Genomic DNA, 288,358 nt, shown 5'->3' with positions numbered 1-288,358 from the left:
AGTCACCTCCTCGAAAAATTCAATTCAGTTAGTTAGACCCAATCTCCCCCTACAAAGCCATGCTGACTATCCCTGATTAATCCCTGCCTCTCCTAGTGAAGATTAATCCTGTCCCTCAGAATTTTTTCCAATAGTTTCCCAACCACTGATGTTAGACTCACTGGCCTTTAATTATCTGGTTTATCCCCGCTACCCTTCTTGAATAATGGTACCACATTTGCTGTCCTCCAGTTCTCTTGTACCTCTCCTCTGACCAGAGAGGATTTGAAAATTTGTGTCAAAGCCCCTGCTATCTCCTCCCTTGCCTCACATAGCAGCCTGGGATACATCTCATCTGGGCCTGGGAATTTATCCACTTTTAAGCCCGTTAAAACAGCTAATATTTCCTCCCTTTCAATGCTAATATGTTCAAGTATATCACAATCCCCCTCCATGATCTCTACACCTACATCGCTACATCGTCCTTCTCCATAGTGAACACAGATGAAAAGTAATCATTTAAAACCTCACCTATGTCCTCTGGCTCCACACAAAGATTGCCACGTTGGTCTCTAATGGGCCCTACTCTTTCCCTGGTTATCCTCTTACCCTTCATATACTTATAAAACGCTTTGGGATTTTCCTTTATCTTGCCCACCAGTGTTTTTTCATGTCTCCTCTTCGCTCTCCTAATTACTTTTTTAAGTGCCACCCTACACTTTCTATACTCCTCTAGTGCCTCCGCTGTTTTCAGCGCTTGGGATCTGCCGTAAGCCTCCTTTTTTTTCCTGATCCAATCTTCTATATCCCTTGACATCCAGGGTTCCCTGGGCCTGTTAGTCCTACCCTTCACCTTAATGGGTACATGTTGGCTCTGAACTCTCACAATTTCCTCTTTGAATGACTCCCACTGATGTGATGTAGACTTTCCTATAAGAAGCTGCTCCCAGTCCACTTTGGTCAGATTCTGTTTTATCATATTGAAACCGGCCTTCCCCCAATTCAGTACCTTTATTTCTGGTCCATCTTTGTCCTTTTCCATAACTACCTTAATTTTTCCAGAGTTATGGTCACTGTCCCCGAAATACTCACCCATTGACACTTCTACCACTCGGCTGGCTTCATTCCCTAGGATTAGGTCCAGTACTGCCCCTTCTCTTGTTGGACTTTCTACATACTGGCTCAAAAAGCTCTCCTATATGCATTTTATGAATTCCGCCCCTTTTAAGCCTTTTGCACTAAGACTATCCCAGTTAATCCCCTACTCTTATTACCCTATTATTAGCGAGAGACAGCATGGTTTTGTGATAATTAGCGAGAGACAGCATGGTTTTGTGAAGGGGAGGTCGTGTCTTACTAATTTGATTGAGTTTTTTGAGGAAGTGACGAAGATGATTGATGAAGGAAGGGCAGTGGATGTTATCTATATGGACTTTAGTAAAGCCTTTGACAAGGTCCCGCATGGCAGACTGGTACAAAAGGTGAAGTCACGCAGGATCAGAGGTGAGCTGGCAAGATGGATACAGAACTGGCTCGGTCATAGAAGACAAAGGGTATCAGTGGATGGATGTTTTTCTGAATGGAGGGATGTGACCAGTGGTATTCCGCAGGGATCAGTGCTGGGACCTTTGCTGTTTGTAGTATATATAAATGATTTGGAGGAAAATGTAGATGGTCTGATTAGTAAGTTTGCGGATGACACAAAGGGTGGTGGAGTTGCGAATAATGATGAGGATTGTCAGAGGATACAGCAGGATATAGATCAGTTGGAGACTTGGGCGGAGAAATGGCAGTTGGAGTTTAATCCGGACAAATGTGAGGTAATGCATTTTGGAAGGTCTAATGCAGGTGGGAGGTATACAGTAAATGTCAGAACCTTTAGGAGTATTGACAGGCAGAGAGATCTGGGCGTACAGGTCCACAGGTCACTGAAAGTGGCAACGCAGGTGGATAAGGTAGTCAAGAAGGCATACGGCATGCTTGCCTTCATCGGTTGGGGCATAGAGTATAAAAATTGGCAAGTCATGTTGCAGCTGTACAGAACCTTAGTTAGGCCACACTTAGAATATTGCGTGCAATTCTGGTCGCCACACTACCAGAAGGACGTGGAGGCTTTGGAGAGGGTACAGAGGAGGTTTACCAGGATGTTGCCTGGTCTGGAGGGCATTAGCTATGAGGAGAGGTTGGAAAAACTCTGATTGTTTTCACTGGAACGACGGAGGTGGAGGGGCCACATGATAGAGGTTTACAAAGTTATGAGCAGCATGGACAGAGTGGATAGTCAGAAGCTTTTTCCCAGGGTGGAAGAGTCAGTTTCTAGGGGACATAGGTTTAAGGTGCGAGGGACAAAGTTTAGAGGGGATGTGCGAGGCAAGTTTTTTACACAGAGGGTGGTGAGTGCCTGGAACTTGCTGCCAGGGGAGGTGGTGGAAGCAGATACGATGGCGACGTTTAAGAGACATCTTGACAAATACATGAATAGGAAGGGAATAAAGGGATATGGGCCCCAGAAGTGCAGAAGGTGTTAGTTTAGGCAGGCATCAAGATCGGCACAGGCCTGGAGGGTCGAATGGCCTGTTCCTGTGCTGTACTGTTCTTTGTTCTTTGTTAGTTATTATTTTTACACCTCTCAGAGATTTGCCTACATATCTGCTCTTGTATCTCTTCCTGACTGTTTGGAGGCCTGTAGTACACACCTAGCCAAGTGATTGCCCCCTTTTTGTTTTTAAGTTCTACCCAAATGGCCTCATTTGAGGAATCTTCTTAGATTTCATCCCTCCTTACTGCAGTAATTGACTCCTTGATCAACAGTGCAGTGCCACCTCCTCTTTCACCCCCTCCACTGTTGCGCCTGAAGATTCTATACCCTGGAATGTTGAGCTGCCAATCTTGTCCCTCCCTCAACCATGTCTCTGTGATAGCAATAATATCATAATCCCATGTGCTAATCAATGCCCTCAATTCATCTGCCTTACTAGTAATAATCCTTGCATTGAAATAGATGCAATCCAACCTTGCATTTTTCCATTGTGCCTTACCAGGTCTATATTTGATCTGCCTTCCAGCCAGACTCACTTTCTGTTCTGTATTACCCCCTACTGTACCTCCACTCTGTATCCCATCCCCCTGCCAAATTAGTTTAAACCCCACCCCCACCCCCCCAACCCCCAATAGCAATAGCAAATCTCCCAGCAAGGATGCTTGTCCCATTCTGGTTCAGGTGCAACTTGTACAGGTCGCACCTTTGCCATAAACAGACCTAGTGATCCAGGAAACTAAAGCCCTTCCTCCTGCACCATCTTCTCCGCCACGCATTCATCTGCTCTATCCTCCTATTTCTAAACTCACTAGCACGTGGCACTGGGAGTAATCCAGAGATTACAACCTTAGAGGTCTTGCTTTTTAACCTGCGACCTCGCTCCCTAAATTCTTGTTGCAGGACCTCATCCCTTTTTCTACCTATGTCGTTGGTACCAATGTGTACCATGACCTCTGTCTGCTCACCCTCCCCCTTCAGAATGTCCTACAGCTGCTCCGTGACATCCTTGACCCTAGCACCAGGGAGGCAACATACCATCCTGGAGTCACGTTTGCAGCCACAGAAACACCTATCTCTCCCCCTTATGATAGAATCCCCTATCACTGTAGCGCTTCCACTCCTTTTTCCCACCTGCTGTGTAGCAGAGCTTTCCTTGGTGCCATGGACCTGGCTGTTGTTGCTTTCCCCTGGGAGGCCATTCCCCCCAACAGTATCCAAAGCGGTATATCTGTTTGAGAGGGGGATGGCTACAGGGGACTTCTGTACTACCAGCCTGCATCTACTACTCTGCCTGGTGGTCACCCATCCCTTTTCTGCCTGTGCTACCATAAACTGTGGTGTGACCACCTCTCTAAACGTGCTATCCACGACGTCCTCAGCATCGCGGATGCTCCGTAGTGAATCCACCCGCAGCTCTAGCTCCGTAATGCGGGCAGTCAGTAGCTGCAGATGGATACACTTCCTGCACGCATTGTTGTCAGGGATACTGGAAGCATCCCTGATTTTCCACATAGCTCAGGAGGAGCAGATCATGGGTGCGAACTCTCCTGCCATGACTTACCTTTAAATTAATTTAGTTACTCCCTTTAAAAAAATACGAATTACACTAGGGGCCTTGTTCTACTCCAAACACTACCCAGTACAATCTAAAGTCCTTAATAAATTACACTAATTTAAGTCGTCTAACCTTAGTAGTTTAACACTCATTAAATTAAGGTGACTCAAAAACTCCTGACCTCACGACAGCCTTGGTCTAAACATGGACAGCTAAACTCCAGAGATGAGGTGAGAGTGACTGCCCTTGACATCAATGCAGCATTTTACCGTGTGTAGCATCAAGCAGCCCTAGCAAAATTAAAGTCAATGGGAACCAGGAGAAAAATCTCCACTGATTGGAATCATACCTTGTGCAAAGGAAGATGGTTGTCGGTGTTGGAGGTCAATCATCACAGTACCAGGACATCACTGCAGGAGTTCCTCAGGGTAGTGTCCTATGCCCAACCATCTTCAAGCTGCTTCATCAATCATAACGTCAGAAATGGAGATGCTCACTGATTATTGCACAGTGTTCAGTACTATTCGTGCCTCCTCAGATACCAAAGCAGTCTGTGGCTGCATGCAGCAAGACCTGGACAACATTCAGGCATGGGCTGATAAGTGACAAGTTACATTCATGCCACACAACTGCCCAGCAATGACCATCTCCACCGAAAGAGAATTTCACTGTCTCTCTTTGACATTCAATGGCATTACCATCAATTAATCCCCCACCAGACACATCCTGGAGGTTACCATTGATCAGAAACTTAACTTATCCAGTCATATAAATACGTTGGCGACAAAAACAATTCTCAGAGGCTGAGAATTCTACAGTGAGTAACTAATTTCCTGACTCCCCAGAGCCTGTCCACCATCTACAAGGCACAAGTCAAGAGTGTGATGGAATACTCTCCGCTTGCTTGGTTAAATGCAGCTCCATCAACACTCAAGAAGCTTGATACCATCCAGGACAAAGCAGCCCGCTTGATTGGACCCCATCCACCACCTTAAACATTCACACCCTCCACCACCGGTGCACAGTGGCAGAAGTGTGTACCATCTACAAGATGCAGTGCAGCAACTGCCAAGGTTCCTTTGACAGCACCTTCCAAACCCATGACCTCTACAACCTAGAACACAAGGGCAGCAGATGCATGGGAACAACATCACCTGCAAGTTCCCTTCTAAGCCGCACACCATCCTGACTTGGAACTATATTGCCCATTCCTTCACTGTGGGTCCCTCCCTAACAGCACTAACAGCACATACCAGATGGACTGCTGTGGTTCAACAAGGTGGCTCAGCACCACCTCCTCAAGGGCAATTAGGGATGGGCAGCAAATGCTGGCCATGCTCACATTCTAGTAATGAATAAAAATGGAGGCTGAAACATTATCCTGTTTCTGAGTTAAGGTGGATGTTAAAGATCCAATGGCACGATTTGAAGAAGAGAATTTTTCCAGTGTCCTAAACAGCACTCCACCTTTGACCAACATCACTAAACCAGATTAACTGTCCTGAGAATGGGTGACAGATACATTCTTCAGCAGGGTCAGCAACTTCATTATTTACATCAATATGAGCAGCAACATAATAGTGCAACATATTTCTATGGATTTTTTGACTTTCTCAGAGAGCACTCCCACTGCCATTCAGGCTCCATTGCCTAATACTGCTTCCTCTATGAACAGAAATGGTTTCTTTTCATCTCAATTGGTACATTATCAGAAGGACTAAATCATGCGGCCCAATGCCTACTTCTCCAGAAGCTCTCACAAATCCTTCATTTTAAGGCAATCATCAGTGTAACTGTTATTTGAAGAGTAGTGAAGGTAAATAAAGAGCAGAAGAATGGTTCCAGGGATACAGAGTATATGCAGTCATAGCTTATGACACTGATATGCCAACCACTGACTAAAGAAGAATGCAGGTGAAACAAAGTTACAACCAGAATCATTATCAGAAGCACCACTAGGACCTTGAGGCCATGCTGCATATGTCTTGATCAGTTGAGGGCAGCTTTACATATAAGCCTCCCCCCCACCGCACCCCCCAAACCCATGATTTCAGGACCATTTTTTTATCTACTGTGCTCCATAACTTTCTCTAAAAGGAGGCTTCAGCATGCAGCTTGTTGATCAGGGTGGTATAGTCAATGAGGATTTATTAGTTGTCCAGTGAAGCAGCAGGGAAGGTTACTATGTCAGGTACTAATTCCAGATGCTTTCCAAAGAATGCCATAACTGTCACCACATCTACAAGGTACGCATTGTTAATTGTATATTAATTGTGTTTAATTTTACGCAGATGGTAGGCATTAACTGGGTTTCATCTGAGCACATATCACATATTGAAAGTGTGGTGTGATGAAGTTAGGAGATATATATGCTTGTAATGTTTAACCCAGAAAATTTTGCCTTATACTTTCATGCTCAGTTCTTCAAGTCCCATCTATTACATCTTATGTTAGGTTTCTCTTATATTGTAAACAAAGCCAAATCTGTACTCAGTACAATATTCAAATGAAGTGCATGGCATTTATTTTCTTTACTACATAGTGTGTGTGTGAGGAGCTTAAGTTGACATGATCCTGCCCCTTTGGTGATCTGCCCCTTCAGATGTGTGGCAGCAACTATTCTAAACAATTTGCATATAGAAGGAATCAGGATAAATGATTCAGGTGGCCCGAGACTTAGTTAGGTTGTACATTGAGAGGGCATGAATATGATTAATAATGCTGCAACTTGAATGTTGGGACTTTGATGTCTTTCAGACACTTCCTACTATGCCTGTTGCACCAAATACTTTCTGGGGGGTAAGCATCAGTTCCTTGAACTGTGCCCATCATCTCAGAGTCACTTTCAGTAGAGCCTGTAGTACCTGGGGTGTAGAATTGGCTTTGGTCACTCTGGGACCTCCAATTCTAAAGCAGGTTTGTTGAGTAAAACTCTTGTTTTGCTTTCCCAGTGCTGTTTGAGCTGCTCAACTGTCTCCTTACTGCAGTTCACAGGTGATGAAGATGATTAAGGGCATTTAAGTGGTCATTGGATAGACATATGGATGAAAATGGAATAGTGTAGGTCAGATGGTTTCACAGGTCGGCGCAACATCGAGGGCCGAAGGGCCTGTACTGCGCTGTAATGTTCTAATTCTAATTAGTACTTCTTCCTTTTCATTGGTTAGCTATGGTGTGGAGGAAGTGGTACAGAGCATAAAAACAGCAGGTGTTCTGACAAAAGGTCACTTGAAACGTTAACTCTGCTTCTCTCTTCACAGATGCTGCCAGACCTGCTGAGAATTTCCAGCACTTCCTGTTTTTATTTCAGATTTCCAGCATCCACAGTATTTTGCTTTTATTGTATATTATGTAAAAATAGTAAGCTGTTTTGCTCTAAAGAACTCTTAAATCACCCACAGTTAACCCCTGAATAGCAAATGAATAATAATTGGATGAGGAATTTTGACCTCTTCATATCAACAGCTCCAATGAGCTTGCATGCTTTGTTCTGCTATCACTTTTTTTCTGGATTTAAGCCAATTTTGGTGTAAACGCAGCATTACTATGGTTGTGTAATATCATGATCTGTGTTTCCAATCAGACCTTTAAAGGTTGTGATATGTGTGTGAATTTATATTGTACCAGCTCCATCAATAAAAGTCAGAGCTGACACAACATTAATGAACTGCAGTTAATCTGCTTTGAGCTAATGGATCCACACTGGTAACTAGATTTAAAAATGTAGATTTGGTTGAAGTGAGTCACACACTAAGTGGATGTGTCATCCAAATGGCAGCATTAGAGGTTTCAAGCAGGTCACAGTCAGTAATCTGGAATATGTTAGTAAGAATCTATGGTCTGTGCCAGGTACAATTACAAATTGTCCCTTTACACTCACCAGGAGATTGAGACTGATAAACTATAAGATTTTTTAAGTGAGGAGGATCATTTTGCTTTCGATTCATGCATTGTGTCATGTGATCATATACAGAAGGCTTTGTACCGCAGGGAATTTTGCAGACTGATTTTCTGCCTGTAATTCTGCTATCAGTAGTAAGAACAGAAAGCAAGCACTTGCTATTTGTACCAGTGACAGAAAACCAAGTAAACAGTATTCTCCAGACAATTATTTCATATATTTTCTAATGATGTGGCACAACGGTGTAGAAGTCCGTACCGGAGCAAAACAGGACAGTGGCAACATAGAAAGCAATAATTTTAGATACTGTAGATTGTGGCGAAAAAGTCAATCTTTGAAGTCTCAAATATCGTCCCAAAAATGGGGGTCGACTTATATGCCGAATATAAAATGTGATCCACCGGTGTAGCTATAGGTGTGGGTGGGTGCCATTTTGAAATGTAAAAAAGAATAACACCAGACATACATATTAAATCAATGTGGCACAGTTCATTGAATAAATTAATTCTACAAAGATACTTTTAACCACAATCAAAGGTTTTTAAAACCCATCAAATTCATTGTCTTCAGCATCTGACACAAAGAGTTCATTGAATTCATTCTGAGTCACTTTGGCTATGGCATCATCGTAAGGATCCCACTCTGGATCGGATGTGGCGTGTTCAGTTTCACAATCATCCCTCCATAACAATAATCTTCATCTCTGTCCATTGTATTCTGCATTTTTTAAACAATCTGATGACAAATTGTGCAGTAATAGCATCCCACGATTTGATGACAAAACCACACAAAACATCAAGAGGGGCAGCATACATACGTATGAAGGTTTTTTCTCTGACAACCATCCACCTATTCCATTTGATGTGAACATGATCCTTGAATGGCTTATTGAGGCACACATCCAAAGGTTGAACTATGGTATAACTGCAATGCTGATGTAATTTCTTTGCAGACACCTCTTGATCTCATCGGTTATATGGGATCTGAATACTTACCACACTAATAAGCTGTATTCTTTACATAGGCCATTGGGACAGCTATTCCAAACATTATCGATCCATAACTTCACTCCATCCTGATCCATCCAATCGTTTTCATGGACATGCACAAAAACTCCTGCAGAGAACTTGATGATCAGCATGATTTAACATTTGAAAATTACCATAGGCTTTAATTTTGTTCTGTCGGCCATGCAGGCTAGTACCATGGTGAATCTTGTCTTCTCATGTCCTGTAGTTTTCACTAGAACTGTTTTCAAACCTTTCCACTCCACAGTTTGGTTGCTGGATGTATTGAAATTCATGGGCGTTTTATCCATATTGCCAATATGGCATAATGGGTACCTGTGTTTTTGCTGCTATTTGATGATGAATTGCTGGAAACTGGTAATTTTGGCATTGAGGTCTTTTGGTAGTGTCTAAGCAATCTTTGCCTTCTGCTGTAACACTAGATATTTTTGTTCCATAATGCGGCTACACCAACTAGCTGTTGCTCTGAAATGATTGTTGGGTTCAGGGTTTGATTTGGCCCACTTAAGTGCCTATATATGCATTGCATTTCTGGTGACGCTGTAACCATTCAAATGATTTTCGAGAACCTATTCCGATACATGCATCTCACGATCAGGCCAGTGACTGGTCCCCATTCTCATGGTGCATTTGGTCTTGGACATCTTCTTCAGGCGGATTCCTTCTTCCATTCTCGCACCAGTTTTTCACTATCACCAAATTCTCTCGCTGCAGCACAGTTATCTGACAACTTAGCAAATGTTACAACTTTTAGCTTAAAACGAGCTTCATACTTCATTCGTTTTACTGGAGGACCCATTTCTATTCGTCGTTCGCCACATGGGGTCTGCTCTGTGTGGGCGCATCTTAAACTCCCGTGCATCTTCACAACACAGCCCGTATCATCTGCTTGATCCTTTGCGCCCAGTTATAAGTTAAGTAAGACATACATTTGTGGGCTGAAAAATTGAGGCTGACTATTAATCAAATATAGCATGTAGTGGTTGAAAAGGGGGATTGACATATATGCCGAGTAGATGCAAAAACATGATTTTTGAGGCTGGAGAAATGGGGTCACCTTATAAGTGGGTTGACTTACATGCCATGATCTACAATAAATTATTTTGGGGGAAAATAGGAAGGGAACCTGGGCGGGATGTATAACAGGCAGCTAATTTCTATTGTTCATTCAATGTCCCTGACATCATTTAATTCTACCGCAGAAGAAAACTAGACAAGTAGGATTGTAGACCACAAGACAGCCTTCCTAATGTTCCAGCCATTAATTGAACTGGATGGAAAAATCGAACAGACTTCATTATGGGTGTATGATCCTCCATGTCTGAATTTCCTTTATGCGCTGTGCACAGCCCATCCTCTACACCCAAACCCAATAAAAGAAAACTCTGCCACAATGTTGCCCATCAGTTCCTCGCATTGATTTATCACATTGTTTTTTTTAACAAAATCGAATGAATCTTTATTGCAGTAATGTAAACCAGTGAGCGGGGAACAGCCTGCTCCCGGGGCTGGGACCCAGACTGCCTGAATACTACACCCCCACCCCACAAAAATCCCATGGCGAGGAGTCAGCACACTCAGTTCTTCTTCTTCTTGGGGGTTTTGGTCGCGAGGGGTGGGGGCAGTGGTCCCGTCTGGTCGAAAGCGGCTGACAGCTTGTTGATGTTATCCAGCCCAATCATTGAGAAGATGAAGTAAGTCGTGACGCACACCCGGTGGATCAGTGCAGATGCAAAGAGAGACAACAGCAGGCACACAGCAATTTCTGGGAATTTGATTACATTATTAAAGGCACCATATAAATAGAAGTTGTTGTTTTTGTTGTTGAATCATCCAATTATTTTGAAGCAAGACACGAAAGGTTCAAGATGGAAGAGTTATCTTTGTGGATTACATTCATAGAACATGCATTCCCACTCATTTTTCATACTCTGTCTTTACAACCAATCTATATTTAGATCTAAGTAAAATGATTCATCAGTTGACTTAATATGTAATTTGGACTGTTAGAGTTTTATTTTTCTAAGCTCAATGAAATGTCTGTGTTTCAAACTGCAGGCAAAGCATCTGTGATTCATTTCTCTATAATTACAAGGGCAGAGATTTCCTGCTTCCCCAGAAGCTGCAGGCCATCATGTTTTCAAATAAAGTAGAATGGTTAAAGCAACAGCAAAGAATGTAAAAGAAGCAGACCAACACAAGGCTTCCGATCAGCAGGTACTACTATTGCTCCTCCTCCTTCTCACAAGAGGTCTGGAATGGCAGAGCAGCATCAAAGAGGCTTTCAACCAACTGTTTTACATTGTTTAATTTTTCTTGTCAATATAGTAGTATTGGACTGCAAAAATGAATTCAGCTTATCTTTGTTTCAGCTCTAATTGATTTTGTAATTTTCAAAATTTTCTAAAGGAGAACAGATGTGATAGTTCCTTGTCATTATGCAGCATTACTGATGAATCCCTGCTTGCTAATGCTGATGTGATTACTAATACCTGAACATTGCCATGAGAACATCAAGGATGGAACAGGTAGACCATTAGCTTCCTCAGTTCAACACTTTCACTTCAAACAGATTATCTGGCTGACCGATGTCATAAAAACCGATTAATTATATTTCACTTAAAACTTTTTACAAACCAATTTAGAGATGTAGAACATGCATTCCCACTCATATTGATTTTCATATAGTAGAATACTTTAAGATGCTAATTTGTAACTGTTAAGTAGTAAGGTATCAAAGATAGTTTTCACAATTCTTGAAGACCAAGTCAAAACCAAGACAGTAGCTCTTAAATACATAGCACATATGAGCACACATATCAGAACTTTTTTTTTCAACAAAATGTAACAAAGTTTGTACAAAAGCTACAATTGATAGACTCTCCCTTCCCTATCCCTCATGTTGATCTTCAAAGTGAAGTAAAAACAGTTGAATTATATCACTACCAGAATAAGATTCTGAACTAACAACAGAAAATGACTGCCGCTTCCTCTCCCACAGCCCTGCTAACCAGTCTTACATTTGCAGAACTCCACATCACTGAGAATTCTCCCTTCGTTATGACATCATAAAGGTTATTGAGTGCTACATGAGATCTTTTAATACATGAAATGAGTTACCATTGGATATAGTTTCTATTTTCCAGACAGGAATGCACATTAAAAATATCATATCATGATAAAATCCCCTATTATAGTTTACCTCACATAATATGTAAATACGATACAGAGAATTAGGTCATAAGTCCATGGCTGTTCCAGCAGACTCCCACCGTTACATCAGCAGGAGTTTGCCAGAACAGCCGTAAACTCAGTCAAGACCCGAACATGCTTGAGTCAGAATAAACCAATAATTACTGTATGGCCTTGTGGCCTAGTTGAGGCTTCCTGCACCTCAATGGCCATTCAGGACTTGGCATTGAGTTGGCACCTAACTAGCAGGAGCAAATATGGGGCCCACTTAAGGGTCCAAGCCAGGATCAGGGCCTGGGATTCCCCAAGATGAGAGGCCAAAGTTCTTTTTTTTTTACAAGTGCTCTTGACACAGGGGTTGCTGAGACCACCAGGGATTTCTTTCCAGAAGGTAATCTGGTACCTGGGGGCAGTAGGCTGGATGGCCTGGCTTTTTTGGCATAGGCTCCCTAAATGTGCACCCAAGCCACCAAAGGTCTGCCACTTGTGTTTTTTTGTCCCATACCCCACAAACATCAGTGGGGTGAACAGTGGAGGCTGTGAGAGAGCACATCAGGCACTTAAGCAAGGGTACATCCTTCTGTGGATTCTCAGGGCCAATATTCTTTGGTTACTGTTATGACATGATATTTAAATAATGGATAAAAGTGAGTGAACATCACAAGAGCAATGGATTTCTCAAAATACTGTGCTTGATTCAGTTTATTTGTTTCATAACTATTTCACACTATGAGACAATTCCGTGATCACGGCATAGATGAAAGCATGCATAGGAGATAAAGCTACAACATTGTAGCTGTGATTCTCTGATCATGGCTCCCTGTAAGCACAGGTCCCCAAGGGGAGCCCTTATTGTCTTTTTACATGCGCATTAAAGTAGTGAATGAACACATTCCATTTTGGGCAATTAGTGTCAAGATCAAAGTGAGATGCAGCATAGTTAGATGCAAAGGAAATCTCGCAAGTTTCCAAAGCTCTCTAGAATTGGGAATGATGCCTTCTGATTGGAAATGTGCAAATATAACTTGATTATTTAAGATAGGAAGAAACCAGGAAATGATAGCCTATGGTGGGAATGTTATTGGAATCTATTATCAGGGATAAAGTTTTTTTTATTCGTTTGTGGGATGTGGGCATCGCTGGCTAGGCCAGCATTTATTGCCAATCCCTAATTGCCCTTGAACTGAGTGGCTTATTAGGTCATTTCAGAGGGCATTTAAGAGTAAACCACATTGCTGTGGACCTGGAATCACATGTAAGCCCCGTCCAGGGAAACGAGGTGGAACACTGATGGGGAGGGGGAAGGAGGTAATTTTCTCAGTTTGGGAAGAGGGGCACAGGGTGCAAGTGACATCATTTGTGTAGGGATGGTGGGAAGGGTATTAGGTTACAGTTTATGCACTTTTCAGGTGAAGGTCAGGTGAACAAGGTAAGTGTTTTGGGGGGGAGGGGGCAAGTAATTAATTTTATCGTTATTGGGGGGGGGGAGAGAGAGGGGCAAAATAAATGTATTTACTTTTTACTCACTGTTTCATTAAATATTTAAATGCAACTTTAGGACTCAAAGCTCTTTAAAAATGACATCAGCGCCTACACAAAGGCAGCTGACGCCATTGCTGGGGACAGCCAGCCCGCCCCCTCCACGTGATCGGAGGGTGTGGGCCGCCCGGCTATTCAAATGAGCTGCCGCACTTAGGATTGTGGTGGCTCCGTGACGTGCAGCCCACGTGGTGGGCGTATAAATTTCAGCCCATTGTACGCATGCTGCCCACATATGCGTGGGTTGCGCATTAGAGTCATGAGCCTTGGCATCAATGGATAGCCCTTGTCACCCAGTAGCTACCCTTTGGTTTGCCATGGTGGCTCAAATGCAGATGGACTGAGGCAGGATAAAGGCATCGTAACTACTGCCAGTGTATTGACATGCATGATACTCTGCATATGGTCACACGCCAGCTGGACGTCGAGGGAGTAGAATCCCTGTTGGTAATCTCACAGTTGACATGTGGTGCCTGCAAAGTAATGCGTGTGCAGTGAATGGCACATTGCACCATGGGAAAGCCCACAATCCTAGTAAAGCCTTCTGCTTTCTGGCAAGAGAGAATGAAATGTAGTTCACTGTCTTTGAATGGAGAGCCTGAGTGACCTTCCTAACACAACAGGGAATAGCAAATTCTGAGATGTTGCAAATATCACCACAATGAAAGTTCATGGCTGCGGTCACCTTCACCTGTCGTTGACCTGTTCTGAGGTTGCAGTTTTAGCTGCAACAGGTGGCAGATTTCAGTGAGGACATCCTGACTGAAGTGCAATCATCTCACATTCTGTTCTTCATTGAGGTTCAGGTAAGAGAATTGCTCTCAGAATACCATGGGCAGATATGTCCTCCTTGCTCTGTGGAGAGCTTGCATGGGCTCGTTGGGTCGAATAGTCTCCTTCTATGCTGTAAATTACTCTTTGACTTTATACTGTGAGCCTGATGTCACGATCTGCCTATTCTACATACCTCCGGCAGATGCTCACAGCATGTGTGCTTATGCCCTCACCAATATGGCCTCCACCATGACTCACATCAGAGGTGTGGTGGGGGGGGGGGGGCACAGACATTAGTGTGGACCTCCAAGGACACTTGTAACTTCCATAAAACAACGACTATGAATCCAAATTTTGCACCGAGAGAATCGGGATAAGGGAGATATACTCACCGTTGGGGTGTGATAAGTGCTGTTCTATATTGGGATCTGTACTGGGGCCTTAGGTTTTCACCATATTTATGATGTCTTGGATAGAGGGATAGAAAGTTGTATATTCAAGTCTGCAGATGACAGTAAGATGGGAGACATTGTAAATTGTGTACATGGAAGGAGAAAATTACATTGCGTATAACTGAGAGGACAAAATTATGTCGGATGGTGTTCAATGAGGGGAAATGTGAGGTAATTCATTTTGGATCCTGGAATGATGAATTGGAATATTTTCTTAATAAAAGAAAAATACTGCAGATGCTGAAAATCTGAAATAAAAACAGAAAGTGCTAGAAATACTCAGCAGGTCTGGCAGCATCTGTGGAGAGAGAAGCAGAGTTAATGTTTCATCAGAACTAAATATTTTCTTTATGGTGAGAGACTAGGAATTGTGGAGGAACGATGTCCAGATACAAAAATTACTAAAAGCTAGTGTACAGGTACAAAAGAGTACCAGGGGTGGCACGGTGGTGCAGTGGTTAGCACCGCAACCTCACAAGCTTCAGCGACCTGGGTTCGATTCTGGGTACTGCCTGTGCGGAGTTTGCAAGTTGTCCCTGTGACCGCGTGGGTTTTCACCGGGTGCTCTGGTTTCCTCCCACAGCCAAAGACTTGCAGGTTGATAGGTAAATTGGCCATTGTAAATTGCCCCTAGTATAGGTAGGTGGTAGGGGAATTGAGGGAAGGTGGGGATGTGAGAGGGTAATGGGATTAATGAAGGATTAGTATAAATGGGTGGTTGATGGTTAACACAGACTCAGTGGGCTGAAGGGCCTGTTTCAGTGCTGTATCTGTAAATAAATAAATAGGCTAATGGATTGTTTGATATTTATCACAAGGGGAGTGGAATTCAAAAGTGAGGAAATGATACTTCAGTAGTAGAGAGCATTGGCCAGACCCACTGGGAGTACCATGACAACAAACCTCAGGAAAAATATATTGGCCCTGGAGAGGGTACAGTGTAAACTCATACTGAGGCTTCAAGGGTTAAATTAAGAAGACAGGTTGCATAAACTTGGTTTATATTCCCTTGATTCTAGAAGGTTGAGGGATAATCTAATTGAGGTGATTAAAATGATAAAATGATTCAATAGAGTAGATACAGGGGAATTCAGAACAAAAGGGGACAATCTTAAAATTAGAACTCGATCATTCAGGAGGGAGATCAGTAAGCACTTTACATAAAAGGTAGTGGAAATCTGGCTTCCTCCACACCCCTTACCACCAACCACCACCACCACCCCCCACCCCCCCACCCCTCAACATCCCCACACCTCCAAAGGCTTTGGATGTTGTGTCAATTGAAATTTTCAAAACTGAGATAACTAGATTTTTGTTAGGCAACGATATCAAAGGTAGGTAAATAGAGTTGAGGTACAGATCAGCCTAGATCTAACTGAATGGTGGAACAGGCTTGAGAGACTACATGACCTACTTCTGTTCCTATGTTCCCTTATTCTGCCTGGGCAACCTACCTCAGCCTCAAGCACAGAACAAATCCTATCACCCCACATCTATTTGAGTGATATTCCTAATTTAGTGACAATTAATTTTGAAATGGGTACAGCTTTATGCTAGTTACTGCTAAATTCATTTCACATTGAACCATGACAGGAAAATTTTCAACCCAGTAGTCTGGGATGGTTTTTAACCCAATTGTTTAAGCCAGGAAATCACCTACAGCCCCAGATGGGACCTAGAGATGAAAGCCTGGCTGCCACTACATGATAGTTGAGTGGAAGAGCAACCTGGATGAGTGCAAGCAATCACCATCAGTGAGCCACGTTTGAATCAGGTCCAGAATGCCAATGGATTTACTCAAAATGTGGTCAGACAGACTGCTGGAAAATCATCTCTACATTTAAAATAACATTGCTTGTAGATCTTGTTTCGAAAAATCATGTGAGGAACTCTCAGCTCCACTGATGAAATAATTCACTCAATCTGGCTGCATGAGATCATCAATGGGCACAAGTTTGTGTTTATTCCCCCAAGTGACTCATTGCAATAACCCACAAAAAGAATATTGCTTTTTTTTACTTTAACTGGAGCTATATTTTCCTACCAATGATTCAGAACTAATTTTGCAATGGATTTTGTGTGCCTAGATATTACTGTACTTTATTACCTTAATTATCTTCAGGTGAAGTCAGGAGATGAGAAGTTCCATGTTATAAGCCTCTGGTAGTTCCTCTACCAACCCTTTGTCAGTCCATATATATGGTACAGAAAGCAAGTTGGAGATATCTATGGCAATGAGATAACCATCTCAGCCTTCTTGTTCCATGGATATGAACATTCTACATTGAATTACATTTTCTTCCTTCCAGCTGTGATTCAAGTTTTGTCCCTCAAAATCTATTTTAAGACAGATGTTGATTACAAATCAAAGAATCAATGTTTAATAAAAGCAAAATACTGCGGATGCTGGAAATCTGAAACAAAAACAAGAAATGCTGGAATCACTCAGCAGGTCTGGCAGCATCTGTGGAAAGAGAAGCAGAGTTAACGTTTCGGGTCAGTGACCCTTCTTCGGAACTGACAAATATTAGAAAAGTCAGATTATAAGCAAGTGAGGTGGGGGTGGGGCAAGAGATAACAAAGGAGAAGGTGCAGATTGGACCAGGCCACATAGCTGACCAAAAGGTCACGGAGCAAAGGCAAACAATATGTTAATGGTGTGTTGAAAGACAAAGCATTAGTACAGATTAGGTGTAAATACACTGAATATTGAACAGCAGCAAGTGCAAACCTGAAAAAAAACCTGAAAAAAACAGTGGGTAAGCAAACTGAACAAACTAAGATGAAATGAAATAAATGCAAAAAAATATTGTAAAAAATGTAAAAAAGAATGTAAAAAAAAGGAAGAAAAAATAACTAAAAATGAAAGTAAAATGGGGGGCCATCATGCTCTGAAATTATTGAACTCAATGTTCAGTCCGGCAGGCTGTAGTGTGCCTAATCGGTAGATGAGATGCTGTTCCTCGAGCTTGCGTTGATGTTTACTGGAACACTGACTGCAGCAATCCCAGGACAGAGATGTGAGTATGAGAGCAGGGGGGAAGTGTTGAAATGGCAAGCAACCGGAAGCTCAGGGTCCTGCTTGCGGACTGAGCGGAGATGTTCCGCAAAGCGGTCACCCAGTCTGCGCTTGGTCTCCCCAATGTAGAGGAGACCACACTGTGAGCAGCGAATACAGTATACTACATTGAAAGAAGTACAAGTAAATCGCTGCTTCACCTGAAAGGAGTGTTTGGGGCCTGGCCTGGGCCTCACTATCCCTTGTTTTTGCAGCTGTTCATCATTCCACCATTCACACCTCCTCTAGACACATCTTTTGTTTCTTTACTTGTCCCATTACTACTGCCTTTGGCCCTGCACTGCCAACTCTTTTGTCATTTAATCTCCCCTGTCTTCCACCCTATCACAGAACTTCCTTGATTACCAACATTTCCCAGTCTCTCACCATTTGAAAAATATTCTGTTTTTCTATTTTTCCTACCAAAGTGGATAACTTCACACTTGTCCATATTATATTCCATCTGCCATGTACGTGCTGAATCACTTAACTTGTCTAAATACTTTTGCAGCCCCCTCGCATCCTCTTCACATCTTACTTTCTCACCTAACTTTGTTGGCAAAGTTGAATACATTACACTTGGTCCCCTCATCGAAGTCATACATATAAATTGTAAATAGCTGAGGTCCAAGCACTGATCCTTGCCGTACCCCACTAGTTACAGCTTGTCAACCCAAAAATGATCTGTTTTATTCCTACTCTCTGTTTTCTGTCCATTAACCAATTCACAATCCATGCTAATATATCCATACAATATCCATTGGTTCCCTCTTATCAATCCTGCTAGTTACAGTCTTGTTATGACCAGGTGAGAAAGGTGTCTAGGGTTCCCTTTCAGCCTTCACCTGATCTTACTGTAACAGGGTTTAATTTTAAACACAGTGTTTTTAGCTCCCCCTTGGTGAATCCTTGTTCACCGCTTTCCAATTCTGAGGCAAACAAGCTTTCTTAGCTTTACAGAAGAAAAGTTGACATTTATTAAACTTAAATTCTAATTTGGTTAACGCCTACAGATAAACGATGCACCCAGGCTAGCATGCATATGCGATACATACATGCAAATAGAGACAGAAAAGAGCAGAAGAAAAATAAAGTGGAAAGGTTTGAGGCAATATCTGAAGAGTTTTTACGATGGTTCTTCGAGCTCACTGTAGAGTCCTTGATTGTAGGTAGATCTTGCTTTTCGTTGGGGCCCAGTGTTCTTCTTAAACCTTGTTCACTGTAGGAGACTTTTCTCTCTTGGGGTTCATGTGTCTTCAGTGGATTCAGAGGCTTGTGAGAAAGAAATGGGAGCAGGCAGGAGAGATCGTCTCAATCCAGGAGCGAACAGTCTTTCTGAGTTCAAACTGTTTGTACAATTCAGAAAAACCCAGGTTGCCAAGCAGGTTATTCATGTGACTAACTGGTCTGACCACGTGTCAGATTGTATCACCTTAGCAGTCTCTGGAATGCTCCTCTTACACACAATACCTGGTGATCAAGGTCCATTGTGGGTTGAATGCGTAAGGGAATGGTCCTTTGTCCTTCCGATCACCATCTGTTAATATGCAAATGTCTTTTCCAGCCACGGCTGATCTGTTAAACAAGTCCTTTTTTCACTCTAGTAACAGTTTAAAGTCAATGTTCATGACAAAATTAATGTGCCTCATTCTTGGCAGGTGGAGGCCTAGCATGACAATCTGAAGAAACTCAACTGATTTGTCAAGCACAATTTCCCTTTCGTAAATCCGTGTTGACTCTGCCCAATCATATTATGATTTTCTAAGTGCCCCATTACCACATCTTCAATCATAGATTCTAGCATTTTTCCTGCTACTGATGTCAGACTAACTGGCCTATAGTTCCTTGTTTTTTCTCTCGCTTGTTTCTTGAATAGCAGGTTATATTGGCTACTTTCCAATCCATGGGGATCATTCTAGAATCTAGGGAATTTTGAACAAAACCAATGTACCTACTATCCCTGTAGTGCCCCCCCCCCCCTTTTAAAACCCTAGGGTGTATGCCATCAGATCGAGGTGATTTGGTGGCTTTTAGTCCCATTACTTACTCCATTACTAATCCTTTACTCATATTTGGGTGGCACTGTGGCGCAGTGGTTAGCACCGCAGCCTCACAGCTCCAGTGACCTGGGTTCATTTCTGGGGACTGTCAGTGCGGAGTTTGCAAGTTCTCCCTGTGACCGCGTGGGTTTCCGTCGGGTGCTCTGGTTTCCTCCCACAGCCAGAGACTTGCAGGTTGATAGGTAAATTGGCCATTGTAAATTGACCCTAATGTAGGTAGGTGGTAGGAGAATGGTGGGGAAGTGGTAGGGAATATGGGATTAATGTAGGATTAGTATAAATGGGTGGTTGTTGGTTGGCACAGACTCGGTGGGCTGAAGGGCCTGATTCAGTGCTGTAGTTCGATATAAATAAAATATTAATATCTTTAATTCCCTCATTTTCACTAGCCCCTTGGTTGCCCATTACTTTTGCAATGGTTGTTTGTGTATTCTACCATGAAGACATCCACAAAGTATTTGTTTCATGTCTCTGCCATGCACTTATTTCCCATTAAAATCTCTCCTGTCTCTGCTTCTAAGGGACCCAAAGTTAAAAAAGCATTACAGGCAACAAGAATTGCATTATCAGATAGTGGTGGAGTTTCTTTGGGAATTCTCATGATCAGCCACTACAATTTTGGTGGAAGATTAGCAGAACTCCCGTCTACACATCTACCTAGGCCTCTGCTAATTTGCCACCAAAGTTAAAACTTGCAGTTGAGAGAACTCCTGAGGAAATTCCCATCGTTTCTTTCCACACATATAGCTCTTGATGGAAAGCCATAGAAAACAGTGTTATGCTGGTGAAAAGGAAACAAATTCCCCATTGTTTCCCATTGTGGTCACCTCCACCTTTACTAAAGAGTTAAGCACATCTGAATCCAGGTTAAAATTGTACCAAGCTTTGACATTCAAGAATGCTCAGATTATTAGTTTTTCAATCCTGTTCATTACTCAACTCCGCTATAGATAATTCATTAGCCTTGTAGAAAGCTTCTAGTAATATGGCTGTGGAATGCCGTTGCATTAAAAGGCTGGGATGGCTCAATGATCTTCATGTTCAAAAATTGCCTCTTTAGTGTATATCAGTGCACAGCTCAGCTATTCATTGATAAGGTCATATTCACAATATTGGAGACATGGACTTACAATGACATACTAAAAATTCAAGGAGCATCACTGAGAATACTGAATCATTTCATGGTAACAGAGGAGAGAGCTGAACTTAATGTCAGGTATAGGGCAGATAAAATAAATGACTTCTTCAAATTTCAAATTCTTTGCAGATTTTATGGCTTCCTTACAATAACTTCAACAGAAATGGATGCTCTTGACTTAAATAAGCAGAATGGAAGTTGATTACAAAACTTATGACCACATACCTGACACATTGTTCTACATTTTCAGTCATGATATCCTTATGAATTTCACTGCTTTTCAAAGATGATGTATTGTTGGAGAACATGTCAAGTGATCTGGAACACTTCAGTTGCCATCTTGAACAGGATTCTGCACTGGTAAGCTCCATGGTTAAACTCTAGCAGTTTCCATATGCCTACTTGGAATCCCTAACACTTGATTCTTGCCAATTTGTCAGAAACTCCCACAAATAGCAATAATGACTGGATAATCTGTTTTGTGATGTTGATTGAGGGATAAATATTGGCTAGGACACTGGGGATAACTCCCCTGTTCCTCTTCAAAATAGTGTTATGGGATCTTTTATGTCCACCTGAGAGGGCAGATAGGGCCTCTGTTTAACGCCTCATCCAAAAGACGGCACCTACGACAGTGCAGCACTTCCTCAGTATTGCATTGGAGTGTCAGCCTTGATTTTTGTGATTGCCGGGGACCATCCCTAGTGGTCCTCAATGTGGCTTTTTAGTGCTGGCGTTCCTGCTTGGCAGCTGGACAGCCTGATGAAAGGTCACAGACCTGAAACGTTAACTCTGCTTCTCTCTCCACAGATGCTGCCAGACCTGCTGAGTATTACCATCACTTTTTATTTTTGTTTCAGATTTCCAGCATCTGCAGTATTTTGCTTTTATATTAGCCTGCTGAATCTGGTTGGCTGCTGGATGGGAAACTGAATTAATAAATGCTAATGAGGTCCTGCTGTTAAATCCTTCTCCCCTCAAATACCTGTTCCATGGACTGGGATAACTGTCGTCAAGACTTTGGGCTGAATTTTAAGTTTCAGACCAATTCACAGCAGAGGAATCTGGCAGCATGTCGAGTACCTGTAAGTTTCAGCAGTGCATTTGTCCTTAGCTTTTTACTGTATTTGCATCCGATTTCCTGGTTTCCCGGCCAATTAAAGCAGACTGATGTGATGATGACCCGCAGCAGTCTATTTCAGATCCAACACAAAGGGACCCTGTGAGGGTCAGAATTGAAGAATTGTACAAGTGTCATGACAGAACCAGGAAATTCACGGATAGAGGCTGAACATGAAAAAGCAGCACTATGCTTCTTCAAAGCATCCCTGGACATCATGCTGTGAGCTCTTAGGGCTTGCAGGGAGATTCTGTTCCTCATGGATGAGAGGAAAAAAGCAGCCTCAGAGAACAACAGGCGTGGCCGGAAGTGGCTGAGGAGATCATCAACAGGAGTGTGGTGTCAAGCCCCTGCATACAGTGCCACAAGAGTTTTGATGATCTGGTCAGAGTAGGAAGAGTGAGAGAAACAAATGTTGAAGGTGCACCAATCACACTATGTCGAGGCACCTCCTCACATCCCCATCTGACCAAGCACCACTGACACTCAGCCTCATCTTATTGTCATGCCACACCTATCCCTCAAAGTGTCTCTCCACAAATGTTGTCTTTCCATCCTCTCAAAACATTCCTTGGCTCACACTCATAGGAACACAGGAATTATAGAAACATAGGAATAGGAGCAGGCCACTTAGCACCTCTAGCCTGTTCCACCATTCAATGAGATCATGACTGATCTGCCATCTAATTTCACCTTTGCCCCATATCCCTAAATAGCTTTGGTTAACACAAATCTAGCCTTAGGAGTTGCTGATGCAGAGGACTATTCTGGAGTAGCAAAAGAAAATGTGTGAGGTTCTGTCAACCTTTCCAGAAGCACTGCATATGATTGGAGAGCAAGGAATCCATCTCTAGCATGATGCCATGATGTCTCAGGCTTTTACATTGAAGAGTACATCCATGGAAAGAGTAGTCACCTGCATAGAGAATCAGATGTCGAGGAAACCGCATCCTCCCCATTTTTCCCTGCCGTCTGCCAAGTGGCCTTCTGTCTTGGGAAGAATGGTAGGACAAGAGTGAAGGATGAGCAATAGGTGTCTGAGAGAGGGATAAATTGTTGCTTGTGGGGCTGCTTTGTGCTGGGGGCTGGGGGCGAAGGCAGGAGGATGTGGGGTGGTGTACAGTGGGTTCAGAATTGATGTGCCAGATGGCCGCACTGCTTCAGATTAGCTGAAACATGTCTGAATCAGTCCATCCTGGGCATCCCTGGCAGCTACATGAGCAGCTACATTTGCCCTCGTCACATCAGGCTCCTCCTCCCCCTCCTCTCCAAATATCAGTTTTGATGCATTGCAGGGCCAGACATGGTGAGGACTAGTCCAAACATGGAATGATTCAGAAATAGCATTTATCGAATTTCCAGATCAGTAGGAGACTCACTGGCAGTGGCGGCGGACCTGTTTTTTAAAAATATTCTTTCACGAATGTGAGCATCGCTGGCAAGGTGATCATTTGTTGCCCATCCCTAATTGCCATTGAGAAGGTGGTGGTGAGCCTCCTTCTTGAACCGCTGCAGTCCATCTGATGCGGGTACTTTCACAGTTTTGTTAGTGAGGGAGTTCCAGGATTTTAATCCAGCGACAGTGAAGGAACAGCGATATAGTTCCAAGTCAGGATGTTGTCTGACTTGGACAGGAACTTGCAGGTGGTAGTGTTCCCATGCATCAGTTGTCCTTATCCTTCGAGGTGGAAGAGGTCGCAGGTTTGAAGGTGCTGTCAAATGAGCCTTGGTGAGTTGCTGCAGTGCATCTTGGATATGGTACACACTGCTGCCATTGTACGTCGGTGGTGGAGGGTGTGAATGGTGTGCAAATCACCGGGCTGCTTTGTCCTGGATGGTGTTGAGCTTCTTGAGTATTGTTGGAGCCACACTCATCCAGGCAAGTGGAGAGTATTCCATCACACTCCTGGCTTGTGCTTTGTAGATGGTGGACAGGCTTTGGGGAGTCAGGAGGTGGGTTACTCACCACAGAATTCCCAGCCTTTGACCTGCTCTTGTAGCCGCAGTATTTATGTGGTTGGTCCAGTTCAGTTTCTGGTCAATGGTGATCCCCCGGGATGTTGATAGTGGGGGATTTAATATTGGTAATGCCGTTGAATGTCAAGGGGAGATGATTAGATTCTCTCTTATTCGAAATCGTTATTGCCTGGCACTTGTGTGGCACAAATGTCACTTATCAGCCCATGCTTGAATGTTGTTCAGGTCTTGCTGCATATGGACAGTGACTGCTTCAGTATGTGAGGAGTTGCAAATGGTACTGAACGTAGTACAATCATTAACGAACATCCCACCTCTGATCTTATGATGGAGGGAAGATCACTGGTGAAGCAGCTGAAGATGGTTGGACCTAGGACACTACCCTGAGGAACTCCTGCAGCAAAGTCATGGGGCTGAGATGATTGGCCTCCAACAACCACAACTATCTTCCTTTGTGCTAGGTATGACTCCAACCAACAGGGAGTAGGTGGAGACTGAGTGTAACGACCGAGGAGTTAAAGCAGGGCAGTGAGAGGCAGCCCAGAGAGTCAACGGCATCAGCGGTGGCAGTGGACCTGGATGAATACTGAGCACAGCAACCAAGGAATTAAAGCAGGGGAGAGAGCTTCCAGCGAAATCACCAACAAAAGTAGCATCTGCTAAACTGAGTAGCTGGTGAGTGTATCTAGTTAATAGTCCAGGAAGAAAAGGCAGGGCAGGGCACCTCAGCCCAGTGGAATGCACATCCTGTGCCATATTGGGAATCCTGCACGCTGGTCACACCCTGGATGACCACATGTGCAGGAAGCTTTGCCAGTTAGAGCAGCTTGACCTTTGGGTTTTGGAGCTTGTGCAATGACTGGAGTCATTGTGGTGCATCCACAAGGTTGAGCATTTCATGGATAGAACATTTTTGGATGTTGTTAACCCACGGTTTATGACAGTGAAGGCAGAGAGGGAATGGATGACCACTCGGAAGACCATACATGTAGTGCAGGAGTCCTTGGAGTGTGTCCTATTATGAATACTAGTGAGAATGATGGTTCCTCTGGGGACTGCAGGCAAAGCAAAATCCATAGCACCGTGGTGGTTCAGCTGCATAGAGTGGTGGGGGGAGGGGAGGAAGAAGAGTGGAAGAGCAGTAGTGGTAGGGATTTCGATAGTGAGGGAAAGAGACAGGCGCTTCTGCAGCTGCAGATGTGACTCCAGGATGATATGTTGCTTTCCTGGTGCCAGGGTAAAGGATGTCACTGAGCATCTACAGGATGTTCTGAGGCAGGAAGGTGAACAATCAGAGGTCATGATCCATTTCGGCACCAATGACATAGGCAGAAAGGGAGATGAGGTCCTGCGGGCAGAGTTTAGGGAACTCAGGGAGAGATTGAGAAACAGGAACTCAATGGTAGTAATCTTTGGATTACTCCCGGTGCCACATAGGAACATAGGAGCAGGAGGAGGCCATTCAGCCCACTGAGCCTGCTCCGCCATTCAATATGATCATGGCTGATCATCCACTTCAATGCCTTTTCCCACACTATCCCCATATCCCTTTAGAAATCTGTCAATCTCTGCTTTAAACATACTCAATGACTGAGCTTCCACAGCCCTCTGGGTTAGAGATTTCCAAAGATTCACAACCCTCTGGATAAATAAATTTCTCCTCATCTCGGTCCTAAGTGGCTTCCCCCTTATTTTGAAGTTGTGTCCCCTGGTTCTAGACTCTCCAACCAGGGGAAACATCTTACCTGCATCTACCCTGTGTATCCCTTTACATATTTTGTAGGTTTCAATGAGATCACCTCACATTCTTCGAAACTCTAGAGAATACTGGCCCAGTTTCCCCAATCTCTCTTCACAGGACAATCCCGCCATCCCAGAAACAAATCTGGTGAATCTTCGTTGCATTCCCTCTATGGCAATAATACCCTTTCTAAGGTAAGGGGATCAAAACTGCACACAGCTCTCCAGGCGCGGTCGAACCAAGGTTCTGCACAATTGAAGCAAAACTTTGCTATTCCTGTACTCAAATCCTCTTGCGATAAAGGCTAACATACCATTAGTCTTCCTAATTGCTTGCTGCACCTGTACGTTAGCTTTCAGTGACCTACTGATGACACTTTGTACATCTACATTTTCTAATCTCTTACCATTTAAGAAATACTCTGCACATCGATTCTTCCTATCAAATTGGATGACCTTACATTTTTACACATTATATTCCATCTGCCATGTTCTTGCCCACTCACTAAGTCTGTCCAAATCCCCTTGAAGCCGCTTTGCATCTTCCTCACAACACACGTTCCCACCTAGTTCTGTGCCATCCGTGAACTTGGAAATACTACATTTGGGCCACACATCCAAATCATTGATATATATTGTGAACAGCTGGGGCCCAAGTAATGATCCATGCAGTTCCCCATTAGTCACAGCCTGCCAATGTGAGAATAACCCATTTATTCCTACTGTCTTGTTTTCTGCCTGTTAACCAATCCTTAATTCATGCCAGTATATTACCTCTGCTTTAATTTTGCTAACCAACCCCCTATGGGGGACTTTCTCAAAAGCCTTCTGAAAATCCAAGTAGACCACATCCACAAATTCCCCTTTATCAATTCTGTTAGTAACATCCTCAAAAAACTCCAACAGTTTCATCAAACATGATTTCCCATTCATAAATTCATGTTGACTATGCCTAATAAGATCATTATTATCCAAGTATCCATTTATCACACCCTTTAGAATAGATTCTAGCATTTTCCTTACTACTGATGTCAGGCTAACAGGTCTGTAGTTCCCTATTTTCTCTCTCCCTCCCTTCTTAAATAGTGGTGTGACATTTGCTAACTTCCAATCTGCAGGAACCGTTCCAGAAGCATAGAATTTTGGAAGATAATCACCAATGCATCCACTATCTCTTTCAACACTCTGGGATGTGGAATATTAGATCCTGAGGACTTATCAACCTTTAGTCTTATTAATTTCTCTAATACAACCTTCTTACTAATACAATTTTCCTTCCTCATTCTCCCTAGTCCCTCACTACCCACATACTAGTAAGTACAGAAATTGGAAGATACAGCTGATGAATACATGGTGGAGAGATGATGCAGGAAGGAGAACTTTAAATTCCTGAGGCATTGGGACCGCTTCTGGAGGAGTTGGGACCTGTACAAGCCAGACAGGTTGCACAACAACAGGGCCAGCACCCAATATCTCCACAGTGGGGTTTGCTAGTGCTGTTGGGGAGGGTTTAATTCACTTGGCAAAGGGTTTGGAATATGAGAGTAGATTCAGAAGAGAGAAAAGAAAGTTGGAAATGGAAGACAGAAAATTAGCAAGCATGTTTGGAGGGCAGAGGAAACAAAGGCTAGAAAATAGACAACAAGGGAGTGTGGCAGTATTAAATGGTATATACTTCAATGCAAAAATTCTAAGGAATAAGGCAGATGAGCACAGATTGACTCGTGGGCGTATGATATTATAGCTATTACTGAGACATGGCTGAAAGAAGGGCAGGAATAGCAACTCAATATTCCTGGTTACAGGGTTTTCAGATGAGATCGAGAAGGGAATAAAAAGGAGTCACTATATTGATTAAAGAAAGTTATAGCTGTGAGGGGAGATGGATGATATGGTAGAAGGATCATCAAATGAGGTTATATGAGTTGAACTGAAGAACAAAAATGGGGCAATCACACTACTAGCAGTGTACTATAGACCCCCAGTCAGTGGGAAATAAAAGAGCAAATATGTAGGCAAATCTCTGAGAAGTGCAAAAACAATAGGGCAGTAATAGTGGGAGTAGTGGGAGTTTCAACTACCCTAATATTAACTGGGATAGAATTAGTGTGAACAACACAAAGGGAGCAGAATTCTTAAAATACATTCAGGAGAACTTTTTTTAGCCAGTACATAGCAAGGGGCAGTTCTGTACTTAGTTTTAAGCAGCTTGAAAGGGTATCAGTGGGGAGCACTTTGGTGGAAGTTAGATTTAGGGTAGTTATGGAAAAGGACAAACATAGATCAGGAATAAAAGTTCTCAATTGGGAAAAAGTTAATTTTACTATGCTGAGATGTGATTGAGCTAAAGTGGATGGAAACAGCTTTTTGAAGGTACATCAGTGCCAGATCAATGGGTGGCATTCAAGGAACCGAGGGTTGGGTTCAGAGCAAGTATGATCCCTTCATGAAAAAGGGTGGGACTTACAAATCCAGAGCCCCCTGGATGTCAAGGGACTTAAAGGATAGGACAGAGATTAAAAAGGGAAGCGTATGACAAATACTGAGGGCTCAATATCACAGATAATATGGAGTATAGGAGCATAAAAGTGTTGGGGTGCAATTAAAAAGGAAATTAGGAAAGCAAAGAGAGGGCATTAAAAATATTGACAAGTAAAATCAATGAAGACCCAAAGATTTTGTATAAATATATAAAGACCAAGATGATAACTAAAGAAAGAATAGGGCCTATTAGGGACCACAAGGGTAATCTGTGTTTGGAGGTGGAGGATGATGGCATGATTCTTAATGAATAGTTTGTGTCTGTTTTCACAAAAGAGAGGGATGATACAGACATTGCAATCAAGGAGGAGGAGTGTGAAATATTAGATGAAATTAACATAGTGAGAGAGGAAGTATTAAGAGGTTTAACATCTTTAAAAGTGGATAAATCACCAGGCCCAGATGAAATGTATCCCAGGCTGTTAAGGGAAGCAAGAGTCGAAATAGCGGAGGCTCCGACCATCATTTTGCTATTCTCTCTAGCTACAGGTGTGGTGCCAGAAGACTGGTGGAAAGCTAACATTGTACCTTTGTTTAAAAAGGGATAAAGGGATAGACAGAGTAATTAAGGGCCAGTCGGCTTAATATTGGTGGTGGAAAAAGTATTGGAAAAAATGTTGAGGGAACAGGATAAATCTTCATTTATAATGGCACAGATTACTGAAAGACAGTCAGCACGGATTTGTTAAGGGAAGGACGTGTCTGACTAACATGATTGAATTTTTTTGAAGAGGTAACAAGGAACATCGATGAGGGTAGTACATTCGATGTAGTCTATATGGATTTTAGCAAGGCTTTTTATTAAGGTCCCACATGGCAGACTGGTCACAAAAGTAAAAGCCCATGGGATCCAAGGCAAAGTGACGTTGGGTCCAAAATTGGCTCGGAGGCAGGAAGCAAAGAGTAATGGTCGATGGGTGTTTTTATGACTGGAAGGCAGTTTCCAGTGAGGTTCCGCAGTGCTCAGTACTAGGTGCCTTGCTTTTTGTGGTATATATCAATGATTTGGACTTGACTGTAGGGGGTATGATTAAGAAATTTGCAGATATTACAAAAATTGGGCATGTGGTTGATAATGAAGAAGAAAACTGCAGACTCAGGAATATATCAGTGGACTAGCCAGGTGGGCAGAGCAGTGGCAAATGGATTTCAATTCAGAGAAGTTTGAGGTAATGCATTTGAGGAAGGCTAACAAGGCAAGGGAAGACATAATAAACGGTAATATAATGAGAAGTGTAGAGGAACAGAGGAACCTTGGAATGCATGTTGACAGGTCTCTGAAGGTGGCTGAACAGGTAGATAAGGTGGTAAAGGCAGCATATGGGATATTTGTCTATATTAGCCAAGGCATAGAATATAAGAGCAGGGAGATTTTGCTGGACACTCTGCAACCGTAAAACCCAAAACAAAGGTTCTGTACATAGTTTGCTCTGTATTGTACATACTAGTTTAGCTGTAAATAAACCTGTTAGAGATCTTCAAAGAAACTGAAATCCACGTACCTTGTTGTGTTGCGTAAGACAACACGAAGAACACATGACACACCTCAGACAGCGATCGAGGCTCTGAGCCAAAAGTGCAATATAAATTTAACCCTACAGACTCAGATGATCAAATATTCTAAATATTCCACAGGATATAATGGTCTGTGCATTACTGGAATCAATGAGGGAATTTTATCTGTGGAGGATAGGAGGAGAAACAGTGAATATTTGAGCCTGTATAAATATGTTCTTTGAAAACCTTTGAGCAACGGAATATTTATGCAGATTTTTTTCTTGGGGCATTAAGCTGATATGTGGAAGGACTGACTCAGATTCACCAAATGTTTGCTCCTTACATTCTTTTGTTCTACAAATTATTTTGTACTTGATAACAAATAAATTGAATTTTTTTTTTTATTCGTTCATGGGATGTGGGCATCGTTGGCTAGGCCAGCATTTATTGCACATCCCCAATTGCCCTTGAGAAGGTGGTGGTGAGCTGCCTTCTCGAACTACTTCAGTCCACGTGAGGTAGGTACACCCACAGTGCTGTTAGGAAGAGAGTTCCAGGATTTTGACCCAGCGACAGTGAAGGATTGGCGATATAGTTTCAAGTCATTATGGTGTGTAGCTTGGAGGGGAACTTCCAGGTGGTGGTGTTCCCATGCATTTGCTGCTCCTGTCCTTCTAGGTGGTAGAGGTCGCAGGTTTGGAAAGTGCTGTCTAAGGAGCCTTGGTGCGTTGCCACAGTGCATCTTGTAGATGGTACACACTGCTGCCACTGTGCGTCAGCAGTGGAGGGAGTGAATGTTTGTAGATGGTGTGCCAATCAAGCAGGCTGCTTTTTCTTGGATGGAGTCGAGCTTCTTGAGTGCTATTGGCGCTGCACCCATCCAGGCAAGTGGAGAGTATTCCATCACACTCCTGACTTGTGGCTTGTAGATGGTGGACAGGCTTTGGGGAGTCAGGAGGTGAGTTACTCGCCGCAGAATTCCTGGCCTCTGACCTGCTCTTGTAGCCACAGTATTTATGTGGCTACTCCAGTTCAGTTTCTGGTCAATGGTAACCCCCAGGATGTTGATAGTGGGGGATTCAGCAATCGTAATGCCATCGAATGTCAAGGGGAGATTCAATGACAGATGCATCTGCAGCAGGCAGATTGGTGAGGATGAGGTCAAATATGTTTTTCCCTCTTGTTGGTTCCCTCACCACCTGCCGCAGACCCAGTCTGTCAGCTATGTCCTTTAGGACTCGGCCAGCTCAGTCAGTAGAAGTGCTACTGAGCCACTCTTGGTGATGGACATTGAAGTCCCCCACCCAGAGTACATTCTGCGCCCATCACCACCCTCAGTACTTCCTCCAAGTGGTGTTCAACATGGAAGAGTACTGATTCATCAGCTGAGGGAGGGCGGTAGGTGGTAATCAGCAGGTGATTTCCTTGCTGGAGTCGATGTTGAGGACTCCCAGGGCAACTCCCTCCTGACTGTATACCAGAAATACCCACAATAGGATAATAGTAAATTATCAAAATTTACAATTAGCTAAGTCATTGGAATAAAGTGCAATTACAAAATATTTATTTTCAAAATCTCCCTGCTTCAACTTCCAAAATGTTAAATTCAATCATCTGATTATAATCTAGTGGAACAATGCCTTACTGTTCTCCTATATATGAAAACCACTGACAGCTGTTTCTAATATTTTCTGGATAGTCTGGAAAATTTCTACAAAATTCCAAAGCACTCCATAAAACAACAATTATGATTTATAAGACTTGTTTGGAGAAAACTCAATGGGAATAGAAATCACATTTAACAGTTACAAAATGACATTGTCAAACAGGAACTGATTTTCTTTCGACTCTGAATACCAGAAAAAACATACATCTAAATTTGCATTTTTTTGATTAAAAATATGTTTGTGTGTTAGAAAGTATCCTATGGCAACAACATATGATCTTCCATGATCCTATTTCTTACTTTCTTATCAGAATAATGGGTTGGCCATTTCGATAAAAATGTCTTCACTCAAATGGTAGTGAATCTCTGGAATTCTCTACCCCATAGAGCTATAGATGCTCAGTCATTGAGTATATTCAAGACAGATGTTGAGAGCATTTTGATATGAAGGGAATCGAGAGATATAGGATAGTGCGGGAATGTGGAGTGGAGGTAGAAGATCAGCCATGACCTTATTGAATGGAACAGGCGCAAAGGGCCAAATGGCCTACTCCTGCTCCTATTTGTTATGTTCTATGATGGGCTAGATTCCCAACTTCACTGCTTGGACAGTAATCTGGTGGTGGGGGGAGGGGGGTGGTGGTGACAAACATCACCTGCTTTTTATAAAAACTGGCCAATTTTCATTCCATTGATTCCTGTCATCTTCACATATCCAACAACCTATACCACCTAGGACAAAGGCAGCAGATGCACCGGAATACCACCACCTGCGAGTTCCCCTCCAAGTCACACACTATCCTGACTTGGAACTATATTGCTGTTCCTTCACGTTCGCTGGGTCAAAAATCTGGAACTCCCTTCCTAACAGCACTGTGGGTGTACCTACACCACATGTACCACAGCAGTTCAAGAAGGCATCTCACCACCACCTTCCCAAGGGCAGTTGGAGATGGTCAATAAATGCTGGCTTTGCCAATGATACTCACATCTCATGAAAGAATAACAAAAACTGCTCATGGTGCATTCTCTCTGATTCATATTTAACCTCTCACAGGCTATAACAGTGAGCATAAAAATAACCTAAGCATAGGAACCTAATTTTCATACTTAAGCAGCCTCCTTCCAGAAATAGGTGGGCAACCTGCTTTCCAATTTACAGCCTCACAGTAAATTGCATGAGACGGGTCTTGGTTTTCAATGGAGCGTCTGAGATGCCCCCTAAATTTCAGCAGCCAGCCATTCATTTTTTCAAGTAAGAGTCAGGTGGGCAGCAGTCGAAGGTCTCTTATGATCCTAAGCATAGCTTTATTTACTCAACATCTAAATCAGGGTTATCCAACATACGGCCCGCCAAAGGTTTCCATGCAACCCGCAGATGCAAATTGTAGCTGGGGCCGTTTCTCATCCTCCTCAGAGGTTCCGTGACTGGAGATGGGAAATTTCTCTTTGTTTTCTTTTTGCAGACTGGCCTTTTTAAAAACATCATGCTGTCAGTTTCACAGCTGACAGCTGCTGAAGCAGGAACACACTTCCCAACTTTGACCGATTTGGAGTTTCCCGACTTTTTTGAAAAGCTTGCCAGAAAACCCCGAATCTGTCTGATGTTGGGAAGCGCATTCCTGCTTCAGCAGCTGTCAGCTGTAAAACTCAGAGCGATGTTTTCAAACAAACTGACCAACCAAGCTGCTTTGCTGAGTGCTCCTGCTCAGTGCAACTGTCAGAGAGAGGAACAGAGAAAGAGAGGCAAAAAGAGAGGGGGGAACAAAGAGAGACAGGGGAACAGAGAGAGAGTGGGGGAAACAGAGAGAGGGGACAAAACCGAGAGAGAGAGGTGACAAAACAGAGTGAGAGAGGGGGCAAAACAGAGAGTGGGGGGAGACGGGGGGAGACTGGGAGGGAACACAGAGTGAGGACAAGACAGAGAGGTGGGGGAACAACAAAGAGAGCTGGGAAAACAGGGAGAGAGAGACAGAGAGAGAGATCAAGATCGCTCCTGACAGATGGATATCTATCCTGAATACTCTGCATCGCTACATCAAGTGTACGGGCAGAGATTGACTACTTATGCAAGCAAAAACGATGCCAAGTATGCCACTAAATCAGTTTTCAATATAGCGATGAGAAAGTAAGTCAATAAATTAGTCTTCTCATTTCAAGCTTTTTCACAAAAGTGCACATTTGTTTTTGTTTTTATTAGTAAGATACATTTTTAATGCTTTTATCTTTTGAAATTTGCTCACCGGCCCCTCCGGGCTGAGCAAAAATCCTACTGCGGCCCTCCGCCCGAAAAGGTTGGACAACCCCGATCTAGATAAACAATAAATGGCACTCAGAGACTACAATGGAAAACCTTTACCCTCTACACCAGCTACTGAAATGTGTCATGTGTTGCTACGGAATTTTCCTCTCTTCAAAAAACAGACTGAACATTCAATTTATCATCCTGAGAATCAAACTCTAAACCAACAGATGGTTGTATTGAAGTAAAACAGATAAATGTAGAGTCTTCAGTATAAAACAGTGATGCATCAAACAATAAAGCCACTACTCACTTCCTCCTATATATAAATTTTAAAACAGAAGATCACATTTTACACAATATAAAGAATTCAAGCTGGTCTAGCTTCCCTGCTAGTCAGCATAACTTTAAAAATACAGAAGCTTTCTGCTAGCTGGAAAATTAAATTGACTCTCTGGTAAAATGTATGTCCATAGAAATGGAATCCAAATACCTTTGTAGTCATATTAAAACAAAAGGCGGCATTTTCGTTATCAACATTAACTATATAGCCTACCTTGGGCAATTGCATATGACGTTTGCCATGCAATTTGAAATCAATGTCCATACAACACTGTTTGGGACCTCCAGACAGTCCATTGTGCTTTCCCTAGAAATTCATATATTGTAAAGGCCACTTGGCCAGTCTGTGTGGACTCTGAACATAACCATTCCTTTGAGAAATACCCCATGTAGGATTTTAACCCCTCACATGTTGGGCAGAATTTAATGATGGCTGATGAAGCAGGAAGCAAGGCAAGGTGGGGGAAAAGCAGTAGAATTGCACAGAAGACGCTGTTTCAGAAGCCAAAATCTTGTAAGTCTGAGCTGCATTATGTAGGCGTGGGGTGGCTGTGTGGCAGCGATGCCGCAGGAAAGCAGTGGAAAGCCAATTGTTATCATTAATTAGGAATTGGCAATGAATACTGGCCTAGCCAGCGACACCCACATCCCAGGAACTAATAAAAATAATTAAAGAGGTACTTAAGTCCCATTTATATGCAATGGAATGAAATTTAATGTTACCTTGCGAATTAAATGTGCAACGCACAGGAATCACAGGCCATCAGATCCCTGACCTCTCAAAGGTGGCGGTATCCAAGCAAGGCCTCATGTTCCGAGGGGAAGATCAGCCATTGTGGAGCTGTCTTCCATTGGAGCAGAATCTTTTGTGGAAAGGGGACAGGAGACTATAGCAGTAACTCAGCGGGGCAGCTCAAAGGAGCTGAGGGGCAGTCACTCATTGGGTCTTCAAGGGCAGCACAGATCACAGATGAGGAATGCTCTTCAGGGGCACAAGGTCGGACCTCTCAGCGGTCCCACAGCAATCTGAGAGGGTCACAAACTCTGTAGTAAGGTCTGGCTGCCATTTAAAAATGGCACCAGCCCCTGTCCTCACATCAGCTGGTGCTGGGATCAGTGCCTTCCTACCTGCCCCCAGCACTTGACTGGCCAGGCCCTGCGCCTCCATCTTGAATGGCCTGTTTCTATCTTGTAATTTCTTTGTAATTCTATGCAATATATATTCTGTCACTATTAAGTTTTTTACTGGGATTCTTTATGGCTAGAAAACAATGGGCAGAAATTAATGTTAACAGTGCGGGTTTCGGTGGTGGACCCGGAAGTAGGCAGCTCTTAAAATCCAGCCCAATGTGCCTGCAATGACCGTGTTTGAAGTGCCTTTTACCTGAGTGACAATTGGAAATTTGTAGAAATAATCGGTGACTAAGATAAAGTCGTCTCGATGCACGGAAAAAAAGATCAGTGACGATTTTGGACCAAGGGACTGATGGAATCTTGTGAGGGTGTAGGGGTTCTTTACATTGTTGTGGCTGGTGGCTCTGGCATGCCTTGCACATCCTAACTAACTTTTCAATTTCACCATTGACCCCTGGCCAATAAACAGTGTCTCGTGCCAGTCGCCTCGTTTGTTCTATGCCCATATGTCCTTGGTGAAGTTGTGACAAGATGTCCTGTCAGACAGCTTTGGGCACAATCACTTGTTTTCCTTTGAAGCTGATGCCTCTTGAGATACTGAGTTCATCTCTATAAGGCCAAAAGCAGCTGAGGGTTTCTGGCACCTCTTTACTGTATTAGGCCAACCTTCTATGATGGCTCTCCACAGTGCCTTCAGTTGTGGGTTATTGGCTATTTCTGATTGTAATTGGTTACATTTGTGCTGACCAAAATACAATAAATTGATTTTGAGCACATCTTCCACCTCGATGTCCATGCTGTCTCTGTGTAGATCCAGTGGAACATCTTCATTCTTGTTCGGGTTTGACAATCTGTTCAGTGTATCCGAGGTGACCATTTTGGTCTTCTTCTTAGGCAATCCCTCGAGAACGAGGATGACTTTCTTCCACTCCAGGGCTGTGAGTCCTTAGGTGACTGAATAGTCTAATTCTAGACCTGCACACTCTACCACAGGTAGGGCAGGTGATGTTTGAAGAGGCGAATGAATGGAATGCTCGCAATTCCGCACGCTCCTTCCGCTGTTTGCACTTGGTCACTGCTGGACATGTCGATATTGTTCGAACTGGCTAGCACCATTGCGGATGCTTCTTCTCCATTTTGGGCGGTCTTGGGCAAGAGATTCCCACGAATCGGTGGAGATGTCACATTTTTTCAGGGAGGCTTTAAGGACATCCGTGTAGTGTTTTCTCTGCCCTCCTGGTAGTCACTTGCTGTGACGCAGCTCGGAGTAGAAAGCTTGTTTTGGGAGTCTTGTGTCAGGCATGCGGACAATGTGGCCCGCCTGGCGTAACTGACTAGCTGTGACCAGTGTCTCGATACTGGGGGCGTTGGCCTGAGAGAGCACACTGATATTGGAGCTCCTGTCCTACCATTGAATTTGCAGGACCTTGCGGATGCCCCACTTGTGATATCTCTCCACGGCGTTGAGATGTCTGCTGTACAGTGTCCATGTTTCTGACGCATACAGAAGGGCAGGTAACATTGCGGCACTGTAGACCATGAGCTTGGTGTCAGATTTGACGTCTTTGTCATCAAACACTCTTTTCCTCAGACGACCAAAGGCTGTGCTGACATACAGGAGGCGATGCTGAGTTTCGTCAATGTCTGCCCTTGCTGAGAGGAGGCCTCCCATTGTATGAGAACTGATCCACATTGTCCAGTGGTTCGTCATGGATCTTGATAGTCAGGGGGGTAGTCTTGTGCTGTGGGAGCAGGCTGGTAGAGGACACTTGTCTTCTGGATGTTTAGCTTAAGGCCCATTTTTTCATACACTTCTGTGAATGCATCACCGAGCGGTTGAAGCTCGGCCTTTGAGTGTGCGCATACGCAAACATCATCAGTGTACTGCAGCTCGATGACAGAGGTTGGAGTGACCTTGGTTCTGGACTGGAGGTGACGTAGGTTAAATAGTTTGCCGCTCGTCCTGTAGAGTAGATCTACTCCAGCAGGGAGTTTCAAGGAGATGAGGTGGAATGTTGCAGCGAGGAAGATGGAAAAGAGCATTGGTGCGATGACACAGCCTTGCTTCACCCAGTTTGCACTCGGATTGGGTCAGTAGCAGACCCAATGGCAAAGATTACAGCTTACATGTCGTCATGCAGCAGGCAGAAGACGGTGATGAATTTCTCCGGTCAGCCAAATTTGAGGAGGATGTTCCATAATCCCTCCTTGTTGATAGAGTCAAAGGCCTTTGTGAGGTCATAGGAGGCCATATATAAAGGTGGCTGCTGCTCCCTACATTTTTCTTGGAGTTGTCTTGCTGTGAAGATCATGACCATTTTGATACCCGGTTTTTGGCAGACCTCGAAGTCGTACCCCTGTACTTTCACTAAAAGTTGCTGCAGTCTAGGTGATGCACTTGTCAATGGTTTGCGCCAGATCATCTCCAGTGGTTTGTGGTCGGTTTCCACAGTGAACTGCTTATTGACCATTTTGGTGTGGAATTTTGTGATCCCTAACACCAGAGCAAGAGTTTCATGTTCTATGTTTGAGTAATTGGATTATGCTGAGAATAAACACTTGGATCCGAATGCAATTGGTTTGCATCCTGCAGGATGCACGCTCCTAGCCCTTTCTGTCTTCTTCCTTGGATCATAGTACTGCAGGGTACAGGTTTCTGCTGACAATGCTTGTTTGAAAGACTCTTACATCTTCGACTTTGCCTGGGTCAGGACGGATTCTACAACCTGAATAGATGGAGCCAAAGAAATTGATCTGACTTACATTCACTTGGCAATTCTTGCTGTTAAAAATGAGCCCCTCGCGATGTGATCAGTGAATGAAGATTTCGATTATGCTCTTTGGTTTTGTCCATTACCACAATATCAGCAATGCATATATATCCAGGCACTGTTCTTATGCTGCTGAAACAGATCTTGACAGATAAGCCAAAGGGCAGTCTCTGGAAGCAATATCTTCCAAATGGGGTTCTGAAGGCGGCGACTTACTGAAATTCCTTAGCTAGGTGTACCGAGCAATATCCACGCTTAGCATCCAACTTGGAGAAGAATTTGGCTCCTGTGAACTTGGGATTCAATTCCTCTAGTGTTGGAATCTTGTGGGGCTTCTCTTTATGGATGCCTCGGATATAGATATACCCTGATGCTCTATCCTTCTTTAGCACGCACGTGACTGAGCTGCACCAGTCTGTGTGATGATGCACACAACGGATGATGCCATTGCGTTCCATGTAACCTAACTCATGCTTAAGCTTTTCTTGTATGTGCATGTTGCACTTGCTGGAAGAGTTGATTGATGAAATTGCATCCTCTCTGAGATGCAGTAAGGCATCGCCTTTGAAATCTCCTATGGGGTCAAACCTGTCCGGGTACATTTGTTGTAAGTCGTGCACTGACTCAATGTGAGTACCCTTGGTCTCTTATGCTGTAATGGGTACCATGATGACCTTGTGGATAGTCACGTTGTTGAGGTCCTTACAAGCTGGCAGTCCTGCCACTGCTGGTCCAGTCGTATCCATCAGGTAAAATATTTGTGGTTTCCATGCCAACTTGCCATAACTGCATTGCATTGTGAGTGTGCCACTGCAAGGGATGGGTGGCACTTTGTATGCAGTTAGTTTTGCAGTTGTTGGTTGTATCATTAATTTCCAATGACCTCAGTACATATCCTTCAGGATTCGGGCGAGTAGGATATTTGCATTAGCTCTGGTATCAATCTTAATCCTGAGTGTCTGTTTGCCAACTTTCTTTGGTGCATTATATTAATAGTAGCAAAATCTTCCAGTTGTTTGATTTCATCACAATGTGAAATGCCTGCTTGTCTTCCGGCTGAGAATTGCTCCACTCTGAGCATTGTTTTCGGTCTATTCCGCTGTGGGCTTCGCGTATCAGCTTGCATTTACGCAGGTCTCTAGTGCTCGCCATGCTGCTGTTGCCTTGTTGCTGCACCTGTCTTCTGTCTGTTTGTGTCCTATTGTGACTTCTGGCTGCGTCTTTGGAGTGAGATCTCTTGCATAGGCGGGCCCAGTGTCCTTTTACGCTGCACACCTTGCACAAGTCTTGAAATGCAGGACAACTTTTTGGTGAGTGGGACAAACCACACTTACCACAAAGCGTGCTTGCTTTTTGCAACCTGGTTACCATGCGATACTGTCAGCTGTACCTAGTGCTTGCAGATGTTGTCCAGCTGCAATGACTTTGTACTTCCTGCCATCTTCTAGCAGCGCATCAGTGCTGTGACCTTTCTTTTTTCCACAAGATGTTGTGACGGATACCACACCTGCCAGATGGAAATATATTAATTTTGTCATATGGTATATTATTTTTGAACTGTTACTAGACATTGAACATAACTTGTTGTAAAAGACCACAGAACAGTGGCTGAAAATGTGACTGCACATTTGCATTCTAAAAGTTGCATGGAAAGACAATGGGAGTACTCCCTGATCCAATTAGTCAGATGAGTTCTGTCAATGGTGATGATCAAGAGACATTGAAAGTCATTGAATGTGTAAGAGCCAGCATTCCACCCCCACAGTGTGTGTCTGATAAGCTTGAAGGAATCCACAAACCTTGCTGGTGAAGCTGTTCCAAATAAGGAGCTGGTCACATGATTAACCTGCTACACAACCTGGAGTTAATTGAATTGTGCTCACAGAACAGTTTTTGGAAGAGACTGCAGTTGAACTTCAAAAGGAAAGCATCTCTCTCTTTCTCTCTCATGCAAAGTTCCAGGGACCCATGGAAGTAACTCAAGCCTCAAGACAGAAGACTCCAACAGCCTTCTGGTACTAGCTAAACAAGTTTGTAAGTGTGTTCTGGGTCCCAACGAGAACTGCAAGACTTAACTTCAATCAAAGACTTTACATCCAACCCAAAACTAGTAACGGAATTCCATCTACCACTTTAGACCTTCAATGCTTTATCCTCCTCTGTATCTATTTGCATGTATGTTTATCGTGTATGCATGCTAGCATTGTCGCACCACGTATTTTTAATAGTTTTAACTGAGTTAGAGTTTTACAGTTAATAAACTTACACCTTTCTTGTTCAAATCTGAAAAAAGCTGTCTGGTTGATTTCTTTGCAATTACAATTAGAGAGCAGTGAGCAAGGATTCACTGAGGGAAAGCTAAAAACACTGTGTTTTAAAAGTTAAACCCTGTTATGGACAAACCAGGAAAAGGCTGAGAGGGGAGCCCTAGACCCCTTTCTCACCTGGTCATAACTGAAATATGGGAGCTCATCTGGGATCGAACCCACAAAAGAGAAATTGGAAGTGGGAAGTCAAATTGATCCAATCAAAATGAGAAAAGATTTCAATACAGGTTTTCTTGTGGTTGTGTGCTAGAATACTAACTTGTCAGCGACTGACGCCAATAACTCCCCAAGCCGGGTGAAGTAACTTCGGATAAGCTAAAGGCACTGTCTATGGAGGAGGTGGGAAATATGGCTGAGCAAGGCGGGATCACTGTCCATGCCAAGGCTAGGAAGTCTGTACTCCGAAGACTAGTGGCCAACCATTTTTCCCTCAAATCTGAAGAAACCGAGACATGGTTATAAATAGACTCCGACAGGGTATTACTAGCAAAGATACAACTGGAAACGAGGAAACATGAATAGAAGGCAGGGAGAGAGAGAGAAAAGGAGAGACAGGAGAAAGAAAAAGAGAGAGGAGAGAGAAAAAGGACATTTCCAGAAGAAAGAGAGCTGAGGCAGTTTGAATTAACTAGGGGGCGACAGAGTAACCCCAGTGAAAGCATGGAAAATACAAGTAGTGCGGGGCTGTGCACCGAGTTTTTTAAATTTTCCCAACTAATTCCAAAATTCAGTGAGGGAGACATGGAGGCATTTTTTGTATCTTTTGTGAGACTTGCAAGACAGTTAAAATGGTCAGCTGTGACTTCGACTCTTCTGTTGCAAAGTAAGCTCACAGGAAAAGCTCATGAGGTTTATTCCCTGTTACCAGATGAGAGTTCATCAAATTAGGAACTGACAAAAAATGCTACCCTCGGGGCATATGAGGTAGTGCTGGAAGCCTATCACCAGAAGTTTCAAACCCTCAGGAAGCAAGCTGATCAAACTTACTTGAAGTTTGAGAGAAGTACGCAGCTGGCTTTTGACCAATTGAGGGCTCTTAAAGTGCAGCCCAGCTATGAAAACCTCAGAGAGGTAATTCTCCTCGAGGAATTTAAAAACTCTCTCGCCCTCGCCATAAAGACTCATGTGGAGGAACAAAAGGTACATAGAGTAAGGCAAGCCACAATTCTGGCTGATGAGTTTGCTCTAATATATAAGTTGATTCCCCAGGGGAAACCTTTCCTAGTCACCCCCACAAATCCGAAAAGGACAAAGGGTATGAAGGTGATAGCAGCCAAAGCAGTCCTGGGAGAGAAAGAAAAGCAGGACACACGGGGGTCCTCCACCCGCCCGAAAGGAAGGTGCTGTAAGTAGGAGTGAGACCCAGATACCTATGTGCTTCCATTGTAATAAGGCAGGTCATCTGAGAGCTGACTGTTGGAAACTACAGGGAAAGCCTATAGGGTTAATCAGGGCACACCCACTCATTGAAGGAGAAGGGACACAGATGGACAGCACTGCTGTACAAGCTGTGGTTTTAACTGCAGTGGTAGTAAGGCCCAGAAAACATACTGCTGTGGGTGCATTTAATAGGATTCCTGAAGGTTATCAGGATTTTGTGTCTGAAGAGAGTGTAACCCCATACCCCTCGAGTGGGGCCCGCAAGCCCATAGTAATCCTCAGGGACACAGGGTCCACTATATTCCTTTTATGGGGAAAAGGCCTGACCTTTCCACCAGAGAGTGCAGTAAATACCAGAATGTTGCTGAATGGTATTGGAGAGCAGTTTATGCCTGTACTTTTGCACCGGGTGCACTTGAAGTATGACATAGCTTCAGTACCGGTGACCGTAGGGGTTGTCCCTAGTTTCCCTGTGGACGGGGTTGACCTGCTCCTAGGTAATGATCTGGCTGGGGCGAAGGTGGTAGCTTCCCCAGTAGTGAAAGAGAGACCACAGGAGGTCAGAGAGACAGGACAGTGGCAGGAGATGGTCCTGCAGTTCCCCTGAATGTGTAATGAATCAGGCCATGACCAAACCAGCTCCCCCAGAGGAGACTGAATTGTCACTGCAAGCAGATGACCATGAGGTCTGTTTGTCTGAAACTTTCTCTGGAAAGTTAGAGGACTCAGGGAATGGATTAAATAGATCTTCCCTAGCTGAGGCTTAGCGAGCCGCCCCGGTATTGACAGGGTTAGCACAGGCTGCCCAGTCTGAAATTGAAACAGAGGGAGTCCTTGATTGCTATTATTTCAAGAATGAGGTACTGATGAGGAAGTGGAGTTCTCCTCACAGACCTGAGGACAAAGAGTGGACAATGGTTCACCAGTTAGTGGTGCCACAGAGGTACTGGAGAGAATGGTGGTAGTAGAAGCAGCTACATTAGGGACATTTAAGCGACTCTTGGATAGGTACATGGATGATAGAATGAAGGGTAGGTAGTTAGTTTGATCTTAGAGTAGGTTAAATGATCGGCACAACATCGTGGGCCGAAGGGCCTGTACTGTGCTGTATTGTTGTATGTTGTATGTTGTATGTTCTAAATATTAAGAATGGCCCATGATATTACAGTGGCTGTACATGTCAATATATGAAAAACAAAAGCCCACATAAGACAGCAGTTTGACTGTCCAAAACTCCAGTTTTCTGGGCCTTACTACTGCTGCAGTTAAAGCCACAGCTTGTTCAGCAGTGTGGTGGGGTACTGTAGGAGTTGACACATGCGCCAGGTTGAGGGGAAACCCCAACCCACAGTGAAATCTTCACCCCTAATTCCTGTGTCAGCTTTTGGGAAATCCTCCAGCAGAGGGCTGGTGAATTGTAAGTGACCCCTGCCGAGAACAAAAGGGGACAGACAGGCACAGGGCTGACAAAAAGTTAGGGAGGAAAGGGGAGAAAGGGACAAAGAGGACAGGTAAAAGGAGATCTGAGAGGATTCTCAAATGGAAACCCCTACGGTCAGCCAACCCCGAAATGTTTGAAAAATTAAACCCCACATCCTCCTATGTAAATACAGACACCAGAAGCACCCCACCAGAGTTGCTAACAGCATTTTCAGAAATCTACAGGGACAAAGCAAGTGCTCAAGAGGGCAGAGAAACAGTGAGGGTGCTGCCTCACCTAGTCGAAGTGCTGCAGGGGAGTGCAGTAGAATCTGGACAATTAACTGCAAGTAGGTGTCCTAGAGGACAAAGGGAAGATTTGCAAAGAATCCTCCCACACACTCAGAAGAAAAGAGAATTAATCATCCCCTAAAGTGAAAAGCACTTGCATGACTCATCAGAGCACTGAAAGAGAGATCAGACTGGATCCAGCCACTGCTGACTCCCATGATCAGAACTCCAAACCAGGGCTAATTAAATCAAACCCTCCTCCTGCAGACCTGAACAAGAACAAAGGCACCCAAGACAGTCATGGAAATGTGAAAACTGCAAACCTCCCCAAAAATCACATGAACATATTGCAGGCTGGTAGGGAGAAACTTTAAACCCCTTGGGCAACACATAACTATCTCAGACCCACCTCAAGGGAAAAGGTGCAGTTTAAAGCAGCACTGCTTCAAAGGAAAGACAGACTGTAACAATTTTAGGATTTCTGAATGAATGAGACTGAATGAGAAAAATGCATGTGTGTTTTCCTGTACTTTCTCTTCTTTCTATTTTATAATGAAATGCTCCCCTAATGTTGCATTTCATTCTGCCGGATGTGGAGATGTGACGGATACCACACCTGCCAGATGGAAGTATATTAATTTCACCCTCTGGAACATTATTTTTGAACTGTTACTGGACATTGAACATAACTTATTTTAAAAGACCACAAAACAGTGGCTGAAAACGTGGTTGCACATTTGCATTCTAAAGGACAGTGGTATGGAGAGACAATGGGAGTACTCCCTGACTCAATTAGCCAGATGGGTTTTGTCAATAGTGATGATCAGGAGATATTGAGAGTCATTGAATGGTAAGAACAAGCATTCCACCCCCACACTGAGTGTGTCTGGTAAGCTTGGAGGAATCCATAAACCTTGCTGGTGAGGCCATTCCAAATAAGGAGCTAGTCACATGATTAACCTGTTAGACAACCTGGAGTTAATTGAATTGTGCTCACAGAACAGTTTTTGGAAGAGCACCTCTCTCACTCTCTCCCACGTGCAAAGTTCCAGGGACCCACAGAAGTAACTCAAGCCTCATGCCTTAAGACAGAAGACTCCTGTAGCCTTCTGGTACCAGCTAAACAAGTTTATAAGTGTGCACTGGGCCCCAACGAGAACTGCAAGACTTAACTTCAATCAAAGACTTTACATCCAACCCAAAACCAGGAACTGAATTCCATCTATCACTTTAAACCTTCCCTCCTTTATTTCTTTCTCCTCCTCTGTATCTATTTGCGTGTGTGTTTATCGCACATGCATGCTAGCGTGGTTGTGTCATATATTTTTAATCGTTTTCTCTGAGTTAGAGTTTTAAGGTTATTAAACTTACATCTTTCCTGTTAAATTCTGAGAAAACCTTTCTGGTTGATTTCTTTGCAATTACAATTAGAGAACAGTGAGCAAGGACTCACTGAGGGGAAGCTATAAACACTTGTTACGGCCAAACCAGGAAAAGGCTGAGAGGAGAGCCCGAGACCCCTTTTCCACCTAGTCATAACAAAGTCTTTTTGAAATGCTTCAATATGTGTTGAGACAATCACCAGATTCCATTATTCACTCTGACAGCTCAATTTTGGAAAAATTGCATTCAATGCCCTTACTACAGCATCTACTGATAAATTTATCTATTGATTCCTGTGGCTGTTGCCTGTAGGGCATCAATTCCAGGTAATAAATTCTAAAATTCACTCTTACCCAAAGCTGATCTTCTGGCACTTTCCATATCTTTGCAGGATATTTCTGATTCTTGTCAGATAAGCCAGAGGTATAAACCCTCATTTCCAACTGTTATCAGTACTTTCACAGCACGCTTCTCTGGTTCTATAACTGCTTGGTCTGTGAAGCATAACTGCATTCTTTGTTTAAAAAGTTTAAACTTTGATAGGGTATCACTGGCCTTCCAGTTCATGCTGGGAAATTTAATATCCACCTTTCTGCTGTTCTTTTGCTTTCTGCTCAGTATTTAACTTTGTTCAGCCCTGTGTGTGCCTTCAGCACAGTATTTATTGTGACGTTTCTATTTTTGGTTTGAAACTGGTTTTAAAACTTGTTCGAATAACTCTGCATTGTTTTCCCTTTAAGAGATTCACTTTCATTTAGTCTAGCTGCTCTGATGGAGAGTAACAGGTGCTTGACAGTGTTCTCTGTTTATTTTGCTTTGAGCACTTTAGCTAGTATGTTTACACAGCTGTTCAATAGACAGTTCAAGGGCTTTTCCCTTTACTTTTTTTTGCTAGAGTTTATTTATCATCTTTGTGATTGACTGGTTTAATGATTTTTGCAACTTGACTGCTTCAATGCAGACTCTGCAGTGTTTGGGGTTTTCCACACTTTTTTTCTTGTATGCCTCTTATAATGGTGCCAACCTCGATCAGCCTGAGAGAGGAATTGGGCTTTCCCCTTTTTTTTCTCTCTCCCCCGGAGGCTTCAAAAAATCAATTTTCCAAGCACTTCAAAGCCTTTTCTCTAAACTGGGATTCCTCGACCTTCGGCATAATGACTCATTCATCCACAGGAATCTATTTGCAGTCTCACCTTCAGTGTTCTGTCTCCCACAGCTGGAGGTAAGTTTTTTTTCTTCTTTCCACTGTTACAGTACTTGTTTTCAAATTTCCTCACTTGTCATGTGTTCTTTGTGTTGTCTTAGGCAACACATTAAGGTACATGGATTCCAATGCCTTGAAAATCTCTAACAAGTTATTAACAGCTAAACTAGGATAATACAATACAGAGCAAACTATGTACAGAACCTTTGTCTAGGGTTTTACAGTTGCAGAGTGATGATGGCTACTAGTCACATGACTATGTCCTGGTACTTAGCTCATTAGCATACTGAGTACTTAAAGGGACATCACTCTTGAAGTGATCATACAACAAGGCACATGTAATGAATTTGAGGGTGGCTATATTTCCTGATATGTGTCCCCTGTGGGTGAAGCTCGATGGAGGGAGCATGAAATCATAAAATTACCACTTGTAATCTCCAAACACATTGCCAGCCAAAGATTTATCCTGTTCCAAAAATGGAACATTTTCCCTCTGAAACCAAAAATAAAAGCACAATTTTCATTCCAGGGCCACAGTCAAAACTTATTGCCAATGATCAGAATGAGTAGATCCAATGAAAATAATCATTGCAGAAGAATGTCATCTCATAATCACTAGTTTCCTGAGAAAGGCAAATTTGCTAAACAGATTTTTGATGACACCTGTGGGTTTTTGCAATTATTCAAGCAGTTTCCCTCCATTTTGGGTTCAGTAACATATTTCACAAAAAACATATAGTTATATAGGGCTAAAATTGCATCTTTGGCGGTGGCACAAAATGGGCAATATCGGATCAGCTGCCCGTTATGTACAGCGCCTGATATTCAGTTCCAATTGCAGTCACCGCCTGAGGCAAATTTCTGGCCCATAGTGTTTTAAATCTAGAAAAATATCATAAAATATCAAAAAGGGAGGGAAATAGAAGGGACTAAGATTTAGGAAAAGAAACACAGAAGGTGGAGTCAAAGAGATGAGTTTTGAGGATGTTATTGAGGGTAGGGAAAGATGTAGCAGGGTGGAATTTCAGAGTGCAGGATTGTAATGGCCACAGCTACCAAAGAGGGGTTGAAAGGAGGAGAGGTATGCACAGAGCATTATAATCAGCAGAATTGAAGATGGCAGCTGGAGGACGTTTCAAAAGGTGTGGTGGAGTGGAACAATGGAGGAATTTATAAATTGAGATAGGGTGGGAGATTTGCAACTATTAGATACCTTTATAGCGCCTGAAAAATGAATGCCTGACAGTTGAAAATTGAGGGACGGGTTGGGGGCACCTGTGCCATTCCATTGATGTCAAAGACTGATCTGATGCAATTTTAGGCACATCTGTAAATGGCCAAGTAGCACACCTGCCTGTTACCAGTGGCAAGCTGCTCAAATATGCAAATTGGAGTCCTGCGTCATGCATGATTCATTTATTTGTGCCAACCACTAAACAGCATAACCTACTGTCCTTAAAGGGACCACCTAAGAAGAGACCCAAATTCTTTGATAGCATTTTTGTGGGCCAAGAGGAGCAGGGGTCGTGAAGTCGAGGATTAGATCTGGAATCTGGGAGAACTCAGGCTCACTTGTTAGTCAGATCAAGGGCTCATGAGAAGGTGCAGGACAGGAGACTGGACTTTCCCATGGGCTTTGGGACCCTGACGCCAGGACCAAATAGGGGCCCCAAGTAATACTGCGTGGTCCCCCCAAAAGGTTAATTCTATGCACAAACAAAATAACCTAAAATTATTCACACAATAATTATGGTAATTGTATCTGCTTCAGTGAAAAGCTGTGTACCAAAAATAGTATATCACATCAACACAATTCTGAGAAAAAGCACAACTGTAGTACTGTAGATTATAACTGCATTATAAATAATGAGAAGATATTAGGCTTGATTAAGCTCATGGAATTCTTTGGATATTTTCTGAGAGCTGGATGTTGTAGTCCTGCCACGGGGAGTTCAGAGTTCACCCCTTCCTCTCCACTCCCCCCCCCCCCCCCCCCCACAACCATCAGTGTGCAGAGTTTACCCCTTCCTCCACCTTGGTGGCGCCAGCTTTCCTTCGATGGGCAAGTAAAGGCACGTGATTTCTGCGCGTTGTGCTGAGGATCGGGAACTATAGTTAAGATCACTGCAGCTTACATTTGAATTCATGCAAAGACATAATTTAAATGTGCTAACTCGGGTCTCGTCGAAGAGCAGCGGAGGGGCCGCCACGGGAATTCCCCACCGCCGGAAAGATCGGGCCCAATGAACAGAATGATCAGCGCGGGTTCCTTGGCAGCTGTTGCGGCTCCAATTTTCTAACACCACCCCCCACCACCACCTAACATCGGGCCAAGAACAAAATCCAGCCCAAAATCTCAAATTGTTTCTGTTAGGACATTTAATTTGCATGAATAACTAAAAGTACACACAATTTGGTGTGTCAGCTGGTTTGAAAATATTACCAATATGTGTCGGAGCGACAAAATGCCTTACACTGTGCAAGACACCACTTTTTATTTGTCCATCATCCTTAGATATGTAAGTGGTGCCAGGGAACTGGTGCCATGCAACTTTTAACCTCAGTACAATAAAATGGGAAAAGGATATATCCAATAACTGCAGGCCAATCAGCCGAATGTGGGTAGAGAAATTTTAGAGACAATAATCTGAGACAAAATTAATTGTCACTTGGAAAAATATGTGTTAATAAATGAAAGTCAGGACAGATTTCTTCAGGGTAGTCTCCTCGGCCCAACCATCTTCAGCTGCTTCATCAATGGCCTTCCCTCCATGATAAGGTCAAAAGTGGTGATATTCGCTGAAGATTGCACAATCTTCAACACCACTCGCAACTCCTCAGATACTGAAGCAGCCCATGATCAGATGCAACAAGACTTGGACAACATTCAGGCTTGGGCTGATAAGTGGCAAGTATCATTCGCACCACATAAGTGCCATCTCAAACAAAAGAGAATCTCCCCTTGATTGAATCCATCATTGAATCCCCGACTATCAACATCCTGGGGTTACCATTGACCAGAAACTGAACTGGAGCAGCCACATAAATGCTGTGCTATAAGAAGAGATCAGAAGCTGGAAATTCTGCAGCGAGTAACTCACTTCCTGTCTCCCCAATGCCAGTCCACCATCTACAAGGCACAAGTCAGGAGTGTGATGGAATACTCTTTACTTGCCTGTCTAGGTGCAGCTCCAACAACACTCAGGACGCTTGGCATCATCCAGGACAAAGCACCCTGCTTGATTGGCACCCCATCCACTTCCTTCAACATTCACTCCCTTCACCACCGACGCACAGTGGCAGTAGTGTTTACCATCTACAAGATGCACTGCAGCAACTCACCAAGGCTCCTTTGACAGCACCTTCCAAACCCGCGACCTTGACCACCTTGAGGACAACGGCAATAAATGCATGGGAACACCACCACCTGCAAGTTCCCCTCCAACCCAAACACCATCCTGACTTGGAACTATATTGCCATTCCTTCATTGTCACTGGGTCAAAAGCCTAGAACTCCCTTTTTAAAAGCAGTGTTGGTGTACCTTCACCTGAAGGACTGTAGCGGTTCAAGAAGGCAGCTCACCATCACCTTCTCAAGGGCAATTAAGGATGGGCAATAAATGCTGGCCTAGCCAGTGACTCCCACATCCCATGAATGAATAAAAAAAAGATTTGTTAAAGGTAAATTCTGTTTGACTAACTTGACTGAGTTATTTGATGAAGTAAAGGAAATGGTTGATGAAGGTAGTGTGGATGACATGGATTTTATGGACTTTCAAAAGGCATTTGATAAAGTAACACATAATAAACTTGTTGGCAAAATTGAAATTTATGGGATTAAGGGGGCAGTGACAGTATGGATACAAAACTGGCTAGGAAACAGAAAGCAAAGATTTAGTGATGAATGGTTGTTTTTCAGACTGGAGGGAAGTATACAGTGGTTGATATTAGAAACACTGCTGTTTTTGATATATATCAATGACCTGGGCTTGTATATACAGGACATAATTTCAAAGTTTTCTGATGATAAAAAACTTGGAAATGTAGCAAACAATGAGGAAGATAGTAGCAGATTTCAGGAGGCTATTGAGTGGTGAAATGGACAGATAAGACAGATTAAATATAATGTAGAGAAGTATGAAATGATACATTTTGGAAGGAAGAATGAGGAGCAGCAACATAAACTAAATGGTGCAAACTTAATAGGGGTGTAGGAACAGAGAAACCTGGGGGTGTACGTAGACAAGTCTTTGAAGGTGATAAGCACAAGTTGATAAAGCTGCTAAAAAAAGATGCAGGATCCTTAGCCTCATAATTAGAGGCATAAAGTACATAAGCAAGGAAGTTATGCTAAATCTTTATAAATCACTGATTAGGCCCCAGCTGGTGTGTTGTGGCCAATTCTGGGCACTATACTTTCGGAAGGATGTCCAGGCTTTGGAATGGGTGCAGAGGAAACTTACTGGAACAATACCAGGGATGTGGAACTTAGGTTATGTGGAGAGACTAGAGAAGCTGGGATTGTTCTCCTTAGAGCAGAGAAGGTCAAGGAAAGGTGCACTAGAGTTGTTCAAAATTATCAATGGTTTGATAGTGTTCCTAAGGAGAAACTGTTTCCATTGGCTTGAGGGTTAGCAACCAGAGGACACAGGTTTAAGATAATTGGCAAAAGAACCAGAGAGGAGATGAGGAGAAACATTTTTATACAGTGAGTTGTTCTCATCTGGAATGCACTGCCCGAGAGGATGGTGGATGCAGATTCAATAGTAACTTCAAAAAGGGAATTGGATAAATACTTGAAAACAGAAAAAATTGTAGGGCTGTAGGGAAAGAGAAGGGGCATGGGATTAATTGGATAGCTCTTTCACAGAACTGGCACAGACATGATGGACAGTATGATAATGGGGTGGGAATTATAACATGGGTGAGTGGGTGGGATTGGATGCAGGGGTTCGTTTAAAAGGGCAACATTACTGAGTGCGTTGGGGAGTCTCACATCCAACCCGCCGACTTCTGGGTTTTACTGAGGCGAGAAAAGGGGCAGGCAACCAACTCACTCCTCGGAGGTGGGTTGGCATTTTAGAATGTTAATGAGGCTGGAAGCTTCATATTTAACCTGTTTTGCAGATTTAGCTGTGGCCAGCTGTGTTTCCTGAACCTCGGGAAACCCAGTAGCTGCAGCAAGGCAAGGACATTCTCGGGGAGAAGGTAAATGCCTTCACAGCACTCCTCTAGCCAGGAGGAGCAGGAGTGCTTCCTCCCGGTGTCACCAACTTCTCCTCTGATCAGACTCCCTATCCATAGAAAACCCCCTCTCCAGGGGGTCAGACACCCTATCCCTGTGGTCAGGAATTGGACCCGCCTTGGGGTTCAGTTCCCTACCCTGGGTCAGGGATTGGATCCCACCCTGGCATCAGGCTGCCCCCGCCCCCTGTTTTGTGGATTGGCCCCGCCCTCAGCTTTGAGGATTGGAGCTAACAATCCTGCAGTATCCTCTGAAGTACTCCTTGGAAGTCAAGTCTATCAATCAGGCTGACATTTGAGAGGGGAACCTGTCAGGACCAAAGGTCACACACCATGGAGTTAAAACTCCGCAGCATGTGAGGAAACCCAGACTTTCTACACACCACCCCCAACGTCAACCTGCTCCCAGTGCATTGGCAAGTAAAAAGCCCCTCCAATGATTCTATAAATTTATATAATTAAGGAGCCTAATGCCTGTTTTAGGTATCTGACATGAAAAGAATAGGCCCCACGAGTTAGGCAATGAGACCAATGCCTTCACAAATTGGGTGCAGGCTATCCCACTGCTAAATCGGTATGCTTTGAGTCTGGTTTATGCCTGATTAGCAACCGATTTACACTGGCAGTCCACCTGTGATCGGGCCTCCTGCTGATGCCATTGGGTGGGGATGGAGCCAATGTGCTGCCACTGCCATATTAAAAATCGACTTCAACGGTGCAAATTAGAAAATTGGGCACATAATGCCCAGGATTCTACACATTAAAATGAATTGCTGGAAGCTAGCAAACAGAGCACACACTCATTTCTGATTAGCACTTCTGACAAGTGTAGATCTCTACCAGTTCATACAAGCTTCTGAAGCAAGCGCCATTAATATGTAGAAACACAATTATAATGGTTTCCCCAAACATAAGGAACACATAATCCTCAAATCAAAACAGATATTCTTACCCATGTTCCTTAATGCAAGTGAAAATGTACCAAATCATTTCTACAAAACATCATTAAAAGGCATTCCAATTTATTCTGAGAGTTCACTTGAATTCCTGAGGACAGAAAAGAGTGTTTACCTCTTCAATATCTGGTCTGATATTCAGTTTTCCAATTTGACTGGGTCACTGCTTGGATTCTTCAAAACTGAATCTGAAGATGCCTATTGATCCATCCAGAATAATATGAACTAAACTTCTAAAACTGAGTTGATCTGCTCATTCTGACAAAATTGTGCAAGCTTAAAAAATTAACCAGCAGTTGTTTGGAGAGCTGGATTCTATTAATCTACTTGCTCAATCATCGTAAAATGTTGAAATTTCAGCAGTTTAGACTAATGAAAGGAAATCATATACAAATAATTTGCGAATTTGTTCTTTACCTCCATTCTCTGTAATTCATAATGTATTCTGGGGAAACTTCAACTGAATGCAGCTAAATGTTTCAAATGGAAGGGAAATCTGTTAACAGTGCAACAAACAGCTGACACACTGATCCTGATACAAATTTTCACATAACAATGGCAATTAGAAAAATATCAATACTTAGAAAATGCCTCCAATCTATTTCAAACCTTGTATATAACTCATATTTGTGTCTATGAGTGTGGCCGAACAGCGCACAAAAATTTCCTGAGAACGTTTGGAACATACTCTGGAATGTAAAATCTAGCACCAAACAAGCAAAAACCAGGGTAAAACATTGGGCTGGATTTTACCAGCCCCACGATACCATGGATGGTGGCGGGGAGGCCTGTAAAATATTTGCGGCAGACGCCCACCAGGACCCACGACGCCGAGAAGGCCCCGCCGCATATTTGCGGCGGCAGGGAGGCCTCAGTGTGGCCGCGCACCCCCCCGCCATTGCCAAGCGGCGGGGCCTTCATTTTAATATTAAAATGCATTAAAATAAATGTGAATGAACTTACCTGGACTAGGCGGCGATCCCACGCCAATATTACTGGTGTCGGCCGCAACTTGCGCGCCTTCGGAACTCCAAATGGATTTCAGGGTGGGAAGGGTCGGGGAAAACATTTTTTATTGGCTGTGGGGATGGTGGGAAGGGGTTGAAGGGCAAATGTTATGAGGGGTTGAGGTGGGGGAAAAGTTCGCAATGGCAATAGAGTTTATTCAGGATTGGTGGCCTTAAAACAGACTTGTAGGGGGGGTGCGGTGGCGGTGGAAGGGGCTGCAAGTTGTAATAAAATTTTCATAGTAGATGTCCACAAATTCCCCTTTAAATATTACTATTTCATCTAAGGGCTTGAAGCCCTTTAAAAATGGCGCCAGCGCCTGCACGGTGGCGCTGGACGCCGTTGCTAGGAACGTGGCGCCCCCTGCCCCACATTATCAGGGGTGGCTGCTCCGCCCCTTCCATTTAAATGAGTCCCCACATGCAGTATCACAGGGGCTCTGTGTTGGAAAGCCGCCAACTTCACAGCGTGCCGCCGCGGAGCGTGGCGCGCTGATAAAATTCAGCCCATTGTGTCAGAGCACAGCTCAGGACATATACCATCTTCCTTCTTTATGTCTCTCATTATCTGATTTACGTTATGAAATTAAAGTTTGAAGCCATATGAAGCCATGAAGAAAATGCAGTGTAACTCTCAGTAAGGTTTTTTTTTAATTGCTATAAAACACTAGGAGTAGTGATGTTGGGCATTGCTGGACCAATCATTTTCAGTGTAAATTTACGTAAATACAAGAAACTCACTTTGATGCTTCTTTTGCATGGGGGCGGAGGTATGTTAGTGAGTCAAGTGGCATTTCAGAAGTGACATACATACAACATATGAATTAGGAGCAGGAGTAGGCCACTTGGCCCTTGAGCCTGCTCTGCCATTCAACAAGATCATGGCTGATCTGATTGTAACCTCAACTCCACAAACCACCTACCCCCAATAACCTTTCACCCTCTTGCTTATCAAGAATCTATCTAACTCTGCCTTAAAAATATTCAAAGACTCTGCTTCCACTGCCTTTTGAGGAACAGAATTCCAAAGACTCGCTACCCACTGAGAGAAAACATTTCTCCTCATCTCTGTCTTAAATAGGTGACCCCTTATTTTTAAACAGTGACCCCTAGTTCTAGATTCTCCCACAGAGGAAACATCCTTTCCACATCCTGTCAAGACCCCTCAGGATCTTATATGTTTCAATCAAGTTGCCTCTTACTCTTGCAAATTCCAGCGGATACAAGCCTAGCCTGTGCAATCTTTCCTCGTTAAGACAGCCCACCCATTCCAGGTATTAGTCAAGTAAACCTTCTCAGAACTGCTTCCAATGCACTTACGTCCTTCCTTAAATAAGGAGACCAATACTCTACACAATACTCCAGATGTGATCTCACCAATGCCCTGTACAACTAAAGCATAATCTCCCTACTTTTTATTCAATTCTCTTTGCCATAAATGATAACATTCTATTAACTTTCCTAATTACTTGCTGTACCTGCATACTAACCTTTTGCAATTCATGCATTAGAACACCCAGATCCCTTTGCATCTCAGAGCTCTGCAATCTCTCGCTATTTAGATAATATGCTCTTTTTTATTCTTCCTGCCAAAATAGGCGAGGAAGCAGAGCAAATAATCAAGGAAATTTGCCTGTAGTAATTTTTCAACAAAAATCAATTACACATAAAAATAAATTTCAAGTGCAGTTTACAGAATTCTGCCTCAAGCTGACATAAATTATTTCTGCTCTGTATTTTTTCATCTCTCAGTAAAAATACTTTTACCTTTGATATTTTCCAAAATTTCTCTCTCAGATTTGATTTGTTTACTTTGTATCCAATGGCTACAGTAATTTTGCTTTTACCTCTGAAAAACTGCACTTTTTGTATTGTGAGGAATGCTCTGCTTCTATTATCTTGACATTAACTTTAAGTTTCCATCATCTATAGTTTGCTTTTATTTCCTTTTTTTTGTGTGGCTGAATTTCTTCTTCTAACACCTGTTTTACTTTCTTTGGCTCTTTAGTTTTTTTTTGTCATTTTAGTTGACATTCAGTTCCAGTACAAATATCTTCTCTTGATAATATTGTCTTCAAATAATGGCCTTTGTTACTTTTTCACTTCCATTGTCAAAAAACTTTTGTCATATCTCAGTTTTATCTTCCATTAAGAGTATTTATTTCAGATTACGTTGCTTTTCATGGCTGATATTGTTTTCTTGTCAAAGTACTTTTTTCTTTTAGAGTTTCTATAAGTTTTTAGTTCAATTTCTCCCCTCTTACATGCATTTTAAACTGCAATATACTCAGAATTTACAACCAATAAGCTATTTGTCAGAGCTTTAACTGAAGCAACACGTTGATAGTGCTTTTACAAAAAAAGAAATTCTGTTCATGATTCTTAGTAATGTGACAGTTGAGGCATGTTGAAAATTGGCCATGTTGTACAAAAAAAATTAAATGAAATGAATAGCAGAGAACAATCATCATGTGCAGATACACATTAGCAATTCAAAGATATTCTAACAGTCAATACAATATTCCTTGCTCAAATTAAGAACAATTTAACAATCCAGGCTATTAGAAGGAGCAGTCTTCACATCCACATCCACTTTGTAAAGTGCAACTCCCATTGCTCAATGCAGAGTCTTTTGTTGGACTGTTTTATAGTGGTGGTTGTGGTGGTAGAAACAACATGCTAGATAAAACTCTGACTGGAAGGAATTTGTTTAAAAGCCTGATTGGAAAAAAAAGAAAACAATAAACACAGACAGAAAGCACAAGTATTCCTATTAGTAAGAGTAAATTAAGGTTAATGATAGATACACTTAAATAAGCAAAGATTTATTTTATCCTATATGTCTAGTTTTCTGTTGGGTGAACATTAAATTGGTTTATTTCACGGATAGAAGTTAAGCCAATCCATTGCATACTCAATACCACATCAACCACTAAACATTAGCTGACTGAACCTGTTGAGTAACTTCTAGAAAGGCTGGCAAAAATGAAATTTTAGTATAAATATAAAATCATATTTTCAACTTTATTAAATAAGCATTTAGAGGTAGATATTTTCAAATAATGATCTAATAGATTGCTGCAACTTGTACAAGGGGCTGACTAGCCTACTCCTGCTTTCATGGTCCTACATTCCATATGTCACATGAACCCTAGCAGTCTGACCCACAATCCCCTGACAGTTCAGCTCTATTTGCAATTTTTTTTATTTTGCTAGCTGGTCTTTCTTAGAATTTATGGATCTGGATGTTTGGAAAGGACTGATGTCAGTGCTTTTGCCTCAATGTTTGAATCAGAACAGCAAGAGTGATTTGTATCTGCAACATGATGTCTATGCAAATAATGGGAGCACTGATTTAAATTTCATAAGCGACCACAGGATTTCATATTATGCATTTGACTGGGCCACAGAGAAAAAAATTATTCGGACATATATGCAATAAAAGCAAAAAACAAGAAAAGTAATAGGATTTGTGTTGGAATATGTCCACAGGGACAGAATTGTGTGTGATAGTGTAAAATGTGCAATAACATGTGAACAATTGATACCTGTCAAAACTTTTATTTCCATTGCCTTTACGAAAGATGTAAAATGGGTACCGACTCACCATCACCCATTTTACACTTTCACACAGAGTCAAGAACTACACCACAATCGCCCATCTACTTGTCGCACGAAAACTCCTGCTAAGGAGGGGAATATGCTCAGCGGCCACATCAAAAAATTGTAATATTTAACTGGCAAACATACATTTCACAATAATATATTTTAAAGTTCATACATATAACATTGTTGTGACCAGGTGAGAAAGAGGTCTAGGGTTCCCTTTCAGCCTTCACCTGGTCTTTACTGTAATAAGGTTTTATTTTTAAACACACCATGTTTTTAGCTCCCCTTTGGTGAATCCTTGTTCACCGCTTTCCAATTATATGGCAAAGAAACCAGCACAAACAGGCTTTCTTAGGTTTAAAGAAGGAAAGTTGAATTTTTAAAATTTTATTTAGAGATACAGCACTGAAACAGGCCCTTCAGCCCACCGAGTCTGTGCCAACCAACAACCACCCATTTATACTAATCCTACATTAACCCCATATTCCCTACCACATCCCCTACCACCTACCTACACTAGGGGCAATTTGCAATGGCCAATTCTACCTATCAATGTGCAATTCTTTGGCTGTGGGAGGAAACCGGAGCACTCGGCGGAAACTCACACAGTCACAGGGAGAACTTGCAAACTCCACACAGACAGTGCCCAGAACTGAACCTGGGTCGCTGGAGCTGTGAGGCTGCGGTGCTAACCACTGCGCCACTTAAACTTAAACTCGAATTCAGTTAACGCCTACGGATACAAGATGCGTACGCAATACACACATGCAAATAGAGATAGAAAAGACCATAAGAAAAATAAAGTGAAAAAGTTTGAGGCAGTATCTGAAGAGTTTTTGTTATGGTTCATCAAGCTCACTGTAGAGTCCTTGATTGTAGGTCGATCTTGCTTTTCATTGGGGCCCTGTATTCTTCTTAAACCTCGTTCACTGTAGCAGACTTTTCTTTCATGGGGTTCATGTGCCTTCAATAGATTTAGAGGCCTGTGAGAAAGAGATGGCAGCAGACAGGAGAGATCTTCTCAATCCAGGAGCAAAATGTCTTTCTCAGTTCAAACTGTTTGTACAATTCCAGGCTGCCAAGCAGGTTAGTCATGTGACTAACTGGTCTGACCATTTCTCGGATTGCACCAATTTAGCAGTCTCTGGAATGCTCCTCTTACACACAATACCTGGTGATCAAGGTCAATTGTGCATTGAATGTATCAAGGAATGGTTCTTTGTCCTTCCAATTGTCATCTGTTAATATGCAAATGTCTTTTCCAGCCATGGCTGATCTGTTCAACAAGTCTTTTTTTCACTCCAGTAACAGTTTAAAATCAATGTTCATGGCAAAATTAATGCGTCTCATTCTTGGCAGGTGGGGACCGAGCACGACGCCTCCACACCCAGTGGAATGAATTGCATTTTGAGAAAAGGTGCATTTCATTAAAAGAGTCGAGAGAAAACATAAGATACAACACACATGCATTTCTCTCATTCATTCACAAATCCTAAAACATGGTTAAATCACCCCTTTTTTGACATCCCAATAAACATGTGGTTATTTGGGGAAGTTTCTCTTCCATTTGCCCATTTCCATGGCTGCCTGGGGTCGTTATTCCTGCTGAGGTAACTTTTTCCCAGGAGAGACAGTAGTGGGCAGATGTATTCTGAACTCTCTTTCAGTACTTTGCTGAGTCTTGTGCTGAGTCCTACTTTGATTTAGGGGGATGGTTGGTTCTTTTTTTCGCTGACTGTGGGGGAGGATTCTTTGCTAATCTCTCCTTTGTCCTCTGGGACAATCCTGCCTGCAGGTATTTGTGCAGACTCTACTGAACTCCCCTGTGGCACTTCAACTAGGTGAGGCATCATCCTCATAGTTTCTCTGCCCCCTAGAGGTTTTTCTTTGTCTCTACAGGTTCCTGTAAATGCTGTTGGCAACTCTGGTGGGGTGCTTCCTGTGTCTGCATTTACGTAGAGGATGTGGGGTCTAAATTTTCACATTTTTCGGGGTTGGATGACTGGACTGTAGGGGTTTTCATCTGGGATTCTTCCCGGACTTCCTTTAACCTGCTCTCTTGGTCATTTTTCCCTTTCTCTTTCTAAACCTTTGCCAGCCTTGTCCCTGCCTGTTCCCTTTTGTTCTCGGTGGGGGTCTCTTACAGTTCACCAACCCTGTGCTGGAGGGTCCTCCTAAAACCCGGTACAAGACTTAGGGGTGCAGGTTTCACTGTAGGTTGGGGATTCCCATCAACCTGGCACATGTGGCAACTCCTGCAATACTCCCCTACATCTTTGTGCAGTTTTGGCCAGTCAAACTGCTGTCATATGCAGGCTTTAATTGTTTATTTTTTATTCATTCATGGGATATGGGCATCACTGGCTAGGCCAGCATTTATTGCCCATCCCTAATTGCCCTTGAGAAGGTGGTCGTGAGCTGCCTTCTTGAACCGCTGCAGTCAGTGTGAGGTAGGTACACCCACAGTGCTGTTAGGAAGGGAGTTCCAGGATTTTGACCCAGCAACAATGAAGGAACGGCGATATAGTTCCAAGTCAGGATGGTGTGTGACTTGGATGGGAACTTGCAGGTGGTGATGTTCCCATGCATCTGCTGCTCTTGTCTTTCGAGGTGGTAGAGGTCGTGGGTTTGGAAGGTGCTGTCTAAGGAGCCTCGGTGTGTTGCTGCAGTGCATCTTGTAGATGGTACACACTGCTGCCACTGTGCGTCGGTGGTGGAGGGAGTGAATGTTTGTGGATGGTGTGCCAATCAAGTCGGCTGCTTTGTCCTAGATGGTGTCAAGCTTCTTGAGCGTTGTTGGAGTTGCACCCATCCAGGCAAGTGGAGAGTATTCCATCACACTCCTGACTGGTGCCTTGCAGATGGTGGACAGGCTTTTGGGAGTCAGGAGGTGAGTTACTCGCCTCAGGATTCCTGGCTTCTGACCTGCTCTTGTAGCCATGGTATTTATATGGCTACTCCAGTTCAGTTTCTGGTCAATAGTAGCCCCCAGGATGTTGATAGTGGGGGATTCAGCAATGGTAATGCTATTGAACGTCAAGGGAAGATGGTTAGATTCTCTCTTGTTGGAGATGGTTATTGCCTGGCACTTGTGTGGCACAAATGTTATTTGCCACTTATCAGCCCAAGCCTGGATAATGTCCAGGTCTTGCTGCATTTCTACACGGACTGCTTCAGTACTTGAGGAGTCGTGAATGGTGCTGAATATTGTGTAATCATCAGCGAACATCCCCACTTCTGACCTTATGATTGAAGGAAGATCATTGATGAAGCAGCTGAAGATGGTTGGGCCCAGGACACTACCCTGAGGAACTCCTGCAGTGATGTCCTGGAGCTCAGATGACTGACCTCCAACAACCACAACCATCTTCCTTTGTGTTAGGTATGACTCTAATCAGCAGAGAGCTTTCCCCCTGATTCCCATTCACTCCAGTTTTTCGAGGGCTCCTTGATGCCATACTCGGTCAAATGCTGCCTTGATGTCAAGGGCACTCACTCTCACCTCACCTCTTGAGTTCAGTTCTTTTGTCCATGTTTGAACCAAGGCTGGATGAGGTCAGGTGCTGAGTGGCCTTGTCGGAACCCAAACTGGTATCACTGAGCAGGTTATTGATAAGCAAGTGCTGTTTCATGGCAGTCTTGATGACACCTTCCATCACTTTGCTGATGATTGAGAGTAGACTGATGGAGCGGTAATTGGCCAGGTTGGATTTGTCCTGCTTTTTGTGTACAGGACATACCCGGGCAATTTTCCACATTGCCAGTTAGATGCCAGTGTTGTAGCTATACTCGAACAGATTAGCTAGGGGTGTGGCAAGTTCTGGAGCACAGGTCTTCAATACTATCGCCAGAATATTGTCAGGACCCACAGCCTTTGCAGTAACAGTGCCTTCAGTCGTTACTTGATATCACGCGGAGTGAATTGAATTGGCTGAAGACTGGCATTTGTGATGCTGGGGACTTCAGGAGGGGGCCAAGATGGATCATCAACTTGGCACCTCTGGCTGAAGATTGTTGCAAATGCTTCTGCCTTATCTTTCGCACTGATGTGCTGGGCTCCCCCATCATTGAGGATGGGGATATCTGTGGAGCCACCTCCTCCAGTTAGTTGTTTAATTGTCCACCACCATTCATGGCTGGATGTGGCAGGACTGCAGAGATTAGATCTGATCCTTTGGTTATGGGATCGCTTAGCTCTGTCTATTGCATGCTGCTTATGCAGTTTGGCATGCAAGTAGTCCTGGGTTTTAGCTTTACCAGTTTGACACCTCATTTTGAGGTATGTCTGGTGCTGCTTCTGGCATGCCCTCCTGCACTCTTCATTGAACCAGGGTTGGTCTCCTGGCTTGATGGTAATGGTAGAATGGTGGATATGCTGGGCCATGAGGTTACAGATTGTGGTTGAGTACAATTCTGCTGCTGCTGATGGCCCACAACGCCTCATGGATGCCCAGTTTTGCATTGCTAGATCTGTTCAAAATCTATCCCATTTAGCACGGTGATAGTGCCACACAACACGATGGAAGGTATCCTCAATGTGAAGGCGGGACTTCCTCTCCACAAGGACTGTGCGGTGGTCACTTCTACCAACACGTCATGGACAAATGCATCTGCGGCAGGCAGACTGGTGAGGACGAGGTCAAGTATGTTTTTCCCTCGTGTTGGTTCCCCCACCACCTGCCGCAGACCCAGTTTAGCAGCTATCTCCTTTAGTACTCGGCCAGCTCGGTCAGTAGTGGTGCTACCGAGCCACTCTTGGTGATGGACGTTGACATCCCCCACCCAGAGTACATTTTGGGTCCTTGCCACCCTCAGTGCTTCTCCAAGTGGTGTTCAACATGGAGCAGCACTGACTCATCAGCTGAGGGAGAGCGGTAGGTGGTAATCAGTAGGACGTTACCTTGCCCATGTTTGACCTGATGCCATGAGACTTCATGGGGTCCGGAGTCGATGTTGAGGACTCCCAGGGCAACTCCCTCTCAATTGTATACTACTGTGCCACCATCTCTGCTGGGTCTGTCCTGCTGGTGGGACAGGACATACCCAGGGATAGTGATTGCATTGTCTGGGACATTTGTCTGTAAGGTATGATTCGTGAGTATGACTATGGCAGGCTGTTGCTTAACTGGTCTGTGGGACAGCTCTCCCAACTTTGGCACAAGCCCCCAGTAAGGAGGACTTTGCAGGGTCGACAGGGCTGAGTTTGCTGTTGTCATTTCCGGTGCCTAGGTCGATGCCAGATGGTCCATCCGGTTTCATTCCTTTTTATTGACTTCGTAGCGGTTAGGTACAACTGAATGGCTTGCTAGGCCATTTCAGAGGGCATGTAAGAGTTAACCATATTGCTGTGGGTCTGGAGTCACATGTAGGCCAGACCAGGTAAGGACAGCTGATTTCCTTCCCTAAGGGACATTAGTGAACCAGATGGGGTTTTACAACAATCGACAATGGTTTCATGACCATCATTAGACTAGCTTTTAATTCCAGATTTATTAATTAAATTTAAATTCCACCTTCTGCTGTGGTGGGATTCGAACCCATGTCCCCAGATCAATACCCTGGGTCTTGGGTTACTAGTCCAGTGATAATACCACTACGCTACTGCCTCCCCTATACCGGCATGTACAGCCACTGTAGTCTCGTGAGCCCTTCTTAATATTTCTCTCCAGTACCTCTGCGGCACCACTAACTGGTTAACTGCTGCCCACTCCTTGCACTCAGGTCTGGGAGGAGAACTCCATTTCCTCATCAGTACCTCATTCTTTAAATAGTAGCAATCAGGGACTCCCTCTGCTTCACTTTCAGACTGGGCAGCCTGTGCTAATCCTCACAATACTGGGTCGGCTCGCTGAGCCTCAGCTAGGGAAAATCCATTTAATTCATTCCCTGGGTCTCCGAACTTTCCAAAGAAAGTCTCAGACAGACCTGGTCATCTGCCTGCAGTGCTAATTCAGTCTCCTCTGGGGAGCTGGTTTGATCATGGCCTGACCCACTACACATTCAGGGAAACTGTAGGGGTCCGTATCCTGCCACGGCCCTGTCTCTCTGACCTCCTGCGGTTATTCTTTCACCACTGGTGGGGGGGCTACCACCTTCACCCCCACCAGATCATCACTTAGGAGCATGTCAACACCGTCCACATGCAAACAAGGGCAATCCCTAAGGTCACCGTTCCCGAAACTAGGTCGTACTCTCGGTGCATCCAATGTACAGGTACAGGCATACACTGCCCTCCAATTCCATTCACCACCATTCTGGTGTTCACTGCACTCTCTGGGGGAAAGGTCAGGCCTTTTACCAGTAAAAGGGATCTAGTGGCCCCTGTGTCCCTGACAATTACTATGGGCTTGCTTGCCCACTCAAGGGGTATGGGGTTACTTTCCCTTCAAACACAAAACCCTGATAACCTTCAGGAATCCTATTGAATTTTCCTGCACTTGCAACTGTAAGCTTCCTGGGTTGCACTCTTACTGCATTTAAAGTCACAGCTTGTTCTGCTGCACTTTCCATCAGGTTCCTGTCTTCATTGAGCAGGTGTTTCCTGATTAACCCTACTGGTTTTCCCTTTAGTTTACAGCAGTCAGCTTTTAAATACCCTGCTTTATTACAATGGAACCACACAGGTCTCCGGGTCTCGCTCCTGTTCAGAGCACCTTCTTTTTTGGCTAGAGGAGGGCCCCCTGTGTCTTCTGATTTTCTTTTTCACCCAGGACTGCTACCTTCCCACCCTTTGTCCTTTTCAGATTTGTGGGGTGATTAGGAAAGGTTATCCCCTGGGAAACCAACTTATAAATTAAAGCAAAGTCATTGGCCAGAACAGCTGCTTGCCAGGCTCTCTGGACCCGTTGCTCCTCTACATGGATCTTTATGGAGAGTGGGAAAGAGTGTTTAAATTCCTCTAACAGAATTACTTCTCTGTGTTTCTCATAGCTGAGCTGTACTTTAAGAACCTTCAGCCACTGGTAAAAAGCCAGCTGTTTACTTCTTTCAAACTCCAGATAAGTTTGATTAGCTTGCTTCTTGAGGGTTCTAAACTTTTGGCAATAGGTTTTGGGTACTAATTCATATGCCCCGAGGATAGCATTTTTTGTCAACTCATAATTTGATGAACTCTCATCTGGCAACAGGGGATAAACCTCATGAGCTTTTCCAGTTAGCTTGCTTTGCAGTGAAAGAGATCAGGTCTCAGCTGGCCATTTTAGCCAACTTGCCAGTTTCTCAAAGGTCACAAAACATTCTTCTCCATCCTCCTCATTGAATCTTAGAATTAGTTGAGTTAGTTTTAACAATTTTGTACCCATCCCTGAAGTACACTTCTCTATATTGGCCATGCTTTCACTGGGGTTATTCTGTCGCTCACTAGTTAACTCAAGTCACTTCAACTCTCTCTCTTCACATTCTTTCTGGAAGGTTCTTTCTCTCTCTCTCCTCCCTCTCTTTGTCTTCACGTTCCTTCTGGAAGGCTCTTTCTTTCTCCCTCTACTACCTCTTTTTCCTGTCTCTCCCTTTTTCTTTCCCTGTTTTATAATTCAAGTTTCCCCTGTTCCAATTGTATCTTTGCTAGCAGTACCCGTCTGGGTCTACTTCTAACACTGCTTCTGCTTCTTCAGATTCAAGGGAAAAATGGTTGGTGACTAGTCTTAAGAATTCAGACTTCCTAGCCTTGCTACGTACAGTGATCCCACACTGCTCAGCCATTTTCCTCAACTCCTCCATAGACAGTGCTTTTAACTTATCCCAAGTTACTTCACTCTGGCTTGGAGAGCTACTAGCTTCAGTTACTGACATGTTCGTATTCAAGCACACACAACCACAAGAAAACCTGTATTGAAATCTTGCTGTTTTTTGATTGGGAACAATTTGGCTTCTCACTTCTAATTTCTCCCGTTTGTCTGTGGGTCAATTCTGGATGCTAGCACCTAAATTTCTGTTAGGACCAGGTGAGAAAGAGGTCTTGGGTTCCTTTTCAGCCTTCACCTGATCTTCCTGTAACAGAATTTAATTTTTAAACACACCATGTTTTTAGCTCCCTCTTGGTGAATCCTTATTCACCGCTTTCCAATTATAAGGCAAAGAAACCAACACAAACAGGCTTTCTTAGGTTTAAAGAAGAAAAGTTGAAATTAATTAAACTTAAACTCTAATTTGGTTGATGCCTACAGATACTCGACGCGCCCACGCTAGCATGCATACACGATACACACATACAAATAGAGACAGAAAAGAGCAGAAGAAAAATAAAGTGGAAAGGTTTGAGGCAATATCTGAAGATTTTTTGTTACAGTTCTTCAAGCTCACTGTAGAGTCCTTGATTGTAGGTAGATCTTGCTTTTCGTTGGGGCCCAACAAAGTCTTGTTCACTGTAGGAGACCTTTCTCTCTTGGGGTTCATGTGTTTTCAGTGGATTCAGAGGCTTGTGAGAAAGAGATAGGAGCAGACAGGAGAGATCTTCTCAATCCAGGAGCAAAAAGTCTTTGAGTTCAAACTGCTTTTTTCAGTCTGTTAACACCCTATCTGTACTAGTGCTTTGTCTTTCAACACACCATTAACATATTATTTGCCTTTTCATCATGACCTTCTGGTCAGCTATTCTGTGGCCTTGTCCAATCTACACCTTCTCTTTTGTTATCTCTTGCCCCACCCCCACTTTACTTGCTTATAACCTTTGACATTTATAATATTTGCCAATTCCGAAGAAGGGTCACTGACCCGAAACGTTAACTCTGCTTCTCTTTCCACAGATGCTGCCAGACCTGCTGAGTGATTCCAGCATTTCTTGTTTTTATTTCAGATTTCCAGCATCTGCAGTATTTTGCTTTTATTTTAGTCATGTGACTAACTGGTCTGACCACGGCTTGGATTATAGCAGTCTCTGAAATGCTCCTCTTGCACACAATACCTGGTGATCAAGTCCATTGTGGATTGAATGTATCAGGGAATGGTTCTTTGTTTTTCCAATCACTGTCTGTTCATGTGCAAATGTCTTTTCCAGCCATGGCTGATCTGTTTAACAAGTCCTTTCTTCACTCCAGTAACAGTTTAAATCAAAATTAATGTGCCTCATTCTTGGCAGGTGAGGGATCATCAATAGTGGTTTCAAGTGACACCTACTCACCAATACCATGCTCAATATTTCACAACAATAATTATTTTTCAAGTTTGCTTCTGCCAGAACTGTTCAGTTCCAGATCTCATCACAGGTTTCAACCAGACATGGATGCAAGAACTGAACGCGAGTAGACTCAAGGAGCTGCAGTAAAATAAAGTAAATGGGAATCAAAGGGAATATCTTCCAATGTTGGCATCACACAAAGGAAGTTGGGTGTGGTTGTCAGATATCAATCATTAGAAGCTGATGATATTGCTGCATGAGTTCCTCAGGACATCATCCTCGGCCTATTTTCAGCTGCTTTATTGATATCATTCTCTGTATTATAGATTCAGGCTTTGGGCTGATGATTTCCGGGTGTTCAGGTCCACTTAAACTCCTCCGACCCATTCCGGCTAGGCAATATCCAGACTTAGAAAAAGCGCAGGCAGCAAGTGCACCCTACAAGTGCCTGGCAATGACTATCTCAAACACAATAAAGTCAAATCATCTCCCCTGACTTTCAATTGCACCAGCATTGCTGAGTTCCACTTGGGGGTCACAACTGAGTTTAACTGGACCTACCATATTAACACTGTGACTATAAGAACAGGGCAAAGGCTAGTAATTCTGCCATGAGTGGCTCACTTCCTGGCCCCTCAAATCCTTTCCACTATCTACAAGGCCTTAGTCAGGAATGTGGTGAATATGCACAATTTATTTGGGTGGCTGCAACTGCCAGAACACGCAAGAAGCTCAACACCATGCAGCAGAAAGCAGTTTGCTTAATCGGCAACCCTGAAAATGGATGTGGCATTCATCACAGTGCTTGCAGTAGCTATGATCTATAGGATGCAGAAGCTTGTTAGACAGTACCACTCTCCCTATTGACCTCTACCACTGAGATAGATGAGGTCAGCCATATCATGGGAACATTATTCCTTTCAAGTTCCCCTCAAGTCACACCCCATCCTGACTTGGATGTATATTGTCATTCCTTTGTCATTGCTGGTTACCAAAGCAGCTTAAGTTAGTTAAACACACATAGCACTGACTCAAGAACCAAAAAGAAACCTTCCTGATCTTAATGATTTAGTACAACACCATGTGATGCATTTTGCCATTGAGCCAGTGGACACCTGTTTGCTGAGCATTCAGCTGCTTTACAAACTATTTAGAATTAAAATTTTGGTTTTAGATCAAAAAATTTAACCAAGCTAAAGCAATTGAGGAATTATAACTGCATCTTTCTTTGCACTGTCATCTGGATGCATGATTGACATGCTAAATGCTTCCTCCTCCTCGAATTTCCCTTCATCTGAAAATGGCTTTAAAGGGACCATTACATGCAAATATGTTTAAAATGTTGTTACAACTGACAGTAGGATGTAATTATAATAACTGTTTCTTATAATAACTGATTAGTTCTGCTGAATTCTCAGAGGTGTACTGAATTGAATAGATACTGGAATATTTTTCTTTCACTATAAGGTTTACAAGATCATTTAAAATAGACTATTTCAAAGTAAAGTATATTTCACTTTAACAACAGAACAGAGGATAGTGCCAGAGGACTGGTGGACTGCTAATGTTGTTCCTATGTATAAAAAGGGAGACAGAACAAAACCTGTGAACTATAGACCAGTCAGCTTAATGTCAGTGACAGGAGAAACACTGGAATATATACTAAAAGCAGTGAGAGAAGAGCATCAAGAGACAGAGGGATAAAAATGTGTCTGCCCCTTTTTTTGGGCACGGGGGTTACACCTGGCCTGTGCTGGTTCCATTGGAGGTGGGAAGCACATAGATTTGGTGCCATCACCTCATTACCATAATTGTAATGTGGGGCCAAGCAGGTTCCTCACTGCCGGCTGCCTCTGCGCTCAACCAAAAAACATTATGCTAACAGCACATGGTGCAGCCAGCCTGCTCTTCGTAAAGGCAGTCTGTCCCTCTTAAAGGGAAGCTGCACTGAATAATGTTGCTGCATCCAGTACTGGATGAGCAGAAATATCCTCCAATTAAATATTGGGGAGACTAAAGCCACAGTTTTCGGTCCATGCTCCAAACTCCATTCCTTAGCTACCAACTCCATTCCACTCCCTCGCAAAAGTCTGAGACAAAACCAGTCTGTTCACAACCTTGCTGTCATATTTGACCCCAGGATGAGCTTCCGATCACATATTTGCATCATCACTAAGACCACCTATTTCCATCTCTGTAACTTGTCCAACTTGGGCCTGTCTCAGCTAATCTGCAGCTGAAGCCCACATTCATGCCTTCGTTACCTGTAGACTTGACTATTCCAATGTGCTCCTGGCTGGTCTCCTACATTCTACCCATTGTAAAGTTGAGATCATCCAAAACTCTATTGTCCATGTCTTAACTTGCACCAAGTCCCATTCACCTATCAACCCTGTGCTCGTTGACCTACATTGGCCCCGGTTAAGCAAAGTTTTCATTTGAAAATTTTCATCCTTGTTTCCAAATCCCTCTATGGCCTCACCCATCCCTATCTCTGTAATGCCCTCCAGCCCTGTGAGATATTTGGGCTTATCTACTTCTGGCATCTTAAGTATCCCATCCCCAATTTTAATTGTTCCACCATTTGTGGCCACACCTTCAGTTGCCTAGGCCTTAGGGTCTGGAATTTCCTTCCTACACATCTGTGCCTCGCTACCTCGCTTTCCTCCTTTCAGACACTCCTTAAAACCAACTCCTTGACCAAGCTTTTGGTCATCTGACCTAATATCTCCTATGTGGCTTGGCGTTATATTTTGTTTTACAATGCTCCTGGGATGCTTTATTGTGTTAAAGGTGCAATATAAATATAAGGATTAAGTATTGCAATTTAAAGCATTGGAAATGGAATACTAGGGTTGATGGTATGTTCCAGGGTAGCAGATGCAGCACTGGAGGCATGAACAATGGAGGTGGGCGGGAGGTCCTCAAGGACCACCCTCAGAAGGGAATGGGAGCAGTGGCGAGAAAGGTCAGCTCCTGGCGTCTGGACCTGAGGACCTGGCATCAGTGATGCAAGAGGTCTAATGACCTTATGTGAGGTCAGTGAATGCATCTTCACGTGACATTTCCTACCCATCAGACCATCAACCTCTCATGCTGCTCAATAGACCACATCCCCATCATTTACCCACCCGTACGCCCTGGCACTCAGGACTCATGCCTAACATTCAGATGCTCTACCTCACCCTTACACAACTACCAATACTATTAAGCTCACACCCACCTCTCGTTGCCTCCACATACTTCTAGCTAGTCAGCTACATTATGCACATCAACCATACAATGCAACATAATCTCTGGCATCCTGCCCTCTCTCTTGCAGGACAAGGTGGCACACAATAGAAGGGAATAGACCAGAACCAGAAGGGGGACAAGAACACTTGCATCTCCTAAGCCCTACAGAGGCAATGGCTTTCAACATAATGGCTGCAGCTGCAATGGAGTTCGTGGCATCTGATATCGCTAAGAACATTGAGGATGATGGTATGTTCTTAGCTTATGACCGAACTCAACTCCCAGCTCACCCTCATCCTGTTATCATGAGTAAGCTGTTGATGGTGTGACCATGGGCCTTTTGCTTCCCACTCCACTGCCCTTCCCTCAAACCAATCTTTTCCTTCTGATTTCCTGTTTTCAGACACCCAACAACTGCTACCTTCCCAGACACAGCAGCCCAAGAAGGAAGAGAGGTAGTAGCACAGCACTGATAAAGAGGCCCCATCAGTTAATCTGACACTCGCAGCCACCAACTCAGATACTGACACTGCACATACCTTGGAAGCATGTATAAATCTGGGATCAGCAAGTGAGTCATCCAGGCATAATGGGATGCAGCCAGGCCAGGAGTAAAAGATCACTGACCCGAAACGTTAACTCTGCTTCTCTTTCCACAGATGCTGCCAGACCTGCTGAGTGAATCCAGCATTTCTTGTTTTTGTTTCAGATTTCCAGCATCCGCAGTATTTTGCTTTTATTACAGGAGTAAAAGATGGTTTGTTTGCAAGCTCACCAGAGGGTGAGGTCATGGATGAGTACTGCAACAGATGACTCAGATGAGGAACTTGATGGGTGGCATATAGGAAAGCGCTAGAGGCATGCAAACCAAGATGCTGAGTGCATTGGCTGGCCCATCAGACAGCCTCCTATCACTGTCAAGGAGCATTGAGGAGTCTGGCTCCAACTTGGCACAGGGAACCGTGCAGAGCTTCACCCCCATCCACAGCCTTTGCTCCATCTCCCTGTCACGTTGGAGACCCAAAAGCAATGCTGCTGCTGTCCGATTGCCTGTTGCAGCCATTGTGTGGCCAGCTCACCTACTCCTCTTCCTTCGCTGTGAGGATGCAGCAACATTCCCTGGGAAATCCAAGAACTCACCACAACACTTCCAAAAACACTCCAGGGGACTTCCAGACAATTCAAATAGCAGAAGTTCTTAAAAATTACCTTACCTGAAATTTGGGTGCATAGTCCTTTAAATAGCGCTATTGCACAGCCCATCTTGCAGCTTGTTGCTTGTTTGCAGAGTGAGGCATAAATTCATTGCCTGGACCTATGTGGTCCAAATTAGGTATCCGACATTGCATCACCCGGGTAGGCTGTATGATGTCAGGATAGAGCTCCTTTACAGCCTTCTAGCGCAAGCTGGGGATGCCCACATGGATGCCCTTCTCTAGAAGCATGCCCCAACAAAACAACACTCGGCCTCCAGTGGCACTATAGAGGTGCAATCGCGCCCAGAAAATATAATAGTCAGCATGAAATGGAAAAGGCTGAATCATGCTGAACAAACCTGATAAAATTCTTTGAAGAGGTAATGGAAAGAGTAAACAAGTATATGTCATATACTTGGATTTTCAAAAGGCCTTCAATAAGGTACCACTTGGTAGGCTTGTGACAATGGTTAAGGTATGTGGAGTCAGGTGATAAATTGGCTGAAAAATAAAAAGTAGAGAGTCGGTGTAAAGGGTAATTATTCCAATTGGTGGAAAGTAGAAAGTAGTGTTCCACAAGGATCAGTGCTGCGACCACTGTGATTCATAATTTGCATTGCTGATTTGGAATTAGGAACAAGTAACTCAATATCAAAATTTGCAGATGATGCCAAAATGGGGAGGGAGGGGGTATAGGAAAAACTGAGGAATTATGCAACATAATATAAGACGACATTAGGAAACTTGCAGACTGGGTAGTGAAGTAACAAATAAACTTGAGCATTGAAAAATATGAGGTTGATGCACTTTGGTAGAAAAAGTAGAATCTTCACCTACACCTTAGAAAATAAGAATGTGCATCGGGTAGAAGGGCAAAGGGATCGAGGGATACAGGTGAGCAAATCATTAAAAGCAACATCGCAGGTCAGCAAAGAAATTCAAAATACTAACAAAGCACCAGGATTTATTTCTACAAATATAGAATTCAAAAATAATGAAGTTATGTTTAACTTGTATAGGACCCTGGTCAGGCTACACTTGGAGTACAGCACATAGTTCTGGACTCCATACTATGTAAAGGACATTGAAGCACCAGAGAAAATGCAAAGAAGATTTACAAGAATGGTGCCAGAACTGAGAGAATACAGCTATCAGAACAATTGAACAGGTTGACGCTTTGTTCTTTAGAAAAGAGAAAATCTAGAGGTGACCTGATAGAGGTCTGTAACATTTTAAATGGGATGGAAAGGGTAGAAGTAGAAAGAATGTTTTCACTTGTGTGAGAATCCAAAATTAGGGGCCATAAATACAAGATACTTACTAATAAATCCAGTAGGGAAATAAGGAGAAATTTCTCTACTCAGAGATTGGTTAGAATGTCGAACTTGCTACCACAGGAAATGATTGAGAAAAATAGCTTAGATACTTCCAAAAGGAAACTAGACGAGTACTTGAAAGAAAAGGGAAAAGAAAGGGATTCATGTTCAAAGTCTGAGATGACATAGATGGGATATGAGGAGATTCGTGTGAAGTCAAAACACCAGACTAGTTGGGCTGAAATACCTATTTCTGTGCTTTAATTCTACGTAACATAGATAACTTTATTGGTGAAAATGTTTGAAGGTATTGTACAAGGTTCTATCAATGATCATCTGAGAACACAGATACAATAAAGAGCTTCCAGCATGATTTTATAAGCCAATGGCTCATGTACAATAAACCTATTGTAATTCTTTGAAGAGGTTTCTGAACTAATGGATGAGGACTAGCCAGGAGATGGGCGAGACTACCGTCCATAGTCACTGAGTAGAAACTCCAGTGCCACCAAGAGGTTAGATTAATTTTCAATTACTATTTAGTTAAATTTCTCAGTTTTTTTTCTATTCGTTCATTGGATGTGACAGTTGCTGACAAGGCCAAAGCATTTGTTGCCCATTCCTAATCGCCCTTGATAAGGTGGTGGTGAGCCACCTTCTTGATCTGTTGCAGTCCATGCAGTGTAGGCACACCCACAGTGCTATTAAAAAGGGACTCCCAGGTTTTGACCCAGTGACAGTGAAGGAACGGCTACACAATGCCAAGTCAGGATGGTGTGTGACTTGGATGGGAACTCGCAGGTGGTGGTGTTCCCATCCATCTGCTGCCCTTGTCCTTCTAGGTGGCAGAGTTTGAGGGTTTGGAAGGTGCTGTCAAAGGAGACTTAACGAGTTGCTACAGCGCATCTTGTAGATGGTACACACTGCTGCCACTGTGCACCAGTGGTGGAGGGACTGAATGTTTAAGGTGGTGGATGAGGTGCCGATCAGGCGGGATGTTTTATCCTGGATGGTATTAAACTTCTTGAATGTTGTTGGAGCTGCATCCATCCAGGCAATTGGAGAATATTCCGTCAGACTCCTGACTTGTGCTTTGTAGATGGTGGACAGGCTTTGGGGAGTCAGGAGGTGAGTTACTCACCACAGAATTCCCAGCCTCTCACCTGTTCTTGTAGCCATAGCATTTATAAGGCTGGCCCAGTTCAGTTTCTGGTCAATGGTAACTGTCAGGATATTCATGGATGGGGATTCAGCAATGGTAATACCATTGAACATCAAGGGAGATGGTTAGATTCTCTCTCGTTGGAGGTGGTTATTGCCTGGCACATGTGTAGCGCGAATGTAACTTGTCACTCTGCCCAAGCTTGAATGTTATTGAGGTCTTGCTGCATGTGGACACAGATTGCTTCAGTACCTGAGGAATTGCGAATTGAACTCAATGCTATGGAATCATCAGCGAACATCTCCACTTCAGACCTTATGATGGAGGGAAGGTCATTGATGAAGCAGCTGAAGATAGTTGGGCCCAGGATACTGCCCTGAGGAACTCCTGCAGCAATGTCCTAGGGCTGAGATGATTGGCCTCCAACAACCACAACCATCTATCTTTTTGCTAGCTATGATGACAATCAGTGGGGAGTTTTCCCCCTAATTTCCATTGCTGCCTTGATGTCAAGGTCAGTCACTCTCCGCTCTCCTCAGGAATTTGTCTCTTTTGTCTATGTCTGAACCAAGGCTGCCATGAGCTCTGGAGCCGAGTGTCCCTAGCGGAACCCAAGCTGAGTAGCAGTGAGCAGGTTGTTGCTGAGTAGGTGTTACTTGAGAGCACTATCAATGACACCTTCCATCACTTTGCTGATGATTGAGAGCAGACTGATGGGGTGGTAATTGGCTGGATTGGATTTGTCCTGCCTTTTGTGGACAGGACACAACTGGGCAATTTTCCACATAGTTAGGTAGGTGCCAGTGTTGTAGCTGTACTGGAACAGCTTGGCTAGAGGCGCGGCTTGTTCTGGAGCATAAGTCTTCAATACTACAGCTGGGATGATGCCAGGGTCCATAGCCTTTGCCATATCCAGTGTGTCACCAAAACGTACTAAGTCACATGATGATTTTTTAATCCACCGGCTGGAAATCTGAATATTAAACTGGTGGAGATGAACCACTCAAACTTTGCAAGGTTCGAACTTTGCCTACTGACCGTGTGCACCGAGGCATATTCCCTGCTGCAGACTGTAGTGTTCAATGGTTTAATTGATCCGTGTTTGATTGTGTTAATCTGTTCACCAGTCGACACCCACTGTGCTTAATTACTTAAGCCTGAGAGGAAAGCTACTGAGAGTAGAGAAGCTCCTGAAAAGAACAAAGACCCTCTTGAAGGAATCAGCTGCATTGCTGCCTCCCAGAGAACCACCGAATCAGCGCCCACATCTTCAAACCGGAAGCCTCAGGATCACCAAAGGAAAGTCATGCGACCACCAAATTCAGCCTGAAGCCAGTCGTGTCAACAACCTCCACAGACTGTATACCCCTTTTATTTCTCTGGACTCTAATTCAACCAATTTATCCTTCCCCACTCTGTAACGTATTTGTATGTGTATGTATACGTGTGAGAGAGTGAAAGGTGGAGCATATTTTATTATTTTTACTTAGTTTGGTTTAAATTCTATAAAGTTAACCTCTTCCTTTGCCAAACTTGAGAAAACCTATCTGATTGGTTATTTTTATGATCATGGCACGTAAAAAGTTAAACACTCACTGAATTGGCAAGTATATCCACTTCAAAAAGAATAAACCTGTTGCGGTCAAACAAGGAAAGGGAAAAGAGGGAAGCACTTAGACCCCTCCTCATCTTATTGTAACAAGTGTCTTCAGCTGTTTCTTGATGCCACAAATGGAATTGGCTGGCATTTGTGATGCTGGGGACCTCAGGAGGAGGCCAAGATGGATCATCAACTCGGCACGTCTAGCTGAAGATGATTGCAAATGCTTCAGCCTTGTCATTTTCACTGACGTGTTGGGCTTTCTCATCATTGAGGATGGGGATGTTTGTGGAGCCTCCTCCTCCTCTGGTTAATTGTTTAATTGTCCATCACCATTCACGACTGAATGTAGCAGGGCTGCAGAGCTTTGATCTGATCCGTTCATGTTAGGATTACTTAGCACTGTCGAAAGCATGTTGTTTGTACTGTTTGGCATGAACACAAGGTTGCCACCTCATTTTTAGGTATGCCTGGTGCTGCTCATGGCATGCTCTCCTGTACTCCTCATTGAACCAATGTTGATCCCCTGGCTTGATGGTAATGGTAGACTGAGGGATATGCTGGGCCATGAGATTACAGATTGTGGTTGAATATAATTCTGCTGCTGCTAATGGCCCACAGCACCTCATGGATGCCCAGTTTTGAGCTACCAGATCTGTTCTGAATCTATCCTTTTTAGTACAGTGGTAGTGATAAGTGGGCATCCTTAGTGGGATGATGGGACTTTGTCTCCACAAGGATTGTACGGTGATCAATCCTACCATGGACAGATGCATCTGTGACAGATAGGTTGGTGAGGATGAAGTCAAGTAGGTCTTTCCCTCTTGTTGGTTCTCTCACCACTTGCCACAGATATGTCCTTCAGGATTTGACCAGCTCGGTCAGTAGTGGTGCTACCAAGCCCCTCTTGGTGATGGACATTGAAATTCTCCACCCAGAGTATATTTTGTGCCTTTGCTACCCTCAGTGCCTCTTCCAAGTAGTGTTCAACATGGAAGAGTACTGATTCATCAGCTGAGGGAGGGCAGTAGGTGGTAACTAGCAGGTGGTTTTTTTGCCCATGTTTGACCTGATGCCATGAGACTTTATGGGGTCCGGAGTCAATGTTGAGGATTCTCAGGCCAAGCCCTCCCGACTGTATACCACAGTGCCTCCACCTGAAACAGAGGTGGAGAGGGGCAACATTACAGAGTTGGAAGTATGCGGTCTTAGTGATGGAGCGGTTATGTGGCTGGAAGCTCATCTTCGGGTCAAATAGGATACCATGGTTGTGAATGATCTGGTTCAGCTTCAAACAGTGACCAGGGAGAGGGATGGAGTCGGTGTCTAGGCAACAGAGTTTGTAGTGGCAATCAAAGATAATGGCCTTGGTCTTCCCAATACTTAGTTGGAGGAAATCTCTGCCCATCCAGAACTAGATGATGGACAAGCAGTGTGACAAATCAGAGGCAGTGCAAGGGTCAAAAGAGGTGGTGATGAGGTAGAGTTGGGTGTCATAAGCGTACATGTGCAACTTGACATTGTGTAGTCAGCTGATGTCGCCTAGGGGCACCATGTAGAAGATAAATAGAAGGGGTTTAAGGATAAGCCCTTGGGGGACTCCACAATGGTGATGGAGCAGGAAGAGAAGCCATTGCAGATAATTCTGTGATTAGATAAAGAATGGAACCAGGTGAGGCAAGCTGGATGACGGTGGACAGACGTTGGAGGAGGATGGTGCAGTCAACCATGTCAAAGTTTGCAGACACGCCAAGAAGGATGAGGAGGAATAGCTACCATGATCACAGTCACACAGGATGTAATTTGTGACTTTGATAAAGGCCCTGTCAGTGCTGTAGCACTGGGTTCAAACATGAGAGTTATGGGAAATGTGGGCAAGGATTTAGGAGGTGACAACATGTTCAAAGATTTTGGAGAGGAAAGGGAGATTAGACATGAGGTGGTTGCTTGCAAAGATAGAAAGGTCAAGGATGGGTTTTTTGAGGAGGTGTGGTGATGATGACAGATTTGTAGGGAGGGAGACAATACTTGAACAGAGGGAATCATTAATAATAGCAGATAACAGGGGGGCTAGGAAGGGAATTTGGGTAGTCAGCAATCTAGTGGGAATAGGTTCAAGGAAGCAGGAGATGGGTCTTGTGGACAAGATGAGCACAGAGTTAGCATGAGGGGAGATAGGAGAGAAACTAGAGAAAGATGTGAGTTTAGGACTAGAGCAAGGGGGAGCTTTAGAGGAAGTTTGGCTTGGCGGGTTAAAGGAAGAGAAGGAAGCAAGACAGGCAGCTTATCAGATGGTCTCAAGCTTAGTGACAAAGTAGGATATGAGCTCCTTCCACTTATTCTAGAAGTGGTGGTGGAAGAGGCAAGGGAGAGGGTTTTTGGAGGCTTGTAATAGTGAAGAGAAGCCGGGGCTATCTTTGCATTTCTGGAACAGGGAGCAATTTTGGCTGAGGAGAGCAGGACCTAATAAAGTTTTTTGTGGTTCAGCCAGATCTAGCAATGAATGGCTAAACCGGTTGCATTGAATTATTCATAAAACATTGCACATTTGTGAAGTTAAAAACAAAAAAAGAGCATTGTACAGAAATGGAAGTTAATGCTATCTGCAGGACAACCTATTCAAACTTTAATCTAGTACGGTATTGGTTAAAGAGTTACACAGATTCCATATGTTTGACATAATAATTCTAAAAATATTTTATTTACTGTATTATGTTTTGTGTAGGACACTTTGATCATGATGTCTTTACAGTAAACTGGTCCCTTAAGTGAATAGGGTGGATTGATCTCATTTTCAGTACATTTGACTCAGAGCTAATATAGATGCCAAGTTTAAAAAGGCACAAAGAGCAGTTACACAAGGTATTATCCAACAGACTACAGTGTGTTTCCCATGAATAGCTGTACAACAACCTAAACAAAAACAGTGCAAATGGTAAAAAGCAGAACACTGAGTGCTGTGTGCTCATACAAGAAATTTCATAAGTCAAAATCCATTCTTTTTCTTTCTGATATATCGCCCTCATGGAAAATGGATCCAAAAGACTATTTACATTCTGCTTCCATTATTAGCACTGTGAGAATCTTGTACAGTGGCAAACAGAATTCTCTGTTTATATAAGTATTGCAGTGTAAGAATTTAATACAAGTCCTTCAATTTAGGTTCATTAAATATCATGGGCTCCATCATCTCAATATTGCTGTACAGTATTTTTAGTAAATGCATTTTAATCTGTCAGAGCATAGTGGTATGTAATTACATTTTCATATCTTTAAATTATAGGGGCGTGACTTACAAAAAAAGTGTAGCTTAGTGTTTTTAACTGAGCAAACTGCTATAAAAATAGGAAGTGACTTATACAGCAGAGTGAATTCTTCATCTGTTTTTGTATCACCGTATTCTGTGGTGATTTCGATGTTATTGTAGAATCAGGAGTAAACCAGCCCAAAGTTAGTTTGACTTAATTATTAATAGACATGACTTGATGTTGGTAGTAAAGAATGTTAACTAAGTGTTGCAAGGAGAATTACTGCAGCTATCACAAAAGGGGTAGTTATGCTTAGGATGAATATTGTTACATGATTTTTTCTAATGATCTGTGAGAGCTAACAGAGAGGTATGCTGCAGCTTCAATATACTGATATTTATAGTTGTCATACAACCAATATACTGCACTATGTATCACAGAATCACAGAATGTATAATATGCTACTCAACTGCAACACTACTGGCACAAACAACTGAAAAGTTTGAAAGAGGAAATAAATACACTTACCATGACTTTTTCTGTGTCACTTCACTGGAGAACACTGGGTATAATGTGTTTTGGCTCTTTATTGCTCGAATAGAAAGTGCTCAATTCATTAGGATACAAAAGAGTTTACAAGATCCTTGCATCAAACTGTTGTTGTTGTTGTCTTCCTCAGAATAGTTTTTTGAGGTTTTGGAGTAGTCTGTGGAGGTGTGATTTTAGCTTTTATGGTTGGAAAATTATTACTAAAGTTACTGCCTGATCCTCCATTTTCAAAAGGAGGACACTGGTGAGGTGGCTTTCCTTTTGCATTGCTCAAGTCACCATGCAAGTGCACATCCTTGTTTCTCATGTCATATTGAACATCACAATCCGGACAGTAGCCATGGTACTGAACTTCCTCATTAAATCGAACTCTTTCGCGTGTAACCTGTGGACATTTATCTTTATCAACTTTGGGCACCAGTGGCTGTTTGCGCATTTTTTCTGGATTGCTACCAGGGAGACAGTACACATCTCCATTTGGCATTTTATCTGTCTTACACAATAATTCACCATTGCGAAGCAAGGCCCCATTGGTCTTTAGAGGGTTAACGCAGTAAGAGAGTCTGCGGGGCTCCTCACATCGGACGGGTGTTAATCGTGGAGGTGGAGGTGGGGGATTGGCCTTCTTTAGCACAGTTAGGATAGCTGATGAAGTCACTGTTGTCTTGCAAATTGATCTAACTGAGTGCACTTTGCCCTTATCCAGGCTTGAGGCAGTTGTACTACTGGAGGTGCTATTTATGGTGTCAGTCTTGGAGCTGTCGGTCATTTCCTCCTCCAGCTGTAGGTCACAGGTAAGATGGTCTATTTGGTCAACTACCTGCATAGGACAGGAAACAACAGTGAGGATCTAATAAACATGATAGCTTGGCAACCCATAGAGTGAAGTAACTGTACCATCATTCATCAAGCTATATCAATACATGTACACAATTATGCATCTGTTTCCTCAAATCACTGTGTGAACAATTGTAACCGTGTTAGAAAATAAACTCCATGAACTGGTGCTGTGACCTTCATAACAGTCTTCCTTACTACTTTGAAATCCTGCAAATGCCTGTTCCGTATTTCCTTGTGAAATACAATTATATCTTGGAGTCAATACTAGTATCTTAATTGGCTTGTTCAGCACTACTCAACCTGAACGTACAACACATTGGCCCGGATTTTGCAGTAGTAATAACAGTGAAACTATTAGCATTCACTGTCATTACTCCTCTGAAACTGACAGCAACTTCTGGATTCTGCATATATGCAGTTAAATGCCAGAAGCTGCTGTCAGCGATTCTACACTTTTCCATAGGATGCACTGTTGAAGTCCCTCCAGACTACAGTCAAATAGAAAGCACTGTTATACCTTGTTGAACAGGCATCAGTAACCATGTCTTCAATGGGTAGGCCTTGTCCACGAGAATCCATCCCTGAAGGTGAGCAGGGGCATGAAAAGCTGTGGTACCTGGTACCGTCAAAGCATGTAGGCATCATGGCTGCTTCCCGGGAAGTGGGTACACACCTGCAGGAAATGCTTTTGGTGGTCACAGACCAGTTGCATGTTGATGGAATGAAAGCCCTTCCTGTTGATGAAGGTGGCTGGCATGTCCATTGGAGCCTTGATGACTACACATGAGCAAACTATCATACCTTGCACCTGGGGGAATCCAGTGACGGCACTGAAGCCGATGGCTCTCTCTGCCTGACTGTTAGCTTTGGTCCGGTTGCAGCTATAGTTGCCAGCCCTCTTGAGCAGGGCATTGGTCACCTCCTTGATGCAGCATTGGGCTGCCACCTGAGAGAGCCCACGATGACCCCGGTGGATCCCTGGAAAGATCCAGATGCACAAATGTTGCGTGCCACGTTGATCTTCAGGGCCATGGGCCCATAGATCACAATGTGTCCTATAGCATGGCATATAAGTCAGTAACAGCCTCCCTGGAGAGCCGCAGTCTTCATTGACTATGGCGCTTGGACATTTGCAGGTAGCTGAGTCGAGTCCAAAATATGCTCTGGCATGGCCGGCTGCTTCTGATCTCGTCGTGGAGCTTCATGGGCAGGCACATCTGCCTCCTGTCCCTCCCTCTGTTGGAGGCACTGCATCACGCCACGGGTGTCCAAAAAGATAGGATGTATGAGACCCATGCCAGCTGATGAGTAGGCCTCCAGAGTGCTGTCCTTGCAAAGACAAACTGGCCTTGGCATCTTTGTCTTTGCTATTCCCCTTGGCTTATGCGCTAATGGCCTTCATTGCCCACCCTTGCTGAGAGCCAGCCCAGCACCCATTATTATGGCCACCTGGTTCTCTCACCCGAGACCAAGTCCACCTGGTACTGCCACCCAATGCCAAGCCCATCCTGTACTGCCACCTGAAAACAAGCCCACCCGGTATTGCCACCTGAGAACAAGCCCACCCATACAGAGAACTCAGCACTGCAGGCCGATAATGGCCTCCACTCCCCCCTCTTCCATATCCAGTGCTCTTCCTGGGTGCCTTCCCGTTGCAGCTCTAAGACCTCACCTTAGTGCCTCCACCTTTCAACGGGGATCGAAAGACATGTGAGGGCCGCCCACCATTCACTTAATTCCAAGAACTGTGATCAATGGCATGTTAATGTATTATAACTATCTGTTCAGCAATTCATATGCAGTCCCGTCACATCGGGGCCTTGGAGCTTTCCAGCCGCTGCCTAAATTTGGAACCGACGTCACATCAGATTTCCGGGCCAACGCATCTGATGCTATTCCATGGTCACCCATCCACACCTCCATTCCCATTCCAAACAACCTCAGAAAATTCCACCCAGTATTCCAAATGTGGTCTCACCAAAGTCCTGTACAACTGCAGCAAGACTTCTTTATTTTTGTACTCTAATTCCCTTGCAATAATGGACAACATAGCATTTGCCTTCCTAATAGCTTGCTGTACCTGCATGCTAATTTTCTGTGTTCCTTGTATGAGCACACCCAAGCCCCTTTGAACATCAACACTTACAAGTTTTACACCTTTTAAAAAAATATTCTGCTCTTCTATTCTTGCGACCAAAGTGAATAACTTCACACTTCCCCACATTATACTCCATCTGCCACCTTGTTACCCATTCACTTAACCTGTCTATATCTCTTTGCAGCCTCTCTGTGTCCTCCTCACAGCTTGCATTTCCACTTACCTTTGTACTATCAGAAAACTTAGAAACATTACTCTGTCTCTTCATCTAAGTCATTAATATAGAATATTAAATAATGGTTCAAATATATTGTGCATGCAGGATTTTGGATAATCTGAGATGGAGGGTTCAGGGGCGGACGACCGCATAAACTCACCCCCCAGGGTGGTGTGTTGGTTTCCCCACGTGAGACTGGCACGTTCAGATTTTGAAAGGCGCTGACGGGAGCCGAAAGAGGCAAGCCACCCACACTGCTTAGATGGCCACTTAAGGCCATTAATGAGCTTGTTTAAGGGACGTACTTAGATTTTTGTTTTAAGGGTCAAGTTCTACTTGCCATCAGAACCAGAACATGGAGGAGGTGGTGGTGACAGAGCGGGGAGCAATCTGCAATGGCTGGACAGAGGCAAAAGACAACATTGAAGAGGGAAGGCTAAGAGCTGGCCCTGATTCACAGGCAAGAAACTGTGCTCAGTGATAAGAAATATCCTTCATATCTTTGCACTCTTCATAAGGGTGGGATTGTTGTGGAGGGTGGTGGGGTGGCATAGGGCAGTGTTCAGGTAGACCCCACAGTCCAATGCCAATGAAAGAAGGGCATAGGAGGAAATGGAAAGTTCTCCAAGCTTGTTCTGACCAGTGATGAAGAACAGCATCTGCCGGAGCAGAGGCAGAACCCTGGGCATTAGGGGCAAGGGGGTGAGGAAGGAGGGGCAGGAAGGCTCCAGGCTATCCACCTTACACAATGTTTCAAAATCTACTTGATCAGAGTTAAGAAACAGTGGAGGTACCATTACATTGCTGGGGGTATTCTATAGGCCACCAACTAGTGGAAAGGATGTAGAGGAACAAATTTGCAAGGAAATTACAGAGAGGTGCAAGGATCATAGAGTAATTATAAAGAGGGACTTTAATTATCCTATTTTAGACTGGGATAGAAATAGTGTAAAGAACAGAGAGCAGCAAGAGTTTCTAGCATGTATTCGGGAGAAATTTCTACATCAGTATGTTTCCAGTCCATCGAAGAAGGAGGTATCTGGTTCAAGGGAATGATGTGGGTCAAGTGAATCAAGCCACAGTAGGAGAACATTTATGGGACAGTGACCATAGTATCATTAGGTTTAGGTTAGCTATGGAAAAGGACAAGGAGCAACCTGGAATAAAGATAATTAATTGGGGAGGGTCAATTTCAATGGAGTGAAAATGGATTTGGCCCAGGTAAATTGGAATCAAAGATTCACAGGCAAAATTGTAACTGAACAATGGGCTGCCTTTAAAAAGGAGATAGTTCAGGTACAGCCAAGATACATTCCCATGAGGGAGAAAGGTAGGGCAAACAAATCCAGAGCTCCCTGGATGACAAAAAAGATCAAAGATTAATATAAAGCAGAAAAAGAGTGCATATGATAGATGTCAGGTGGATAATACAATTGAGAACCAGGCTGAACATAGAAGGTTCAGAGGGGAAGTGATAAAACAGATAAGACAAGCAAAGAGAGAGTATGAGAAGAGACTGGCAGCTAACATAAAAGGGAATATAAAGGTCTTCTAAATGCATATAAATAGTAGATAGGTGATAAAAGGAGGAGTGGGGCCGGTTAGGGACCAAAAAGGAGATTTACACATGGAGGCAGGGGGCATGGCAGAGGTACTAAATGACTACCTTGTATCTGTTTTTATCAAGAAATAAGAAGCTGCCCAAGTCATGCTGAAAAAAGAGGTAAAGACATTGGGTAGGCTAAAAAATTGAAAAGGAGGAGGTATTATGTGTGCTGGTTGTACTTAACGTTGCTAACTCACCAGGGCTGGATGAGATGCATCTAAGGATACTTAGGGAAGTAAAGGTGAAAATTGCGGAGGAACTGGTCGTAATCTTCCAATCCTGCTTAGATACAGGTGTGGTGCCAAAGGACTGGAGAATTACAAATGTTACAACCTTGTTCAAAAAAGAGTGGAAGGATAAGCCCAGCAACCAGAAGCCAGTCAGTTTAACCTTAGTGCTGGGAAAACTGGAAATGATAATATGGGACAAAATTAATAGTCACTTGAACAAATGAGGATTAATTAAGGAAGGCCAGCATGGGTTTGTTAAGGGCAAATTGTGTTTAACCAAATTGCTTTAGTTTTTTAATAAGGTAACTGTTACGACCAAGTGAGAAAGGGGTCTAGGGGTTCCCTCTCAGCCTTTGCCTGGTTTGACCGTAACAGGGTTTAATTTTTAAACACCATGTTTTTAGCTCATTCCCAATGAATCCTTGTTCACTGCTCTCCAATTGTAAGGCAAAGAAATCAACCAGACAGGTTTTTTTAGATTCAAACAAGAAAGGTGTAAGTTTATTAACCTTAAAACTCAAATTCAGTTAAAACTACTATGAATACACGACGCGACCACATTAGCATGCAAAAGCGATAAACACACACGCAGATAGAGACAGAAAAGTAGAAAGAATAAAGGGGAAAAGTTTGAAGCAATTGCTGGGGTTTATTTACTGTCCTTTAGGTTCGATGCTGAGTCTTTGATTACAGTTAAATCTTGCAGTTTGTTGGGATCCAGTGGACACTTCCAAATTTGTTTCAATGTAGGAATTTTCTCTCTTGAGGTTTAAGTGTCTTCAGTGGATCTGGAAATTCATGACAGAGAGAGATAGCCAGACAGGAGAGAGGCTCTTTCTTCAAGTTCAGTTGCAGTCTAACCCAAACTGTTCTGAGTAGTTCAAAACCAAACCTGGGCCAGCAGGTTAGTAATGTGACTAGCTGTTTTTTTTAACAAACTCCCCTGTGTTTTTGTGGATTCCTTTCATCGTAGTAGACACCTGTAGTGGGGTTGTGGTGGGGGGAGGAATGGAATACTGGCTTGTTCTACATTCAATGTCTGGTGATCAAAATCCATTTGGGTTAATTGGATCAGGTTCTATTGTCTCTCCAGGCAACTGTTTCTTAGTATGCAAATTTTTCTAGCCACTGCTGATCTCTTTAAACAATTCATCTCTTCAGTCCAGCAACAGTTAAAAATTAATGTTTCATATGATGAAATTTAATATGCCTCATTCTTGGTAGGTGGGGTCTTCATGACAGTAACAGGGAGGGTTGATGAGAGTAATGCTTTTGATGTGGTGTACATGCACTTCCAAAAGGCATTTCAAAAAGTGCCACACAACAGGTTTGTCAGCAAAGTTAGAGCCCATGGAATAAAAGGAACACTAGCAGCATGGATACAAAATTAGCCAAGTGACAGGAAACAGAGAGTTGTTGTGATGATTGTTTTTCATACTGGAGGAAGGTATATGGCGGAGTTCCCCAGGGCTCAGTGTTAGGACCATGCTTTTCTTGATATATATTAATGACCTAAACTTGGGGTAAAGGGCACTATTTCAAAATTTGCAGAGGACACCAAACTTGGAAGTATTGTGAACTGTGAGGAGGATAGTAATAATTTTCAAAAGGACATGGGCAGGCTGATGGAATAGGCAGACAAGTGGCAGATGAAATTGAATGCAGAAAAATGTGAATTGATTCATTTTGGTAGGAAGAGTGAGGAGAGGAAGTATAAATTAAAGGGTACAATTCTAAAGGAAGTGCAGAAGCACAGGGACCTAGGGGTATAGGTGCACAAATCATTGAAGGTTGCAGGGCCGGCAGAGAAAGTGTTTAATAAAGGTTACAGGATCCTCAGCTTTATAAATAGAGGCATAGAGGGCAAGAACAAGGAAGTTGTGATAAACCTGTAGAGATCCCTGGTTCAGCCTCAACTGGAGTATTGTGCCCAGTTCTGGGCTCCACAATTCAGGAAGGATGTGAAGGTATTAGACAACGTGCAGAAAAGATTCACGAGAATGGCTCCAGGGATGAGGAACTACAGTTACGTGTATAGTTTGGAGAAGCTAGAACTGTTCTTGTTGGAGAAGAGATTATTAAAAGGAGATCTGATAGAGGTTTTCAAAATCATGAAGGGTCTGGGCAGAGTAGATAGGGAGAATTTGTTCTCATTGGTGAAAGTATCCAGAACCAAACGACACCGATTTAAGGTGATTGGCAAAAGAAGCAAAGGCGACATGAGGAAAAACTTTTTTACACAGCAAGTGTTTAGGGTCTGGAATGCACTGCCTGAGATTGGATTTTGGCGAAGGCAGATTCAATCAAAGCCTTCAAAAGAGAGCTGTATAACTATGTGACGAGAAAAGATTTGCAGGGCTACGGGGAAAAGGCAGGGGTGTGGGATTAGGTGAGTTGCTCTTGTAGCGAGCCAGCATAGACACAGCAGGCTGAATGGCCTCCTTTGGTGCTGTAACCATTCTATGATTCTACGATTCACTAGCACACTCCATCACTCTGCCTACCCTCACTTCCCATTCTCCAGAGTTTCACCAGCATGAAATGAGAACACACAAGTCAGCCAAAATGCAACAACTTTCTCAGTGCTTTATGGATTAACAGTGAATTACTATTTACATCAAAAACACCCAAGTGACCCACAAAGTGACATTACTGACATGGAGCCTCCTAGGATTATCACTCCTACAAGGTGCTTTCCCATGGCTGAGGATGAAATGGAGGCATGCTGCTCGCTCATGCCTTCCGGTGCCTGAGATGCCCGTGGCGGCCGGCCTCATCGTGCAGGTGCCAGGGGGCTGCTCCATAGGTTGCTGCACTGGCAATGATCAGGGGGCAGCCTCAGTAACAGGCTGTGACTCTACAGATGCTCACAGATGTTGGAGGGGCCATGGAGGTGGATGATGATGATGAAGCCTCTGTGGAGTGGCTCATTCATCACCATCTGTTGCCTCCTCAGCCCTTTCATGGTGCCCTTGATCGCTGGAGGGGATCACCAGTTGGAGCACAGCTGGCATCTACTCCATGCCTCTGTGCACCATTTGCGCTGACTTTTCAGTGCTGCTGAGTCTGGCATGCATGCTGTGCATGTCAGTGCACTATTCCTGCTACCACTCTGAATGATGCCACAAATGACTTTCCAGGAGTTTAGCCACTCTCTCAAGAGAGGAGCTCACGCACTTAAAGAAGTGAGTCATCGTGGTGCACATGAGATGAATGGACGCCTCCAATCTCATCCTGTGAGCCCACACTGCCTCAGGTAACTCCGATGTTTGGTCAGACATCTCATGCTGGTTCTCCAAGTAGAGCTGCCTTTTTTGTGACTCTCAAGGCACTGCATCACCACCCTACTGAGCAGGGCTGTGCCTGTCCTTCATCCTCTGAGGGGGATGGGCTACAGCTGACTCTGCCTCCTCCGTATCCTCCTGCTCTGATGTGATGTGTGCTTCACCCTGTGTCTCTAATGACGCACGAGAACCCACTGTGGTGCGAGTATCTGCGCTGGTGAAGGGTGTGCTATTAAGATGTGAGCGTTCAGGCTCCAAGGTGTCTTCCTCCTCTGAGTCTTCGTTCTCTGACCGTGGGCTCTTGCCCCTCTGCAGCTGGCCCTGTGGGTGACATTAGAGAAGATGGTGATGAGAGATCAGGACAGTCAACAGATGCTTCTGCTGTTTAAAATACAGAAATAACAGCTTGTGCCATGCATCCCCTAAACCTGGAGATGTTGAGATGTCTTCACCTTGTCTGCTGCAAATTCCCAGTTCTCAGTCCTCAGTTTCCCTGAGGCTGGACACTTTGGCCACATCAAGGGCCTGCTCCTCGAATCGTGTCAGTACTGCGAGCTATGCCAGCTCACTTTCCAAGCATTCCCCCTCATTCTCCTGAGCGTTCAACTCCCTTTTGGCCTGCGAGGTGAAGAACAATGCTGTTAGGACAATGTCTCCCTCCATCTCCACTTGCAGCTTCTCATTCACATATGATATTGTAGTCTGTGCTCCAGTTTCCTGACCAGCAACACTGCAGTTCTGACCTATGCTTTTGGGTCAGCAAGGCACCTGAGCACACCCCTTTCCCATGGTGAGGAGATCTCTATGCACCCTTAGGATGCTCCTCTCTATTGCACTCGAGTGACTGCTGACCAGAAGGCATACCATCTGGGTCTCTCTTGTCATTCACCTTGTCAGACCCAAGAAGGTCATTAAAACATTTCCTGTACTGCACCCAGATCTTCCTCACCACTCCTCTACTGCTGGCCTCGTGTGCCACCTTCAACCATGCTCACTTGGTGAGTCTTGTGGGCCTTCTGTTGCGCCAGTAGACTCAATGCCTCCAGCAGGACCTCCAGCAAGTCATCAGAAAAACAGGGGGTTGCCCTGGGACAGGGACCTTCCCGGCCTATTGCCATCTGCTCAGGTCGCGTTTCCAATTCCGGGAAAATGGCAGCCTCAGCAATGGCTGCCGCTTGCCCTTTAAATCAGGCCTACTGATAGAATCATCAAGTAATTTACAGCACAGAAGGAGGCCATTCAGCCCATTGAGTCCATGGAGCTATTCAGTCAGTTCCACTCGCCCGCTCGATCCTCACAGCCCTGCAAGTCTATTTCCTTCAACTGGCCATCCAATTTCCTTTTGATGGCTTAGTCCCACCTCCTTCCCACATCCACCACTGCTAATTGGGCATCGAACACGACTCTTGGCTAATTAAGTGCTTTTCATATCAAAATAGTAACATGCGCGTGTTTCCACATCGATGCAGGGTCAGGACCCAGAAGTCATCGTGATGCTGGGTTCCAACCCAGGAATTGAAATCCCACCCATTATTTCTGATTATATTATGGGATATGGTAGCATTGTGGTTATATTGCTGGGCATGTAATCCAGAGGCCTGCACGAATGATCCAGAGACATGATTTCAAATCCCACCATGTCACCTGGAGAATTTACATTCAATTAATTATATAAAAACCTGAATAAAAAGCAAGTATCAGCAATGGTTGTAAAAACCTATCTGGTTCAATAATGTCCTTTAGGGAAGGATACATGCCATGCCATTCTTACCTGGTCTCACGGATAAGTGATGCAGGTCCACAGCAATGTGGTTGACTATTGACTGCCCTCTGAAATGGCCTAACAAACCAGTTGTATTCAAGTAGGCAGCTGCCCGCCAACCTCTCAAGGGAAATTAGTGATAGGCAATAAATGCTGGCCTTAGCAGCAATGCCCACGTCCCATAAATGAATTAAAAAGAAAAAATAATTATGCACTATCAATTGGTGAAGCTCCAAGCCAAGAGCAGATCAGAAAATTACCTCTCCGGTAGAGGGGCCACTTGAGCACTGAGAATTCATAAAGGTTTAGAAAACATTGTGATCATGAGTGTGTGGTTAACCAAGGGTAAAACAAAAGGAGCATTGAGATGTGCAGATGAAAAATTGGAAGGTAGGAAACTGTTGTGAGCACAGAAGCAAAATTTGTAAAACGCTTATACCAGAGCAAATAACTGTGACTGCTGGAAATACTCAGTAGGTCTGGCAGCATCTGTGGAGAGAGAAACAGAGTTAATGTTTCAGATGGGTAACCCTTGTCTTTAGGAGTACTGCGTGCAGTTTTGTTTTCCCTTTTCCAAAATGAGTATTCAATTATTGGTGGTGTTATGGTCAAGTGAGGAGGGGTCGAAGGGCTTCCCTCTCCTTGTTTAATTTTTTCTTAAAGTGGATGTACTGGCCAATTCAGTAGGTGTTTGAGTACTTATTTGCTGTGATCATCACAAGAACCAATTGGACAGGTTGTCTTGAGTTTAACAAAGAAAGAGGTTAACTTTATTGTACCTCTTTGGCTTCCTTATCTCGAGAGACAATGGTTTTGGGTACTGCCTGTAAAGAGTTTGCAAGTTCTCCCTGTGACCGTGAGGTTTCTGCCAGCTGCTCCCGTTTCCTCCCACAGCCAAAGACCTGCAGGTTGAAAGGTAAATTGGCCATTGTAAATTGCCCTTAGTGTAGGTAGGTGGTAGGAGAATTGAGGGAAGGTGGGGATGCGGTAGGGAATAAGGGATTAATGTTTTTCTCTTCTCTTCTTTGGCCTCCTTGTCGCGAGAGACAATGGGTAAGCACCTGGAGGTGGTCAGTGGTATGTGATGCAGCGCCTGGAGTGGCTATAAAGGCCAATTCTAGAGTGACAGACTCTTCCACAGGTGCTGCAGATAAAATTGGTTGTCGGGCTGTTACACAGTTGGCTCTCCCCTTGCGCTTCTGTCTTTTTTCCTGCCAACTGCTAAGTCTCTTCGACTCGCCACACTTTAGCCCTGCCTTTATGGCTGTCCGCCAGCTCTGGCGAACGCTGGCAACTGACTCCCACGACTTGTGATCAATGTCACAGGATTTCATGTCGCGTTTGCAGACGTCTTTAAAGCGGAGACATGGACAGCCAATGGGTCTGATACCAGTGGCGAGCTCGCTGTACAATGTGTCTTTGGGGATCCTGCCATCTTCCATGCGGCTATTGTACCTAAACCAATGAAAATAATAAATTACACGCCAACTTTCACTCACACACACGAGAAGTTTACACACGTACAAATAGATTACAGAGTGGGGAAAGGTAGATTGGTTGAATTAGAGTCCATAGATAAAAGGGGCATTCAGTCTATGGGGTTTTCATGATTCGGATGGCTTCTAGCTGAATTCAGTGGTCCTGAAGCTTTCAGTTTGGCTCAGTGGGTCTCTTGGAGGCAGCGATGCAGATGATTTCCTCCAACAGGTTTCTGATTGTAGCCGGAGTGTACAAAGGTAGTCAGTTGACAAGCAAAGTTCAAAGCTTGTAAGCTGAAATGAGGAGAGAGATAGAGAGAGGGACCCCCACTTGGGTCCGCACATGTCAGAGTCCAGAAGCTTCTCCTTGCTGCTGTAGAGAAACACAAGCTTAAAACCACAGATGGGGAGGGGCTTGTCACATGACAGTCACCCAGTGATTCAAACAGGGTAGCAGTGTTTTTTTTATTGCTAAAAGAATAGGTAGTTCCCTTAAACTTCCTGCGTCTTGGATCTTGCTGAGATAAGTGGCCATTTCATCTCCACCTCACAAGCCTTGCAATGTAGGATAACGTGTTTCAAATTAGATGTCCATCCTAAGCTGCCAGCAGTCATATTTTTTTAATCTTTTCTTTTTTTAACATTTCTTCAAAAAATATAAATTCAGATCTCCAGTCAGTGGATTAAAGAAAAGTATCATTCAACAAAGCAAGTTGGTGTGACAAGAGCTACAAGTTAAACCCAGAATTTAAGAGAATGAGGTCTGATGGATGACTGACTACTCCAGTTCTTTTCTCTTTTCAAAAGAGAAAATTGAAAAGGGAGATAACATAAATGTTTATGAAATGTTTGAACAAGTTGGATCCAAATAAGGTTTTATCTGGTAGATGTAGAGCTTAAGCATTGACAAATTAAAGGCAGCAAAAGAATATAGGAAATGCAGGAAGAATTCTATACTGAAGGTGTGGTAAGTTTATGGAATAGAATACTGGTGTGAGTGGTGGAACAAGAAACATTAATGGATTTCGAGAAGGAACTAGAAAGGTTCTTTTTAACAACTGGGATTTAAGGTTATTAGCAATGCACCAAAGCAATATTGTGGATAGGTGGGCTAGATGGACCGAGGGTTGTCTCCTGCCTGGAATAATGAGGATATATTCAACTCACAACCATACGTTTTTCTGGTATAAAAATCAGTGCTCAATACGGAATTTTTTATTGTGGTCTTCCATGCCTGAATTGTGCTGGAGGTGTGCCAGATGTCATATTATCTCAGACAGATTTTTATTGTCCAGGCCTGAATCAGGCTCCTTAATATGCAAATAAGGGCTCTATGTTAGCAGTTGGGCCCTTCAAATGAAAGTTACTTACAAATGGATAGAACTTGTGCCGCACATTACCCACCCAGTTGTACTAAGTGCTGCGCGGACAAACCAGAAGTTTTTAAAGGGACCACTGGAGGTCACTCAAAATTTTCGGGTTTTAATACTGGAGGACCAGGAGCAGCATGAAGCTCTCCCCACGATCACCTACCACCTCTATAAGGGCCTGACCTACCAGCTGGCTCAGTGTAGGAGCCGACCAATTTCCCACCCTCCTCAACTCAAATAGATTAAATCATTTTTTTTTTACTGTCTGAAAGTGCACAATTGATTCATACAAACATTTTGTATCCTAAAAATAATTTATATTGTGCTGCCATAGTGCATTTACTTTTAATCTCCCTCATCCGAATCAAATCACATATATATACATCTATATTGTTTCAATGTGAATTGCTGGAGAAAGAATTCGTACAGGTTAAAAGACAACTGTTATTTAACTAAGAAAAGGCAGCTACCTTTTTTTTGTTTGTTCATGGGATGTGGGCATTATTGGCAAGGCCAGCATTTTGTTGCACATCCCTAATTGGCCAGGAGAAGGTGGTGGTGAGCCATCTTCTTTAACTGGTGCAGTCTGTGTGGTGAGGGTATATACCTACATTGCTGTAAGGAAGTTCTAGGATTTTGACCCAGCAACGATGAAGGAACAACAATATATTTCCATGTCAACATGGTGTGTGGTTTAGAGGGGAACTTGGAGGTGATGGTGTTCCCATGCATTTGCTGCTTTTATCCTTCTTGGTGGTACAGGTTGCAGGTTAGGGAGGTGCTGTCGAAGAAGCTTTCGCATGTTGCATCTTATAGATGGTACACACTGCAGCCACAGTGAGCCAATGGTTGAGGGCATGAATATTTAAGGTGATGAATAAGGTGCCAATGAAGTAGGCTGCTTTGTCCCAGCTGGTGCCGAGTTTCACGTGTATTATTGCAGCTGCACTCACCAGCCAAGTGGAGAGTATTCCATCACACTCCTGATTGTGCTTTGTAGATGGTGGGAAGTCTTTGGGAAGTCAGGAGGTGAGTTACTTGTTGCAGAATACACAAGTTCTGACCTGCTCTTGTAGCCAAAATATGTGGCTGGTGCAGTTAAGTAATAGTCAGCATGGTTTTGTGAAAGGGAAATCAGGTTGAACCAATTTTGGTGGAGATCTTTGAAGGAGGAACATGTGCTGTGGTTAAAGGGGAGCCTGTTGATGTATTGTACTTGGATTTCCAAAAGGCATTTGACAAGGTGCCACATAAAAGGTTATTGCGCAAAGTAGGAGCTCAGGGTGCAGGGGGTAAAATATTAGCATGGATAGTAGATTGGATGGCTGGCAGAAAACAGAGAGCATGCATAAATGGATCCTTTACTGATTGGCAGGTTGTGATGAATGAAGTCCTGCAGGGGTCTGTGCTGGGGCCTCAACTTTTTACAATTTATATCAATGACTTGGATGAGGTGAGCGATGGCATGGTAGCTAAATTTGCAGAAGACACAAAGATAGGTAGGAAAGTATGTTGTGAAGAGGACAGAAGGAGGTTGCAGACCAATATAGATAGGTTGAGTGAGTGGGCAAAAATCTGGCAGATGGGAGTATAATGTGGGAAAGTGTGAAGTTGTTCACTTTGGCAGAAAGAATAAAAAAGCTGAGCATTACTTAAATGGAGAACAACTGCAGAATTCCGAGGTGCAGAGGGATCAAAGTGTTCTAATGCATGAGTCACAAAAATTAGTATGCAGGTACAGCAAGTAATAAAGAAGGCTAATGGAATGCTATCCTTTATTAAGAGAGGAATTGAAAATAAAAGTAAGGATGTTATGCTTCAGCTATACAGGGCATTGGTGAGACCACATCTCGAATACTGTGTGCAGTTTTGGTCCCCTTATTTAAGAAAGGATGTAAATGCATTGGAGGTGGTTCAGAGGAGATTTATGAGATTGATACCTGGAATGAGCGGGTTGTCTTATGAAGAAAGGTTGGACAGACTGGGCTTATTTTCAATGGAGTTTAATGAGTGAGGGGAGACTTGATTGAAGTATATAAGATTCAGAACGGTCTTGACAAGGTGGATGTGGAAAGGATGTTTCCTCTAGTGGATGAGTCTAAAACTAGGGGGCACTGTTTTAAAATTAGGGGTCACCCTTTCAGGACAGAGGTGAAAATATTTTTTTTCTCTCTGAGGGTTGTGCAACTTTGGAACTCTCTGCCTCAGAAGGAGGTGGAGGCGGGGTCATTGAATATTTTTAAGGCGGAGGTAGATAAATTCTTGTTAGACAAGGGAATGAAGGGATATCGGGCGTAGATTGGAGTGTGGAATTCAAGACACAAACAGATCAGCCATGATCTTATTGAATGGTGGAGCAAGCTCGAGGGTACGAATGGCCGACTCCTGTGCGTAATTCATATGTTCATACGTTTCTGGTCAATGGTGACGTTCAGGATGTTTATGGTGAGAGATTTGATGATAACGTCATTGAATGTCATGTTGGAGATAGTCATTGCCTTACACTTGTGTGGTGTGAAAGATTTTTGCCACTTATCAGCCCCAATCTGAATGGTCTCCAGGTCTTACTGCATGCAAACATGGACTGCTTCAGTATCTGTCAGGAGGGTGATGGAATACTCTCCAGTTGCCTGGAAGAGTGTGGCTCGAACAACACTCAGGAGGTAGGACACCATCCAGTACAAAGTAGCCCGCTTGATCGGCACACCATGCACCACTTTAAACATTTAAATGGTGACAACACTAGCATCTACCCAGCAATGTGAAAAATTGCCCAGGTGTATCCTATACATAAAAAGCAGGACAAATCCAACCTAGCCAATTATCGCCCTATCAGTCTACTCTCAATCATCAGCAAAGTGATGGAAGGGGTCGTCAACAGTGCTATCAAGCGGCACTTTCTCAGCAATAATCTGCTCACTGATACTCAGTTTGTGTTCCGCGAGGGCCACTCAGCTCCTGACCTCATTACAGCTTTGATCCAAATATGGACAAAAGAGCTTAACTCCAGAGGTGAGGTTAAAGTGACTGCCCTTGACATCAAGGCAGCATTTGACTGAGTATGGAATCAAGGAGCCCAAGCAAAATTAGAATCAATGGGGATCAGGGGGAAACTCTCTGCTTGTTAGAGTCATATCCGGTTGTTGGAGGACAATCATTTCAGTCCCAGGACACCATTGCAGGAGTTCCTCACAATAGTGTCCTAGGCCCAACCATCTTCAGCTGCTTCATCAATAACCTTCACTCCATCATAAGGTCAGCAGTGGGGGTGTTTGCTGATGATTGCACAATGTTCAGCACCATTCACGACTCCTCAGATACTGAGGAGAACATCCAGGCTTGGGTTGATAAGTGGCAAGTAACATTTGCGCCACACAAGTGCCATGCAATGACAATCTCAAATAAGAGAAAATTCAACCATCTCCCCATGACATTCAATGGCATTACCATCACTCAATCCCCCACTAATAACATCCTGGGGGTGGGGGGGTGGTCACCATTGACCAGAAACTGAACTGGATCAGCCACATAGATGCTGTGGCTACAAGAGCAGGTCAGAGGCTGGGGATTCTGCGGTGAGTAACTCATGTCTCCCCAGTGCCTGTCCACCATCTACAAGGCACAAGTTAGGAGTGTGATGGAATACTCTCCACTTGCCTGTATGGGTGCAGCTCCAACAACACTCCAGAAGCTCGACACCATCCAGGACAAGGCAGCCACTTGATTGGCATCCCATCTGCCATAACAAATGCACAGTAGCAGCAGTGTGTACCACATACAAGATGCGCGACAGCAATTCATCAAGGCTCCTTCGACAGCACCTTCCAAACCTGCAACCGCTACCACCTAGAAGGACAAGGGCAGCAAATGCATGGGAACACCACCACCTGCAAGTTCCCCTCCAAGCAACACACCATCCTGACTTAGAACTATATCGCTGTTCCTTCACTGTCACTGAGTCAAAATCTTGGAACTCCCTTCCTAACAGCACTGTGGGTGTACCTACAGCTCAAGGACTGCAGTGGTTCAAGAAGGCAGCTCACCACCACCTTCTCAATGGCAATTAGGGATGGGAAATAACTGCTGGCTTAGATAGCGACGCCCACATCCCCCGAATGAATAAATTATTCACTCCCTCCACCACTGACATACAGTGGCAGCAATGTGCACCATATTCAAGATGCACTGCAGCAACTCACTACGCCTCCTTCGACAGCACCTTCCAAATCTGTGACCTCTTCCACCTAGAAGGACAAGGGCAGCAGATGCATGGGAACACCACCATCTGCAAGTTCCCCTTCAAACCACACACCATCCTGACTTGGAACTATATTAGCATTCCTTCTCTGTCACTGGTTCAAAATCCTGGAACTCCCTCCTAGCACCACTGTGAGTGTACCCACACCAGATGAACTGCAGCGGTTCAAGAAGGCAGCTCACCACCACCTTCTCAAGGGCAATTAGGGATGGGCCACAAATGCTGGCCTTGTCAGCAACACCCACATCCCATGAAACCAAACAGGAAAAACACTGCAATCATCAGTGAACATCCCTACTTCTGGCCCTATGGTGGAGGGAAGGTCATTGATATAGCAGCTGAAGATATTTAAGTTTAGGATACTACCCTGAGGAACTACTGCTGCAATGTTTTGGGCCTGAAATCATTGATCTCTGACAACCACAACCATCTTCCTTTGTGTTAGATATGATTCCAGCCAGTAGAGCGTTTTTTTTTCCCTGATTCCCATTTACTTCAATTTTACTAGGTCTCCTTGATGCCACCCTCGGTCAAATGCTGCCTTGATGTAAAGGGCAATCAGTCTCACTTCAAACTCCCTTCACTTGAATTGATGGAGACCTTGAATATCAGCTTTTTAACAATTCAGTTGAACACATAGCTGAGAGCCACTGTATAAAGTTAATTGAATTATCAACAGAGAACTGCAAAACTCAAATTGAAAAATCTTAAATTAAGTACTTTCTCAGAGCACAGATGTAGTTACATAGGAACACAAGAACATGAGTAGTCCATTCAGCCCCTCTAGGCTATTCTGCCATTCTGTTAGATCATGGCTTGTTTTTGAACAAGGAAGAGATTGCAGTTGACCTTTCTTTCTATCACAAGATAGCCTGTCACAATTTTGTCATCAACTTTGAAGACAAGAGGCCACAGCATCCCCATGACAGTACAACTTGTGAATTTGATACTCTTAGCTTCTAATCATTGTATTTAACATCAGATGACCCAATAAATGTAATACAATAGAAAATGAGTTTTCAGTTCTTTCACAACTTTAGGCACAGGGCAGGTGTTAAGAGAACTGACATCTACAGATTCCACAAATTCAGCACCTTGAGACAGTTATAAACACATTTGCTGACTTCTACAGAGACCTCTGCATGGTTCTACTTCCCAGCTCTTAATGCAAGACAATTGCACTTAATAGTTTCCACCAGTTTTGGTTTGATGTAACCTGGTTTGGGGAGAGGTCGGTGTTTAGTTTGTATATCTGCACCACTTTATCCGTAGATGGTATTTGCAAAACAACACTGATCGTTCACCCTTGTTCTCAGGCAAAGTGGAATTAAATATGAAATAATGAACAGTTGAACATGATGGAACTTTGATGAAGCAGAACAACACTAATTAAAGAGATCCCTCCAGACCTCTAATGCCACTGATCTGATGCGTGGCAGACTCTCAAAGATTAGTGGAAATATTTTTGCATTTCTCAACTAGATCACAATGTGACTGTGTCAGCATGACATGACACTGACCTGTTTGTTTCACCACCATTGACATGTACAGATGTGCTCGTTCTGTGAATCATTCAACTAAACAGTTGTAGGAAATAAAGCCCTCCATTTCCATTGGGAAATAAATGAATGGTGCAGCATGCATGGAAGAGATTATCAGTGACTTACTTAATACAATGATGAGCAGCTACCTGGCTAATCTGGCAAAGGTCTCAAGATGCTTTCCAAGAAGGATCAAGTTGGAAAGAAATTCAAGGCAATGATGACCAGTGGTGATCTTGACTGGTAAAGATAATGCTGTCCACCTAGTGGAAGTGGATTATAGGTCTTTGAGCAGCAGTTGGCATATCTCCCAAACTGCCTCAGCGGGGAGGGTGAGGGTGTTTGTGGAGGTGAAGGTGGGGCACAGCCTTCTTAGGCATGCACAGTCAAACAAGTCTAAAAAGATATTCTTGGTCTGTAAACCATATGTACATCTAGAAAACAAATGTCTTCTGGAAGCTTCACTCTAAGAGCCTCCAATCTAGTCTCTTCCATCTTTGCATCCTCTTCCTCTTCATAAGAAAGGAATAGAGGAAATCCCATTGGTAAACCCTTGTTTCCCCAGTCCAAAGTTTTACTTATTATACAGATAACTAAAACTAGCAGAAGATGTCCTGAAAAAAACCTACAAAGTATTGAATAGTTTGATATGCAGACAAAGTGACACTAGCCTTCAGTTGCAAAAAACAAAATGCCCTCCTCAATAAAGTATCCATGTCAACGATACCTTAGTGCTGCTCCTACTGACACCTAAGTAGTGGTCATTTAAATTAGCAGTGGGAGTTGGGGTAATTGGATGAGTTAGCCACACTCACTTGATCGATTTAAACATAGGATAGGTTGTAACAGGTAGGAAAATTCTGAAGCAATGTTAGGCTGATGGTTTAGAGGTGATTTGCATTTTTACCCAATTTTCCCCTGTTCAGCACTATGATCAGTCAGTAATGCAGAGAAAAATCCAACCCCAGTCTCTAGATGGAACCGGTGCTGTGATTTAGCTGTCTGTCATGCGGCAATCTGCTCTTCAAAATCAAACAGCAATCTGAGTGTTCAGGAGGATCTACATCTTATTGTAAGGCAAATTTTTACAGTTAGAATATTACTATCTTCTTCTCAAATATTGCCCTTAATGATTCAGCCAGCAGAAAGATCGAATTTTACTGGTCTGCTGATCTGCATAAATAAACATTTCAAAGAGGCATCTTTTATCACCTAAAAAATCTTGATTTAATTAATTTTGGAACACACGCGAAGAAACCAACAAAGGAAATCCTTTCCAAGCAAGGTACTTATTATTGAACATACAGATGGGTCAGATCAGTTATGTATATTAGTGGCCCCTGTGCTGCACTTTGCATTTCAAAATATGAAAGGCAAACCAGGTTTAAGAAGGTATTCCTTAATGTGGGTGAAAACAGACAAACCTGCAATGATTCCTGGTGTCCTTTCCCTCCTGATTGTCAATCTGACTCCCAAGTGCACCAGCCCTCGATGTTACCCTGTCTCCTCCCCTTCTCAATTGCTGATCCAACCCCTTCCACCCCTGACCCCATCAACCTGCAATGCTCCCCAGTCACCCTTGCCTCCCAATTGCCATTCCACACCCTCCACCCCCACTCCACCAACCCGCAATGATTGACAATTGCCTGTCAATCTGGCTGGCTGACGAAAGAAAAATAAAGTAAAACATTAATATTGAGGTCCTGATGTTAAATTCGACCAAACCTTTGCATTCCCGACACTTTCAGGTTAACCCTTCCCCCCATCACCACCCCGCCCCCCCACCCCCCCCCCAAACACCCCGACCATGAACAAGTGCCCCACTCCCTCCCTGTAAATACTGGGGCCAAAGCGTTGGATAACTTGATCACTGACAACAGCTCCCATGATGTTTGTAGGTACTGATGTAAGTGCAATAGGGCAAGAGTTGGAGTAGCAAAGAAAAAAAAGACTTGCATTTATATAGCACCTTTCACAATCTCAGTGATTTACTGCCAATGAAATACTTTTGACGTGTAATCACTGTTGTAATGCAAAAGGGATCATCTTTCCTAGGGATAGAATGAACTCAAGCAAATATTCAAGGAGAAAGAATAAAAGAAATGGGATGACTGTGACCAGGTACAATTTTACTTTGAGAATGATGAAGGAATACCATCAGCAACACAAATTATATTGGCATCCAGTTGTAAAACTTGATGTCCATCAATGATGGTATGACAGGATAAAACACAAAGGAGAAGTCCTTTGCCAAGATTAGAATGAGTAGAGAAAAGTGAACCAAAAAGATTAGCTCCTCTTTCGGAGAGAAAAACGGTGATGCCAGGACAGAAGACAAGTGGGAAGGATGATTCATTGAAGTTATGGGAGACAGTTTTGGCGAGAGACAAGAAGCAGTTGCAGGAAGAACAGGAAGACAACAGTCAATGCTTCCTGTAATAAAGTTGGGCTTAGCAGTTCCTAGAATGGATTTGCAGAAGTTATGAGCATAGTAAGAATTGGCATGGATTACTCAGTCTGATAAAGATACCAAATGTCATAGGTGGAATTTGTACAAGAGAAAGCAGATTTGCAAAAGTAATTAAACTAAAATGCATACAAGATGTGTCAGGGAGAAAGTGAGAGGTTTGAAATTTTCTGCAAGCTTAAAAAGCATTATTTACTTTGTTGGAACAAATGGAAGCTATTTGCACCCATTGGCTGAATTCTGTGTATGGAATTAGATTGTTTATGATCTGTTACATTAATTGAACTTATACATTCAATTAATGCCAAAAATGTTAATCACATTTGTGTAGTGTTTTTCCATATCTTAGTGCATGCTCATGTTCATTTAACTCTAGTAATCTCAATTTAGAAGTAAAAACACCACACTACCATAATAATGGAATTTGGAAGCACTTCATCTTAAAGTTTATACTAAGCATAAAAGGTTTTTCCCTCCAATATTCTCCCCTCCCCTGCTAAAGGCTGTGAGTCATGCTAGTATACAACACTGCACACAGTCCAACCTCCAATGTTTCCCTTAAATGGTCATTCTCCACATCACAATTGGCAACCTTTTGAATCACTTGAAAAGAACTCAATCTTATTCTCATCAGACAGCCACAGGTAGCAATCAGGCAATCAGGAACAGTATCCTGGTTGATTTTCTTTTCCCCAGAGAAACTAAGACCATTTATGGCACCCTTACAGCCACTGAATCTCAAACCTTCATGATCATATCAATTGCACGTGAAGCAGTACCTTTGCTGACTGATTCTGCGAGAGAGCCATAAAAGCTTTTAAGTGGATTGTTCCCATATCAGGAAAATAAAGGCCTAAAATAGATCACAGCAACATAGTAAGCAGCAAAGTTACATTTCTGTGACACTATGACATTTTCTGACACAAATTGAGCTATCATGTTACAAACCAGTAGCTACAGATTTGCCTGTGAAATATTCATGGATTCATGTCAATTTAAAGGGAGATTTGTGTCACATCACATAAATATTCCAATGATGTTTTTAAACACAATGATATTTTTCAATACAATGTATGCAATTGTGCTGCATGCTTACACGTCTGCAATGATGCTCAGTACAGCTATAATTACTCAGTAAAGCTTGTTTGTTTGTACGTTTGCCACAATAACTATTATCCAATCGTATTGCCACACATTTCAATAATACAACTATTTAACACATGAGGCAGGAAATTCACTTGCAGAGCTTCACTAGAGCTACGAAGGACGACCTGGGTATCCCAAGAGCAGGCTACACCACGGCCATTACCTACGCGGCTCACACAGCATTCTCCAAGGAAATGGGCACATACAGGTGTGTCCCCTGCTTGCATCAGAAGATGTTGATTTTGGCCCGATCCTGACATCACACAGTCCAATGGATTGCTGTGACATCAGGATCCCAAATTTGGGCAATAAACAGGCAGGCAACGCCTGCATTGTCTAGTTAAGAAAAAAAAAAGAAGCTGAAAGATGGGGCCTGAAGTCATGTTATTTAGAGATCCAAGCACCCTGATTCCAAGTAAGCTAAATGTTTAGATTTTTTTTGATTGCCAAGTGTCTGAAAGCATTCGACATTGTTTGGGGAGGTGTTTTGGTGAGTTCCTGCATTTACCACAGAATGTTAATGCATCCTCACAAAGACAGCAGAGGAGTAGGTGTCATGTCCACATAAAGCTGCAACAGGTATGAGGGAAGCAGGGGCAATGCCTCTGGGTCTGCAGGAAGATGGGGAGATGGAACAAAGGCTTTGGAGAGGGAAAGCTCTACACCATGCCCTCTGCCAAGTTGGAGGCGACCTCTCCATGCTGCTTGACAGTGACACGAGATTATCTGGCAAGCCAGCTAATGTACCCAGCATCTCAGTGTGCATGCCATATTCAGCCCTCTCCTGTATGCTACCCCATTGAAGTCTTCATCTGAGTCCTCTGCATCAATACTCATTTGCCACCTTCCCCTCTGATGAGCCGGCAAATGAACCATCTTTTGCCCTGGCCTGGTTTCATCCTATTTTTGTGCTGATCCCAACTCCAGGCTCACTTCTGAGGTAAGTGCAGTGCCAGTATCTGAGCAACTGGCTGCGAGTGTCAGATCAAGTGATGAGGTCTGTGCTGTTGCTCTCTTTTCTACTGTTGGGGTCCATGTGGCTGGGCAGGTGGCAGTTCTTGGGTGTCTGAAAGCATAAATCAGAAGAGGAAGGTTGATGTGATGAAAGTCGGGTGGGGTGGGAAGAGGTCCATGGTTATACCGTCAGCAGCTGGCACATCATGTCAGAGAGCAGGGTGAGGGTGTGCTGGAAATTGAGAAGGGGAAAAAGGCAAGAACCAGTGTTCTAGCAAGCTGCATAACTAGCGACGTACAGAGGGTTTTTAACTAAATAGTGGGGGCAAGGGATCAAATTTGGGAAGATGGTAAATCAAAGAGTAGAGACAAGGCAGGAGAGAAAGGTATTAATATGGGAAATGATAAACAGACCATGACAGGAAAGGACAGAGAGTACAAATCTAAGAGTTAATCAGCAGATAAGGTCTAGAGGTTACAAAAATAATAAATGGGCACAACCAAAGGCACATAGCATTCAAAACAAAATGCACAAAGCATTCAAAACAAAACTGATGAATTAATAGTGCAAATAGAAATAAATAAGTATGATCTGAGAGACATGGCATGGATTGGGATCTGAATGTTGAAGGGTGCATGACATTTAGGAAGGGAAGCAAGCGAGGAAAAGGTGGAGAGATGGCTCTGTTAATTAATGATGGTATTGGCAAAATGGAGAGGGATGACCTAAATTCAAGAAACCAGGATGTAGAAGCGGTTTGGGTCGAGAAGAGAAATGATGAAGGCAAGAAGTCACTTGTGGGAGTGGTGTACAGGCCCCCTAACAGTAACCACACAGTAGGGCGGGGTATAAAGGTAGAAATAATGGGAGCTTGTCAGAAAGGTACCACGATAATCATGGGGGATTTAAATCTTCATATAGACTGGAAAAATCAGATGGTCAAAGGTAGCCTAGATGAGAGTTCATGAAATGTTTTCGGGATAGTTTCTTAGAACATCACATTCTCGAGCCAACCAGAGAGCAGGCTATACTAGACCTGGTATTGTGCAATGAGATAGGATTAATTAATGAACTGATAGTTAAGGTGGCCCTAGGCAGCAGCGATCATAAGATAAATGAATTTTACATTCCGTTTGAGGGCGAGAAGAGTGGGTCTAAGGCTAGTATTTTAAACTTATATAAGGGCAATTATGAGGCTATGGAAGGAGAGCTAGCCAAAGTGAACTGGCAAATTAGGTTAAGGGATAGGTCAACAGAGATGCAGTGGCAGAGATTTAGGGGAATATTTCAGAATACACAGGATACATTCCAATGAGAAAGAAAAATTCCAAGGGGAGAACCCACCATCCGTGATTAACTAAACAAGTTAAAGATAGTATCAAACTAAATTGCACAAAAATGGGAGGCAGGTCAGAAGATAGGACAGAATATAAAAACAGCAAAGAATGACGAAAAGATTAATAAGGAGGGAAATTAGAGTACAAGAGAAAGCTAGCTAGAAATATAAAAACAGACAGTAAGAGTTTCTTTAGATATTTTAAAAAGAAAAGTTAACAAAGTGAGCATTGGTCCTATCAAAAGTGAGTCTGGGGAATCAATAATGGAAAGTAAGGAGATGGCAGATGAATTAAATAGGTATTTTGCATTGGTCTTCACTATACAGGATACAAGTAATATCCCAGAAATAGCTGTAAATCAGGAAATGGAAGGGTGGGAGGAACTCAGGAAAATTAACCAATCACCGGGGAAGTGGTACTGAGCAAATTGCTGGAGCTGCTGCTAACAAGTTTCTACATCCTGATGGACTTCATCCTAGATTCTTAAAAGAAGTAGCTAGTGAGATAGTTGAAGCATTGGTTTTAATTTTCCAAAATTCCCTAGATTCGGTGAAGGTTCCATTAGATTGAAAAATAGCCATTGTAACTCCTTTATTCAAAAAGGGAGGGAGACAGAAAGCAGGAAACTACAGGCCAGTTAGCTTAACATCAGTCATAGGGAAAATGTTAGAAGCTATTATTCCAGAAGTTATAGCAGAGCACTTAGAAAAATTAAAGATAATCAGACAGTGTCAACATGATTTTGTGAAAGGGAAATCATGTTTAACCAATTTATTGGAGTTCTTTGAAGAAGTAATATATGCTGTGGATAAAGGGAAACTGGTGGATTTACTTAGATTTCCAGAAGGCATTTGATAGGTGCCACATCAAAGGTTATTGCGGACATTAAAAGCTCATGGTGTAGACGGTAACATATTGGCATGGATAGAAGATTGGCTAGTTAACAAAAAACAGAGAGTAGGCATAACTGGGTCATTTTTTGGTTGACAAGATGTAATGAGTGGTGTGGCACAGCGATCAGTGATGGGGCCTCAACTTTTTACAATTTATTTAAGTGACTTGGATGAAGGGAACGAATGCATGGTTGCTAAATTTGCTGATGACACAAAGATAGGTAGGAAAATAAGTTGTGGAGTGGACATAAGGAGGCTACAAAGGGATATAGATAGGTTAAGTGAGTGGTCAAAGATCTGGTAAATGGAATATAATGTGGGAAAATATGAAATTGTCCATTTTGGCAGGAAGAATAAAAAAGAAGCATATTATTTAAATGGTGAGAGAGTGCAGAGCTCTGAGATGCAGAGGGATCTGGGTGTCCTAGTGCATGAATCGCAAAAGGTTAGTATGCAGGTTTAGCAAGTAATTAGGAAAGTTAATAGAATGCTATAATTTATTGTGAGGGAAATTGAAAACAAAAGTAGGGAGGTTATGCTTCAACTATACAGGGTATTGGTGAGACCACATCTGAAGAACTGTGTACAGTATTGGTGTCCTTATTTAAGGAAGGATGTAAATACATTGGAAGCAGTTCAGAGAAGGTTTACGAGACTAATACCTGGAATGGGTGGATTGTCTTCTGAGGAAAGTTTGGACAGGCTAGGCTTGTACCCGCTGGAGTTTAGAATTTTAAAATAGGAGGTCTCCCATTTAAGACAGAGATGAGGAGAAATGTTTTCTCTCAGAGGATCGTGAGTCTTTGGAAATCTCTTAAAAGTCGGTGGAAGAAGGGTCTTTGAACATTTTTAAAGCAGATGTAGGTAGATTCTTGCTAAGCAAGGGTTGAAAGGTTTTCGGGGATAGGCAGGAATGTGAAATTGAGGTTACAGTCAGATCAGCCATGATCTTATTGAATGGTGGAGTAGGCTCGAGGGGCCGAGTGGCCTACTCCTGCTCCTAATTCGTATGCATGTTCGCATGTATGCCATCATCCTCGATTCTCTCAGCAACATTGGTTGCTATGGACCCTGTCCCTGCCCCATCATGATGCAGAGAACCATTTCCTCCGTAGGGCTCAGGAGATGCGGGCGTCCTTGACTACTGCTTGTTTTGCTGTCCTCCCATCTATTATGTGCAATCTTGTTCTGCAGAAGACACAGGGCAAAATGTCAGTGCTTGTGCAGCACAGTGTTTGGGTGATGTGCCTGCTGTAGCTGAATAGCTGGAGGAATGTGGAGGCAGTGAGAGGTGCCTGTGATGCTGGCAGCATTGGTAAGGGTGAGGTGGTAAATGACAATGGATTAGATCTTCCCTATGCTTAGCGAGAGGAAGTTAGACATCACCCAGAACTGGAAGTTGGATTAATAAGCTTGATAGCACAGAGGCACTGGAGGGCTTGAGAGTAGTAATTTTAAAATTACAGAGATATTTTTCTGACTTTTCCTCTCAATGAGGAGCCTTGCATGTTCACAACACAGTCAGTAATTCAAGTGGACACAACACGTGCACCTGAATTTCGAATGCATGCTTCCTGTGAGTGGAGATCCCTGCCAGGAGCGCAAAGTCAGAAAACTACACCAATAAACTTGCTTCTGAGACTCATTCAATCCTATCAGGGATTCTGAGAAGACAAGGCTTGATTAATATCATGTTACAGTGTCTCCCAAGAGTTCCAATCAAATATCCACTGCAGAACACAATGGGCGAAAGTTTGCTGAAATAATTATGTGCATATAAGCCAGGATTTTACTGAACTCCCGACATCGGGCTCCATGGTAGTGGGGGCCAGATGATCGATCCGGCGCAGCCCACCACGGATCCCGACACCACGAGTGCCTGGCCCGATCTACCCGGCAGCGGCACCGCTGGGCGAGGGGACCTGCATTAACATATTTAATTTAATGAAATTAATACATTTAAATAATATCAACAGAATCTTATGGTCCATGATTTTCTGAGCGGCAGACGGCACTCGCGCCTTCGCTTTCCTGTCCAGGGAAAGCAGGCACCTCAGTGGTGGGGAAGGGGGAAACTTATGATTTTTAGTGCAGGGGTGGCGGGGTGGGGGGTGCAGGGAGCGGAATGGGCTCTAAAGCAAATTACTAGTGCAGCATCCTTAAACACGGGTGAGGTCCCGGAGGACTGGAGAATTGCTAATGTTGTCCCCTTGCTTAAGAAGGGCAGCAGGAATAATCCAGGTAATTATAGACCGGTGAGCCTGACGTCAGTGGTAGGGAAGCTGCTGGAGAAGATACTGAGGGATAGGATCTATTCCCATTTGGAAGAAAATGGGCTTGTCAGTGATAGGCAACATGGTTTTGTGCAGGGAAGGTCATGTCTTACCAACTTAATAGAATTCTTTGAGGAAGTGACAAAGTTGATTGATGTGGGAAGGGCTGTAGATGTCATATACATGGACTTCAGTAAGGCGTTTGATAAGGTTCCCCATGGTAGGTTGATGGAGAAAGTGAAGTCGCATGGGATCCAGGGTGTACTAGCTAGATGGATAAAGAACTGGCTGGGCAACAGGAGACAGAGAGTAGCAGTGGAAGGGAGTTTCTCAAAATGGAGACGTGTGACCAGTGGTGTTCCACAGGGATCCGTGCTGGGACCACTGTTGTTTGTGATATACATAAATGATTTGGAGGAAAGTGTAGGTGGTCTGATTAGCAAGTTTGCAAACGACACTAAGATTGGTGGAGTAGCAGATAGTGAAGGGGACTGTCAGAGAATACAGCAGAATATAGATAGATTGGAGAGTTGGGCAGAGAAATGGCAGATGGAGTTCAATCCGGGAAAATGCGAGGTGATGCATTTTGGAAGATCCAATTCAAGAGTGAACTATACAGTAAATGGAAAAGTCCTGGGGAAAATTGATGTACAGAGAGATTTGGGTGTTCAGGTCCATTGTTCCCTGAAGGTGGCAACGCAGGTCAATAGAGTGGTCAAGAAGGCATACGGCATGCTTTCCTTCATCGGACGGGGTATTGAGTACAAGAGTTGGCAGGATGTGGATGCTTTGGAGACGGTGCAGAGGAGGTTCACCAGGATGTTGCCTGGTATGGAGGGTGCTAGCTATGAAGAGAGGTTGAGTAGATTAGGATTATTTTCATTAGAAAGACGAAAGTTGAGGGAGGACCTGATTGAGGTGTACAAAATCATGAGAGGTATAGACAGGGTGGATAGCAAGAAGCTTTTTCCCCAGAGTGGGGGATTCAATTACTAGGGGTCACGAGTTCAAAGTGAGAGGGGAAAAGTTTAAGGGGGATATGCGTGGAAAGTTCTTTACGCAGAGGGTGGTGGGTGCCTGGAACACGTTGCCAGCGGAGGTGGTAGACGCAGGCACGATAGCGTCTTTTAAGATGTATCTGGACAGATACATGAATGGGCAGGAAGCAAAGAGATACAGACCCTTAGAAAATAGGCGACAGGTTTAGATAGAGGATCTGGATCGGCGCAGGCTTGGAGGGCCGAAGGGCCTGTTCCTGTGCTGTAATTTTCTTTGTTCTTTGTAGTGTAGGGGAAGGTGGGAAGGGGAGACCTCTGCATTTTGATCGGTGTGGGGAGAGGGGGGGTGGGGGGGGGGGAGGTCAAATGTTAATTTACTTGTTATTGGTGGGGGGGAAGGGGAAATACATTTATCAGCAGCACATTGCAGGGGGTGGCCTTTTAAAAATTTAAATGACCTGGCAGGGCTAGCTTCCCTTTAAAAATGCTGCCAACGTCTGCACACAGGCAGCTGTTGCCATTGCCGGTGTCAGAGAGCTCGCACCCCCCCCCCAGCCACACGTGATTGTGGGGGGAGCCCCCAACTGGCTCATTTTCCTGGGCCACTGCAAGAAAGATCATGGCAGCATGGCGGCGCACCACTCTCAGCAGCAGGAGAAGAAAATCCAGCCCATAATCTACAAACTGGCCTGCAACTTGTGGCAAAGAAGAAATATCTTGTCAATTGCGAATCACCATAACTTGCTGGAGGATTTGCACCACTCTGTCGTTAGTATTGTGAAAACAACAAGCTGCATTTTACATGTCCACTGCCGATTTCAGCACGGCAGCTCATTTAAATGGCCAGGGAGGACAGCTCACCCCGATAACATGGAGGGGGCGGGTTGTCCATCCCCAGCAACGTTGTCAGGCGCCATTGCGCAGGTGCCAACACCATTTTTAAAGGACTTCGAGCCCTTCCATTTAATTTAAATATTTAAAGGGATAGTGATTTGAAATTGATTCAAAAAAATTAAATAAATGTTTCTAGCCTCTTTCCCACTCCCCCCAATAACCGTACAATTCATTCCTTGCCCTCTCCCCACCACAAAATATTTACCTTGTGCACTGGCCTTTCCCCGCCACAGTTCATAAACTGTGAACTTTACCCCTTCCCACCATCCCCTACACCAATCGAATGGGTTTAACCCCGCTCACCCACTTCCCATATTGGAACACCTACCTGCTCCCCCCTCCATACCGGTGTCCTGCCTAGGATCCCTGGACGGGGTTCCAAAGGCATGAGAGTGCCGGCCACCGGCAGCAATATTGCTCCAGAAAGATAGTGGGAGCGGGTATGTAATTCATTCATTTAAATATTTACATTTTTCTCCCATCGACAAACTGCACGGGGACCGCCACAAGGCCTCACCGCCACCGACAATATCAGGCTGGGCCTTCCCAGCGTCAAGGTCTGTGGCGGGCCTCTACCGCAGACATTTTCTGGCCCCTTTTGCCACAACCCCCGATGTCGGGGGGACTGTAAAATTCAGTCCAACATCTCATGACACCCTACCATGTATTGCATGAATTTCCAGCATTTTCACATTAATGGTGGATGGATGCAGCTCCAACAACACTCAAGAAGCTCAACACCATCCAGGACAAAGCAGCCCGCTTGATTGTCACCCCATCTACAAACATTCACTCCCTCCACCACCGACGCACAGTGGCAGCAGTGTGTACCATCTACACGATGCACTGCAGCAATGCACCAAGGCTCCTCAGACAGCACCTTCCAAACCCACGACCTCTACCAACTAGAAGGACAAGGGCAGCACATTCATGGGAACACCACCACCTGCAGGTTCCCCTCCAAGTCACACACCATCCTGACTTGGAACTATATCGCCGTTCCTTCACTGTCACTGGGTCAAAATCCTGGAACTCTCTTCCTAACAGCACTATGGATGTACCTACCCCAAATGGACTGCAGCAGTTCAAGAAGGCAGCTCACCACCACCTTCTCAAGGGCAATTAGGGATGGGCAAGAAATGCTGGCCTGGCCAGCGTCGCCCACATCCCATGAACGAATAAAAAAAAAATTACCCATTAAACTAACTGCCAGTAAAGGCCTGCTCATGACGGGACAAAAGAACCCAACCCAAGCCCGACCCAACCCGAGCCCGACCCCGACATGACCCGATCCAAGCCCGACCCGACCATCCCCTTACTTACCTTCGGACTCGGAACCTGCAACGCATGCGTGATGACACCGCTCACTGCACAAACTCAGTTTCGTCCCGGACTTCCAGCTCAGGTAAGTTTTTTAATTTCAATACTTACCAGTAGAGCACTTACCATGTGTGTCTGGCCCGACCCGACCCGACCTGGACTCGGTCCAACCTGACCTGACCAGAGCCCGAAAGCTGGATCCAGAAGAGGGGCCCAACCTGACCCGAACCTGAAACATGTCGTCGGGTCCCATCAGATTCAGGTCAGGTAGCATGCCTTTAGCTGACAGTAAGTTAAGTCTAGTAATTAATAGTGTTACGACTAAGGCGGGAGCAACACACTGTCAATTCAGTCCCGTCACTTCACAGATCGCAGCATATTATTAAACTTTTCCCACCCAATGGAAAAGCAGTCAAATTAGACACTCTAGCAACCTCCAGAATAAAGCAGACCAAACCAGGTACCTTTAGACAACAACAAATTATTTATTAACACTAAATCTTAAACACTATTAAGATAAACCTATGTCTAAAAACCTTATAACTTCTTATTTTAATCTAACTCCCCCATTCACACACATACATTCAAACATAACAGTAGGCCTGTTTTAAAAGTGGTGTTTTGTAAAAAATTTGCAGTTTCTTAAGGATAAATAAATAAGTAACTCTTTGTGGGTTACTTTCCTGGTTGATGAGGTGTCCAGATTAGAACAATCAGATGCCACTTGAAGTCTTCACATGAATTTGATGAAACAGTCTGTTTTCGATAGGCATTCAAACTCTTCATCTGCAGCAGGCATCAAGACCACTGGCGAATTCCGGAAAATACAATGGCTTGGAAATAAAGAAAAGGAGTTTTGCTACCTTTAGCAAAACAAAATGTTCACTTCAAAAAAAAGGCTTTTAGCTCCTCAGGTAATTAGTTTGGCCTGGAGCTCCTTATAGAATTTCTGCTGTGAGAGAATAGACAGCTCTTTTCTTCAGTAGTATGCCTCGGTGGAGAGTCTCTCAAAAACTAACTGGTTCAGACTGTTTTTTGCCAGTTTTACACACAGTCAAATCAAAACATGATACCATGTGACCTCTCTCCTGCTGTGGTCTCGGGACAGGTGTAGCTGGCACCCTGTGCTCAGTCTTAAAGGCACACTGTTTTCAAACAGAGTCTTAAAGGCAAACACTGTTTTTAATCCGAGGAGAAAAATAAATACAAGTCTGTGACAATAGTATATGTATCCTTATAACGATGTGATAATTTTTAATGACTGTCAATCAATCTTCCTGCCCAGAAAGTGAATAATTAAAAGTTTAATTCCTTCAGGTAGTGCTTCCTCTTGGTTATTTCTCAATCTTTAATTTCTTTGGTTAAGGGGACAGACTGTTGGTCCCATAATTCACCAATGTCCTAGCTGTGCTATTGCCCTCATCATGCAATTAACAGCTTGCACTTTCAACAACTTACAGGGCAAAAAACTTTGAGCTGAAGGATGCAGGGAAAACTCTAACTGAGATGCCCTGCTCTAGCAAATTTCGCCTCAATATTGTCACACAACCATTTCATCAAGTGGCTCTGTTGTTTCCAAATTATTTTGCAGTTTTTGTTTTCACTACCCTCTTCAATGTAAATATAATTCTCCATGCAGCATAGTTTGTCTTCTCATTATTTGCAACCTTTTTCTTTGTTACCAAACATATAATACTGCACTCCCAAAGTAACCAGTAGTTAGGGAAAAAAAAGCAGGAAAAGATTACAGTCTGGATAATTTATGGGTCCCTTTGCATTTTAATTTTTAGAAAACATAACTTAAGATCAACTCAGAGCTTTGGGATGATTGCAAATATTGAGTAGTTGATAGTTGAAAATGCTGCGACTGAAACTCACTTACAAAACAAAATAGATTCAAAATACATCTTGTATCTAGGCAACACTTCTGACCTTGCATTCCTGACTCCAGGTTGTAACAGTTGTACTTAGTAGCTAGTGCCTCACTTGCATTTGTACCTCAAACTAGCCCTCTGCTTTACATAACATCCTTTCAAAAATTAGTGGCAGTAACAGGTTGACAATACTCTGTACATTACATTCAGTACGGGTGGTGCTCCAATCTCTGTGATTGATCATTTCTTTCTAGGAACGTCAGAGTGAATATAAAATGGGAAATCACATTTTGCACTCGGGTAGACTTGTTTATTAAAATTATCAACAGGAGAAATTTAGCCTTCCTCCCACTTGTTAATCATATTATCTTTCTCCCATGTCTAGTTAACTCTTCAATCAGTTAGAGGATGTAAAACTTCAGCATTGCATTTGCTGAGACACTAAAGTCTATTTATTATAAACCAGGAGCCATCAGGTGTCAAGTATAAAATACATCAGGGTAGAAATTGATTTACCTTAAACCTGTCGGGCCTGCTTTGTTCAGCTTTATCAACTGCCTTCGTTGTCACCACTTACAGGTGTGTTCATATTTTTTTGTTTCTTAAAAAAAAATCTACCCTGTGGAGCCAGGAGGAGTGGGAGTGCTTCACTGACTCCATGGGAGTCACGATCACCCTCACACTACAACCCCACCATTTCTCTACCTGTCGCTAGATGTGCCGACTCTCACAATTTTATCACTCGTGACATGATTTGTCAGCAAAAGTAAGCCTCTCTCGCAATCTCATTGGCCTTTTTTAAAATCGTGCTAAGTCCACAACCGCTTCCTACAAAACTTTTCATTGCTTTTACGGAGCTAAAGTATATTTAAAAGCACAGCACATACTAATGATATGAACAATTGCAGCATTACAATTACTGAATAGTTTATAAATTTTCCTACATCTAACTTTTGCATAAAATATGCATATGATAGCACATTACATTCTCATTAAGTAAAAGTATATGTAATGGAAGATTTTATTGTATGGATTGATTTATAACCTTTTTTATGATGAAGTTTATTTAGCTTGACTCCACTTCTATAAATTTAAAATGGTAAAATACTGAATATGATTTTCCACCAAAATATTCATCCAAATACAAAGAAAATAATTATTTTAGTGTCCAGTTGATTAACTGCTGAAGCATAATCATGTCAATGCTATTTCTATCCGCACATATGGCTTTCTGTTACTCAGAAGGTTTATATTGATGGGGATGGAACACCATTGATGGCATTTTCATATAAGTGACCAACAGTATGGAGACCCAATAGCACTGGAGACCGAGGCTGGAATTTAACAGAGGCAGTGGCCCCGCCCACCAGCTGAAAAGCCGGGCGAGCCTGCCTCCGCCAAGCCTGAAAGTCACGCTGCTATTTGCTCTTAACTGGCTTCAGTCCGGGCTTCCACCCCTCTGAGGTAGGAAGTCCTACCTCCAAGAGATGCCAACCAATCAGAAGGCCAGCAGCTCTTCAGTCCAAGCAGCGCCATGGAAAGCAATGGCCACTGCTAAGACTGCACTCAGCCACAAGGGGAATATGGACGTCGGCCTCCAAAAGGGCAAGTGGGGGCAAGGGGGCCGGGGATGCTCAGACTGTAGGGAGGGGGAGGTTGTTTTAGCAGGGAGTGGTCCATTCTGCTGGGGGGGGGGGGCCTCCATGGGGCACCAGGTGCATGTATTACAAGGCGGCCAGCTCAGGTGCCGAAGTGTCCATCCGCCCTTGGTAAAATACTGGTAAAAATCGTAGGCAAGAAGAGGCCCCTAAGTGGCAATTAATTGGCCATTTAAGGGCTCCTGGGAGTTGGGGGGGCGGGGTGGGGAGGTGTTAAATTCCATCCCTAGTTTGTCCCGAGTCTTGATGCTGTCATCAGGTCTCCATTTGCAATACATGCTTTTATATTTGGTGCTTTTGCACTTTTTGTGATGGGGCAGTGACATTTGTATCTTGCTCCTGTGTTTACATTTTAAAATATACTACTGTACCCCAGCAATAGAATCAAGGGTTCACAAAAATCTGAGTCTACAGATCAGCTGGCAAGATAAGGGAGACAGTTTTAGCAATGCTAACTTAGGGAGCCAGCGCACAGAATTCACACTCCAATGGCCAAAAATAACACATTTAAAAGTATGTAATTTGGTTTCCTTCCAATTAAGGGCCTCTTCATGCCTCAGCAGGCATTTTGCCAGTGTCGGGGGGGAGGGGTAGCCACTGCACGGCGAGACCTCCCAATGCAACCTGGTGGCCTCCCAGTGGGCTCTGGGGTGGGGCCCACCTTTTTGGGCACTCCATGGCCCATGGAGGAGCCCCTCAGTGGCAACAACCACCCCGTGGCAATGGCAGCGCCTGCTCTCAGCAACCCACTAGCCACACCCCCATCCTGATCGCTGGGCCCTGCCTGCCTGACCCCATGTCCCCAGTCCTCACTTACCTGTCCTCAAGGGCACATGACCATTGATGTGCTCTCATCTTGCAGGTGCAGCGCCAGCAATAACACTGCTAGCAATGACACTGCTGAGGTTGCTGAGGCTTCTGAGTTACCAGCCCGTTGATTGGGCCGGCAGCTCTTGGGGCTGGCTGTCGTCATTAATTGGGATGGCAGCCCCGGCAGTGGGTACTGAATTGGCTACCACTGGGAATATGCCTCCCTGGGTCCTGCTGATGGCCAAAGCAGGCTCACCTATCGCTTTCAGCCCCGGCCACAGGATTTCAGTCACCATCATAAAATTCAGCCCACATATTCTAACCAGTTATAGCCAGGTGGAAAAATAACGCTGTTAACATTGAATAGGCAGATTTACGTAAGGGCATATATGATATGTGATGACATGCTGCTAGTTTTAGATTGAAAATTCAACTGGCAGTTGCTGATTAAACCCATAAGTGCAAAATCTAAATGTGACTGTTAGCAATTCAGCTAAAGTATTATCCTATAATCCTGCCTTTCATTCAAACTTTAATTTTCTGTAAACTCTTCACAGTATTTTATTCTGGCAACATTTTTGTCCAAGAGTTGGTGAAGCACAAGGTATAGATATATTAGGCTATTATCCACCCAATCTCACCAGATATTAGTAGATTGAAAAAATTGTTGATACAGTTATAGTTATGTTGACAGTGTATATGTCTCAGTGCCTGTCAATATAATTATACATTTTGTGTGTAGATTCATTTGGCTACAGTGGTGCCTTACTGGTTGTTACTTACTTTTGTAAAAGTCCAAACAAGCTCTATAATACAAAAATTGGTAAGTATTTTTATTTGATCTTTTATAGATTATTTTAGGAAAATTCAAGAAGAATTCTGAGAGTTGATATTTACCATTTATTTTTACTACTTTGCTTTCCAAGCCTCTTTTTTTAAATATTTTTCTAGTCTGACCACTCAGTGAGTTTATTTATAGTGCACTAGACTAGTGTCCCAGTTTCTAGATAATGAAAAAGATCTGACCTAGAGGAACAAAAATTTAATGAAACTCTGAACTGAAATTACATTCTGTGTCTACACAGGTGGTTCTGTAATACTTTCATTGTCAAGCCTTTGGAGAACTGCACACTAATACAATTTTAACTTCATGAAAAGACCCGCAGCCCAACTTTTTTTTAATATAACAATACTAGCATAAAACATATTTACACTTATAGGACAATCTATAAACAAAAAAGGCTGACAATACGCAACAGGTCCTTTTGCATCTGAAGAAAGAAGAAATGGATTAACATTTCGGGTGTGACTGCACTGGATTAAAAATTACTATATTTATGCTAAATCTTTCTGACCCTCTACCTCTCTTTCCTCCTTTCACACACTACTTAAAACCTACCTCTTTAAACAAACTTCTAGTCATGTGTCCTAACATCTTCTTATGTGACTGGGGTCAAATTTTATTTGATAACACTCCTGTGTGCTTGATTGATCAGGGGTGGTTGTATCAGTCTGTCAACCATCTGTGTTCACTGTGGTTGATTGTTTAAGCCTCTGGGTGGAGCTGCAGAGCAAAAATGAAACTAAGAGACTGCTAGAAGCTTCCACAGAATGATGGCTGCTCTCAAGACATGTACTGAAATCTTGTAAGAATTTTTAAGTTAATTTGTTGTAAATAAACCAGTTGGTTATTGAACACAACTGTGATATTTGCATTGCTCTGAGTTAAATGAGATTTTAAAAAATGTATTCATTCATGGGATGTGGGCGTCACTGGCTAGGCCAGCATTTATTGCCCATCCCTAATTGTCCTTGAGAAGGTGGTGGTGAGTTGCCTTCTCGAACCACTGCAGTCCATGTGGGGTAGGTACACCCACAGTGCTGTTAGGAAGGGAGCTACAGGATTTTGACGCAGCGACAGTGAAGGAACAGCAAAAAAATTCCAAGTCAGGATGGTGTGTGACTTGTACGGGAACTTGCAAGTGGTGGTGTTCCCATGCATCTGCTGTCCTTGTCCTTCTAGGTGGTAGAGGTCGTGGGCTTGGAAGGTGCTGTCTAAGGAGCCTTGGTGCATTGCTGCTGTGCATCTTTTAGCTGGTACACACTGCTGCCACTGTACTTCGGTGATGATGGGAGTGAATGTTTATGAATGGAGTGCCAATCAAACAGGCTGCTTTGTCATGGATGGTATTGAGCTTCTTGAGTGTTGTTGTAGCTGCACCCATCCTGACTTGGGCCTTGTAGATGGTGGACAGGCTTTGGGATTTCAAGAGGTGAGTTACTCGCCACAGGATTCCTAGCCTCTGACTTGCGCTTGTAGCCATGGTATTTATATGGCTACTCCAGTTCAGTTTCTAGTCATTGGTAACCCCCAAGATGTTGATAGTGGGGATTCAGCAATCATAATGCAATGGGGAGAGGAGATGGGTAGATTCTCTCTTGTTTGAGATAGTCATTGCCTGGCACTTGTGTTACAAACTAAACCCAGTAACCCAGCGTAAACATAACAAAAATGTGGCGCTGAAGATGATTCAACAAAATCTAATGTTACCAGTTCCAGAACCTTTCCTTTCGACACCAGGAAAACCTTTTTTGTGTTGGGAGTGATGGATTTGAGGGTTCAAAACCTACTTGCTCCCTGCAGGGATGGACAGTCCAGATCTTGCAGCAAACTTTAAGAAAGCAATACTTGTACATTGTTTAAGAGCAGAAGGACAGCGTGTCTTCAAGGAGCTCACAGAAGACAGCATCTCCACCAGTCTTTGCGCATTTCAGCTCACAGGCAGAAATGTATGTCATGACAGATGCTTCGGGGACTGCAATTGGCGCTGTACTGTCACAGTCCATTGATGGATGTGAACAACCAATAGTTTATGCATCACGCCCGTTGTTGGACACTGAACGTAAATATTCTACTGGAGAGCAGGAAGCACTAGCCTGTATCTATGCATGTGAACATTGGCACATGTATCTTTTTGGTAGAAAGTTTACTCTTTGCATCAATCACCAAGCAGTGACTACATTATTAGCTACGTCAGGATCAGGTCATCAACCTCTATGCATCTACAGGTGGTCAGATCGTCTACATCAGTATAGCTTCGAGGTCGAGTACCTTGCGGGTTCACGCAACCAAATAGTGGGTATGCTTAGATGTTATACTGTTGCAGATAGTGTTAGTGATAGCAAGGCAACTTGCAATGTTGAAGACTACGTGATCGCAGTGATTTCGCATGTGACTGCGAATCTTGTTACACGAGAGGAATTGGAGACAGCGTCAGCAGCAGACAATGTACTACAGGAAGCAAGTCAATACCTCAAATCTGAGTGGCCTTGTGATATAGGGGAAGAACTGTTCCCATTTTACAGAGTACGCAATGAACTGTTGGCGATCACTGTATTGCACGTGGAACTACAGCAACGTGTATTGCATTTTGCTCATGAAGGACATCCGGGTGTTGTTAAGATGAAACAATGATCCCGTGAAGCAGTCTGGTGGCCAGGAATAGATCGCTATATAGAAGAGTTTATTAGGAACTGCGTAGCTTGTACACTCTGAAAAATCTGTTAAACCACGTCCTGCACCTCTACAGCTGGCCCCATGGCCAACAAAACCATGACAAAAACTTCAAGTTGATATTTTTGGAGAAGTGCAAGCAGCCCCTAGGAATCAACATTTTTTGTTTGTTGTTCATGATCTCCATAGGAAATGGTTGGAAATTGGTACCACAAGTTCCACTACAAACACTTCAGTCATCGACATTCTGGACAAGTTGTTTACAAAATGGGGTTTGCCGGAGACTATCACTGCAGACAATGGAACACAGTTTGTTTCAAGTCAATTCATGGAATTCTTAGTCAGTTATGGAATCCATCACCAGCTGACGTCACACTACAACCCACAATCGAATGGTGGCATTGAACGGTTCAACAGGGTGATAAAGGAAAGTCTGGAAGCTAGTATGTCGGAGGGGAGAACATTCAAACAGTCCGTTCACATCATACTCTGCACATACTGATCCACCCCACACTCTCTGACCAGCAAGGCACCAGCCAAACTTATGATAGGTCGTAACTTTCGCACGCCACTGATCATTCCTAAGCCACCACTACCAGTTAACGAGGATGTCAGAACAAAAGCAGATGAAATCACAAAGTGACCAGATTAAACAAAAGCAGACTTTGACAAACGTACAGGCGCAAGGGAACCACAGGTTAAAGTTGGAGAATCAGGTCCAAAGCAGATAAACGTTTGCTCAGTACAAATACTTATCTGTTGGCTGACAACAGCAAGTGGAATGCAAGACGTCTGATAGGGAGCAGGCCAGGATATTTTGAGGATAGTGGTTTCATAGTGGTTTCATTTCCTTTTTCTATGAATAATATTGATCATCTGCCTCATCAAGCTGATCAAACAGATCCACAACCAAAAATTCATTGATCTAATCACAGACCAAAGAGACCTTCCTATCTCAAAGACTACATCTGTACTTAGAGAAAACAGACAAGTTGAACACTAAGAAATAACTTGATGTACATATGTTTCTTGTTTAGAATACTTTAATTTAAGAATAATGGGCTGAATTTTATAAGCTCACCGCTGTTCTCGACGGCGAGCTTGAAAGAAGGCGCAGCACATGCGCGACTTGTGCGCCACTGAGTGCCTGCGATATTTCACGCAGGGGTTCATTTAAATGGAGGGGGTGGAATGGCTGCCCCCGATGACCTAAAGGGGATGGTTGCTCTGTCCCCATCAATGGCATCTGGCGACACTGCACAGGCGCCAGCACCATTTTTAAAGGGCTTCAGTCCCTACAGACTCATTTGAATTTTTAAAGCTCCAGTTTAAATAAAAAACCCTCTCCCACCACCACCCCCCCCCCCCCACCGCTCCCCACCACGGAGTCATCATTTAATAACTTGACATGTCTGCCAAATAAACCTTTTGATATTCTGAACATCCCCCCACCCCCTGACTTCAGCACTTTTGACCCTCAACCCCTTCCCATTAGCCGCACAACAGATAACAATCATTCTCCTTACTACCTCCCTCCCCCCAACCGCCCTGAGAAATTCACTCTTCCGCCCTCCCCACCAGTGTCATGCCTCGGATCTCCGAGCAGAGATTCGATGGCACAGGACTTGCAGCAACTTTCCAGAATATCAGCATGGGATGGCCGTCTCTACCAAGTAGGTGATTATTCATTTATTGTAATGTCAATAGCATATTGCAAATCAGGCTCCACCACAGAGCAGCAGACAGGCTGCCACGAGGCCTCGCCACCGCCGGTAAAATGCGGCGGAGCCTTCCCTGCATCGGGGGTCATGCCGGGCCTCTCCCAGAAGGATTTTCCAGGCCCCCCCCACCACAACCCCACGTCGGAGGGCTGGTAAAATTCAGCGCAGTGTCTTTTGTCAAAAGGGGGAAAATATAGTGTTTGATTGATCAGGGTTTGATTGTATCAGTCTGTCCGTTATCTGTGTTCACTGTGTTTGATTGCTTAAGCCTCTGGGTGGAGCTGCAGAGCAAAAGTGAAGCTAAGAGACTGCTAGAAGCTTCCACAGAATGTTGGATGCTCTCAAGACATGTACTGAAATCCTGTAAGAACTTTTAAGTTAATGTGTTGTAAATAAACCAATTGATTATTAGATACAAGTGTGATATCTGCATTGCTCGGAGTTAAATCAGATATTACAAACTAAACCCAGTAACCTCCAGCGTAAACATAACAGCACCTTGGGGTGTTTTACTATGTTAAAACTGCCGTATAAAAGTAAGTTTTTGTTGTTATCACAAAGTTAAACATTGACAGACGTAAGGTAAAACTAATCTTTACCTTGGTACTACTCATAAAAAGCCCACCACTGCTCACCAAGTGGAGAAAATTCAACCCGACATAAAATAAAATTTGTGAAAGTGTTAAGATGGTTAAATGGATAACTACTTGTCTTACATAATGGAGCAAATCATGAAACTATGAACTATCCAATAGTCTTTTCTAATATTTGACTTGCAGTTTGCATTTATCTCAATGGTAATACAATGTTTAATGTAATAAGTGAATGGATAAAACTGTCAGATGTATTTCAATACAGGTAAGTGTGAGCTTATCCATTTGGACCAAAAAAGAGTAAATCCTATTTTTTTTTAAATAGTGAAAACCTAGGAGCAGTGGAGGTCCAAAGCGATTTAAGGATCCATATATATAAATCACTGAAATGTAGTGATCAGGTACAAACATAATCAAAAAGGCTAATGGAATGTAGAAAATTAAGGGGTGATTTGTTTGAGGGTTATAGGATTTTGCAGGGAATTGAAAGGGTAGATCGAGAGAAACTTTTGTCGTTAATGTTTCTAAGTCTAGGACAAGCAGACATAACCTCAAAGATTAGAGCCAAGCCATTCAGGAGAGGAGTTCTTCTTCATGCAAAAGGAAGTAGAAGTACAGAACTCTCTCCCACATAAAGCAGTAGATGCTCACTTAATTAACACTTTTAAACCTGAAATCAATGGTACTAACAGATATAGAGCCAAAGCAGTTAAATGGAGTTCAAATATAGATCAGCCATGATCTCATTGAATAGTGGAACAGGTTGGAGGGGTTGAATGGCTTACTCCAGTTTCTATGGGACGAATCTTGTTCCCTTTAAAAAAAAAATCGAGCGGCTGGATTTTGTTCCCAGCCCAAAAGTGGGGGGGGCGGGGGGGGGGGGAGGGTGGTGGAGCCACACAATCGGAGTGGCGAGGCCGCCACTGAACCCGCGCCGGGATTGCTGAACCCAATCTTCCCGGGGCCAGGACAGGCCTATGTCGGTCTTCCCGCCCAGAGACCAGTTTTAGTCACATGACTAACTGGCTGTTGGTTTTTGAACTTGCCACAGATTTGAACTCAAAAAGCACTTTTCTCCTGGACTAAGAAGACTTCTCTCCTGTCTGCTCTCATCTCGCTCTAAACAGCATCGGAAACCATTGAAGACACATGAAAGCCAAGAGAGAAAAGTCTCCTACAGGAAACAAGGTTTAAGAAGAATATTGGGCCCTAACGAGAAGTAAGAACTGCCTACAATCAAGGACACTACGGCGAGCTAGAAATACAGAAACAGTAACAAGAAACCCCCTTTACAGACTGCCTTAAACCTCTCCATTTTATTTTTTCTTCTGCTCTTTTCTGTCCCTATTTGCATGTGTGTATCGCATGTGCATGCTAGTGTGGCCATGTCATATATCCTTTGGCTTTAACCGTTTTAGAGTTTAAGTTTAAGGTTTAATAAATTTCACTTTTCTTCTTTAAACCTAAGAAAGCTTGTTTATGCTCATTTCATTGCCTTATAGTTGGAAAGTTGTGAACAAGGATTCACAAAGGGGGAGCTCAAAACACAGTGTTTAAAATTATACCCTGTTAAAATAAGACCAGGTGACGACAGTAACAGACCCCTAGATAGCTTTCTCACCTGGTCATAACAATATAAATTGTAAAATGTTGAGGCCCCAGAACTGATCCCTGTGGCACACCATTTGTTACATCTTGCCAACCAGAAAATGACCTATGTATGCCTATTCTCTGTTTCCTGTTAGCTCGCCAATCTTCTATCCATGCCAAAATGTTACCCCCTACACCATGAGCTTTTATTTTCTGCAATAATCTTTGATGTGGCATCTTATCAAATGCCTTCTGGAAATCTAAGTACAGTACATCCATCAGTTTCCATTTATCCAACCGACCAGATGCCCTCCTTTCAAATTTTTCTCCCAGCCTGCCTTCAAACCGACGCCTGAGGGACTGGGAAGATTCCATTCTATGTTCTTTATTGTGAATTTTCCAGCAAGTAGTTAGGAGGTCATTCAACTCATTGAGCCCTCGGTGATTGAAGTATTTCTCCCTCTTTTTCTCTATTTTTCCAGCCTGACTAAAATACTCACTTACCTTTTAGCTTCCAGCTCTGATAAAGGGTATGCACTTAAAACATTACCTTATTCTTTTCTCTGAACACATATTCAATTGAGGAGCATTTCCAGTATTTCCTATTTTTATTCCAGATTTTTGTGATTTGCGGTATATTTTCCTTTTTACTAATTTTTCATTTGTATTAAGATTAAATATGGACTATTATCAAATACTTCTCATAGGTTCAGGTTAAACACAAGTCTAGCAGAGCAAGGTTAGTGGTTCTAATGCACTGTGTTACTGTCACTTAGCAACCCATCTGACAGGAAACCAGCCTGCCCCTTAATAGAGAACTCGGGCTGATCATAAAAATCCCATATGGTTGTACCCTTCACACTGTACAGCTGCAATAGCTTCAACAGCTTCTGGGAATTAAATAGAAATAGTTCTCTTGATTAATATATGCCACAAACAGCTCCTCCCATTCTTTACAATAAATTGTACGGAGGGGTTGGCAGGACAATACTGCACATTGGAGCTCCAATACATAGTGGAGTGAAGTGATAGGAGGTGACTTTTTTACCTGCAATCCCCAACTCAATCTGAGCAATGAAGCCAAGTTCAGAAAGAGGAAAATTAGACTGTATTTCTGCTTGACAGCAGTCTGTTCCACTCAAGATGATTTAATTGAGCTGCACAGAATCATCAAAAAAGCATCTAAACAGCTATATTTACCAGATAATTTCACCCAAATGATTCTGTGCTCAATATCCAGATTTGAAGTCCAGGACTGTCTATGAATGAAACAAAAATCATCTGGGGGTGGTATGTATACCTGCAGCTCTTGAAAAGTATCAAATGACCCTATTTTACAGAAATCCTTTCCACACCACGAAGCAGTTATGAAGGCTGCAACTCAGCACTAAAATGTGTCAGCAGTCTAAATGTAACTGACAGAAGCATTTGTCAACTGGCTTGCTGATGTCCAGAAACCTCTCAAGGTGCCCAGGTCATATCTTCACAAAATCTCAGTTGAATGCAGATGTCTTACCTTGATTTTCAAGGCTCTGGCCAACTGTACTTCAAAGTTGATAGGATCTCTAACAGCTGGCTGAGATTAACAAGTGTTTGAATCAGAACCAATTGATAAATATGTTGATGCTTAAAGCAAACACATAGTCTATCAGAGAAATACACGAACGGATCATTAGTGTAATCACCAGCAGGCAGTGATGAAATCAATCTCCCACATATCAGGTCTGCAAATCAAAAGCCACAACAATTACTGGCTCCATTGATCAAAAAAGCTCATGAGAGAAAGAAAAAGAGAAAATGAGAAAGTGAGAATAGATACTAAGCATCGCCTTTGTGATCAAAATAATTTATTGTGGAAACCCCACTTCACTTTTGTACAAGTTAGCAGAAAATGGTTATCAATGTCATAGTTATAGTTGAGGACGACATTGTGGCATTTGGACACATGAGAAAGCCTCTGCTGTTTAAAAATATTAAAGCCTCGGAGGCAGATTCAAAACTTTGCAGTGGATCAGGAATAACATTTTTAGCACTCGGATAACAAATTTCTCATGTCATTCACAGGTTTATTCAGGCTGTCTGCACTGGCACTGCTGTTCACACTCAACCATTCAATGATAGGTGAACAAACTAATGACATTGAAAAACTTATTGGACTGCTTAAAATCTATTGCCACAATTTGGGTCCTGTCCCAACCCTCTTCATTCACACTCACAACTAAAAGTTAGCTTCCATAAATAGATTGCTTCTCCTATGATTAGAAACTTGAAATTTTATGTCTAGTAAGTAGCAAATAGTAGACCACAGAACTAAAAAAAAAGTTTGTGATCTATCATCAAGAGGTTGCATGGTCTGTCCCATATATTCTTCTGTACACTCTGTTAGGTGGAAATTGCTATGCTGTTGAACCATGTCATTCAGGCTAAAACTGGAGGTAAAATTTATTTACAAGTTTTATAATTACACAGAAGCAAAAGAATACAGCCAATAATTTGCAATACAGTGCTTGACTTATAATAATTTAAAATGTCACAAAAATAATAAATTCTTACTTTTTTATGTCATGAGATGTGGGTGTCGCTGGCCAGGTCAGTGTTTATTGCCCATCCCTAATTGCCCTTGAGAAAGTGGTGGTGAACCATCTTCTTCAACTGCTGCAGTCTGTGTGGTGCAGGTACACCCACAATACTGTTAGGTAGGGCGTTACAGGATTTTGTCTTAGCCATGATGAAGCAATGCCAATATAGTTCCAAGTCAAGATGAAATGTGACTTGGAGAGGAACTTGCAGGTGGTGGTGTTCCTGTGTGCCTGCTGCCCTTGTCCCTGCCCTAAGTCCCCAGGGCCTGATGGGATCTACCCCAGAATACTGAGGGAGGCAAGGGAAAAAATTGCTGGGGCCTTGACAGAAATCTTTGCATCCTCATTGGCTACAGGTGAGGTCCCAGAGGACTGGAGAATAGCCAATGTTTTTCCTTTGTTTAAGAAGGGTAGCAAGGATAATCCAGGAAATTATAGGCTGGTGAGCCTTACGTCAGTGGTAGGGAAACTATTAGAGAGGATTATTCGGGACAGGATTTACTCCCATTTGGAAACAAACGAACTTATTAGCGAGAGACAGCATGGTTTTGTGAAGGGGAGGTCGTGTCTTACTAATTTGATTGAAGTGACAAAGATGATTATTGAGGGAAGGGCAGTGGATGTTATCTATATGGACTTTAGTAAAGCCTTTGACAAGGTCCCGGATGGCAGACTGGTACAAAAGGTGAAGTCACACGGGATCAGAGGTGAGCTGGCAAGATGGATACAGAACTGGCTCGGTCATAGAAGACAGAGGGGATCAGTGGATGGGTGTTTTTCTGAATGGAGGGATGTGACTAGTGGTGTTCCGCAGGGATCAGTGCTGGGACCTTTGCTCTTTGTAGTATATACAAGTGATTTGGAGGAAAATGTAGCTGGTCTGATTAGTAAGTTTGCGGATGACACAAAGGTTGGTGGAGTTGCAGACAGTGATGAGGATTGTCAGAGGATGCAGCAGGATATAGATCGGTTGGAGACTTGGGCGGAGAAGTGGCAGATGGAGTTTAATCCGGACAAATGTGAGGTGATGCATTTTGGAAGATCTAATGCAGGTGGGAAGTATACAGTAAATGGCAGAACCCTTAGAAGTATTGACAGGCAGAGAGATCTGGGCGTACAGGTCCACAGGTCACTGAAAGTGGCAATGCAGGTGGATAAGGTAGTCAAGAAGGCATACGGCATGCTTGCCTTCATCGGTCGGGGCATAGAGTATAAAAATAGGCAAGTCATGCTGCAGCTGTACAGAACCTTAGTTAGGCCACACTTAGAATATTGCGTGCAATTCTGGTCGCCACACTACCAGAAGGACGTGGAGGCTTTGGAGAGGGTACAGAGGAGGTTTACCAGGATGCTGCCTGGTCTGGAGGGCATTAGCTATGAGGAGAGGTTGGAAAAACTCTTGATTGTTTTCACTGGAACGACAGAGGTGGAGGGGCGACATGATAGAGGTTTACAAAGTTATGAGCGGCATGGACAGAGTGGATAGTCAGAAGCTTTTTCCCAGGGTGGAAGAGTCAGTTACTAGGGGACATAGGTTTAAGGTGCGAGGGGCAAAGTTTAGAGGGGATGTGCGAGGCAAGTTTTTTACACAGAGGGTGGTGAGTGCCTGGAACTTGCTGCCAGGGGAGGTGGTGGGAGCAGATACGATCGCGACATTTAAGAGACATCTTGACAAATACATGAATAGGAAGGGAATAGAGGGATATGGGCCCCGAAAGTGTCGAAGGTGTTAGTTTAGGCAGGCATCAAGATCGGCGCAGGCTTGGAGGGCCGAATGGCCTGTTGCTGTGCTGTACTGTTCTTTGTTCTTTGTTTGTTCTTTGTTCTTATACAGTAGAGGTCCCAGATTTGGGAGATGCTGTTAAGGAAGCCTTGGGAAGTTGCTGCAATGAATCTTGTAGATCATACACTCTGCAGCCATGAGGCGCCAGTGTGGAGGAAGTGAATGTTGAAGGTGGTGAATGGGGTGCTAATCGTTTGTGGCCCCAGTCTAAGTAGCCACCACCAAAAATGTAAGTTTTTTTTTAAAAAGCCTTCCTGTAGAATTAGGAAAATCAGACATGCAAATTGGAGCAGCTGTCTTTGGATGTGCAACAAGTGTGAAAGCTCAACCAGATCATGACAACAAGGCCTCCTGGATAGGCTATGCATTGTCTATCCTCAGAAAATAGGCCATAATTCAGACTTCTGAGGATTGTCAAGAAAACTATGCTGAATAAGGATTTTTAATTCATCAGTTGGAAGCCTACATTAAACTTTTAAAAAGGAAAGCTGGAATCCTGCATTTAACTTTTAAGAAGCTGGTAGCCAAGGTGACCACCACAATTTTCATTGAAATAGCTCACATTCCAGGACATGTCTAAAAAGGCTCCCATCCAGGACAATGGCTTGGACAATTGAGTAAATTATCTAAGATCACCCTCGTTAGCAGAACATTCAAAGCCATCTTGGAGCATTCACTAGTGGAGATGTACCTCCAGGAGGTAAACATTGAAACAACACACCTGAGAGAGATCTAGGATTCTTAGACTTTGGACATCATTAAAGAAAAAAATGGTTCTGAGAGAATCATGTGACAGTCCCCCCCTCCTAACTCCCCCCCCCCCCCCCCCCCCCAGGCAGTGTAAACTTGTTTTTTTTTTTGTTACACACAGCAGACAGGCTTTGGGAGCTAACCCGTGCAAGACTCCAGTGAGGCTGTCTCTCTCTCTCTTTCTCTTCCTCTCTCCAGGTAACATCGCAAGTTTCAAAATCTGTCTGCAACTGCGGAACATCCAAGTTTACCATTGCTACAGACAGAGACACCAGGGAAGAAAGCCACCAACATCATTGTCACCAAGAAAACCCTGAACCAGGTAGACCAGCTGCATGTGCACTTCTACCAGCCAAAGACTTCAGAACCACGAATTCGGCTGGAAGACAACTGAATTACCAGACCCTACAGATTGTATATTACTTTTATTTGTTCAGGACTCTAATCCAACCCAAACTATTCTTCAGCACGCTATAACCTATGTGTGTGTTTGATTCTCGTATGTGTGTGAGTGTGAAAGTTGGAGTGTAGTTTATTATTTTACTTATATAGGGATTTGATTTTAAGTACAATAAACTAACCTCTTTCTTGTTTAAACTCAAGAAAACCTCTTTGATTGGTTATTTTATGATCATAGCACATAAAGGGTTAAATACTCACCGTATTGGTAAACACATCCACTGTTTAAAAAGGAATAAACCCTATTGCGGTCAAACAAAGAGATGAACAAGAGAGGAGCCCTTCGACCCCTCCTCACCTGATCGTAACAGTATCTAAAAGAATTCTGCTCATTTTGCATGTGTTTGACATTTCAAAGTTACAAGAGAATATTTCATAAAATTTGCTTCCAAGTTGATGAAATGACTTCTCTTTGGAGAGACTGGATAGGCCAAGATAGCCTTCCAAACGAATAGAGATATCCCTGGATAATATCTAGACATTGTCATTGTCTTTTCTCCACAAAGACAAAAGAGCACAACCAACTGAAGTCCATTTTAAATCTTCAATGTTTTGATGCTGTCTAAAGTTTTATATAAAAAAAGAAATGCTCATATTTTACTGTTGGAAACTTGACAGGGAACTGCTTCAGTCACATCTAACAGAAATAGATGTACTTTCAAATATTTCAGTTTTAGATATGCACTTAAGGGGACACTAGATAAGTACATAAGTGAGAAAAGAATGTTGCTGGGTGACATCAGGCAAGGTGGGGAGGAGGCTGGTGTGCAGCATAAACACCAGCATGGACTTTTCAGGCTGAATGGCCTGTTTCTATGTTTTAAATTCGACATAATTCTATCCAAAATAACAACCCATCAGATTTTATTGCAGCACTCATATTCAAAAACTACTGTCAATGTATTTCCAAATATATTTTCTCCACATCAACAGCAGCATCACTGAGTTTGATGAGTCAGGGAGAAATGGGCCAGGTGCATCAAGTTATATCCTTGTGTAGCATCATATCACTTTCTGTGAGCATTAGCCCAATTCTCTGGTGCTGTTCTTATTGAGGGATAAATATGAATCTGGTAGCATTGTACTTGTACCACCAATGGACGTTGGAAAGTTAGATTATTGCTGACAATCACATTGCCACTAATTAATGGTAGGCAGGGTCAGACCTATTGTTGTTACAGCTCATGATCATTATTAAACAGAATGTAGTCCATGTTTCACCCTGACATCTGTATCTTTAATTTTTAATTCTGCTTATTTTAAACTTTCAAAGGATTAATTTGAAGACTCTAGTTGGAATTTTACCAGCGCAGTGCATCCCACTGCTGGGTACTGAGCCTGCGTAGATGAACAGCGGGACTGAGGAGGGGATTTTACCGCAGACCACTACTGGGTCTGCCATCCCATTAAAGATGGCGGCCTGCTTCTCTGAGCTGCCGGCCCAATCAGTGGAGAGGGCACCTCTATGTTGATGCACCATTGAAGGACAGGAGAGAAAATTTTTTCATGTGTCAAAGCCAGGTGGGAAAGCCCTGGCGACTGGAGGGGTGAATCTTCCAGCGGCGCGTCGGAGCCACGGGGGTAGCCATTGCTGCCAGGGGGCCCCTCCATGACACATGGCGTCTCCAAGAAGAAAGGGCACCTCAACCATGTGAAGCCACTGGGAGGCCACCTCGATGTACCTGGCAATATCCCCCACGCAGCAGAGGGCCATTCTGACCCCGGTAAAATGCTGGCAGAGTGTAAAATGGCAAGTTAGGAGGCCAGTTAATTACCTTAATTGGCCACCTGCCTCCAGTCAATGGGTGGCCGAGCCGCTGGCATTCCCGCCTTTCAGAATATTCCCTGGCTGTGGGAAGACGTTGGGCTTCCATCCCAACACCTTCCACTGCCATTTTACCAGCTTGCCTCCAGAGGGTTGGTACCAGTTGCACTCATACGCCATCAGATTTGTTTCCACTAGAATCATGAATCCATTCTAAATGTATAACCATTCATCATCCACCTTTTGGAATTTGGCACTACTATTTAACATTTCAGTTCATCTCGCTACATTTTTTCATTATGCAGACAAGAATCATTATGCAAACCGAAAGGTAGACATGAAATATTAGCCAGCGAATAATCAGTTACATTGGCAAACTCCAAATACCATCATTTCAGTCTGACAAGTCAAAGACTTGATACACTTTATTTTGCTTTTAAAGCTAGAAGTTCTGAAACAAACTTTAATATATAACAAAGAACCTTTTTAGAATTTTAGAATACTCATGGACAAAGACGAGAGTGGTCCTAAAGGAAGAGTGCTAAATTGGGGGAAGGTCAACGATACCAAAATTCGGCAGGAGCTGGGGAATGTAAATTGGGAGCAGCTGTTTGAAGGTAAATCCACATTTGATATGTGGGAGGCTTTTAAAGAGAGGTTGATTAGCGTACAGGAGAGACATGTTCCTGTGAAAATGAGGGATAGAAATGGCAAGATTAGGGAACCATGGATGACAGGTGAAATTGTGAGACTAGCTAAGAGGAAAAAGGAAGCATACATAAGGTCTAGGCGGCTGAAGAAAGACGAAGCTTTGAAAGAATATCGGGAATGTAGGACCAATCTGAAACGAGGAATTAAGAGGGCTAAAAGGGGTCATGAAATATCTTTAGCAAACAGGGTTAAGGAAAATCCCAAAGCCTTTTATTCATATATAAGGAGCAAGAGGGTAACTAGAGAAAGGATTGGCCCACTCAAGGACAAAGGAGGAAAGTTATGCGTGGAGTCAGAGAAAATGGGTGAGATTCTAAACGAGTACTTTGCATCGGTATTCACCGAGGAGAGGGACATGACGGATGTTGAGGTTAGGGACAGATGTTTTATTACTCTAGGTCAAGTCGGCATAAGGAAAGAGGAAGTGTTGGGTATTCTAAAAGGCATTAAGGTGGACAAGTCCCCAGGTCCGGATGGGATCTATCCCAGGTTACTGAGGGAAGCGAGAGAGGAAATAGCTGGGGCCTTAACAGATATCTTTGCAGCATCCTTAAACATGGGTGAGGTCCCGGAGGACTGGAGAATTGCTAATGTTGTCCCCTTGTTTAAGAAGGGTAGCAGGGATAATCCAGGTAATTATAGACCGATGAGCCTGACGTCAGTGGTAGGGAAGCTGCTGGAGAAGATACTGAGGGATAGGATCTATTCCCATTTGGAAGAAAATGGGCTTATTAGTGATAGGCAACATGGTTTTGTGCAGGGAAGGTCATGTCTTACCAACTTAATAGAATTCTTTGAGGAAGTGACAAAATTGATTGATGAGGGAAGGGCTGTAGATGTCATATACATGGACTTCAGTAAGGCGTTTGATAAGGTTCCCCATGGTAGGTTGATAGAGAAAGTGAAGTCGCATGGGATCCAGGGTGTACTAGCTAGATGGATAAAGAACTGGCTGGGCAACAGGAGACAGAGAGTAGCAGTGGAAGGGAGTTTCTCAAAATGGAGACGTGTGACCAGTGGTGTTCCACAGGGATCCGTGCTGGGACCACTGTTGTTTGTGATATACATAAATGATTTGGAGGAAAGTGTAGGTGGTCTGATTAGCAAGTTTGCAGACGACACTAAGATTGGTGGAGTAGCAGATAGTGAAGGGGACTGTCAGAGAATACAGCAGAATATAGACGGATTGGAGGATTGGGCAGAGAAATGGCAGATGGAGTTCAATCAGGGTAAATGCGAGGTGATGCATTTTGGAAGATCCAATTCAAGAGTGAACTATACAGTAAATGGAAAAGTCCTGGGGAAAATTGATGTACAGAGAGATTTGGGTGTTCAGGTCCATTGTTCCCTGAAGGTGGCAATGCAGGTAAATAGAGTGGTCAAGAAGGCATACGGCATGCTTTCCTTCATTGGACGGGGTATTGAGTACAAGAGTTGGCAGGTCATGTTACAGTTGTATAGGACTTTGGTTCGGCCACATTTGGAATACTGCGTGCAGTTCTGGTCGCCACATTACCAAAAGGATGTGGATGCTTTGGAGAGGGTGCAGAGGAGGTTCACCAGGATGTTGCCTGGTATGGAGGGTGCTAGCTATGAAGAGAGGTTGAGTAGATTAGGATTATTTTCATTAGAAAGGCGGAGGTTGAGGGGGGACCTGATTGAGGTGTACAAAATCATGAGAGGTATAGACAGGGTGGATAGCAAGAAGCTTTTTCCCAGAGTGGGGGATTCAAATACTAGGGGTCACGAGTTCAAAGTGAGAGGGGAAAAGTTTAGGGGGGATATGCGTGGAAAGTTCTTTACGCAGAGGGTGGTGGGTGCCTGGAACGCGTTGCCAGCGGAGGTGGTAGATGCGAACACGATAGCGTCTTTTAAGATGTATCTAGACAGATACATGAATGGGCAGGAAGCAAAGAGATACAGACCCTTAGAAAATAGGCGACATGTTTAGGTAGAGGATCTGGATCGGCGCAGGCTTGGAGGGCCGAAGGGCCTGTTCCTGTGCTGTAATTTTCTTTGTTCTTTGTTCTTTGTTCTTTTCGATGATCCGAATCATTAAAGAAAAATTAAATCAGAAACACAGGGCTGAATTTTACACCACCCCAGCGGGTCGGATGGAGGCATGGGGGCAGCATAAAATTGAGCAGGAGGCTCCGGGAGGCCTTCCCCCTTCGCTCCATCCTCTGGCCAACTTTACGGTGGTTGGGTGGGGGGGGGAGAAACAGCCCATCCACCCGAGACCAATCAAAGCCCTTATGTGGCCACTTAACGGTATTTTACCCATGGCAAGCGGGTGTGCTGGGGACGTGAAAGGCAGCCCAGTGATAGCTGCTGGCCTTTCGTGCACCAGGGAGGTGCCATGGCAGTCGGGCACAGGATGCCCGATTGTGGGCCGCCCCCACCTCCCAACCCACCCCCGGGACCTAAGATGCCCCCCCCTCCACAAACGACTATCCTTGCCTCACTGCCATGACCGATCACACCCACACACCCCCCGGCGAGGCAAGCCCAACAGACCTGAAGTCCTGACTCCATGGTGTCGGCTGGGCTACAGTCCCAGCAGTGGCCACCGCTCCAGGTGGCGCTGCTGGGACTAAGAGCTGCCGGCCCACTGATTGGCCGACAGCTCACTGAGGCGGAACCTCCTCCCTCAAGCGGGTGGAAGTCCTTTTACGTCTGTGGTGAAGTCCCATCCACCTATGGTAAAATCCAGCCCAGAATCTTAGGTGTCATGCTCGGCCCCTACCTGCCAACAATAAGGCACATTAACTTTGCTATGAACATTGATCTTAAACTGTTACTGGAGTGAGGGAAGGACTTGTTGAACAGATCAGCCGTGGCTGAAAAATACATTTGCATATTAACAGATGGTGTTTGGAAGGACAAAGCAGCGATTCCCTGACATTCAGCCCACAATGGACTTTTGATCACCAGACATTGAAGTTGGGGGAGTTAAAGCGGCTTCCGTTAACTAGTGGGTGAGAAAGTAATTCCAGTGACAGCATAGGGAACTTCAATGTCGATCACCAAGAGTGGCTCGGTAGCGCCACTACTGACCGAGCTGGCCGAGTCCGAAAGGAAATATCTGCTAGACTGGGTATGCGGCAAGTGGTGAGGGAACCAACAAGAGGGGAAAACATACTTGACCTCGTCCTCACCAATCTGCCTGCCACAGATGCATCTGTCCATGACAGTATTGTAGGAGTGACCACCGCACAGTCCTTGTGGAGACAAAGTCCTGCCTTCACATTGAGGATACCCTCCATCGTGTTGTGTGGCACCACCAACGTGCTGAATGGGATAGATTTCGAACAGATCTAGCAATGCAAATCTGGGCATCCATGAGGTGCTGTGGGCTATCAGCAGCAGCAGCAGAGTTGTACTCAACCACAATCTGTAACCTCATGGCCCGGCATATCCCCCACTCGACCATTACCATCAAGCCAGAAGACCAACCCTGGTTCAATGAAGAGTGCAGGAGGGAATGCCAGGAGCAGCACCAGGCATACCTCAAAATGAGGTGTCAGCCTGGTGAAGCTACAACACAGGACTATGTTCATGCCAAACTGCGTAAGCAGCATGCGATAGACAGAGCTAAGCGATCCCATAACCAACAGATCCTGCCACATCCAGCCGTGAATGGTGGTGGACAATTAAACAACTAACTGGAGGAGGTGGCTCCACAAATATCCCCATCCTCAATGATGGGGAAGCCCAGCACATCAGTGCGAAAGATAAGGCTGAAGCATTTGCAACAATCTTCAGCCAGAAGTGCCGAGTTGATGATCCATCTCAGCCTCCTCCTGAAGTCCCCAGCATCACAGATGCCAGACTTCAGCCAATTTGATTCACTCCACGTGATATCAAGAAACGACTGAAGGCACTGGATACTGCAAAGGCTATGGGCCTTGACAATATTCCGGCAATAGTACTGAAGACCTGTGCTCCAGAACTTGCTGTGCCCCTAGCCAAGCTGTTCCAGTACAGCTACAACATTGGCAGCTACCCTGCAATGTGGGAAATTGCCCAGGTATGTCCGGTACACAAAAAGCAGGACAAGTCCAACCAGGCCAATTACCGCCCCATCAGCCTACTCTCAATCATTAGTAAAGTGATGGAAGGTGTCATCAACAATGCCATCAAGCAGCACTTGCTTAGCAATAACCTGCTTTGTGACGCTCAGTTTGGGTTCCGCCAGGGTCACTCAGCTGCTGACCTCATTACAACCTTGGTTCAAACATGGACTCGAGGTGAGGTGGGAGTGAGTGCCCTTGACATCAAGGCAGCATTTGACCGAGTAAGGCATCAAGGAGCCCTAGCAAAACTAAGGTCAATGGGAATCAGGGGGAAATCCCTCTGCTGGCTGGAGTGCTACCTAGCGCAAAGGAAGACGGTTGTGGTTGTTGGAGGTCAATCATCTGAGCTCCAGGACATTACTGCAGGAGTTCCTCAGGGTGGTGTCCTCAGCCGAACCATCTTCAGCTGCTTCATTAATGACCTTCCTTCAATCATAAGGTCAGAATTGGGGATGTTCGCTGATGATTGCACAATGTTCAGCACCATTCGTGACTCCTCAGATTTTTTTTTAAAATTCTTTCATGGGATGTGGACATCACTGGCAAGGCCAGCATTTGTCGCCCATCCCTAATTTCCCTTGACAACTGAGTGGCTTTCTAGGCCATTTCAGAGGGCATTTAAGAGTCAACCACATGGCTGTGGGTCTGGAGTCACATGTAGGCCAGACCAGGTAAGGATGGCAGATTTCCTTCCCTGAAGGACATTAGTGAATCAGATGGGTTTTTACGGCAATCAATGATAGTTTCATGGCACTATTACTGAGATTAAAACAGTCCGTGTAGAAATGCAGCAAGACCTGGACAATATCCAGGCTTGGGCTGATAAGTGGCAAGTAACATTCGCGCCACACAAGTGCCTGGCAATGACCATCTCCAACAAGAGAGAATCTAACCATCTCTCCTTGACATTCAACGGCATTACCATTGCTGAATCCCCCACTATCAACATCCTAGGGGCTACCATTGACCAGAAACTCAACTGGAGTAGCCATATAAATACCGTGGCTACAAGAGCCGGTCAGAGGCTAGGAATCCTGTGGCGAGTAACTCACCTCCTGACTCCCCAAAGCCTGTCCACCATCTACAAGGCACAAGTCAGGAGTGTGATTGAATACTCTCCACTTGCCTGGATGGGTGCAGCTCCAACAACACTCAAGAAGCTCGATACCATCCAGGACAAAGCAGCCCGCTTGATTGGCACCCCATCTACAAACATTCACTCCCTCCACCACCGACGCACACTGGCAGCAGTGTGTACCATCTACAAGATTCACTGCAGTAATGCACCAAGGCTCCTTAGACAGGACCTTCCAAACCCGCAACCTCTACCAACTAGACGGACAAGGGTAGCAAATGCATGGGAACACCACCAAGTTCCCCTCCAAGTCACACACCATCCTGACTTGGAACTATATCGCCGTTCCTTCACTGTCGCTGTGTCAAAATCCTGGAACTCCCTTCCTAACAGCACTGTGGGTATACCTACCCCACATGGACTGCAGCAGTTCAAGAAGGCAGTTCACCACCACCTTCTCAAAGGCAATTAGGGATGGGCAATAAATGCTGGCCTGGCCAGCAACGCCCAAATCCCATGAATGAATAAGAAAAAAGCATGGCCAATATGGAAGAGCATATTCAGGGCTGGGTACAGAATTGTTAAAACTAGCTCAACTAATTCCACAATTGAATGAGGAGGATGTAGAAGATTTTATAAACCTTTGCTAAACTGGGAAGGCAGCTAAAATGGCCAGCTGAGAACTGGCCTTTTTTACCACAAAGCAAACTAACTGGAAAAGCCCATGAGGTTTATTCCCTGTTGCCAGATGAGAGTTCATCAAATTATGAACTGTTCAAAAATGCTATCCTCGGGACATATGAATTCGTACCCGAAGCCTATTGTCAAAAGTTTAGAACCCTCAAAAAGCAAGCTAATCAAACTTATCTGGAGTTTGAAAGAAGTAAGCAGCTGGCTTTTGACCAGTGGCTGAGGGCTCTTAAAGTATAGCTCAGCTATGAGAATCTCAGAGAAGTAACTCTGTGAGAGGTATTTAAACATTCTCTCTCACTCTCCATAAAGAGCCATGTAGAGGAGCAGTGGGTCCAGAGAGTCCAGCAAGTGGCCGCCCTGGCTGATGAGTTTGCTTTAATTTATGTCAGTTTCCCAGGAGAGAACATTTCCTCGTCACCCCCACAAATCTGAAAAGGACAAAGGGTGGAAAGGTGATAGGAGGTTAAGCAGTCTGGGGAGAGACTGCTCTAGCCAAAAAGGAAGGTGCTGTGATCAAGAGTGAGGCCCGGAGACCTGTGTGCATCCATTGCAATATTGCAGGGCATTTAAAAGCTAACTGCTGGAAACTAAAGGGAAAGCCAGTAGGGTTAATCAGGACACACCCCTGCCCCTCCCCCCATCACCAATGAAGACAGGAACCTAATGAAAAGCACAGCAGAACAAGCTGTGGCTTTAATAGCAGTAAGAGTGAGACCCAGGAAGCTTATGGCTGCAAGTGCAGGAAAATTTAATAGGATTCTGAAGGTTATCAGGGTTTTGTGTCTGAATGGAAAGTAACTCCATATCACACAAGTGGGGCAATCAAGCCCTTGGTGATTCTCAGGGACACAGGGGCCACAAGACTCTTTTACTGGGAAAAGGCCTGATCTTTCCCCCAGAGAGTGCAGTGAACACTAAACTGGTGGTGAATGGTATTGGAGGGCAGTGTATGCCTGTATCTTTACACAGGGTGCACCTGGTGTGCGACCTAGTTTCAGGACCGGTTTCTGTAGGGATTGTCCCTAGTTTGCCTGTGGACAGGGTTGACCTGCTCCTAGGTAATGATTTGGCGCGGGTAAAGGTGGTAGCCCCCCAAGTAGTGAAAGAAAGACTGCAGGAGGTCAGAGAGACAGGGCAGTGGCAGGAGACCGACCCCTGCAGTTTCCCTGAATGTGTAGTGGATCAGGCCATGATCAAAACAGCTCCCCCAGAGGAGACTGAATTGGCACTGCAGGCAGATGACCATGAGGTCTGTCTGTCGGAGACTTTCTTTGGAAAGTTAGGAGACCCAGGGAATTAATTAAATGGATTTTCCCCAGCTGAGGCTCAGCAAGCTGACCCAGTATTGCAAGAGTTAGCATAAGCTGCCCAGTCTGAAAGTGAAGCAGAGGGAGTCCCTGATTGCTACTATTTAAAGCATAAGGTACTGATGAGGAAATGAGGAGTTCTTCTCACAGACCTGTGGATGAGGAGTGGGCAGTAGTTCACCAGTTAGTGGTGCTGCAGAGGCACCGGAGAGAAATATTATGAAGGGCCCACAAAACTACAGTGGCTGTTCATGCTGGTATATGAAAGATCAAAGCCCGCATAAGACAGCAGTTTGACTGGCCAAAATTCCACAAAGATGTAGTGGAGTACTGCAGGAGTTGCCATTTGTGCCAGGTTGAGGGGAAACCCCAACCTACAGGAAACCCTGCACCCGAAGTCCTGTTAGTGTTAGGAGGGCCCTCCAGCAGAAGGCTGGTGAACTGTAAGGGACCCCCGTCGAGAACAAAAAGGGGCAGGCAGGTTCAAGGCTGGCAAAAGCTTCGACAGAGAAGGGGAAAAAGTGACCAAGAGGGTAGGTTAAAGTACGTCCAGGAGGAATCCCGGATGAAAACCCCTACTATCCAGTCAGCCAACCCCAAAAAATGTGCAAAGTTTGATCCTACACCCTCCTATGTAAATGCAGACTTCAGAAGCACAGAGTTGCTAATAACATTTACAGGAACCTGCAGAGACAAAGAAAGACCTCTAGGGGGCAGAGAAACCATGATGCCTCACCTATTCGACATGCCACAGGGGAGTGTAGTAGAGTCTGCACAAATACCTGCAGGCAGGAGTGTCTTCTGGGACAAAGGGGAGATTAGCAAAGAATCATCCCTCACAGTCAGTAAAAAGTCAAAAAGCCTTTGCATGACTCAGCAAAGCACTGAAAGAGAGTTCAGGATAGACCCACCCACTACTGACTCTTTAAAAAAAAAATTACCTCAGCAGAAACAAAGACCCTAGGCAGCCATGGAAATGGGCAAATGGAAGTGAAACTTCCCAAAGAAAAGAGCCACATTTTATTGGGATGCCAAAAAGGAGGCAATTAAAGTAATACTTGCACCAAGAGAAGACAGGCTGTAATAAGTTTTAGGATTTACAAATGAATGGGAATGAATGAGAGAAATGCATGGTTTTTTCTGTATCTTACATTTTTCTCGGCCCTTTTAATGAAATACGCCTTTTTAGGAGTTGGGTGGGTGTGGCGGTGTCATGCTAGGCCCCCACCTGCCAAGAATGAGGCACATTAATTTTGACAGGAACATTGATTTTAAACTATTACTGGAGTGAGGGGAGGACTTGTTGAACAGATCAGCCATGGCTGGAAAAGATATTTGCATATTAACAGACGGTGTTTGGAAGGACAAAGCAGCCAGTCCGTGACATTCAACCCACAATGGACTTTTGATCACCAGACATTGAAGGTGGGGGAGCTCGCTTTCCAGGTTGACTGCCAAGATGGCCGAATACACAAACGGACATGGTCAAACCAGCTAGTCACATGTTTAACCTGCTGGGCAACCTGAGGTTTTTGAATTTGTACAAATAATTTGCGCAGAATGTCTGTTTTCTCTTGGACTGACAAGTTCTCTCCTGTTTGCTCCCATCTCTTTCTCACAAGCCTCTGAATCCAATGAAAATATATGAACCCCAAGTGAGAAAAGTCTTCAGTGAACAAGGTTTAAGAGTTACCTGCAATCAAAGACTCTACAGTGAGCTCAAAGAACTGTAACAACAACTCTTCAGATATTGCCTCAAATCTTTCCACGTTATTTTTATTCTGCTCTTTTCTGTCTCTATCTGAATGTGTGTATCCCGTATGCATGCTAGCGTGGGTGTGTCATGTATCCTTAGGCGTTAACCGAATTATAGTTTAAGTTTAATAAATTTCAACTTTTATTCTTTAAACCTAAGAAAGTCTGTTTGTGCTGGTTTCTTTGCCTTCTAATTGGAAAGCGGTGAAGAAGAATTCACCAAGGGGGAGCTAAAAACACAGTGTGTTTAAAATTAAACCCTGTTACAATAAGACCAGGTGAAGGCTGAAAGGGAACCCTTGACCTCTTTCTCACCTGGTACTAACATCGAGAGGGCGGCCGCTTCGTTCCCAGCAATGGCATCCAGTGCCACCGCGCAGGCGCCAGCACCATTTTTAAAGGGCTTCAAGCCTTTCAGGTGAATTAACATTTTTAAAGAGACATTAATTTGACATGGAGTTCCAAATATTCAATAAAAGATGAAAGCCCCTCTAACACCATCCCCTGCCACCCCTCCCACCCCCCCCACCCAATAACCACATACTTTATTTTTGGGCCATTCCCACCAAAAAAAACTTTTTCCATCCTGAACTTCCCTCCCCAAATTTAGTCACTTTTGCCCTTCAACCCCTCCCATCATCCCCTCGGCCAATGGAATAAGTTTTCTCTGCTCCCCCCTCCCAAACTGAAAATTAAACTCCTCCCACCCCTCCACCAGTGTCTCGCCTCAGATTCCCAAATGGATGTGAAGGCACTGGACTGCCGGCCCCCAGCCAGAATATCAACGTGAGACAGCCGCCTGGTCCAGGTAAGTTAATTTACATTTATTAGAATTAATTTGATCACGTAAATGAAGGCTGTGCCGCCGTGCGACGGGGGAGTGGGGGCCATACCGAGGCCTCGCCGCTGCTGGTAAAATGTGGCGGGGCTTTCCCGGCATCGGGGGTCATGGGGGCCCCTCCTGGAAGAATTTTCTGGGTCCCCCTGCCACAACCCCTGACATTGGAGGGCTAGTAAAATTCAGCCCTATATCTTGCTCCTTCGATCTAAGATCCTCTCTCACTAATCTCATCCCTTATTAACAGCGCTACCCCACCTCCTTTTCCCCTCCTCCTGGGGCGGGGTGGGGGGAGGCAGGGAAAGAAACATTTCTGATGAACTAAGATGGGCAGAATATTCCTTCCTCATCCATATCCATTTTGTGATCCTATTGCCTTGGAGCTTATAGATTTTGTTTTTCATCTTTTTCCCCCACTTTAATTAAATTACTCAACCTATTTGCATCTTACAGTTGTTTTTCTTACATACTTATCTTGTATAGTCAACATAATGTTAAACATATTTTACTTTTCCGAAATATATTTATCAACAATATTTCTGAATTAATTCCTTTAAGTTCATTCCTCATCCTTTGGAGTTTGTTTCCTTTAAGCCATAAATGTTTGGCCTGGTCCCTTCCAACATTGGCCAAATAATCATAGGTTTAATCATGTTGTACTCACTGGTACTTGGGCTCCGTGCTATTTCTATGTTGCAGACACAATCCTGACTGTCTGTAAGAACTAGATCTAGATGCAGTAAGCTCCTAGTAGTGCTTTTAACAAATTATAAAACTCTGGTTAGGCCACAATTAGAGGACTCCGTCTAATTCTGATCACCACAATTTAGGAAGGATGTGAGCGTCCTTGAAAGGGTGCAGAGCAGATTTACCAGAATGTTTCCTGGGATGAGGGTTTTAAGCTACAACGTGTGGTTGGAGAAGCTAGGGTTGTTCTCCTTGGAGCAAAGGAGATTGAAGTGAGATTTGAGAGAGCTGTACAAGTTTATGACAGGTTTAGATAAGATAGACAAAGAAAAGCTGTTCCCATTAGCTGCTGGTACAAGGACTAGGGGATACAGATTTAAAGTCTTGGGCAAGGAATGCAGGGGGGATTTGAGGAAAAAATTTTTTTTTACATAGCAAGTGGTAACAACCTGGAACTCGTTGCCTACAAGACTGGTGGAAGCAGAGACAATGATTTCAAAATGAAATTGGATGAGCACTTGAAGGAAATAATTGGCTGTGAAGCACCTTAGAATCATAGAGTCATAGAGTTATACAGAACAGAAACAGGCCCTTCGGCCCATCGTGTCTGTGCCAGCCATCAAGCACCTAACTATTCTAATCCCCATTTTCCAGCACTTGGCCCGTCGCCTTATATGCTATGGCGTTTCAAGTGCTCATCTAAATACTTCTTAAATGTTGTGAGGATTCCTACCTGTACCACCTCTTCAGGCAGTGTGTTCCAGATTCCAACCACCCTCTGAGTGAATTTTTTTTTCTTCAAATCCCCTCTAAACCTCCTGCCCCTTACCTTAAATTTATGCCGTGGAGATAGAGCAGAGGAATGGGACTGACTGGATTGCTGTACAGAGAGCCAGCATGGACACGATGAGTTGAATGGTCTCCTTCTCTGTCATAATGACTGTATGACTCAATCCTGCATTGCATTCACTACTTATGATTCTGTCACATCACTTAAAAAGGGAATCCCCAATTTTAATGTAAGTCATCCATCATTACAGTATTATTTCCATTACAAACCCTTCTTATCTCAGCATGTAATAAATTGTCATCATCCTTATCCTACCCAGAAGACCTACAGCAGATTTTTAACCTCTGTTACTTCATGACAGACTATTTCACTTTATGTCCTCCTCTGAAATATCTGCTCATTCTCCTTAATTTCCAAATTCTTCTGAACAAAGCAATCCTTCCCCTTTGCCTAGACTTTTTTTTCCCCTCCACACATCCTGTGCCCCTGCATCTTGAATTCATTCCCATTCCTAGGGTGAACCGCATTGTGGTAATCACTGTAACATCATTATTTCCTCCAGTTACACATGCCTGCAACTGAGTCATCTTGTTCAAAATGCTTCCAGCATTCGTGTAGAGACATTTAATAGCAATCTCTACTCTTTTCCTTTGTTTGTTTATTAGGTGTCTTTTTTTCTTCCTTAGCTTTAGTGTTAATGCTGTTCCCAAACGGCAACAGCATACTTCTCTTGCAATAGTTCCTTCCCAGGAGTCCCAGATAGAGAGACTGAATAATCAAAGCAAAATGCCTCTTTTCACTAAACCATAAAGCTCATTTGCAGATAAGTTTATTTACCGTACTTAAGCTGCCAGTTCAGGATTTACAGTGCTGTAACAGCTTTTTAAAATTTAATAGAGGCATCTTTTTAATAGGAGTAGCTTGCCCACATTCTCAGATGGGCACTGGACCCAGAAATTGGGTTGCAGCTCTTCAGTGTTATCACAAGCATGATGAAAATAACTTATCTGCATGGCAGCGCTTCCCTGAGGTGCAGTGCTGTGGAGGGCCACCATGTAGCAGGATCTTCATCGGAAGCACAATTAGAATGGAGACTCAGCGTTAGTCATGTCTGCTCATATTTCCATTTCATTGTGCCTATGCTACAGGTACTTTTTGGTACTACAACCAGTCAAGTCAGTCCTCGTTTCTTGACATCACCTTCAATTTATTAAATTGTTTTACTGTCTTTGAGCAGTTAGAAGCACTCACTACAGCTTTTCTCTTTCTCTCTGTTTCAGCCATATGTAAAACATTGTAAACAATGGAATGAACCCCATTCTAATGAGTGTTTATTCACCACTAATCAGGCATATAATTGGAAGCTCTTTTTAGTAGTGGCAATGTTTTAGTTTGAATTTCAAGGGATTTGCATCCATGAGCTAGCCCCTAGCATCTACACTGTTAAATCTGACTCCCACAAACATGGTGCTGATTTCCTGGAAGCTAAAACAGTACTTGTATCAATTGGTTTACTGTTAGGCATCCTATTGAACAAGCCCCAGCCGTGCAAGTGAGCAGGAAAATCCCCAGTCCTTTCAATTTTTCCCAGGGGATTACTATCGCAATTCTTCTGTAAAGGTTATCATTTCTCAACAAATAAATGCCTGTTTTAGTAATTATTACTATTTACATATACTTTTACGAATGATCATTTCAACTTCCTTTATTTGGAGAAATAAAAAGAGAGAATAGGAAAAGGAAATGCAGTGGATGCGGCTTAAGTGAATTTTCAAAAAGCATTAAGAGCGAGCATAAAAAATGCTTTGCAAAAATAAAAAGAATGCAGCCATATGCATAGAGAGATGTCTGGAGGGGGTAATGTAACGTATAGGGGCAAAATGAAGCTTCTCAGAAAAATATGATGATCCACAGAGATTTGTGTGGGTTGCTATTATTCACCATATACAAATGTGATCTGGACTTAGGGTTTGAGGGAAATATATCATAACTTGTTGGGGAGTGACAATGACATTGTAATGAGGACATGGATTATTAGGGTAGAAGGATAGGCGGCAGATGCCGTTCAAAGTAGAAAAGTGGTAAGTAATACATTTTGGAAGCAAAAATAGGGTAAGAAGATACACTTTAAATGATAACATTTTAATGAATTGTATACAAATACACTGGTCATTAAAGATGACAACAGAGGTATTGAAGGCCATAAAGAAGCAAATTAAGTCCTTAGGTAACAAAAGCAAGGAGGAAATGTTGAACCTTTACAAGACCATGTTAGCCACAGTTGGAATATTGTATGTATTTCTGGGTGTGCATTATAGCAAGAACAAAAAAGCACTGAAAAGATGCAGCATAGATTTACTAGAATGTTGCTAGGATGTTATCAGGGCCTAGAGGATACAGTTATAATTCAACATTCATTCCCTCCACGACCGACGCACAGTGGCAGCAGTGTGTACCATCTATAAGATGCACTGCAGCAACTCACCAAGGCTGCTTCGTCAACACCTTCCAAACCTGCAGCCCCTACCACCTAAAAGGACAAGGGCAACAGATGCATGTAAACATCACCATCTGCAAGTTCCCCTCCAAGCCACACATCTTCCTGACTTGAAACTATATCACTGTTTCTTCATGGTCGCTTGGGTCAAAATCCTGGAATTCCCTTCCTAACAGCACTGTTGGTGTACCTGCACCCCAAGGACTGCAGCGGTTTTAGAAGTCTGCTCACCACCACCTTCTCAAGGGCAACTAGGGATGGGCAATAAATGCTGGCCTAGCCAATGACACCCACATCCCCTGAATGAATAAAAAAAGGGATAGCTGAGAAGATAATGGGGTGACCTGATAAGTAGTTTTCAATATTGTGAAGGGTGATGATAAGGTTATATAGTGTTAGAATGGGCTGAATTTTACTGGCCCTCAACGACCCGGGTCATGACGCGAGGGCCGGTAAAATTCTGTAGGGAGCGGCCCACCTTGACCCGCGACATTGAGAAGGGCCCACCGCATATTACAGGCGGCGGGAACTCGGTGCGTCCTACGCTCCCTCCCTGGCGGCGGGCCCTTCATTTCCATCTGCAGATTGCCAATAAATGTATGCAAAATAACTTAACTGCTGTCCCACGCTGATTTTACAGCCTCCGTTCAGCCTTTGCGCGCCTTCGGAACAATGCACGGAGTTACGAGGTGAGAACCTGGTGGAGAGGGGGCAGGAATAAAATTTTCAGGGCAGGAGGAGTGGAGGAGTGGGGAAATCGATATTTATTGGATGTGGGGATGGTGGGAAGGGGTCGAACGGCAGAAGATTGAAGGTTTGGGGGGAAAGTTCAGGTATTTGAAAAATCAATTGCTGGTCATTTCAGGCCATGGGGGGGTGGGGGGGGGGAGTTGAGGAAGGGCCTCCATTGCTTATTTTAATATTTAATAAAAATCAATTACATTTTACCTTTAAAAATTATAATTATTTGTAAGGGCTTAAAGCCCTTTAAACATGGCGCAGGTGCCTGCGTGGAGGCGCCAGACGCCGTCGCCGGTGATGCGGCGGCTACCCCCACACGTCATCGGGGACAGGCACTCTGCCCCCACTAATTAAGTGAACCCCCGCATGAAATATCACGGGGGCTCCTTGGCGGCCACTGAATGCGGGCACACCGCTGAGTTTAAAGGGCGCCACCGTACACAGCGACGCCCAAATAAAAGCCCAATGTTTCCACAGGCTGGCAAGGCAGTAACCAACGGGCAGAAAATTAAGATAGAAAGAAGTATAAACTTGTATAAACCTTCATATCGTTGAAATATTACAAGGTTTATACTTTGCTTTTGATAAGGTCCCGCATGGGAGATTGGTTAAGAAGGTAAGAGCCCATGGGATCCAGGGCAATTTGGCAAATTGGATCTAAAATTGGTTTAGTGGCAGGAGGCAGAGGGTGATGGTCAAGGGTTATTTTGGCGAGTGGAAGCCTGTAACCAATGGTGCACCACAGGGATCGGTGCTGAGACCCTTGCTGTTTGTAGTGTACATTAATGATTTAGACGTGAATATAGGAGGTATGATCAGTAAGTTTGCAGATGACACGAACATTGGTGGTGTCGTAAATAGTGAAGAGGAAAGCCTTAGATTACAGGACGATATAGATGGGCGTTGTTTTCATAGATCTCACCAAAGCCTTTGACCTCGTCAGCAGACGTGGTCTCTTCAGACTACTAACAAAGATCGGATGTCCACCAAAGCTACTAAGTATCATCACCTCATTCCATGACAATATGAAAGGCACAATTCAGCATAGCGGGACCTCATCAGATCCCTTTCCTATCCTGGGTAGCATGAAACAGGGCTGTGTTCTCTCACCTACACTGTTTGGGATCTTCTTCTCACTGCTGCTCTCACATTCTTTCACATGCTTTCAAGTCTTCAGAAGAAGGAATTTTCCTCCACGCAAGATCAGATGGCAGGTTGTTTAACCTTGCCCGTCTTAGAGCGAAGACCAAAGTACAGAAAGTCATCAGGGAACTCCTCTTTGCTGACAATGCTGCATTAACATCTCACACGGAAAAGTGTCTGCAGAGACTCATTGACAGGATTGCAGCTGCCTGCAACGAATTTGGCCGAACCATCAGCCTCAAGAAAATGAACATCATGGGACAGGACGTCAGAAATGCTCCATCCATCAATATCTGCGACCACGCTCTGGAAGTGGTTCAAATGTTCACCTACCTAGGCACAATTATCACCAGTAACCTGTCTCTAGATTGCAGAAATCAACAAGCGCATGGGAAAGGCGTCAGCTGCGATGTTCAGTCTGGCCAAGAGGGTATGGGAAAATGGCGCACTGACACGGAGCACAAAAGTCCAAGTATTTCAAACCTGTGTCCTCAGTACCTTGCTCTACGGCAGCAAGGCCTGGACAATGTATGTCAGCCAAGAGCGACGTCTCAACTCATTCCATCTTTGCTGCCTCCGGAGAATCCTTGGCATCAGGTGGCAGGACTGTATCTCCAACGTATAAGTCCTCGAGGCAGCCAACATCCCCAGCATATACACCCTACTGAGCCAGCGGCGCTTGAGATGGCTTGGCCGTGTGAGCCGCATGGAAGATGGCAGGATCCCCAAGGACACATTGTACAGCGAGCTCGCCACTGGTATCAGACCCACCGGCCATCCATGTCTCCGCTTTAAAGATGTCTGCAAACGCGACATGATGTCCTGTGACATTGACCACAAGTCGTGGGAGTCAGTTGCCAGTGATCGCCAGAGCTGGTGGTCAAAGAGACGTAGCAGTTGGCAGGAAAAAAGACAGAAGCACAAGGAGAGAGCCAACTGTGTAACAGCCCCAACAACCAATTTTATCTGCAGCGCCTGTGGAAGAGTCTGTCACTCTAGAATTGTCCTTTATAGCCACTCCAGGCACTGCTTCACAAACCACTGACCACCTCTCTGTGCTAACCCATTGTCTCTCGAAACAAGGAGGCCAAAGAAGAATAGATGGGCTGGTAAGATGGGTGGAGCAGTGGCAACTGGAATTTTATCCTGAGAAGTGTGAGGTGATGCATTTTGGGAGGACTAGCAAGGTTAAGGAATATACAATGGATGGTAGGACCCTAGGAAGTACAGAAGATCAGAGGGACCTTGGTGTACTTGTCCATTGATCACTGAAGGCAGCAGCACAGGTCGATAAAGTGGTTCGGAAGGCATATGGGTTACTTGCTATTATTAGCCGAGGCATAGAATTTAAGAGGAGGGAGCTTATGATGGAGCTGTATAAAATGCTATTTAGGCCACAGCTGGAATACTGTGTACAGTTCTGGGCACCACACTATAGGAAGGATGTGATTGCCCTAGAGAGGGTGCAGAGGAGATTCACCAGGATGTTGCCTGGGCTGAAGCATTTCAGCTATGAGGAGAGACTGAAAAGGCGAGGGTTGTTTTCCTTAGAGCAGAGAAGGCTGAGGGGCGACCTGATTGAGGTATACAAAATTATGAGGGGCATTGATAGGTTAGATAGGAAGAAACTTTTTCCCTTAGCAGGGGAGTCAATAATTAGAGGGCATAGATTTAAGGTAAGGGGCAGGAGGTTTAGAGGAGATTTGAGGAAAAAATGTTTCACTCAGAGGGTGGTTGGAATCTGGAACGCACTGCCTGAAGAGGTGATAGAGGCAGGAACCCTTACAACATTTAAGAAGTATTTAGATGAGCACTTGAAACGCCATAGCATACAAGGCTACGGGCCAGGTGCTGGAATATAGGATTAGAATAGTTAGATGCTTGATGGCTGGCACAGAAACGATGGGCCGAAGGGCCTGTTTCTGTGCTGTATATTTCTATGACTCCATGATTCTAAGGTGCTTCACAGCCAATTAATTACTTTATAATCCATTTTAATGTAGGCAAACATTAGTCTGCTGTAGTCAGCAAAGGTCCCAAAGATGAGATAAGTACCCAATCAATTTGTTTAGGTGAGGCTTGTTGATGTATAAATGATGGTGAGTAAAGCAGAGAAACTCCCCTGTTCTTCACTGGATAATGCCATGGGATCTATAACATCCACCTGAACAGATGAGAGGGAGCCTTGATTCAAACATCTCATCCAAAAGATGCCACTTTTAACAATGCAGCACTGCTTCAGTATTAAACTGAGGTAATTAATGGGAGATATCATGGCCAAGTAGTAGGAAATCTGGGATGCCACGCACCTATCAACCCAATGCTCTGCTGTTGTCCAGCACGTTGACTTCAAGCAATCGTTATCTTCAATCCTCATACAACTGTTTCAAGCCATGGCCGGAATTTTGTGCCCCCACAAAGAGTGGAAAGGTGATGGGGGTCGGGGAGGTGTAAAATGGAGTGGGAGGCTCCGGGGGTCCTTCCTGACCTGCTTCCTCCTCTACCACTGCTTTATGTTGGGTGGCAGCAACCTGCCAACTCCAGGCCAATCAAGGCCCTTAGGTGGCCACCTAACAGCCATTTAAGGGGCCTCCGCCCGCCGCCACGGGGATTTTACCCGTGGCTGTTCAGCTGGCCATCCAGAGAGAGCCTGACAAAAGCAGACGGCTCTCTGACGGCCTGGGGGAAGGCCCTCATGACCAGGCACCCTGTGCTCGTCAGAGGGCCTCCCCCTCTGCCCCAACCAGCCCAACACCCAACACGCGCCCCCCCACCCCCGTCCGCCCAATAGACCACCCTTGCCTCGCTATGGCCCGACCGATCACCCCCGGTGAGGCAACAAAATCTTAGCTTGGTTCCGGGGCTTCCTGACATCCTCATCTTGAAGCTGGGCTGCAGTCCCAGCAGTGGCCAGGCTCCTCGTCATCACTGATATGATACTTTTAGCCACCAAGTCAGATATTGACACTGCACATACCTTGGCGGCTAGTATAGAGTTGGAATCAGCATTCAGTGAGCCACTGGGCACAAGTGGTCTGCAGTCAGGCCAAGAGTAAAGAATGATTCATTTGCCAGTCCCCGGAGGTCAAGGTCGCAGACAAGTTCTGCTTCAGGGGACTCAGATGAGGCATACAGGAGAACGTTTATTGGCACGCACAATGATGTGCTGGGTGCATTGGCTGGCCTTTTCCCTAGCCATTGCTTTGTGGTACAAACCTTTGATATATGCTCTATAGCAACCTATTGCGTATTAATATTGCAGTACTCTTCAAAGCCTGTTTTCAAAGCTTATGTGTTTTAATTCTGACAACCCTTTTAAGAACATAATAGGACCAGCAGTAGGCCATTTAGTTTTTCAACCCTGTTTTATCTAACAACCCAGGCTGTGATGAACTGAGGAGCACAAACATACCTCTGAGCAGGACTGAGCTTTAGGAGCTCGTGAGGAAAATCAATGCCTACTGTTACGACCAGGTGAGAAATGGGTCTCGGGGTTCCCTCTCAGCCTTTTCCTGGTTTGACCGTAACAGGGTTTAATTTTTAAAACACTGTGTTTTTAGCTTTCCCTCAGTGAATCCTTGTTCACTGCTCTCCAATTGTAATGGCAAAGAAATCAATCAGATAGGTTTTCTTAGAATTAAACAAGAAAGGTGTAAGTTCAATAAACTTAAAACTCTAATTCGATTAAAACTACTAAAAATAGCGACACGACCACGCTAGCGTGCATCTGTGATAAACACACATGCAGATCGAGACAGAAAAGCAAAAAGATTCAAGGGGAAAGGTTTGAAGCAGTAGCTGGAGTTCATTTACTGTCTTTTGAGTTCAATGTAAAGTCTTTGATTGCAGTTAAATCTTGCCATCTCATTGGGGCCCAGTGCACACTTTCAAAGTTGTTTCAATTGTTTTTTTTCTTGAGGCTTAGTTTCTTCCATGGGTCCCTGTCTTTGCGTGAGAGGGAGAGAGAGAGACAAGGAGAGATACTCTCTCTTCATGTTCAGTTGCAGTCTCTTTTCATGTGAGAGAGAGAGAGAGAGAGACAGGGAGCGATGCTCTCTCTTTCAGTTGCAGTCTCTTCTTTTTCTGAGTGAAAGAGAGATAGAGACTGGGAGAGGTGCTCTCTCTTCAAGTTCAGTTGCCGCCTGTTTTCAAACTGTTCTGTTAAAACAATTCGAACCATACCTGGGCCAGCAGGCTAGTCATGTGATTAGCTCTTTTTTTGGAACAACCTGCCCGATGAGGTTTTGTGGATTCTTTCAATCTTAGTAGACATCCTCAGTAGGGGGCTGGAATGCTGACTTTCACATATTCAATGTCTTTTGATCAAAATCTATTTGGTTAATTGAATCAGGGAGTAGTTCCATTGTCTTCTCCAGGCAACTGTTTTTTTAGAATGCAGATGTTTCCAGCCATTGTCCTTTTTAGAATGCAGGTGCAGCCATATTTTCAATCCAGTAAGAGTTTAAAATTAATGTTCCATTTGACAAAATTAATATGCCTCATTCTTGGCCACTACATAGAGGTTACAGGAAAACAGATTTTATAAACTTCTAAGAATCCTAGAGGAGCTAATGGCAGAACCCAACTGATAACCTAGAAAAGACCATTTTTTTATCTATGCTTCTATCAGGGAAGTTCCTCATTACATTTTTGCTCATTTACATTTCAATTTACATATTTCATTTTACTGTATAGCCTTCCAAAGAAGATCACGGGGGATGTGTACTCAAATTCCCAAAATGCATTCCTGGTGGGCAAGGCTGTATGCCCGGAGCACAATTTCATAAGAAAGCTCAATGCAGTCTGGATCCCTGTGTTTGTAATCATGCCATTTCAATGGCTATCACTTCGTTGCCATTTGTTTGATGGCACCTTTTTGAATGGCAAATTAAGCTTATATTTAAGTCACTCAACTGTGAACACTTATCACTTCTCCCATTGCATATTTCACTGTGTTTGGAAAGAGTACATTAATAATTCCCCTTCTAATCAAATAGTTATTTCCTTAGCTCCAGATATTTGCAAATGGTGCATACTAAAAATGTTATCAGTTGCTATAAATCATTACAAATTATCTAAGCCTTGTGCTGACCTTTATATTCAAATTTCTCTCTTCACTGTACGAACTACAATTAAGAAACATTTGCACTGCCTTTCCATCAGTAAATTGAACTCAAGTGTTAAACCATAAAACATTTGATTGTGTTAAACATATATGGCTTTTAACATTTAAATGCCAGAAATGACATGAAAATAATCAAATACAGGACAGAAAACACAATGAGATGCTACAATTACAATAGTGTTTTTTTCCCCATTTAGAATTCACTTTCCAAAGGATTCCTGGTGAATGCACAATTCCAGATTCCAAGCTAATAGAAAGATTCTTATTTGTGAATCACAGTTAAGTGTTGTCAGCTTTTCCAAATTATTTTGGTCATTTCCTAGCACAATGGATCTCAAACAAGAGCCTGCAGGCCAGGGGTCCACAATGATGGGCCAGCTCACGGGTGGGCGACTGCCCAGAGCACTATGCTGAAGGGTAAATGAATGAGCAGCGGCCAGAGGCATGCTTTGCCCCCCTACTCCACCCTCTCCCCCATCCATATACCTGCTCTACCCCTGAGCCACTAGTACACTCTCCAGGCGGAATCTTAACAGCCGAGCGGAAATGTCTTTGGAGGAGTTGTGGGATGTGGGGTTGGCGGGGGTGGGTGGGCGGATGGTGGGTGTGGTGAATTTTACACACATACAAACATGCAAACTAGGAGCAGGAGTAGGTCATTCGGCCCCTTGAGCCTGCTCCACCATTTGATAAGATCATGGCTGATCTGATTCAGTCCTCAACTCTACCCTCCATAAACTTTGACTCCCTTGTCAATCAAGAATCTACCTGACTCAGCCTTAAAAACATTCAAACCTCCACTAATCTCTGGGGAAGAGAATTCCACAGACTAACAACCCTCTGAGAGAAAATAAATTCTCCTTATCTCTGTCTTAAATGGGAGACCCGTTATTTTTAAACTGTGTCCCCTGGTTCTCATCTCTCCTCATGGATCTTATATGCTTCAATAAGATCACCTCACATTCATATAAACCCCAATGGATACAGGCTTAACTTGTCCATAAGATAACACCTTCATCCTAAGAATTAGTCGACTGAACCTTCTCTGAACTGCTTCTAATGTAATTACATCCCTTCTTAAGTAAGGAGACAAAAACTGTACACAGTATTCCAGATGTGGTCTCACCAACACCCTATACAACTGCAGTAGGGCTTCCCTACTTTTATATTTCATCCCCCTTGCAATAAATGACAACATTCTCTTTGCCTTCCGAATCACTTGCTGTACCTGCATGCTATTTGTGTTTCATGTACCAGGACATCCAGATCCCTCTGTATCTCAGAGTTCTGCAGTGTCTCTCCATTTAAATAATGCACTGCTTTTCCACATTATACTCCATCTGCCATACTTTAGAAAGGAGCATGTCGAGTCGTATATCGGAAGCAATCCCACATCGAGCAATCTTGCTGAAGGAGGGGACAGACCGGCACTCACCACCTGCCCAGCAGTGGCGGGTAGCCAAGTAGTGGCAATTAAGTGGCTACTTGGGGGCAGATTAGTGATGCCATCAGAATCTTCTGACGATGGACAATCTCTTGGCTGAGGCCAAAGCCAACAGATGGTGGCAGCCTCCTGGTAGCAGGTTGGTGGGTGGGATGGGGTGGGGGGGGGGGGTGGGTGGTTGCTAGTGAGGCCTCCTTTAATTTCGGCCCTTCACCGCCCACACCTGTCAGTGCTGGAGGACGACAGGCCATCCTGTAGAGGGTCTCCCCTGTCATAATGATGATCTTGCAGCTATCGTCACAGTTTATTGCTAAATATTTGAAAGTCTTCAGAGGGCACCTCATCTTGAAGTGCCCTTGCGGTCCCCCAACTAGAGTGGCAGCACCCACCTCTCCAGGTGGGGCTGTCAACTGCCCACAACCTTGGGCACTCCCATTGGCCCTCCTGCTTGTGCAACTCACTCGCCGTCATTTATTGGACTGGGGTCCCAGAAGCAGCCTGGTAATTGATTGCCTCCGGGAAGAGCTCATAGGGGGACGGACCTCAGAAACCATTGGGATTGGGACCCCCAAATGGTCCCGACCCAAGTTTAAAATCTAAGGCAGTAAGACTCTGCCCTCCATGTTCCTGATCCACAGGGCTCCGGCTCTCTCCATGCTCCTGCTTTCTCCATGACCCTACTCTCCCCATGCTCATTCTTTCTCTGTGCTCTGCGCTCTGCATGTTGTTTCTTGTTGCTGGCAAGGTCAGCATTTATTGCCCATCCCTAATGGCCTTTGAGAAGGCAGTGATGAGCTGCCTTCTTGAACCGCTGCAGTCCATCTGGTGCGGGTATACCCACAGTGCTCTTAAAGAGGGAGTTCCAGGATTTTGATCTAGTGACAAGGAACGGCAATATAGTTCCATGTCAGGATGGTGTGTGGTTTGGAGGGGAACTTGCAGGTGGTGGTGTTCTCATACATCTGCTGCCCTTGTCCTTCTAGGTGGAAGTGGTCACAGGTTTGGAAGGTGCTGTCAAAGGAGGCTTGGTGAGTTGCTGCAGTGCATCTTGTATATGGTACACACTGCTGCCACTATGCGTCAGTGGTGGAGGGAGTGATTGTTTAAGATTGTAGATGGGGTGCCGATCAAGCGGGCTGTTTGTCCTGGATGGTATTGAGCTTCCTGAATGTTGTTGGAGCTGCACCTATCCAAGGAAGTGGAGAGTATTCCATTACACTTCTGACTTGTGCCTTGTAAATGGTGAACAGACTTTGGGGAGTCAGGAGGTGGGTTGCTCACCGCAGAATTCCCAGTCTCTGACCTGCTCTTGTAGCCACAGTATTTCTTTGGCTGCTCCAGTTCAGTTTCTGGTCAGTGGTAACTCCCAGGATGTTGATAGTGGAGGATTCGGCAATGGTAATGCCATTGAATGTCAAGGGGAGATGGTTAGATTCTCTCTTTTTGGAGATCATCATTGCCTGGCACTTGTGTGGCATGAATGTTACAGCCCAAGTCTAAATGTTGTCCAGGTGTTGCTGCCTATGGACACGGACTGCCTCAGTATCTGAGAATTTGCAAATGGTACTGAGCACTGTATAATCATTAATGAACAACTCCACTTCTGACCTTATGATGGAGGGAAGGTCATTGATGAAGCAGCTGAAGATGGTTGGGCTTAGGACATGCTTCTTCTCTCAGTGTGATGTGCTTCATCATTGCTCATGATCTCTCCCAGGAGGATACTGAGAGGGGTAGAAGAAATGATAGACCTTGGACTGCATGTCCACAGGTCCCTAAAGGTGGCAGGACAGTTAGATAGAGTGGTGAAGAAGGCATATGGAATGCTTTCCTTAATTGGCTGAGGTATAGAATACAAAAGCAAGGATGTAATGCTGGAACTGTATAAAATGCTGGTACGGCCAGAGCTGGAGTATTGCATACAGTTCTGGTCACCACATTACAGGAAAGACATCATGGCTCTGGAGAGAGTATAGAGGAGATTTACAAGAATGTTGCTGGGCTTGAAAGTAGCAGCTATGAGGAAAGATTGGATTGGCTAGGGTTGTTTTCCTTGGAACAGAAGAGGCTGAGGGGTGACTTAATTGAGGTGTACAAAATTATGAGAGGGCCTAGAGTAGACAGGAGGGACCAGTTTCCCCGAGCAGAGCGGTCAATTACCAGGGGGGCACAGATTTAAGGTTAGAGGGGACATGAGGAAAAACCTCTTCACCCAGAGAGTGGTGAAATTTACTGCCAGGAACAGTGGTGGAGGCAGAAACCCTAAACTCATTTAAAAGGTACCTGGACATGCACCTGAAGTGCTGTAACCTGCAAGGCTACGGACAAGGTGCTGGAAGGTGGGATTAGATTGGGTAACTAGATTTTTCAGCAAGCGCAGACACGATGGGCTGAATGGCCTCCTTCTGTGCCGTAATTTTTCTATGGTTCCCCCTCTCCCCTATTGCTTTCTCCATGTTCTGTTCTTCCTGGACTCCTGCCATGGAGAGAGTGACTTTGCAGTGAGAAGCAGGCATACCCAGCTTACTGATATCTGTAAGTTGTTACAACCAGGTGAGAAGGGATCTAGGGTTCCTTCTCAGCCTTTGCCTGGTTTAACCGTAACAGGGTTTAATTTTAGAAACGCCATGTTTTTAGCTCCCCCTCAGTGAATCCCTGTTCACTGCTCCAATTGTAAGGCAAAGAAATCAAACAGGTTTCCTTAGATTAAAACAAGAAAGATGGAAGTTTATTAATCTTAAACTCTAATCCGGTTAACAACTACGAATATGCGACGCGACCACAATAGCATGCATATGTGATAAACACACACACAAATCGAGGTAGCAAAAGTAGAAAAGAATAAACAGGACGAGTTTGAGGCAATATCGGGATTACAATTAAGTTTAATTATCCTTTAAGTTCAATGTGGAGTCTTTGGTTGGCAGTAAGTCCTGCAATTCGTTGGGGCCCAGTGCATGTGGGTCTGGTGGCTTGGGAGAAAGCAAGACGGAGACAGCCAGGAGAGAGGCTTGCTTGTTCTAGCTTCAATTGAAAACTGCCTGCTGCTCCTTTCTGTGTGGCACAAAGGCTTGTATTCGCTAGAGTTTAGAAGAATAAGAGGGGATCTCATAGAAACATATAAAATTCTAACAGGACTGGACAGACTAGATGCAGGAAGGATGTTCCCGATGGCGGGGGAGTCCAGGACCAGGGGTCACAGTCTAAGGATAAGGGGTAAGCCATTTCGGACTGAGATAAGGAGGGATTTCTTCACCCAGAGAGTGGCGAGCCTGTGGAATTCTCTACCATAGAAAGCAGTTGAGGCCAAATCATTAAATATATTCAAGAAAGAGTTAGATATAGTTCTTAGGGCTAAAGGGATCAAGAGAGATGGGGAGAAAGAGAAAACAAGGTACTGAGTTTGGATGGTCAGCCATGATCGTATTGAATGGCAGTGCAGGCTCGAAGGGTCGAATGTCCAACTCCTGCTCATATTTTTTTCTATGTTTCTAAATCAACTCAAGTTGGCCAGCAGGTCAGTCATGTGACTAACTGGCTTAACCACTTCTGCATTTGTAGATTGTATTATCTTAGCAGTCCCCGGAATGCGCTTCTTTTCACCTTCAACGCTGGTGATCAAAATCCATTTGGCTTAATTGGAGCAGGGAATAGTCCTTTATCTCCACAAGCAGCGTCTCTCAGTATGCAAGTGTCCTTCCAGCCCAAATGTCTCTTTAACAAGTCATTTCTTCACTCCAGCAACAGTTTAAAATTAATGTTCATATGACAAAATAAATATGCCTCATTCTTGGCAGTTGGGGATCTGCATGACAAAGTAAATACTGGTTTTCTTAAAAGCATTATTAAAGCACGTTTCACATGCAGCACTTTCAGATTATGAGTATCATATAGTACAGAGTTGTCCAACATATGGCCCACGGGCCAGAATCCGGCCCACCAAAGGTTTCCATCAGTACCCGGGCCATTCCTTATCCTTACCAGAGGTCTGTGACTGGAGATGAGAAATTTCCCATTGGCTTCTTCTTGCCGGCCGGCTTTTTAAAAAAAAATTTCAAGTCAGCTTCACAGCTGACAGGTTCTGACATCGAAAACAGCCATTTCCCCAGACAGATTTGGGCTTTGTTTAAAGCCTGCTGGAAAACCCTGAATCTGTCCAAAGTTGGGGAATGGCTGTTCCCGATCCAAATAACTGTCAGCTGTGAAACGGACTTGTGATTTTTAAAAAACTGATCAACCATCTGCTGAGCGTTCTTGGTCTCTGCAACTGTCAGAGAGAGGGAGGGGGAAAGAGAGAGGGAGGACAGAGAGGGGGGGGGGGGAGAGAGAGAGAGTTATGGGACAGAGAGAGAAATGGGGATACAGAGAGAGAGAGGGGTACAGAGAGAGAGAAAAGGGGACAGAGAGGGGGGACACAGAGGGTGACAGAGAGAGAAAGGGGAACAGAGAGGGGGGACAGAGAGACAGAGAAAGGGGACAGAGAGAGAGAAAAAGGGGGACAGAGAAAGGAGGACAGAGAGAGAGGGGGGCAGAGAGAGAGAGGAATGCAGTGAGAGGGAAAGTGTTCAAGATCACTCTTGACAGAATGGCATCTATCGGGAATACTCCGCATCGTTTTAAGTGTGCAGGCAAACATTACTACTTGTGCAAGCAAAAAAATGTCAGGTATCTCACCAAATCAGTGTCCAACATAATGAAGAGAAAGTAAGTTAATAAATTAGTCTCTTCATTTAAAGCTTTTTCACAAAAAATGCACATTTGTTGCTGTTTTGATTAATAGTAAGGTAAATTTGAATGCCTTTATCTTACCGAAATTGTCTCACCACCACCACCAAACCGCCCCCCACCCCCCATAAGACAAAAATTGTAACATGGCTCCCGACGCAAAAAATGTAGACAACCCTGATATAGACCATATTCGATGACAGTCTGTGATTACTAATCCAGTTGAAAAGGGGTCCTTCAACTAAAAAAGTTTGAGAACCACTCTCCTAACATACTGTGCTGTGATGTGGGATGCAATATAAGATGACTTGATGCTCCTATGCTCTTTCATGCTGTTAGGATATGATCAAGCAAATTACAGACAGTATGGACTGTGCCTAGCCTAAATGATTAATGGCTATTGATTATTGTATGCAAGGTCCTTCAGTGAAATATTATTTCATTGTATTTTACTTGCTTTTCCAACATAAAACAAAACTTATCATTGTGAAAGTCATTTATAGAGTCACAGAGAGATACAGCACTGAAAAAGGCCCTTCGGCCCACCGAGTCTATGCTGACCAACAACCACCCATGTATACTAATCCTACATTAATCCCATATTCCCTACCACACCCCCACCATTCTCCTACCACCTACCTATACAGGGGCAATTTACAATGGCCAATTTACCTATCAACCTGCAAGCCTTTGGCTGTGGGAGAAAACTGGAGCACCTGGAGGAAACCCACACAGTCACAGGGAGAACTTGAAAACTCCGCACAGGCAGTACCCAGAACCGAACCCACCACTGTGCCGCCCCAAAGACCATACATGATCCATGCAAGTGAAACAGTAGCCCAGAATTTGCTAGGAAAATAATGGCAATGTTCTCGCCATTACAGGTGTGTAAATGACGCATCAATTTGTAGCAAGGAAGAGAAACACTGAGTTGAAAATTGCCACAAATTGCTGGACAATTTGGGTCATGCTGCCATTAGTCTTGCAAAAACGGGAGCACGCTACTGACCTCTGTATAAGTTTCAAGAAATTGCTGCATTTGCACTGTTAAGATAAATTAAACTCGCTGTTTTTAATGGCATAAGGACAGTTTTAACTATGAGATTTATATTCCTTGCCATTCAACCTCTCTGGCCCAGAGTAGGAACAACTGAAACTATGGAGTCTCATTCTTGCAGTAGCATGTTGCTCCTAGAGGTTAAAATGTTTTCTAATTTTTCTTTACTGTCCCTTATTCTTCTCTCTATTAATCCAATCTTTCTTTCTTTGTCTTTATTTCTCTTTCCATATCTAATTTCATCCTAATGCAATCTATCTCATTTTCTGTCACTTCTCTGTTTCTTTCTCTATCCTTAAATGTCATTGGCTAATGAGATAGACTATTGGTCCCATCATTTACCAAGGTTCTAGATGACCCGTTGTTATCAATTCACACTCTCCAGCAAAGCAGTGCAAATTTCTTTGAGCTACCGAATTGGGAGAAAAATCTAACAAGTGGGCATGCTGCAAAATACCCCGCTCCTGCAAATTCTGAGCCATTATAGCTTATCAGTCTCAATCACAGGCACACAAATACACCCACAGCAGGGTGATGGCAGAAAGCCCCTAAGGCATTTTAAAAGGAATATTGCATATTTTCTGTGATAGATAGAAGCTGATATTTACAGTACAAATAAATGTAGTTTAAATGTTTAACTTCACATCTACAAAGAAGAAAGAAGAAAGTCCAAATAATGTTCTGTGAAACTCCATCCTAGGTACAGCATAAAAGTAATGTAACACTCTGGGGGTTGAGTTAAAATCAGAACTAATGTTTCAATGTATTATTGCTTCAGCAATCCTCAAAAAGTTGAATATTTGTAGCACTGTTCAATTTACTTGGCAAATAAATGCACTTTCATGGTTCCTGGGCCATGCAGGTCAGGAATGCCCCTGATTTGATTCTATTCCTCAATTCAGTGTACCTAATGTATTTTTTTTAACCTTCATCTTGACAGTGTGGTAAGAGATATGAAGGGAAAATTTGGTTAGGCCTGATAAATGGACATGGTGATCATGATGCAGCATAAACCCGCGCCTGGTCCCGTTGAAGCAAGCAGCAAGCAAACTTCATACTACTGTTAATCAACATAATTGTAGCATGCAGCCCAGAGCTAAACGCACTGTTAACTGACTGCATACTCAGCAGGGGCACAGCTGCAGGCCTGGCTGGGTGGCATACAGCTAGCCTGCACTTCTTAAAGGTAGCCTACCCCTCTTAAAGGGGAGCTGCATTCAGGATACAGCAGCTGCTGGAACAGTGTCAGGAATGCTTTGCTGGAAGGAAGAGGACTGGTAATGGAGTAACTGAGCAGAACGAGGGCTCCCTGGTTCTCAGAGACAGCGGTGGAGGTCATAGTGGTGGAGGTCGAAAGGAGGAGAGAGATCATGTTTCCACAAGGGGCCAGGAGGCCCCCAAGACACACCCTGTGAAGGGAATGGGAACAGGTGGACAATGTAATATTACTTGTTCCTCTGCTATGTGAACTATTGTGAGATTCACAGGACTACAAGTAATATCCAAAGACTAAGTGGGTTTTTATTATAACTTAACTGGAACATATATATATATATATATATATATATATATATATATAATATACAGCTACTAAAGGAGTGCATCTACACATATTTTACTCCTTTGAGCTACAGTCACAACTCCCTGGTCATGTGTGATGCAACATCACTTCCTCCGGTGACCTTTGCTTACTTAAGGCAGTGCCCTCCTAAAGTGGTCCCACAACAAACAAGGAGGTCAATTCCATGATATAAAAACAAGAAATGCTGAAAATACTCAACAGGTCTGGCAGCATCTGTGGAGAGAGAAGCAGAGTTAATGTTTCAGGTCAGTGACCCTTCTTCAGGACAGCATCTGCAGTATTCTGCTTTTATTTTAGTGGTCAATTCCCAGAGCCTGGCCCCAAGGACCTGGAAGCAGTGCTGGAAAAAGTACAATGACCATACTCATGTGGTCAAGGTCAGTGAATGCATCTTCAAATGAGTTCTCCTACTGACTTCCCATGCTGCTGAATGCAACACACCCCCATCATTTAACCACCAGCAATCATGACTCATGTCTTGAACATTCAGATGCATCACCTTACCCTCACATGCTTACCAATGCTGTCAGTCTCACAACTATCTTTCACAGATTCCACACACCTCCAGCTATTCAGATAGGGATGCATATCACCCAAGTACATTGCAACACACTCACTGACATTCTTTCCTCTCTCTTGCAGGACAAGGTTACACATAACCTCAGAGAGCAGCTGAGAACAGGCCGGGAACAGGCTCGCCTGCATCTCCTGAGCCCTTTACAGGAGAAACTGCTTTGCAATATAGGGCTGGCAATCACTTAGACTGTTGCATCTGGCATCCCCAAGTACATTCAAAATGAAGGCATGTTCCTGCCTTATGCATCTTGTCAAATCTCACTTCAGACTCAACCGGCAACCTGGCAAGAAGAGCAAGCTACAGATGGTATGGCTATGGACCTATTGCTTTCTATCTCACACCCCACTTCCCTCACCACAGCCTTCCCTTTCTGCACATTTTTTTTCATATACACAAAACTTGCTACCTGGTTAGCCAGTGCAGCCTCAGGGTGAGAGTAACACTGGGCCTGTGATGATGAAGCACTGTTGCTTGATCTGACACAGCCATCAGCTCAATTACTAGCACCAAGACACTTTAGCAGGTAGCTTAGAGATGGGATCAGCGCATGGTGAGTCACAGAGCATAAGTGGGCTGCAATAAAGCCAGGGGAAAGGATAGCACATGTGTCAGCTTCCTGGAGGGTGAGGTCGCAGACGAGTTCTGCTGCAAAGGACTCAGATGAGGACTTCGATAAGGCAGCGTATAGGAGAATGCTGGTGGATGTGCACACCGAGATGCTTGTTGCATTGACAGGCCTGCTACATAGCCTGTTCTCAAGGAGCATGGAGGAGTCTGGCTTCAATTTGGCACAGGGCTTCACACAGAGCTTTGGCCCATTCTATGACAGCACTTGCAGACCCAGCCATTATGCAGCATCTGGTGGTCAATCTCTCAGCTTCCATAACAGCACAGACAGAAGCCACACAACATCTCAATTCTGCATTGGAAACTCCATGGTGTGCAGGGGAATCCCAACTTCTGGGTTCCTGCACCTGTCCACCCTTCCCCCTGCTCCCAGTTGGTCAGGTAATTTAAAATCCCGGCCATTATTATATGGAATGGAAGAGTGCAGGCAGGAACAACATCCTAAGATTAAAAAAGTTTTCTGATCCAACTCTTTTGACCCAGTATCGTCTATTTGTGTGAGTAGGATAAATTGGCACATATAAAAGTTCAAGCTATTTGAGTGAAGAGACTTTTTTGATCGATGGAGTTGCTTCAAATGAATATAGCACCTATAATGTAGTAAAATGTCCCAAGACACTTTCCAGGAGCATTATCAAAACAAAATTTGACATCAAGCCACAATGGTGATATTGGTCAGGAACTCGTGGTAGTAATGTCAGCGAAACTGCATTTTCCATCATTACTTCTCTGAAACTGATAGCAACTTCTGAGTCTGCACATACACAATTAAACATGGGAATATAGAAGTTGCTGTCAGTAATTCTACACTTTTCTTCATTGGGTGCACTGTTGAAGTCCCTGCAGACTGCAATCAAGTAGAAATCATTGAACTGATGAAAACTTGCCCTTTTACGCTATTAGTCTTGCTTTAAAAACCCTTTAAAAAATTACACCTTGTTGAATGAGGTGCAACTGGGTTTTAAAAGGCGTAATAAGTTCATAATTACTGCTGAACAGCTTTATCTGTCCTGAAAAATTAATTTTATATTTGTGAAATGTCAAATTTCTCCATTATGCTCAAACAAATTCACATTTTTTAAAAGTTTGTTTATGATATTCAGCTTCTACCTTAATTTCATGGGAAAAATTCAGTGGTTCTTATTTCCTGGCTTGCAATCAGTGCGAATACTTCAATGTGATTGGCTGCGTACTCTGCTTGATGACATCACTGTTGTTGGACACCTGGAGGTCTCCTTGACTTGGCATCAGATTCAAACTGATATCGGGAAAGGGGAAATCCATACTACACAGATCACTCGATTTTTGTGGGCAGCTTTTTTCAAGGTCAGCAGCAAGAATTGTCGCTGACTGCAAAATCTGGGCCATTAGGACAGATGACCAAAAGCTTGGTCAAAGAGGTAGATTTGAAGGAGCATCCTAAAGGAAAGAGAGGTTGAGAGGCTTAGGCAGGGAATTCCAGAGATTAGGGCATGGGTAGCTGAAGGCACAGCTGCCAATGGTGGAGTGATTAAAATTGGGGATGCACAAGAGGCCAGAATTTGAGGAGCACAGAGATCTCAGAATGTCGTAGTGCTAGAGGACACTTTATAGTTTACCACAATCCATATGCAAATTACAGACCTGTCGCTGTTTCTCCTGCTCTTTATAGTCAGCTTCGTGCCATGCTGGTGTTTTGCTCAAGGACGGGTCTTCTGCTCTTTTTTGCCATGCTAGAGAAAGGAACAATGACTAGGGAAGAGGGTATATGAAGTGGCTTCCCATTGCCTTCCTCAGACCAGGATGGGAATTGAACCCACACTGTTAATGTTGGTTGGAACCACACACTAGCCATCTAGCCAAATAAAGCTACCCTGTCCCAGGCAGATTATTTTATGCATAACAGTTGCTCAAAGAACTATCAGATGAAGAGTTAAAATGACCTACAGATTTTTTTTGCAAGGTTGGAGTATTTGGGTATAATAAAACATGAGTCTTTTTTGATGAAGGCTTGAGAATTTTTTCCATTGAAGCAGTGCAATAGGTTTAATACATGTGGGGCACCTGGAACTTGCTATTCAGTACATTGCCCATTTTGAAACTTTGAAACATTGTTTTAATGCTACATTTCTGTGTGTGCCTTCAGGACCTGAGCTATATACGAACATATGAATTGGGAACAGGAGTAGGCCACTCAGCACCTTGAGCCTGCTCCGCCATTCAATAAGATCATGGCTGATCTTTTCTGATATGGTTAGAAATCACCAATTGTGCTCAATACATAAACTGCTGCATTTTATTTTTATATAAGTAAGCTAATTGTAAAAAGTGCATATTATTAAACAGGCAATAGGGCAGGATAAATGCCTGCATTTTTTGCTTCTATGGTATTTGAGTGTATACATATTATTATTTGTATGGAAGCACAACTACATACCTTAGAGGACTAATGAAGTTTAATATTAATAGTATTAAGTGTTAAATTTTGTAAAATTATTGTGCTGAGTAACTTTTTTTTTCTTTTGGGCCTCCTTATCTCGAGAGACAATGGATACGCGCCTAGAGGTGGTCAGTGGTTTGTGAAGCAGCCCCTGGAGTGGCTATAAAGGCCAATTCTGGAGTGACAGGCTCTTCCACAGGTGCTGCAGAGAAATTTGTTTGTTGGGGCTGTTGCACAGTTGGCTCTCCCCTTGCGCCTCTGTCTTTTTTCCTGCCAACTACTAAGTCTCTTCGACTCGCCACAATTTAGCCCTGTCTTTATGGCTGCCCGCCAGCTCTGGCGAATGCTGGCAACTGACTCCCACGACTTGTGATCAATGTCACACGATTTCATGTCGCGTTTGCAGACGTCTTTATAGCGGAGACATGGATGGCCGGTGGGTCTGATACCAGTGGCGAGCTCGCTATACAATGTGTCTTTGAGGATCCTGCCATCTTCCATGCGGCTCACATGGCCAAGCCATCTCAAGCGCCGCTGACTCAGTAGTGTGTATAAGCTGGGGGTGTTGGCCGCTTCAAGGACTTCTGTGTTGGAGATATAGTCCTGCCACCTGATGCCAAGTATTCTCCGAAGGCAGCGAAGATGGAATGAATTGAGACGTCGCTCTTGGCTGGCATACGTTGCCCAGGCCTCGCTGCCGTAGAGCAAGGTACTGAGGACACAGGCCTGATACACTCGGACTTTTGTGTTCCGTGTCAGTGCGCCATTTTCCCACACTCTCTTGGCCGGTCTGGACATAGCAGTGGAAGCCTTACCCATGCGCTTGTTGATTTCTGCATCTAGAGACAGGTTACTGGTGATAGTTGAGCCTAGGTAGGTGAACTCTTGAACCACTTCCAGAGCGTGGTCGCCAATATTGATGGATGGAGCATTTCTGACGTCCTGCCCCATGATGTTCGTTTTCTTGAGGCTGATGGTTAGGCCAAATTCATTGCAGGCAGACGCAAACCTGTCGATGAGACTCTGCAGGCACTCTTCAGTGTGAGATGTTAAAGCAGCATCGTCAGCAAAGAGGAGTTCTCTGATGAGGACTTTCCGTACTTTGGACTTCGCTCTTAGACGGGCAAGGTTGAACAACCTGCCCCCTGATCTTGTGTGGAGGAAAATTCCTTCTTCAGAGGATTTGAACGCATGTGAAAGCAGCAGGGAGAAGAAAATCCCAAAAAGTTTGGGTGCGAGAACGCAGCCCTGTTTCACACCACTCAGGATAGGAAAGGGCTCTGATGAGGAGCCACCATGTTGAATTGTGCCTTTCATATTGTCATGGAATGAGGTGATGATACTTAGTCGCTTTGGTGGACATCCGATCTTTTCTAGTAGTCTGAAGAGACCACGTCTGCTGACGAGGTCATAGGCTTTGGTGAGATCAATGAAAGCAATGTAGAGGGGCATCTGTTGTTCACGGCATTTCTCCTGTATCTGACGAAGGGAGAACAGCATGTCAATGATCGATCTCTCTGCACGAAAGCCACACTGTGCCTCAGGGTAGACGCGCTCGGCCAGCTTCTGGAGCCTGTTCAGAGCGAGTAACTATGTTGATGTAATTCTTAAAACCATATTCTCTGAAAACACTGGCAATACCTGGAAATCTTTCTAAGCTGACTAATGCCAAGTCTGACCCAGAGTTAATAGCCACCTCCGTCTACATTTCTCAGAATTGACCTTTAGCAAACCCTTAATAAGAAAATAAACTTTTTTGTTCCAACATTAATTTCTGTAGGACATTTCTGAATGAAAGCATTACTCAGTGTGCTAGTACAAGTAAACAAATAGTCCATCAATGCTTTTTAAAGATCTTTAAATACTTCTATGTTTTGTGAAAATTGATATACAGTGGAAAATAAGGTCCAGTGGCTTCTGCTCCAAAGTCAATTTCTTGAATCTTCCCAGGGCTACTATATCGCTAAACTCTTTGCAAATATGGTGATTTACACATTGTTGCGACCAGGTGGGGCAGGGGTCTAGGGCTCCACTCTCAGCCTTTTTCTGGTTTGGCCGTAACAGGATTTAATTTTTAAAACACTGTTTTTAGTTTCACCTCAGTGAATCCTTGCTGACTGCTCTCTAATTGTAATTGCAAAGAAATTGATCAGACAGGTTTTCTCAGATTTAAACAAGAAAAGTGTAAGTTTATTAATCTTAAAACTCTAATTCAGTTAAAACTACTAAAAATACCCGATGCGACCATATGCGATAAACACACACGCAAATAGAGACAGAGAAGGAGAAAGAAGGGGAAAGGTTTGAAGTAATAGCTGGAGTTCAGTTACTGGTTTTGGATTAGATGTAAAGTCTTTGATTGAAGTTAAGTCTTGCAGTTTTCGTTGAGGCCCAGTGCACTTTCAAACATATTTCACTGGTCTTCTGTTTTGAGGCTTAAGTTACTTCCGTGGGTCCCTGGAACTTTGCGTGAGAGAGAGAGAGAAAGAGACAGAAATGCTCTCTTCTTGAAGTTCAGTTGCAGTCTCTTCCCAAAACTGTTCTGTCTCAGGCACAATTTTAAAAAAAACCCAGGTTGGCCAGCAGGTTAGTCATGTTACCAGCTCTTTGTTTAGAGCAGCCTTGCCTGCAAGATTTGTGGATTCCTTCAAGCTCCAGACACTCTCGGTTGAGGGGGGTGTTGGGAGTGGGGGGTGGTCAGGGTATGTGGAATGCTGGTTCAATGACTCTCAATGTCTCATGATCATGACTACTAACAAAAATGTATCTGGCTGATTGACTAAGGGAATACTCCCATTGTCTTCTTCATGCAACTGTCTTTTAGAATGCAAATGTGCAGCCATGTTTTCAGCCAGCAGCAAGAAAGCACCATGGTGGCATTGCCGACCTGACGTGATGGGAAGCTATTTTAAACTGCTGAGCAACTTTTTAAAATGCATTCAAATTGAATTATTCTCAATTTAATGGTTGCCTCTTGATTTAGTGAATGGCGGGCAGCACTCACGTGCTTTCAGGTTCACAACCATAAAAACCTGGTGGCACCAAGGCGAGAGGCTTTAGTGCCATGGCGGGAAGGCAGCCCTGAACAATGCTGCATAGGAGAAGAGGGGAGGTTCGGAGGCCATTGTCAGAGTGTGTTGCTGTGTGTTCTGCAAGGGGCTTCAGGGTCTCAGGGGCTCTGCAAGCGGTTTAGGGATCGAGGGGGCTCTGCAAAGCGGTTCGGGGTCTCGAGGCTTTGCAAGGGGTTAAGGGGCTTGGGGCTCTGCAAGGGTTTAGTGTGGGTTTGGGGGGTTTGTATTGGGTTTCCAAACTGCTGTGTAAAACTGGTGAAAGAGAGGATCAGCTATCAGCAATGTTTGGTTCGGAGGGCTGTCAAGGACTCTGTTGAGAGAATTGTCAAAAGTTCTGTTGCCAAGGGAGGGTTGTCTCTGCATTGACAGGGGTCTGTAGGCACACTGTTCACTTGGCATGGGTCTCATGCACCGTGTATTTTTGGACCTGCGTGGCGTGATGCGGCGCCTTCGATGGAGGGAGGGTCGAGGCTTCTGTGCCTGTGAAGCTCCATGACAAGAACAACAGCAGCTGGTCATGCCAAGAAGGGTCCTTGTATGCAGGAGATTGTATTGGATTGTATAAGCTACCTCCAAATGTCCGAGCGCCATTGTCAGGCTCTCCAGGGAGGCTGCCACTGACTTAAGCGCCCTGCTGCAGGATGAGTTGCGAACTCTGGGATTTAGGGGGCACCCTATGCCTGTGATTCTGAAGATCACAATGCCACAAAACTTCTACGCATGTGAATCTTTCCATGGATCCATCGGGGACACGTGTGGGTTCTCCCAGGCAGCAGCCCACCGCTGCATGAAAGAGGTGACCAATGCCCTGTTCAAGAGGGTCAGCAACTGTGTGCTACTGGACCCACTCTGACAGGCAGAGAGGGCCATCGGCTTCGGGGCCATCGCTGGATTTCCCCGGGTGCAAGGTGTGACAGATTTCTCGCATGTGGGCATCAAGGCTCCTACAGACCAGCCAGCCAGCCGCCTTCATCAACAGGAAGGGCTTCCATTCAATCAATGTTCCACTGGTCTGTGACCACCGAAAGCATTTCAGGCACGTGTGCGCCCGCTTTCTGGGAAGCAGCCACAATGCCTACATACTTCAATAGTCCCAGGTGCCATAGCTTTTCAGGCCCTCCGCTGGCCTTCAGGGCTTGTGTCTTGGGGATTAGGGCTACCCATTGAAGACTTAGTTACTGATACCTGTGAGGAACCCTTACACTGGAGTAGAGGAGAGGTACAGCACTTGCCACGGTTCCAGCCAAGTAACCATCGAGCAAGCCATTGTGTGCTGAAGATGAGATTTTGTTGCCTCAGTCGATCTGGTGGAGCCCTGCAGTATGCGCCAGCGAGGGTCTCGAGTATCGTGGTCGTCTGCTGTGCTCTGCCAAATCTAGTACTGCAGAGGGGGGAGGCCTTACATAATGATGAGATGCCTAAGTGTCACTCCTCCACTGACAAGGATGACACAGAGGAAGGAAAGGAGGAAGCGCCACTGGATGTTGAAATCCTTGCACCAGAGGCAGATTGACGTGCAAAGAAGGCAAGAGACAACCTCATAATCACCGGTTTTCAGCCACTGGATGTCGACTTACAGAGAATTCAATAGAGACTCACCTTAATGAATGCAGCAATCTGTCACCTCCTTTCCATTTGTGTTTCCTGATTTGTGACGAGCTGCACTGCGCACTAGTGTCCAGGGGAGAATATATGTTAATGAGGGCTGTGGTCACATTGACATGACACTAAGGGGGGAGGGGGATGTCAGCAGCTCACATTAAGGTATCATAGAAAATGGCTTTCAGACAATGATTTCTAATGATTTGTAATATACATATTTCCTACACCCTTGAGTCCCAGGTGCAGCTAAGTGGTCTTAATATGTCTGCAAGTGTTCCTACGTTGTGTTATCCCTGAAACAGCAGCTGGGCTGGAGACAGGCTGCTGATCAGACTGTCCCTTGGCCTGTGAAGACTTCGGCGGCTGTGCTCTGGCTGCCTGAAGCCCGGAGGGCCCCGGTTACCTGAAGGTTTCGTGCAGTGGTGTAGGACTCTCCTCAGGTGTCACAGCTGCTAGAGCTGGGCTCACTGACGGATGGGCTGAGGTGTCGGTATCCACACTCGGAGTGCCCTGAGGGGATGTGGAGGTCAGCCTCTCCGCCTCCCTGAACACCAGAGAAGGACCAAGAGTTGGATAAGACTCCAGACACCTTGTCCTTCTCTTGCTTTGCCAATGCATTGTCGAGCTCATGACCAAGGTGATGGTGTGCAGGTCTGCATGCAATCCCAAAAAGGAGAGTGGTATGGAGCAGTCACCTTGGCCAAATGCAGAAGATCATTGACTCTCTTACGGCACTGCACCCAATTCCGGAGGGTGGCCCCACAGCTGCTGGCCTCCTCTGCGATCTCCGTCCAGGCTTGCTTGGTCAGGTGGGAGGACCTCTTTTAGCCATCTTTGGGGAAGAGATCCTCCCACCTTTCCCTTGCAGCCTGGGCCATCCTGTGGTGTCCTCCTTGGAGGGTCCAGTAATGTTTTCAGCTCACAATGGCTCTAAGGCAGGAGTAAATGCAGGGCTGGCAGGCTTTTAAATATGGCACCAGCAGCTGCACCGGAGTCATCTGACACCATAATCGGCAACTTGCATCCTGCCCCCACCACGTGATTCGGGGGCTCTGCGTCTCCACTATGCAAAATGATCGCAATGGGTCAGCCGCCCATGTGATGAAGAGAAAAGGCACCATTAATTCAGCCCAGTACACTAACTCAGTTCTTATAAGGTTTTACGTAGGCTCATAATTACCTCCTATAATCCCTTGTGATAAAACCTGTAATTCCATTAGCTTTATTTATAGCCTTATCAACCTGAGGCACTGCCTTCATGTCCTGTGCACACATACTCCTAAATCCCTCTGCTCTTCTGCAGAACTGAGCCGACTTTCATTCACATATTATGGCTGTTTTAATTCACCTCACATTTACTGACATTGAATTCCATTAACCACTTTTTAGCCTATTAACCATCTCTTCAGTATCCCTTTACAACTTGCTTGGTATTCTAAAGAATTAATTAAACATTTTATCTAGATACATTTTTCTCTCTCCACAGATGCTGCCCGACCAGTTGAGCATTTTCTGTTTTTGTTCACTAAATATTCTTATCATCTTCAAATTTTGGCACCACCCTCTCTAAATCTACATCAAAATCATTGACATACAAGTAAACTGAAGTGGTCCTAGAACTGAACCCTGAGGCACAACACTACCCATCTCCAACCATTCTGATTAAATTGTTCTTAACTCTTACTCTCTCTTTTCTCCATTCTAATCATTTTTTTGAATAAAGTTTGCAAACCTCGCCTAATATTCCATACCCTTTAATCTTCTCTCGCAATCTTGTGTATGGCACCTTTACAAAGGCTTTCCTAAGATACATGTACACTGCATACAAAATGTATTTCTCCCATTCCATGTCTGTTGCATCCTCAAAGAATTTTAGGAGTAGTCGGGCACAATCGTCCCTTTTGAAAACTGTGCTGGATAGAAATGTTTCATTTTCATCCATATTTTGAAGACTCTAATATTTTCTCTATCACAGATGTTAAGCTGACTAGCTAATAATTACTTGGATTAGCTTTGACTCTTTTTTTAAAAAAAAGTACAACATTAATGGGAAAATATTGTGCAAAAAGTTAAGAATACAGTATAATTTTTCTATTTCTGACTGGGGAAAGGGAAATAAGGGTTTGACATTAATGAAGTTGAGGCACTTTTTCTGTTACAACTCTGAATTTGATCCTTTATTTTGGACAGTTTTTGACATCTCAGTAGCATCAGGACTTTTTTTTATTTGATCAGAGAATGTGCAGGATGTGTTGTCAATTGCAGCAGCTCGAGCTCCGAGTTTTGGAACTTGAGCGGCAGCTGGCGACACTGCGGTGCATTCATGAGGATGAGAACTATGTGGATAGCATGTTTATCAATGTGGTCATGCCACAGCTTAAGAGTATACAGGGAGAGAGGGAAAAGGATCAGGTAGATAATACCAACAGGTATTCAGTTCTGAATACTGAGGAAAGTGATGCTTCACCTGGGGAGTGCAGCCAGAGCACCACGGGTGGCTCAGCTGCACAGGGGTGTACAGGGAAGACTGGAAGAGCCATAGTGATAGGTGAGTCAATAGGCAGGGGAACACACAGGCGTTTCTGTGGCAGCAGACGTGAATCCAGGATGCTGTGTTGCTTCCCTGGTGCCAGGGTCAAGGATGTCACTGAGCAGCTGCAGAGCATCCTGAAAGTGGAGGGTGAACAGCTAACAGTCGTGGTCAACATTGGAACCAACAACATAGGTAGCTGGAGGGATGTGGTCCTGCAGTGAGAATTTAGGGCACTAGGTAAGAAATTAGCAAGCAGGACCTCAAAAGTAGACATCTCTAAATTACTCCCAGTGCAATGTACAAGTGAGTATAGAAATAGAAGGATAAGACAGATCAATGTGCGACTGGAAAGATGGTGCAGAAGGGAGGGCTTTAGATTCCTGGGATATTAAAACCAGCTCTGGGGGAGATGGCACCTGTATAGGTCAGACAGGTTGCACCTGAACAGAGTTGGGACTGAGTTCCTTGTGGGACGTTTTACTAGTGCTGTTGGGGAGGGTTAAATTAGTTTGGTAGGGGGATGGGGACCTGAGGGTAAACTCAGTTGGGACAAAATCAGAAATGAAAATGGAAGGCAGAAAATTAATCCATGAGTCTGGAAGGCAGAGGAAACGAAGGTTAGAAAATTTAAAAAAAGAGTTTGACAGTGCTCAAGGGTATCTCCTTCAATACAAGTATAGCAAATAAAGCAGATGAGCTGAAGGCACAGATAGACACGTGGCAGTATGATATCATAGTTATTACAGAAACATAGCTTAAGGAGGGATAGGAATGGCAGCTCAATGTTCCTGGTTTACAGCGTTTCCAGACGCGTTAGGGAGGGGGAGAAGAAAGGAGGGGGAGCGGCAATTTTGGTCAAAGAGACTATTACAGCTGTGAGGAGGGATGTTATGTTGGAAGGTTCATCAAATGAGGCCATATGGATTGAGCTAAGGAACAAAAAAGGGGAAATCACACTGCTGGGGGTGTACTATAGACCCCCAAACAGTCAGAGGGAGATAGAAGAGCAGATATGTAGGCAAATCTCTGAGAAGTGCAAGAACAATAGGGGATTTGAACTACCCCAATATTAACTGGGATAGTTTTAGTGTGAAAGGAATTAAGGGAGCATAATTCTTGAGGTGCATTCAGACCTTTTTGGCCAGTATGTAGCAAGTCCAACAAGAGAGGGTACAGTTTTAGACTTAGTTTTAGGAAATGAAGATGGGCAGGTGGAAGGAATGGCAGTGGGAGAGCATTTTGGTGGTAGTGATCATAATTCAGTCAGTTTTAAAATAATTATGCAAAAGAACAGGAGTTAAAGTTCTCAATTGGGGAAAGGCCAATTTTACTAAACTGAGGAGTGATTGAGCAAAAGTGGACTGGAAACAGCTACTTGAAGGTAAATCAGTGTCTGAGCAGTGGGAGGCATTCAGAGGGGAGATTCAAGGGGTTCAGCGTAAACATGTTCCCACAAAAAAAAAGGGTGAGACAGCCAAATCTAGAGCCCCATGGATGTCAAGGAGCTTACAGGGTAAGACAAGGCAGAAAAGGAAAGCTTACGTCCGACACCGAGAACTCAAAACTACAGAAAGCCAAGAGGAGTATAGAAAGTAGAGGGATGAAATAAAAAAGGAAATTAGGAAAGCAAAGAGAGGGCATGAAAGAATATTGGCAAGCAAAATCAAGTTGAGCCCAAAGATGTTTTTATCAATACATTCATAGTAAGAGGATAACTAAGGAGACAGTAGGGCCCATAAAAGACCAAAAAGGTAACCTATGTGTAGGGGTGGAAGATGTTGGTATTGTTCATAATGAATACTTTGCGTCTGTCTTCACAAAAGAGGGGGATGATGCAGGTATTGTAGGTAAGGAGGAGGAGTGTGAAGTATTGGATGTGATAAACATTGGGAGAGAAGAAGTATTAATGGAATTAGTATCCTTGAAAGTCGATAAATCACCAGGGCCAGATGAAATGTACCCCAGGCTGTTAAAAGAAGCAAGAGAGGAAATAGCGGTAAGTCTGACCATCATTTTCCAATCCTTACTGGATACAGGTGTGGTGCCGGAGGATTGGAGAACTGCTAACATTGTACCCCTGTTTAAAAGGGAGCAAGGGATGGACTGAATAATTACAGGCCAGTTAGTCTAACCTCAGTAGTGGGCAAATTATTAGAATCTATTCTGACACACAGGATAAACTGTTACTTAGAAAGGATAATCAGCGTGGATTTGTTAAGGGAAGATCTTGTTTGACCAACTGGATCAAATTTTTTGTAGAAGATAGATGAGGGTAGTGCAGTTGTTGTGGTCTGTATGGATTTTAGCAAGGCTTTTGACAAGGTCCCACATGGCAGACTGGTTAAAAAAATAAAATCCCATGGGATCCTGGGAAATTCAGCAAGGTGGATACAAAATTGGCTCAGTGACAGGAAACAAAGGGCAATTGCTGATGGGTGTTTTAGCGACGAGGGCTGTTTCTAGTGGTGTTCTGCAGGGCTTAGTACTGGGTCCCCTGCTTTTTGTGGTATATATTAACGATCTAGACTTACAACTAGGGAACGTGATCAAGAAGTTTGCAGATGACACAAAGATTGGCTGTGTGGTAGATAGCGGGGAGGATAGCTGTAGGCTGCAGGAAGATATTGACGGTCTGGTCAGATGGGCAGAAAAGTGGAAAATGGAATTTAACCTGGAGAAGTGTGAAATGATGCATTTGGGGACGTCAAACAAGGCAAAGGAATACATGATTAATGGGAAAATACTGAGAAGTGTAGAGGAAGTGAAGGACCTTGGAGTGAATGTCCACAGATCCCTGAAAGTAGCAGGACAGGTCAATAAGGTGATTAAGAAGGCATATGGAATCCTTTCCTTCATTAGCTGAGGTTTAGAATATAAGAGCAGGGAGGTTATGCTGGAACTGGATAACTCACTGGTTAGGCCAGATTTTGAGTACTGTGCGCCTCATTACAGAAAGGATGTAATTGCGCTAGGGAGGGTACAGAGGAGATTTACGAGGATGTTGCCAAGACTGGAAAAATGCAGCTATGAGGAAAGGTTGGATAGGCCAGGGTTATTCTCCTTGGCACAGAGACGGCTGAAGGGAAATCTGATTGAAACTTACAAAATTATGAGGAGCCTGGATAGAGTGGAGGTGAAGGGCCTATTCACCTTAGTAGAGAGGTCAGTGACTACAGGGCATAGATTTAAAGTGATTGGTAGAAAAATTAAAGGGGAGATGAGGAAGAATTTTTCACCCAGAGGATGGTGGGGGTCTGGAACTTACTGCCTGAAAGGGTAGTTGAGGCAGAAACCCTCAACTCATTCAAAAGGAGTCTGGATATGCACCTCAAGTGCTGTATTCTGCAGGGCTCCAGACCAAATGCTGGAAGGTGGGATTAGAATGGGTGGATCATTGCTCGGCTGGCGCAGACACATAGGGCCAAGTGGCCTCTTTCTGTGCCTTAAAATTTCTATGATTCGATGTGAGTAGCTCTGGCAGTCCTGCGTTTATTAGCCATCCCTATTGTACCGAGAAGGTGGTGGTGGGTTTCTGAAGTGGTCTAGCAGGCCACTCCTTTGTTCAATTGAATGCCTTGCTTCGCATTAACTGTAAACCACATAGTGTGGAACTGGAATCATATATAGGCCAGATCAGGTAGGAATGGCAGATTTCCGGAAGGACATTAGTGAACCAGTTGGATTTTTAATGACAACACTATAGATTTCATGGTTATTTCTCCCTGGTGTCAGCCAGAATTTACCAATTGAATTCAATTTCACAATTCATCTTGGTGAGTTTTGAACTCAAGATCTCTGGGTTCATAGTCTGGTATCAGCATTGTAACCAGTCTGCTTTTGTGAAAATGAAGTTGGAAAGACATTTTACTTTTATAATTGTTATTACTATGGAGACACAATTATCTATTTTTGTCCCAATGATGCAAGTTCTGCCATGTTTTTCATGGCTGTCTGAATTTAACCAGAAATTGACCCATTATAGTTTCTGAATAGCATTTTTAAAAAATATTTCCAGCAATAAACAGTATCAGTAACATCAAGGGCAGATTAACAAATTAGTCTATGGCGCCTGTGATCAGGGGCTCCGGTCTAATCTGAAACCCCTACTAAACCAAAATTCAAAAAAAATTGCACACAGAATTCCAAGTTTTCTTATTTCAAGTCTGAGTAGCTTCATAGGCAACATGGTTGGATCATCTTAATGATATCAGAATACTTGAATAGTCTCTATAAACTTTTGAGACTTTTTTTTTGCATGTGTATTTGGCAGCCACGTTAAGGTCCCTTGATAAAATTTTCTTGAATGATCAGATGTGCTGTGAGGTCCCAAATGTTGCACAAAAGGATTCCTAATGGTGGGAGATAAAGACTGCGTTGAGGATGGAAATTGCATTTTACACCACATTCTGTGGATGCTTATCAAGCTGAGGCAGACACCAATTATCACAAATTCTTGACATGAGGTCCCCAATTGGTTCTTTCTTCTATCCAGAATTGGGATTCACATAAATTCACTCCAAAGTAAATTTATCATTTTTCATACAATACAAAAAAAATCTTGACAATTAGAATGTGTTGTTACTGTTTGTTGTTGTTCCTTAATGTACATCCACATTTCTATCATTCAATAGTACACTCCCCACTGCATATAGCGGGCACGTTCATATTAAGGTGATTTGCCGGCTATACACAATGGACGGTAAATACATCGGACTCCCTAATATCTGTGAAGGGTAAGAGCAAATATAATTGCTTATCCTAGCTTTTCTGAAAACAATTTATTCCAACAGTCAGTACACCGATGAATCTGACAACTTTGCTGACATTAGAGCCCTGGAACTGTTTAAGAGGAAGATAGATTGATGGGGGCAATCAAAATCTGGAGCAAACAGTAACCTTGGTTGGCATATTCCCAATAACCTCCTCTTTCAATTGTAATTATCTTTCAAGAATTCTTACATGTCAGTCAGTAACAATTTATTGGACAAAGGAACTGCTTCTCAATATACAATTAAAGTCACTTGTTTGGGCCTACATCAGGGTTAGGATCTAATGACAAGTAATTGATGCCTATGGTAATGATGAATAGTTAACCCCATTTGTCTGATGTAGGCGACTGTTTGGGATAAGCAGGGAGAGGGTAAGTGGTGGGGTCTGTACTGTAATACACGCTGCAATCATGGCATGATGATTTTGGTTATAATTAAAGAATGTTCCCAATGCATCTTGATGAAATGAAATTTTGCCTATAATGAAAAGTTGACAAGGCAAATAACACTTCATGATAAAGGGTTTGGACTGTCATAAAGATGTAATCACTCACATTGCCTACAGCAATGCGCATTGTGCAGAATATGTCCTGGCATCACTAAAAACATATTTTATTAAGGCATTTCCTTCAAATAATCAATTATTTTTGTGACATTTTCGCCACAATATAAAACCACAGCTAAATGAGTTTACTTTTTGGAGTAGTTTCTGCCAATAGGCTTTGCTTCCAGAGAATGCCAAGTTGCAACATTATAATGATTCACCGGAGATGCCAATGGGTTTGCTGTAACAGCCGGATAATTCAACATAATTGACTAATGGAAATAATACAGAACAACAGAAAACTGTTAAGTGCATAACAAAAAAAAGTGAGTTTAAAAAGATAGCTACTATAGAATTGTTATATAAAGAGTTGTTGAGAGAACTGTGCTGCGTGTTCATGTTTATAGCAAGCAACTCCCCAATAGAGTGAATCAGTTAAATAGAGGCTATAACACATCTAAACAAGTGGGACTGATCACATAATAAATGAGTAAGTTCAGCACTTGTGTGTAAACTTATGTTATGCCCCTTAGCTGCTTAAATGTGATATCACATTGGGATTCATGTGGGGTGCTATATACAACTTGCAAGTCATTTGAGCTTTTCAAAGTTTTAAAAAATTGACTTTTATAAAATGAGAAAAAATAGACCTCATGTTATTGCAGACCACTAAGAGGGGAGGAATACACCAATTGTACTCTGTGATTATACAGACTTGTACGATTGAGGATTATGGGCAGGATTTTCCCATGAGCTTCGGGTCCCTGACGTCGGTCCCAAATGGTGCAAAAATGTTGATTAAAATGGTAGTTGCATGGTCTGATGCTGCCAGTGATGAGTGCCATTCACAGCAAAAATATCTTGAGAAATCACAGGGTGCAATTCAAATTTTACAATATTCGCTCCCAGCGAGCCCCAGCAGAGAATCAACTCTTAAACATTTTACTTCCCACTAATTGATGACAAATATACAACGTCATTACTTAAATTGTATCAAAATGCATCACGTTACTTATTCATGATGTTGTGATGAAAATGACACCTCTCCAAGCTGAACATTCTCAACTTGATACAAGCAGATTTTGTGTGAACTCATCATTCACTCACTTTCTACCTAATTTCACTTGCGATGGAAATTTGGGTCATTTCCACTCTGTTTTCTTCATGCCTGTTTAATTGTGCATTGCAGTTCACATCCAAATTAGTTTAAATTACATCTTACACAGTTCACAACATCTTCAGTACAGCACATCAATTTACAGACATGATCCTCAATTATCACACATTATTTAGATTTAGATTTAGAGATACAGCACTGAAACAGGCCCTTCGGCCCACCAAGTCTGTGCCGACCATTAACCATCCATTTATACCAATCCTACACTAATCCCATATTCCTACCACATCCTTACCTGTCTCTATATTTCCCTACCACCTACCTATACTAGGGGCAATTTATAATGGCCAATTTACCTATCAACCTGCAAGTCTTTTGGCTGTGGGAGGAAACCGGAGCACCCGGAGGAAACCCACGCAGACACAGGGAGAACTTGCAAACTCCACACAGGCAGTACCCAGAATTGAACCCGGGTCGCTGGAGCTGTGAGGCTGCGGTGCTAACCACTGCGCCACTGTGCTGCCCCCAGCAGCACTGATAGCAATAAGACCAATTAAGGTCCAATGTTGGTCAGAAAACTGACTTTTCTTTATGCCACCTATCCAAGAATTTTAGATAACATGGTAACAATAGAAGCATTTTTCCCCTAAGAATTCTTTTTAGGTGTTGGTGAGAGGAAGTACAAACCACGTCTTTAGCTAAAATAACTTCAGCTTTTAAAGAAAATGGGAGGACTAGCCTGAAATGAGTTAGGTCTTAAATCTGATCTCAGCCCAATTGGGTAAATTTTTCTAATTGACTTAAAGGAAGAAATGGAGAGACTGGCCATTTGTGGTCTTGAAACATTTCATGTCAGTACTTTACAAAAACATCCTTGCCTGTCAATGCTTCTTTAATAATATGTTTAAAGTACATCACCCAAAACATTCAAGAGGAAAATAATTTACAGTGTGAAATTATGTGCTTTTGAATTAAAACATTTCTCTGGTTTCAGGACCTCGGCTCTGAGATCAGATTTTATATGTATGTAAAAAATGTGCAAAGAGAAATTATGTCATTCCATTTTAAATCAAAATAAAATTCATTTGGTTACATTTTCCTTTCAACGAGTGCCAGTGGCAGCTGTATTGGTACTAAATTGCATTACTGTACAATTTCATTACTTTCTGCTGATGGAACTAGCATATTAAAATACATAAATTATATGACTGTCATATTTCCACGAGGGTCCATCATATAGTAGTTGGTGGTGCCTTGGCTCTATTATGTTGTCGAAGATAGAAACACCATTGTCATCAGTTATCATCTCAGGCATTCTCTTAATTATGGTGGAATCTTTTCACAAAATGCATGAACCACTGGAGAACAGAATGGGGTGAAAAGTTTCTATTATTGTCATCTTTCCCTCTCCTTCCCCACTAGTCTTTTGGACTGTCTTGCTCCCATCAGTGGCAAAAGAATGGAGGGGAAAAATAGTTTTTGCCGTTACTAGCAGATCGGGCTATTTGGCACCGCTCTTGATCAGCACTGCTCTTGGTCAGCACTGTTGCATTTGTTATTACTAGTCAAGCAATAAAAATAAGAAAAGACTTCAGAGCTTAAAATCTTATTTCTTTAATCTTCACCCATAACTACAGCTGCCAATCATTTAAACACTTCCAGGTCAGAGGAACAGTGAAGGAAATTCCTTTACCTGACCATGGATAAAAAGTTACACCAATCTTAATACAACTCCTTCTGAAGAAAATAAACCTTTAAATAAGAGCACTTCATCAACAACTACAAAATTTATACCAACTAGAAAGCCCAACAGTTCAATTCAAAGCAGTTTAAACAAAGTCAGTGGTAGATATTTTTTTCATTATTGCATAATTCTTTGTTGTTAGAGTAGTGGACTTATTATTTATGGTATAAAGACGCTCCAGTTGTTGCTTTGCTTGAAAATGTTTTCATAACTCAAGCCTAGATATGTGTTTCCTATCATGGCTTTATTTGTCAGAAGCTACTATACCATATCTGTAATTCAAACTTGGAATCGCATATGCCTTGAGCAAATCCTGTACTTTGTCTCTTCTCTGATGAAGAGTGGTGTAACTGTCACTTGAATATCAATCCTCTCAGATGAATGCGTGGATGGAGAGATGGTGCAGGAGGGAGGGCTTCAGATTTCTGGGGCATTGGGACCGGTTCTGGGGAAGGTGGGACCTATACAAGCCGGACAGTCTGCATCTGAAGAGGACTGGGACAAATATCCTTGCAGGAAGGTTTGCTAGTGCTGTTGGAGATGGTTTAAACTAGTTTGGCAGGGGGATGGGAACCTGAGGGTAGTTTAAGACAGGACAATTTCAGGGCAAAATAATGGATGAGCTGAGGATCATCTTCAAATCCTCACTGGATATGGGCAAGGTGCCAGAGGATTGGAGGTCTGTGAACATTATACCATTATTTAAAAAAGGTGTGAGGGATAGGCCAAATCATTATAGGCCAGTCAGTCTGACCTTGATGATGGGTAAATGATTAGAATCAATTCTGAGAGACAGGATAAACTGTCACTTAGAAAGGCACAGATTAATCAGGGATAGTCAGCATGGATTTGTTAAGGGAAGGTCATGTCTCACAAACCTGATTGAGTTTTTTGAGGAAGTAACAAGGAAGATTGATGAGGGTAGTGCAGTGGATGTGGTCTACATGGATTTTAGTAAGGCATTTGACAAGGTCCAGCATGGCAGACTGGTTAGAAAAATGAAAGCCCATGGGATACAGGGGAATGTGGCAGGTTGCAACCATAATTTGCTCAGTGACAGGAAACAAAAGGTAATGGACGACGGATGTTTTTGCGAATAGAAAAAAGTTTGCCAGTGGTGTTCCACAGGGCTCACTGTTGGGTCCCTTGCTGTTTGTGGTATATATTAATGATTTGGACTTAAAAGTGGGGGAGGGGGGGGGTGCATGATTGGGAAATTTGCTGATGACACAAAAATTGGCCGTGTAGTTAATAGTGAAGAGGATAGCTGTAGACTTCAAAATGATATCAATGGTTTGATTGAGTGGGCGGAAAAGTGACAAATGGAATTCAATCCAGAGAAGTGTGGGGTAATGCATTTGGGGAGGGCAAACAAAGCAAGTGAAAATACAATAAACGTAAGGATATTGAGGGGTAGAAGAAGTGAGAGACCTTGGAGTGCATGTCCACAGGTTCCTGAAGGTGGCAGGACAGGTAGATAGAGTGGTGAAGAAGGCATATAGAATGCTTTCCTTTATTGGCAGAGGTATAGAATACAAAGGCAGTGATGTAATTCTGGAACTGTATAAAACGCTGGTTAGGCCACAGTTGGAGTATTGCGTACAGTTCTGGTCACCACATTACAGGAAGGACATAATTGCTCTGGAGAGAGTACAGAGGAGATTTACAAGAATGTTGCTGGGCTTGAAAGTTGCAGCTATCAGGAAAGATTGGATTGGTTAGGGTTGTTTTCTTTAGAACAGAGGAGGCTGAGGGATGACTTAATTGAGGTGTACAAAATTATGAGGGGCCTAGACAGAGTAGACAGGAAGGACCTGTTTCCCTGAGCAGAGAGGTCAATTACCAGGGGGCACTGGTGATTTAAGATGATTGGTAGAAGGATTAGAGGGCACATGAGGATAAACCTTTTCACCCAGAGGGTGGTGGGTGTCTGGAATTCACTGCCAGGAATGGTGGTGGAGGCAGAAACCTTCAACTCATTTAAAAGTTAAACACCTGAAGTGCTGTAACCTGCAAGGCGATGAATCAGGTGCCGGAAGGTGGGATTAGATTGGGCAGCTAGTTTTTTCGGCTGGTGCGGAGATGATGGGCTGAATGGCCTCCTTCTGTGCGGTATTTTTTCTATGGTTCTCCAGTTCTGGGTCAGTTCACCTTTAATGTTGAAATATACAGAAATCTGCAGTGACATTTTTCTTGTAGCAGGACGTCTTTTGTCATTCTCAGAAATTTCATTTATTCCTGCATCTAGCTGAATCGTAATATAATTAAAAAGTAAAATATTACAGGGCTCTGGAGAAAGAGCAGGAAAGTGGAACAGGTAACCTTTTCAGTGAGATGGAACAGGCAAATTGGCTGAATGGCCTCCTGCTGTGCTGTATGATTCTATGATCATTTCATTCTTAGATAACAAGAGGACTTCCAGAAAATTTATGATTTCTATTGCTTATCCTGCTTTTTCTAGTCATGTGAGATCGACACATTCTGCTCAGCATCTCAGTAAGAAACATTCTCTTGCCTGCCGTTGAGATAACATCACCCACCTGTTTTTGAAACTGTAATTTTATTGAGTGCACTTTCAAAGTAGTCCAACAGTTTATGATTCCTTTCTAAAGAGTTGCCATTGAAGTTTCCTTTCTCTCTCTGCGATGCCTACCTCACTGTGCCTGGTGAGGTCCTTCCAGTGCCTGTCTGGGTCTATTCCATGACTAAAAATTGACCTTTCTCAACACGATTTAACATTAAAGTTGCTGTTGATGTTTACTCACTGGCAGTGCTCTTAATCATTTATGGTATTTCAAATTATGAAACTATGCCACGCAAACCATCTCTTGTGCCATTGGCAGAACCAACAGAGAAGTTGCTCGAAATCTGTGTAGAAAAATGGCAGGAGTGGGGACACTGAGAAGGCAGAAAGTTTCAAATGGAACTGATTATGCATGTATGAAGAGGTAGATTCTAGGATAGGGTATGGAGTGAGGTTAGTGAGGTTGTGTCAGTATACAGGAGGAAAGTGACTCAGCAGGGGGAGTTGTGTGGTGATGGGGGGGGGGGGGCGGGGCGGGGTGGTGGGTGGATTCTCAAGATGTCAGCTTTGGCTTGATGGTAGCACTCATACCTCTAAAACAGAAGCTTGGGGCTTCAAGACCCACTCCAGGGACCTGAGCACATAATCTAGGCTGACAAATCAGCACAGTCCTGAGGAATTGCTAAACTGTCGGAAGAACTATCTTTTGGATGATCCATTAAACCAAAGTCCAGTGTGCCCTCCCACGTGGATGTAAAAGATCCATGGCATGATTTAAAAAAAGCAGTATAGTTTTCGCAGTTTTCTGACCAACCTTTATCCCTCAATCAGCACCAATAAAACAGATTATCTAGTTATTTATTTCACTGCCGTTTTAATAAGCAGACATGGGGCAAGAGAAGGCAGAGAAAAAAGTACACACTTTTTTTCTGGATTCCTTATCGACCAAGTGGAGCAGGAATTCTCCTTTGTCCTCCATGAGGAAGTGTTGAAGTGTAGGGTCTTTCCTGTCCTGGACACCTCACATCCATCCCTTCTCAAACACTTACCTGATTGCCAGGAACTGTTCCTTTGAGTCCCTGGCAGAGGCCTCTGGCCATCCGTGATCCTGTTCCTGCCCACTGGCACGCTTGAGTTTCCTGTCTGTCTCAGGCAGAAGACTCTGGGCAAGCATGTAGATAATGCTTGACTCTTATAATCTCCCAGGCTTCATACTGCAGGCTACAGGATGATTTGCTGTCAGCCTCAGACCCATTTGTATGATTCCCACAGGAAGTTAAAATCAGGCCAGTGTGTTTCTATCTATTCAGTCATAAACGTTCATTGTTTGAACACGTCTATCAAATCACTCCATAATCTCCTCTGTTCTAACAAAAAGAGTCCCGGTTTTAATTTTTGGATTAGTTTTGAATTGCTCTAGCAAAAGCCAGCACAAACAAAATGGGCCAAATGGCCTAGATCTGCCCTGTTAATTTCTATGGTTCTATAGTATATCCTTTATTGGTATCAAAATAATTTTGTACTGGTGCTTGAAAAGTGATCCTCTTAACCTCACCCAGTTTCTTCTCAGGGTGATAGCTTAGGCCCAGTCAACTTATTTCTTCAATAAATCGATGAAAAGGAAGGGATAATGATATCTTTGGAGCAAATTGCTGCAGATAGTTATTTCAAGAAATCTCTGGATATATTGTTTGTCAGTAGGAGAAATCATCTGACATAATGCGCTGGATTTTACCAGCGCTATGGCAACAGGCCAGGAGGCAGAAGGAGTCGTAATATTATGACTAAAGGCGTCGGGAGGGAAGACTGATGTCTTTATGTTGCAACTGGATATTCCAAAGGGCAGCCAGGCTGGTGGGAGGACTTCGCACTGAAACATGGCGGGAAGGTAGTTAAGCTTGTTTAATAGGCCATTGACTGCTATTTTACCAGAGACTTCTAATTTTACAAAGCATGTACAAGAACAATGGGGCTTCAGAGCCTCATCAGGTATAAGGAGGTGGTTTTCGCTACCTCCAGCGTGATGCCACTACCAGTCGCATCTTCCCCTCCCTTCCCCTGTCAGCATTCCGAAGGGATCGTTCCCTCCGCGACACCCTGGTCCACTCCTCCATTACCCCCACCATCTCGTCCCCGTCCCAGGGCACCTTCCCCTGCAATCGCAGGAGGTGTAATACCTGCCCATTTACCTCCCCTCTCCTCACTATCCCAGGCCAGGCCCCAAACACTCCTTTCAGGTGAAGCAGCGATTTACTTGTACTTCTTTCAATGTAGTATACTGTATTCGCTGCTCACAGTGTGGTCTCCTCTACATTGGGGAGACCAAGCGCAGACTGGGTGACCGCTTTGCGGAACATCTCCGCTCAGTCCGCAAGCAGGACCCTGAGCTTCCGGTTGCTTGCCATTTCAACACTCCCCCCTGCTCTCATGCTCTCATCTCTGTCCTGGGATTGCTGCAGTGTTCCAGTGAACATCAACGCAAGCTCGAGGAACAGCATCTCATCTACCGATTAGGCACACTACAGCCTGCCGGACTGAAAATTGAGTTCAATAATTTCAGAGCATGACAGCCCCCCATTTTACTTTCATTTTTAGTTATTTTTTCTTCCTTTTTTTTACATTCTTTTTTACATTTTTTACTATCTTTTTTTGCATTTATTTCATTTCATCTTAGTTTGTTCAGTTTGCTTACCCACTGTTTTTTTCAGGTTTTTTTTCAGGTTTGCACTTGCTGCTGTTCAATATTCAGTGTATACACTCCTAATCTGTACTAATGCTTTGTCTTTCAACACACCATTAACATATTGTTTGCCTTTGCTCCGTGACCTTTTGGTCAGCTATGTGGCCTGGTCCAATCTGCACCTTCTCCTTTGTTATCTCTTGCCCCACCCCCACCTCACTTGCTTATAATCTGTGACTTTTCTAATATTTGTCGGTTCCGAAGAAGGGTCACTGACCCGAAACGTTAACTCTGCTTCTCTTTCCACAGATGCTGCCAGACCTGCTGAGTGATTCCAGCATTTCTTGTTTTTGTTTCAGATTTCCAGCATCCACAGTATTTTGCTTTTATATAAGGAGGTGGTGTATCGAGGGGAGGTCAATGCTGCCTCCAGACAGCAGCCATTCTAAACAGTAGCATGCCTTGGTAGGGAGGGTGGAACAGTGTGGGCAGAGGCAGTGGCAGTCGAGAGCAGGGACAAACTTGGCAACACACCAGGACATACTGCTTGAGTGCTATAATAAAAGCAAAATACTGCGGATGCTGGAAATCTGAAATAAAAACAAGAAGTGCTGGAACCACTCAGCAGGTCTGGCAGCATCTGTGAAAAGAGAAGCAGAGTTAACGTTTCGGGTCAGTGACCCTTCTTCGGTGCTGGAGTGCTATCTTGGGCGTGGTATGGGATGAACAGAGAAGGGGGCAGTGAGAGACCCTGGAAGCTGAGTGCAGCTATCTGCCATGGGCCTCATTCACTCAGGCTTAGAGACCACCAGTGAGGAGGAGCATCAGAGAGGCAGAGAGCTGCAGTCAAAGGCAGCGGGCCAGCAGCAACCAGAGGGTCAGCAGGAGCTTCAACTTCAGAGGGGGCATAATAGAGGAGGATACAGAGGGGCACGCAACCAGCCTCTCGTGTGCAGAAGAGGTTACCCGCCAGAGAGAATCTACTGTCAGAGGCTCAGCTTCGTGCGAATGCCAGAGTAGCAGTGCTGCTGAAGACCGGACCTCTCCAGAGAGGCGGTCACAGAGCTGTATGCTATGATGGAGAACAAGCTGAGCACAATGGGAAGTGGTGAGCACCTATTGCCTGTGGCACTGAAGGTCACTATGGTGCTGAATTTCTGTGCCTCAGGATCATTCCAGGGATCTTTTGGAGATATGTGGGATCTCCCAGTCTGTGGCTCAGTGCTGCATCAAAATGGTCACCAATGCCATCTTCAAGAGGGAAAGCCAATACGTGCACTTTCGCACAGTCCTGGAAAGTCAAGGTGAGGGGGCTATAGAATTCGGGGCCATCACTGGATTCCCCCAGGTGTAGGGTATTATTGACTGCATGCATGTGGGCATCAAGGCTCCCACAGAACAGTCAACGGCCTTCATCAACAGGAATTGATACCACTCACTGAATGTACAACTGGTGTGCAAGCACCACAAACAGTTCCTTCAGGTGTGTACATGGTTCCCGGGAAGCAACCAAGACACCTACATAATAAAGCAGTCCCAGGTGACAGACCTTTTTAGGCCCCCGCTTGCTTTCAGGAATGGATACTGGGTGATAAGGGCTATCCATTGAAGGCGTGGCTACTGATGCCTGTTAGACACCCAAGCACTGATGTAGAAGAGACATACAACTCCAGCAACCATCGAACAGGCCATAGGGCTTTTGAAGATGTGGTTCAGATGCCTAGATAGATCCAGTGGAGCCCTTCAGTATGCCCCAGCAAGGGTCTCATGTATTGTGATGGTGTGTTGTACTCTGCACAACCTGGCTACAGAAGGGAGAGCTTTGAACAATGAGGACATCCTGGAGCGTGATACTTCTTCCAACAATGAGGATATGGATGAAGAAGCTGACCAGTTGCTGAATGATGAAGAACCCCAGGAACTGCAGGTGAGGCACAATGAGATATGTGCAAGGGAGGCTCGTGACGTGCTAATACAGGCACATTTCAAACAATCCTTACTGACAGATCCATGCAATCCAATAAAGCTACAACCTTCTGCAGCCCTGCTGTATACTTTATAGCCCTTACCATTTACCTGCACCCATTAAGACATTAGACAGCAGCATGGAGAAAACATTGACCTCATGTGATGTGGTCCTTCCGATCACAACCTTTGAGGGAGCCAGGGTACTGCCGAAGGCAGTGTAACCCACAATAAATGGAAGGATTCCTCATGCCTAACAACATTCCACATTTATTGGAAAGCACAAAGATTGCAAGACAGCATGCATTAACAAAAAATAAACCCATAAACCCCAAGTGCAGTTAGGTGCTCTTCCTAATAGCCCTTGAGAAGGTGGTGGTGAGTTGCCTTCTTGAACCGCTGCAGTCCATTTGAGGTAAGTATACCCACAGTGCTGTTAGGAAGGGAGTCCCATGATTTTGACCCAGCGACAGTGAAGGAACGGCGATATAGATCCAAGTCAGGATGGTATTTTTGTAGGGTCTTTTATTTCAGGATTTTGACCAAGTGAAGACTGTAATGTTCCATGGCAGAGGGATGGAAAGGTGGGGAATTGTGGAGCAGTAGTGATATGGGGATCAGATTTTAGGGGAACTGGAATCTCAGTGACCATTCATAGGCTGCAAAGGGGTCCCAGATGTCTCTTCCCTTCCTTCTCCTCCTCCTCCCGGAGTGCCTTCTGAAGGCCTGGTGTCAAGAGTTGTGCCTTCAGGCAGGAAAGGTTGTGGAAGATGCAGCAGACCACTAAGAACGTGGAGACATGCCTCCGTGCGTACTTGAGGGCTCCTCCTCAAGCTGTACAGGCAGTGGAACCGTTCTTTCGGAATGTCGATTGTTTACTCCACAACATTTCCAGTGGAAGTCTGGCTCTCATTGTAGGCGCGCTTTCTACATGTGGTTAGGTGGTGGACGGAAGTCATAAGCCAGGTATAGAGTGCATAGCCCTTGACACCAAGCATCCAGCTTCTGTTTTGTTGCAGTGGCCTAAAGGCAGCAGAAATGGCTAACTGGCACAGAATCAATGCATCATGGCTGCTGCCAGGATAGTGGGCATTCCCTGACAGGATGTTCTGTGCATGGTCACACACCAGCATCACGATCATGGAGTGGTAGCCATTGCAGTTGCAGTACATCAGCCACATGCGTGTCGTCTATGACTCCCTGCACCACTGGGAATCCTGCTAACCTGGCAAAGCCACGTGCCCACTCTCCCTGCTTCTCTCTACTAAGAGAGAAGAATATGAAGTCCCTCTCTTGACATACAGGACCTCTGACACCTCCCTGCTGCAGCAATGCATGGTTAACTGTGAAATGTTGGTAATGTCAACTGCTCCCACCTGGAAGGATCCTCTGGAATAGAAATTGAGGAGCACGGTGATCTTCATGGCCATTGGCAGCATCGCCGTTACCCCATTATATGGCATTAGCTCCAGTTGTAGGAAGTGGCAGAGTTTAATGACCAAATATAGCCACCTCAGAAATTGCTCGTGCCTGAGGTGGAGGTAGAAGTGCTCTCTAAAGGCCTTTGATGGGTACAGCCTTCTATTGCGAGCCCTCCTCCTACCTCTGTGCACAGTTTCGCCTCTCTCCTGCCTGTGCTCCACATCCCAGTTGCACTGCACCCAACATGGGTGGCAACTATAGCCCCCATTACTGAAAGTGGCCTTTCTCCTGACAGCCCTTCCAATTCCGCTGACCTCCTTGTTAAAGTCTAGCACTATTCCCTTGTGAATCCAAAAACTTTTCCAAACTCCTCTAATAACATTCAACACAGCACTTCCACTCACTCTGCAGCAGCAAAGGAAAATCAAAAGCACCTCACCTGAAAGTCCCATGGTGATCCCTTTAAATAACACTAGTTGGTTGGTGGGGAGGGGGGGGGGGGTTCCCCCCTGCAGCTAAGCACATGTTCAGCTGGGACTGATTAACAGAGGACGTTAGCAGGAACTGTGAGCTCCAAAATGGCAGTTCATGCACCAAATCAGCATTCAACGCTGTTTAACATCACAATCTGCCCACTCAGCTTGATTCCAGTGCAAATGTGGCACGCCCACCCGAGCGCCCTTACAATCATGGTGTAGCGCATAGGCCACGCCAGAAGTAGTCGGAAGCAGTCCGGCCAGCATTTTTGGAGTTCCTGGTTTCCATAGGGCTAACACCAGTGGCACTACGGAGCCAAATTTCACAGCCCTGATACCAACTGCTTTTAAAGCTAATGTAACCACCAAAATAGCCTAAGAAGCCAATATTTCTGAATTTATAGATAATGCACATGGTGGAATTTCCTTGAAAATACAAAAGGTAAAATACCATTTGGGGAGTTTGCAAGAGAAACAGTTAAAGATAGGTACAAGGTGATGCATTCTAATTGAGTGTGAGGGCAGATGCCCATGATTAGTGTTGTGACAGGTTCTGCTGTTGTACCTTCAGAAAATTATCTTGGTTGGAAACAGAGACAATATGCAGCCACAGAATATGAACCATCATTATTCTGAGTGGACTAAATTAAAGGAGCAGTGTGTCTCAGGCAGGTTTTGCAGCTCGAATAGTTAACATAGTGGCTTTACCGTTAATATTATTTAGGTTAATCTGGTAGAATGTTAACTGCTTTACTCTCAGAATTAATAAATGGCAACACTACACAGTGGACTACACTGTAATGCAATGGCTACAGCAAGTGTGCCACGTTAACAAATATTAAAAAGCTCTTGCAGTGCCCGGAAAATATACCAGGTCAGCCTATAGCTTTTGCGATTGTGCAGTGGTTAAATGCAGCACCCTGTCAATTCCCAGTCTGGGCCTGAGTTAACTGATTTCATCTGTGGTGTTAGTTAAGCTAGAATTGGCTTCACTGCCTGAGCTTGGGAGACAGTGGGAAAGGTGTAAAAATTCATCCCAGACAGTAGCACAAAACAGGCAGTATCTAATCGGCTGCCCTTTATACTCAGCTCCTGATATTCAGTTCCATTGCATCAGCCGGCCGAACGGATACTGCCTGTTTTGCGCCACTGCCTGAGAAGAATTTCTACCCCAAAGAGGAAAGCCAGGCTTTCCGCCCCCTGCAACCCTTGTTGCTGAGTGCAAGCATGTTGATAAGGACAGGATTAGGGCAAATTGTGATGCTGCCACAGTTGAATAGCCTCAGTTATGAGGCATGGCCATTTGAACAATACCAGAGAATGTCAGCACCTCCAGATGTTTATATCAGAAGAAGTGAACACATTTAGGAGGGGAAAACTGAGAAAAAAATATATAGGTTGAAAAGGTCAGTTTCTATATCCTCCTATAGACTGCCAGGACAAAATGACATTGGTGCAAAAAAAAACCAAGACCAAGCAGTCCATTTTGGTTATCATGTAAGTATAATACAGTAAAACCCCATGTGCTTTAACCCCAAGTTCAGCTAAGTCACTGCACCAACCTGACATTTCTATTTCCAACAACAGGAATAACAATATAGCTTCTCTCAACAATATAGCTTCTCTCAGTGATATTCTCTAATTAGTACCATTAGCATTGGAAGTTTTGGACTGTAAATCCATGTCCTCTAGGAATTGGGCTGAGACCAAACAAATTTCACTTAAGTTCCTTAATAGCTGTTGGAATGGAGCCTTTCATTCCATTCATTTGAACTGGATTCACCAATAAAAAGAAACTGTTCTAACCCAATGAACTATCCAATCATGATATATTTGGGTTTTTATAAAGATAGAAGTTATCAATCTTTTGCTTCACCTCAATTGTTAATGTTCTGTAAATTATGGCTCTCGATATGTAGAACATGAAACTTTCTATCAGATGGAGATGTGGTCAGTTAGCTGTTCCTCTTTGGTTTTCTAATTAGCTTGAATTCAAGGGTGTGGAATGCTCCTGGGACTATTGATTCCTGAGATAAATATATGTCTGTTGAGCCAAAACGTGTCAGTGAATAATAACATGTTTCACATAAATTACTGTGGCTGACATGGAAATCCACATTCTATATTGAATCTGCAAACATGGACCAACAGAATTCCCAAAATATTTGCCTGAGTGGACTAGGCACAGGGATGTATTCCTCTAAAAAACAGTTGTAAGCACACATATGGTATGTAGTAGTAATTTTGTGAGCTTTGCTCCCAGTGACGGAATTGCAGATCAGATCTAGGCCAAGAACATGATGAGGCCAATATGGTGACATACCTTCACATCCAGTAACGCTGCACAACAGGAGTGGAGCTTTGGAAAATTGTCACTTATTTTTACATTAGACTATGTGTCTACATGCAAACATTTTTACAATAACTTGAAAGGCATAATGGTTGATTCAGCCACAAGTCCTTTTATTGTGCTTTTGCCCCAATAGTTTTTTCTGTTTTTCTTCTAAAGGAACCCACTCCTCTCTCATTCCCTTTGCCCTGCCATTGGAGGCTGTCTTTCAGCCATCTAGACTCGAAAGGACTGCATTTTACCGTGGGCTTCGGGACCGATGTTGGGGCAAAAAGCGGGTCCCAAGCCTGCCCTTGCTGGCAGCGGGATCAGCTCAGCAATTTTACTGCAGGCAGCCTCCTAATTGGCTGCGCCAATTAAGGATGGCGGGTGGGCTCCTGATACTGCCAGCCCAATAAGAGGGCTGGCAGATTTAGAGCCTTGACAGCCCCAGTGGGACAGCTGGGCACTCCTGAGGCAGCTGGGAGACCTTGGTGTGCCTGTAGATCAATTAAAATTTTTTAAAAATCGGTGGGTCTGGGCTGCCTTCCTTGCCCGCAGCCCCCTGTTTGGGTTACAGAGTCTTTAGCTTCGATGGCACCCCCAGGCTGCCACAGGGAGGCTGCCTCCATTAAGCTGGACCCCTTCCCCACTGTTAGGCCCAGGTGAGGAAGGGTCTCGGGCTCCCCTCTGGCCCCTTTCCCTGTTTGGCCATAACATGGTTTAACTTTTAAAACATAGTGTTTTTAGATTCACCTCAGTGTGTCCTTGCTCACTGCTCTCTAATTGTAATTGGAAAGGACTCAATCAGACAGGCTTTCTCAGGTTTAAACAAGAAAGGTGTAAGTTTATTAACCCTAATACTCTACCTCTGTTAAAACTACTAAAAATACACGATGCAACCACACTAGCATACATACGTGATAAACACACAGACAAATAGATAGAGGAGGAGAAAGAATTAAAGGGGGAAGGTTGGAAGTAGTAGATGGAATTCAGTTACTGTTTTTTTTTAAGTTTGCTGTGAAGTCTTTGATTGAAGTTAAGTCTTGCAGTTCTTGTTGGGGCCCAGTGCACACTTTCAAACTTGTTTCGCTGATACCAGAAGGCTGCAGGGGTCTTCTGTCTTGAGGCTTAAGGTACTTCTGTGGGTCCGTGGAACTTTGTGTGAGAGAGAGAAAGAGACAGACAGAGAGAGACCTTGCTTCTCTTTGGTCTTCAAAATTGCAGTTTGTCTCAAAACTTTTCTGTGATGCAGGTTGGCCAGCAGGTTAGTCATGTAACTAGCTCTTTGTTTGAAACAGCATTGCCAGCAAGGATTGTTGATTCTTCAAAGCTTACTAGACACACTCAGTGGCCAGGGGTGGGGGAATGGGGAATAGTGCTGGCTCTTACACAGACAATGAATCTCAATGTCTTTTGATCATCACTATTGACAAAACCCATTTGGCTAATTGAATCAGGGAGCATTGTCTCTCTATGCAACTGTCTCTCAGAATGCAAATGTGCAGCCATGTTTCCAGCCACTGCTCTGTGGTCCTTTTAAACAAATTATGTTCAATGTCCAGTATACGTTCAAATAGTGTTCCATATGCTGAAATTAATATGTTTCCATTTGGCAGGTGTAGTTTCCGTCACACCCACCATCGGCAAAATGCCAGTGGCTCCGTAAAATGTCCCTAATAGGGCCTTCCAATTTGTCTCACAGCCTGACACTGGGAAACGTCCCCCAGCAGCGAGACTGCGTCGGGGAGCAGTCCTGACATAGTTCCCCGCTATTTTACCGAACAACCCCACCCCCACTCCGCCTCTGTTCCTGCCACTCGGGGTCCAGTAAAATTCTGCCTTAAACTCTGAAATGTCCTCCCTAAATTTCTCTACTTCTGTTTCCTCCTTCAAACCTACCTCTTTGGCCAAGGTTTTAGTCACCCTTCTGAATAGCTCCTTTTTTGGCTCAGTCTCTGCTTCTGTCAGATTACACTTCTGGGAAGCATGTTAGGACAATTTCCTACATTAAATGTAAGATTTTGTTGTTGTTGTTGTTGAGTTGTGCTCAGACATAGTTTCAAGGTACTGACCCCTCCCAACAGTTGCCATTCTTCATGTGTGTGCCGGTTCACTTAGTGTGGACAGGATATTTAACCCTGTGCATAATCCTCTCGGTAGCACACTAAGCCTGATTCTGTCCTCACCAAACAACCACATCTGTGTACTTTCTAGCACGGTTGTAGGGTGGGAGGGGGGGAGGTGGGGGGGGAGCGGGAAATCACTGAATAGTAATCAGTATTGGAGACTGTTACTGATTTTCTTTATCGTTACCAAATCTAGGAGCACCATTGGTGCACCAATCATTACTTATGGTGAGATGACCTAATTCAGAACAGACTGGGAATCATACCCACTTGAGACTATCTTGGGTTGTTTGGCTGAGTACCTAAAAGTTCATTTATGAACGATTAGTTCGTAATTATTCTGAGGATTGTGACGCATGAGGTGGGTCTGGATTAAGTCAGCACATATAAATTTATGTTAACAAATGGAAATTGTCAATTTCAGATCCCACTTATCTCAATTTCCCATTATAAACAAGAAATGAGAGTTTTAGACTCCTCAGTAAAATGCTCCAATGATTGCAGTGAGTCCAATTACTTTCTTTAGTTGTGCTCAAAGTATTAATATCTTAGTAGAGGTTGCATCTACTATTTAATACATATTTAATAAAGTAATTAACTGTAACAGCTTTCAACTTATGAATTCACAGTAAACAATAAGGAGTTTGTTTAAGCCAGCCTTGATAAGATAAATCCACAGCATCTGTTACACTTGCCATCTGACGGCTAAAACACATAGTCAACAGTATATTGTATTTGGAGGTTTCCCTGCTTTAGCCCTGAGCTAAAAATGTCAAAATTGTTATATTGACTGTAAATTGCAACTCTTACAGGTGAAAAGTGAACCTTATTCAATTAATCTTTCAGGAAGAGCTACAAAAATATAACTGCTCCAAATGATACTTTAAGATGACACATGCATAGGACATAATCTTGTTTCCCACATCCTGTTCCTGCTCTGTTACTTTTAAAATTATCCTTCTTGCTCTTAGTCCCACATTATTGTTATTAGGAAGCTGTTTAAACTGGGCAAAATGTTTAATGTGCCCTGTAAATAAAAGCAACAGCTATGGCATACATATTTTCTATTATTCTTCCTAACTGATGGGACAGTATTTGAAATATGACTGGAACATCTTCGTATGGGAAGATGACCTGTCACAAAGTAAATCTATATCCCACATCAGTCAAGTCCAACCATTTGGAATACGGAACTGCATCCATGGGCTGAATTTTGCGGAAAGCCCCGAGGTCACACCGTCAGGTCCGGAAGTGGAATCCGCTGCCATTTGGGCTGGAGGCATGCTGCAATACACAGTTCAGTGGCATCTGGCCAATTAACTGCCAGGAGGCAAAGGAGACATCCACACAGATGGTGCAGGCCGCGTGAGGTCACGACGCTGGAAGCGCTGGTGCCATAGTTAAAGAGATGCCAGCAATCTGTCAATTCCATCCACCATCAAAGGCAGCACAGTGAAGACCTGAAGAAGGTGACAGCAAAAGAAATGGCTGAGGGAAATTCCAGAGTGGCCCAACAATTCAGTGATGTCTCCCTGCAGGTTCTCCTCCAGGCTGCTTGGGCAAGGAGGGAGATTCTTTATTTCCCCGGGGTGGGAGGAACAGACCATCCTGCCAGATGAAGCAAGCCTGGATGGAGATCGCAGAGGAGGTCAGTAGCTGTGGGGTCGTCCCTCGAACCTGGCTGCAGTGCCGCAAGAGAGTTAATGACCTCATTCATTCCACCAAAGAGAGTGTATCACAGATTGCATACTTTACAGCCTTACAAGTGATGAGACGTGAATGTGAGGTTGGTAGAAAGGACATGCCCACTCAGCCACTGCCAATGGCCAGGCAGCAGCATTTCCTGTCAGAAGCATGCCAGCCTTTCTGTGAAAGGCCCCATCAGTCAGAGGTGACTCCTGCACTGCTGCTTCTGAGTGGCTGCCTGAAGAAGGCATTCCTATGGTACCATCATGGACAGTCAGGCTGCCACCAACATAAGCATTGTGTGTGTCTTTGGCAGGCAACAAACAATGGTCATTTCCGTGCTTGCAGGAGAAGACTGCCTACAGCGCAAAAGGGCCAAAACGAACGATGGCATCCCTTAACTGGCCACCCTGACGCTGATGGAGGAAGAGTTTTCTGAGCTCAGAGGCCAGCATGCGGGCCAGTCCATAGCTGATGGCGAGAGAGGAGTGGAACCCCAAGAGAGTGAGTGGCGTAATGCATGGGCACAAGAGAGCCCTTTGCGAATACGAGGCATATTGCTCATGTGTCCACCACTGGTCAAATGGAGCTCCACACTAGGAGTATTCTGAAGGATATAATGGAATGCATGTTACCCTCTAATTAATCTTCTCTCTCATGCAGGTCAAGGACAAGAGCAGAGAGCTACCATGACCAGGGGAGAGCAATCCACCTCTGAGGCGGAGAAGGGGACCTCAGAGAGTGCGCTGTCACATCATTCCCCACACCCTGCACTAGTGCAGGTACTCTCACATCGATAGACATCTGTTTGCGTGTAGATTTGGGGTCACAATCTGCTGAGCACAGTACAGATGCGACAGAGCAGCCGACAGATGTTGTGACAGCCGAGACCACTGACACACGGAAGACTGTGAGAGGCCAGGGCGATGCTGAGCCTCAGACTGATGAAATACCCCTGGAGTCATCAGCAAGGTGGCAGATGCTGGAGCTGCAGCATGAGGTGCTTCCAGAGGCTATGCGCACCCAAGCACGGATGATGGAGGAGTCCATCCAGGTCATGAGCGCAGCCGTGTCTCTGGGGTGTGCGTGCTTGGTCTCCTTCATCGAGAGATTGGTGACCATCATGGTGAGCCATATCCAGCAGACCAATCACTGGATGCCGGAGATATGCACAGACCTGCATGCCTTCACTACCACCATGAGCTATGTGGAGCAATGGCTGGGTGAGAGGGGGGCAAAGGAGCCTGGACTCACCAAAAGGTTCTAGGACTCCTCAGGTGAGCAGGGAGGTCCAAATGTGCCGTGAAAGGGTAGAGCAGTGGCTGCTTGATGCATCTGGAGGCTCATCTCAGAGAACTCCTGGCATGGGTAGTGGCTCCTCAGCCCCTCTGTCAGCAACACCAGCACTTCATGTAGGCATGATGACAGAGGTGGCTCCTCCAGGAGGCCCTCAATATGCTAGGTCCAACCAAAGAACAAAGAACAGTACAGCACAGGAACAGGCCATTCGGCCCTCCAAGCCTGCGCCGATCTTGATGCCTGTCTAAACTAAAACCTTCTGCACTTCTGGGGTCCGTATCCCTCTATTCCCATCCTATTCATGTATTTGTCAAGATGCCTCTTAAACTTCGCTATCGTACCTGCTTCCACCACCTCCCCCGGCAGCAAGTTCCAGGCACTCACCACCCTCTGTGTAAAAAACTTGCCTCGCACATCCCCTTTAAACTTTTCCCCACGCACCTTAAACCTATGTCCCCTAGTAACTGACTCTTCCACCCTGGGAAAAAGCTTCTGACTATCCACTCTGTCCATGCCGCTCATAACTTTGTAAACCTCTATCATGTCGCCCCTCCACCTCCGTCGTTCCAGTGAAAACAATCCAAGTCTATCCAACCTCTCCTCATAGCTAATACCCTCCAGACCAGGCAACATCCTGTTAAACCTCTTCTGTACCCTCTCCAAAGCCTCCACATCCTTCTGGTAGTGTGGCACCAGAATTGCACGCTATATTCCAAGTGTGGCCTAACTGAGGTTCTGTACAGCTGCAGCATGACTTGCCAATTTTTATACTCTGTGCCCCAACTGATGAAGGCAAGCATGCCGTGTACCTTCTTGACTGCCTTATCCATCTGCGTTGCCACTTTCAGTGATCTGTGGACCTGTGCACCCAGATCTCTCTGCCTGTCAATACTCCTAAGGGTTCTGCCATTTACTGTATACTTCCCACCTGTATTAGACCTTCCAAAATGCATTACCTCACATTTGTCCGGATTAAACTCCAACTGCCATATCTCCGCCCAAGTCTCCAACCGAACTATATCCTGCTGTATCCACTGACAATCCTCATCACTGTCCTCAACTCCACCAACATTTGTGTCGTCCGCAAACGTACTAATCAGACCGGCTACATTTTCCTCCAAATCATTTACATATACTACAAACAGCAAAGGTCCCAGCACTGATCCCTGTGGAACACTAGTCACAGCCCTCCATTCAGAAAAGCACCCTTCCACTGCTACCCTCTGTCTTCTATGACCGAGCCAATTCTGTCTCCATTTTGTCAGCTCACCTCGGGTCCCATGTGACTTCATCTTTTGTATCAGTCTGCCATGAGGGACCTTGTCAAAGGCTTTACTGAAGTCCATGTAGACAACATCCTTCATCAATCATCTTTGTCACTTCCTCAAAAAACTCGATCATGTTAGTGAGACACGACCTCCCTTTCACAAAACCATGCTGCCTCTCGCTAATAAGTTCATTTGTTTCCAAATGGGAGTAAATCCTGTCCCGAAGAATCCTCTGCAATAATTTCCCTACCACTGATGTAAGGCTCACCGGCCTATAATTTCCTGGATTATCCTTGATACCCTTCTTAAACAAAGGAACAACATTGGCTATTCTCCAGTCCTCTGGGACCTCACCTGTTGCCAATGAGGATACAAAGATTTCTGTCAAGGCCCCAGCAAGTTCCTCCCTTGCCTCCCTCAGTATTCTGGGGTAGATCCCATCAGGCCCTGGGGACTTATCTACCTTAATGCTTTTCAAGACACCCAACACCTCCTCCTTTTTGACATCGACATGACCCAGACTATCTACACTCCCTTCCCTAGACTCATCATCCACCAAGTCCTTCTCTTTGGTGAATACTGATGCAAAGTACTCATTTAGTATCTCACCCATTTCCTCTAGCTCCACGCATAGATTCCCTCCTCTGACCTTGAGTGGGCCAACCCTTTCCCTAGTTACCCTCTTGCTCTTTATATACGTATAAAAAGCCTTGGAATTCTCCTTAATCCTGTTTGCCATTGACTTTTCATGACCCCTTTTAGCCCTCCTAACTCCTTGCTTAAGTTCCTTCCTACTTTCTTTATATTCCTCAAGGGCTTCGTCTGTTCCCAGCATTCCAGCCCTTACAAATGCTTCCTTTTTCTTTTTGACTGGGCTCACAATATCCCTCGTTATCCAAGGTTCCCTAAACTTGCCAAACTTATCCTTCTTCCTCACAGGAACATGCCGGTCCTGGATTCTAATCAACTTACGTTTGCAAGACTCCCACATGTCAGATGTTGATTTACCCGCAAACAGACGCCCCCAATCTAAATTCTTCAGTTCCTGCCTAATATTGTTATAATTAGCCTTCCCCCAATTTAGCACCTTCACCCGAGGACTACTCTTATCCTATCCACAAGTACCTTAAAACTTACAGAATTATGGTCACTGTTCCCGAAATGCTCTCGACTGAAACTTCGACCACCTGGCCGGGCACATTCCCCAATACCAGGTCCAATATGGCCCCATCCCTAGTTGGACTATCTACATATTGTTTCAAGAAGCCTTCCTGGATGCTTCTTACGAATTCTGCCCCATCCAAGCACTAAGTGAGTCCCAGTCAATATAGGGGAAGTTAACATCACCCACCACTACAACCCTGTTGCTCTTACATCTTTCCAAAATCTGTCTACATATCTGTTCCTCTATCTCCCACTGGCTGTTGGGAGGCCTGTAGTAAACCCCAAACATCGTGACTGCACCCTTCCTATTCCTGAGCTCTACCCATATTGCCTCGCTACATGACCTCTCCGAGGTGTCCTCCCACAGTACAGTTGTGATATTCTCCTTAACCAGTAATGCAAGTCCCCCACCCCTTTTACATCCCCCTCTATCCCACCTGAAGCTTCTAGATCCTGGAACGTTTAGCTGCCAATCCTGTCCTTCCCTCAACCAAGTCTCTGTAATGGCAACAACATCATAGTTCCAAGTACCACTCCAAGCTCTAAGTTCATCTGCCTTACCTGTTATACTTCTCGCATTGAAACAAATGCACTTCAGACCACCAGTCCCGCTGTGCTCAGCAACATCTCCCTGCCTGCTCTTCCTCTTAGTCTTACTGGCCTTATTTACTAGTTGTCTCCCGAGTGACGCTAGCAAACCTCGCAGCCAGGATATTTGTGCCCCTCCAGTTTAGATGCAACCCGTCCTTCTTGTACAGGTCCCACATTTAACTTTCTACTTAACTCCCTGAACTTCCCCTGCAGGACCTCGTCACTCTTCCTGCCTATGTCGTTGGTACCGATGTGTGCCACAACCTCAGGCTGTTCACCCTCCCCCTTCAGAATGCCTCCTGCCCCTTCAGAGACATCCTTGACCCTGGCACCAGGGAGGCAACATACCACCCTGGAGTCTCTTTCACGTCCACAGAAGCGCCTATCTGTGCCCCTGACAATCGAGTCCTCTGTAACTATTGCTCTTCTGCGCTTTGTCCCTCCCTGCTGAACAACAGAGCCAGCCGCGGTGCCACTGCTCTGGCTGCTGCTGTTGTCTTGCCCTAATAGGCCATCCCCTCCCAATGGTATCCAAAACGGTATACTTGTTAGAGAGGGGGATAGCCACAGGGGATTCCTGCACTGACTGCATGCCCCTTCTAGCGGTCACCCATCTTTCTGCCTGCACCTTGGGTGTAACCAAGTCTCTAAAACTCCTGTCTATGATGCTTTCCGCCACTTACATGCTCCTAAGTGCATCCAATTGCTGCTCCAACCGATCCATGCGGTCTGTGAAGAGCTGCAACTGGGTACACTTCCTGCAGATTTAGTTGTCTGGAACGCTGGAAGCGCCACGGATCTCCCACATCTCACAGGTGAAGCACTTTACCCCTCTAACTGACATTTCCAGCACTAATTAATAAATTAATTTAAAATAAATACTTAATTACTTATTAAATCCTGACTGAATTAAGTTACAATTAGCTATATGGTCCCTAGCGTAGATTTCTACTTTAAATCTCTTTGGCCTCCTTGTCTCGAGAGACAATGGTTAAGCGCCTGCAGGTGGTCAGTGGTTTGTGAAGCAGCGCCTGGAGTGGCTATAAAGGCCAATTCTAGAGTGACAGACTCTTCCACAGGTGCTGCATATAAAATTGGTTGTCGGGGCTGTTGCACAGTTGGCTCTCTCCTTGCGCTTCTGTCTTTTTTCCTGCCAACTGCTAAGTCTCTTCGACTCGCCACGCTTTAGCCCCGCCTTTATGGTTGCCCGCCAGCTCAGGCGATCGCTGGCAACTGACTCCCACGACTTGTGATCAATGTCACAGGACTTCGTGTCGCATTTGCAGACGTCTTTAAAGCGGAGACAAGGACAGCCGGTGGGTCTGATACCAGTGACGAGCTCGCTGTACAATGTGTCCCTGGGGATCCTGCCATTTTCCATGTGGCTCACATGGCCAAACCATCTCAGGCGCCGCTGGCTCAGTAGGGTGTATTTGCTGGGGCTGTTGGCCGCCTCGAGGACTTCTGTGTTGGAGATACGGTCCTGCCACTTGATGCCAAGGATTCTCCGGAGGCAGCGAAGATGGAATGAATTGAGACGTCGCTCTTGGCTGACATACGTTGTCCAGGCCTCGCTGCCGTAGAGCAAGGTACTGAGGACACAGGCCTGATACACTTGGACTTTTGTGTTCCATGTCAGTGCGCCATTTTCCAACACTCTCTTGGCCAGTCTGGACATAGCATAGGTAGCCTTTCCCATGCGCTTGTTGAATTCTGCATCGAGAGACAGGTTACTGGTGATAGTTGAGCCTAGGTAGGTGAACTCTTGAACCACTTCCAGAGTGTGGTCACCGATATTTATGGATGGGGCATTTCTGACGTCCTGTCCCATGATGTTCGTTTTCTTGAGGCTGATGGTTAGGCCAAATTCGGTGCAGGCAGCCGCAATTCTGTCGATGAGTCTCTGCAGACACTCTTCAGTGTGAGTTGTTAATGCAGCATCATCAGCAAAGAGGAGTTCCCTGATGAGGACTTTCCGTATTCCGTGTTGTTTCCACACAAACTTTCCCCACAACTCCGGCTCGGCTCCCGGATCCCGATCTCAGTAGAAGTACATCATTGTAAAAGGGACAATGGTGGAAGCTGATGAAATGTTTTATTACCTGCACCCCCTCCCCCCACCGATGCTCACAGCTCACCCCCCTCGCACCTCCTTCCCCCCACCCCCTTCGCACCCCCTTCCCCCCACCCCCCTCGCACCCCCTCCCCCCACCCACCTCGCACCCCCTTCCCAGCTCCCCCTCGCACCATCTTCCCCTCGCACCCCCTTCCCCTGCACCCCTCTCCCCTACCCCCTGCAGCTCCCTTCCCAGCTTCCCCTCGCACACCCTTCCACCCAGTCCTTCCCGCCGCACCCCTCCTCATCCCACCCTTTCCCCCCCCTTCCCCCCCCTCCTCCCACCGGCATCCACCTACCCCTGTGTAGGGGCCCTAACAACCCCACTGCCTTGTGGGCGTCTCGGGAGAGACCCTAACAGAAAATCCGGAGCGAAACCCCGAAGGCGGTCATGTGTCACCTTTGGCATGTTTCCGGCAGTTCCTGCAGCCATACCGGTGCCAAACGTCGTGCTCTGCATGCCTTTTGACCCCACCAGGAAGGCCGATAGGGGGGTTTAGACGCTTGGGCAACTCACAACCTCCATACATCCGCCCAGGCATGTGCCATGGAGAGGTCACTCCATAGTCGCCTCACAGCGACCAAATCAACACGGAGGGCTGCAGTTACGGGTTATAAGTCCAGCTCAATTGGCGTAGAGATTGGGCACCACGGGTTGCCTTTGTCGGTGGGAGAGGTCATCGCATCTCACTGGACAGCTACCACCCGCCTCAAACCGGGCAGCCCCCGGTCAGTAAGGTTCTGAATGCTAAATACAGTAATCACTTCACTCCGGTTTAGTTACTCCTCTACTTATTAATTAATTAGTTAATTAGGGTTTTAATCCATTTTAATCAATGTTTTATTTTCAAATTCAGTGCAGATTCCCTACCAGCCAATCAGGTCACAGATTTCCGATGACATCACTTTTTCAGGGTTTTTTTTCCACTCGAGGTAATTTACCGGTCCGGAACTCCGTCCTCCAAGTCTGCTCCCTGGATGACCAAGGTCATCAAAAGCCACGGGGTAGCAAGGTCAGCAGCCTGCCTCCACCTCAGCTGACAGCGCTGGGGAGCACCATGTAGGAGCAGACATAAGATATTTAAGAAGAGCACCACCTGCACTTGGGGTTCACAGATTTATTTTTGTTAATACATGCTACCTTGCAGTCTTTTGTTCTCCAATAAATGTGGAATGTTGCAAGTCAAGAGAAATCCTTCTATTTATTGCGGGCCACACTGCCTTCAGCAGTACCCTGGCTTCCTCAAAGTGTGTGATGGGAAGGAGCACACCACATGAGATCAATGCATTCCCCATGTTGAAATGACAAAGTAGTCTTTTCCAATCATCCAGATGCAGAAAGTTTCAAATGCTGGAGGCAACAACAAAAGGCACTATTGCACACAAACACACAGAGAGGAATCAATGAAAAGAGGACCAGATTCTGGGAGTACGCTGGCCTCATTTTGGCTATAGACTGCGTCTTGGGCAAAATCCAGCCACTCCATCCTAAGCCAGACATTTTAAATACAGCTGCACTATTCCATCTGTTTCCTGCTGGATCGAGGGGCGACAGAGCCAGAAATGTGCTCCGTCGTGTCCCCGTCTCTTTCCCACTGCCTAGTTTCCAAGAGGGCAATCCTGTCAGTGTCAGATATCCCTATATGCAGTCAGACAGGTAGAGCCATTATTAGACACCAGCGCCCAATGTTGCGATGTTGTTAGAGGAGACCTTGGACAAACATAGAACAGGGAACTATACAAATGCTTTCATGATTGAGAAAATGTGAAATTTAAAGAATGGAATCTTTTTTGAGCAGGTGTAACTCTTGCTGTCCCTTTCTCCTAGGGCAATTAGTACAAATGTAGCTGGGTGTAGTGAAAATGATTCAGCACTGCTGAAGAACATATGCTATGTCAGCTGTCAGGGGAGTACTGCAAGTAAATAAAGCTAAACAAGGACTCTATAAATACACTATTATTCATATCTGTAAGCACTCCAAACCAAAGTAATGGTGAGAATGGTGGCAACTTAGAGAATCAGTGATTAACAAAACAAAGCAGCTTTTAGGCTCAAATTCCAACAAAAATAGGACAATTAAGCATTTTGTACCATCGTGCACAACAAATTTATTGCTTTTTTCCAAAGATTTCTTGCCTCCTCTCATAGATGTGCTGAAGTATAGCTCCCCAGATGCCAGCGTCCTTCTCATACCTCATCGAAATATCCATTTTGTCAGAGCCTGGATTGTAAATGTCAGCAGATCATTTGATTATGAAGGACATCAAAGCCAAATCTGATACTGTTTCTGCACAATATATGCTGGATGCTGATCAGGAAAGGACCATAGCTACTACTTTCCTCTTTCCTAGCCAAGACTTGAGAGGGAGTATGAATGATTAGGAAAGACTGCCTATCAGATGACAAGCTTGCTCATGGACTTGGACTTATTAATGAGCTAAGAGTTAGTGAAATATCTATCATAAAAATGTTGGGGGGGGTGGATTTTATGCTCTCCCCGCACCGAGTTTGGAAGTGGGGAGAGCATTTAATCAGGCGGAATAGTGGCGTGGACCACCTTCCCACCTCCACCCCAATGAAGTCCATCAGTTAAGTCCACATGGGTTTGCTTGCTGTGTTCCCCGTCACCAATGTAAGCCCTTAAGTGGGCAATTAATGCCTAATTAAAGGCCTTATCCTGCCGCAACCAGTATTAGCCCAGCGGCAGGTAGGCCTGTCACCAAGTGGGGAGCAGGACAAGCAAATCCATGTGGGTTCCTTGCTGGCTCCAGAGTGGGGGGGTACCTTGTTAAAAGGCATGTAGTTCTTGATCAAGGGACCCATAGAGAAACCATAGAATCATAGAAAAGTTATGACACAGAAAGATGCCATTCAGCCCATCATGTCTGCGCCAGCTGAAAAAACTAGCCGCCCAATCTAGTCTTGCAGGTTACCTCACTTCAGATGAAGATCCAGATACCTTTTAAATGAGTTGAGGGTTTCTGCCTCCACGACCGATCCAGGCAGTGAATTCCAGACGCCCACCACCCTGGGTGAAAAAACCTTTTCTCATGTCCCCTCTAATCCTTCTACCTTAAAGGTAATTACCTTAAATCTGTGCCCCTGATAATTAACCTCTCTGCTAGGGGAAATAGGTCCTTCCTGTCTACTCTATCTAGGTCCCTCATAATTTTGTACACCTCAATTAAGTCACCCGTCAGCCACCTCTGTTCTAAGGAAAACAACGCTAACCGATCCAATCTTTCCTCATTGCTGCAATTTCCAAGCCCTGGCAACATTCTTGTAAATCTCCTCTGTACTCTCTCCAGAGCAATCATGTCCTTCCTGTAATGTGGCAACCAGAACTGTACGCCATACTCCAGTTGTGGCCTAACCAGCATTTTATGTAGTTCCAGCATTACACCCTGCTTTTGTATTCTATACCTCGGCCAATAAAGGAAAGCATTCCATATGCATTCTTCACTACTTTATCTAACTGTCCTGCCACCTTCAGTGAGCTGTGGGCATGCGCTCCAAGGTCTCTCACTTCCTCTACCCATCACAATATCCTCCCGTTTATTGTGTATTCCCTTGCTTTGTTTGCCCTCCCCAAATACATTACCTCACACTTCTCCAATTGAATTCCATTTATCACTTTTCCGCCCACTCAATTAAACCATTGATATGTTCTGGAGTCTACAGTTATCCTCTTCACTATCAACTACACGGCCAATTTTTGTGTCATCTGCAAATTTCCCAATCATGTTTCCAAAATTTAAGTCCAAATTATTAAAATATACCACAAACAGCAAGTGACCCAACACTGAGCCCTGTGGAACCCCACAGGAAACTGTCTTCCATTTGCAAAAACATCCGTCATCCATTACCCTTTGTGCCAATTTTGCTGTCCTTGCTGCCAACCCCCCTACAAGCCCATCCCCTCTGACCCCCAACCCCACAAAAGCTCTCCTACTATGACTTATCTGTGGCCTGGGTCCATCAACAATCTCAAGCTTCCAGTGAGTGCATTACCAGCAGCAGCCACCACCTCCGCATTGGCACTGCTCAGTAAAAGAGCCTTGTTTTGTCTTGTTTCTTTGCTGTATCGAACCTTTTGCTGAGTCCATTGGGAAGGATACAGGCATAGGAGCGGTGACAATCCCAGGCAGCAGAGGCGCTCAGTTCAAAGCCTCCCTGTACGTGGACAGGATCGCAGTCTTCTGTTCGGATCTGTTGTCCGTTCGCAGGCTGATGAGCATCTGCGACCAGTTCGAACTGGCCTTGGGATGCAGGGGAGGGAGTGGGTATCAAATCAGGTGAGAAATGGGGGTGATGTGCCCATTACCTACCCACCCCCACTGCTATTTTACCATAGGCGGGGAGGTGGCTGGCATCCCGCCCACCCTTAGTCCAATTGAGGTCCTTAACTGCCTAATTAATGGCCACATAAGCGCCTCTTCCCGCCGTCGCTGATAAAGGGGAACTTTACCAGATTAGCTTCCCATTCTTTAAATTCGGGAACTGAAGAGTTCGTCTAGTTATACATGGCGGCCTCCTTGTGGGCTGGGTTGGGGGGTTGTGATGGCAGGGGGGCACTCCTGATCGAGCACTCTGTGCCCCACAGAGGATCCCCCCACCAGCTGCACAGGCCACCCTCGCTAAAATAACCTACCCTGCCCTACACTCCGACTCACTGGACCCTCGCCAAGGTCTAGCCGATTGTCCTTGGCGATGTCCAATCCCCACTTACTTTTTTGGAGGTCTTTTCTTGCTGGGTGCAGTCCTAGCAGTGGCCACCACTTCCGGTGATGCTGCTGGGACTGAAGAGCAGCTGGCCCGTTGATTGGCCAGCAGCTCTTGGAGGCAGAACATCCTGCCTCAGAGAGGCGGAAGCCCCGACTGCAGTCAATTAAGGGCCTAAGCCATGCAAAATAGATATGTGGCTTACAGGCCCAGTGGCGGCAGGCTCACCTTCACACCCACTGCCCCACCACCCCCCACCCTCCACCCCACCCACCAACCCACCCCACCAGCTTGTTTAAGCAAGTACAGTGGCAGGGAAAGGGGAAAAGGAGAGAAATGGTCTATGATAGGGTGGGTAGAAGGAGACAGTAAGTGATGAAAGGAATGACGGTCCCTGGCAAAAAGGGATGAAAATGGGACAAGTCACGAAACAAAAGATGGTCCAGAGGAGGTTTAAATGGGAAAGCAGAATCAATAACAATAGCTGCTGCCCAGAAAAATGAGAGCAGAGGTTATGAGCTGAAGTTGTTGAACTCAATGTTGAGTCCAGAAGGTTGTAAAATGCCAAATTGAAAGATGACGTGTACCTCAAGCTGATGTTGATTTTCATTGCAACAGTGTTGGAAGCCAAGGACAGAGAGGTAAGAGCAAGGGTTGAGCAGCATATTAAAATGACAGGAGATCAGATGGTCGGTGTAAAGCTTGCAGACTAAATGGAGGTGTTATGCAAAGTGATCACCCAGTCTACATTTGGTTTCCAAATTAGAGGTGAGCACGTCATGAGCAGTGAATGCAGTAAATAACTGGGTAACCTGGAAGGAGAGTTTGAGGCCTGGGATGGTGGGAAGGGACAAGATAACAAGGCACTTGTTACATCTCCTACACTGCATGGGAAGGTGCTGTGGGACGGGGAGCAGATGTTGGAAGTGATTGACAGGTGAACCAGGGTGTCGCAGAGGGAATGGTTCCTTAGAAATGCTGAAAAAGGAAGGGAGTGGAATGTGTGTTTAATGGTGACACAGCCCTGGAGGTGGCAGAAATGGAGACTGATTCATTGAATATGGAGGTTAGTGGGGTGGAAGTTGAGGACCAGGAAAACCCTATCATGGGTATGTCTGGCAGGGAAAGAGGTAAAATCAGAAGTGCAGGAAATGGTATGGACGCTCTCAAGGGCTCCGTCAACCAGGGCAGAGGAGAGTTCTCTGTTGAGGAAAGAGGAAGACATACCAGAAGCACTAGTATTGAAGGTGGCATCATCATAACAGATGCAAAGGAGACTGGAAGAATGGAATAGAGCCCTTACAGGAAGCGGGGGAGAAGGAAGTGTAGTCAAGGTACCTGTGGGAGTCAGTGGGCTTACAGTGGATATTGGATGATGACCTATCCCCTGAAATGGAGATAGAGAAGTCAAGGAAGTGGAAAGAAGAGTTGGAGCTGGAGCATGTGAAGGAGCAGGTAGGGTGGAAATTGGAAGTAAATTTGATGAAACTTCTCAGTTCAGGGCAAGAGTGGAAAATGGCATTGATACAGACATCAAAGTACTGGTAAGAGGTGAAGGAGATAACTTGAATGCTCCATATGTCCTAAGAAAAGACAGGCATACCTCGAGTCCATATGGGTTCCCATAGCAGCACCTTTTATTTGGAGAAAGTAAGTGGAGTCAAAAGAGAAGTTGTTCAATGTGAGAACAAATTCAACCAGATGCAGGAGTGTGGCAGTGGATGGGGACTGGTTGGGCCTCTGTTCAAGAAAGAAGCTGAGGGCCGTCAGGCCAGCCTGGTGGGGGATTGAGTTGTAAGGGATTGTACACCCATGGCGAATAGGAGACAGTCAGAGTCAGGAAACTGAAAACTGTTAAAGTTGCAGAGGACAGCAGGCACGTCGTGGATGTATGTGGGAGGAGACTGGACAAGGGGAGAAAAAATTGAGTTGAGATAGGAAAAAATTTGTTCCACGGGGCAAGAACAGACTGAAACGAGGGCTCATGCTTTTGGGCCATGGGAAGCAGGTAGAAGCAGGTTGTGTATAATTGGCAGACTATGAGGCTGGAGGCCGTGCAGCAAAGATCGCCAGAGAGATGAAGTTTGTGACAGTCTGGAAAACAATGGGTTGGTGTTTGTTGTTGTGATCATGGTCCATGGGGAAGTAAGAGAAAAGTATCAGAGGGTTGGAGGTCAAGCTCTGCATGGTAAAGCTAAGTTCGCCAAACAACAACAGACACTAGTTAGCACATTTAGTGACATCAGACCTTGCAATTTTTCTACTCCTCTCAATCACTCGAACTTAAACTTTCAGCACTCTTTTCTCTCAGGTCCAACCCTAATATTATCATTATAATTACCAATAAGGGTGGCATTATTGTTGATTTGAGAACCATCCTCTACCTATAGGAGGCTGAATCCCAACTCTCTGACAGCCTCTTCTACCTCCCCCTGGACCAAATCCACTGACGAAGATCAAGCCATCGTTTCCCAGATTGTCATTAACTTCATCTCCTCTGGAGATTCCAGACAGTTTGGAAGGACAGGAAGCTTGGAAAAGGTGGTGGGGTAGCTCTGTTAATTCAGGATGGCATTAGTATATTAGTGAGAGATGACCTTAGTTCAGAAGATCAAGATGTAGAATCAGTTTGGGTGGAGGTAAGAAATAGCAACGGTAAGAAGTCACTTGTGGGAGTAGTTAATTAACAGAGCTACCTCACCACCTTTTCCAAGCTTCCTGCCTCTAACAGTAACTACATTGTAAGACAGAGTATACAGAAAGAAATAATGGGGGCTTTTAAGAAAGGTACTGCCATATTCATGGGTGATTTTAATCTTCATATAGATTGGATGAGTCAGATTAGCCCTGGAAGATGAGTTCATAGCATGTATTAGGGACAATCTCTTCGATCAGTAATTTCTAGTGCCAACCAGGGAACAGGCTACTTTAGACCTGGTAATGTTCAATCAGACTGGATTAATTAATGACCTCATAGTAAAAGAGCCTCTAGGTAACAGTGATCATAACATGATAGAATTTCACATTCAGTTTGAGGGTGAGAAGTGTGGATCTGAGACAAATGTGTCATGAAGACTCCCACCTGCCAAGAATGAGGCATATTAATTTTGTCATATGAACATTAATTTTAAACTGTTGCTGGAGTGAAGAAATGACTCGTTTAAAGAGATCACCAGACATTTGGCTGGAGGACATTTGCATACTAAGAGATGGTGCTTAGCGAGACAAAGCAACTACTCCCTGGTCCAATTAACTCAATTGGCTTTTGATGACCAGACATTGAAGGTGTAAGGAAGCTCATATTCTAGTTTCTACTAAGATGGAGAATCCACAAATGCAGGAGTGGTGAAACCAGCTGGTCACATGACTAACCTGTTGGCCCAAGCTTTTTCAACTAGACACAGGACAGTTTGAAGATACACTGCAGATTGCAGCTGAACCTGGAACAAGAGAGCCTCTCTCCTGGCTGACTCTCTCTCTCGCTTTCTTACAAGCCTCCAGGCGTACTGAAGTCACGTAAACCTCAAGAGAGTAAAGACTCCTACAGTGAAACAAGTTAAAGCGTGCACTGGGCCCCAACGAACAGCAAGACTTAGCAACAACCAAAGACTCCACAACTCAAAGGATTGTAAATACATCCAGCTATTGCCTCACACTTTTCCCCTTTATTCTTTCTACTTTTTCTGTCTCTATCTGCGTGTCTGTACGTCGCATAATCATGCTAGCGTGGTCGCGTTGCATATTCCTAGTCATTAACTGGATTTGAGTTTAAGGTTAATAAACTTCCGACTTTCTTGTTTAAATCTAAGAAAACATGTCTAATTGATTTCTTTGCCTTACAATTGGAAAGCGGTGAACAAGGATTCACTGAGGGAGAGCTAAAACCACAGTGTTTTAAAAATTAAACCCTGTTATGGTTAAACCAGGCAAAGGCTGAGAGGGAACATCTAGATCCCTTTCTCACCTGGTCATAACAAGTGTTACAGCCAGGTGGTAAGGGGTGTGGGTGGTTCCCACATTTCACCTCCCAACTGACCACAGCAAGTGTTTTTGTTAGTCGGGTTTTAACCTTTGTGTTTTATTTGTCAAGTAAACAGACAGTGACAAGTTTTCTTGTAGGTTTAAAATAGAAGATTAACTATTTATTGAACAATATTCATTCCCAGAGTGGTCACAACCACACCCACACACGCATTCACTCGTGCACATGCGCACGCGCGCGCACACACACACACACAAATAGACAGGAAAAGAGTAAGTGGGTTGAAGTGAGATAGGTGTTCGAGGTTCACGGTAACCTGTTGAATCCTCTCAGAGGTCACTTACTCTTTTAAAGTTGCAGGCCTGAGTTGTTTGTAGATTTTCAGGTGGTTGAGACTTCAGTCTGGAGTGGTGTTCACTTTCAGTTCTTTGTTACACCACGTTGAAGGGTTGAATTCGCAGCAGGGCTCTTTCTTTGGTTTTTGCTGGATCTCTCACAATCTCAGCTGCACAGGCTTTTGTGATGCTGTTGTGATCTCCCCTCTCTCTCTCTCTACTTTTTAAGGTAAAACTAACTCTCACATGTTGCCTCTGTTAGGAGACACAGGGCCTTCTCCCTGTGGTGCCAAAAACTGGACCAGGATGCAGCTACTTCATACCTTCTTTGTTCCAGAAGAACCCATTCAATTCAAAAATGTTGCTTGGTGGGTTCAGGATGGGTGTAATTGACACCTCTGAGCTAGAAATGTATCCTTTTGACCTTAACAGACTGCGGGACAGTTTGAATATGCAGCCAAGTCAACCCGATGTTTGACAGCCAATTTGCAGCATATTGTCCACTTTTTAAAGGAAAGTCAGTTTTTATAACTCTTCAGTTTGGTTCTGTATTTTCATCACTGAACTTCTCATGAACGTGTCTTGAACTTATATAAAGGCTTAAACAAGGGTATGAGGACAGAGTTGGCTAAAGTGATCAGGGAAAATAGATTAAAAGCTAGGACAGCAGAGAGCAGAGAAGCAGTGGCAGACATTTAAGGAGATGTTTTATAATTCCCAGCAAAAATATATTCCATTGAGAAAGAAAGACTCGATGAGAAGGATGTACCATCTGTGGCTAACTGAGCAAGTTAAGAAGAGTATCAAATTGAAAGAAAAAGTGTATAATACTGCAAAGATTAGTGGTAGGTTAGGCGTTTGGGCAGATTATTGAAACCAGCAAAGAATGACTGAAAAAAGGGAAGGAAAAAATAGAGTATGACAGAAAGCTAGCTAGAAATATAAAAACAGATAGTAAGAGTTTCTACAAGTATTTGAAAAAGGAAATGGGTAACTAAAGTGAGTGTTAGTCCCTTAGAGGATGAGACTGGGAATTAATAATGGTAAACAAGGAAATGGTGGTCCTTTAAACAGGTATTTTTTGTCTGTCTTCACTGTAGAAGACACAAAAAAATCCCAAGAATACTTGAAAATCAAGAAGTAAAAGGAAGGGAGGAACTTAAAACAATCACAATCACTAGGGAAAAGGTACTGGGAAAACTGTTAGAACTAAAAACAGACAAGTCCCCTGGACCTGATGATTTGCATCCTAGGGTATTAAAAGAAGTGGCTGCAGAGATAGTAGATGCATTGATTTTGAGCTACTAAAATTCCCTAGATTCTGGAAAGGTTCCAGCAGATTGGAAAATTACAAATGTAACACCTCTATTCAAGAAAGGAGGGAGACAAAGAGCAGGAAACTATCGACCAGTTAGCCTAACATTTGTCATAGGGAAAATGATAAAATCCATTATTAAGGAGTTAACAGCAGGATATCTAGAAAAACATAATACAATCAGGCAGACCCAACATGATTTTGTGAAAGGGAAATCATGTTTCACTAATTTATTGGAGTTCTTTGAGGAAATAACAAGCAAGGTGGATGAAAGGGAACCTGTAGATGTGGTGTACTTGGATTTTAAAAAGGCATTTGATAAGGTGCTACATCAAAGGTTACTACACAAAATAAGAGCTCATAGTCTAGGGGGTAACATATTAGCATGGATTGGTTAGTGAACAAGAAGCAGAGAGTAGGGAAGTAACATTTGCGCCACACAAGTGCCAGGCAATGACCATCACAAAAAGAGGGAATCTAACCATCTCCCCTTGACGTTCAATGGCATTACCATCGCTGAATCCCCCACTATCAACATCCTGAGGATCACCATTGACCAGAAACTTAAGTGGACTAGCCACATAAATGCTGTGGCTACAAGAGCAAGTCAGAGGCTGGGAATTCTGTGGGAGTAACTCACCTCCTGTCTCCCCAATGCCTGTCCACCATCTACAAGGCACAAGTCAGGAGTGTGATGGAATACTCTCCACTTGCCTGGATGAGTGCATCTCCAACAGCACTCAAGAAGCTTGACACCATCCAGGACAAAGCAGCCCACTTGATTGGCACCTCATCCTCTTCCACAAACATTCATTCCCTCCACAACTGACGCACAGTGGCCACAGTGTGTACCATATACAAGATGCACTGCAGCAACCTACCAAGGCTCAATCCACAGTGCCTTCCAAACCACCTAGAAGGACAAATGCAGCAGATGCATGGCAACACCACCATCTGCAAGTTCCCCTGCAAGCCACACACCATCCTGACTTGGAACTGTATCGCTGTTCCTTCACTGTCACTGGATCAATATCCTGGAACTCCCTTCCTAAAAGCCCTGTGAGTGTACCTAAACCCCAAGGACTGCAGCAGTTCAAGAATGCAGCCCACCACCACCTTCTCAAGGGCAGCTAGGGATGGACAATAAAGGCTGGCCAACAACACTCACATACCTTGAAATAATAATAAAAAAAATAACTGGGTCATTTTCCGATTGGCAAGCTGTTACTTAGTGGAGTTCCACAGGGATCAGTGCTGGGGTCTCTACCATTTACAAGCGATATCAATGACTTAGATGAAGGGACTGAATGTATCATAGCTAAATCTGTCAATATCACTAAGATAGGTAGGAAAGTAAGCTGTCAAGAGGACATAAAGAGGCTACAAAGGGATTTAGATAGGTTAAAAGTGTGGGCACAAATTTGGCAGATAATGCGGCAAAGTGTGAACTTGTCCACTTTGGCATGGAAGAATAGAAATGCAGTACATTATTTGAATGGAGAGAGACTGCAGAACTCTACGGTACAGAGGGTTCTGGGCATCCTGGTACATTAATCACAAAACATTAGTATGCAGGTACAGCAAGTGATTAGGAAGGCAAACAGAATGTTGGTGTTTATTGCAAGAGGAATCAAGTATTAAAGTAAGTAAGTGTTGCTACAGCTGTACAGGACCTTAGTTCAACCATCTGGAGTACTGTGTACAGTTTGGTCTCCTTACTTAAGAAAGGATATAATTGCATCAGAAGCAGTTCAGAGAAGGTTCACTTGACTGATTCCTGGGATGAAGGACTTATCTTATGATGAAAGGTTGAGCAGGTTGGGCCTATACCCACTGGCGTTTAGAAGAATGAGAGGTGATCTTATTGAAGCATATAAGATCCTAAGGGGACTTGACAGGGTGGATGCTGAAAAGCATTTGGGGCAGAGTCTAGAACTAGAGGACACAATTTAAAAATTAAGACATTTAGGAGATGCGGAGAAATTTTTTCTCTCAGAGGGCTGTTAGTCTGTGGAATTCTCTTCCCTAGAAAGCAGTGAGGCTGGGTCATTGAATATATTCAATGCTGAGTTAGATAGATTTTTGATCAACAAGGGAGTCAAGGGCTATGGGGGGCAGGCAGGAAAGTGGAATTGAGGCCACAATCAGATCAGCAATGACCTTATCGAATAGCGCAGCAGAATGGCCTACTCCTGCTTCTAATTTTTGTGTTCCATGGTCTGCAATCTCACAGTCTCCCAACCATGCACAACCTGCTATCTACCTCCTTCCCAAGATCCACAAACATGACTGCTCTGCTAGACCCTTCGTTTCAGCCTGTTCTTGCCCCATGGAACTGATTTCTTCCTTTAACAACTGATTTTTGTTCCTCTAGACCAGTCTCTTCCCACATATATCCACAACTCTTCCAATGCCCTCTGTCACTTTAACAGTTTCCAGTTTCCTGGTCCTAATGATTTCCTTTTCGCCATGGACATCTAATGCCTCTACACCTTCGTCCTCCACCAAGACAGTGTAGGCCCTGGAAAGTTGGTTAAGTAACACTTTATACCCAGCATGCTCTAAGGCAGCTAAAGATAAGTGCAGAACTTGCAGAAGTAAGCTAACAGACACGTCGAAGCTTGTGGTTAGGGATATGTGACTGTTAGACTAGAGTGTTGAACAAGAATAGATAAAAGAACAGATATAGGGGAACAAATGGTGGTTATTGTAAACAAGTCTGGACTTCTGTCCAGGTGGCTAAATGGCTAATGCTTGCCAAAGATGAGATAATGCTTGAAGATTTGTGCAAAACAAGATCATGTGAGCCATCGGTTGAGCAAGGAGCCGTCAAAGAATATATAAGGGTTAACACTGGAGGGTATTCTCGGCGAGAACCCGGGAACAACTCTCGAAGACAGGACCCTGAGTCTGGAGGCTCAGTGATCAACCGTGACAAGAGACTGATCACCTCTGTGTTGATGGGTAGTATCTTGTACAAGAAGTGAGACTTGTTCTTATTTAGTGTCCAAATAAAACTGTTGTAAGCATTTGTATGCTTTAAGTGATTTTAGCACTAATAAAGTGAAGTTATACGAAACTTTGGTTTTAGTGTATCTTTGTTCGTCACGTCTGTTGATACTCTACACAGAAAAAGGATCAACAACAGCCTGAGGATCCTCACTTTCTTTCTTGAATGGAGGCCCAACTGGTCCCATCCACCACCATCCTCCTCCACCTGGCTGAACTTGTTCTTCTACTGAATGACTTCTCCTTTGACTCCACTCACTTCCTTTAACTAAATGGTGTTGCTATGGGAACCCATATGGATCCTAGCTATGCCTGCTTTTTTGCAGGATATAGGAAAAATTCAAGTCCCTCCCTCACCTTTTTCGGGTGCACTGATGACTGTATCAATGCCATTTCCTGCTCTTGTCCCGAACAAGAAAATTACATCAAATTTGCTTCCGCTTTTCACCCTTCTCCATCCAACACTTCCCTTCACTTCCTCGATTTCTCTGTCTTCATTTTTGGGGATAGGCTATCAACCTATATCCAATAGAAGCCCACTGACTCCCACAGCTACCTTGACTACACTTCTTCCCAGCCCACTTCTTGTAAGCTCTCTATTTCATTCTCCCAGTTTCTCTGTCTTCATCGCATCTGTTCTGACAATGCAGCCTTCCATATCAGTGCTTCCGTTATGCCTTCCTTTTCCTCAGCTGAGGATTCCACTCTACAGCCCTTGTAAGCCATGCCTTAGTTGGTAGCACTCTTGGCTCTGAGTCACAAAGTTCTGGGTTCAAGTCCCAATCCAGGAGTTGAACACAAAAATCAAGGCTGATACTCCAGTGCTGTACTGAGGGAATACTGCACTGTTAGAGGTGCCTTCTTTCAGATGAGATGTTAAACTGAGGTGTCCTGGTCAATATTTATCACTCAATCAACAGTACATAAACAGATTATCTGGTCATTATCATATGTTGTTTGTAGGACATAGCTGTGTGCAAATTGGCTGCTTCGTTTCCTGCAACTGTGACTACACTTCAAAAGTACTTCATTGGCTGTTAAGTGCTTTGAGATGTCTGGTGGTCATGAGAAGCACGATGTAAATGCAAGTCTTTCTTTTTGATCATGCCTGTTCCATTTCCCACATTCCTACTCTCACATCCTCTTCTTCCTCCCAGAACTGAAGACCCAGGGGCGGCACAGTGGCGCAGTGGTTAGCACCGCAGCCTCACAGCTCCAGGGACCCGGGTTCGATTCTGGGTACTGCCTGTGCGGAGTTTGCAAGTTCTCCCTGTGTCTGCGTGGGTTTCCTCTGGGTGCTCCGGTTTCCTCCCACATGCCAAAGACTTGCAGGTTGATAGGTTAATTGGCCATTATAAATTGCCCCTAGTATAGGTAGGTGGTAGGGAAATATATAGGGACAGGTGGGGATGTGGTAGGAATATGGGATTAGTGTAGGATTAGTATAAATGGGTGGTTGATGGTCGGCACAGACTCGGTGGGCCAAAGGGCCTGTTTCAGTGCTGTATCTCTAAACTACGATGGGGTTCCTCATGTCTTCACCTTCCACCCCACCGGCCTCAACAGTCAATGGATCATCCTCCAACATTTCCATCACCTACAGCAAGATGCCACCACCAAACACATCTTCTCTGCTCCTCCACTTTCAGCATTCCAAAGGGATTGTTCCCTTCATTATTCAATCACCCACAACACATCCTCACTTTCCCATGGCACATTCCTGTGCAAGCATAGGGGATTCATAAATTTTCTATGATTCTATTCTATGATTCTATTCAACACCTTCCCTTTTACCCCCTCCCTTCCTACCATCCCGGGACCTAAATACTCCTTCCTGGTGAAACTGCGATTTATTTGTACTTCTTTTAATTGTTACGACCAGGTGAGAAAGGTGTCTATGGGTCTTTTACTGTCTACATCTGGTCTTATTGTAACAGGGTTTAATTTTTAAACACACTGTGCTTTGAGCTGCCCCTTGGTAAATCCTTGTTTACCATCTGCCAATTATAAGACAAAGAAATGAACACATCAGGTTTTCTTCAGATTAAAGAAGAAAAGTGAAATTTATTAAACCTTAAACATAAACTCTAATTCGGTTAATGCCTACGGATACACGCCGTGCCCCACACTAGCATGCATACGCAATACGCACATGCAAATAGGGACAGAAAAGAGTAGAAGAAAAATAAAATGGAGAGGTTTGAGGCAATCTCTGAAGAGAGGTTTTTACTGTGCTTCAAGCTCGCTGTAGTCCTTGATTGTAGGTAGTCTTGCTTTTCATTGGGGCCCAGTATTCTTCTTAAACCTTGTCACTGCAGGAGACTTTTCTCTCTTGGGGTTCATGTGTCTTCAATGGGTCTTCAGTTCTGTGAGAAAGAGATGGGAACAGATAGGGGAGAGGTCTGTTCAGTCCAGGAGCAAAGAGCTTTCTGAGTTTCAAAACTCTGTGGCAAGTTCAAATTCAAACAGCCAGTTAGTCTGGTGACTAAACTGGCCTGACCAGGTCTTCTGTGTACTGGAGAAACAGGGACTGGGTCCTTTGTTCCAACACTGTCTGCCAGTATGCAAAAAAGGTCTTTCCAGCGAGGGGCCTGGCAATTCCTTGTGATGGGCCCTCTTTTCTTCCCAGCAGCAATTTTAAGTTTTAATGTTCATGTGGCGAAATAACGTGTGCCTCATTCTTGGCAGGTGGGGGCCTGCATGATATAATTTACTATGCTGTCTTTTCTGCTCATGATGTAGTGTCCTCTACATTGTGGACACCAAATGCAGATTGGGTGTCCACTTTGTGGAACACCTCCTTTCATGATCCTGAGCTTCTGGTCACCTGTCACTTAATTTCTCTGCCCCACTTGCACTCTGACCTGGCTATCCTTGGCTTCCTACACTATTCCAATGAAGCTCGAGAAGCAGCATCTCATCTTTCAATTTGACACTTTACAGCCTTTTAGACTCAACTGTGAATTCAACGATTTCAGATCAGAACCTCTGCCTCATGTTCTCGAACAACAGTTGTTGATAATGATTCTGCTTTCCCATTTACACCTCCTCTAGACCCATATTTTGTTTCTCTCTTTGTACATTATCATCCCTTTTTGCATTGCACCATCATTCCTTTTGTTATTTAATCTCTCCTGCCTTCCACCCTATCATGGATCTTCCCTTTTATTCTTCCTCCCCTCCCCTATTTCTTTTCCTCTGGATATGTTTAAAAGTTGTTGCATCTCTAACTTTTTCCAGTTCTGATGAAAGGTTATTGACCTGAAATGTTAACTTTGCTTCTCTCTCCACAGATGCTGCTTGTCCTGCTTTTACTGTAATATACAACTGACTGGCAAAAAGCAAAGGCAAAGGATATTTCATATTGCTACATATTCAGCAACAGAGGCAAAGGCTTTTTCAGAATCTTAGTTTCACTAACCAATGGGCAGTCACACAGGCACAAGCATTTAACAAACCACATTTTCACTTCTGTCAATGTGCCACTGTTCTTTTGAAAAGAATAAGTTTTTTTTCAACTTCTTCCCTTTAACTTTCACACTGTTTTCTACATCCAAATAAGCTAACTGTGTCCATGCTATTCTCCTCATTTTCTAGGGGAAATGTTTAACTCTTCAGACATGTTAATGAATGCTTGGCGGATCTGCTGGGAGACATGGTTGAGCACTGTGATTAAGTGAAGAAACAGACTGTTCAGGCAGGTTACCGCCCTTTCCTTTAATGAACCAGACAAAAATGACAAATTAATCCCCCAGAGAAAACCTCATAATAAACAAGCATCAAGAATGAAATGTAAACAAAACTCTAAAACTGCAGCTACCAGAACATTTCAATGGATTTTTCATGAAATAAATAAATTAGAAAATAAATACCAATGCATTAAAAAAGAAACTTACTTGCTGACATTCAAAGCAGCCATTACAGGTTATAAATGAACATTCGGTAGCTACAATTCACCAATAAATCAAGCAAGTTGGTTAAGTCTTCACATGTGCAATTTCTAAATTGCTAAAAGCTACTTCATAAAGTGGACTACATTTCGATTATCCACACACTGGCATTACCATCAAATCTGCCTTATTTGATATCACTCTTTAAAAGGCCATCAGAATTGTGTCAGTCATTTATAACTGCTTCTCACTTCTCATATTGGCAGGGATGGTAAGATGGAAGAGTGGCAGTAATGATTGGACATGTGGCATATCTTAAAGAATTAGTGTCACTATAAAAAAAAATTCCAAACTGTTTTAGGGGTGGAGATGGACCAGACAAACTGTGGATTATTTTTACTGTGGTGAAATCAGTGGAGTAATTTCACAGAATTGCAGTCCTGGCATGGAGTCCCAGCTACTGGGGGTGCACATTGGGAATCTGGGCATTCACCTCCCATAATTCACTGGTCTTTAAATTTAATGGATGGAAAATGAATGGGGATGGGCCTGCTGGGAGGCACAGATGTACTCCTGGTATGTGAGGGATAATTGCACATTTTGACATGTTTCACAGCTTTTACATTGTTTAGTTGTGAACAAATGAAAAAGCTGCAAATATTTTGTGAAAATTGTCCTTCTTTTAAAGTAATTTTTTTGTACAAAGATTGGAAGTAAATATTGTTACATCCTGGAGGAATCATAAGTAAATTCCACTTATTTAGCACGTAACCTGCAGTTTAACACATTCATTGAAGGGGTTATGTCGCACAAACAAATCCAATAGACAGTCAGCAGTATAACTGATTTCATCAAAGCTTTTTTTTAAAAAAACAATGGCCCAACTATTTATATGCATTATTTTCCTTCATTTGTATATTTATGGATTGCATTGTCAATGTACAGTTAACAAGCAGAACTGTTACCAGGCTTAAAAAGGAAAATAACTTCATCAGAATGCACTGGAATACAACAAGAACAGTACTGCCAGAAAGGTACAATTGAGGGTAACCCTGCAGCTCTATACATGTAATGTTTCATTAAATGCAACAATAATCACGATTGGACATAGTGTTGTTCCTTTATGTTATATTGAAAATGTAAATACTAAGCTTGGAGTGAGTAATGTATGGTAGTGTTCTAAGCCCAACCATCTTCAGCTGCTTTATCAATCACCTTCCCTGCACCAAAAGGTCAGAAGTGGGGTTGTTTGCTGATGATTGCATTGTGTCCAGTACCATTCATGACTCTTTAGATAATGAAGCAGTCTGTAGTAAGACCTGTCAACATTCAGGCTTGGGCTGATCAGTGCCAAGTAACATTCACGCCACACAAATGCCAGGCAATGACCATCTCCAACAAGAGAGAACCTAACCATCTCCCCTTGACATCCAACAACATTACCCTCGCTAAATCCCCAACCATCCACATCCTGAGAATTACCATTGACCAGAAATTAAATTGGACCTGCCATAACAATACTGTAGCTACAAGACCAAGTCAGAGACTGAGAATTATGTGGCAAGTAACTCACCTCCTAACTCCCAAAGCCTGTCTACCATTTACAAGGCACAATAAATAATCTCCACTTGCCTGTATGAGGGTAGCTCAACAACACTCACGAAGCTCGGCACTATCAAGGACAAAGCAGCCCACATGATCGGCATCCCATCCACCACTTTAAATATTGTCATGCAGGCCCCCACCTGCCAAGCATGAGGCATATTAATTTCACCATATGGACATTAAATTTCAAACTGTTGTTGAAGTGAAGAAAGGACTTGCTTTAAAACAAATTGCCAGATCTTGGCTGGAAATACATTTGCATATTAACAGACAGTGTTTGGAAGGTCAAAGCAGCCATTCCCTGACCCATTCAACCCACAATGGACTTTTAATCACCAGACATTGAAGGTGGGGGAGCTCGCATTCCAGGTTGACTGCTAAGATGGCCAAATACACAAATGAACATGGTCAAACCAGCTAGTCACATGACTAACCTGCTGGGCAACCAAAGTTTTTTGAATTTGTACAAACAGTTTGGGCAGAAAGCAGACTATTACTGGGTCTGTCTGCCTATTCCCACCTTTTTTTCATGGAACTGCAAATCCACTGAAAACACATAAACCCCAAGGGAGAAAAGTCTGCTACAGTGAACAAGGTTTAGGAAGATTACTGGGCCCCAGTGAAAAGCAAGATTACCTACAATCAAGGACTCTACAGTGAGCTTGAAGACCCATAGCAATAACCCTCTTCAGATATTGCCTCAAACTTTTCCACTTTATTTTTCTTCTGCTCTTTTCTGTCCCTATCTTCATGTGTGTATCGCATATGTATGCTAGCGTGGGTGCGTTATGTATCCATAGGCTTTAACCGAATTAGAGTTTAAGTTTAATAAATTTCAATCTTTCTTCTTTAAGCCTAAGCAAACCTGTTTGTGCTGGTTTCTTTGCCTTATAATTGGAAAGTAGTGAACAAGGATTCACCAAGGGGGAGCTAAAAACACGGTGTGTTAAAAGTTAAAACCTCTCACGGTAAGACCAGGTGAAGGCTGAGAGGGACCCCTAGACACCTTTCTCATCTGGTCGTAACAATATTCATTCCCTCCACCACTGGTGCACAATAGCAGCAGTGTGTACCATATGCAAAATGCATTGTAGCAACTCACCAAGCTTCCTTTGACAGCACCTTCCAAACCAGCAACCTCTACCACCTAGAAGAACAAGGGCAGCAGACACCTGGGAATACCATTTCTGCTAGTTCCCCTCCAAACCACACACCACCATCCTGACTTAGAACTTTATTGCCTTCCTTCACTGTCACTGGATCAAAAATCTGGAATTCCCTTGCTAGCAGCAAGTGATTAAATTTTCCTCAACTTTTCATTTACCAACTCCCAAACGAAAATGATGACAGGCATAGTAAAAGAAAATTCCAAGATGTTCAGTGTGACAGAGTTTTTTGGGATTGCATCAATTCTAAGTTTGACATAGTTGCAGGTGCATTCAATGAGTTGAAGCAACAGTGCATTTCAGCTGAATCCACCCTTTGCTGAAACAAGTTAATTGCCACTTTAAAAAATTCACAACCCTTTTACTGATATTGTAAACAAACATCAGGAGCTGGTATACATATTCACAAACACAACTATTTTGACTTCTATATAAAGTGTTGTTGGTTTGTTAGAAACATTGCTGATACTTAGCCCAGGTATCAGGCAGCAATTTAACATTAAGGCAGTGGCTGAAAAGTCAAGAGCGAGCTTGCCTCCACTGGGCCTGGAAGCCACGCTGCAATTTTGCATTGCCCAGGCCCTGAATTGAACTTGGCCATGGAATTCGCCCTTAACCCTAACCCTAGCCTCTCTGAGGCAGAAAATCCTGCATCCAAGAGTTGCCGACCAATCAGACAGCCAAGAACTCTTCAGTCCCAGGTATCACTTGGCCACTTAAGGGCCAGAATTGGTCTGGGGCAGGTAAAATAGCAGCAGGGGTGGGTCGGTGACAGGCACGGCACCCCTTGCCTCCCACATGATTTACTGCCCTCCCCACCCCCCCCCCCCCATCTTCCAGCCAGGAGGGTGTGGGGTAAAATTCTATTCGCAGTGTCAAACCAAATCTTGTTTTTAATGCTTCTTGTCAAAAAATGTTGAGCTATAATGATCAATATGAAATCAAATTAAAGAATACAAAGTACACAACATTTACATGATATTTTTCTACATATTAAAATAATCTAGAGATTGTTTAGTTTAAAAGAGTGACCAGATTATTCCATAGTACTTAAAAGTTAACTATTAAAGTTTCTGAAATGTTTGACCTTTCTGGATGTGTAGCTAATTGACTTATTGCTTTTCTGCTGAATAAATAGCTGGTGATTGAGAACCATTCTACTTTATTCCACTTAACTTTATTGGATATGCAGTTTCATCATGCTCACCATCATCTTTCTTCATTTGACCTCTCTTTACAAGCTTCCAACTGGTTTGGAAGTAACAAGCTCTTTGGAGATCTTTTTATCATTTATCAAGAACTCAAACTAGCTCAGCTATTTTTATTCTCTTGATAGCATTCATCAATGACTGTTGGGTCTGTCAAGGCTTGGTTATTCTATTTTGAAGTACATATATTTGGTGAACACCATAAAATTCAATGCAACATTATCTACAAAAAGGATTAAATTTTTTCTTCCATTTCATCAGTCCCAAGGGTAACAACGGATCATCAACACTTAGAGTCCAAAACATTATCCAATGGTGACTTTTATTTAAAAAAAAGACATTGCCCTTCTTCCAAATTTTGTTGAATGCTACAGATACCTTTCTAATTCTATTTTAAACTTAACATCTTCACTATCTATGTTTCTATTGTATGTAAATATTTTATCACCCCTATGGATTTAAGTTGTAACATTTTTTTCATTGCTTTGCACGACAAAAGCCATTTTTTAAGTTCTGATCTTTTTTAAACATTGCTTTTGTGATAATATTAACATAGACAGCTCTTCATCTCAAATGTTTCATGAACATCCATGTCATCAGCAACATCAGTGGTATCTATCTACTGAGCCAAGATATATGAAAAACATTACAGATTACACGGACAAGAACCACAGACCTTTAAAATTTTGAAATTGTGTCATTCTACAGACACCAATATCTTTAGCCTACAATATTTATTGAACTATCCAGGGTAATGTTTACATGCTTCAGTTAAGCAATAGTCTTCTAGTGGAAGGTAATAATTTTTAAATGGTTTATGAGCTGTTGAGTAAGCAGCCCACACTTGACACAATGCACGCCCACTGGAACATTATTGATTTTGGCTCTTGTAGAAACTCTGTCTTTGAATCCCCTTTTTACCATCCCATGGGCATTGCTAGCTGCTCTCTGTACTTGAGAGATCAAATCAACCACAAAGAACTACAAGACACATCCTCACATGATTTCTCTTAAACAGTAAATCACCCTTAATCATTCAGTTGCCAATATGGCAAGAAAAACCCTTAATTAGAATTGTGATTTTACTTCTAATCTGCATAAATGCAATTTCAGTATTGACAATTACAGTATCTGATGCAAAATAAAGTATGTTTGGACAGTGCCTTGTATGAAAGACTTTGAAAACAAAGTTTGGAATATACTTATTTTGGAGATTCCAAAGATGAATCTGAGGAATTAAACAACTGAAGATTGCAATGCACAGATTATAAAACTTGTAGTTGAGAACCATGACAGCAAGTTTGGCCAATAAAGAAAATCCAAAAAGATATCCTCTAGATTTGAAAATCATATTTGATCACTCTTCAGTTCCACAATGTCCAATGGTATGTCCTATAATGGTATAGCCACTGCATGTTATTAGTAGAAGCCAGGTTCATGATTTTCAAGCCATAAGTTTAGTTGAGAATCTACTGGATTCTTCATCAAAAGCAAATGAAAAAATAGGAGAGTGGCATACTCCAACAATGAAGGTACATATTGAAATTATATGGAACTTGATCCCTCAGTGAAATAATTTGAAGATGAACATGACTGTAGAATACTAAACTGCTATTGGCGGCTTATTTTATGCTTCTCCCTATTTCCTTTGGAAAACCTTTGTTGATAAAGGATAGCAAATTAATTAGATTCGAGATCCTTAATCAATATCTTAAAACTATACAAATATGTCAGTGAGAAATAATTGAAGATATGTTTTAAGCAGACAATATTTTAAGTGAAACCATCTTTGTCAGACTATTTACAGAATTAAGTTATCATGTCTTAATGCATAATAATAATTTTGGTTAATTGCAAATCATAGAAGATTTGAACCTCAGCTTAAAACAATCAAAACTATGCAAATGTTCTTTGTGCTACATAATCTATACAAAGTTTGTAACTAAAATGCTAGTGTTCTAAGTTAAAGTATAAAAATGTGAATTTAATTTTTGAGGAAAATCCTTATTTTTCATGATAATCAATTAACTCAAACATGAATAAGGAAAATATATAACCACCTGGGACACTTCTAACATTCATTTTTAGATGACTTCAGGTGTATAGCACCAATATCAAACTTAAACACATTCAGCATAATTGAAAAAGGAGCAGAAATGTAACCATGTTGATAGCAAGCTCCTAAAAAATTGTGATAAAGTCTGCAATTACACTTTTTGTTTCCTCTCCACTGTGATAACTCCAAACGTTGAGAATCATAGCACAGCAATTTGGAGAAGTTGAAAAACCTAAAGAAACAGTTTTTTAAAATTTATACAGTAAAAGACAGATACAAGCAAAAGAGATTTGTTTGCATTCAGTAATGTTATGTAATGATATTTTGCAGTCTTTTTACACAATTACTCTTTTAGCCTCAAAAACTGTATGGTGCAGTCTCTGCAAGGAGACTCGCATTTTTTTTATACTCCTGGCTGCATCATGAAATAAATCTACGCCAATCAGAACTATCAAAAATAGTCAACTGGCAGTATACAAACACAAGAACAACTTGCATTTATATACCTTTAATGTAGTGAAACATCCCAAGACCCTTCATGTATACATGTACAAGTGTGAGTTTAGCACAGTACTGATCACTCAGAGCTCAAAAGGGCTCAAGCAAAATAAAACATATCAACCCTCAGAAACAACTATTGCCAAAGCATTAACAATATCTTATTCAGTATTTAGCAGTGTTTTCTCACTGTATTCTGTTTGTGCTTTTTTATTTTGCTTGTAGAAATGTCATTGTGTAGAACAAAAAACAATAGACTCTCATGATAAATCAAGTCAATTTCCAAGCACTGACACCTGGAATTAATTCATTGAATGATACAAAAGAACATTGTAGCTCCTATGCATTACTCGTCAATAAAAACAGAATTGATGAGCAAAACAAATGTTTCATTGACTTTTTTAAATATTGCGAAATTAAATATGTTATAATAATTACTGCATTAAATACAATCGCAAAAGCTACTCAATTTACCTATAAGGAGCTCCACTTAGTGTACAGGAGGCATATTATCCCACTCCATTATCTACCACCTTTACAACTACTTCAAGTATGTGGTGTCAATTGATTTATGTACATCAAATGTTCAAGGTACTCTAGTCCTCCTGTAGATTTGTAAAATGTCATTTTGTCAGCTACCTGTTATTTCATACATATTGTGCAATTATAATCTTGGTCCTTTAATATCCCTGCTGCAATTCTCACAGGCCTGTTGATTTGAGTTCTATTCGTCTCTGATCTATGCAGTAATCCTTTGACATGATTCAGCCAATTTTAAACAACTGGAGCAAAGTGGGTGCATTGAAGTATCAAAATGTGCATCATGCTAAAGAACATCTGGTCTGCAATCAACTACAGATGTATTTGAGTCCATTGTCGGTTCGGGGTTTTCAGGTTCTTTAATCACACGTGCCCCACAAACCAACTCCAGACTACATGCACGTTAATCCAGTCCTAACTATTCCTTATTCCAATATTTATCCCATGTATCATTCTCTATGACAAGGCAAATGCATTGAACCAATCGTATCAACGCAAAAATCGTCCAAAGCACCACGAAAGGATTCGGACAATAGTATTAATAGCGATGTCACAAATGCACAAGCGGTCGCTCATTGATTCATTGCTGCTCACTGACTTTATCTTCAGTATGTTTCCCATTGTGTTGTAAACATCAGTAGTAGTAAAGTAAATCAAAATCTGTCAAGTTATTAATAATAAATTGGTTGCAAAATGAATTAAGGAATTCCAACAGTTTAATTTATTGTCATTTTTCAGCTGAAGTAAAATCCCGTCTCCGCACCACCCTCCGCCCCCCCCCCCACCCCCCACCCCCGGCAAGAGAATACTGACGTTACTGTGGCAGTTTGAAATGGAAGTGTTATATAACTAATCATGACCTTTAATGGATTACTTCAGTGTTCGCTGAGACTATGGGAGTACAGCTATTCCAGTGTATTTCGCGTTGACGAATGAGTTTTTGATTTGTGAGCGAGATTAATTTATGCAAGAATACTGCCTTCTAAAGGAAAGTGTTATAAATCAGACTGTATGTGTATTTACGTGAACTAAATTCACATGTTTTACTGTTACAGATAGGATTATAAATGCTCCATACAATCTGAATTCTGACAATACATTATTATCTTGATTCAGCTAATCCCCTGTGGCATCATGCGACTATGCAATAAATTATGGAATTCCATAAATTAATTACCAGATCAATGAGAGGCATTCGGGGGATTCGGAGACATTTATCTGGTTTCAAGAGTGAATATTCCATCACTCTTGAGTACTAACTAGGCTGGATGAGAGTGCACGAGTGTCTCATTCGGAAGACAAGTTGTTCGAACGTGTTGTTAGTTGTTAGAAAGTGCTTTTTCTTGGCAGACGTGCGCGGGTGAACTGACAGGAGGAACTGTCAATGAAACGGACGCCAGTCTGTTCCTCACAGCTCAGTAGGAAAAGACTGCGCGTAAATCTCAGCCAGTGGTGCGAATTTACATCGTGTTAGCCTTCGGACCGTGTTAGTTTTCTTTGGAGGAGAGAGGACGGATCTTTTCAAGTTTCAAAATGTAGACCTGTCCGGAATCTGATGCAGTTGTACAGCATTTACCGATGTGGCAGATGCTCGTGGTTGCTCCCTCGCCCAGTTCAACACACTCAACAAATGAGTTTCCGCACCCCCCTTTGCAAAATCATACTTGCTAGATACGTTTTTCTTTTTCCTAAACATTCCTTACCTCCTTAAGTTCTTTCGCCACGTCCTTTAAATCGCCCAGGACTAACTCCAAATCGTCTACAATAGTCTTGATCTGTTCTTTTACCTTTGCCTTGCAGGCTGCGCCCTCCGGTTGTTTGGAGTTGGCTGACATTATTGAAGTGTGGCGAGAAGGGCACTGAGGGTCAGGATAGAGTGGAGCCGGACGCGCTCTTCCCCATCATCTTGCTGCTTTCTTACCGCCTCTGACTCAGTCTCCGCGCTGTTTGCCATCAACTCAGTGTAACTGCGGGCTCCCAAGGACTGCGGAAATCTCGCCAGTACGCCTGCGTCAGTGTGCATGGCAAATTAGAAACACCAAAAAAATGTGTAAGTAAATATTATCCCAGCCTCCATCCGCCTGGACATCCAGAATCTGCCTCTCCCTCTCCCCGTGGTGCTGCTGAAAGAAGCAGATCCGCGTCGACCCACTTCAGCCTGGTTTTATAATGTGGGGAGCCGCTGAATTATCAGCTTGCTGCAAAGAGCGCAGCGCACGGTTCAGTTCCCATCCAGGGGAGAGGAGGAGCTGGCAGGAGGATTGGGAGAAAGTCTCAGATCCATCAGCTCCCAGAGTGGGGAGAGATCCCGGCTCATCCTTTCGTCCACTTCCACTCCGCTCAACAACACCGTTCCAGCATCTTTCACCATCAGCCTGTCCTCATATATCCCAGAGACTGGAGCTCTCACTGGTTACGGACACTGATTTGGCTCGTCCGTCTTAGGTTGAGTCAAAACGTCCCCATGGAAGGTGACAGTGGTCTAGGGGAAATAGATGGGAATGGCAGGGATCAGCAAGTGGGATCAGGCGGGCAGGGAGGGAAACACTGCACAGTGTCTAACTTCTCCAGACTTAGGGAAAACTTGTCCTTTCAGCTGAGAACAGACCCGCCCCTCAACTCGCCGGCAGTGTTAGGTCCAGGTTAATTCGGCAAGTAATAAATGGGGAGTTTTTCACAGTTTGAAGTCACAGACCAAGATATTCTCAATCTTGTGCTTGAATGGTATTGGGTTTGAGATCACGCGCTCCTGCAGAATATATTCTTTCCATTAAACAAAAACAACCCCGATGGAGGTCAGCACACGTTGAGCAGCTTTCAGCCTCACTTCCCGAAACCCCTGCAGTCATGACCGCCCCCCCCCCCCCCCCCCCCTTTCCTTCCTATTGCCCCTCTCAGGGAGACCATATCGAGCAACTTCTGTGCTGAAACCCGTGGATTTGGAGCAAAGTAGATCGCATTTTGGGCATAAAACCTGCTAAAAAGCTGCAAATCCGGAGGGCAGCAGTGTAAAAGTGAGCAGGAAGTACAGAGTGTCTGTTGTGAAAGAGCTGGGATCCCGGTGGGAAGCGAGGAGAGGTTCTGGCTCCGATTTTCTGGCTGTACATGATTTTCAATCGACACGATTAACAGCAACATTGATCAAATCGACACTTACTAGTTTTTTTCTGGCCAAGTTTTTGTATCCCATAATATGTTTGGTCCCACCTACCTTCCCAAATACAACGCAGAATGTGGTTGAATGTTTATTCATTGCATGCCCTCTAGTTTGCAGTTCTCACCATCCCGCATTCCTCCAGTGTACAAGAAACACCGTAAATCATCTACTACAGGATATGTTTCTACGTAGAAGCAGGATAAGAACTGGTGAACACATTCAGGTTCATTAGCAGTAATTGAATAAGGGAACCGGTGCCAAAATGCGTTTCTTATAATACACACTTGCCCCATGAATCATGGAGCTAGCCTGGCTATTATGTAAAGATCCATTACTAGTCGGAATTTTGCTACTGAATGCCAACGGCCTTTCATTTACCGGAGTTGCTGCTCTTATGGAAACTAGGCAAATGTGGCGTCAAGCAAATAACTAACTTCAAAGTAGGAATAGTTTAGTGGAATTAAGATTTTTTTTTTAAATAGGTTTAAGCACAGGGTCTGTACTCGTGGATTTTTAGTTAAGGCTATCTCTGTGCTCCAGATATCTAACTGTAGACAGATGCTCAACCAGGAAATCTGAGTTATACTGTTGGGAACACATCCTAGCCAGGGGAGAGTCCTGTGATTGCTCTTTTTTTTTCAAAATATACTTTATTCATAAAAATCTGTAAAATAAATACATTACAAAACAGTTCAAAACAGCACCAAGTTGACATTCCAAAAAGTGCAAAGGAAATCAGTTTTCTTCAATACAGGAATGAGTTGCCACACAACCCTTCCATTCCATTTTGCCTGCCAGGTACATTTTACAGCAAACCCATATTTGGTGTATACAGCCGAGGGGTTTCCCTTGGGTCCAGCCCCTCAGTTCACTTTGGTGGGAGGACCTTACACAGTGGTCTTTCCACATTGAGCCTTCGCAGAGGCTGCCCCAAGCTTTAGTGTGTCCCTCAGCACGTAGTCCTGGACCTTGGAATGTGCCAATCAGTAACACTCGGTCGTGGACAACTCAGTGCTGGAAGACAAGCAAGTTTTGGGCAGACCAGTGAGTGTCTTTCACTGAATTGATAGTCCTCCAGCAGCATTTGATGTTTATCTCGGTGTGCATCCCTGGGAACAGCCCGTAGAGCACAGACTCCTGTGTTACAGAGCTGCTTGGGATGAACCTCGACAAAAACCACTGCATCTCTTTCCACACCTGCTTTGCAAAGACATATTCCAGAAGGAGGTGAGAAACCATCTCTTCTCCACCACAGCCACCTCGAGGGCAGCATGTGGAGGGGGTGAGACTCCGGGCGTGCAGAAAGAATCTGATGGGGAGGGCTCTTCGCACCACCAGTCAAGCTACGTCTTGGTGCTTGTTTGAAAGTTCTGGTCATGAGGCATTCTGCCAAATGACTTTGGCAGTCTGCTTGGGGAACCATCCAATAGGATCAACTATCTCCTTTTCCTGTAAGGCCTTGAGGACATTCCATGCCTGATGGATTGGTGGTCAAAGGTGTTTTTCCGCAGGAACTTTCCTACGAAGGATAGGTGGTACGGCACGGTCCAACTGGATGGAGCATTCTGCGGCAATGTGACCAGGCCCATCTTTTGCAACACGGGGACAGATAGAACCTCAGCATGCATGACACTTGGTGTCTGCGTACTGGGACTCTACGCACAGCTTGATGCAGCCGCACACCAAGGTGGCCATCAGGATGACTGTTTGTTGAAACCGTGAATGTGGACTGGGAATGCCTTTTTCATCAGGGCAAAAATCCATACTTAAGTTTCAAAGTTGAATCTCTGAGCAAATGTGCCTCCACAACAGCCGGCCCATCTCACCCTCCTCGCCTCCCTCCAGTTCAATCGGGATCTAGCCCCCAAATTAGACCAATATTTTCGACGTGTTTTGAGCCGAAATTGTAATCTGGAGCAAAGTGAAACTCTACAGGACAGGCAAAGCTATGATGAGAAATTCATTTATTATTTATGCAGCAAGTCCAAAAAGTGAATTACGGGAAGGCTGTTTATATATTATATATAATGTATATATCATATAGAACAAACAAAGAACAGTACAGCACAGGAACAGGCCATTCGGCCCCCCAAGCCTGCCGCTGATCTTGATGCCTGCCTAAACTAAAACCTTCTGCATTTCCGGGGACCATATCCCTCTATTCTCAAATAAAAACAAGAAATGCTGGAACCACTCAGCAGGTCTGGCAGCATCTGTGAAAAGAGAAGCAGAGTTAACGTTTAGGATCACTGACCCTTCTTCGGATCACTGGCCCGAAACGTTAACTCTGCTTCTCTTTCCACAGATGCTGCCAGACCTGCTGAGTGGTTCCAGCATTTCTTGTTTTTATTTCAGATTTCCAGCATCAGCAGTATTTTGCTTTTATCCCTCTATTCGCATCCCATTCATGTATTTGTCAAGATGCCTCTTAAACGTCATTGTCGTACCTGCCGTTTATATACTATAATTGTAGTGTGTGTCATATATATATTACACTGCAGACCTTATCGACTAGATGTCGCTCTTTAGGGACAATATAACGGTTTGATGATCGGGCAAGGCTGTTGATGGGGCTGTTCACACTAGAAAACCCGTGTCGATTACTCGAAACAATTTTTGGCTGGGTTTCTGTGCGGCTTTTAATCGACTGGGAAGAAAATGTCATATTAGAGCGGTGACCAACTGCTGGAAAGCGCCGAAACAGCAAGGTGAAACAATCAAATATATTTGTAAAACTGAAGATTATTTACTCGTGGACTTGCTGAAAAAAGATACGGATGTGTTAGCTGAACACACACACACATATAGTTTCGCTTTAATGACCACATTGATGAAGATAATAGAGGGCGAGCTCGGGAAATTTATTTCGATCACGTTACCCACTATAAAGTTAAAACTGGAGATCGTTTTACAAGAAGTTGTTCAGTTTGCAGGAAGCGGTATTTTACTCGTATTTCAGCCGAATAAAACAGACGCTTGTAAAGGGAGTTGTACGTGATAATCACTAACAGATGGTAAAAAGATTTGCATGGGGTTTTTAAGGTCTCCCCACTGATTCATCCAAATCCCACATTGCAGTAACAGGCATGAATAGTTGTTTGTGTGTGTTCCACCGATCACACCGTCACTGGATTGAAGAAAAACAAACAGCCGCATGCTGTCAGATCCCGTCCAATACAGAGATTTGGTAAACGTCGATATTCATGCCAGAAACTTGGCATTTACTCAGTACCTAATACTACTCTCACAGGGGGGGGGTGAGGAGAGATACTGCACTGATGTTAATGCATCGGCCAGACTACTGAGGAGGCAAACGGGGCTGCAGCATTGGAAAACAACTCAGGCTGGGCCCTGAAAGAGTGCTGCAGCAGTGGGCACCAACCCAGCTCTCGCTGTCTGAAGGGCGCATCCGCGGTGAGATGGAACTTTAAAGAGCGTTGGGCAGGGACCCAGGCGACATTCCTAAATAATACTGCAGCAATGGAGGGGAAAGCCAGCGTTAGACTCTTAAAGGGCACTGCAACCTTAACAATGGTGCCGCAGCAAAAAAAAATCGTGCACTTAAAAGGTGACGGTAAACTTCATATCCTACAGTAAAAATAGTAATAAAGAGGAACAATAAGGTTCAAACTGAACTTAATTGATCTGTTAGAACAGCGAAAAGGAAATTTATCTTTAGACAGACTTAATCCCATCAGCTGTTTAATAAAAAGACTGCAATTTTCTTTGTTATTTGTGAGTCATGCTTGTGATAATTTTCTACTTCTAGATTGGTTATCCTACCAGGCATGATACACCAAAATATTTGAGCCAAAAGAAAAGATTTCCTGAGATGCAGGTACTTTTCCTTTGGTCAGACGAGCATCTGACACATGCAGAAACCCATCAGCCTTCTTTAAATACATTAAACTAAGCTATTGGGAAATCCATAAAGGCAGGGGTTTTGTTTACCTGATATGGAGTGCACACACACTCCTTCTAGGGACATGTACCGCTTGCCTATATGTAGAGTGCCAAGCGTCCAGTAAGGCACTGGCGGAGTTTAACCAACTAAAATTATGGCACTTACCAGCTTCCAATTGCCTGTCTAGTTAAGATGATCTGAAGAACTAAAGCACTGACTTAAAATATTTGGAACTGTGTGGAAAGAATCCCAACTGCCAGTGACAGGTTTACCTCTTCAGGTCCCAAGAATGAGCTAAACAGCACTCTGATATACTGCAGATCAGCCTGTCCCAGGTATCTGATTACTGAGCCGACCATCAAGGGCTAACCAGTTGCAATCTGCCACCATCATCAGGCATTGTCTTTTGGGAGCCAACATGGTGGCAAAGTCACTCAGTTGACAAAAGATGGTTTCAACTGAACCAAGAACTTGCCATAACATATGGTTGAAAGGCAGCATACTCAGATCCAAAGAAAAACAATGTTATGGCAATGTCATTGTAAACTGCACTCATTTTCTGAGTTATAGTGTGGAAAATATAAATAACATGGCTACAAGAGCTGGTCAGAGGCTAGGAATGTTGTGGTGAGTAATTCACCTCCTGACTCCCCAAAGCCTGTCCACCATCTACAAGGCACAAGTCAAGAGTGTGATGGAATACTCTCCACTTGCCTGGATGGGTGCAGCTCCAACAACACTCAAGAAGCTCAACACCATCCAGGTCAAAGCAGCCCACTTGATTGGCACCCCATCCATAAACATTCACTCCCTCCACCACCGATGCACAGTGGCAGCAGTGTATACCATCTACAAGATGCACTGCAGCAACGCACCAAGGCTCCTTAGACAACACCTTCCAAACTAGTGATCTCTACCACCTCGAAGGACAAGGGCAGCAGATGCATGGGAACACCACCACCTGTAAGTTCCCCTCCAAGCCACGCACCATCCAGACTTGGAACTATGTCGCCGTTCCTTCACTGTTGCTGGGTCAAGATCCTGGAACTCTCTTCCTAACAGTACTGTGGGTGTACCTACCCCACATGGACTGCAGCGGTTCAAGAAGGCATCTCACCACCACCTTCTCAAAGGCAATTAGGGATGGGCAATAAATGCTGACCTAGCCAGCGACACCCACATCCCATGAATGAATTTTTAAAAAATTGATCTGAGCAATCCAAAGAAAATCTTCCGTGTTTTAACCCTGTATGCTGAGTTGGTGTACTTTTACTTTTCACAGTGTAATTTCTGATTGATGCAAGAAGTCTATCAGTTCTTGGCATCCCTCTTCGCTATGTGTACCAAGTTTAAAGGGCTGAAAATCTTATCGCTTGGGAAGACTACTGAAGTTATTCAAATTGCCCTGGCCTCAGAAACTCAGGTGTGGTCAGAGCTGTGTCCTTGTGCTGGGCAGAAATGCTATTCTTTCACACTTTAGGAATTGTAGCACAGGCAAGCGATCTGCTCTTGCATTTTTAGTGTGTCATAATTTACTGTAGGAGTGGAATCTATTGGCATCTTCTGTTAGTTAGAATTGCCCTTCCGTGTTTAGTTTTTTAAAATTGTTTTTGGCAAGTTCCTGGAAGTATAAGTTGATAACATTACAGCGAGGGAAACCCAGGCATCTGGAACCTGATTGAACAGGGCAAACAACTGTGTATCTCTTTAATCAAACAGATTGAAGGTTTGTGAAATAAACAACGTAAGGGCTGAAAAGAACTTGTAAATTAGAATGGGTGAATTTAATGTCAAAGCAGGTACAGAAAGAGAAATAAAGAGTGAAAGATTGGATTAAGAGAGAGAAAAGAAGGCAGAAGGGATAAGTAAAAACAGAAATTTTTTTAAAAGTTTACATTTTTAGCATGTATAACAACAATTAAAACCTGAAAGAATGAGACTCCACACTTGTAGTAGTTAATTTTCAATGCTGAAGAAATTGCTTATCACATCATTAAAATGATACTTAGAATGAAATGGACAAGACTTAACTTTCTTTGGCAGGTTTAGTTCACATTTAGTACACCGATACAGCAGCTTCACGCCACTCAATGCATTTCAATGGTCAAGCAGACAGCAAAATGCCGCTTTCAATAAGCGAACAGTGGAGCGGAGCATCTCAACTACAACTTTTGGATTTCTGTATTTAATCTCGCATCTCTGATCGCCTGAAGTTGCTGTAGCATTTGCACATTAATAACGGCAAGCACCATTAGCCTCACTGTTACTTTAACAGCAAATCATGGGCCATTGTCTTTGTTAGCAAATAAGAGATTTACTTGCTCTTGCAGAGAGAGCTCCATTATGGGATCTTTGAGTTTCTGATTCATGTAAAGTCTCTTAAATGTGAGATGGTTTCTAAATACAAATTCATCTCAGATCTGCTTTGTTTTTATCTTTGTTTTATTTCAGCAGCAGATTGTTTCCTTTCTAGGGTTGGCAACGTTGGCTGCTACCCTCTAGGGCAGCACAGTGGTGCAGTGGTTAGCACCGCAGCCTCACAGCTCCAGCGACCCGGGTTCGATTCCGGATACTGCCTGTGTGGAGTTTGCAAGTTCTCCCTGTGTCTGCGTGGGTTTCCTCCGGGTGCTCCGGTTTCCTCCCACAGCCAAAAGACTTGCAGGTTGATAGGTAAATTGGCCATTATAAATTGCCCCTAGTATAGGTAGGTGGTAGGGAAATATAAGGACAGGTGGGGATGTGGTAGGGATATAGGATTAGTATAAATGGGTGGTTGATGGTCGGCACAGACTCGGTGGGCCGAAGGGCCTGTTTCAGTGCTGTATCTCTAAATAAAAAAAAATAAAGGAAGTAACTTAGCGTTATGAGTCAAATTGTTAGAATTTCCTTTAAGTACATATCAGTTCAAAGGCACCATGCACAGCTACAGGTCACAACTTTTACTGATAAGGATTGATTAGGGCTTTAGACAGAGAAATCAAGTGATCACACTGTTTTAGGTAAGGTGAGTGGAAAGTTCCTGAAATGATAGTGTTCTGCTCTGAAGTACCACCAGAGGGCATCAATGAGCAAAGCACAATGCAAAGCCAGTGAAGATTCAGATTATGCAAATTGCTGACTAGTTTTGAAAAAGTCACCCTTTTGAAGTGTAATCAGACAAATATTGTTGAGTTTCATCAGAATAGCGACATGAAAGGGAACAAGTTGTACATTTAATCTATTAGGACAAAGAACAATCTCGAGTAAGAATAATTAACTGGGGAAAAGCCAACTTCAATGGGGTACGAATGGATCTGGGCAAATGAATTGGAATCAAAGGTTGGCAGGAAAAATGGTAGCTCAACAATGGGCTACCTTCAAAGAAGAGCTAGTTTAGGCACAGTCAAGGTATGTTCCTTCGAAGAGGAAAGGTAGGGCAAACAAATCCAGACTCCCTGGATGATAAAAGAGATAGAGATTACGATGAAGAAGAAAAAGTGGACTTATGACAAGTAGATAATACAATGGAGAACCAGACTGAATATAGAAGGTTCAGAGGGGAAGTGAAAAAGCAAATAAGGGAAGCAAAGAGGAAGTATGAAAAGAGACTGGCAGCTAACATAAAAGGGAATCCCAAAGTCTTCTATGGGCATATAAATAGTAAACAGGTGGTAAAAGGAGGAGTAGGGCCGATTAGGGACAAAAAAGGGGATTTACACATGGAGACAGGGGGAATAGTTGAGGTATTAAATGAATACTTTGCATCTGTCTTTAATAAGGAAGACGATGCTACTCAGGCCACAGTGAAAGAGGAGGCAATTAATACACTAGAAGGATTTAAAATTGATAAGGAGGATGTATTAGATAGGCTGTCTATACTTAAAGGTGATAAAGCACCAGGACTGGATGAGATGCATCCAAGGATACTGAGGGAAGTGAAGGTGGAAATTGCGGAGGCACTGGCCATAACTTTTCAGTCTTCTTAGTCTCAGGGGTGGTGCCAGAGGACTGGAGAATAACAAACATTACACCCTTGTTTAAAAAAGAGTGCAAAGATAAGCCCAGCAACTACAGGCCAGTAAGTTTAACTTTGGTGGTGGGAAAATTTCTCGAAACAATAATTCGGGACAAAATTAATAGGCACATGAACAAATGTATGTTCATTAAGGAAAGCCTGCATGGATTTGTTAAGCGAAAATTGTGTTTAACTAACTTGCTGGAGTTTTTTGAAGGGGTAACAGAGAGGTTTGATGAGGGCAATGCTGTTGATGTAATGTGCATGGACTTCTAAAAGGCATTTGATGCAGTGCCACACAACAGACTTGTGAGCAAAATTATAGCTCATGGAATAAAAGGGATAGTAGCAATATGGATATGAAATTGGCCGTGTGACAGGAAACAGCAAGTAGTAATTAATGGATGCTGTTCGGGCTGGAGTTCCCCAGGCGTCAGTGTTGGGACCCTTGCTCTTCCTGACATATATTAATGACCTAGGCCTTGGTGTAGTGGGCACAATTTCAAAATTTGCAGATGATAAAAGATTTGGAAGCATTGTGAACTGTGAGGATAGTATTGAACTTCAAAACGTCATAGACAAGTTGGCGGAATGGGCAGACAGGTGGCAGATGAAGTTCAATGTGGAGAAATGTGAAGTGATTCATTTTGGTAGGAAGAACATGAGAGACAATATAAAATAAAGGGTACAATTCTAAAGTGGTGCAGGAGCAGAGGGACCTGGGTGTATATGTGCATAAGTCATTGAAGGTGGCAGGACAGGTTGAGAGAGCAGTTAATAAAACACACTGTATCCTGTGCTTTATTAATAAGGAGATAGAGTAACAATAGCAAGGAAGTTATGTTGAACTTGTATAAGACACTAGTTCGGCCTCAGCTGGAGTATTTCTCCAGTTCTGGGCACCACACTTTAGGGAAAATGTGAAAGCATTGGAGAGAGTACAGAAAAGATTCAAAAGAATGGTTCCAGGGATGAGGAATTTCAGTTATGAAGATAGATTGGAGAGGTTAGGACTGTTTTCCTTGGACAAGCGAAGGCTGAGAGGTGATTTGATGGAGGTATTCAAAATCATGGGGAGACTGGACAGAACAGATAGAGAGAAACTGCTCCCACTCGTGAAAGGATCAAGACCGAGAGGGCACAGATTTAAAGTTGTTGGCCAAAGAAGCAAAAGCGATATAAGGAAAAACCTTTTCACTAAGTGACTGGTTAAGGTCAGGAATGCACTGCTTGAGAGTGCAGGCAGGTTCAATCGAGGCATTCAAAAGGGAATTAGACTGTTATCTGAAAAGGAAGAAGGTGCAGGGTTATGAGAAGAAGGCAGGGAATGACTCTAGGGGCTGAATTTTGCGGGGAGAGGCCTGCCTCGACCTGCGACCTCGGGAAGGGCCCGTTGCATATTACCAGTTGCTGTGGGACCTCGGCACGGCCCCCCTGCTGCCTGGCAGCGGGCCCTTTGTCTGCATATTCAAATGAACCTAAATTAGATGCTAATAAACTTACCTGTAGGCAGCAGATGTTCCATGCCGATTTTACTGACTCCGAACGCAGCTCGCGCGCCTTTAGAATTCCGTAGAGTTCCGAGGCGAGAACCTGGTGGGGAGGGGGGAGGAGTAAAATTTTCAGGGTGGGAGGGTTGGATGAGCAGGGAAAACATTTTTCATTGGCTGTGGCGTTGAAGGGCAAAGAGTGCAAAGTTTGGGGTTTAAAGTTCTAGACTGTCAAGAATGGTTTTTGGGTGGAGAGGGGAATAAATCTATTGTGTGATCATTGAGGGGGGGGGGGGTTGGAAGTGGTGCTTTTCTGTGAAATTTACTGTTTTTATTAAAAATTAAATTCCTGGTCCCTTTAAAAATTAATATTTCTGCTCAGGGCTTAAAATCCTTTAAAAATGGCACTGGTGCCACTGCACAGACACAGGCATGTTACATCTTGGAAATAAAGCAGACTGTTTGGTGTGTTTAGAATCAAATGGAATACATGTGACAAACCTTTGCATGTCAGATGAAATAGATGATATGAAAGATTTTTCACTTTGCTCCCATAATGGGTCAGATACATGAATCTTATTGCAAACTTCTGATTTTCACAAGGTTAATGAAAACATCAGCCCAGGTTTATTAGGTAAGCACCTGGAATATTGTGTGCAGTTTTGGTCTCCTTATCTGAGGAAGGATGTTCTTGCTATAGAGGGAATGCAGCGAAGGTTTACCAGACTGATTCCTGGGATGGCGGGACTGACGTATGAGGAGAGATTGAGTCGGTTAGGATTATATTCGCTGGAGTTCAGAAGAGTGAGGGGGGATCTCATAGAAACCTATAAAATTCGAACAGGACTGGACAGGGTAGATGCAGGAAGGATGTTCCCGATGGTGGGGGAGTCCAGAACCAGGGGTCATAGTTAAGGATATGGGGTAAACCTTTCAGGACTGAGATGAGGAGAAATTACTTCACCCAGAGAGTGGTGAACCTGTGGAATTCGCTACCACAAAAAGCAAGTTGAGGCCAAAACAAGAAGGAGTTAAATATAGCTATTGGGTTTAAAGGGATCAAAGGATGTGGGGGGAAAGCGGGAACAGGTTACTGAGTTGGATGATCAGCCATGATCATAATGAATGGCGGAGCAGGCTCGAAGGGCCGAATGGCCTACTTCTGCTCCTATTTTCTATGTTTCTATACCCAGGTTCTATACCTGAGGCTGGTGGCATCACAAAAACAGCAACTTTCGCTCAACCTCTCCATTAGTTTCAAGAAATTGTCGCATTTACACATTAATTGTGGCATAGTGGCGCAGTGGTTAGCACCGCAGCCTCACAGCTCCGGGGACCCGGGTTCAATTCTGGGTACTGCCTGTGTGGAGTTTGCAAGTTCTCCCTGTGACCGTGTGGGTTTTCGCCGGGTGCTCTGGTTTCCTCCCACAGCCAAAGACTTGCAGGTGTTAGGTAAAATTGGCCATTGTAAATTGTTCCTAATGTAGGTAGGTGGTAGGGAATATGGGATTACTGCAGGGTTAGTATAAATGGGTGGTTGTTGTTCGGCACAGACTCAGTGGGCTGAAGGGCCTGTTTCAGTGCTGTATCTCTAAATAAATAATTGTCGATTAAATTCATCATTGAAAGTTAAAGCTGGTACTTTAACACCGTAAGTACCTTTTTATTGAGGAAATGTATTTTTCTGCAGTTACTCAACTTCTCTGGCCCAGAAATGGAGCAATTAAAACTGTGGAGTCTCAGTCCTACAGGTAGAAAACTGTTATTAGAGACTTTTAAAATGTAAAATTTAACATATTAGAAAAGAATTCTTACTTTTCCTTTCTGACTCTTTTCTTGCTCTCTCTTAATCCAATCTTCCATTCCCTCTCTTTATTTCTCTTTCTGTACCTGATTAGACCCTAATTCACCCTATTTCCTTCTCTGTCATTTCTTTGTTTCTTTCTCAATCTGTAAAACTCACTGGGTAAGAAGATAAACTATTGATCCGATCATTCACCAGGGTCCCAGATGGCTCACTGCTCCCATTGTGCTGTTATCAGCTCACACTTTCAGCCAACTTGCAAGGCAATTTTTTTTTGAAAATTTGCAAGATGCCCTGCTCCAGCAAAATTTAGGCTAATATATTCCAAACTATGGAGCAAATACAGATGTTATTCTTTCTGTGACCAGTGTCAATAATCTGGACATTGATGAACTTTGGATTGCTCTGGGAGCTGACAATAACTTTCAGTTTTTAGCTGTTTATGAAACGACCAGAACACTGGCCCTTAAAAGTCAGTGGTCCTTCCTACATTTCAGCCTCTATTTTGCAGCTCTCTCTCACTGATGTTTTTGACAGAAATGAAGCAGAGAATGTAAAGGCAGAGGTAAAAATTGCTTCTTGCATCCTTATGTCCCCCAACTTTCTGAATGCTGACCTGTTGACATAATATGCAAAAAATATTAAAATGAAACATGGAGATAATTTTTACCTATCTCACTGATTTCTCGACAGTGGGTTAGGTTAAAATTGCACCTGTGGCCTTTGCCATTCTTCCTATTTGAGCGTTGATTGAAAGTCAATTTGCGAGACCTCAGGATCCAGCTTTCAAAAATCTGCAGAGAAGGCCTGGGTTGCTGCGAGGTCTGTGAAATCACTCTCAGAGGATGGCTGGGCACAGGTCCCATGAGCAGGAGCCGAATTTTTTTAAATTACAATTTTTCAGGCATTCACAGAGACTGCCTTCATCCACCACAGCCTGCCACAGTAAGTTTCCAGTCAGAATTTTCTGAGGACTCTGTGTCTATCTAGCATGACAATCACCATGAAGCCAGAAGGTTAACCATGGTCAGAGGAGCATCTACATGGTGGATAGATGCCTCACCCTGCCAGAGAACTGCCACTTTGAAAACTGTAAACCTCAATGCCTTGATACAGCCATATTTTTCACGTAGTAGCTTAGATCTTTTATTTCAACCAGTCTACCAGAATCTTAGGTGGCTGGAGATTTTTTTATTCTTTATTCTTTCATGGGATGTGAGCTTCACTGGCAAGGCCAGCATTTGTTACCCATCCCTAAATGCCTTTGAGAAGGTGGTGGTGAGATGCCTTCTTGAACTGCTGCAGTTCATGTGGTGCAGGTACACCCACAGTGCTGTTAGGAAGAGACTTCCAGGATCTTGACCCAGCGACAGTGAAGGAACGGCGATATATTTCCAAGCCAGGATGGTGTCTGGCTTGGAGGGGACTTTGCAGGTGGTGGTATTCCCATGCATTTGCTGCCTTGTCTTTCTAATCTAGTCGGTAGAAGTTGTGGGCTTGGAAGGTGCTGTCAAAGAAACAATGGCGAGTTGCTCCAGTGCATCTTGTAGAGGGTACACACGGCTGCCACTGTGCACCAGTGGTGGACGGAGCGAATGTTTAAGGTGCCGTATGGGGTGCCGATCAAGTGGGCTGCTTTGTCCTGAATGGTGTCAAGATTCTTGAGTGTTGTTGGAACTGCCTGCACTCATCCAGGCAAGTGGAGAGTATTTCATCACACTCCTGACTTGTGCCTTGTAGATGGTGGAAAAGCTTTGGAGAATCAAGTGGTGAGTTACTCGCTGCAGAATTCCCAGCCTCTGACCCAATCTCGTAGCCACTGTATTTATGTGGCTGGTCCAGTTCAGTTTCTGGTCAATGGTAGCCCCACAGGATGTTTATACTGGGGGATTCAGCGATGGTAATGCCGTTGAGTGTCAACGGGAGATGGTTAGATTCTCTCTTGTTGGAGATGATCATTGCCTGGCACTTGTGTGGCACAAACGATACTTGCCACTTATCAGCCCAAGTATAACTTTTGTCCAGGTCTTGCTGCGTGTGGACACGGACTGCTTCAGTATCTGAGAAGTCATGAATGGTGCAGAACATTATGCAATCATCAGCAAACATCCTCGCTTCTGACCTTATGATGGAGTGAAGGTCATTGATGAAGCAGCTGAGGTGGTTGGGCCTAGGACACTACCCTGAATAACTCCTGCAGCAATATCCTGGGGCTCAAATGATTGGCCTCCAACAACCACAGCCATCTTCCTTTGTGCTAGATATGACTCCAACCTGTGGAGAACCATCCTCCTGATTCCCATTGACTTCAATTTTGCTAGGGCTCCTTGATGTCACATTTGGTCAAATGCTGCATTGATGTCGAGGGCAGTCACTCTCCTCTCAAGTCTTGAATTCAGCTTTTTGTCCATGTTTGGATCAAAGCTGTAATGAGGTCTGGAGCTGAATGTTCCTGGCGTAACCCAAACTGAGCACCAGTGAGCAGGTTATTGCTGAGTAAGTGCCACTTGATAAAACTGTTGACAACACCTTCCATCGCTTTGCTGATGATCAAGAGTAGACTGATGGGATGATAATTGGCTGGATTGGATTTGTCCTGCTTTTTGTGGACAGGACACACCTGGGTAATTTTCTACATTGTGTGGTAGATGCCAGTGTTGTAGATGTACTGGGATATTTTGGCTAGGGGTGCAGCTAATTCTGGAGCACAAGTCTTCAGTACTATAGCCGGGATGTTGTCAGGGCCCATGGACTTTGCTGTATACAGTGCCTTCAGTCATTTCTTGATATCACATGGAGTAAATCGAATTGGCTGAAGACTGGCATCTGTAATACTGGGGACATCAGGAGGAGGCCAAGATGGATCATCCACTCGACACTTCTGGCTGAAGATGGTGGAAAATGCTTCACCTTTGACTTTTACACTGACGTGCTGGCCTCCTCCTTCATTAAGGTTGGGGATATTTGTGGACCCTGCTCCTCTGGTTAGTTGTTTAATTGTTCACCAGCATTCTTGACTGGATGGGAGAGGAGTGCAGAGCTTTGATCTTTGATCTAATCCATTGATTATGGGATCACTTCGTTCTATCGCATGCTGCTTCCGCTGTTTAACATGCCTGTTGTCCTGTTTTTTATCTTCACCAGGTTGGCTCCTCATTTTTTGGTATGCCTGGTGCTGCTCCTGGCATGCCCTCTTGCACTCTTCATTGAACCAGGGTTGATCCCCTGGCTTGATGGTAATGATAGAATGAGGGATATGCCGGACCCTGAGGATACATATTGCTGTTGAATACAATTCCACTGCTGCTGATGACCCACAGTGCCTCATGGATGCCCAGTTTTGAGCTGCTAGATCTGTTCAAAATCTATCCCATTTAGCATGGTGGTAGTGCCACACAACATGATGAATGGTATCCTCAGTGTGAGAGATGGGATTTCATGTCCACAAGGACTGTGCAGTGGTCACTCCTACCAATACTGTCATGGGCAGATGCATTTGCAACAGATAGATTACTGAAGTTCAAGAAGGTTTTTTCCTCTTGTTGGTTCCCTCACCTCCTTCTGTAGACGCAGTCTGGCAGATATGTCCTTTAGGACTCGGCCAGGTTGGTCAGCAGTGATGTTACCGAGCCTCTCTTGGTGATAGACATTGAAGTCCCCCACCCAGAGTACATTTTGTGCCCTTGCCACCCTCAGTGTTTCTTCCAAGTGGTGTTCAACAAGGAGAAGCACTGATTCATCAGCCAAGGGGGGGGGGGGGGGGGGGCGGTAGGTGGTAATCAGCACCTTGCCTGTGTTTGATCTGATGCCATGAGACTTCATGGGGTCCAGATTTGACACATTACTCATCTGACTGAGGTTAACTAAGCCAGGAAGCAGCTTGTCACAAACAGCACATACTACTGAGGCCAGTTTTCCAAGCAAAGCAGGACTTCTATAGAACACAAAAGGAGCCGTTAATCAGAAAGGTCTTGTTTCACATCTTTGTTCCTGACAGAGTGAAAATCTTGCAGGTCTTGCACACCTCCTCAATTGAATATCTGATATCTGGTCCCAGCAGGGAAAGCTTTATGTTGAATTCAAATTTGCAAAACCTACTTTAATATGGAGCTGGTTTTCTGTTTTGGAGATATTTGTATCTTATAATTTTCACTTAATGCTTTCTCAGCTTCAATTATGAGTCAGATTCTTTTCATCATGCTTCTTGGGATGTTAATGGAGCTATATAAATGTCTGTTGTTGTAGATGAGGAGATGGGGTAATTTTCAAAATAATTTGCTGCCCGTGCATATCAGCAAAGCATGGGTTGTGCTGCCTGTGATTTTCCAATATATGCTGAAGGCTGGCAGGGGTTGCTAGCATCTGCACATGCTCAGAGATTGTACTCTGTAATGTGTATGCTTGTCTATATAGGTTTGTTGCATAGTAAAATATCCAATGTACTGAAATTATCTTTGCCTTTAATTAAATCTTAAATATCTTGAAAAACTTTAATTACATCCATTGCTCAGCAAGTTTAAAACAAACCTGCAAAGCAAAACAAATCTACTAGTTTTCTATTATTTCCTAGGCCTCATGAAGAGGCAGTTAAAGTTTAATAGACCATCATTGGGAAGCATTTAATACTAACCTGTGGCCATTTAAATGGGGCCCTAAATCAGAAAATAATCAATAGCAGTAAAATAAATAAAAACAGAAAGTACTGGAGATACTCAGCGGATCTGGCAGCATCTGTGGAGAAAGAAACAGAGTTAATGGGCTGAATTTTTATATCTCACCGCCATTCACGTGGAGGCTCATTAACATGGAGGGGATGGACCGCCCACCCCCGATGACGTAGAGAGGGCGGGCGCTCTTTCCCTGTCAATGGCGTCCAGTGCCACCGCTTAGGCACCAGTGCCATTTCGAAAGGGCTTCAGGCCCTTCCATTTCATTTTAATGTTTCAAGGAACAGGTTTTCCAAACAATTAAAATAACATTTTATTCACACTTTCAATTCCCTCTCCCCACACCCCCCCAATAAATATTCCATTTATTATTTGTCCTCTCCCTCCAAAAAAAGTACATTTACCATAATGGCCATTTCCCCCACACCACCCCCCCCCCCCCCCCCCACTCCACCCCCTGGACTTTTTTTCCTTTAGCTTTCAACCCCTTGACCAATTGTGTTCATTTTTGCTGCTTCCCCCAGCAGCCCTGAAAAATGTACTTCTCCCCCCCCTCCCCACCAGTGTTATGCCTCGGATCTCCACACGAAGATCTGAAGGCGCAGGAGTTCCGGCCACCGGCCAGAATATTGACATGGGATGGCCGTCGGGACAATACATTTATTATAATTTATTTAAATATTTAAATTAAGGCTCCGCCGCTGAGCGGTGGCGTGGGTGGCCGTCCCAAGACCTCACCGCCGCCAGTAAAATGGAACGGGGCCTTCCCAGGGTTGAGGTCCATGGCGGGCCTCTCCCAGAAGTACTTTCCAGACCCTTCCCACCATGACCCCCGACATCAGGGAGCTGGTAAAATTCAGTTTTTCTGCTCCACTATAGTGTGTGTGAAACCTCTACGATATTACAAGATATTGATATTATGGAGCTGAATCTAGCATATTCATTATTTTTCAGCTTCTGAAGAGCTCAGGTAAATAGTTGCACTGGATGTTGGAGGGTAATTTTGTAAGTCCATGCTCCAGACATTTAATAAATAATATTTTTTTTTAGAGATACAGCACTGAAACAGGCCCTTCAGCCCACCGAGTCTGTGCCGACCATCAACCACCCATTTATACTAATCCTACACTAATTCCATATTCCTACCGCATCCCCACTTGTCCTTATATTTTCCTACCACCTACCTATACTAGGGGCAATTTCTAATGGCCAATTTACCTAATAACCTGCAAGTCTTTGGCATGTGGGAGGAAACCAGAGCACCCAGAGGAAACCCACACAGACACAGGGAGAACTTGCAAACTCCACACAGGCAGTACCCAGAATTGAACCCGGGTCGCTGGAGCTGTGAGGCTGCACTGCGCCACTGTGCCACTGTACATATTGATGTGTATAACCCACGATTTTCCAAAGTGAGGCACCTTGCCAGAAATATAGACTCATAAAATTGCCCCAAAAAGCCCCAGTTTATAAAAGCAACAAAAGCATGATACAGGTATTCAATGTTACCAACTGCTCCATTTTCTAAATTTCAGTTGTTTATTGATGACAACCATGTGAATGTAATTTAAAAGGCATTGGAAGCTCCAAACTGGGATTGAGCCTCTCACTGGAACTTGCAAAATGAGTGTAAAAGGATTAGATTAGAGATACAGCACTGAAACAGGCCCTTCGGCCCACCGAGTCTGTGCCGAACATCAACCACCCATTTATACTAATCCTACACTAATCCCATATTCCTACCAAACATCCCCACCTGTCCCTATATTTCCCTACCACCTACCTATACTAGTGACAATTTATAATGGCCAATTTACCTATCAACCTGCAAGTCTTTTGGCTTGTGGGAGGAAACCGGAGCACCCGGAGAAAACCCACGCAGACACAGGGAGAACTTACAAACTCCACACAGGCAGTACCCGGAATCGAACCCAGGTCCCTGGAGCTGTGAGGCTGCGGTGCTAACCACTGCGCCACTGTGCCGCCCACATCTATCTATCACTACTACAGCTCTCAAAAGGAGGTGGCCACTTAAAGCTAACATTTCTTTTGAAGTCTTAACGCTAAAATTACATTGGCTTCCAGTGATTTTCCCGGACAACATTTGGTTGCTCTCGATAGGGATCAGATTCTGGCATCTATTCCAGCATCATCACTTGCTTCTCTTCAATTTTATCCTGTGATTCGCCCTGTATTACCTCCTCAAGTTCATCAATGGTATCCTCCAGATATGTGTTGCTGTTTGCAATGATTGCTGTAAACGACTGATGGAAGATTTTCTTTTGTACACCAAAGACAAGCTTTGCTATCTTGGCAAAATAGGTAACACCAGAATCATAGCTGTGCTCACATTTCCAGATTTATGTGATTTTAAGGAGTTTAATTTCCTCTGTGCACCATTTTTAGAACACTGCTTAATCTGTTCCTGTTAAATTCATGTAAAATTCTTGTTAGATTTGCATAATAACTGGGCTAACAAATGCTTTGAAATAGTACAAATAAAAAAATAGTTCAAACAGGTTAGCAGTGTGCAAAAATACTGGACAGAGATAATTAAACCCTGAATGCTAACATTGGGCTCAAATTATCCAGTGGATCCAGTTGACCCTTTCTCATTCTTAGTTTTCAAGTGGTGCTGCAAATGTTTAGTATCTCATAATATATTATTGTGCCATGTTTCATATTATTTAAAATAAAATTCACAGTTCAGGCATGCAATGGATCATATTCACTGGACTGTGAAAAATTAATTTATTGTCAGTGAGAGTGGAGAGAGTGAGCCTGAGTGGAAACAGTGCGAGAGGCCAACAGATAAAAATAGGAGAACTGGAAGTAGAGAGTCAGCGAAAGTGGAGAGAATGAACTCGAGGGAAAACTGTTGCAAGCCAGCGGATAAAAGTGGGAGAACTGGCAGGAGAGAGTGAGTGAGAGTTAGAGTCAGTCAAGGGACAAAATAGGAGTAGGAATTCGATAGTTAGGGGCATAGACAGACCTTTCTGCAACTGCAAATGTGAATCACATAACAGAATAAAAGGTTATTACCGAATGGGTGCAGGACATTCTGCAAAGGGAGGGGGAACAGCCAGAAGTTATGGTCCATGTTGGAAACATGATTTAAGCATAGCAAGTGTTTAGATCCTTCAAGTAGATTTACAGGAGCTAGATTAAAAACAAGGACCTCAAAGCTAGTAATCTCAGGATTACTCCCAGTGCCATATTCTAATAAGTATAGAAACAGGAAGATAGTGTGGGTAAATGTGTGGCTACAGAAGTGGCACATGAGGAAGGCTTTCAGATTCTTGGGGCATTGGAACCAGTTCTGGGGGAAGGGCATCTCTGCAAGATGGATGGGTTGCACCTGGACAGAGCTGGAACCAAAGTTCCCACAGAGAGGTTAACACGTTTTGTTGGGGAGGGTTTAAACTAATTTGGCATGGGAGGGAAAGCAAAAAATAGCAGAAAGGAGCATTAATGAGATCAAAGGATAGAGAGAAAGTCACATATCTAAGTTTGTCAATCGCACAAAAGTTAGGCAGCACTGTAAGCAGTGCAGATGGAAGCATATAATTACAAAGAGATATTGATAGATTAAGTGATTGGGCAAAACAGTGGCAAATGGATTTCAATGTAGGCAAATGTAAGTTTATCCACTTTGGACCTGAAAGAGATAGAACAGGATACTTTCTCAATGATGAAAATCTAAGAATAGTGGAGGTCCAAAGTGTTATGGCCAGATGGGTGATGGCGTGGCTTGTTCCCACTGTTCACCTCCCAACTGACCACAACAAGTGTTTTCGTTACTAGGTTTTTACCCCTTGTTTTTCTTATTTGTCGAATAAACAGACAGTGACAGCTTTTCTTGTAGGTTTAAAGCAGAAGATTAACTATTTATTGAACAATATCCATTCCCGAAATGGTCTCAACCACATTCACACCCACACACCATTCCCACACACTCACACACACACACACACACACACACACACACACACACACACGAATAGATAGAGAGGAAAAGGGTAAAAGGTTCGAAGTAAGGTAGATGTTTGGGATTCATGGTAAACCTATTGAATCTTCTCAGAGGACAGTTCCTCTTTTAAAGTTGCAGGCCTGGGTGTTTGTAGTTTTCTGGTGGTTAAGACTTCAGGCTGCTGGTCACTTTCAGTTCTCTGCTGCACCATGTTGAAGTATAGAATTTGCAGCAGGGCTCTGTCCTTTGTTTTTACTGGGCTTCATTTCACAGCCCTTGGCTGGACTGCTTTTCAGTGATGTTCTTGTGATGTCTCTCCCTTTCTCTTCAGAGAAGTATCTTTTAAGATAAAAATCTCTCACATTAACTTCTGTTAAGAGAAGCATGGCCTCCTCCCTGTTTTGACCACACAATGGCCCAGGATATAGCTGCTTCACAGCCTCTTTGTTTAAGAAGAACCCATTCAATTCAGGAATGTCTCTGGATGGTTTCAGGATGGGTGTAATTCACAGGAATTCCTAGCCAGGAATGTATCCTTTTGTCCTTATCAGACAATGAGACAGTTTGAATATACAGGCCAAGTCATCCCAACCTTTGGTGGCCATTTTGCAGCACATCATCCACTTTTTAAAGGAAAAGTTAATTTTTTAGTAACTCGTCAGTTTGGTTCTGTTTTTTCATTGCTGCTCTTCTCGTGAGTATGACAATTCTGACTTGGGGGTCCAGGTACATTGATTATTAAAATGTCAGGAACAGGTACAGAAAATAATCAAAAAGGACCTAAGAATACAAGTGGGTAGAAGTCATGCTTCAGTCCTGGTTAGACCCACCTAGACTATGGCAAGCAGTCCTGGCACCACACCTTCGGAAGTTTATCTTGGTCTTGGAGGGAGTGCAGCGTAGATTTACCAGACTGATAGCTGGACTCCAAGGGTTAAATTAGAGTCATTGAGTCATAAAGTCATACGGCCTATCATTATTTGGCCTATCCCTCACATGCTTTTTTAACAATGGTATAACGTTCGCAGACCTCCAATCATCTGGCACCTTGCCTGTATCCAGTAAGGATTTGAATATGATCCTCAGCGCATCTGCTATTTCCTCCCGGCTTCCTTTAACAACCTGGGATGCAATCCATACGGCCCTGATGATTTATCCACTTTCAAGGATGTCAGACCCTCTCGTACTTCCTCTCTCATTATGATAATTGTATCTAATATTTCACACTCCTCCTCTTTTACTACAATGTCTGCATCATCCCTCTCATTTATGAAGACAGAGGCAAAAAACTCATTAAGAACCCTGCCCACATCATCTGCATCCACGTGTAAGTTCCCTTGTACATTTCTGATAGGCCTTACCCGTTCCTTAGTTATCCTCTTGCTCTTAATGTACTGATAAAACATCTTTGGGTTTTCCTTGATTTTACCTGCCAATATTTTTTTATGTCCTCTCTTTGCTTTTCTAATTTCCTTTTTTACTTCACCCCTGCACTTTCTATACATCGCTAGGCTTTCTAAAGTATAACGTTTTTTGTGACCATCATAAGCTTTGTTTTTCTGCTTCAACATACCCTGTAAGTCTCTAAATAACCAGAGGGCTCTAGATTTGGCCGTACCACCCTTTATCTTTGTGGGGACATGCTGACACTGCGCATGTAGAATCTCGCTTTTGAATGCCTCCCACTGGTTTACCACTGATTTTCCTTCCAATAGCTGTATCTAGTCCACTTTCGCCAGATCTACTCTCAGTTTTGTAAAATTTGCCTTCCCCCAATTTAGAACTTTAACTCCTGTCTTATCTTTGTCCTTTTCCATGATTATGCTGAAACTGACTGTATTATGATTGCTATCTCCAAAATGGTCACCCACTGCAACTTCATCCACTTGCTCAGTTTCATTACTGAAGACTAAATCTAGAAATGCGCCCCCACTCATTGGGCTTGTTACGCGCTGGCTAAAAAAGTTCTCTTGAATTCAGTTCAAGAATTTTGTGCCTTCTGTGCCCTTCACACTGTTTGTATCCCAGTTGATATTAGGGTAGTTGAAATCCCCAACTATTATTGCCCTATAGTTTTTACACTCAGAAATTTGCCTGCGTATTTGTTCCTCAATCTCCCTCTCACTATTTGGGGGTCTATGGTATACTCCTCGTATTGCAGCTGCCCCATTTTTATTTCTGATCTCCAACAATATGGCCTCATTTGATGATTCATTTAGCATATCATCCCTCCTCACAGCTGTTATTGATTCCTTAACCAATAATGCTACATCCCCTCCTTTTGTATTCCCCTCTCTATCCCGCCTGAAAACTCTATACCCAGGGATGTTGAGCTGCCATTCTTGCTTCACTTTAAGTCAAGTTTCCGTTATAGGAATGATATCGTGTTGCCACGTGTCTATCTGTGCCCTCAGCTCATCGGCTTTATTTACTATACTCCTTGCATTTAAATAAATACCCTCTAACACTGCCAAATTCCTGTGCTGCACACTTTTTAATCTTTGCTTCTTCTGTCTTTCTAAGTCACTCGCTAATTTTCTGCCTTTCGTTCCCTGCCCTGAAATTGTCCTATCTGAAACTGCCCTCAGGTTCCCATTGCCCCTGCCAAACTAGTTTAAATCATCCCCAAACAGCACTAGCAAACCTTCCTGCAAGGATATTTGTCCCAGTCCTGTTCAGGTGTAGACCGTCCAGTTTGTACAGGTCCCACCTTCCCCAGAACTGGATTTAATGGCCCAGAAGTCTGAAGTCCTCCCTCCTGCACCATCTCTCCAGCCACACATTCATCTGGTGTATATTCCCATTTCTATACTCACCAGCACGTGGCCTTGGGAGTAATCCAAAGATTACTACCCTTGAGGTCCTGCTTGCTAATCTCTTTCCTAACTTCCTAAACTCAGCCTGTAGGACCTCATCCCGCTTTCTTCCTAAATTGTTGGTAACAATGTGGACTACCACCTCTGGCTGTGCACCCTCGCCCTCCAGAATGCCCTGTAGCCGCTTAGTGATATCCATCACCCTTGTAGCAGGGAGGCAACATACCATACCATCCTGGAATCATGCCTGCGACCACAGAAATGCCTATGTATTCCCCTAACATTTTTTTTTATTCATTCATGGGATGTGGGCGTCACTGGTTATGCCAGTATTTATTGCCCATCCCTAATTGCCCTTGAGAAGGTGGTGGTGAGCTGCCTTCTTGAACCTCTGCAGTCCATGTGAGGTAGGTACACCCACAATGCTGTTAGGAAGGGAGTTCCAGGATTTTAACCGAGCGACAGTGGAGGAATGGCAATATGGTTCCAAGTCAGGATGGTGTGTGACTTGGACGGGAACTTTCAGGTGGTGGTGTTTCCATGCATTTGCTGCCCTTGTCCTTCTAGTTGGTAGAGGTCGCAGGTTTGGAAGGTGCTGTCTAAGGAGCCTTGGTACGTTGCTGCAGTGCATTTTGTAGATGGTACACACTGCTGCCACTGTGCGTCGGTGGTGGAGGGAGTGAATGTTTGTAGATAGGGTGCCAATCAAGCGGGCTGTTTTGTTCTGGATGGTGTCGAGCTTCTTGAGTGTTGTTGGAGCTGCACCAATCAGCTGCACCCATCCAGGCAAGTGGAGAGTATTCCATCACACTCCTGACTTGTGCCTTGTAGATGGTGGACAGGCTTTGGGGAGTCAGGAGGTGGTTACTCACCGCAGGATTTCTAGCCTCTGGCCTGCTCTTGTAGCCACGGTATTTATATGGCTACTCAAGTTCAATTTCTGGTCAATGGTAACCCCCAGGATGTTGATAGTGGGGGATTCAGTGATGGTAATGTCATTGAATATCAAGGGGAGATGGTTAGATTCTCTCTTGTTGGAGATGGTCATTGCCTGGCACTTGTGTGGCGCAAATGTTACTTGCCACTTATCAGCCCAAGCCTGGATATTGTCCAGGTCTTGCTGCATTTCTACACGGACTGCTTCAGTATTTGAGGAGTCACAAATGGTGCTGAACATTGTGCAATCGTCAGCGAGCATCCCCACTTCTGACCTTATGATTGAAGGAAGGTCATTGATGAAGCAGCTGAAGATGGTTGGGCCTAGGACACTATCCTGAGGAACTCCTGCAGTGATGTCCTGGAGCTCAGATGATTGACCTCCAACAACCACAGTCATCTTTCTTTGCACTAGGTATGACTCCAACCAGCAGAGTTTTCCCCTGATTCCCATTGACTCCAGTTTTGCTAGGGCTCCTTGATGCCATACTCGGTCAAATGCTGCCTTGATGTCAAGAGCAGTCACTCTCACCTCACCTCTTGAGTTCAGCTCTTTTGTCCATGTTTGAACCAAGGCTGTAGTGAGGTCAGAAGCTGTGTGGCCCTTGTGGAACCCAAACTGAACATCACCGAACAGGTTATTGCTAAGCAAGTGCTGCTTGATGGCACTGTTGATGACACCTTCCATCACTTTACTGATGATTGAGAGTAGACTGATGGGGCGGTAATTGGCCGGGTTGGACTTGTCCTGCTTTTTGTGTACAGGACTTACCTGGGAAATTTTCCACATTGCCGGGTAGATGCCAGTGTTGTAGCTATACTGGAACAGCTTGGTTAGGGGTGCAGCAAATTCTGGAGCACAGGTCTTCAGTACTATTGCCGGAATATTGTCAGGGTCCATAGCCTTTGCAGTATCCAGTGCCTTCAGTCGTTTCTTGATATCACGTGGAGTGAATCGAATTGGCTGAAGACTGGCATCTGTAATGCCGGGGACTTCAGGAGGGGGCCAAGATGGATCATTAAGCTGGCACTTCTGGCTGAAGATTGTTGCAAATGCTTCTGCCTTATCTTTCACACTGATGTAATGGTCTCCCCCATCATTGAGGATGGGGATATTTGTGGAGCTGCTTCCTCCGGTTAGTTGTTTAATTGTCCACCACCATTCACGACTGGATGTGACAGGACTGCAGAGCTTACATCTGATCTGTTGGTTATGGAATTGCTTAGCTCTGTCTATCGCATGCTGCTTACGCAGTTTGGCACGCAGATAGTCCTGTGTTGTAGCTTCACCAGGTTGACACCTCATCTTGAGGTATGCCTGGTGCTGCTCCTGGCATGTCCTTCTGCACTCTTCATTGAACCAGGGTTGGTCTCCTGGCTTGATGGTAATGGTAGCATGGGGGATATGCCGGGCCATGAGGTTACAGATTGTGGTCCAGTACAGTTCTGCTGCTGCTGATGGCCCACAGCGCCTCATGAATGCCCAGTTTTGCATTGCTAGATCTGTTTGAAATCTATCCCATTTAGCATGGTGATAGCGCCACACAACACGATGGATGGTATCCTCAATGTGAAGGTGGGACTACGTCTCCACAAGGACTGTGCGGTGGTCACTCCTACCAATACAGTCATGGACAGAAGCATCTGCGGCAGGCAGTTTGGTGAGGACAATGTCAAGTATGTTTATCCCTTGTGTTGGTTCCCCCACCACCTGCCGCATACCCAGTTTAGCAGCTATGTCCTTTAGTACTCGGCCAGCTTGGTCAGTAGTGGTGCTACCGAGCCTCTCTTGGTGATGGATGTTGAAGTCCCCCACCCAGAGTACATTCTGTGCCCTTGCCATCCTCAGTGCTTCCTCCAAGTGCTATTCAACATGGAGGAGTACTGACTCATCAGCTGATGGAAAGCGGTAGGTGGTAATCAGTAGGAGGTTACCTTGCCTATGTTTGACCTGATGCCATGAGAGATCATGGGTCCAGTGTCGATGTTGAGGACTTCCAGGGTAACTCCCTCCCTAATGTAAACCACTCTCCCGCCACCTCTGCTGGGTCTGTCCTGCTGATGGGACAGGACATACCCAGGTATAGTGATTGCAGTGTCTGGGACATTGTCTGTAAGGTATGTTTCCGTGACTATGACTACGTCAGGCTGTTGCTTGACTAGTCTGTGGGACAGTTCTCCCAACTTTGGCACAAGCCCCCAGATGTTAGTAAGGAGGACTTTTCAGGGTCGATAGGGCTGGGTTTGCCGTTGTCGTTTCCGGTGCCGAGGTCGATGCCGGGTGGTCCATCCGGTTTCATTCCTTTTTATTGACTTCGTAACAGTTAGGTACAACTGAGTGGCTTGCTAGGCCATTTCAGAGGGCATGTAAGAGTTAACCACATTGCTGTGGGTCTAGAGTCACATGTAGGCCAGACCAGGTAAGGACAGCAGTTTTCCTTCCCTAAAGGACATTCGTGAACCAGATGGGTTTTTACAACAATCGGCAATGGTTTCATGGCCATCAGTAGACTCACGTTTAATTCCAGATTTATTAATTATTTATTATTATTTAAATTCAAATTCCACCTTCTGCTGTGGTGGAATTCGAATCCCTGTCTCCAGATCAATACCCTGGGTCTCTGGGTTACTAGTCCAGTGATAATACCACTACGCTACCGCCTCCCCTCTGAATCCTCTACAGAATCCTTTATCACTATTGCTCTCTTGTCCTTTCTCCTCCCTCCCTGCACAACTGAGCCACCCATTGTGCTCTGGTCATGACTCTCGCTGCACTCTCCAGAGGAACCCTCTCTCCCATCGGTACTCAGAACTGAATACCGGTTAGAAAGTGGGATGTTCTCCAGGGACTCCTGCACTACCTGCCTTGACCTTCTTGTCTGTCTGGCAGCCACCCAGTCCCTCTCTGCCTCCCGGATGGACCACAGTGACACCAGCCACCACTCAAGGTCCGAAACCTGGAGCTGAAGCTTCTGCAGCCGGTGATACTTCCAGCAGATGTGTTTGTCAAGGGCACATGGTGCATCCATGACTTCCCATATACCACAGGAGGCACATTCCACTTGGCTGAGCTGCCCTGCCATACCTTAGCTTTACAAAAAAATTGTTTTTTTTGCTCATGTAATAAGTAGAATAACTCACCAATTACTTGCCAATCAGCTTCTTCCCCTGTACCAGAGAGGCTGGAAAAGCAAATCAGAAAGAGACCAAAGAGCACCGCCTTCCCCTAGTCAATAAAATCCCTCACACACAACTCACAGCCTTACTCTCTGTCCAAAGAGCACAATTCTAATTAATTGTTAATTATTATTATATTACACTAACTAAAAACTTACTAGTACCAACCTTATCACTCACAAGCTAGCTATTTGAGGGTTTAAAAAGAAAATAACTTTTTTCTGATTTTTTTTTAGCTATTTACTTGCAATAAGAGCTGTTACTTACCATCCAATCAGCTTACAGATTTCCCATGATGTTACTATGTTTTTTTTTAACTCAGCACATGCTGACACAGCCAGAGAGAGTCCGCTGTCTGCTGCTCCGCTCCCAGGTGAGTGAGGGCCTTGAGCCCCGGTCTTGATTTTATACCTCCGCTTCGGGCTTGCTTCCTCCTAGGTCCACTATCTGCCGCTCTGCTCCCAGGTCCCATCTTCACATTGAGGATACCCACCATCATGTTGTGTGGCACTACCATTGTGCTAATAGGGATAGATTTTGAACAGATCTAGCAACTCAAAACTGGGCATACATGAGACACTGCGGGCCATCAGCAGCAGCAGAATTGTATTCAACCACAATCTGTAACCTCATGGACCGGCATAACCCCATTCCACCATTACCATCAAGCCGGGGGACCAACCTGAGTTCAATGAAGAGTGCGGGAGGGCATGCCAGGAGCAGTACCAGGCATAGCTCAAAATGAAGTGTCAGCCTGGTGAAGCTACAACACAGGACTACTTGCATACCAAACAGCAGAAGCAGCATGCAATAGACAGGGCTAAGTGATCCCACAACCAAAAGATCAGATCTAAGCTCTGCAGTCTGGCCATATCCAGTCATGAATGGTGGTGGACAATTAAACAACTAACAGGAGCAGGAAGCTGCACATATATCCCCTTGAGCTGCTGAGCAAATGGAGGGTTGGCAGCTCAGCTGTTTCACTGGGAGTGGTGGCCACTGCTGGGGCTGCACCTGGAGGTCAAGGGTGCATCGATGGACATGTGTCCTCACAACCAGGTAGGTGTGATCTGGGGCATCGAGGCCAGTCAGGCAGACACTGGCAAGGGTGGGGTAATCGATGAGGGAAGGCAGTGCCATTGCCACAGGGATGGCCATTGCCATCGGGGGGCCCATTTGTGGACCAAAGAGTGCCCACATCTCCCGGAGCCCACTGGGAGGCTGCCACGGTTTACTTGGTGGTCTCCGCACATGACGGAGGGCCCTCCACCACTGGTAAAATTCTAATAGAGGTGGGAAAAGGCCCTTGATTGGCCATTTAAGTGGCTCAATTGGGCTTCTGGTGGGTGGTCTGTCTGCCACTCATTCCACTGCTGGCAAAATTGCACAGCAGTGAGAAGGCATCAGGCATGCCACCCGATGCCTTACCAAGCCATTTTGCCAGGCGTCCTGCCTGTGGCCCATCCCCAAAGACCCCGATGAAATATTCAGGCTGGATTTCTGAACATAACGCCACGCTGATGCGATTATGTGTTGGGCGGCCATTTTACATAATCATGGCGACTGCCCCCCACCCCCCCCAATCACCTGGTGTGGCTGGCCTCGGCAACGCTCTTCACGGCATCACCTGTTGAAGGAGTAGGTGCTGGTGCCATTTATAAAAGGCTGCCAGCCCTGCAAACACCAGATGCAGAGTTCATCCCTTCACCCCCACCCATCAGAGTGCAGAGTTCACCCCTTCCCCCCTATACCCATCAGAGTGCAGAGTTCACCCCTTCCCCCCTACACCTATCAGAGTGCAGAGTTCACCCCTTCCCCCCTATACCCATCAGAGTGCAGAGTTCACCCCTTCCCCCCTACACCTATCAGAGTGCAGAGTTCACCCCTTCCCCCCTACATCCATCAGAGTGCAGAGTTCACCCCTTCCCCCCTACATCCATCAGAGTGCAGAGTTCACCCCTTCCCCCTATACCCATCAGAGTGCAGAGTTCACCCCTTCCCCCCTATACCCATCAGAGTGCAGAGTTCACCCCTTCCCCTCTAAACCCATCAGAGTGCAGAGTTCACCCCTTCCCCCCTACACCCATCAGTGCAGAGTTCACCCCTTCCCCCCTACACCCATCAGAGTGCAGAGTTCACCCCTTCCCCCTACACCCATCAGAGTGCAGAGTTCACCCCTTCCCCCCTACACCTATCAGAGTGCAGAGTTCACCCCTTCCCCCTATACCCATCAGAGTGCAGAGTTCACCCCTTCCCCCCTACACCTATCAGAGTGCAGAGTTCACCCCTTCCCCCCTACATCCATCAGAGTGCAGAGTTCACCCCTTCCCCCCTACACCCATCAGAGTGCAGAGTTCACCCCTTCCCCCCTACACCTATCAGAGTGCAGAGTTCACCCCTTCCCCTCTAAACCCATCAGAGTGCAGAGTTCACCCCTTCCCCCCTACATCCATCAGAGTGCAGAGTTCACCCCTTCCCCCCTACACCCATCAGTGCAGAGTTCATCCCTTCCCCCCTACACCCATCAGAGTGCAGAGTTCACACCTTTCCCCCTATACCCATCAGAGTGCAGAGTTCACCCCTTCCCCCCTACACCCAATAGAGTGCAGAGTTCATCCCTTCCCCCCTACACCCATCAGAGTGCAGAGTTCACCCCTTTCCCTCTACACCCATCAGAGTGCAGAGTTCACCCCTTCCCCCCTACACCCATCAGAGTGCAGAGTTCACCCCTTCCCCCCTCCACCCATCAGAGTGCAGAGTTCACCCCTTCCCCCCTACACCCATCAGAGTGCACATGAATTTATACCCTTAATGGACAAGTGCTAAAAGGAGATCTGTGTCATTACTGACAGTTAACTGCCTCAGGCAAATTAGCTGAACAAGGAATTACAGCCATATTGAGCAATGTTCATGTCAGGTCCATGAAAATTATGCACCACCTGACTTACACTGAGTGACTGAGCTGACACTAAAATCATGCTCTTTATTTTTTGCAAAAATAAAAAGCGGGTGTGCTCCATATATCCTGCAATTGTGAAGGGAGGAGGGAGGGGGGATTACAGGGGTCACAGCTCTGCATTCTTAAAGTGAGGTGGGAGGGGTCTGGGATTACTGTAGGGAAAGCTCTGCAGGCATGAAGGGAGCTACTGTGCACCCTCCCTCTGTAAATAGTGTACGTTCTGCGTTTGTGTGTGTGAAGGAGCAATGGCACTCTAGTCGCCCTGTGTGTGGGGAGGGTGCCAGAAAGGGTATGAGCGTTAAGGTTACATGGATGGTGGGGGCAATCAATGTAGTTGGTAGGATCTTGATGTGGTCATGCTGTGCCACTCTGAGTGTTCGCCAAGATAAGTAATGCCATGCCATTCCACATAGTTGATCTATGGAAGCACCCGACGTACCCGTCAACACCAATCCCTACCCTATTAGGAACCTTCAAATAAATGAAGGGTTCAACTTTTTTTATCACATGGAAATGGGTATGGCTCATCCTACAACGTGTGACCCATATGCACCGAGTTCAAAGCGCACCGCCGCAAAGTGCAGTGTGCTAATAAAATTCAGCCCATAGTTTTATTCCAAACAGTGTCGAAAAACGTCACTGTAAATTTATTGACAGTTGAATGTAATTTTCTTCACTAACTAATGTTAAGCCCAAATACTTACACTGGCAGCACTAGGAAATGCTGTGCTTCTTGGGCTAATTTTCTTTTAACTTTTCACTGCACACACTGCAACCTCCATTAGTTCTTCTTCTGCTTCTTAAACTATGAACCCACTGCCTGACTCTATGTATAATGATTATTTAATGATTTTATGAGTTAAAGAGATCTGAATGGATGATATTAATTATCTGTATGACCGTACTAACTCTGCTAACAGAATCTATGTCATTCATACTAACAAGTTGCAGGGATGTACGGCAGTGGCTTATCAGACAAAGGTTGTCTACTCCATGGGAACCAACATGAGCTCTGCAAGCCACACATCACCCTCGCTCACCTGCTGTGCACCAGTCCACATCTGCAGTGTCCCTCCATTAGAGACAGCAGCTGACTGAGTCAATGTCCATGTCACTGCATCCGTGGAGACGTTCATGAGTAATGGTGGCATGGCCATGATGTTACTGCATACGTTGGCTCTCCTGAATGGCCAATGGTGCAACGGTCACCCCTTCTCAGTGCAACCTCTGTGCTAGCAGCCTGACTGGAGGAAGGCTGCTGATCTGATTGCCCTTTGGCTGTGCATGACTTTGGTGGTCGTCCTCTGCGCGCACGAGGCCTGGAAGTCCCCGGCTGGCTGGGGGAATGGTCGTACAACCTCTTCCGACATTGTACCCTTTCACGCTGGATGGCCCCATGGCTACTCGCCTCCCCTGCCACCTCCAGCCAGGCTGCCCTGGTCAAGCAGGAATGCCTCTTCTTACCATCGCTGGGGAAAAGGCCTTGCCCACACAGCCTGGAGGAGAGCAAGCAGGGAGGCACCGCTGAACTGTAGGGCCACCCTAGAACACCCCTGTGCCATCCTCGCTTTTTGTTGCACTTCTTTAAATGCAACTCCATAGTGCAACTACTCTAACATTTAGCTACAAGGTTTTTCTTCCACGTGTTTGAGAAACAATGCAGGACCAGTGGGGAAATCTGTGCTGTTGTCATGGTTTCTCATCTATTGCACATTAACACATGTTTATATACACTTTGCTTCTGCAGTAGCTGATCATAATTATTGATGTAGTATTTCTAGTTGGCAATGCAGATAGAATATGAACATATTTTCCTGCATTTTTACAAAGATAGTTTAATTGCGGTTACATGTCTTTTCGCATTACAGTTACCAGAGAAAGGAATACAGACTCCAAATGCATATTAGTCTGCGGATTTTCACAGTCAGATGATTAGAATCCCATAGTATGTAGATACTCTTCAATTATGGTTTTATTTCTGTTGTGTGTTTGCCTTTTATGGTACATTTAAGTCTCACATCCCAGTATGTGCAAAATTAATATTATTCACCCAGGTGCAGCATGCCTGCAAGAAGGAATGTTACACTTGAATGGAAGAAGAGGATCGCAAATTCACAGGACACTGGGACACAGCAGGGTAAGTATGTGGCAGCAAAGCGGAAAGTGCTGGGGAAACTCAGCAGGTCAGGCAGCATCTGTGGAGAGAGAAACAGAGTAAACTTTCAGGTCCTGAACTTGGTAACAGGCCGCTGCGTTGTCAGGAGTTACTTTGCACTTTAAATAGGGCCCAGCACCTGCTACACAGCTGACAAAAGGTCTTGCACTGCACCGTATGTCCCGCCTTTCCCTATGTAATATGGCGGGGGGGGGGGGGGGGGGAGTGGGCGGCGGGAGTGGCACATCGCAGTGATGCTAATGAGCCCCCGAGTGTAATATTGCAGGGGCCGTGTGGTGGGCGCTGAGTACTGGCAAGCTGCCGCGTTCAAAGCGCGCCGCCACAAAGTGCAGTGTGCTAATAAAATTCAGCCCATAGTTTTATTCCAAACAGTGTAGAAAAACTTCACTGTAAATTTATTGACAGTTGAATGTAATTTTCTTCACTAACTAATGTTTAGCCCAAATACTTACACTGGCAGCACAAGGAAATGCTGTGCTTCTTGGGCTAATTTTCTTTTAACTTTTCACTGCACACACTGAAACTTCCATTAGTTCTTGTTATGCTTCTTAGACTATGATCCCACTGCCTGACTCTATATATAATGGTTATTTAATGATTTTATGAGTTAAAGAGATCGAAATGGATGATGTTAATTATCTATATGACCGTACTAATTCTGCTAACAGAATCTCAGTCATTCATACTGACAAGTTGTACGAGACCAGTTAAGGTGTATGTTTAAAAGTAGATTATTGTTTTTTTGTGTAAGAAAGATTCATAACAAAAGATTTTTTTCTTTACAATTTAGATAATACACTGTGATGACATATGACCTAATCTAACTAAAGCACTATGGCCCCCAGAAAATAAAAACATAGGCAAATCTAGGTCAGGCATAAAACAAAATCAAGATAATGTGGATGCTGGAAATCTGAAATAAGAGCAGAAAATGTTGGAAATGCTCAGCAGGTCAGGCAGCATCTGTGGAGAGAGAAACAAAGGTAACATTTCAGGTCAATGAGATTTCATTGGACTTAATTGGATGAGGCTGTGAAAATTCAATCAATGCAAGGTACCATATATCATTCATCTGACCTTGGTAGAGAAGAGTTTGTGTCAGGGAAGGACACAAAAATTCAGTAAAAAGAGAAAACAAGGTGTCTCACCATTTATTTTTTTAAAAAAGCACTGTAGATTGTAATTGAGGTAATGGTCAAATTTTACTTTCAGGAAAATCCTGAGAAGCATAAACAAAGAGATAATGGACCAGAATTTGCCATGGCAAGGCATCTAACAGCATATGCTATTCGGTGAACTTGACTTTGCATGTTTAGGTTTTTAAATTTTTGCTTGGCAAGTTGGTGAATGTGCAAGCTGATAACATCACAGCGAGGGAAACTGGGCATCTGAGACCTGTGTGAGTAGGGCATACAATTGTGGATCTCCTTAACCAATTAGATTGAAGGATTGAGAAATAAACAGTACAATGACTGAGAAGGTAGTGTAAATTAGAGTGGGTGAATTCAGTGTCAAATCAGGTACAGAGAGAAAAAAAAGACAGAAAATAAAAATAAAAAAGTAAATATTTCAAATCTTATATTTTTTAAAATCTCTAACAACAATTAAAGCCTGAAGGAATGAGACTCCACACTTGGAATTGTTAATCTTCAGTGACGGAGAGGTTGCTAGGCAGTAATTAACACTTATCACGTTATTAAAAGAGTACATAGACTTGGAATAGCTTGACTTAATTTTCTGTGGCAAGGCACATTCATATCTAATGAGCAAATGCAGCCTTTTCAATGCATTTCAATGGTGAGGCAGCCAGCAAGATGGCATTTTCGCGATGCTAATAGCAAAGTGGCGCAACTGGGACAGCAACTTTTAAATATTTGTGTTTAACTGCACATCTTCAATTCATCTGAAGTTGCTGTACCATTAGCATATAAATAACAGAGATTGCCATTCACCTTGCTATTATTTTGAGGGCAAAATCCAACCCAATATAATGAAATGATTAGTTGCGCTATTTTTAAAGATCTTCTGATACGTGTTGCTTTTGAGAAGAAAAAGTTGTATCATTTTTCATCAGCTTACATATATGAAGAATACTAGAACTATGTGAGGACACTGTGGTACTGAAATAATGACTGTTAGATATGAGTCTTGTCCCTGTGCAGAATCACTTATGCGAACAGAAAGCAAATTTATTACCGTGGTGAGTTCTTGAGATTGAACTCTTATTAGTTCACAAAAAATGCACGTCAAATAGAATGGTATTGAGAAGATTCTCTTTCATATTTTAGAGATCAAATTAGGTCACATGAGGGTATGATGAAGCATACACATTAATTTTGTTTTATTACTCCCATGGATTAAAATTTATTGTCACCCAACCGAGGATTTCCAGAGATCCAGTGGAAGCGGCTTCAGGCATGACTTAGAAGCTATATGTAATTATCTTTCATTAACCTGAGCAATCATGTGCCGCAAAAGAAGGTTGTGTTGCGTGTTGATTTGCAAGTGCATCAAGATCCAGCATGATACTGCAAAAATGTCCCCATTAATAATATTTTTCAAAAGATAAATTCATTTTTAAACACCAAACTTCTCTGGTATTTAATTAAATTCCTGATCTGCTGCTGTTTGACTTATATTTGTGGGCATTCTACCACGAGCTCTAAAAGTTTATCTGCAGCTTCTAAGATTATATTTGTTGCAGAATTATATTCCTAGAGGTTTGCAGATGACTACTGACTAGTGGTGCTGTGTATCACTGTTCAGTGTACTATCTCATTGAGTGATAGGATGCTGATTCAAAATTGAGCTGTGTGCACAGAGCTGGGAGAATCTACTAAATTAATTGATTTGTTAAACAGAGTGACAACAGGAATTTGGTGAGAATGGAAATTCGGTGCAGGGGGGCAAGGAGATGCTAAGACCTAGAGGAGTGGTTTAAAGTAGGACCTAGGAACATATAACTTGCTAATATTTTATTAAAATTATAATTTAAAAACAAACTAAGTAAATTAGAGCAGAGTCATAGAGTTATTTGTGGCACCGAGGCCATTCGGCCCATCTAGTCCATGCCAGATCTCCACGAAGCTCTGCTGTCAGTCCCACTCCCCGGCTTGCTCCCCATAGCCCTGCAAGTCTATTTCTCTCAGGTAGCCATCCCAACTTCTTCTTGAAGTAATTGATCGTCTTCGTTTCCACAACCCTGGTGGGCAGCGAGTTCCAGGTCCTAACCACCTGATGCATTAAAAAGTGCTTCCTTATATTCCCTCTGCATCTTTTGCCCAAAATTTCAATCCGTCTCCCCTAGTCTTTGTACCATTTGTTAATGAGAAGAGCTTTTCATTTTCTAACTTATCTAAGCCTGTCATAATCTTGTACAATTCTATTAAATCTCCCCTCAATCTCCTTTGTTCTAAGAAGAACAAACCCAGCTTTTCCAATCTAATCTTTTAACTGAAATTCTCTATTGCTAGCACCATTCTGGTAAATCTCCTCTACACCCTCTCAAGGACCCTCACATCCTCCCTGAAGTGTCGTGACCAGAACTGGACGCAATACTCCATTTGAGGCCTAACCAAAGCTCTACAAAGGTTCAGCATAACTTCTCTGCTTTTGTCTATTTATGAATCCCAAGATCCCATATGCTTTACTAACCACGCTTTTAATATGTCCTGCCACCTTCAAAGATCGATACACATGCATCCCCAGGTCCCTCTGTTCCTGCACACTTTGTAGAACTGCGCCATTAGTATACATTGCCTCTCCCTATTTCTTGTGCCAAAATGCATCACCTCACATTTGTCAGCATTAAATTCCATCTGCCACCTCTCTGCCCATTCTAATAGCCTATCTATGTCCTGTTGCAAGCGGTTCATGTCATCTTCACTGTTTGCCGCACCTCCAAGTTTGTTCTCATCAGCAAATTTTGAGATTCTACTTTGTATTCCAAGATCCAAGTCATTTATATATATCAAAAAAAGCAATGGTCCTAGCACTGGCCCTTGGGGAACACCACTGCCCACCATCCTCCAGTCTGAAAAACAACCATTTACTAAGACTTGCTGTTTTCTGTCCATAAGGTAATTTGTTAACCAATTGGACACTGGCCCTACTATTTTATGAGATTCAATTTTCTTAACCAGCCTTTTATGTGGTACCTTATCAAATGCTTTCGTAAAATCCATATAAATAACATCTACCGCATTCCCCTCATCAACCTTCTCTGTTACTTCATCAAAAAGGTCAACTAGGTTTGTCATGCATGATCTGCTTTTTACAAATCCTTGCTGGCTCTCCTTAATTAACTCATACGTCTCTCAGTGTCTGTTGATATTTTCCCTGATTATAGTTTCTAAAGCCTTACCCACCACTGATGTTAAACTAACTGGCCTGTGGTTGCCTGGCCTGGCCTGGAGAGAGAGAGAACAGCGGGAACGGAGCTTTAAAAAGTGTGCCAAGAAATTGAAGTCCAGAGAGAGAGAGAGCAGCAGGAGTAGAGCTTTAAAAAGCACGCCAAGAAATCAGAGGCCAGAGAGAGAGAGAGCAGCAGGAGTAGAGCTTTAAAAAGCACGCCAAGAAATTGGAGGCCAGAGAGAGAGAAAGAGCTGTGGGAGCAGAGCTTTAAAAAGTGCACCAAGAAAACAGAAGCCAGAGAGAGAGAGAGACAAAACTAAAGGCTCTGTATCTGAATGCACCTAGCATTCAGAACAAAGGAGATGAACTGACAGTGCACATTGAAGTAAATAAATACAATCTGATAGCCATTACAGAGACATAGCTGCAGGATGACAAGGATTGGGTCCTCAATATTGAGAGGTATATAACATTCAAGAAGAATAGGCAGCTAGGTAAAGGTGGAGGGGTAGCACTGTTAATCAAGGATGGTATTGGTGCAATAGTTAGAGATGATCTTGGTTCAGGAGATCAGGATGTAGAATCGATTTGGGTGGAGATAAGGAATAGTAGGGTAAAGAAGTCATTAGTGGGAATGGTCTACAGGCCCCTAACAGTAACCACAATGTAGGACGAAGTATCCAAGAAGAAATATTGGATGCTTGTGATAAAGGAATGGCAACAATCATGGGTGATTTTAATCTACATATAAACTAGAAAAATCAGATTTGCAATAGTAGCCTGGATGAGGAGTTCATAGAATGCTTTTGAGATAGTTTCTTAGAGCAGCACGTTCTGGAACCAACCAGAGAGCAGGTTATATTAGACTTGATGTTGTGTAATGTGACAGGATTAACTAATGACCTCAGAGTAAAGGCACCTCTAGGTAGCAGTGATCATAATATGATTGAATTTTACATCCAGTTTGAAAGAGAGAGGAGTGGGTCTAAGACTAGTATTTTAAACTTAAATAAGGGCAACTATGTGGGCATGAAAGCCGAGCCAACTGAAGTGAACTGGGTTACTAGGCTAGGAGATAGATCAATGGAGAAGCACTGGCAGACATTTAAGGTGATATTTCAGAATAAGTATATTCCTACTATAAAGAAAAATTCTAAGGGGAGGACCCACCATCCGTGGTTAACTAAAGAAGTTAAGGAAAGCATTCAACTTAAGGAAAAAGCATATAATTGTGCAAATGTGAGTGGCAGGTCAGATGATTGGTCAGAATATCAAGAATGGCAGAGAATGACTAAAAGGTTAATCAGGAAAAAGAAATTAGTGTATGAGAGGAATCTAGCTAGAAATATAAAAATGGATAGCAAGAGTTTCTATAGGTATTTAAAAAGGAAAAGAGTAAGTAAAGTGAGTGTTGGTCCTCTAGAGAGTGAGAATGGGGAGTTATTAGTAGATAATAAGGAAATGGCGGATGTAATGAACAAATATTTTGCTTCTGTCTTCACTATAGAGGATACAAAAAACATTCCAGTTATAGCTGTAAATCAGGAGTGGAAGGAAGAGAGGAACTTGGTGAAATTACAATCACCAGGGAAGTGGTACTGATCAAACTGATGGAGCTACAGGCTGACAAGTTCCCAGGTCCTGATGGGCTTCATCCTAGGATCTTAAAAGAGGTGGCTAATGAGGTAATAGATGCGTTGGTGTTAATTTTTCAAAATTCGCTAGATTCTGGAAAGGTTCCAACAGACTGGAAAATAGCAAATATAACCCCTCTAATGCAAGAAGTGTGGGGGGTGGGGGGTGGTGGAGGGGGTGTGGAGGCAGAAAGCAGGTAACTATAGGCCTGGTAGCTTGACATCTGTCGTGGTGAAGGTGTTAGAATCGATCATTAAGGAGGCTATAGCTGGGCACTTAGAAAAACTCAAGGTAATTGGGAATAGTCAGCATGGCTTTGTGAAAGGGAAATCATGTTTAACCAATTTATTGGAGTTCTTTGAAGGAGTAGCATGCACTGTGGATGAAGGGGCGCCCGTTAATGTACTGTACTTGGATTTTCAGAAGGCATTTGACAAGGTGCCACATAAAATGTTATTACGCAAAGTAGGAGCTCATGGTATGGGGGTAACATAGTAACACAGTAGAAGATTGGCTGGCTGGCAGAAAACAGAGAGTATGTATAAATAGGGCCTTTTTTGATTGGCAGGATGTGACGAGTGAAGTTCTGTAGGTGTCTGTATTGGGGTCTCAACTTTTTACGATTTATATCAATGACTTAGATGAGGGAGAGCATTGGCATGGTAGCTAAATTTGCAGATGACACAAAGATAGGTAGGAAAGTATGTTGTGAAGAGGCCATAAGGAGGTTGCAGACCGATATAGATAGACTGAGTGAGTGGGCAAAAATCTGGCAGATGGAGTATAATGTGGGAAAACGTGAAGTTGTTCTTTTTGGCAGGATGAATAAAAAAGCAGAATATTTCTTAAACAGGGAACGACTGCAGAATTCCAAGGTGCAGCAGGACCCAGGTGTTCTAGTGAATGAGTCACAAAAGGTTAATATGCAAGTACAGCAAGTAATAAAGAAAGCTCATGGAATGCTATCCTTTATTACGAGAGGAATTATAAAGAAAAGTAAGGATGTTATGCTTCAGTTATACAGGGCATTGGTGTGATCACATTTCGAATACTGTGTGCAGTTTTGGTCTCCTTATTTAAGGAAGGATGTAAATGTGTAGGACATGGTTCAGAGGAGGTTTACTCGATTGATACCTGGAATGAGTGGTTTCTCTTATGAGGAAAGGTTGGACAGACCAGGCTAGTTGTCACTGGAGTTTAGAAGAGTGAGGGGAGACTTGATTGAAGTATATAAGATCCTGAACGGCCTTGACAGGGTGAATGTGGAGTGGATGTTTCCTCTTGTGGGTGAGTCCAGAACTATGGGGCACTATTTGAAAATTAAGTGTCGCCCTTTTAGGACAGAGACAAGGAGAAATGCTTTCTCTCAGAGCGTTGTGCGACTTTGGAATTCTCTGCCTCAGAAGGAGGTGGAGGCGGGGTCATTGAATATTTTTAAGGTGGAGGTGGATAGATTCTTGGTCGGCAAGGAAATCAAAAATTATCAGAGGTAGATGGGAGTGTGGAATTTGAGACAGAAACAGATCAGCCATGATCTTATTAAAGGCGGAGCAGGCTCGACGGGCTGAATTGCCTACTTCTGCTCTTACTCATATGACCATGCTAGGACTATACTTACACCCTTTCTTGAATAAGGGTGTCACATTTGCCACTCTCCAATCCTTTGGCATCTCCCCCATATCCAGGGAAGATTGGAAGATTATGGCAAGCCCTTCTGCTATCACCACCCCCACTTCCTTTAGCAACTTGGGATGGAAGCCATCCGGACCAGGTGACTTATCTACCCTAAGCATATACAAACTTTTTAGTACCTCCCCCCTCTCAATTTGTACTCTATCCATTGCCTCTACTCTCTCTGCTTCAACTGATATTTTGTCAGTCTTCATTTCCTTAGTCAAAACTGATACAAAATACTCAATAAGTATATTATCCTGGCCCTGCACCTTGAAGCATACGTTACCCTCTCTGTCCCGAATAGATCCCACTCCTCCTCTAACTACTGTCATGAAGACCCCACCTGCCACGAATGAGGCATATTAATTTCATCATATGAAACATTAATTTTAAACTGTTGCTGTACTGAAGAGATGAATTGTTTAAAGAGAGCAGCAGTGGCTGGAAAATTTTGCATTCTAAGAGATAGTTACCAAAGAAAAGACAATGGAACTTCTCCCTGATCCAATTAACCCAAATGGATTTTGATCACCAGACACTGAAGGTAGAAAAAGACAGCATTCCATTACCCCCCTCCCCCCACACCCACTGCGGGTGTCTGCTACGATGAAAGGAATCCACGAAAATGCAGGAGAGTTTGTTAAAAAAAACTAGTCACATGACTAACCTGCTGGTCCAGAATTTTTGATTTGTGTTCACAGGACAGTTTGAAGACAGAGACTGCTTTGTAGACAAAAGAGAAGGAAGGTCTCTCTCTCTCTCACAAATTTCCAAATCCACTGAAGCCACTTAAACCTCAAGAGGGAAGACTCCTACACTGAAACAAGTTTGAAAGCGTTCACTGGGTGCCAACGAAACAACAAGATTTCACTGCAATCAAAGACTCTACATTAGACTCAAAGGGCAGTAAATGACCTCCAGCCTTTGCTTCAAATTTTTCCCCTTTATTCTTACTCCTTTTCTGTCTCTATCTGCGTGCATGTTTATCGCGTCTGCAAGCCAGCGTGGTTGTGTTGTGTATTCATAGTACTTTTAACCAAAATAGAGAGATAAGGTTAATAAACTTATGCCTTTCATGTTTAACCAGTCTGGTTGATTTGCTTGCCTTACAATTGAAGAGCATTTTGGATTCACTTCGTGGGAGCTAAAAATAGGTGTTTTAAAAATTAAACCCTGTTATGGTTACACCAGGCAAAGGCTGAGAGGGAACCCCTAGACCCCTTTCTCACCTAGTTGTAACAGAAATTTGGGGGCTAATGTCTGGATTCGACCCACAGACAAAAGAGAAATTGGAAGTGGGGTGAGGTGAGAGTGACTGCCCTTGACATCAAGGCAGCCTTTGACTGAGTTTGGCATCAAGGAGCCCTAGCAAAACTTAAGTCAATGAGAATTAGGGGGAAAACCCTCCGCTGGTTGGAGTCATACCTAGCACAAAGGAAGATGGTTGTGGTTGTTGGAGGTCAATCATCTCAGCTCCAGGACATCACTGCAGGAGTTCCTCAGGATAGTGTCCTAGGCCCAACCATCTTCAGCTGATTCATCAATGCCCTTCCTTCAATCATAAAATCATAAGTGGGGATGTTTGTTGACGATTGCACAATGTTCAGCACCATTTGTGACTCCTCAAATACTGAAGCAGTCTGTGTAGAAATGCAACAAGATCTAGACAATATCCAGTCTTGGGCTGATAAGTAGCAAGTAACATTTGTGCCACACAAGTACCAGGCAATGACTATCTCCAACAAGAGAGAATCTAACCATCTCCCCTTGACATTCAATGGCATTACAATCGCTGAATCCCCCACTATCAACATCCTAGGGGCTACCATTGACCAGAAACTGAACTGGAGCAGCCATATAAATTATGTGGCTACAAGAGCAGGTCAGAGGGTAGGAATCCTGCAGCGAGTAACTAACCTCCTGGCTCCCCAAATCCTGTCCGCACAAGTCAGGAATGTGAAGCAATATTCTCCATTTGCCTGGATGGGTGCAGCTCCAACAACACTCAAGAAGCTTGACACCATTCAGGACAAAGCAGCCCGCTTGATTGCCACCCCATCCACAAACATTCACTCTCTCCACCACCGATGCACAGTGGCAGCAGTGTGTACCATCTACAAAATGCACTGCAGCAACTCACCAAGGCTCCTGGGTGGTGGGTGCCTGGAACGCGTTGCCAGTGGAGGTGGTAGACGCGGGCACGATAGCGTCTTTTAAGATGTATCTAAACAGATACATGAATGGGCAGGAAGCAAAGAGATACAGACCCTTAGAAAATAGGCGACAAGTTTAGATAGAGGATCTGGATCGGCGCAGGCTTGGAGGGCCGAAGGGCCTGTTCCTGTGCTGTAATTTTCTTTGTTCTTTGTTCCTTAGACAGCACCTTCCAAACCTGCGACCTCTACCAACTAGAAGGACAAGGGCAGCAAATGCATGGAAACACCACCACCTGAAAGTTCCCCTCCAAGTCACACACCATCCTGACTTGAAACTATATCACCATTCCTTCACTGTAGCTGGGTCAAAATCCTGGAACTCCCTTCCTAAGAGCACTGTGGGTGTATCTACCTCACATGGACTGCAGAGGTTCAAGAAGGCAGCTCACCACCACCTTCTCAAGGGCAATTAGGGATGGGCAATAAATGCTGGCCTAGCCAGCGATGCCCACATCCCATGAATGAATTTTTAAAAATGATCCCCATCAAAAACAGAAAAGATTTCAATACAGGTTTTCTTGTGGTTGTGTGTGCTAGAATACTAACATGTCAGCGACTGAAGCCAGTAGCTCCCCAAGCCAGGGTGAAGTAACTCGGGATAAGTAAAAAACACTGTCCATGCAAGAGTTGAGGAAAATGGCTGAGCAATGTGGGATCACTCTCTGTGCCAAGGCTAGAAAGTCTGAACTCTTAAGACTAGTGGCCAACCATTTTCCCTTGAGTCTGAAGAAGTAGAAACAAGGTTAGAATAGACTCTGACAGGGTATTGCAAGCAAAGATACAATTGGAACAGAGGAAACTTGAATTAGATGACAGGGAAAGGGAAAGATAATGAGAGAGACAGGAGAGAGAAAGAAAAAACCTTTTCGAAGGAACATGAAGAAAAAGAGAGAGGAGAGAGAGAAAGAGAGAAGGAATACAAAGAGAGAGAGCTGAGGCGGCTTGAGTTAACTAGGGGATGACAGAGTAACCCCAGTGAAAGCATGGCCAATATGGAGGATCGTAATACTGGGCTGGGTACAGAATTGTTAAAATTTTCCCTATTGATTCCAAAATTCAATGAAGAATTTTTTGTATCTTTTGAAAAACTTGCAAGGCAGTTAAAGTGGCTAGCTGAGGCTTGGCCTCCCCTGCTACAAAGCAAGCTAACAGGAAAAGCCCATGAGGTTAATTCCCTGTTGCCAGATGAGAGTTCATCAAATTATGAACTGAGAGAAAATGCTATCCTTGGGGCATCTGAGCTAGTATTAGAATATTAGAATTAGAACATTACAGCGCAGTACAGGCCCTTCGGCCCTCGATGTTGCGCCGACCTGTGAAACCATCTGACCTACACTATTCCATTTTCATCCATATGTCTATCCAATGACCACTTAAATGCCCTTAAAGTTGGCGAGTCTACTACTGCTGCAGGCAGGGCGTTTCACACCCCTACTACTCTCTGAGTAAAGAAACTACCTCTGACATCTGTCCTATATCTATCACCCCTCAACTTAAAGCTATGTCCCCTCGTGTTTGCCATCACCATCCGAGGAAAAAGACTCTCACTATCCACCCTATCTAACCCTCTGATTATCTTATATGTCTCTATTAAGTCACCTCTCCTCCTCCTTCTCTCCAACGAAAACAACCTCAAGTCCCTCAGCCTTTCCTCGTAAGACCTTCCCTCCATACCAGGCAACATCCTAGTAAATCTCCTCTGCACCCTTTCCATAGCTTCCACATCCTTCCTATAATGTGGTGACCAGAACTGCACGCAATACTCCAGGTGCGGTCTCACCAGAGTTTTGTACAGCTGCAGCATGACCTCTTGGCTCCTAAACTCGATCCCCCTACTAATAAAAGCTAACACACCATATGCCTTCTTAACAGCCCTATTAACCTGGGTAGCAACCTTCAGGGATTTATGCACCTGGACACCAAGATCTCTCTGCTCATCTACACTAACAAGAATCTTCCCATTAGCCCAGTACTCTGCATTCCTGTTACTCCTTCCAAAGTGAATCACCTCGCACTTTTCCGCATTAAACTCCATTTGCCATCTCTCAGCCCAGCTCTGCAGCCTATCTATGTCCCTCTGTAACCTACAACATCCTTCGGCACTATCCACAACTCCACCGACCTTCGTGTCATCCGCAAATTTATTAACCCACCCTTCTACACCCTCTTCCAGGTCATTTATAAAAATGACAAACAGCAGTGGACCCAAAACAGATCCTTGCGGTACACCACTAGTAACTAAACTCCAGGATGAACATTTGCCATCAACCACCACCCTCTGTCTTCTTTCAGCTCGCCAATTTCTGATCCAAAGCTCTAAATCACCTTCAACCCCATACTTCCGTATTTTCTGCAATAGCCTACCGTGGGGAACCTTATCAAATGCCTTACTGAAATCCATATACACCACATCCACTGCTTTACCCTCATCCACCTGTTTGGTCACCTTCTCAAAAAACTCAATAATGTTTGTGAGGCACAACCTACCCGTCACAAAACTGTGCTGACTATCGCTAATGAACTTATTCTTTTCAAGATGATTATAAATCCTGTCTCTTACAATCTTTTCCAACATTTTACCCACAACCAAAGTAAGGCTCACAGGTCTATAATTACCAGGGCTATAATTACCAGTAGCAGAAGCCTATTTCCAAAAGTTTAGAACCCTCATGAAGCAAGCTAATCAAACTTACCTGGAGTTTGAGAGAAGTAAGCAGCTGGCCATTGACCAGTGGCTGAGGGCTCTTAAGATGCAGCCCAGCTCTGAAAATCTCAGAGAGGTAATTTTGCTTGAGGAATTTAAAACTCCCCCCCACTCTCCATAAAGACACATGTAGAGGAACAGAACGTTCATAGAGCCCGGCAAGCTGCAGTTCTGGCTGATGCGTTTGCTCTCATTTATAAGTCGGTTTCCCTTTCCTCGTCACCCTCACAAATCCAAAAAGGACAAAGGGTGGGAAGGTGATAGAATCCCAAGCAGTCCTGGGAGAGAAAGAATGGCAGGAGACACAGGGGGCCCTCCTCCAGCCAAAAAGGATAGCGCTATAAGTAGGAGTGCGACCCAGAGAGCTGTGTGCTTCCATTGTAATAAAGCAGGTCATCTAAGAGCTGACTGCTGGAAACTACAGGGAAAGCCTATAGGGTTAATCAGGGCAAACCCACCCAGTGAAGGAGAAGGGACCCTGATGGAAGTATAGTAGAACAAGCTGTGGCTTTAACTGCAGTAATAGTAAGAACCAGGAAGCATACTGCTGCAAGTGCAGGAAAATTTAATAGGATTCCTGAAGGTTATCGGGATTTTGTGTCTGAAGGGAGAGTAACCCCATACCCCTCAAGTGGGGCAAGCAAGCCTGTAGTAATCCTTAGGGACACAAGGGCCACTAGATCCCTTTTACTGGGAAAAGGCCTGATCTTTCCCCCAGAGAGTACAGTAAACACCAGAATGGTGGTGAATAGTATTGGAGGGCATGGTATGCCTGTACTTTTACGTCGGGTGCACTTGGAGTGCGACCTAATTTTGGGACTGGTGACCTTAGGGATTGTCCCTAGTTTGCCTGTGGACGGGGTTGACTGCTCGTAGGTAATGGTCTGGTGGGGGAGAAGGTGGTAGCTTCCCCAGTAGTGAAAGAGAGACCGCAAGAGGTCAGAGAGACAGTGCAGTGTCAGGAGACGGTCCCCTGCAGTTTCCCTGAATGTGTAGTGGATCAGGCCATGATCAAACCAGCTTCCCCAGAGGAGACTGAATTGGCACTGCAGGCAGATGACTGTGAGGTCTGTCTGTCTGAGACTTTCTTTGGAAAGTTAGAAGACCCAGGGAACGACTTAAATGAATCTTCCCTAGCTGAGGCTCAGCGAGCTGACCCAGTATTGAGAGAGTTAGCACAGGCTGCCCAGTCTGAAAGTGAAGCAGGGGGAGTCCCTGACTGCTACTATTTAAAGAATGAGGTACTGATGAGGAAGTGGAGTTCTCCTCACAGACTTGAGAGCAAGGAGTGGACAGTGGTTCATCAGTTAGTGGCGCCGCACAGGTACTGGAGAGAAATACTAAGAATGGCCCATGAGATGACAATAACTGTACATGTCGGTATATGAAAAACCAAAGCCCGCTTAAGACAGCAGTTTGACTGGCCAAAACTTCGCAATGATGTAGTGGGGTACTGTAGGAGTTGCCACATGTGCCAGGTTGAGGGGAAACCCCAACTTACAATGAAATTTGCACCCCTAAGTCTTGTACTGGTGTTTGGAGGACCCTCCAGCAAAGGGCTGGTGAACTGTAAGTGACCCTGCCGAGAACGAAAGGGGGCAGACAGGCACAAGGCTGGCAAAAGGTTAGAAAGGAAAGGGGAAAAAGGGACAAAGAGGACAGGTTAAAGGAGATCTGAGAGGAATCCCATATGGAAACCCCTACTGTTCAGTCAGCCAACCCCAAAATGTTCGAAAAATGAGTTCTCACATCCTCCAGAAGCACCAGAAGCACACTACCAGAGCTCAGCATTTACAGATACCCACAGAGACAAAGAAAGTCCTTAAGAGGGCGGAAACCGTGAAAGTGATGCCTAACCTAGTCGAAGTGGCAAAGGGGAGCGCAGTAGAAACTGGACAAATACGAGCATCCCAGAGGACAAACTGGAGATTAACAAAGAATCCTGCCCCCACAGTCAGGAGAAAAGGGAACCAACCATCCCCTAAGGTGAAAAGCCCTTGCATGACCCATCAAAGCACTGAAACAGAGTTTAAAATGGATTCACTCACTACTGACTCTCCTAAGCAGAATTCTAACTTAGAGCTAATTAAATCTAACCCTCCCCCTGCAGATCTCAACAGGAACAAAGACACCCTCGGCAGTCATGAAAATGTGCAAACTGAAAAACTTCCCCAAAAATCACATGTTTATTGGGATGCCAAAAAGGGCCGTTTAAAGTAGCACTGCTACCAAGAAAAATCAGGCGGTAACAATTTTTATGATTTCTGAATGAATGAGAATGAATGAGAGATTTACATGTGTGTTTTCCTGTACCTACTCTTCTCTCTAGTCCTTTTTAATTAAATGCTCTTCTAAAAATTGCATTTTATTCTGCTGGGTGTGGACGTATCATGAAGACTCCACCTGCCATGAATGAGGCATATTAATTTCATCATATGAAACATTAATTTTAAATTGTTGCTGGACTGAAGAGATGACTTGTTAAAAGAGATCAGCAGTGGCTGGAAAAATTTGCATTCTAACAGACAGTTGCCGAGGAAAAGACAATGGAACTGATCCCTGATCCAATTAGCCCAAATGGATTTTGATCACCAGACACTGATGGTGGAACAAGCCAGCATTCCATTCACCACCCCACCTCCCCCCTCCACCCACCCCCCCCCCCCCCCCTCCCAGGTGTCTGCTAAGTTGAAAGGAATCCACAAAAACACAGGAGAGTTTGTTAAAAAAAAAAACTAGTCACATGACTAACCTGCTGGACCAGGATTTTTGAATTGCATTCACAAGACAGTTTGAAGACAGAGACTGCTTTGAAGACAAAAGAGAGGGAATGTCTCTCTCCCTGGCTCTCTCTCGCACACAAATTTCCAAATCCACTGAAGCCACTTAAAGCTCAAGAGCGAAGACTCCTACATTGAAACAAGTTTGAAAGCATGCAGTGGGTGCCAACAAAACAACAAGATTTAACTGCAATCAAAGACTCTACATTGAACTCAAAGGACAGTAAATGACCTCCAGCCTTTGCTTCAAACTTTCCCCCTATATTCTTACTCTTTTTCTGTCTCTAGCTGCATGTGTGTTTATCGCATGTGCATGCTAGTATAGTCGCATCATGTATTCGTAATAGTTTTAACTGAATTAGAGAGTTAAGGTCAATGAACTTAACGCCTTTCTTGTTTAAATCTAAGAAAACCTGTCTGGTTGATTTCTTTGCCTTACAATTGGAGAGCAGTGAACAAGGATTCACTAAGGGGCAGCTAAAAACATGGTGTTTCAAAAATTAAACCCTGTTACGGTCAAACCCGGCAAAGGCTAAGAGGGAACCCCTAGACCCCTTTCTTACCTGGTCATAACACTACTGACTTACTATTTACATGTCAGTAGAAGAGCATTGGGTTCCCTTTTATGTTGACTGCCATTCCATTTTCATTTTCTCTCTTTGTCAGTCTTATTTTCCCCTTTCAACCTATTGTATGTGGCCTGGTTCTCACCTGATGAGTTCACCTGTCATGCATCATACACCCTCTTTTTTTGTTTCATCTGCTCTATCTCCGTTAACAAACAAAGAAGCCCTGTTCTTGGTTCCCCTACCCGTCACCCTTCTTGGAATGTTCCTAGCCTGTACCTGAAGCAACTCTTCTTTAAACATAACCCATTGTTCCGATATAGCTCTTCCTGTCAGTCTTTGGTTCCATTCCACCCTGGCGAGATCTCTTCTCACTGCATTGAAATGAGCTCTCTTCCAATCTAGACATTCTACCTTATTTTGTTCCTTGCTTTTCAGCATTACTAGTGTAAACTTTATGATACAATGATCACTCTTACCCAAGTGCTCCCCCACAGACACTTGGTCTACTTGGCCCACCTCATTTCCCAGCACCAGATCCGGAAATGTCTCTTTTCTAGTTGGGCTGAGAACATACTGATCAAGGAAGTTCTCTTAAACACATTTGAGAAATTCCTCCATCCCCCTTACACTTTAGTTTAAAATTGTCCCGATTGATATTTGGGTAATTAAAGTCCCCCAATATCATCATTCTATAGTTCTTGCACATCTCTATGATTTCCCTGCAGATTTGCTCCTCTATCTCTCTCTCTCACTATTTGGAGGCCTATAGAACACACCTAGTCGTGTGATCATACCTTTTTTGCTCGTCAACTCTAATCAAATGGATTCTGTCCTTGTCCCTTTAGGACATCCTTCCTTTCCAGCACTGCAATGTTGTCCCTAATCAGGACTGCCTCCCCACCTCCTTTTTTTCCTTCTCTATCTTTTCTGAGCACTTTATATTCTTCTATATTAGGCACCCAGTCCTCACCATTTTTTAGCCATGTTTCCGTAATTGCCACTACACCATATACCCATACTGCTATTTGCTCTTGTAGCTCACCAATCTTCACCACACTTTGTGTGTTTACACACATGCATTGTAATCCTGTCTTTACATTCTTCATAGTCCTTCTCAGTCCACTCCCATCTAATGCAGAACTACTCCCTTCTCTACTACTAACACTCTCACTCTGGCCCCACCTAATACTTTGCTATTTCCTACTCTATCTGTCTCTTCCAATTCTTTATGCACTTGGTGTTCCTCACTTGTATTATCTCCTTGTTCCCACACCCCTTCCAAGTTAGTTTAAACTCTTCCCAATAGCACTAGCAAATCGCCCCTCAAGGAAATTTGTACCAGCTCTGTTCAGGTGCAATAATATAAAAGCAAAATACCGCGGATGCTGGAAATCTGAAACAAAAACAAGAAATGCTGGATTCACTCAGCAGGTCTGGCAGCATCTGTGGAAAGAGAAGCAGAGTTAACGTTTCGGGTCCCGAAACGTTAACTCTGCTTCTCTTTCCACAGATGCTGCCAGACCTGCTGAGTGAATCCAGCATTTCTTGTTTCTGTTCAGGTGCAACTTGTCCGGCCTGTACCGGTCCCAACATCTCCAGAATTTGTTCCAATGCCCCAGGAATCTAAAGCCCTCCCTCCTGCACCATCTTTCCAGCCTTGCATTCATCTGCTCTATCCTCCTATTTCTATCCTCACTTGCGCGTGGTACTGGGAGTGATCCAGAGATTATTACTTTTGAGGTCGTACTTGCTAATTTCTTACCTAGCTCTGGGGGAGATGGGACTTGTATAGACCGGATAGGTTGCACCTGAACAGAGCCAATACTGAGTTCCTTACTGGACGTTTTGCTAGTGCTGTTGGGGAGGGTTTAAACTAGTTTGGCAGGGGTTGGGGCTTGAGGGTAGGCTCAGCTGCGACAAAATCAGAAACTAAACTGGAAGGTGGAAAATTAATGGATGAGTCTGGAAGACAGAGAAAACGAGGGTTAGAAAATTTTAAAAAAGAATTTGGCAGTGCTCAAGGGTATCTATTTCAATGCAAGGAGTACAGCAAATAAAGCAGAGGAACTGAGGGCACAGATAGACACGTGGCATATGATATAAAAACGAAATACTGCAGATGCTGGAAAATCTGAAATAAAACAAGAAATGCTGGAAATACTCAGCAAGTCTGGCAACATCTGTGGAGAGAGAAGCAGAGTTAACGTTTCGTTAACTTTGCTTCTCTCTCCACAGACGCTGCCAGACCTGCTGAGTATTTCCAGCATTTCTTGTTTCTATGGCAGGATGATATCAGTTATTACAGAAACATGGCTTAAGGAGGGACAGGAATGGCAGCTCAACGTTTCTGGTTACAGGGTTTTCAGACGCGATAGGAAGAGAGAGAAGAAAGGAGGGGGAGTGGCAATTTTGGTTAAGGAAACTATTACAGCTGTGAGGAGGGATGATATGTTGGAAGGTTCATCAAAAAAGGTCATATGGAATGAGCTAAGGAACAAAAAAGGGGCAATCACACTGTTGAGAGTGTACTTTAAACCCCCCAAACAGTCAGTGGGAGACAGAAGAGCAGATATGGAGGCAAATCTCTGAGAAGTGCAAGAACAATGAGGCAGTAATAGTAGGGGCTTTTAATTACCCCAATATTAACTGGGATAGTTTTAGTGTGAAAGGAATTGAGGGAGCAGAATTCTTGAGGGATGTTCAGGAGAATGATTTGCCCAGTATGTAGCAAGTCCAACAAGAGAGGGCACAGTTTTAGACTTAGTTTTAGGAAAGGAAGATGGGCAGGTGGAAGGAGTGGCAGTGGGAGAGCATTTTGGTGGTAGTGATCATAATTCTGTCAGTTTTACAATAATTATGGAAAAGGACAGAGATTGAACAGGAGTTAAAGTTCTCAATTGGGGCAAGGACAATTTTACTAAACTGAGGAATGATTTAGCGAAAATGGACTGGAAACAGCTACTTGGAGGTAAATCAGTGTCAGAACAGTGGGAGGCATTCAAAGGGGAGATTCAAGGGGTTCAGGGTAAACATGTTCCCACAATAAAAAAGGGTGAGGTGGCCAAATCTAGAGCCAATTCAAGGAGCTTACAGGGTAAGATAAGGCAGAAAACGAAAGCTTATGTCCGACACCAAGAACTCAATACTACAGAAAGCCAAGAGGAGTATAGAAACTGGACGGGTGAAATCAAAAAGGAAATTAGGAAAGCAAAGAGAGGGCATGAAAGAATATTGGCAAGCAAAATCAAGGTGAACCCAAAGATGTTTTATCAATACATTAAGAGTAAGAGGATAACTAAGAAGAGAGTAGGGCCCGTAAAAGACAAAAAAGGTAACCTGTGTGTAGGAGCAGAAGATATTGGTCTGGTTCTTAATGAATACTTTGTGTCTGTCTTCACAAAAGAGGGGGACGATGCAGATATTGTAGTTAAGGAGGAAGAGTGTGAAGTATTGGTTGTGATAAACAGAGGGAGAGAGTAAGTATTAATGGGATTGTCATCCTTGAAAGTTGATAAATCATGAGGGCCTGATGAAATATATCCTAGGCTGTTAAAAGAAGCAGTAGAGGAAATAGCAGAGAGTCTGACCATCATTTTCCATTCCACACCAGATACAGGTGTGGTGCCGGAGGATTGGAGAATTGCTAACGTTGCACCTCTGTTTAAAAAGGAAATGAAGCATAGACAGAATAATTACAAGCCAATCAGTCCAGCCTCAGTGGTGGGCAAATTATTGGAATCTATTCTGAGAGACAGGATAAACTGTCACTTAGAACGGCACAGGTTGATCAAGGATAGTCAGCATGGATTTTTTTTTAATTATTCATTCATGGGATTTGTGCATCACTGGCCAGGGCCAGCATTTATTGCACATCCCTAATTGCCCTTGAGAAGGTGGTGGTGAGCTGCCTTCTTGAACCGCTGCAGTCCATTTGGGATAGGTACACCCACAGTGCTGTTAGGAAGGGAGTTCCAGGATTTTGACCCAGTGACAGAGCAGGAATGGCGATATAGTTCTAAGTCAGGATGGTGTGTGACTTGGAGGGGAACTTGCAGGTGGTGGTGTTCACATGCATTTGCTGCCCTTGTCCTTCTAGTTGATAGAGGTCGTGGGTTTGGAAGGTACTGTCTAAGGAGCCATGGTGCATTGCTGCAGTGCATCTTGTAGATGGTACACACTGCTGCCAATGTGCGTCGGTGGTGGAGGGAGTGAATGTTTGTAGATGGGGTGCCAGTCAAGCGGGCTGCTTTGTCCTGGATGGTGTCGAGCTTCTTGAGTGTTGTTGGAGCTGCACCCATCCAGGCAAATGGAGAGTATTCCATCACACTCCTGACTTGTGCCTTGTAGATGGTGGACAGGCTCTGGGGAGTCAAGAGGTGAGTTACTCGCCTCAGGATTCCTAGCCTCTGACCTTTGTTCAGGGAAAATCTTGTTTGACTAACTTGATCGAATTTTTTGATGAAGTAACAAGGAAGATAGATGAGAGTAGTGCAGTTGATGTGGTCTACATGGATTTTCGCAAGGCTTTTGACAAGGTACCACATGGTAGACTGGTTAAAAAATAAATCCCATGGGATCCAGGGAAATGCAGCAAGGTGGATACAAAATTGGCTCAGTGGCAGGAAACAAAAGGTAATTGTTGACGGCTGTTTTGGCAACTGGAGGCTGTTTCCAGTGGCGTTCCGCAGGGCTCAGTAATGGGTTCCCTGCTTTTTGTGGTATATATTGGCATGGCTTGGCCATGTGAGCCGCATGGAAGATGGCAGGATCCCCAAAGACACATTGTACAGCGAGCTCGCCACTGGTATCAGACCCATCGGCCGTCCATGTCTCCGCTTCAAAGACGTCTGCAAACGTGACATGAAGTCCTGTGACATTGATCACAAGTCGTGGGAGTCAGTTGCCAATGTTCGCCAGAGCTGGCGGGCAGTCATAAAGGCGGGGCTAAAGTGTGGCGAGTCGAAGAGACTTAGCAGTTGGCAGGAAAAAAGACAAAAGCGCAAGGGGAGAGCCAACTGTGTAACAGTCCCGACAAACAAACTTTTCTGCAGCACCTGTGGAAGAGCCTGTCACTCTAGAATTGGCCTTTATAGCCACTCCAGGCGCTGCTCCACACACCACTGACCACATCCAGGCGCTTACCCATTGTCTCGCGAGATAAGGAGGCCAAAAAGAAAAAGAAAAAAAAGAAAGAATTAACGATTTGGATGTAAATGTGAGGGGGCATGATCAAGAAGTTTGCAGATGACACAAAGATTGTCCATGTGGTAGATAGCGAGGGGGATAGCTGTAGGCTGCAGGAAGATATAGATGGTCTGGTCAGATGGGCAGAAAAGTGGCAAATGGAATTCAACTTGGAGAAGTGTGAGGTGATGTATTTGGGGAGGTCAAACAAGGCAAAGGAATACACGATTAATGGAAAAATACTGAGAAATGTAGAGGAAGTGAGGGACCTTGGAGTGAACGTCCACTGATCCCTGAAGGGAGCAGGACAGGTCGATAAGGTGGTTAAGAAGGCATATGGAATCCTTTGCTTAATTAGCCGTGGTATAGAATACAAAAGCAGGGAGGTTATGCTGGAACTGTATAATTCATTGGTTAGGCCACAACTTGAGTACAGTGTGCAGTCCTGGTCACCTCATTACAGAAAGAATGTAATTGCACTAGAGAGGGTACAGAAGAGATTTACGAGGATGTTGCCAGGACTGGAAAAATGCAGCTATGAGGAAAGATTAGATAGGCTGGGGTTGTTCTCCTTGGAACAGAGAAGACTGAGGAGAGCTCTGATTGAAATGTACAAAATTTTGAGGGGCCTGGATAGAGTGGAGGTAAAGTGTCTATTCACCTTAGCAGAGAAGTCAGTGATGAGGGGGTATAGATTTAAAGAGATTGGTAGAAAAATTAGAGGGGAGATGAGGAAGAACTTTTTCACCCAGAAGGTGGTGATGGTCTGGAACTCACTGCCTGAAAGCGTAGTTGAGATGGAGACCCTCAACTCATTCAAAAGGAGTCTGGATATGCACCTCAAGTGCCGTAAGCCGCAGGGCTATGGACCAAATGCTGGAAAGTGCGATTAGAATAGGTAGATCGTTTTATGGCTAGCACAGACACGATGGGCCACATGGCCTCTTTCTGTGCCTTAAACTTTCTATGATTCTAACTAAACTCTTTCTGCAAGACCAAATCCCTCTTCCTACCTGTGTCGTTGTATCAATGTGGACCATGACTTCTGGCTGTTCACCCACCCCCCTCAGGGTCCTCTGCAGCCATTCAGTGACATCCTTGACCCTGGCACCAGGGAAGCAACACACCATCCTGGATTCATGTCTGCAGCCACAGAAACACCTGTCTGTTCCCCTGACTATCAAATCTTTTATCACTATTGCTCTTCCAGTATTCTTTGTTCTGCCCTGTACAGCTGAGCCACCCATGGTGCAATGACCTTGACTTTGGTTGCACTCTCCAGATGAACTATCACTTTCCTCAGTATTTGGAACTAAATACCTGTTGGACAGAGAGTTGCACTCAGGGGTCTCCTGCATTGCCTGCCTGTTTCTTCTTGACTGTCTGGCAGTCACCCATTCCCTCTCTGCCTGCGTACTGCATACTCTTAAGCTCCAGGGTGACCACATCTATTAACATGCTACCCACAAAACTCGCAACCTCACAGATGCTCCACAGTGATGCCAGCTGCTGCTCAAGTTCCGAAACCCAGAGCTCAAGCTGCTGCAACTGACGGTACTTCCCGCGCGTATGATTATCCTGGACCAGAGAAGAATCCTGGACTTCCCATATAACACACGATGTGCACTGCAGAGGTTGGAGCAGCCCTGCCATTCCTCTATCTATGAGATAATAATCCTTTGTCCTGCAACTAAAGCATGCTACTAATAATCCCTGCTTGTCATCTGTTCTTTGCGTTGTCTTAAGTAACACGATGGTTACATGGTTTCCAATTCCTTGAAGATCTCAAACAGGTTTATTAATCAAAGTGATTCCTGACAACGCAGCAGCCCACTGACATTATCAGAGTGCACCAAGCTGCGCATATGCACAGCTACATCTTGCCAGGACTAAGTGGCGCATACGCGGGATTAGATCATTGCGTATGCGCGCCTGGTCCATCTTCGCGCATGGGTGATAAAGTGTCATCGAGTATCCAGCCCCCCACTCGGCTGGATGAAGCGGCTGAATGGGAGACTTTGAGGCTGGAGCTCGATCCCCATCACTAGCTCCCACCTCATTAGCCGCTTTCCCTCCTCAGCAACTCGCTCCAGCCTTCAACGCTTCCTCCTTTCAGCTACTTGCTCCAGACCTCGCTGCTCCCCCCACTCCCCGGGCCGATTGTTCCTCGCTTCGTGCCACCCCGCTCTCCAGCCGCTCGCCCTGCTTGCCCCCTCCCCTCCAGCCGCTAGCTCTAGGCTGCACCCCTTCCCTCCTCTCAGCCACTCGCTCCTGCGTCGCCCCGTCAACCCTTGCAGCCCACCTTGCTTCTTCGGGTGGCACATGATGACTGATCAAATGTGGGAGCGAGTGGCCGAGAGGAGGGAAGCGGCATGGCCTATAACTAGCAGCTGGGGGGGGGGGCGTGGGGAGCGACTGACTGACCAGGGAGTGGGGTGGTGCGAGCAGGGAATAATTGTACAGGGGAGTGAGGGGGAGCAGTGAGGTCTGGAGCAAGTGGCTGAGAGGCGGGAAGCAGCCGGTGGGGAGGAGGGGGAGAAAGCGAGTTGCCGAGGGAGGACAGCGGCCGGTGGGGTGGGAGCTAGTAGCTGCGTTCGGGTGAAATAAGTCCTGGTCAGTCATATAAACGAACCATGATAATGAATTGGCAGTACATTTTATCCTCTGCCTGATTTTCTTTTCCATCGATCGGGTGCCAATTCAGTATCTTCCAATGAAAATTCAATCATAAAATTCCTTTTGTATTTAATAGGATTACTGGAATATTAAATGGATCTCAGGATCCTATAACTACCTAGTAGCATATTACTGGGCTTCCATCCAACTTAATGTAAGGTTAGTTTGCTGGAACAATCTAGCCAAAAGCATTTCCTGTGATAAGTTGAGCAGCGGCACCTTTAATCCTGGCAGCTGCCTGAACATCGCAGGCACTGACGTTCCAGTTGAAGAGCCTGCATTTGCACATGTGCAAATACTGCACCACTAAGTGGTTTCATTGTCAGCAAACGCAGCCTTTATTAATAGCTAACTGTTAAATACAATACAGAGCAAACGATTTATAGAACCTTTGTCTAGGGAGTTACAGTTGCAGAGTGACGGTGTCTTCTAGTCACATGACTACATCTTGGCACATAGCTCATTAGCAAACTCAGTTCTTAAAGAGGCATCACTCTTGAAGCGATCATACAACAGTAATAAATTTTACCAATAGTAGTGTCATTCAGTGGCACTGATGGCACAGGGATGTCTGGAGGGGATGCCAGTTGACCCTAGCTGGTGCTCCCCTCCAGCCATCCAGAACACCAGTCAAAGGCTGAGGATGTCACCAAAGAGGATAAGGATGCCACCCCTCACAAGGCACTTTCGTCATCCGCGGTCTCTTTGGCCCCTCTGAAGGAGGGAACATCTTTTCTGCAGGACCCAGTGAAGGAGGCTGGTCCTGCAATGGTGCAGGTGCAACAGCCTCTGGAGGTCCTTCCACGAGCAGGCAGAGATATGTAAGCAGTTTGCCTCTACCTGACTGAGGCCACAAGGGGAGCACAGCGTAGAAGTAGCTGAGTGTGGAGACCACTGCGTCAGGCAGAGTTCTGAGTAAGTCACTGGGGCGTCTTCTGCTCGTAACTGTGCACTGTTTTCCTTTATGAGCACCATGTAAATAGTAATACATGAAGCCAGACATGTGAACCTCTTTTTATTAATGACAGGACAAGAAAATTGGTGTGAAGTGGTGAAGGAGAGAAAGGGCCCATCTTCAGTGATTATGAAACCTCTGGGCTGATGTGCATCCTTCACTGGATGTAAGAGTTTATATGTTCCAGCCTGCATCACAACTGGAAGTATTAGCACAGGCAGCTTAGTGTGAGTTCCAGACCATGACATTGCTCCTTCCTCTGAAGGGCTCAGTCGAAATGAGCTTGAATCAAATGATCTCTGACGTTAATGGCATCCTGACAAGACCCTTGAGCCCCGTGCCAGGTTCAGCCACCTCCCTGTGCAGCCAGGGAACCTTGGTGTTCTTCATCTTTCCCCTCTGCCTCTTCTTCCTCCTCCTCTTCCTCTGATGAGCTGTCTCTTTCCAGAGCCTGACCCTCTTCAAGGTTCACACTTTTCTGGAGGACCATGTTTAGTTTAGTTTAGTTTAGAGATACAGCACTGAAACAGGCCCTTCGGCCCACCAAGTCTGTGCCGACCATCAACCACCCATTTACATTAATCCTACACTAATTCCATATTCCTACCACATCCCCACCTGTTCCTATATTTCCCTACCACCTACCTATACTAGGGGCAATTTTATAATGGCCAATTTACCTATCAACCAGCAAGTCTTTGGCATGTGGGAGGAAACCGGAGTACCCGGAGGAAACCCATGTTATGGACAGTGCAGGAGACCACCACAATTAACAAGACCCTTGCAGGAGTGTATTGCAAGACACCACCTGACCAGTCCAGGCACTATCTTCAGAAGCCTGATGGCCTGCTCAATGTTGTTCTAGTGAGCGGATAGCTTCGGTTTTAGAAACTCTGTGCTTCTGTTTCTGGCTCCCGTAGAGAGGTGAGTAACTATCTCTTCGAGGAATATCCCTTGTCCCCTAGAATCCATGCACAGTTTTTGGCGGGGGGGGGCGGGGGGGCGGGGGAGTGGTGGTTTGGAGTGAAGAGCTGCAGCAGCTTGGACTGGTGGAGGATGAAGGAGTCATGTCAGCTGCCAGGAAAGTGAGTGCACACATGGAGGAAGCTCTTGTTGTGGTTGCAGACCAGCTGAACATTGAGGAAGTTTAAGCTCTTCCTGTTGATGAATCTGATTGGCTGGCACTGGGTGCCTTGATGGCCACATGGGTGCAGCTGATGATGCCCCGCATCTGGGGCGATTCAGTGATAGTGTCCAAACCCACTGCCCTCTGTGTCTCTGAGGCCGTGCCAGTCTGGAATTGAATGTACTGTCGAGCTCTCACAAATAGAACATCTGTGACCTGTGAGATGCAATGTGGTGCAGCCATTTGTAAGATGCCACCAAGGTCCACAGCTGATCCTTGAAAAGAGCCAGAAGTGAAGAAGTTCAAGGTCACAGTGACTTTGACGGCTACTGGCAGGGTATTGTGACTGGTGCTGCAAGGTGGTGTGAGGACTTTGATGACGAGGGCACAGATCTCTGTGACCATCTTCCTGGAGAGTCATAGTCACCTGCAGCGCTGCTTCTCGGTCATCTCAAGATAGATCCTTCTTCAGCAGTAAATCCCATGTTAAGGGTATGGCCTCCATTGCCTTCCTGCCCCTCATCCCTTTTCTTTGCCCGCCTGATGTCCAGGGCTCTGCCCTACCTGAGGAGGATGTTGCTCCTCATTGCCAGTGGACACAAAATCTGAGACTTGTGCTCCCATTGCCATCTGCTGCCTTCCTTGTGCACAGATGCCCCCCCCACAATTGTGTTTGGCAGTCTCTCCCCCTCTACCCTTGCATTGACCGGCAATGCGAGGTGTGTGTTGATCCTCTCCACTGCCTGCACTTACTGACCACTCTCCTGTGTTGACCTGATGGCACCTGTGTGCCATTGGCCAAGTTCCCTCTGCGCTATTCTCCCTTTCATGGGAACTACCGAATTCTCTGGGGTAGCCGTGGCCGTCTACCCGCTCCGTGTCTGCTTCCATTCACCTGGTCTGCCCAGACAGCGTGTGCAGCCCTGTCAAAATCAGAATAAGCTCTCAATGAGCTCTTTAACAATGTTAATAGGCATTGTTAATGAATCGGGTGGGATCTCAGGGCCGCCCTTCCTCCACCCTGGTGAAACTCATCAGCACCGGGAATGGTGTCAGGAAACCTGCATGCCATTCAGTGCCAGTTTATGCTTCCCCACCAGCCTCTGTTTCTGTCCCCAGCAGGTCCTGGCAATTCAGCCACAAAAGTTTGGGTTTCCTGCAAGCTGTGGAGTGCGACTTTTATTTTGAACAGGATCCTTGGCTGGATGTCAGCCTGATTGACAGGTTTGACTTCCAGTTAGGTAAGGAGCATTCTAGAGTAGGCCACAGCCGCAGTTAAGTAACCTGTAGCTGCTAACGGCAATGTGGGAGTGTGATGCCTGATCTGGGAGGAGGCGGGTGGATGGGTGCTGATGGGGTGTTTATCCCTGATCCCAGGGGGCAGGTACGGTCCAAACTTCAGTGTTTGGGGGTTTGAATCTTTTGGAGGGGTGGGGGTGGGGTGCGGTCTGATGAGGGATTTACAATGCCAGATAAACTTCGGGGGTTGGGGGAAGCACTTCCTCTTCTCCTAGCTCACAAGCAGCACATAAGTTGTCCTTACATTCCTTGAGCTGCCGAGTTTCCCGAAAACCCAGCCAGCCAGCATTTGACAAGTTTGGAAGGTTAAATGTGAGGTTCCCACCCTCATTCTCTAAATAGCCAACCCACCTCTTTATTGACTGCTCGCGCCCTATTTTGCCTCCATTAAACACGGTAGTGGGCAGGTTGGCGTCAGGTTTGAGATTTTAAACATTTTAATATCTCACCTGACCCCAACCCACCCAGTTTTGGAGATTAAAATTAGCCTCTTTGATTCTAAGAATATTGAAGAAGTTGAAAAGATTAGTACTGGCATCAATTCACACTACACTAATATATTAGACTGGTGTTCGACTACAGGTCATAACATCCTATCCAAAGTAGTAAAATGATGGTTAGCAAGACAAATTAAATTGATAAAAGAATATTTTGATTTTGACAGGATATGAAATTATCCTCCTGGAGAATGAAACATTCTTTGTTTAGAACAAATGTTAGGGTAAATAAAAGCAAAATACTGCGGATGCTGGAAATCTGAAATAAAAACAAGAAATGCTGGAAATACTCAGCAGGTCTGGCAGCATCTGTGGAGAGAGAAGCAAAGTTAACGTTTCAGGTCAGTGACCCTTCTTCAGAACTAGCAAATATTAGAAATGTAAAAGGTTATCAGCAAGTAAAGCGGGGGTGGGGCAGAGATAACAAAGGCGAAGGTGTTAACAGGACAAGGTCACAGAATAGCTGATCGGAAGGTCGCGGAGCAAAGGCAAACAATATGTTAATGGTGTGTTGAAAGACAAAGCATTAGTACAGATAGGGTGTTAACGGACTGAAAATTGAACAGCCGCAAGTACAAACATAAAAAAAAAGTGGGTAAGCAAACTGAACAAACTAAGATGAAATGAAATAAAATAAACACAGAAAAAAAATTTTAAAAGGAAAAAGAAAAAAATAACTAAAAATAAAAGTAAAATGGGGAGCCCATCATGCTCTGAAATTATTGAACTCAATGTTCAGTCTGACAGGCTGTAGTGTGCCTAATCGGTAAATGAGATGCTGTTCCTCGAGCTTGCGTTGATGTTCACTGGAACACTGCAGCAATCCCAGGACAGAGATGTGAGCATGAGAGCAGGGGGGAGTGTTGAAATGGCATGCAACTTGAAGCTCGGGTTCCTGCTTGTGGACTGAGTGGAGGTGTTCCACAAAGCGGTCACCCAGTCTGCGTTTGGTCTCCCCAATGTAGAGGAGACCACATTGTGAGCAGCGAATACAGTATACTACATTGAAAGAAGTACAAGTAAATCGCTGCCTCACCTCAAAGGAGTGCTTGGGGCCTGGGATAGTGAGGAGAGAGGAGGTAAATAAGCAGGTATTACACCTCCTGTGATTGCAGGGGAAGGTGCCGTGGGAAGGGGACGAGGTGATGGGGGTAATAGAGGAGTGGACCAGGGTGTCACGGAGGGAATGATCCCTTCGGAATGCTGACAGGGGAAGGGAGGGGAAGATGCGTTTGGTAGTGGCATCATGCTGGAGGTGGCAGAAATGACAGAGGATGATCCTTTGCATATGGAGGCTAATGAGGTGGAAAGTGAGGACAAGGGGAACCCTGTTGCGGTTCTGGGCGGGAGGGGAAGGGGCGAGGGTAGAGGTGCGGGAAATGGGCTGGACACGGTTGAGGGCCCTGTCAACCACAGTGGGGGGGAATCCTTGGTTGAGGAAAAAGGAAGACATATCAGAAGCACTGTCATGGAAGGTAGCATCATCAGAGCAGATGCGTCGGAGACGGAGAAACTGGGAGAATGGAATGGAGTCCTTACAGGAGGCAGGGTGTGAAGAAGTGTAGTTGAGGTAGCTGTGGGAGTCGGTGGGCTTATAATGGATATTAATAGACAGCCTATCCCCAGAGATAGAGACAGAGAAGTCGAGGAAGGGAAGGGAAGTGTCAGAGATGGACCATGTAAAGGTGAGAGAAGGGTGGAAATTAGAAGCAAAGTTGATAAAGTTTTCCAGTTCGGGGCGGGAGCAGGAAACGGCACCGATACAGTCATCAATGTACCGGAAAAAGAGTTGGGGGAGGGGGCCTGAGTAGGATTGGAACAAGGAATGTTCGACATATCCCACAAAAAGACAGGCATAACTAGGACC

At 44.1% G+C, this 288,358-nt stretch overlaps 1 protein-coding gene across 1 annotated transcript; it reads right to left on the bottom strand.

Moving 5' to 3' along the window:
• Window positions 1-78,582: 78,582 nt before the first annotated feature.
• Window positions 78,583-225,608, bottom strand: prr16 (proline rich 16). The gene is made up of 2 exons (XM_068028854.1): window positions 225,477-225,608; window positions 78,583-79,302 (listed from the first exon to the last, which is right to left on the bottom strand). The coding sequence occupies exons 1-2, from the start codon at window positions 225,606-225,608 to the stop codon at window positions 78,583-78,585; spliced, it is 852 nt and encodes a 283-aa protein (XP_067884955.1).
• Between the last annotated feature and the right edge of the window lie 62,750 nt (window positions 225,609-288,358).

The sequence above is a fragment of the Heterodontus francisci genome, chromosome 4, assembly GCF_036365525.1.
Source record: "Heterodontus francisci isolate sHetFra1 chromosome 4, sHetFra1.hap1, whole genome shotgun sequence".
Taxonomy (NCBI): Eukaryota; Metazoa; Chordata; class Chondrichthyes; order Heterodontiformes; family Heterodontidae; genus Heterodontus; species Heterodontus francisci.
The sequence above is the reverse complement of the archived record's forward strand: the minus strand, read 5'-3'. Positions and strand labels throughout refer to the sequence as shown.

Bases quoted from the DNA above. Each gene is read 5' to 3' on its own strand.
- prr16 (XM_068028854.1), bottom strand. From the start codon at position 225,608: ATGTCAGCCAACTCCAAACAACCGGAGGGCGCAGCCTGCAAGGCAAAG. The intron at 79,303-225,476 runs GTAAGGAATGTT...TGTCCTATGCAG, and splicing joins TGGCGAAAGAACTTAAGGAG to GTAGTTGACCAAATAGACCA.